General features: G+C 42.3%; 1 protein-coding gene across 2 annotated transcripts; it reads left to right on the forward strand.

Annotated features, from left to right (window-relative positions):
• Positions 1-59,988: 59,988 nt before the first annotated feature.
• sipa1l1 (signal-induced proliferation-associated 1 like 1) lies at positions 59,989-237,593 on the forward strand. Of its 2 annotated transcripts, none has more exons than XM_069918125.1 (21): positions 59,989-60,026; positions 67,291-69,068; positions 98,439-98,569; positions 112,711-112,899; positions 114,960-115,134; positions 124,808-124,911; positions 133,474-133,631; positions 134,360-134,936; positions 146,896-147,170; positions 161,799-162,065; positions 170,263-170,418; positions 182,477-182,604; positions 200,487-200,605; positions 204,380-204,855; positions 213,169-213,399; positions 222,636-222,798; positions 224,383-224,602; positions 225,478-225,624; positions 230,691-230,805; positions 232,164-232,245; positions 236,092-237,593. In XM_069918125.1, exons 2-21 carry the CDS (start codon positions 67,544-67,546, stop codon positions 236,233-236,235), a joined length of 5,382 nt encoding a protein of 1,793 aa, XP_069774226.1. In that variant the 5' UTR covers positions 59,989-60,026; positions 67,291-67,543; the 3' UTR covers positions 236,236-237,593. The 2 variants fall into 2 exon arrangements, with proteins under 2 accessions (XP_069774226.1, XP_069774227.1); XM_069918126.1 differs by having other exon boundaries at positions 224,383-224,569.
• Positions 237,594-258,514: the final 20,921 nt, after the last annotated feature.

The following is a 258,514-nucleotide window of genomic DNA, read 5'->3' on the forward strand; positions in this document are numbered from 1 at the left end:
ATAGATATTTACCAAGACAAATGGTTTCTTAAACAAAAGTTGCTTTTAATTACCTTTAAACATGAAAACAGAATCACACTTTAACTTATCTCTATTGACATAACTAACCTAACTTAACCCCCTTCTAATTCTAAGCACGTGTGTATTTAAGTTCAGAAAAGTTGTTTGATTCACAGTCCAATCTCACTTCTCATTCCTCCAAGTTCACTGGTTGCAGACAATTCTTCGACTGTACACAGAATTTAACATTTATAAAGTTCACCAGGCTTTGGTGCTTGAAAGGTAAATGGTTACCATTCAAGAAAGGTCTTGTCAGCTTTCAGAGAGACATTTGTTGTACACTGCACACCTAGCCACTTCTGTGTCTTGCTGAAGACACTTGCCCCCTCAGGGTTTTCCAGATGATAACCTCTTTCTTTCAGGTCATCACAGAGTTCCTTTTTGCTTCTTTTATTTTAAGTGAAACATTAGGCAACCAGTCCTCCCCTCTTGCATGAACCACAAGGGCTTTGACCAGGCTGAAATAAGAACTCACAACCCGTCTTCCAAATGGGGTTTTCCACAAGCTTGCCAGCTTGTCCTGTTCCAGTCCCAGCTGCTGTTGCTGTCTGTAACACTGTAGAATCTGTGTGTGTGTGTGTGTGTGTGTGTGTCTCTCTCTCTCTCTCTCTCTCTCTCTCTCTCTCTCTCTCTCTCTCTCTCGTACTTTCTAGAGAGAAAAAAAACCTGCTTGCAAAACCACATGTCCCTCTTAGAACAGCAAGTTCCACTCCAGACAGTGTGTGGCTCTGACATGCTCTTTCATCTCTTGCCTTTTTGTAAACAACAATCCGTTAGTGAAGTCTCTTGGGCACTCTCCAAAGTTTCTGCAAAGACTGTTGGCCCCGACATGTCTAGCATGGGATAGAGCTCCAGTATTTTAAGATCTGTTTTAAAGTGTTTGTCTGTGACCTACACTAACAATACCTGCCCTACTTTATCTACCAAAAATATTGGAAAGTGAAGTGCACCTGTTGTGGTTTTCACCCCTTTTTTTTAGTTGTAGGGGGCTGGGGGGAGGGGATGGGGGAATTTAGAAGAGATTTTTCCTTTCTTTTGTATTTTTTACTTTTTTATATGAAATACCACATGTACTTGGATTAAGTGTGAAAAATTGAGTTATATTTAAATGGTTTTATATTAAATAAAATATTCCTTTAAAAGTTTGAAGTCAATAATTTCAGCTAACCAGCCTTTCCAATTTGTGTCAGATTCAGCCTGACTTGCCGAATACTTTCAGTATATGCTTTTATTTTAGATGTGCTTTCATTCCCCACAATCCTCCTGTTAACATCTCCAGGCAGGTCATCTCCTCTCGCCTTTCTCAGCTGGCACAACCACCATTTGTATCATAGCCCCTTCCACGCCGCCAAAATAAAGTGAGTTCAACCAGCCGATTTAGCGGGTCCATAGCAGGGCGAGTAAAAATCATTCGGGCTCTGACTCTCAGTGGTGGGGTAAGCCCAGCTGAGTTAACACGTTAATCACTGTGTGGTAGTGTGAATGCTCAACCAGCTTTACCAGGTACCATTAGTGATGTTACTGTCTGCATCAGTCTGGAAGTATTATATGTAATCTTGAGATGCTTTAAAGCACAGGTATGTGCTGGCAGCTCCACCAGCCGCCCTGTGAAATATAACTGCACAGTATTATTTCACAGGACAGCTAGTGGATCTGTCAGCACATACCCATGCTTTAAATTATCTCAAGATTACTCATAATACCAAATGCTGTGTAAATAGTTGTTATATTCTATTGTTTAGGGAATAATGACAAGCTAGTCTGTGGGTTTGTCCTGTTAAAATAGTCCAAAGCCCACTATGGTAGATTTCCCCATGGTCTTTCATACATCGAGCTCGTACGTCTTATTAAACTGTGCATTTTACCCCACTGTTTTTTATATGTCGAACGCGTACGTCTTATTAAACTGTGCGTTTCCCCCACTGTCTTTTATACATTGAGCGCGTATGTCTTATTAAACTGTGCGTTTTTCCCCACTGTCTTTCATACATTGAGCACGTATGTCTTATTAAACTGTGCATTTTTTCCCCACTGTCTTTCATACATTGAGCACATACATCTATTAAATGTGCATTTTTTCCCCACTGTCTTTCATACATTGTGCGCGTACATCTTATTAAACTGCATTTTTTCCCACTGTCTTTCATTCATTGAACGTGTACGTCTTATTAAACTGTGCATTTTTCCCCATTGTCTTTCATACATTGAGCACATGCATCTATTAAATGTGCATTTTTTATTAAACTGTGCGTTTTTCCCTACTGTCTTTCATACATTGAGCATGTACGTCTTATTAAACTGTGGATTTTTTCCCACTGTCTTTCATACATTGAGTGTGTACGTCTTATTAAACTGTGCGTTTTTCCCTCCTGTCTTTCATACATTGAGCACGTATGTCTTATTAAACTGTGTGTTTTCTCCCCACTGTCTTTCATACATTGAATGCGTACATCTATTAAACTATGTGTTTTTCCCCCACTTGTGACCCCACCACTGGAGGCCGGACCCCCTTAGATCCAAGAGATCCAGATGAACTGGGTAAATCAAGGGCATGAGCAGCTTTTACCAGGTACTGCATGCCTGGTAAGTTTACCTGGTTCCTAGGAAGGTTGGCAGTGTAGTCTCTCAGCTGTCTCTCCTGCATATACACAGTGATGGTGCCAATTCCACCCAATCTTGTACATAACTTTTGTTCTTTTAAACCTAACCATTTTCCAAAGCATCGTTTCTAACTTCTAATTTGAATAAGCACACTACAACCCGGATCATTAATTCTCATTCCTGTTTCCACAGATGCTGCCTGCCAGCTGAGTATTTCCAACATTTTTTTCTTTTTAGTTGAAATCACCAAGCATCTATATTTTTTTGCTTTTCATTTACTGTGGATCGTAAAACTGGAGGGCACTTCAGATGCTCGGATGTTAAGATGATAGCTCTTAACAGTTGTCCCTCATGGCTGCCATTGTTGAGGAGGTGTGTATGTCAATTAACACAAAGGTTTGTTGTGATTGCCGTGACAGGGGAGCTGTCATGTTAATAACAACTGTCTGCCTCATTGCTACAATTAACAGAGGTGTGTTCGCCCATTGACACCAACATCTACAGAGTGACTCAGCTTTCATTTCAGACATATAGACAGGGAAGTTGTTGAACATGTGTTCATCTTGCAGTGATTCATCGCTAACTTTATTTCAACATTTTATTGCAAATGCTTGCTCATCACTTCTTCAAATCTTGTATTGCTGATCTCAACTCATTAGAAAAGTCTGCAATGCTGTCATTAAAAATAAAGTGTTATTAAAGGTGGACAACGATGGGCATGGACAGGAGCTGAAGGGTTTGTGACTATTTCAATGTTTCAGTATGAAATTAATGTCACCTGGCGGCATTTTACAGGAGCACCTTTGAGAGTGTCCTGTCTGGATCCATCATTGCATGATACGGTCCAGTGGACCAGACCTCAGGATCATCAAAACAGCCGGGTAGATTGTGAGGGTCTCCCTTTTCTCTATTGATAACATTCACTAGGACCATTGCTTAAGTAGGACTCAAAGAATCCCTACCATCCATCACACACACCCCTCCCCCCCACCCCCACACACAGCACATAAAACATATAGAAGGGTGGAAAGAATATATATTTATTTTATGTGCTAAGTATGGGTCTCCATGTGTGACCATGGTCCAGAGAAATGAATTTCATCTGGTTGTCGATAAAGTCAGGTGATGAACTTGAAATTTGTTGTTAATGTCTGTATTTGATATGTTGGTCAAGTGCGAACAGACTTGGGATTGTGGTGATTTGAATTGCTGCTGAGATTACGGTGCAAACCCTCATAGTGATCTTTCTTAAAAATGTGATGTAGTCCAACCTATCCTCAAGCCCCTCCATACCTTGCTCATCTCAACCACGGCCAGCAGGTGACCCTCCCAAGAACTATGCAGGAACACTGGTTTATTCACATACCATCATTATACATGAAAATAATGACAGCAGCTAGTGAATTTAATTTAGAGAAATAGGCCCTTCCGGCCCATGAGCCCAATTAAACCCCGTGTGTTTTTTTTTGGAATTTGGGAGAAATCCAGAGGAAACCCACGTGGACACAGGGAGAACGTTCAAATTTCTTACAGACTGTGGAGGACACAAACCCATGGGGCTATCACTGTAACAGTGTTAAAAATTAAAGGCATTAAAAATCTGAAATAATAACAGAAAATGCTAGAATCATACAAAGTATGGCATTAGAAAGAGAAACATGGAAAATATTTTCAGTCAAAAACTCTTCATCAAGACCAGAGGAGATTGTCTCTTCAGCTAGACCCTCAGACACCAGTGCTCATCCACACCAATCTTCCTTGGGGCCTTTCTCCATCTCCCTGAAGATGTTCTCTAACCTTACATTTCTTCTGTCATATGGAGTCAAATTTTGCCTAATACATCTTTTTCATTCAGTGCACTGTTGATGTGACCGCTATGCTTTGGGGTACTTTGCACAGGAGAGAATTCATTCCTTGTCCAATGCTTCCCATTTTAATTTGCCATTTTTGTTGGGTTGTAATGCACCTGCTTCCAGTGTTTTAAAATAACATTCTGGAGTGCAAATGTTGGTTGGTCACAGTAAATGTGTTGATAACTTATACCTGCATGATTTGTGAGTGGCGGGAAATGCAGGAGATTTGTCTTTGCTGCTTTGTTGGGTGGAGGGGGGGGGAGAGCAGTGGTTCACTGAATCTCCTGCTGTTGATAGATATTAAGAGTTCTCCTGGTGGAAGCGTTCATGCACCATGAGGAGAATGGGCTGATAGTTAATGCTTGGAATGTTATTATTCTAACTCATCACCACATCCTATCCATTCTTCGGCTGTTTGCAGCAAGGCAGTGATTGATGGATGACATACTTCGAAACATCTCTCTGTGGCAAGTGTTTATTTTGGATTAAGAATACTGAATATTTTCAGTAGAAAATATAGAACTCTGCTAATCGGCTATCCAATTGTTCAGAAATCCCCATGACATGACCCACTTGGTGCTGATTCCTCTCCACCAGTGGTTTCCAAACTTTTTCTTTCCATTCACATGCCACTTTCAGTTTTCCCTATGCCATCGGGGCTCTGTGATTAGTAAGGGATTGCTTAAGGTGGGATGTGACTTGTTATGTGCATGGTTTCAGAACTCCAAAGGAAAAAGGCCAATTAAAATTTTTCTCAAGCAAAATATTTCTGTAACAATTGGGTCTAGAGCAGCGGTTCTCAACTTTCCCTTCCCAGTCACATCCCACCTTAAGCAATCCCTGACTGATTACAGAATACCGATGGCATAGGGATTACTTAAAGTGGGATGCAAGTGGAAAGAAGGTTGAGAACAACTGATCTACTTCTTGTAACACATTGTCCTTTGACTCCATTTAGAACAAAGAATGTTATAGCACAGTGCAAGTCCTTCAACCCACAATGGTGTGTCGACCTATGTAACCTTCTCCACAACCACCTAATCCTTCCCTACCTTACCCCCAAACTTCTAGATTTCTTACATCCATGTGCCCATTGAGAATTCCTCAGAATGTTCTGATTGTACTAGCCTTCACCACCAGACCTGGCAATGGATTGTACATACTGTTTTTAAGTTGACGGAGTAGATAGAGTGAAAAATATGTTGGAGTATTAATCAGAAAGAAAAAGTCCAGTCATCCGGAAGATCTACCAGTCTGGATTTACCATTTTTTTTGGTGTATTACCTCAATGCATTTTGTGGGGGGGGAGGGCGTTGAAGCAATGGTGAACTCATGCAGAGCTTGAGATCTTTGGGCTTTGAACCTTGGATCTGCAATCAGTAGTTGCTTCAAGTGCAGGTTAAGATGCCAATTAAATTTGGGTATCTACATTGGATATCTTTTATTATATCTATGGTTCTAAACTTGGGTTGTTTTGTCTGGAGTGTCAGAGCTGAAGGTAGACCTGATAAACATTTATCACATTCTGCAGACAGCCAGATTCCTTCCCCAAGAGTTAAAATGTAACATATTCAAGAGCATGCATTTAAGGAGAGGGGGCAGAGTTTTAAGGAGATGTGTGGGCTGAATCCTTTTACATAGAGAGTGGTAGGTGCTTGCAGGAGTAATGGTTAAGGTAGATTCAATGGTGGCATTTAAGAACTTTCTGGATGCGTGAGTATGTAGGAGATATAGAGGGATATGGTCCATGTACAAACAGCAGAGTGTTGTTTTGATCCCCAAGGTCGATACAGACATGTAAACTGTCTTTTTCTAAATCTTCAAACATACAGGAATCGTGTGTGTGTGTGTGTGTGTGAGTGTGTGTGTGTGACGAGCCCCAGTGCACCCCCCAATTCCACATACCTTACCTTTAGGTTCTACTGTCATCCTAGGGATATAGTGCTGGCTCTCTATATGCCTCAATTTACACCTCCATAAGGTTTAATTCTTCTTCACTTCAAAGAGAAAACCTTTGTTTATCTTGCCTCATGTAATATGTTCTCCAGTCCAGGCAACATCCTGGTAAATCTCCTCTGCTCCTTCTCCAAAGCTTCCACATCCTTCCTGTAATGAAGTGACCAGAACTGAACACAATATTCTAAGTGTGATCTAACCAGAGTTTTATAGAGCTGCAACATTATCCCATGGCTCTTGAGCTCAATCTCCTGACTAAAGGAGGCCAGCACACCATAAGCCTTCTTAACTACCCTATCAACCTATGTAGCAATGTGGATAGATCTATGGATTTGCATCCCAAGGTCCCTGTTCTTCCACACTGTTCAGATTCCTGCATCAACCATGTACTCCACCTTCACGTTCAACCTTCTGGAATGCATCACTTCACACTTATCTGGATTCAACTCCATATGCCACTTCTCTGCCCAACTCTTATCACTATCCTGTTGTAACCTATGACAACCTTCTGCGCTTTCCACAACAGCTCAGACTATCTTGTGATCTGCAAACCTTCTAGCTCATCCTTCCACTTCTTCATCCAGATCATTTAGAAAAATCACAAAAGTGCGGGGTTCCGGAACAGATCCCTGCAGAACTCCACTTGTCACTGTGCCCCCCGGGTAAAATGAGAGCCAAGCCAATTGTGAATCCGCACAGCCAAGGTTCCACAGATTCCATCCATGCCTCATGGCTTTCTGCATTGGGGGACCTTGACAAATACCATACTAAAATCCCTCTACCCCACATTAACTGCTTTCCCTTTGTCTCAATTTTCTTTTGTCACTTCCTCAAAAAATGCAATTAGGCTCATGAGGCCTGACCTGCCCCCTCACAAAGCCATGCTGACTATTCCTGAGAAAATTACGCTTCTCTAAATGCTCTTAAACCCAAGCCCGAAGAATACTCTACAATAGTTTGCCCACTACTGACATTCAAGTATAGTTCCCAGGATTCTCCATATTACCTTTAGTAAACAAGGGAGCGACAGTTGCCATTCTCCATTCTTCATGTCCATCCCTCCTGTAGATGCTGCATGACCCACTGAGTGAGTTTCTCCAGCACTTTTGTGCAATTCACTACAGTTACAGGTTCCCTGTTTCACGTCACTGATTCACTGCTATCTGCGAGAAGCACTTCCTCCATGTCTCCATCTTAAATATACTCCCCGGGATTTGAGGATCTGTCCCTGAGTTTCAGTCTCACCTACCAATGGCAACAAATTTCTTGCTCCATCTTATCTACCCCGTTCATCATTTTATGTTTCAACAAGATCACCTTTTGTTCTTCTGAATTCCAGCAAGGACAGTCCCAGATGACTTGATCTCTCCTCAGGCTATCTCCCTCACCTCTAGAATCCACCTGATGAGCCTCCTCTGCACCGCCTCCAAAGCCAGGGCATCCTTCCCAAGTAAGGAGACCAGAATTGCACACAGTTGCAGCCTCACCAGGACCCTGTCTAGTTACAGCAGAACTCCCTGCTTTTAAATTCAGTCCTTCCAACAGTGAGGCTTTTCCCACTAAAGTTAGATGTGACAAGAACTGGAGGATGTGGATTAAAGGTGAAAGGTGGAATGTTTAAAGGGAGCATTAAAGGGAATTTATTCACGCAGAGGATGGTGAGAGCAGCCAGCTAAAGTGGTGAACGCAGGCTCCACCTTGACATTTAAGAAAACTGTGGATAGGTACATGGATGGAAGGAGTTTGGAGACATAGTGCCCGGATGCAAGTCATCAGGACTAGGCGGAATGATGGGGATGAAGGGCCTGTTTCACGGTTGCTGCAGAGAAATGGATCACCCATCAATCCACAGGACCATGAGTAGCAGAGAGATTCACTGGAGTCTCTCTCCCCTCTCCCTCCTCAGCCATCGATATGATCTACCAGGATTGTCTGAAGAGGGCTGGGAATATCATTCCACCCCGCACACGGCATCTTTTAGCTGCTCCCATCGGGAAAGAGATATAGGAGCATCAGAGCCAGCCCGATCAGGCTGAGGAACAGCTTCTTGTCACAGACAGTGAGAATGTTGAACGACCAAAGGAACTGCTCGCACTCACCAAATTCACAAAAAAAAATTATTTGTGTATATGCATACGTATTGTTTGCCTTTATGTGTATGTCATGTCTGATTGTATGTCTGCATGTCTTACACCGAGGTCTGGAAAATGATGTTTAGCCACTAAACCGAAAGGAACACGCTGAGTCTTGCAGTCTTCTGGAGTTACTGACTTTACTGGTTTTAAATCACGCCCTTTAAGAGGCCCGCCTAGTCCCAGAGTCCTCAGCATCCCAACAGGGCAGAAGTGATGTCAACTTCTGGGCTGCGGCTTTGCCCCACACTGAGCATCTCTGTGGATGCCTCTGGCTGTGGACTTATCCGCGGCTGCTGCTGCTCATTCGCTTTGTTGTACGGGTGAGCCACGGCAGGGTTGCACTTGTGCAGTTGGGTGATAATAAACTTGACTTGTAGTGTTTTATGAAGGCCAACTTTCCATTTACCTTCTTGATTAGCTGCAATCCAACCTTCTACAATTCATGATCAAGCACTTCCAAATCCCTATACACAACTATGCTCTGCTGCAATCTTTCACCATATAAATAATAAACTGATCCTCTATTTTTCTTTCCAAAATGGGTTACCTCACATTTACCAACATTATACTCCATTTAGAGGAACACCCATGTATCCCAATTCTCTGCCTTCTATTGGTCAACCAATCCTCTATCAAAGCTACTTTATTACTCCCAACTCTACGCATCCTTATCTTATGGATAAGTCTTCTAAGCAGCAGGGACAGTTAACGAGGTGGTTATTGCCACGCTGTTACAGTGCCAGCGATCGGGTCCGGGTTTCGAATCCTGTGCTGTCTGTAAGAAGTTTGTATATTCTCCCCATGTCTGCATGGGGTTTTCCTCCCACTGTTCAAAGGAGTCTGTTACCATGCTGTATGTTTAAATGTATGTCTAAATTAATTGGATGCCCTCTGAAAATCCAAATGCATAACTTCCATCTGTTCCCCTCTATCGTCTGTGCTCATTATATTGTGAAAGAACTGTAAATTTGTCAGATCATACATGACTTGTCCTTCCTAGATTCAGGCTGTGTCTGCCTGATGGAACAACTTCTATCTAGGTGAATCACTGTTTCTCCCTTCATGATAGCTTCATGCATTTTCCCGACTATAGTAAGTCTGTAGTTCCTTGCCATTTGCCTGCATAACAGTGGCATAACATTTGCTGTCTTCCAATCCACCAGGTCCTCCCCAAAGTCTGGAGAATTTGGTCAATGTAAACATGTTTTTAACGATATTCCACAAGAAGGCCCTTCCGGTCTCAATTTTGGACATCACCATGTTAAAAAAATACCAATCTCTTGGCTACATCTAAAACATTGATCTGAAAGATCTGACTTCACTCTATTTAATTTTGTGTGGAGTAAGATTTAGTTGGTGCAAAAAAAAATTATATTGAACCAATCTATATCTAACATTTATTGTATTTGTCATTCTATCTAGACATAGTTCCGACCAATTTTTCTCCCCAATAATAACACCCATCTCTGTCTAGATCTATGAATTCCTTACTTTTGAGTTCCCTTTTGCAGTAATATATACATGGCTGATATAAATTTGTTAATAGATCTATTACAAATCAAGGCTTCTATTTCACTACTTTTAGGTAATAACATTGTTGGACCCAGTTTATCTTGTAAATATGCTTTTATTGATAACATATTATTTTGTATCCAACATTTATTTTTTAAATGTTCAAATGACATTAAGTTTCCTCCTTCATAACAATCTTCTACATTTCTAATTCCCTTAGAGAACCAAATATTCAAAAGTCGATTAATTGGATGTCTATTTTGAGTCAAAGGCATTTTAGCTAAACAGGAGTTCCTTGTTTCCATTTTAGCATTTGCTTTATACCATATATTAATCAAATGCTTCAGTAATGGAGTTTTCCTGTTGCCAAATATTAATCTCAGTTCCCATTTATATATAAAATCTTTTGGTGCCTTCTCTCCTATCTTTTCCTTCTCTATCTTAATCCATGCTGGTTTCTCTCCCTCTTCAAAAAAAGAGAGAAATCTCATTTGTGTTGCCTTACAATAATTGTTTAAAATTTAGAAGTTGTAGACCTCCTAATTCATATTTCCATGTTAATTTTTCTAAGGAAATCCTCGACATCTTGCCATTCCAAAGAAATCTTATATATTTATTTAATTCCTGAAAAAAAAAATTCTGTGGTAAGGATATAGGCAGTGTTTGAAAAAGGTATTGTACTCTTTGAAATATATTCATTTTAATACAATTAACTCTTCCCAGTAATGTTATTGGCAATTCCATCCATTTTTTTTCAAATATTCATCAATTTTCTTAAGTAAATGGGTGTAGCATTTTGCACTACGGAGCAAATAATAAGACTGTCAGCTGACAGGTTGGATTCAAAACACGCTGCTTTATTGTTTTCTCTCTGAGCATTTTCAAGGCGCTCCCCATTCCTGCCACGGGGAACCGGAAGTTGTGTCGCTGATCGGCAGCTATTCATACTTCGCACGTGCAGGCCTTTTGCTTAAGGAGAAAGGGGTAGATACCTGGTGCCATCTTGATGTAGGCTGCTCTGACTGCAGGCATGGTACCATCGGAGCCGGTTCTCCTGAACACCGAACACGTTGGTAACCACAGGGGAATAATTTAATTTAAATAGATTATTTAAATATTATCCACCTTTATTCCTAAATATTTTATTCCATTTTATTGGCTAATTTAATTGGGTATCTATTTGGACACTACGTGCATTCACCTCTAGTAAGAGGCATAATTTCACTTTAATCCCAATTTACCTTGTAACCAGATATTAACCCATATTCTTTTAATCCTAAATATAGTTTACATAGTGAGCCTTCCAGTTCTGTCAAGTAAATTAATAATTTAATCTTATATTCCTCTTTTAAAACCTTTAATATCAAGGCCAGATTGAATTAATTCTGTAAGTGGTTCAATTTCGAAAAATTGAGACTATTTAGGATAGAATTAGAAACTTTTTTGGAGCAAGTCACAGGAGATAAATTTCCACAGGATCCAATGTTGTTTTTACTGGGTAATATTTCAGGGATAAGACCAAAATTGTAACTGAATGTATATCAAAAAGAATTTGTGAAAATTGCATTGTTAGTTGGAAGAAAATGTATAGCAGTGACATGGAAATTGACTCTCATTTAGGTTTGGAAGGATGCGGAAATTCATAGTCTTATACCTCTTGAGAAAATTAAATAAAACCTGAGAAATAAATATAATACTTTTTTTGAAAATTTGGTGCCCATATTTACACATTGTAGGTATAAATTTATAAATAGGCTTTCCCTAAACCTCGTGAAACCTCGTTACCTCCTTGGAATAAATAAACAAATAGAATTGATAAAGGTTAGAATGAAGTGAAAGACAACCAGGTTTTCTTCTTTTTTCTTCCTTTACTGTATTCTTTTTCCTTCTCTCTTTCTTCCTTCTTAACCGTCATGTATAATGGATTTAATATGACTACATTATTATATTTTGTATTTTTACATGAATACATGTATGGATCATTTAAATAAAGTGGGTTTTTTTAAAAGTTCTGGCCCGTTATACCCTTGTTGCCTGATTAACTGACTAACCCAACACGTTTTAGATGGTGAGTGGAAACCAGAGTACGTAGAGAAAAGTCCTCATAGACAGCACCAGATTCAAACCTGAGTCTCAGGCAACGTAGTGCCTGCACTGGTCCTGGGATTCATTCACAGGACCAGAGAACTTATCTACCTTTAGATCCCTCCCCAAGTTTGTTCAGCACTGCCTCTTTAGGTATAGTGATTGTACCAAGGACCTCACCTACCATCACACCTATAGCATCTCCCTTTGGCAGGTTACACACACCCAAAGCCTGATTTAAAAAAAAACAATTGTTTGAGGCCTCAGCTATTTCCTCGTTGCCCAATGTTAATTCTCCCATCTCATCTTCCAAAGGACTGTAGTTGCCCATTTCAACTTTATATGATTATGAAAAGTTTTACTGTATATTTTTATATTCTTGTGCTAGTTTACTTTCTCTATTGCCCGCTTCAGGTTCTTTTTTGTTTTTTTAAAAAGTTTTCCCAATCTTCCGGTTTCCCACTGCTTGTCAACTTTGCACAAGCTTTTGAATTTGATGCCTTCCTTTATTTCCTTCATCATCCTTGGCTGGTAACGGTCAGTGCAGTGCTGTTGCAGCACCAGCGATCGGGACTTGGGTTCGAATCCTGCGCTGTCTGTGAGGAGTTTGTACGTTCTCCCCATGTCTGCATGGAGTTTCCACTGGGGCTCCAGTTTACCCCCCCACCATTCAAAACATATCAAGGTGCAGGCTAATGGGGTATGGAGTATAAATTGGGCGACACAGACTCATGGGCTGTAGGTCTGTTTAAAAATTAAATGTAAAAATTACATTTAAAATTCTCCCCACCCATATTAACCTTGTTTTTAATTGGAATATACTTTTGTTCAGCACTTTGAAAAATCTCTTTGAAATTCTTCCACTGTTCCTCAGCTATCTCACCACATAGCCCATGTTTCCAGTCTACAGTGGGCAAACTCATAACATAACATAACATAACAATTACAGCACGGAAACAGGCCATTAGGCCCTTCTAGTCCGCACCGAACCAAACACCCCTTTCTAATCCCACCTCCCTGCACAATGCCCATAACCCTCCATCTTCTTCTCATCCATATACCTGTCCAACCTTTTCTTAAATAATACAATTGACTCCGCCGCCACTATTTCTCCCGGAAGATCATTCCACACAGCTACCACTCTCTGAGTAAAGAAGTTCCCCCTCATGTTACCTCTAAACCTCTGCCCCTTAATTCTTAACTCATGTCCTCTTGTTTTAAACTTTCCTCCTCTTAACGGAAATAGTCTATCCACATCCATTCTGTCTATCCCTTTCATATTCTTAAATACTTCTATCAAATCCCCTCTCAACCTTCTACGCTCCAAAGAATAAAGACCCAATCTGTCCAATCTCTCCCCATACTCCAGATGCTTAAACCCAGGCAACATTCTGGTAAACCTTCTCTGCACTCTCTCCACACTGTTTATATCCTTCCTATAATTAGGCGACCAGAACTGCACACAGAACTCCAAATTAGGCCGCACCAACGTCTTATACAATCTCAACATCACCTCCCAACTCCTATATTCCATGCAATGATTGATAAAGGCCAGCATACTAAAAGCCTTCTTCACCACCCTATTCACGTGAGTTTCTACCTTCAGGGAACGATGTACCGTCACTCCTAAATCTTTCTGCTCTTCTGTATTCCTCAATGCTCTCCCATTTACCACATATGTCCTATTCTGATTCTTCTTACCAAAATGAAGCACCTCACACTTATCAGCATTAAATTCCATCTGCCATTTTTCAGCCCACTTTTCTAAGCAGCCCAAATCCCTCTGCAATCCTTGAAAACCTTCTTCATTATCCACTATTCCACCTATCTTAGTATCGTCTGCATATTTACTAATCCAATTCACCACCCCATCATCTAGATCATTAATGTATATAACGAACAACAATGGGCCCAATACAGATCCTTGAGGCACACCACTGGTCACCGGCCTCCAACCTGACAGACAATTATCCACTACCACTCTCTGGCCTCTCCCTTTCAGCCAATGTTCAATCCATTTGACTATCTCAAAATTTATACCTAAAGACTGCACCTTCCTAACTAACCTTCCATGTGGTACCTTATCGAAGGCCTTACTGAAGTCCATATAGACAACATCCACTGCGCTACCCTCATCCACATTCCTAGTCACCTCTTCAAAAAATTCAATCAGATTGGTCAAACATGACCTTCCTCCCACAAATCCATGTTGAGTGCTCCTGATCAGACCCTGTCTATCCAGATGTTTATAACTACTATCTCTAAGAATTTTCTCCATTAATTTACCTACCACAGACGTCAAACTTACAGGCTGATAGTTGCCAGGCTTCCTCCTTGAACCCTTTTTAAATAACGGAACCACATGCGCAATGCGCCAATCCTCCGGCACTATCCCCATATCTAATGACATTTAAAAAATTACCGGCAGAGCCTCTGCTATTTCCTCCTTCACTTCTCTCAATGTCCTGGGGAAGATCCCGTCTGGTCCCGGAGACTTATCCACCTTTATATTCTTCAAAAGCCTTAAAACTACACCTTTTGTAATCTCTATATTCCCCATATTTACCCAATTTGCTTTTTTTATCTCACATCTCCCAATATCCTTCTCCTTAGTGAATACCGAAGAAAAGAAACTGTTCAATATCTCCCCCATTTCTCTAGGTTCCACACACAGTTTTCCACTCTGATTTTCTAAGGGACCAATTTTGTCTCTAGCTTTCCTCTTACCATTAACATATTTGTAGAACTCTTTTGGATTAGTTTTCACCCTGCTTGCCATAGTTTTCTCGTACCTTCTTTTAGCTTTCCTAATTCCTCTCTTAAGATTCCTCTTACATTCAATGTATCTTTCAAACATCTCCTTAACTCCATGCTTCTTATATCTAATGTACGCCTCCCTTTTTCTTCGAACCAAGTTTCCAATATTCCTTGAAAACCACGGCTCTCTCAAACCTTTTGCCCCTCCTTTTAACCTAACAGGAACATAAAGCTTTTGCACTCTCAAAATCTGATCTTTAAAAGACTTCCATCTCTCTACTACAAATTGTCCCAATGCACACCCTGCAAGTCCTTTCGCATCTCCTCAAATCTAGCTTTTCCCCAATCAAAAACCTCAATCCTTGGCCCTGATTTCTCTCTTTCCATAATGACATTGAAGCTGATGGCATTATGATCACTGGACCCGAAGTGCTCGCCAACACTAACATCCGTCACTTGACCCATCCCATTTGCCAACAGTAGATCTAACACTGCTCCTTCTCTGGTCGGCACCTCTACATATTGTTGTAAAAAACTATCTTGCACACATTTCACAAACTCTAACCCATCCATTCCTTTCACAGAATGTGTTTCCCAATCTATATGTGGAAAATTAAAATCTCCCATAATTACAACCCTGTGCTTATCACAAATATCTACTATCTCCCTACAGATTTGCTCCTCTAGGTCTCGGTCCCCTCCGGGTGGTCTATAATACACCCCTACAAGTGTAACCTCTCCTTTCCTACTCCTCAGTTCCACCCAAATAGCCTCCGTTGATGTGCCCTCTAATCTATCCTTCCTAGGCACCGCTGTAATATTTTCCCTGACAAGCAATGCAACCCCACCTCCTCTTGCCCCTCCGACTCTATCACACCTAAAACAACGAAACCCAGGGATATTCAGTTGCCTATCACATCCCTCCTGCAACCATGTCTCACTAATCGCTACCACATCATACTTCCAAGTATCAATCCACACCTTCAGCTCATCCACCTTTTTTACAATACTCCTGGCATTAAAATATATGAATTTCAGGGATTTCCCATTTTTTAATCCCTGTTTTCCCTCATCTTTAAGAACAACATTATTTACTTTTCCTGCCAATTGCCCTTCATCTTCTTCCAGAGCATTTCCCTTCTCTATCACCTGCCCATCCATATTCAAATACTTACTACAAACTTTCATTGTTTGCATTCTAACCTTCTCCTTACTGCTCTGTACTATTTTGTTCCCTCCCCCCAACCATTCTAGTTAAAAGGATCCTGAGTAGCCCTAGCAAATACCTCTGCCAGGATTCTGGTCCCCCTGGGATTTAAGTGTAACCCGTCCTTACTGTACAGGTCACATCTCCCCCAAAAAAGGTCCCAGTTATCCAGAAACTTTAAACCCTGCCCCTTACTCCACCCCTTCAGCCACGTGTTAATCCTCCACCTCATTCTATTTCTATTCACACTGTCACGTGGCACAGGGAGTAATCCAGAGATTACCCCCTTTGCGGTCCTTCTTTTTAACTCCCTACCTAAATGCCTGTACTCACTTTTTAGGACCTCTTCTCTAATTCTCCCTATGTCATTGGTACCTACATGTACCACGACCTCTGGCTCCTGTCCCTCCCACTTTAGGATATCTGGGACACGAGCAGCAACATCTCGGACCCTGGCACCAGGGAGGCAAACCACCATCCGGTTCTCCTTGCTGCGTCCGCAGAATCCCCTATCCGTCCTCTTAACTATGGAGTCTCCTACCACAATTGCCCTCCTCTTCCTTTCCCTCCCTTTCTGAGCTACAGGGGCCGACCTCGTGCCGGAGGCACAGCCACTGTCACTCCCCCCAACCTTGATGTCCCCCTCAACAGTGCTCAAAGAGGCGTACTTATTGCTGAGGGTTACATTCACAGGGCTCGTCTCTGGCACCTTACGTTCTTTTGTCCCTCTCCTAACAGTTACCCACCTTTCATCCTCCCGTGGCCCTGGCGTGACCACCTGGCTGTAACTCCTGTCTATGACTACCTCTGTTTCCCTAACCAGCCTGAGGTCATCGAGCTGCAGCTCTAGTTCCCTAACACGGTCCCTGACAATTTGCAGCTCCTCCATCATTCCGTGATGGTTTCCCTTGTTTAGGCATAATATGTTTTAGATCAAGCGATTTCACCCTCCATCTCTATGAGAAATTCAATACCATGATCACTCTGTCTGAGAGGACCCCTAACTAAAAGATCATTACCTATTTCTTTCTACAGGACCAGATCTATGATAGCATGTTCCATTGTAGGTTCAGTAACCTGCTGCTCAAGGAAGCTATCACAGATGCGTTCTTTGAACTCTCTCTGTCTCAGGACTGCCTCGACCGATCTCGTTTGCCCAATCTATGTGCAAGTTGAAGTCCCCCATGACAACTGCTGTTCCATTCTTGCAGGCTTACTGCCTGTGGTGGCCTGTAGATAACACCCACCAGAGCTATTTCCCCACATTTACTATTCGTAATCTCTACCAAGATAGATTTAACATTTGGCTCCTTGGATCTTGTGTCATCTTCCATTATTGGCCGCATTTCATCCTTAATCATGGGCGCTATCGCACCTCCCTCACTTCTTGCCTACCCTTCCGTTTTACATGATACCCTAGGATATTCACAATCATTCCAACCCTGCAGCTGTGTTTCTGTAGTTCCCTCCCCTTTGTGCCACAAGTTCACTGAATGTTTCAAATAAAGTGCCCTTACACTCAATCATTTCAAAATCTAGCACGGTTTTTGCACTTGACTTTTCTGCTCTCCACTCTTTTTACTATTTATTTTGCTTTAGACTCTACATTGCCTTTCTGCATGGATTCCTCTCCCTTTACCATATTAATTCCGACCCACCTTCATAGTAAAAGCAAACAATCCCCTGAGGACATTGATCCTGGCCTTGGCAAATGTATTTTGTCCTGGTTGCTACCTTGCCCAAGACCAGTTTCAAAAGCCCTCCTTTCTGTACCGCTGACATCCAGAGATTGCTACATTTTGAGGACCTACTTTTTAAAGCTCCCTAAATGCGGCGTAGGACCTCACCCCAGGTTTTACCATTGTTGTTAGTAACCAGGGCCGGCGCTACCATCAGGCCATCAAGGCAGCCGCTTAGGGCTCAGACCTCAGAGGGGCGCTGTTGAAGGGAGAGTCTAACACCTCTGACTAACATTCAGAAAGCACACACGTTAGCCTGGCAGGGCAGAGGGAGGAAGTGGTACAGCGCATGTCAAACGTCACATAAGGTATTGCACCCATCCGGTCAGCACTCCCCCTCCGAGCCCAGCCCAGCCTGGGATGCAAAGTTGTCCGGCACCGGTTCTGTTGGTACCTCCATGCACCAGTTCACCCTCCTCTTTCAGAATCCCTGCAGCTGCTCCAAGATCTCCCTGGCCCTTGCACCCAGGAGCCAAAACCATTTGGGGGTCCCATTTGTAGCCATAGAAGCTTCTTGCCATGGATCCCCCACCACTGTAGTTCTGTAACTTTCTCCTGCCCTCCAGAGCCACCCACGGTGCTAGGATCTTGGCTACTGTTGACTTTTCTGACGAGCCTTCTTCCCTAACACTATCCAAACGTAGGTCGATATCTAGGCCTCATGTCATGGTCATTTTCACAATATAACGATAACTGCTACAAGTTTCACTACTATTCTAAGTCGCAGGAAAATATATTTTTTGCTTAAAAATGCTTAAGAAGGAACAGGTGACATGTTTTTTATCAAAATGTGTCTGAACATTGGAGCAGGAGATATGTATGATTTCTAATTTGAGCGGTACGGTTAGTGCAACGCTGTTACATTTCCAGCGATCGGTACCGGATATTGACTCCCATGGTGTCAGTAAGGAGTTCGTACCTTCTCCCTGTGTCTGTGCAGGTTTCCCCTGGGGGCTCAGGCTTTCTCCCACCGTACACCGGAGCGTAGGTTAACTGGGTGGCACAGGCTTGTGGGACCGAAAGTGCTTGTATGTCTAAAAAATTCTACCCTACCCCCACACAAAATTTTTCCCTCTCGTTCAACATGCAATTTTATTCCAGCCAGAACCACTAAATGATGATTGAAAACTGGGAGACCAGGAGTTGGGAAGACGTGTAGCCACAGCGAACTCTAAAGTTCATACTTCAGTAGGGAAACCTTCCTGTGGTGTCAGCTCGGCCTCATGTTGAAGCAAGTTCATCTGTTCACTGAATCTAAACAGGAGCAAAGTTCTGTGTTGTACAGACTGTGTGCACAGGGAGTTGTTCTGGACCTTCCCTCTTTCTTTCCCCCTTGGACGAATGCTGTTCATTCAAGCCTGTTTTAATACTTTAATACCATGGAACAGAGCAGGGTATGTCAAAAAGCCACAGGGAGCAATGAGTACTCCATCCTTCCTGTAATGCTGCAAAAATGTTTGAGCTGCTTTGTCTTCTCCCAGAGGAAAATTTAAGTCATTATTTTGAAATGCTGCCATGCGAGCAAGGGGAAGCTGTAATTAGTTTGCACATTCAATTTAGTCAGCATCTTGTGTTATTCACTAAGATGAAAGAACGGAAACACTAAGTTTAGTGTTTGTGTGACTGGAGCAACGATGTGAACCTGACAGCAAGAGCTTGCATTGTCGAGCATGTTTGGCTCTCTGACACTAAGGCCTTGCAGGACATGCAAAATGCCAGCATATTCCCCATCAAATCTGACACATTTGGATAAAAATCCTCAATTTATTTTACTTTTGGTTATTTGGGGTCCGCAGGAATGAGTTGCACTTTAATAGTTGGTTCCAAAGCATTGCGGTTCAGGTTGAACCTTCACGATGCACAGTGCAGACCACAGCTGGAGCATGACATCACTGCACTTGAGGAAGGATGTAGGGATCCTGGAGAGGACACAAAACGATTCACTGGAAATAGTTCCAATAATGAGCAATTTCGATCACAAAGGTTATTTTGGAAGTCCCCCCCCCCACCTCTCTTTGTAATAAAGATCATGGCGGGTCTAGATGGGCAAAATAGAGAAGCAGTTTCCATTAGCTGATGACTCGAGGTGCAGGGTACATTGACGTCAAGTGAAAGGCACGCAGTATGGAGGAGAGTTTTCCCCCCCTCCCCCCATATGTCATGGTGGTGAAATGGAATCCATTGCTTGAGAAGTGGACTCAAAAGGAGTTGGAAAGGATCTGGAAGAAAATAATTTGCAGGATTATGAAAAAAGAGTGGGGGATGGAACTGATGCAATTGCTGGACAAAAGCCTGGCATATGAATGTCATCCATCTGTGCCATTACCAATTCACTAATTACAGTATTAGTTAGACCTTGATGCGAGAAAAATAGAGGGCTATGGGTGGGAGATAGGGATAAATTGGATTGCCGTGGACTAGGTTTCCAGAGGTTGGCACAACATTGTGGAATGAATGTGCTGTGATGTTCCATCTTCCTAACATTTTTTGCTCTAGTATCATAGAAGTAGGATCTTTGTGGATTTTTTCCCGATAGGTTGTATGTACCAGTTGCATTGATTGGTGTGCAACTTGTCCAAACACCTTTAAGGGTGAGGCGTATAAGAGTCTCATGGCTCCGGTGACCCGTGATTAGTTATCCTGACATCTGATCATACCTGTGTGGCAAATGCACGTTTCTCAGGGCAGCCACATTTGTTTCCCTCTGAGCTCCACTGTCCTTCCATGCCCTAAAGGTGTGCTGGTTGGCAGGAAATTTGCCCTTCGTACCTCTGTGGTTGGCCAGAGAATCGGTGGGGGGCGGGGGTGGTGGTAGGTGGGAGAGAATAGGTTACTGCGCTGTATGAGTTAGCTCTTGAGAGCTGCCATTGACGCGGTGGGCTGAATGGCTTGTATCATACAGAAACAATACACTTGGTCACCCTTGTCTTACAGAAGTTCGGCCTTAAAGTATTTACTGCCCAAAGATTTGAGATGAGAAAGAAAATGAGATGGGGAAGAAAATAAGCGCAAAATTAGTTTTTAAATAAGAAAGTCGGCAGATGCTGGGGGTCGGGTGCAATAGGCCAACATGCTGCAGAAACCCAGCAGGTCACACAGCATTTGTCTGATGTAAAGGGCCCTGATCCAAATCACTGGCTACTGTAGATGCTGTGTGGTCTCCTGAGGTTCTCCAGCACTTGGTGTATTGCAGCCACAAAACTTACCATATATTTCGGCAGATAAGGTGATCTTCAGTTAAGACGAGACCCCAATTTCAGTCCGAATTTCATGGTTTTTGCTCATAGCAGTAGTATAAGGCCCCCCCCCCCCAAACATACCGTTACCCATATGTGTGTTGATTGAGCTGGTGTGTTGACTAAGCATGGCCGGTAGGTGGGCGAAGGACCGTCACAAAGCGATTCACGGTTCAATCTGTTGCTAGCTTCTGTCTTAACCAGATTTTAAAAAAATAATTATCAAATTGTTATCATGGAGCTTTCAAGAAAGTATGAAGCAAGTTTTAAGTTAAAAGTCTCTAGTGCAATGGATGGGGCAGAGGATGATTTATTGTGGGACACTGATGACGAAGCCAACTCAACAGATGCAGACTGGGACCCGTATGATGACGTGTAAACAGTGAGACTCTGGGCGTGCTCACTGAGTTCTTTGGAAATGGATTTTAGTGCAAAATAAAAATTGTGTACACTACAGCAGCTTTTTTTTCAACATAGCTTAAAAATTTGTTACAGGCGCTTTACGAATACTCAAATTACAAAAATTCACTTTTACAAAGAGACCTGTGTTTGTTTTCACAAAAGGATTTGAATGGGTTTTTTGATTTTATGAAAATAGTCTCCAATAGGAGTGAATGGGTCTTCGCTTTACGCCATTTCAGCTTACGAAAAATTTCCTAGGAACGCTCTAGTTTCATAAAGCAGGGTATACCTGTATAGGGTGGGGTCTGGGTGGGTTATGGAACTAATCAAGTGGTATTTTGAGTAGAATTTGTATCTGGTAGGACAACCCCTTTTTTGTGTTTTTTTTTGTGTTCTTCGTCTTTTGGGTTCTTCAAGTGTAGTCTTATTTGCCAAAATACACGGTATCTTCATCAGCTACTGTTTTCTTGACACGTGACCATTCTAGGGACACATTAAAAAAAAACCTCCAAAGAAAAATGTCAGTAATTGTTTAATTTTGCAATAATGCTTACTTTTAAAAAAAAACTTACCAGTACATCTGAGCTTAAGGATGATAATCAACACTTCTGCAGACGTAGCATGCCACATCCTGAGATAAATGGACAGTTCCCTGCCATGTCAGATGAATGGTGTCAGGAACAGCACAGACCCGTTCTATTTCAAAGCTGGTCTGGGCCACTTCTCTGTTCATTTGTGTCTGCCATCCCGTGGAGATAATAACACCCCTCTGGATTATTTCTCTCACCAATAATATCTAATTGGATTTCCCTCCCATTTCAGCCTCCTCGATTATCAAGGTTCAAAGTTAAACTTATTGTCAGAGTATGTACATGACATCACATGCAGCCCTGACCTTCTTTTTCTCTGGACCGGCCTTGTAACTATAGGGCAGCAACAGGTGTAAATAAACAGCAATAAGTAATGAGCATTAGAGTCTAAATGAGTAGAGTTATCGCCTATTGTTCAAGAGTCTGATAGTTTAGGTGTAGTAACTACTCTTGAACCTGGCGGTACGAGTCCTGTTGGTACTCGTGTTGGGAGTCAACCTGAATGTTTCAATTTCCATAAATGGATTGGGCTGTATTATTAGAGATTCAGCATGGTAATAGGCCCTACCAGCCCACGCCACCCATGTACACCAATTAACCTACAACCCAACCCTCCCCCCCATACATTTTGAAAGGATGGGGGGACACCCACGCAGGTCACGGCGAGAAGGTGCTGTAATAGTGTTGTATTAATGGCGATGATAACCTCTTTATGCCCTTGATGGATAACTCCTGAGCTTGGGGTTGTAGAATACTTTCCCTTTGCTTGCAGATATGCTACACCAACAACATTCCCTTAGCACCCCACCCCCACCCTCCCCCCCCCCCCACATCTGTATTCTTTGTTCTTCGTGCAGCTTTACTATTCTGCCATTGTCCTGTTCAGGCCATCTACTATTTATCACAAATGTCCATCCCTGCACTCCATCCACCGCTGCTGTCCTGCATCCGTCCCACCTGCCCGTGTTGAGCCCACACCCCACAAATCCCCTCACTGTTACTATTCACCAGTTCTATGCCCCTTCTGATTTTATAGACCTCAACAAGATCTCCTCTCAATCTCTACACACTACAGTCTGGTGTGGTGACACCGATACCCCTGAGCGTAAAGCCCTCCAAAAGGTAGTGGACACAGCCCAGGACATCACAGACAAAACCCTCCCCACTATCAAGAACATTTGTAGGGAACGCTGCCGTCGGAGGGCAGCAGTGATCATTAAAGACCCACACCACCCAACACACGCTCTATTCTCACTGCTGCCATCTGGAAAGAGGTATAGGGCCACGGGACTCGCACCACTAGGTTCAGGAACAGCTTCTGTCTCTCCACATCAGACTCCTCAATGACAAACTCAATAGGGGACTCATTTAAGGCGGATTTTATTGATTTTTTAAATTCTCTCCATATTGCAGTCAGTTTGCTTACATTTGTTATCTTTACAGTTCTTTATTTGTTGTGTACAGTTTTGTTTGCACTACAAATAAGCGGTAATTCTGCCTGGCCCGCCGAATAAAATACCTCGAGGTTGTATGTGATGTATGTCCTCTGACAATAAATCTGAAATCTAAGGAAAAAAAGATAAGCTTTCTAATCTCTCATGATAACTCAACTTCTCTAATCCTGACAACAACTTTGTAAACTGTTTCTGTACCTTTTATAACCTAATAATAGTCTTCCTATAACAAGGAGACCAAAACTACACAATATTCCTCGTGTGACCACTCCAACGTCCAGATTATCGTTAACATTACATCCCAACACTTGGGATAAAATTCAAAATTAAATTTAATATCTCAACATTATTTATAACCGAACACAGCTCTTAAATTAAAATGCCTTTGGTATATAGGATGCCCTCCAGCCCTGGCAAAGCTCTCCTGTTGCAGAGAGTGCAAGAGAATGGCTGCAATTAAGCAGAATAATTGATGTCCTACTGAGAGAGTGAATGCTGTTTGATGGAAGGTATTGGTGGGAGGAAATGTGGGCGGTTTTCACTGCTCATGTGACAACCAATGGAAAATTAGCAATCAATTGAATGAATTAAATGCTATTAATATGTTGGAAAGCGTTAATGCTGTCAGTAGTTTATTACAACCAGACTTTACAGCATCTGGATAGTGTGGAGATGAAGGCTCCCTACAAAGGGCTCAGGCCCAAATTGTTGGTTGCTTTTTAATTCCAATGAATGCTGCCTGACCTGCTGTGTTTTTCCAGTACATTTGTGTACTGCATCTGAGGTTTTTTTTGACATGGCCGCAAAAAACAGTAGAAAGGATGAGGTTAAGGTTTGAAATCATTCAGTAGCATGCTTTTAAATTCTCCACATGTTTGACTGAAAGCAGCAAATAAACTTGCTGTTGGAACACTATCCTTGAGTCTTTCTGCAAATCATAATTCTTAGCTGTATTCCAACCAATGTCAATCCAACAATACAGAAAACTAACTCTTAAACATGAATCCAGTTTGTGTTTGGCACCTGTTTTGGGTAGCTAGCTGAAAATTAATTTCTCTCTCAGTTTGTAGTGTCCTTGTTTTAGAATGCTTTGTATGTCTTTGTGGTTAAGTTTGTCAATCTTTCTGACCCTGACCTCCAACCACTCCAACAAATTATCTGTGTGCTCAAATTAAAAGGTAAAGTCAAGAGGTTCTTGCTGAAACAGCAAGGTAATTTTTCTGTATATTTCTAATTAATTGCATGCTGTTTCAATTAGAGTGTGTGTGTTTATGTGGGAGTGTTTGTGCATATGCATTTGTTTGTGTGCATGTGTTTGTGCCTGCATTTGTGTGCACGTATGTGTGTGTGTGCGCGTGCACTTGTGTGCGCACCTGCGTTTGTGTGTGTGCCTGTGTTTGTGTGCACCCCTGCATTTGTGCGTGCATGTTTAATCAATGAACCTGACGTTATTTTCTGGGTTGTAAATTTGGAAAACATTCCTCTCACACCTCCACACATATTCTGCAGCAATACTTTTTATGGTGTCATAAATGTGTTGGAGAGGGGTGTTGAAATGCAGGGCGGTTGCAAGTAAACAAACAAGTTATTTTTGAAGGAAGCTGGAACATGCCATGGTCAAAGTTTTATGAATTAAATTTTAAACAGGTGGTGGCAATGCCTGGATCACTTTCAAGGCATAATTTGAATGAGATTTTCTGGGTAGTCCAGTGAATTTTAAATAGATAACCCCCATTAAGGAAGATTTTAGATGTCGTCACAGCATTTCTTGCATCACTGTGATCAGGGAAATAGACGTATTAGCAGCCGAGTGCTTGCAATGTAAAGCACAAGCACTGCCAAATATTTTGAGCCTAATTGCTTGGTGAATGATATTTACTCATAAAGTTGGCACATTATTACTCTCCATGAGAAGGAGGTTGGCAAGAAGCATAGTGAATGGGATCTGCATCCATCATGCCTGTCATACCCTTGGATCTGTCAGCCTGGACTCGTTAGAGATCTGAAGTACCAAAAGCACATTAAAAGACTACTGCACTGGACACTAATACCTGTTTTAATTGGAGTCAGGGGGCTGTGGAGTAGAGACACAGGCCCTTCCCAATAACTTCCCCACTGACTTTGTTGCCTATCCAATTTCCTTGTGTTTGGCCCATTATCCCTCCAAACCTGACCTGTCCACATGCTCGTCCAAATAGCTTCTAAATAGTAGAATTAGACTATAAAACTGTAGAACTGATCTCAGTCTCTCTCTCTCTCTCTCCCACACACACACACACACTCATACACACACACAGAAAGCCTGATTTAATCTCTGCTTGCAAAACCACATGACCCTCTTAGAACAACCAGTTCTATTCTACTCCAGACAGAAAGGCTCTGATGAGCTCATTCATCTGTTGCCTTTTTGTAAACAACAATCAATTAGTGAAGTCTCTTGGGCACTCTGCAAAGCTTTTGCAAAGACTGTTGGTGCCAACCTGTCTAGCATGAGCAGAGCTCCAGTATTTTAAATAAGATCTGTTTTAAAGTGTTTGTATGTGACCTACACTAACAAACCTGCCCCAAATTATCTCCTAAAAACATATCTATATTCTGTCACACAGTACCATTCCAAAGTACTTCTTTTTGCTCTAGAATAACTATGAATGATTATTATCTAATTAAAAAAAATTGTCTCTTTTTAATTCATCCAAGTTTGCAATTGTTTTTTTAACAAAGTACCTGTTCAGCTGCAGCAGGTAAGGAGTATGTGCTAATAAGCTGATTATCATTATTATACCTCTGGCAGCTTGTTCCACTGGACAATGAAGATTTTGCTTCCTGAGCACTTTATTGGTTTTTGGGTTGCTGATCACGAAAATTACCTACCACGTGCCTGCATTGCTTTTTAGATAAAATCTATGTTTATGATTTCCTGTCATATTTTATGCTTACTCGCCCATTGCTCACAAAACAAGCTGTTTTATTAAGTCCAAGCATGCCTAGGCCATCACTCAGTGCAGGTACCATGAAAATGTTGTCACAGGCTTCATCATGCTTGGAAGGCATTTAAAGATGTTGAGAATTTTCTTGGCAACGACAGAGTATCAAAGCACATCCAGTTGATTGACAACATGGCCTCCAAAAAAATGAAGTACAGTGGGCCATTGAAACTTGCACTTGCATTCGCATTTGGACTCCATCCCTGGTGACCTGGGTGCAGGACATTGCAACCATGGAAAAGTAATATCAAGGCAACTGGAATCTGTCAATGCTGGCCGACTATTGTTGGACACTGACCCAAGTGGCGTTTGATGCTGAGTACAAACGAAAATCAGCGGCAAAACATTGTTATGTCCATCATTATGCGAGTTGACATGCTAAATTCAATGAAAGTCAACTTAATTCCTCCGTGATCCAACAAATCTGAAATTATCTTTGTGTTCAGTTTGAATTGTCTACCATAATCCCCAATTTATTTTCAGGAAGCAAACATTTCAAAAAGTTTGTTGTCCCGTGTACCATCCTCTGTGTGGGTCTCTCAGGTCGCTCGTGTGTAGGGGCTGTCTACATGTTGGGCATTCCTAACCCGGGCATGGGTAAGGAGAGCAGAATGGCATCCAATAGTGCAGATGTGGGCTTACATCTGAAGGAGGGCATCCTTGCACCTTAAACCTCTTGCAGGCCATCATACCAATTGCAGTGTTGTGTGGTAGCTGCACCTGCACGTTTATATTTCGTGAACTCTGTACAAGGGTATCCAGTTCTCTTTACACATTACCATTTCCCAATCATCACACTTAAATGATACTTTGTTTTTCCCACTTTATCAGAATCAGAACCAGAATTTATTGTTACGAACAAGTCACAAAATTTGTTGTTTCGCAGCAACATCACGGTCCAAACATTTATATAAACCACCTGACAACAATAAATAAAAAATAGTGCACAACAAGTCAAAGTGAGGCAGTGTCTTTGTTCATTGATCATTCAGGAATCTGATGGCAGTGGGGAAGAAGCTGTCCTTGTGTCACTGAGTGCTCATCTTTAGGCTCCTGTACCTTTTCCCTGATGGTAGAGTGAAGAGAGTGGTGGGGGTCCTTGAGGATGGAGGCTGCTTCCTTAAGACACCACCTCTTGTAGAGGTCCTTTATGGAGTGGAGTCTGGCATCTCTGATGTCGCAGGCCTCAATTTAACAACTCTCTGGAGTTTTTTCTTGACCTGAGTGTTGGTACCTCTGTACCAGGCAGTGATGCAACCAGACAGATATTTCTCTTATAGATGTTTCTGAGAGAGTCTTTGTGATGTACCAAATCTCCTCAGAAAGTATAGCCTTTGGCAAACCTTCTTTGTGATTGCATTGACATTGGCTTCAGGACAGATCTTCGGAGATGTTGACACCCAGGAATTTGAGTTCCTGATCTTCTCCACTGTTGAGTCCTTGATAAGGACTGATTAATTTCCTCCTGACTTCTTTCTGAAGTTCACAATCATTTCCTTGGTCTTGTTAGCATTGAGTGGAAGGTTGCTGATGTGACACTAGTCAATGAGCTGATCTATCTCCCTCCTGTACATTTCCTCATTGTTGTTTGTGATTCTGCCGACAACTGTGGTGTCATTGGCAAATTTAGGAATTTTGCCTGGCCACACAGTCATGAGTGTATGGTGAGTGGGCTAAGCACGCATCCTTGAGGTGCGTCTGTGTTGATAGTGAAGAGGAGATGTGGTTTCCAATTCGTACTGATAGTGGTTTCGGGTTGAGGAAGTCAAGGATCCATTTGCAGAGAGGGGTGCAGAGGCCCAGGGTGGAGCTTGTTGACCAGCACTGAGGGAAGAATGGTGTTGAAGGCTGAGGTTGTAGTTGATGAAGAGCATGCTGTATGAATTGCTGTTATCGAGGTGATCCAGAGCTGAGTGGAGAGCCAGCGATATTGCATGTGTTGTAGAGTGATTGCAGTGAGTCCAGAACTTTCCTTAGGTACGTGATCATTCTGGCCATGAGCAATCTCTCAAAGCATTTAATCACGGTAGATGTTAGTGCTACTGGGCGGTCGTCGCTGAGGCAGCTCCCTCTGCTCTTGATGGGCACCAGGATGATTGATGCCTTTTTGCAGTAGGTGGGAACCTCTGAGTGCAGAGAGGTTGAAAATGTATGTGAACACTCCTGCTAGTTGGTTGGTGTAAGTTTTCAGTACCCTACCAGGTACTTCGTCAGGGCCTGATGCCTTGTGAGAGTTGACCCTCTTGAATGATGTTCTGATTTCAGCCTCAGAGACAGAGTCCGTAGTCTTTGCAGGGATTCACATAGGCACTGTTTGGTTCTCCTTCTCAAAGTGGGCGCAGAAGGGGATCAGCTCATTGAGTAATGAAGCATCACAGCCATCTATAGTGTTTGCCCTCGGTTTGTGGATAATTTCCCATTTCCTCCATATCTGCCATCTATTTGACTATTCACCCAACTTGACTGGGCAGCCTTCTTATAATTCCAACCTGATTTATGTTGGTTCCCTCATCCAAATTCTTGTGGATAGTAGGGACTTAAGGCTGATCCCTAGAGTATCCACTGCTCACGGCTTAGCTCCCTGATAAAGACCAACAACCTATTCCTGCTCTCTGATTCCTATCTGCCGAACAGTTTTCCAGCTGTGCCAGAATATTACCACCAATGCACCATTTGATGAATTGATTTTGTACATCAGTCTTCTTTGTGAGCCTTTATTATTACATTTGAGAATCTGAATATTCCATATCTCCTGGTTCTTCCTTATCTCTCTTATGAGTTACATTCTTGAAAAAACACATGATGGATTGTCTACATACAACACCCTTCATAATATTTGGGACAAAGATGCTCTTTTTCCTTTATTTTCCCCTGTGCTCTATAGTTTTAAATTTATAATCAAACAATTCATCTGTAATTAAAGTGCACATTCCAGATTTTAGTTAAGGTTGTTTGTAGACATTTTGGTTTGACCATGTAGAAATTGTAACACTTTTTATGCAGAGTCCCCTCATTTCAGGGCACCATAATATTTGGGACATTAGGCTTCACAGGTGTTTGTGAGTACTCAGATAGGTTTAATTGCTTCACTGGGGGAAGTATGAGAGAGATGGGGGAGGTGTGGCGTGATGGAATAGGTGGGAAACACCTCTCCCAACAGAACTGCTAAACACTCGATTTTAAAAGTTTTGTTAACTTTAAAAAAGATCAAGTATTTTTATAAAATGTTGTCAACTCCAATAATGCGGAAAACAAAGACTCAAGACAGTTTAAAAAAAAATCCAGGATTTGGGCCTAACTTAAAGGTGGAGCCCGGGAAGTCGACCTCTCAACATCCATGTCCACAGAAACCATCTTCAGGGAAGGTACAGTTGACTCTGGCGCCGACTCCTTGGAGCACCGGGGAAGAGCTTGGAGGCGACTTCCTCTGGACTTTGAAGAACAATCGTGCTTGCGCGCTCTATGAAGCTCAGCCCGCGTTGCGGAGGGGACTGATCTCTCACAGTCCAGTGATGCTGGACGGTGAAGGGAGAGGACCGGACCCCATCAACGGGCTGAGATGCTATCGATTTCCATGGAAGAGGAGGAAGGCAGTGTCAATGGTGGACTGAGGAAGATGATGTTCATCCAGCCACAGAAGAAGAAGAAGAAACTGATATTATAAGGGTAGGCCCTCATCCAAATATGTTCAAGAGAAGTATGAAATTTCCCATTATCCAAACCCTGCAGTTCAATTAGATACTTTGTCTAAACAAATTGAAATTATGTCAAAGCAAATGAATCAAGATTTTTCATCTTTGAATAATCAATTTACTGGTATGAAGGAGGAAATATTAACTATTAAGACTGATGGGGCAATGTGTGTGAAGCTGGTGCAAGATGAAGTGAAGAAGATTGAAGAGGGTCTTCATGGTTGTCATGATGTTGTTGAACGGTAAAGAAAGGATGGGACCGATGGGGGATTCATTCACTGGATGGGAAATACAACAAGATGATTTATTAAAAATTGATGCTTTGGAGAATCAGAGTCGAAAAAATAACGTTAAAATTGTTAGGTTACGGGAAGATTCTGAAGGTGCAGATTGGTTCATTTTCTTTCAGAAATGGATTCCTGATATTTTGGGAAAGGAATATTTTCCAAATAGTTTTGAACTGGACAGAGCTCATAGAGCGATTAGGAAAAAAGACTTTTCCTGGACAACCGCCATGTTCCGCATTAATCAGATGTTTGCGTTACCAAGATAGAGAACTGATTTTGCAGGTGGGAGTTCAAAATGCAAGAAAAAAAATCAGGGTCCTTTGGTGGTTAAGAGTAATAGAGTTTTCTTCTATGCAGATTTGAGTCAAGCTGTTATTAAACATCTTAAAGAGTTTAATTCTGCCAAAGCTGTTTTGTGGAAGAATGAACACAAATTTGCATTTGATATCCTTAAAGTCTTTCGTGGAGATTTTCAAACCCAGTTTTTTAGTGATGATTATTGAACTCTTACATTTGCTAAATCTTTGTTGATTATAAACAGAAGAAAAGTCAAGAAGGTTTTTTTCAACAATTGAAACCAACTCCAAAAGAGAAAAAGAATGGTGTGTAGGAGAGGGAATGCCAACAGTTGGTTGAAATTGATATTGATGATGATCAAGTTAATAGAGATTTGGAGGAAGCTCATCATACTTGAAATGATTTACTTACTGTTGTTTATTGATTGTTCTGTTTGGGGGAGGTGGTTTTTTTGCTTCTCCTTCCGAAATTCTTGGCCACTTTGTGACGTTGGTCACTTCCCATATGGTAGAGGGAGGTTTTTTTTGAGTGGGAGGGCTTTTTTTTTTGTTATGGGCTTCCTTTCTATTTTTATTAAGGTCTATGTTTTTTTTCAATCGTAGTAGATGTATCGTTGTTTTGCAGATTGATCATGGATTGGAGTCCCGCTACATTGGGCATGGAGGTTTGTTTATGTTATAAATTAAAATGATGGCTAATTTAAATTTTGCTACTTCTAATGAAGTAATCCAATTCTTAATCCAATTAAGAGAAAAAGAGTTTTTGGCTTATATTAGAAAGTTGATATTGCTTTTTTTTTGCAAGAAACACATTTAACTGAGAAGGAACATCAGAAACTAAAAAGAGATTGGGTTGGTCAGGTTGTAGCTTCTTTTAATTCTAAAGCAAGAGGTGTAGCTTTTTTGATTAATAAGAAATTGTCATTTAAGTTGGAATCAGTAAATGAATCAGTTGGTACACTTTTAGTTGTAAATTGTAACATTTGCTCAGAATTGTGGACTTTATGAATATCTATGGTCCTAAAGTAGAGATGAGAAATTTATGTTAGATTCTTTTCTTATTTTGACTCAGGCATATGAAAAAGTTATGATTTAGGGTGACTTTAATTGTTGTTTAGGTCCATTATTGGACCAATCTTCCAAAAACAGTAATTAGGACTAAAATGGCAAAACAATTGTTAATGTTAATGAAAGAAATGAATTTAGATATATGAAGGAGATAATCCTAAAGAGAAAATTTTTTTGTTTTATTCATTTCGACATGGTTCATATTCTAAAATAGATTATTTTTAAATTGGCACAAATACAAGGTCATGCTATATCTGCTGAATATAAGAGTAGAGCATTGTCAGATCATTCTCTTTTTTTAGTAACATGCACAGGTTCAACAAAGATTGATACTAAATATCGATGGAGATTTAATTCTTTGTTGTTAAAAAATGCAGAAGTTTGTAATTTTATAAGGGATTAAATACAGCAATTTTTCAAAATAAATACAGATTCTGTTAATAGTAAGTTGGTTTTATTGGACGTCTTGAAGGCATATTTAAGAGGACAAATTATTAGCTTTACATCTAAAATTAAGGAACAATATTTTTTTTAAAGTTAATAAATTGGAAAAGGAGATAAATTTTAGAAAAAGATTTACAACAGAATTCAATCGAGACGAAAGGGTACATTTGAATAATATGAAATTACAATATAATTCATTACAAATTTATAAATTTGAGAAGTTGTTACAGAGAACTAAACAAATGCTCATAAGGTTTTAGCTTGGCAATTAAAGACAGAACAAGTTTCAATAACAATAAATGCTATTAGAAAGGATTCAATGATTACATATAAACATCAGGAAATAAATGATGCGTTTATGGAATTTTATGTGAAATTATGTACCTCTGAATCAGTTAAAATGAAATTAAAATTGATTTTTTATCTGACCTTCATTTACCTTTTTTGAGTAGTTGGGATATTAATGAATTGGATGCTCTCTTTACGTGTAGAGAGATTATGGAAGCACTTCAGTCTATGTCTAATGGGAAGTCTCCAGGTGAAGATGGTTTTACTTCTGAGTTTTATTTTAAAAACTCAAGATTTATTAATTCCTTTATTTATTTTTTATTTTTTTATTTTTCGCACTATAAACCACATTGATCAAGATACATACATTTTTCTTTTCAAATATATACAGTGTCGTTTTCTCCCCCCTCCCTCTTCCCATCCCACCCTCCCTACCTCCCCTCCTGTTCATTTAAAGTACAGAATCTAAGATACATTAAACCCGTCAAACAATGTTGTCACTCAATAAAAATAAACAAGAAATTCCACTGAGTCAATTCTTTTCATTTCTTTCTCCTTCTGTCATTTTAGGTGGTAGATGTCCCCGGTAGGTTTTCTCTATTGTGTTTCATGTATGGCTCCCATATTTGTTCAAATATTGTAATATTATTTCTTAAATTATGTTATTTTTTCTAATGGAATACATTTATTCATTTCTATATACCATTGTTGTATTCTCAAGTTATCTTCTAATTTCCAGGCTGACATAATACATTTTTTTGATACGGCTAGGGCTATCCTAACAAATCTTTTTTGTGCACCATCCAAATCAAGTCCAAATTCTTTGTTTTTTATGTTACTTAGGAGGAAAATCTCTGGGTTTTTGGTATATTGCTTTCTGTGATTTCATTTAATATCTGGTTTAGATCTTCCCAAAATTTTTTTACTTTCTCACACATCCAGATTGCATGAATTGTTGTTCCCATTTCTTTTTTACAATGAAAACATCTGTCAGATACTGTTGGGTCCCATTTATTTAACTTTTGAGGTGTAATGTATAGCCTGTGTATCCAGTTATATTGTATCATATGTAACCTCGTATTTATTGTATTTCTCATCGTTCCAGAACATAACTTCTCCCATGTTTCCTTTTTTATCTTTATATTTAAATCTTGTTCCCATTTTTGTTTAGTTTTACCATTTGTTTCCTCATTCTCCTTTTCTTGCAGTTTAATATACATATTTGTTATAAATCTTTTGATTATCATTGTATCTGTAATCACATATTCAAAATTACTTCCCTCTGGTAACCTCAGACTGCTTCCCAATTTCTCCTTCAAGTAGGATTTCAGTTGGTAGTATGCCAACACTGTATCTTGAGTTATATTTATCCTTCATTTGTTCAAAGGATAGTAATTTATTTCCTGAAAAGCAATTTTCTATTCTTTTGATCCCTTTTTTCTCCCATTCTCTAAAGGAAAGGTTATCTATTGTAAAAGGGATTAGCTGATTTTGCGTCAGTATTAGTTTTGGTAATTGGTAATTTGTTTTATTCCTTTCTACATGAATCTTCTTCCAAATATTGAGCAGATGATGTAATACTGGAGAATTCCTACGTTGTACCAATTTTTCATCCCATTTATATAATATATGTTCAGGTATCTTCTCCCCTATTTTATCTAGTTCTAATCTTGTCCAATCTGGCTTTTCCCTTGTTTGATAAAAATCTGATAGGTATCTTAATTGTGCGGCTCTATAATAATTCTTAAAGTTTGGTAGTTGTAAGCCTCCTTGTTTGTACCATTCTGTTAATTTATCTAGTGCTATCCTCAGTTTCCCCCTTTTCCATTAAAATTTCCTTATTATTTTCTTTAATTCCTTGAAGAATTTCTCTGTCAAGTGTATTGGCAATGCCTGAAATAGGTATTGTATCCTTGGGAAAATGTTCATTTTAATACAGTTTATCCTTCCTATTAGTGTTAGTGGTAAGTCTTTCCAATGCTCTAAGTCGTCCTGTAATTTTTTCATTAGTGGATAATAATTGAGTTTATATAGTTGGCCGAGGTTTTTATTTATTTGTATACCTAGGTATCGTATTGCTTGCATTTGCCATCTGAATGGTGATTCTTTCTTAAATTTTGAGAAATCCACGTTATTCATTGGTATTGCTTCACTTTTATTTGTGTTAATCTTGTAACCCGACACTTCTCCATATTCCTTCAATTTCTTATGTAATTCTTTTATTGATATTTCTGGTTCTGTTAAGTATACTATAACGTCATCTGCAAATAAACTGATTTTATATTCCTTGTCTTTTATTTTTATCCCTTTTATTTTATTTTCTGTTCTTATCAATTCTGCTGTTGGTTCTATAGGTAACGCGAACAATAAGGGTGATAGTGGGCATCCCTGCCTTGTTGATCTGCTTAAGTTAAATTGCTTTGATATATATCCATTTACTGTCACTTTCGCCAATGGCCCCTTATATAATGCTTTAATCCAATTAATATACTTCTCTGGTAAACTGAATTTTTGTAATACTTTGAATAAATAATTCCATTCTACTCTGTCAAAGGCCTTCTCTGCGTCTAAAGCAACTGCTACTGTTGGAGCTTTATTCCCTTCTACTGCATGAATTAAGTTAATAAATTTACAAATATTGTCTGTTGTCTGTCTTTTTTTAATAAATCCAGTTTGATCTAGATTTACCATTTTAGGTACATAATCTGCTAATCTGTTTGCTAATAGTTTAGCTATTTTATAATCTGTGTTAAGTAAAGATATTGGTCTATATGACGCTGGTGCGAGTGGATCTTTCCCTGTCTTTGGTATTACTGTAATTATTGCTGTTTTGCATGAATCTGGTAAGCTTTGTGTTTTATCAATCTGGTTGATTACTTCCAGGAGGGGAGGAATTAATAAATCTTTAAATAGAATTCTATTGGGAATCCATCCTCTCCTGGTGTTTTATTATTTGGTAGTTTTTTTATTATCTCTTGTATTTCTACTATTTCAAATGGTTCTGTTAATTTATTTTGTTCCTCTATTTGTAATTTTGGTAGTTCAATTTTAGTTAAAAATTCATCTATTTTGTCTTCCTTTGTTTTCAGTTTGGTATAATTGTTCGTAGAATTCTCTGAAGTTTTCATTAATCTCCGTTGGATTATATGTGATTTGTTTGTCTTTTTTCCTTGATGCCAATACCATTCTCTTAGTTTGTTCTGTCTTAAGCTGCCATGCTAGAATTTTGTGCGTTTTTTCTCCTAGTTCATAATATTTCTGTTTTGTCTTCATTATGTTCTTCTCCACCTGAAATGTTTGTAGTGTTTCATATTTTATTTTTTTTATCTGTCAATTTTCTTCTTTTAGTTGTGTCTTCCTTCATTGCTAATTCTTTTTCTATATTTACTATTTCCCTTTACAACTGCTCTGTTTCCTGATTGTAGTCCTTCTTCATCTTGGTTCCATAACTTATTATTTGCCCTCTGATGAACGCTTTCATTGCGTCCCATAGTATAAACTTATCTTTCACTGATTCCGTATTTATTTCAAAATACATTTTAATTTGTCTTTCAATGAATTCTCTAAAATCTTGCCTTTTAAGTAGCATGGAGTTTAATCTCCATCTATACATTCTTGGAGGGATGTCCTCTAACTCTATTGTCAATATCAGGGGTGAGTGGTCCGATAATATTCTAGCTTTATATTCTGTTTTTCTTACTCTATCTTGCATACGAGCTGATAACAGGAATAGGTCTATTCTTGAGTATGTTTTATGTCTACCCGAATAATATGAATATTCCTTTTCCTTTGGGTGTTGTTTCCTCCATATATCCAAAAGTTGCATTTCTTGCATCGATTTAATTATAAATTTGGTTACTTTGTTCTTTCTGTTAATTTTTTTCCCAGTTTTATCCATGTTTGAATCCAAATTAAGGTTGAAATCCCCTCCTATTAGTATGTTCCCTTGCGTGTCTGCTATCTTCAAAAAAATATCTTGCATAAATTTTTGATCTTCTTTGTTAGGTGAATATACATTGAGTAAATTCCAAAACTCCGAATATGTCTGACATTTTATCATTACATATCTCCCTGCTGGATCTATTATTTCCTCTTCTATTTTAATTGGTACATTTTTACTGATTAATATAGCTACTCCTCTAGCTTTTGAATTATATGACGCTGCTGTTACATGTCCTACCCAATCTCTCTTTAATTTCTTGTGCTCCATTTCAGTTTAATGTGTTTTTTGCACGAATGCTATATCAATTTTTTCTTTTTTCAGTAAATTTAGCAGTTTTTTCCTTTTGATTTGGTTATGTATTCTGTTAATATTTAAAGTAATATAGTTCAACGTAGCCATTTCATACTTTGTTTATCTTTCCTTTCCGTTTCCTCATCATCACTTTTCCTTCTTATCTATTTCTGCTTTCTTGTTTTGAACACTTTATAAGACAACATTTCTAAAACATCAAACATTTCCCTTATTCTCCTATCTAAAATTTCTTTAACCCCACTATCCCCTCCCCTTCCTGAGTTGCCCTTTATCCCTTGTCAGGCAACCACATCTCCCCTCTCTATTTGGATTTGCGAATTCAACTGATTTCGCAGTGACCGTAACTCCTCCCCACCCAGCCCCCCCCAGAAAAGATTTCAATTTTCATATATAACAAAGGTCACTCTCTTAATTCCCTCTGTACTTCCTTTCTTCCCTTTCATTCCCTTATTAATTCTTATCTATATATATTTTCCTTTAAATACGGATACACTCATGTACACACACATATCTTTCTTTGGCTTGGCTTCGCGGACGAAGATTTATGGAGGGGGTAAAAAGTCCACGTCAGCTGCAGGCTCGTTTGTGGCTGACAAGTCCGATGCGGGACAGGCAGACACGATTGCAGCGGTTGCAGGGAAAAATTGGTTGGTTGGGGTTGGGTGTTGGGTTTTTCCTCCTTTGCCTTTTGTCAGTGAGGTGGGCTCTGCGGTCTTCTTCAAAGGAGGTTGCTGCCCGCCAAACTGTGAGGCGCCAAGATGCATGGTTTGAGGCGTTATCAGCCCACTGGCGGTGGTCAATGTGGCAGGCACCAAGAGATTTCTTTAGGCAGTCCTTGTACCTTTTCTTTGGTGCACCTCTGTCACGGTGGCCAGTGGAGAGCTCGCCATATAACACGATCTTGGGAAGGCGATGGTCCTCCATTCTGGAGACGTGACCCATCCAGCGCAGCTGGATCTTCAGCAGCGTGGACTCGATGCTGTCGACCTCTGCCATCTCGAGTACTTCGACGTTAGGGATGTAAGCGCTCCGATGGATGTTGAGGATGGAGCGGAGACAACGCTGGTGGAAGCGTTCTAGGAGCCGTAGGTGGTGCCGGTAGAGGACCCATGATTCGGAGCCGAACAGGAGTGTGGGTATGACAACGGCTCTGTATACGCTTATCTTTGTGAGGTTTTTCAGTTGGTTGTTTTTCCAGACTCTTTTGTGTAGTCTTCCAAAGGCGCTATTTGCCTTGGCGAGTCTGTTGTCTATCTCATTGTCGATCCTTGCATCTGATGAAATGGTGCAGCCGAGATAGGTAAACTGGTTGACCGTTTTGAGTTTTGTGTGCCCGATGGAGATGTGGGGGGGCTGGTAATCATGGTGGGGAGCTGGCTGATGGAGGACCTCAGTTTTCTTCAGGCTGACTTCCAGGCCAAACATTTTGGCAGTTTCCGCAAAGCAGGACGTCAAGCGCTGAAGAGCTGGCTCTGAATGGGCAACTAAAGCGGCATCGTCTGCAAAGAGTAGTTCACACACAAGTTTCTCTTGTGTCTTGGTGTGAGCTTGCAGGCGCCTCAGACTGAAGAGACTGCCATCCGTGCGGTACCGGATGTAAACAGCGTCTTCATTGTTGGGGTCTTTCATGGCTTGGTTCAGCATCATGCTGAAGAAGATTGAAAAGAGGGTTGGTGCCAGAACACAGCCTTGCTTCACGCCATTGTTAATGGAGAAGGGTTCAGAGAGCTCATTGCTGTATCTGACCCGACCTTGTTGGTTTTCATGCAGTTGGATAAACTACTGACATGGTCTTTGCCCTCAGACAGCTCCAAGAAAAGTGCAGAGAACAAAACCAAGGACTCTACATCACCTTTGTTGACCTCACCAAAGCCTTCGACACCGTGAGCAGGAAAGGGCTTTGGCAAATACTAGAGCGCATCGGATGTCCCCCAAAGTTCCTCAACACACACATATACATACACATCTAATATATATATATATATATATATATATATATACCCATATACACGCATACATATAGTTCGTGGTCATTTTTACTCTCGTTACATGTCTTCATCTCACTGCCTGTTTTGTAGTTGTTCTGCAAATTTTCGTGGTTCCTCCGGATCCGAGAATAGTCTGTTTTGCTGCCCTGGAATAACTATTTTAAGTACCGCTGGGTACTTTAGCATAAATTTATATCCTTTTTTCCATAGGATCATTTTTGCTGTATTAAACTCCTTTCTCTTCTTCAGGAGTTCAAAACTTATGTCTGGATAGAAAAGAATTTTTTGACCTTTGTATTCCAGTGGCTTTTTGTCTTCTCTTATTTTCTTCATTGCTTTCTCCAATATATTTTCTCTTGTTGTATATCTTAGGAATTTTACAAAAATGGATCTTGGTTTTTGTTGTGGCTGTGGCTTCGGGGCTATGTTCTATGTGCCCTTTCTATTTCCATTTCTTCCTGTAATTCTGGTCTTCCTAGGACCCTGGGGATCCAATCTTTTATAAATTCTCTAATATTCTTGCCTTCTTCATCTTCGTTAAGGCCCACTATCTCTATATTATTACTTCTATTATAATTTTCCATTTTATCTATCTTCTGAGCTAACAGCTCTTGTGTCTCTTTAACTTTTTTATTAGATTCTTCTAATTTCTTTTTTAAGTCCTCTACTTCCCTTTCTACGGCTGTTTCTCGTTCTTCCACCTTGTCCACCCTTTTTCCTATATCTGACATGACCATCTCTACTCTATTCATTTTTTCTTCTGCACTTTTAATTCTTCTTTTTATTTCACTAAATTCTTGTAATTGCCATTCTTTTACTGATTCCATATATTCTTTAAAAAAAAATATCCATTGTCTTGCTTTTCCCTTCTTCTTCCATTTTTCTATGTTCTTCTTCTTCTTCTTCTGTTGTTTCCTTGTTTTCTTTTTACTCTCTTTCTTGTTTTCTTTATTTTCTATGTTCTCTTCCTGTTGTTGTGTTGTAGCTGTCATTCTCAGCTGTGGAGATCGACACCTCAGCTGGTCCCCCCTCCCGTCAGTGGTTTTTTTTTCATGCGTGGTTGCGCACTTTTACTTGGCTCCGCCAGCCATTTTTGTAGTCCCACGCTCGGGACTTCCACTGACAGGGTGCGGGCTTCTCTCTCCGCGGCGGGCCTCCTCGGACAGGTAAGGCCTTCACCTTCTTCTTCCGATGTTCTTTCTTCTTCTCTTCTTCCCGTTGCTTTCGACTTTTCTTTCTTCGCTGCCAATTTCTTCCCACCTTTACTTTCACTTTGTTTTAATTTTTATTCTTGTGCCTTTGTGTTTTGTGTATTTTTTTTAAACTTTTCCGGAGAGGGCTGGAGTTCCCTGACCTGCCACTACTCCATCACGTGACTCCTTATTAATTCCTTTAATGATGGAAGTATTGAAACAGGCGATGCAGGTTCACTCTTTTCCGGATTAATTTTCTTAGACAATTATTACAGTTATTTTTAAAAAAGGATTGAGACCCTTTGAAGACTGGATCTTATAGACCTATTTTGTTGATAAATTTTGATTATAAAATTGTAATGAAGGTTCTAGCAAATAGATTGGAAAAATATTTACCAGGTTTGATTCATTTGGAGCAGGCTGGATTTATTAAAAATCATTATTCTGCAAATAATATTGTGAAATTGATTTCTTTGATTCATATTTCCTTGGAGGAATCCAATGGTTATATCATTGGATGCTGAAAAGGCATTTGATAGAGTAGAATGGAGTTTGTTATTTAAAGTATTGGAAAAATTTAAATTTGGACCAATATTTGTTGGTTGGATTAAGGCTTTAAATAAAAATTCTATTGCTGGAGTTGTGACAAATGGACAGCCTTTTACATTGGAAAGATCCACTAGACAAGGCTTCCCCTTGCCACCAGCTCTTTTTTCATTAGTTATTGAACCTTGGGCTCAGATGATAAGGCAAGATAAAACTTAACAGAACCTCAGAATTCTTTATAATGGTTACATGATAGGTTGAAACAGTCTGGAGAAATATCTGGTTGTAAAATTAATTGGGAAAACAGTGAGATTATATCATTTAGTTGAAGCGGATTATACTTCTTGTAAACATCTTGTTACATTTAAATGTTTAGATCAAATTAAATATTTAGGTATTAAAGTAGATAGTAATTTTAGCTATTTGTATGAATTAAATTATTTTTTGTTGTTTTATAAAATTAAAAGTGACTTGAATCGATGGAAAGATTTACCGATAACATTAATAGGTAGAGTTCATTGTATTAAGATGAACATTTTTCCAAGAATTCAATATCTTTTTCAATCTATTCCTTGTAAGGTTCCTCAAAAATTTTTTTAAAAGATTTGAATTCTGTTGTGAGGAAGTTTTTATGGAATGACAAAATGGTAAGGGTATCTTTACAAAACTTAACTTGGAAATATGAATTAGGAGGTTTACAGCTTCTGAATTTTCAAAATTATTATAAAGCGGCAAAATTAAAATTTATTAATAGAATGTTTGATTTGGAAAAATCATTGGTATGGGCAAATATTGAACTATCTCAAATTGGTGAAAAGATGGATCATTTCATTTATAAATTGAATACACAAGGGAAGATTTCAGGTAAGACACCTTTATATCAGAATAAGCTTTTTCCTTTTACAGTTAATAATCAGTTTTTGAAATTATGGGACCAAAATTTGTAGAAGATTGTAATGAAGCAGGTTATTTTATTTCCTTTCAAAGAATGAAAGAAAAATACAAAATATCATCAAATGCTCATTTTTTTTATTACAAATTAAAGCTTTATTATTGGATAATTTTGGACATACTTTATGGTTACCAAGACCATCTAAATTTGAAATTTTACTTACGGATGGTGGGAAGAAGGGATTTATATCTGAAATGTATTCATTATTACAGAATAAAATGCCAAAGTTAAATTTGCATAAATCTAGGTTAAAATTGGAAAAAGATTTAGGAATAGAAATTAATCAAGGTGATTGGAGAAATTTATGTAAAGACAGTATGACTAAAATTGTTAATGTGAGATATTGGTTAGTTTATTCTTTTTTACATCCTACTTGGTCATGTGGCATGGAAGCGAGAAAGAATTTTTAGAAGATATTTTTAAAGTTAAATTTTCATTGGATCCATCAGTATTTTTGTTAGGTAATATTAATAAGTTGAGTTTAAATTAACACTAACTCGATTTCAAATTACATTTTTGAGATAAACATTGGCTATAGCCAGAAAATAGCTGCCACTTTTCAACAAGAGGACCAGAGTTGTACCAATGAAAGTCGAAGAAGCCATTATGAGGCTCAAAAACAATAAAACAGTAATAGACATCGCCCAAACCTTGGGATGACCAAAATCAACCGTTTAGAACATCATTAAGAAAAAAGACTGTACAGGTCTTATTATTGTTTTATTCTTGTTCTTCAGACTTATAAAGGCTTCTTTGACTTTCATTGTAACAATTCTGGTCCTCTTGTTGAAAAATGGCAACTGCAGACTCCAAAGGTGATCAGAAGTTTCAAAACAAGCCGGGCTCTCTTATACTTGCCCCAATTAAGCAATTAAACCTATCTGAGTACTCACAAATACCTGTGAAGCCAAATATTCCAAACAAATATGCCCTGAAATTAGGGAACTATGTATAAAAAGAGCTGTAATTTCTACATGGTCAAACCAAAATGTTTACAAATAACCTTGAATAAAATCTGGATGTGAACTTTAATTATATCTGAATTGTCTGTTCACAAAGTCAAAACTGTGGAACACAAGCAAACATTCTCCATCCCAAACATTCTAGAGGGCACTGTAGATTGACACAACATCATGGCTGAAGCACCTGTACTGTGCTGTAATGTTCTATGTGCTAACATCCTCTGACTCTCCTGCTCATTACTTCCTCAAAGAACTGCAACAAATTTGTCAGGCATTATCTCCCCATGCTGACTTAGTAAAGGACTCTGGAATCTAACCAGCCTACAGTTTCCTGACATATACCACTCTCTTCTAAAAGAGTGGAGAGACATTTGCAATTTTACAATCCTCTGGAATTATTCCTGAATCTTTTGCTTCTTGAATGATCATGACTAATGCATTCACAATCTCTTCAACTACTTTTATCAGAGCCTTGGGGTGCAGTCTGTCTGGTCCGTTGACTGATCCACCTTTGGCCCCCTTCAGCTTCTCAAGCACCTTCTCTTTGGTAATAGTGCCAAAACTCATTTCTTCCCCCTCGACCCTCTCAAATGTCTGGCACATCATTTGGGTGGCACAGTTAGCTTAGCTGTTACAGCGCCAGCAATCGGGACCAGTGTTCGAATCCTGCACTGTCTGTCTGCGCGTTCTCCCTGTGTCTTTGTGGGTTTTCCCCAGGGGCTTCAGTTTCCTCCCACTGTTCAGAAATGTACCGGGGGATTGTAGGTAAATTAGCAGTCAGCATAATACATTACATCACTACATGGGTGTAATTGTGTGGTATGGACTTATGAACTGTATGTCTGAATTTAAATTTAAATCATTGATATCTTCTACAGTTGATACAGACTCAAAATGCCAGTACAATTCATCCATCATGGGATGTTTGATAAATCTTCAGCCTGGGTTAAAATGGAATTGAATAAAATAGGAGAAAACTGTGCAGGACTTTATTTATAAATGAAACTCAAAATTGTTCTGCACCCATGTCTTTCTTTTACTCTATATATCTGAAAAGACTTGGTATCCTCTTTTACATTATTGACAAGCTTACATTCATATTTCATCTTTTCTCCCTTACTGCTTTTTTTTTAGTGATCTTCTGTTTGGATTTTAAAAACTACCAATCCTCTGGCTTCCCACTAGGTTTTTCAATACACACTTTTGCTTCTATGCTCCATGTAACTTCCCCTGTCAGCCACAGTTATCTCGCCTTCCTTCTGGAATGGAGCTGCTTCTTTGGGATGAAATGATCCTGCGCCTTTAAAATTACTCCTGCTGTTGCTGCTACACCATCTTCCCTGCTGGAGCCACATCCAATAAACCTCGACCAGTTAATCTCTAGTGCCTCCGCAGGTACCTTTATTCAACTGTAGCATTGGCACATCTGATTTTAGTGAATCATATCATATTGGGATTACTACCTCATCAGAATTCCTTTAACTTAAACTCCCAAATCAAATCTGGTTCATTGCACATCGCCAAATCCAGAATTTCCTTCTCCCATGTGGCCTCAACCTTAGGCTGCTCTAAAAGACCATCTAATCGGCCTTCCACAAATTCTTTCCCTTGGAATCCCGTGCCAACCCGACAGTTTCGGTTTACCTGCACATTTACCTGACGTTCCCCCATAACCACTGTAACATTTGTCTTTCTTACATGCCTTCTCCTATTGTAATTTGTACCCTACATCTGGGCTGCTATTTCAAGGCCTGTATGCAGCCCCAATCAGGGTCTTTTTCACCTCTGCATTTCTCAACCCTACCCACAAGGATTCTACAACTTCCAATCCTCTGTCCCTTCTCGCTAAGGATTTGATTTCTTTTTTTTTTAACCAACACCCCCTCTGCCCACCTGCCTGCCTTTTCAATAGGATGTGTAGCCTTGAATGTTGAGATCCCAGCTGTGATCCTGCCAATTACCAACTGCACCTTCAGCTCATTTGCCTTGTTTCATACTGCACTGAATTTAAATACAACCCTTCAGTAACGCGTACACTGTCTTTCTCATATTTTCCTCCATGCTGACTGAGTTTATATTGTTACTGTTTTTGAAACTTTCTGTCCTATCTTTCATTCAGAAGGCTTCAATAACCTACTCTATGTTCTCCTTCCCTTGAACTTTCCAAACCCCTGCTCTCTGGGTTCTTGTGTTATTTTAAACATCTTTCATAATCCTTCAGCAGTCCTAATAGATAATAGGCCAGAAATATACCTGTATGCACCCTTTTTGGATTCTCTCCTGGTTATTGGTTTCATGTGATGTTTCAGGCAATTGGGTTTGGTGAACACAGCCACTTTGCCTTCCTGTCTTCAGCTATTTTAACATTTGTTTCAAATGAATTTAGCAACTGCACGTGGAAGAACATGCCTTGGCCCGTTGTAATTGGCATGATGAAATGGTGCACCTTCCCCACCTCATTTTCATGTCTGCCAATCGACTTTTTTGATTCAGAGTCTGGGGTTTATCCAGAATCTGTAAATCTTGCCAACAGAGACACAATGAGTGGCATGCACAGAGTGCATTAAATCAGCACTTGCTAGCTTGCTGTTAATTACGTTGGAGCTGCCAATCACATTTTCTCCCACCATTAAATCGCACCTACTCCTAAATGATGGGTGTTGTTACCCTTGGCCGTAGAGCGCTTGGTGTTCCTCGTTCCCAGCATGACACGCTGGCTTCATCAAGTTTATCATTTGGGACTCTCATTTTCTTCCTTTTCTCTTATTGGTGGGGGCGCTAGGCAATGCTCACAGAGATTCTTTGTTTGCCTTTACAGCATGCAAAGGTTGAAGAAAAAGTTGTCGGCACAGATAACGCAACACCTTTTACAGTGCCAGCTATCAGGACCAGGGTTCGAATCCTGTGCTGCCTATAAGGAGTTTGTACGATCTCCACTTGCCTGCGTGGGTTTCCCCAAGGGGCTCCGATTTCCTACCACCGTTAAAACATACTGAAGATGTGGGTTAATTGGGTGATTGGGCAGCACAGACTCGTGGACTGAAATGGCCTGTTACCATGCTGTATTTCTAAAATATAGGCAATATTCTATATCAGTGGGTTCTCAACCCTTTTCTTTCCACTCACATCCCACTTTTAAGTAATCCCTATGCCATTGGTGCTCTGTGATTAGTAAGGGATTGCTTAAAGTGGGATGTGGGTGAGAAGGGAAGGTTGAGAATCATTGCTCTAAACCCAATTGTTTCTGAAATACTGTGTTTGAGAAGAATTGTCATTGGCCCATTTCCTTTGGAGTTCTGAAACCGTGCACATAACGAGTCAATGAGGTATGATTACATCAGTGGTTTTCAAATGTTTTCTTTCCACCCACATCCCACCTTAAACAATTCCAATGGCACAGGGATTACTTAAAGTGGGATGTGAGTGGGAAGAAAAAGGTTGAGAACCACTGATATATATCAAGTAGATCACATTTTTTTGTAGTATTGCATGAAAATAAGGGATCCATTGGACACACTGTCAGAGAAGAAAGCACTTTCTTTAAACATCTTCTTGTACTAAGACAGAAGACAATCTCCTTCAGGACATAGAAAAGAACATGGTCCACAGACCACATTCCCATTCCCACATTTGTTTTCCTGTCAGCTGTTCTTTCCAGTGTGTAGATGAACTCTTCTCGGATTCTGCTGCCACCCACCTGCATAAAGTACCCTGTGACTGTGATGCGGAAGGAGACAACATCAATGGCAAACTGATGGGGACTGTGTAAATTCCACACACAGCACACCCAAAGTCAGATTTCAAATTGGTTTGCTGGCAGCATAACTGTGCCATGTGTAACAGGGATTGTTGCTCTTCAAACTGAGGTGCCACCTGACGGAAATGATATAACTCATACAAGACAGGTAGCAGTAGGCAAGAAGGAAGAACGGCAGAGTTTGCCCTCGGCGGCCCGGGGAAATTGGGATAGTGAAAGCAATCTGCTGGAGGAGCTCAGCAGGTCAAACAGCATCAGAGGGAGGAAAGGTCAATATTTTTGGGATGGAATCCTTCATCAAGACCCACGGCGGAGAGGGGAGATGGCCAGTTCTTGGGAGGAAGGGTAAATAAAGGGATGAGGCATGATGGACAGATGGGAAGGGTGAAGTGGTGGAGCCGAGGGCAGAGGTAGGTGATTCACATGGAGAGGGATAAGCGATTTCAGAGTGGCTTTTTGAAAATGTGGGGAGGAGATTTAAACCATTTTCCAGCATTGGCCTACTTTTCAAGTACATTTTCCCACTGGGATCAAGGGGGAGATGCAGTTTGAAACTTGGCCATTGCCTCTAAATGTGGAAACAAATGAAGTTGGACATGAGGCTTCAAAAATACTCCTGGTCTGATTGTGTTTGCTGCTTTCCTGTTTTCATTTGAGATTTCCAGTGTTTAATTGTTTTTAATATCCCTTTATATTGTTTGTATTTAGCTTCTTCATGAAGTATTACGAAACCTGAGGTGGCAACAGGAAGAATAAAACAGAAAGGAAGAAATAAAAGTCCAGTAAGTTTACCCACTTATTTCTGCTGCTTTTCCAAATGACTCATTCACTTCTGCAGGTTCAGTCAGTGAAATTCTAAATGGAATAATTTTATAATTATCCTGGCCCATCACTATGGTAACCAGGAGTGAGAGGATGGAGGAGCTAATTACTTTGAAAAGCAGAATCAGAGGATAGGAGGTGCCTTGTTAATGAACGAGCAAGGCAACAGAAATGTCACTTGGTGCTGGCAGGAGGACGCGGGTTGAACCCATAATGGAGGTGGTGAGAGGAAGCAAACACAGCTGCGGCTTCACAGCTCTTTGCCCCCACCCCCCCTCTCTTCCTCTCCCTCCCCTCTCTCCTTCCCCTCTCTCCCTCCCCTCTCTCCTTCCCCTCTCTCCTTCCCCTCTCTCTACCTCCCCTCTCTCTCCCTGCCTCCACCCACCCAGAGGGGTCTTGTTGAAGCTCTCTGGCAGGTTTGCCCACAGTGTTAACTGGGCTCCTCATCCTTCTCTGTTTTCTTTGGCTGCATGCAGTACTTTGTCGGAAGCGGCACATTCTGGTGCACTTATTTCAGCCCTCTCACCTGTTAAGGCGCTTGGTTACAGTTGATGGACATAGCGAGAATGTACAAACTCCTTTACAGGAAACACAGGATTTGAACACTTTACCACTTTGTTTTTATCCTTGTCCTGCAAAATGCTCACCCACCAAAAGGTCTGTCACCTGACCACCCAGTGTTAGATCCAGTGTGACCTTGCCTCCAGCCAGTTTGTTCACATACGACACAGCTGACAAATACTGTCCCATCTTTCCCTCTTGCTCTAAGGGATGCCAGTCAAATCTCCCATAACAACAGCCGTATAATTTCCTGCACCATTCCAAAATGCTTATCTGCTCCTTGGCTATTTGGGGACCTATAGACTTCTCCCAATGGAGTGATCTCCCCTTTCCTGTTTCTGACTTCCATCCCCACTGGCTCAGTGGACAATCCCTCCACAATACCTGCCCTTTCTGCAGTTGATTAATAATGCTACACCCATCCCCAACTTTTAACCCCCTTCATATCCCTTTTGAAACTTCTAAACCCCGGTACCTGCATCAATCAACCCTGTCCGTACGTCAACCAAGTCTCTGTTACAGTTACAACATCATAATTCCATGTACTGATCCATGCTCATAAGTTCATCTCTCTTCCCCCTGGTATTTTCTGCATTGAAATAAACACATTTCCAACCTTCCAAATGACTACCCTCCACTGCCTGTCCTTCCTCACAATCTTGTTGCTTAAACCTTTCCATCTGCTCTTTTCTCTGCCCAAGCATTCTGCTTCCCATTCCAGAAGCAGCATGGGAAAATTCCATTGGATTTGTTTTACGAGATCTGCTTGTCATTTTGGCACTACACAAGGGAGAAGAGTGACCCGGAGATTATGCTCTGGTCCGCCAGGCAGCAGTGTTCAGGAACAAGCAGTGGTCAGCGAGAACGAACACTTCACAGTGTTCTTGGAAGCAGTTCTGTTCAGTCTGGCCAGGTCTTTACTTTGTCTGTACTGGTGGGCTAAAAAAAAACTTCAGCGAAGTCCTATGAAGTTCACGCAAGCATTTCCTGTTTGTCAGTCCTTGGGGGAATTGCACTATCTCAATTAATATGTATCCTGTTAAATTCAACATTTAAATCTGGGCAGTTAACCACAAGTTGACAGATCTTTGAATTCTCAATATGCATTCAGTTATGCCAGTGTTCCTATAGCTTGCCTGTATGGACGTCAGTCACTCTGTCTCCATCTCGGGAGACAAACTATGTACAGACACCTTCTATAAATCCATTAACTCTCACAATTATCTTCATCACACCCTGTCTCTTGTAAGAATTTGATTCCTTTCTCTCAATTCCTCTGTCTCCGTTGCATCTGCTCCCAGGATATCTTCCATTCAAGATCATGCAGGATGTGCCTCCTCCTTCAAAAAATGTGTCTTAGCCTCTACATGAGAAATGGGAAAGTAGAGGAGAAGGTACATTTTTTGAAGGAGGAGGAACATCTTCCCTGATCCTCTCTGTCCTGAGATATAACGAGGACAGAATTCCCCTTGTCATCACCTACAACTCCACCAGCCTCCACGTCTAAGATATCCTCCTCTGCAATTCCCGCCAGCTGCCACACGATCCCACCAACAGGTGCATCTTCCCCTCTCCACTTTCTGCAGAGACTGCTCCCTCTGTGACTTCCTCGTCCACTTGTCCCATCCCACTAATCTACCCTCGGTACCTACTGCTGGTACCGCAAGAAACTTTAAAAAATTTAGATTTAGATATACAGCCCAGTAACGATCTCATGCCCCCAATTATCCAACATCCCCCGCTACGTGGAAGGAAACAGGAGTACCCTGAGGAAACCCATGCAGACTGGGGGAACCCATGCAAACTCCTTACGGACAGCGTGGGATTCGAACCCCAGTCCCAATTGCTGGCGCTGTAACTGCCATGCCATCTGTGCCACCCAAATGTGACTCTTGCACCCACACATCTTCCCTCACCACCATTCGGGGGCCCAAACAGTCCTTCCAAGTGAAGCAGCACTTGTGAATCTGTAAGGGACTTCTGCTGCATCCAGTGCTCCCTACGAGGCCTCCTCTTTTTCGGGGGGATGACGCAGACTTAGAGATAATTTCGATGAGCACCTTCACTCTGTCCACTGTAACTGCAGGAACCTCTCTGTGGCCAACCATTTTTATTCTGCACACCTTTCCAACACTGACAAATCTGAGATCAGCTCTGTTCAGTTCTTCATTAGTGAATGGTAATTCTACTTGGCAGCTTGTTGTCCAAGCCATTCTCTGAGGAACTGTTCTATCTTCCAAACTGCATGAAGATAGAGCAAATGGAATATCATGTATTTCACTCATAAAGCTGATGGTGGGCTCACTACAATCAAGCTCTCTCGACCAGATGGGGTAGACAAGAGTGCATTTTATTGTTTAAAGGAAATAAGAAATCCTGAATATAAGAAAATAGAATATTACAGCACAGAAGTAGGCCCTTCGGCCCATATAGTCTGTGCCAAACTATCCTGCATTTTCTGAAGTTCACGTAAGTAGTTCAATCAGAAGTGTGAAGTGATGCACTGTGGAAGATCAAACTTGAATGCAGAGAATGTGCTTAATGGCAGGATTCTTAACAGCGTGGAGGAACAGAGGGATCTTTGGATCCAGATCAGAGTTGCCATGCAAGTTGATAGGGTGGTTAGGAATTATGGAGTGCTGGCCTTCAGTAGTCGGACGATTGAATTCAAGAGCTCTGAGGTAATGCTTGCACCCTATAAAACTCTGGTTGGACCACACCTGGAGTATTGCATTCAGTTCAGGTCACCTCGTTACAAGGATGTAGATGCTTTAGAAAGGGCGCAGAAGATGTTCCCTGCATTGGAGAACACGTCTTCTGATGCAAGGTTGCCAGAGCTAGGGTTTTTCTCTTTGGAGTGTCAAGGAAGTGTGCTGACTTAATTGAGGTGTATAAAATTATGAGGGGCTTCAATAGGGTGGGCAGCTAGCACCATTTTCCTGGGGCAACAACAGCAAATACCAGAGGAGATCTGTTTAAGGTGAGGGGAGGGGGGAAGTCTTTGTACTCAGGGAGGGGTGGGTGCCTGTAATGCATCGCCAGGGATGGTGGTGGAATCTGGTACAATAGGGACATTCAGAAGACTCTTAGACAGGCACATGGATGTAAGAAAAGTAGAGGGGATGAGGTAGGGAAAGATGACGTGGAGTAGGTTTGAATAGGTCAGCACAACATTGTGGGCCGAAGGGCTTGCACTGTGCTATAATGTTCTATATTCTATGTGGTTCCCATTGACCTACACCCGGACCATATCCCATCCATGTTCCTATCCCGATCTTCACTTAAATGTCAAAATCAAACCCACCACCGCTCCCTTTGCTGGAGGCTCTTTCCACAGTGTCGTCACCATTGTTATTAGCATGGGTTAGCAGTATTGTTCCCTGCATCAAGCTTGGCTCCCTAAATTTGGTTCAAAGGCCCTTGATATCCTCACGTGTGTGGGATGTGAATGAATGGTCGTGGTGCCTGGATGGAAATTTTGGCTGGTGTAGGACCTGCATGGAGTGGAAATGAGAAGTACATCTCTACAGAGGAGGGGAGGACACAGCTTTTTCCTTACTCTGGAATAGTTGATTAAAAGATAGGATTCGTGAAGCTTAGGGTAACTTTTCAATTGTGAATTAAGGAAGAGAATGGAAATATAAGGAACAGGAGCAGGAGGACATCATTCAGTCCTTGCCAACTACAATATTCCATGAGATCATGACGCATCTTTCTCAATATTTCCTCAATATTGGAAAACATATTGATCACCGTCCTGAATATGGACAGTCACTGAGCCTCCAGTGCCCTCTTGGGTGCACTGTTCCAAAATTAACTTTCCTCTGGGTTAAGAAATTTCTTTTCATCTTGAACGATGATGATCCCCTTACTTTGAAACTGAGCATTGGTTCAAATGGTGGAAGATTCATTCCTGAATCTATCCTGTGAGAATTTTGCATATTTCGTATACTTCTCACTCTTCTCAACTTGAAGCAGGTTCACTTTTCCTCCTGGTAACATCCATTTGGCCCTGGAATCATTCTGTTGAACTTCCACGAGACTTGCTTTAGTTCAAGGTGAACATCCCTTGGTGGGGGTGGGGGGGGGGGGGGCGGGGAGAGAGAGAGAGAGAGAGAGAGAGAGAGAGAGAGAGAGAGATCAGACCCTTGGTCTATAATGGAGATGCAGTCTCGCCCTTGTAAGTTTGTCCACATGATAAATGTCGGGTAATGTTTTTCTTCCTAATTGTTAGCTGTAACTGTGATCTGTGTACTTGGACCCCCAGCTGTTTCCGGACACCTCAACCTTTCAGTCAAGTTCAATCCCAAGTTTGTTAGCATCTGATTGTACACATAGAATCTGACAAAACAGTGTTTCTCCAGACCATGGTGCACACACAATACACAGCACATAAAGAACACATGGACATTCAAAGTAAATGTATTTAAATATTTGGGGTGATTTTCAAGGTTACAGGACACTGTTCATCAGTCTCACCGCCTGCAGGAAGAAGCTATTACCGAGCCTGGCTGTCCTGATTTTGATGCTCCTGTATCTCCTTCTTGATGATACTTGGTTGAAGATACTGTGCGCTAGGTGGAAAGGGTCTTCTATAATTCCTTGAGCCCTCTTTAGACAGGGCTCCCAGGAGATGCCATCTATAGAGGAAAGGAAGACCGCTATGATCCTCTAGACAGATGTCTAGCTTGATGCTTTGCAGCTACCAAACCACACAATGATGCAGCTGGACAGGACCCTCTCACTTGTGCTCCTGTAAAAGGTTGTCAAGATGGAGACCAGTAGCCTTGCCCTCCTCAGACTCCTTGGGAGGTTCAGGTGCTGGTGCACCTTCCTGATGAACAAAGAGGTGTTGCAAGTCCGTCATGCGTTGTTCCTTATATGCACACCAAGGAACTTTGTGCTTTCCACTCCATCCACAAGAGAACCGTTGATGTGTAGTGGAGAGAGGCTGACCTTTATCCTCCTGATGTCCATAATTGTCTCCGATGCCTCGTCCACGTTGAGACTCAGGTTGTTGTTCTTGCACTATTTTTTGCTCCTTCTCTCTGTAATGCGACTCATCGTTGTGGCCGATGAGGGCAACCTCTGTTTGCATCATCTGCAAACTTGATGACTTTGTTGGAGCAGGATCTGCTGTTGCAGATGTGAGTCAGCAGCATGACAGCAGCAGGCTGAGCACACAACTTTGAGGCGCGGCCCAGTGCTCAGTGTGATGGGGCCTGAAGTTTTGCTGCCATCCAGGTCAGACTGTTGGTCGTTCCGTCAAGAAGCCCAGAATGTTGTCTTATAAAGAGTTGAAAATAAGAAAACAGAAATGGAAAAGGAGGAAAGGTAATGATGGAAAAACGGAAGGAGAAGATAAACAAAGTATAAAATGGCTACGCTGAACTATATGACTTTAAATATTAATGGAATACATAACCAAATTAAAAGGAAGAAACTACTAAATTTACTGAAAAAGGAAAAAATTGATAAGAAGCCCAGAATCCAGTTGCAGAGAGGAGTGTTGAGTCCCAGTGAGGGTAGTTTGTCCATCAGCCTCTATGATATGATGGCACTGAAAGCTGAGCTAAAGTCAATGAACAACAGCCTGGCTTGCGAGGCATCGTTCTCTAGGTGGGTCAGGACAAAGTGGAGAGTCGAGGCATCATCCGTAGACTGATTTGGGCACTAGGGCAAACCTGAACATGTAGCAGCCTGCAGGCTGACACAGAAGACACCACTCAAACACAGAAATCGACTGGGCTGCTGAACCCGTTCCCATAGGCCACTCCGAAACGGGCCAATCGCCAGCAATGGATTGAAAAAGGCTCATTTAGAACCCAGGGCGGCACAAACCACACCCGTCGACGACGTTGCCAAAAATAATTGGCCAATCCCAGCAATTAGTGCTTGAAGGGGCATAGTTTACACCCGTCGGTCACATGGCAGCCGGTGTCTGCTTGACCATATAGAAGAGAGCAGCCAGTTCATTAAAATCAGTGTGAACTGCACACTGCGTGCCTTATTTCCCAGCTAGAACCTCCAGACACGCCACAAATGGTCACTCGGATGCGTTTCATCACCAGCCACTCAAAGCACTTCATACTCATAGACGTCAGTGCCACTGGACAGTAATCATTTATTCCAATTACCGTTGCTTTCTTGGGCACCGACCGGGTTAATGGTGGCTGTCTTGATGTCTCTCCCTGTTTATAATTTCCCGACCGAATTTCTGACTCGCAACACATTTCATGCAAGTGTGACCTTTCCCTCTGTCTCCAATTTGCATTTTGATCTGAGCCACAAGGGTTGAAGGACTTGATTCTGGACTTGGAATTTTGAACTGAGTCAATGTTTAATAAATATTGGGAAGGGGGAAAATGAGCATTTATTTAGTTCCATTTATTTATAGCAAATGTGGTTTCTGATGGGCTATTTTTGTTGCAAAGGAAACATTCAGGCACTAAGAGAGGAGTAAGATTTTGAAAATATAAGGGTGGTGATATCTAAATAATCAGTTTCTTGTTTCAGGTTTGGTTGACGCAGTAAAGAATCTGATTTCTTAGTGCCTCATTCAACAGCATTGGACTCAGATGCAGTGTCAATTTTTTTTTTTGTGCTCAGTTTTCTGTCGTTGTGCCTGAACTCTGAATTTTCTGACTTGGACGAGAGAGAGAGCTCCCAGACTGCCACAGCTGACACCACTCAGTTAAAGGGAAGACTGAGAAGGCAATCAGCCAACAGAGGAAGAGAAAGGGATTGCTCATAATTGGACTCATTGGTGCCAAGAACAGTATGGTCATTTTAGGGTCAATTAGGAAATCTTTTTCTTGCTTTGACATAGCAAACTTATACACATTTTATGAAATTTATCTTGGCTGCATTTGGTGCCTGTAGAGTCAGCCTTCATCGAGGACATCCAGGCAATCCACAGAATCTGTCATAAGTTTCCTGAGCTTATTGTTTACACGTAACTTTGGGACAGAAGTGAAGCAGGATGGGAACACAGGGGCGGTGGGAATTGTTGATGATAAAGGACCCCATCCTGAGACGTTGACTGACCATTTCTATCCCCCACGGATGCTGCTTGACCCATCGTGTAGCTCATTGTTTGCTCAAGGTTCCAGTAAGTGGAGTTTTTGTGTTTACCCTTTTTTTCTTTAATTGCATGGCCTGACATAAAAAGAGACCGCACCATCAACATCCCTTTCAACCAGAGGTTGACAGCTAATGTTGACAAAAATGATATGAACACTGAGAGGTATTAGCATCGACGACGACACTGGCTCTTAAATCTGCTCACGGTCATGTAGGAGATACAAGTTTTGTGTCGATGGGTTATGGGTTTTTCACCACAGATAGTGGTTAAAACATTTATGATGTTTTAAAAAATATTTTATTTATGACTTTCATAGATCCACAAAATTCAACAAACCATTCAACCTTTCCAACTCTCCTGCATTTGTAGAGTCTGCATTTACCTCTTCCCACGTACAATTTAATATACCATCAAGTAATTTATGTTCATACAGACATCGATGGGGCCACCAACCCTTACAAAAACTTAAACAGATAAAAAGAACTGAAAACAACATGTCGCCTGCGCCATATCCTGTTTCATTAGCTACACTCCTTTTCCTCCTAAGAACAGACTATTACAAGATCACTATTTCTAGACCGGGGGGACAAATCTATCTGAGCGGCGCTATATCTCAGGTAAAGTTGCCAAACTCCCAACAAATGTGTCATGTTTCTTCCTTCAGCTACATGTGATTTTCTCCAGGGGAATGCAGCTCTGCACACTTCTTGGCGACCGGCATTGTCACCTTCGTGAAAAAATTTGGTATTTGGTCAGTTCAACTGATCATCTCCATATCCCCAGGAGGTACAACTCAGGATCTTGTGGAAGGTCCACCTTTGTAACTTTTTTCAGAATGTCCCCCAGGTCATCCCAGAACGGTCTCACCTTTGTACACAGCCAGGTGGAGTGGACAAAATTTCCAACCTCCACACCACACCACATTCTGGCTTTGATGTGTGTAATTTTTTTTGTGGTGTGAGGTACGACCAGTGCAAGAAATTGTCCTGCACCCACCTGTATGTGGTGTAATGACCCCAGACACACTGTCCAGGCACAGTTCTTGCCACCACTCTTCATTCATTGTTGTGCCCAAGTCCGACTCCCATCTCCCCCTTGACCTGTGTAAGCCCGGCTTTGGACCCTCACTTTAGAATATGTAATACATCATAGAAATAAATTTACCCACATTCCCCTTTTGAATTAGAATCTTCATGTTGCTACATTCAGGTTGGGTTGTAGCTGGTCCCAAATTTTCCCTTAAGATAACAGAAGTATGTTCTGTTATACAAATCATATTTGTTTCTCAACTGCTCCAATGGCATTAGCTGCCCCCTTTTGTAACAATCCTTGATACACCTGATCTCTTTCTGGCACCAAGTGTCCAGGATTTTATATATAAATTATTTGGCTATCCCATCGCCTACCAAGTCTAGTCTATCTTGGACCCATGATGGGGGGATACTTTCTCAAAGAGTGAGGCGATAAACCTTGCCTGGGATGCCCAACAATAGTTTATAAAATCTGGTAACTTTAATCCTCCCCCTCCCTAAGTTGTAGTCCCGTGTCAACTTTTCCATACAAACTTTCTGGTTCACTCATCGAGCGCTTTTAAAAAAACCCTGAGGCAATGAAATAGGATTGGAAAAGCCTTGGCATCACCTTCATTCTGACTTACCAGCCAGTGAAGGGCTCATTTTCCATGCTAGTTCATCTTTAGTAAGAGGGGCACTCAGCCCCTCTTGCTCCTCCTGTCCCAAATTTGGCAAGAAACCATCTATATTAGTGGGATCTTCATAAATGCATCATTTATTTCTTTTGGTTTATGTGAGATCTTGCCTTCCCCTGCCTGGATCGCATTGATTATTCTTGAGGCCTCCTCTGCCCTCACCTGCCAGGACAAGACTTTATGGGCCCTCTGCCCCAGCTCACAATACTGCTGCCTGGATCTGGTGTTTGGGTTCGTGTGGGACCCACAGGTTAAGAACCAGACCAAAGTTGAGGTAAAAAGCACACGTTTATTTCGGGGATGCAAATGGGACAACAGGGTTGATATGCTAGGCAAACCTCTACACACATACACACACAATTTTTCTTTGGCTTGGCTTCGCGGACGAAGATTTATGGAGGGGTAAATGTCCACGTCAGCTGCAGGCTCATTTGTGGCTGACAAGTCTGCGGGACAGGCAGACACGGTTGCAGCGGTTGCAGGGGAAAATTGGTTGGTTGGGGTTGGGTGTTGGGTTTTTCCTCCTTTGACTTTTGTCAGTGAGGTGGGCTCTGCGGTCTTCTTCAAAGGAGGTTGCTGCCCGCTGAACTGTGAGGAGCCAAGATGCACGGTTTGAGGCGATATCAGCCCACTGGCAGTGGTCAATGTGGCAGGCACCAAGAGATTTCTTTAGGCAGTCCTTGTACCTCTTCTTTGGTGCACCTCTGTCACGGTGGCCAGTGGAGAGCTCGCCATATAACACGATCTTGGGAAGGCGATGGTCCTCCATTCTGGAGACGTGACCTACCCAGCGCAGTTGGATCTTCAACAGCGTGGATTCGATGCTGTCGGCCTCTGCCATCTCGAGTACTTCGATGTTAGGGATGAAGTCGCTCCAATGAATGTTGAGGATGGAGCGGAGACAATGTTGGTGGAAGTGTTCTAGGAGCCGTAGGTGATGCCGGTAGAGGACCCATGATTCGGAGCCGAACAGGACTGTGGGTATGACAACGGCTGTGTTTTGGGGGTCTGTGCCTCCTGGAAAAAGGGTAGCCAGAATTTTGAGGGTCTATACCTCCTGGGGAAAGGGTAGCCAGCATTTTGGGCTTGGGTTTCTCCAGCACCACAATCACCGCATCTGCCGGGTTTCCTGTTTAACTTGGTGCAAAATCATTTATGTTTGTGGAATACTTTAGATCTTTATCTCTGCTTCACCTTCTACATGCTTAGAATCATAGAACACCATAACATGGAAACAGCCCCTTTGGCCCATCTCGTCCATTCTGCCTCATCCCATAATTTATGGGATTGAAATAGATAATTGAAGAAGTTGTCTTTTTTTTTAAAACCGAGCTTTTACTGGTTATTCAAAATCATTAAAGTACCAATTGTGATTCTGCAGGCCCAGCTTAAGCCATCATTGGAAGAAAATTGGGAATGGTGGCTTTGTAAGTACAGCTGGAGATCTGGAGCAATGATCCAAAGATAAAAGTTCAAATCATATAGCAGGCCAGAATTTAATTTCACTTTATTAAATACACCTGAAGCAGAGGATGGATTTATAAAAACAATTGGCAGAATCACTGGTGTCTTTTTAGAAAAGGAAATTAGTTGTCCTTCCCTATTCCAGATGTCACAGGACATGAAATGAACCATAATGGGCTTGACTGTTAACGGTCCTCTGCACAGAGCAATAAGTGGGCCACTTAGTGTGAATAAATTACCAAAGGATCATCTTGTTTAAATTACACCAACGTGTAGATAACCTGTATTGACAGGAACATGTTTTACATTTTTTTTGGAACCATGGTCAGAGGATTAAATCCTTTTGATCTGACGCCTATCATATCTTGGGATATCGACTGTTTATAAACCTCAGCAGCAGTTAGGATACATAAGACTGTGTCATTTGTCTTCATCCTGTTTGGAACCAGGCAGTTTTTCAAATTAAAGACTGACCTCAGCCATTCACTCAGGATATGATGCTCCTCTATGGTTAAGGGTGAGCAGTTCCTTTGGTCGTTCAGCGTTCTCACTGCCCATGGGAAGAAGCTGTTCCTCACCCTGGAGGTGCTGGCTCCGATACTCTTGTATCTCTTCCCCAGCGGGAGCCGCTGAAAGATGGAGTGTGCGAGGTGGTGGGGGTCCTCCACAATTCTGTGCACCCTCTTCAGACAACGATCTCTGGAGATTATATTAGTGAGGGGGAAGGGAGACCCCATTGATCCTCTTTGCCACTCTTGTGGTCTCATGGATTGATCTTCAATTCGATTCTCTGCAGCACCCATATCACACTGTGATGCATCCGGCCAGGACGCTCCTGATAGACCTCCCGAGGAAGATTGATGTGACGTGTTGCCTGCTTCAGTCTTCTCAGGAAGTGCAGGAGCTGTGTGTCCAGGATAGGTCATTAGTTAAGTAGACTCCAAAGAATTTGTCTCTCCAATTTCTCTACTACAGAGGTGTATTAGAGGGTGGTGGTTCCTGGTCCTCCTGAAATCCATGATCATCTCTTTCATCTTGTCCACATTGAGACTCAGGTTGTTACTCTCACACCATTTCACAGGATTTCCCACCTCTTTTCTGTGGTGTGACTCATCGATGTATTGATGAGACCAACTACTGTTGTGTCATCTGCAAACTTGATGACTCTGTTGGAGCTGGATCTGGCGATGCAGTCATGGGGCAGTAACGTGAACAGGAGTGAGCTGAGGTGCGCTACCGGTGGGGGGGGGGGAGGGGGGGAGGGGAGGGTGTTGACTCCCAGCAAGGACAGCTTCTCCACCAGATTCTGGAGAATGATCTTATTAAACACCGAGCTAAAGCCAATGATCAGCAGCCTGGTGTATGGGGTGTCGTTCTGCAGGGGTTCAAGATGTATAAGAGTGACAAGCCTACAGTATCATCAACGGAATGTATACTTGTATAGATGAATAGAAATGGGTCCAGCAACTCTGGGAGGTGCGCTTTGATGCGTTCCATCACCAGACACTCGAAGCATTTCATTTGGAGGTCGGTGCCACAGGCCAGCTGTCATGGAGGCACGTTGCTGTCGACCTTTTTGACACCTGTGAATGATGGCGACTGTCTTGAAATGTGCTTCAGAATGGAAGTCAGGTTGAGCATCTGACAGAAATTGAAGTGAGACCTGCTGTGCTATTTCTCATATTGGTCCTGAAGAAGGATTGGAACTGTAACTGGTTTAATGAGACAAAATAACTTAAAATTGCTAACTTCCAAACCAGACGCGAGTCTGAATCTTATTACAGATGACTCTCCCGAGTACAGTAATTGGAGCAGACTTCTTTGTCATCATGGTCTCGTGCTGTTTTTTTCCCCCTTCGTTCTCGTATCCGTGCCAGTGAGGTAGTGATGAGTGGTATTCCAGATGCCTTGACAGCGATGTGGGAGGGAAGGGAGAGCCCCCCAGCATGAAAATAAACGGACTGTAATACAGTGCACACACTAGCCATCCCATGTTACTGTGTTCATTTTACTTTGATGCACGGTACAATTTCTGCTTGTGTAATTTCAGGATGGTGTTAACCAAGCAGCAAAAGTTGCAGATGACAGGTAGATCATTTACTTTTATAGCGATGTTTTGTTCAATTGTTAATGCACCATTAGGCATGCTTCTGTGCACGGATTTGTCAAAGCAACCTAATTAATCTTTTGTTCTTTTACCCAGTTTTTCACATTTTGCTGCTTCTTTTTTTCAGTTACTTCATGATTAAAATCTGATAGTTGTTTTTTTTTAATAAAGCTGGGTTTACATGTGATCTCCAAAGCTGAATTAACTACTTTTGAATTTGGGGTCCCTGGTGTGAATATGCTTGACGCTAATAGTCAAAGCAGTGTAACAACTTTTTAATTCATAGGAAGTGCAGCATTTGATGCAATTGATCATCTCTAATTGCTCTTGGAAAAATGAGGAGGGAGTCATTTTCTGGAACTACTTGTGTAGAGAAAACACTCAGCTGTTAAATAATGAGTTCCAGGACTACAGTGCAACACCCTGAAGAGGCTGGAAAGATTGCAGTGGCTGACATTAACATTTGCCCCTTGCCCATTCTGTCTGCAAATGGCAGGGTTGCTGCTACAAATGCCTTGGTGAATTGCTATAGTATATTTGTGATTTAATATACACCAGAACAATGGGACATCATTAGCCCCTTTCACTGTTGCAAGTGGTCCCAGGAATTAACAGCCAATCGCCCTTTAAATTGTCTAGTGCAATGGTTCTCAACCTTTTTCTTTCTACTCACATCCCACTTTAAGTATTCCCTATGCCATCAGTGCTCTATGATTAGGAAGGGGTTACTTAAGGTAGGATGTGGGTTTTAATCGTCCCTCATTGACTCGTTATGTGCACGGTTTCAGAAATGGGCCAACGACAATTTTTCTCAAGCAAAATATTTCAGTCACAATTGGGTCTAGAGCAGTGATTCTCAACCTTCCCTTCCCACTCACATCCTACCTTAGGCAATCCCTTACTAATCACAGAGCACTGATGGCATAGGGAATACTTAAAAGTGGTATGTGAGTGGAAAGAAAAAGGTTGCGAACCACTGTTCTAACCCCTCCTCTGGAAGTCTGCAAGTAGCTCTTTGATCTTTCTGACATTGAGGTCGAGGTCGTTGTTCTGGTACCAAACCACAAGCCCCTTTGTTTCATCCTGCTTACTGTGGCGGTCCCATCCGCAAATTCATAGATGGAGTAGGAGTGACATTCGGCCATGCAGTGGTGGGTTTACAGGGAGTATAGGAGGGAGCTGAGTCACATTCTTTCAGGGCCCAGTTTTGAGGATGGTGATGGAGGAGGTGTTGCCACAACTATTGCGGCCTGCGGGTTAGGAAATCATGCAGAGTGGCGTGTGAAATTAGTTTGTTCAGTACTTTCAGTATGGTCCTTGTTGTCCTGGTATTCCAATGCTGAGTGCAGGCAGATGCCTTCTGTTGTGGACCTGTATTGGTGGGATGTGAATTGGAGTGGGTCAAGATGGCTGGGAGGCTGGAGACCATGTGAGCCATTCTCTCAAAATAGTGGATATTAGAGCCACTGGCCGATAGTCATTATAAGAAGTACTGGTGTATTTTGGTTTAATTTCTTTTGGGAATAACATTTCAAGTAGGATTACTGCTCACCTTCAGAGGAGGTGAGTTTGGAATTGGAACTTTTAATGCAGTTCAACAGCTGGCATCAAATCGAGAATCCAGGCTTTCTTCTTCCAGTGTGCTCAGTTAACATTTTTCTCAGAATCCAGCACATATAATGTTCGGGGTCAGTGTTATTTTATTTCATCAGTAGTTGCTCGCTTGGCCAGGGAGGAGCAAGATAAATTACAAAATTCTTCATGCTTCACGTGGAGGTTCCCGGATCTGAAATAAAGAGCATTGATGGAGAGAGTGTGTCCTTGACATTCTCCGCATGGGGCTTGTTCAGGAGCCTTAGTTTCCACCTACGTTTCAAAGACCAACAGGGTTTGCAGGTTAATTGGTCACATGGGTGTAATTGGCTCAAAGTGCTCCAACATTTAAATAAGCATTTTTTAAAAATTAAAATTAAATTAAATTCTTATTGAGTTGCCAATGTAAATGTTGTTGATGGTGCATTGTAGTCAAGTCAAGTTTATTGTCATCTGATTTTACAAGTACAACCCAACAAAACAGTGTTCTCTGGTCCTCGGTGCAAAAACATGCAGACACAAAACCAGGCGTAACATACATATAGACAAATAATACATATGCAAGACAAATATTTTATCTGTACAAATAAATATTGTTTTGTACAAATGAGAGTCTCGGTTAGTGAGATCAGTTCCTATGTTCGTTCAGCATTCTCACTGCCCATGGGAAGAAGCTGTTCCTCAGCTGGTGGAGCTGGCTCTGATCCTCCTGTAACTCTTCCCCGACGGGAGCAGCTGAAAGATGCCACATGTAGCGTGGGAGGGGTCCTCAATGATTTTGCATGTCATGGTATACTGGTGATGCAGAGCAATCCCCACACTGTTCAAGCTTGGGAGACTCTGAGTGGCTCACTGGGCACATCAGTAAAAGCAATGAATATCATTTGGATGGGGTGCAGTGGCAAACAACAAGTGTTCTTAATCTTGCGAAGCCAGCATAGTGGTTTCATCATGGTCCATGGTAGTGCACAGTACAAATCCATATCTAGCTTGTTCAGTTACAGCATATCTGGTGATTAGTTAATATGAAGCAGTGGTTCCAATGCTTTTGCCAGTCCTGCTGAGTGGACTTGCATACAAAGAAAAATGAACATAGGTCACGTGCAACTAGATGATTGCAACTAAACTACAGCTACATTGGGGTTAAATAGGAAAGTCTGCAGGAGTAATGGAACAGACAGAAGTGCTGGAGAAACTCAGCAGGTCACGCAGCATCCACAGGATGGAAAGGATAACCAGCACTGGGGCCTGCCACTCTCGAAACTTTGGTTACCCTTTACTTCCTAAAGATCAGCGGTTCCCAAACCTTTTTGAGACTTCTGCCCCTTTGGCCTCCAGGCCACATCCTGAGCTCACTTTCCTCCCCCCCACCCCTCCCACCCCCCCGCCCACCCATACAATGGCGCTAGGGGATTGGGGGGTTAGTGGCAGCGCTAAGCAAGGTGGCAGGGTTAGTGGCGGTGCCGAGGGGGCTAGTATGGTGCTAAGCGGGGTGGGGGGGGTTAGTGACGGCACTGAGAGGAGGGGTTAGTAATGGTGATGAGGTGGGGGATAGTGCTGCACTGAGAGGGGGGTTAATGGTGGCCCTGAGAGGGGGGGGGGTTAGTGGAGGCGTTGAGAGGGTTTTAGTGACGGTGCTGATTTGTGGGGGGCGGGGTTAGTGTCGGTGCTGAGAGGGGCTTAGTTACACCACCAACATGGCGGCCACCGAGACCAGGTCTCGCGAGAACGCCTTGTCACTGTTTATTTTGCTCACTACAGCCACCCCGAGTCTGGCCAGTAAATTACTGCACTGGCTTCTTCATTAAACTTTATAGCAGACTGGATAATAACAAGACAGAAGGTTCTGACCGGTCCCTTTTACCTCACCCACATCTCCCACCTCCTTTTGCCTTACCACCCCCTTGGATCTTTCCACCGCCCAGGGGGGTGGGGGGGTGTGCACGGCAGCGACCAGTTTGGGAATCACTACTATCGATGTCATGCGATCTTCTGAGTTTCTCCAGCACGTATGTGTATTAAACTAAACCTCGTTCAGCTTTGTTATCCTGTACCAAAGGGGATTTATGTCAAATTGTGGATCAGGTTATCAGGGTCAGATTGTTTTTAACTAGCGACTGATTCACTTTGTGATCCTCAGTATTCGAGAGCCCATTATTACAGTGTTTTATTCTCCAGAGGTAATCTGTGTCTGAATTCCACACTAATATCAATACATTTTCAAAAAAAGCAGGCAGCAGATTTTTCATTATCCTCCACATTAATCACTGAAATGTCCCAATGATCTTGAAATTTGACAGGCCTTAAATCACTGTTGCCATTGTAGGTAATGAAAAATGATGCGTTACTTAGTAAAAGGAACTTGCTTTCAGGGTGAAATCTTGCACAGGCCATTATCTGAACAGCAGTGACCAATTCTGTTTGTTGGGTAATGGCAAAAATCTATGTACTGACAACTATTTCAGTTATCTTAAAATTACTAAACAGGACTTTACATATCCCAAATAGATTGATAACTTACAGTATTTGGTTAGGGTGGGGGTCAGCACAATGTTATTACAGCGTCAGCAGCCCGGGTTCAAATTCACCGCTGTCTGTAAGGAATTTGTACGTTCTCCTCGTGACAACATAGGTTTCCTCCGGGTGCTCCGGTTTCCTTTCAAAAATTTTTGGGGTTGAAAGGTTAATTGGGGTACTTGGGTGGCACAGGCTCATGAGCCAAATGTACCTATTTCTGTGCTGTATCTCTAAATGTAATATTTTTCAAAATATTTGTTTTTCAATGATCGCATTGGTCCTTTGATCTCCACCTGTGTTGGAGCTCTAATCCATTTCTTGGTTGTCTACACACCAGTAGAACAGAATTACAGTGGCCTTGATTCAGTGGTTCTCAACTTTTTCCTTCTTACTCACATCCCACTATAAATAATCCCTATGCCATCGGTGCTCTGTGATCAGTAAGGGGTTGTTTAAGGTGGGATGTGGGTGGGAAGGAAAGGTTGAGGATCTCTGCTCTAGACCCAATTGTCACTGAAATAATTTGCTTGAGAAAAATGGTCATTGGCCCATTTCCTTTGGAGTTCTGAAACCGTGCACATAACGAGTTAATGAGGAACTTTGACTCATTTGTTTTTCCATTTAAAAATCAGACTCCACCGAAGCAGATTTATTTCTCCCACCCATCCCACCAGAGGTGACTCCCCGCTCAATTTACACTACCAGTGGTTTTCAAACTTTTTCTTTCCACCCACATCCCACCTTAAGGATCCCTTATTAATCACAGAGTACCGATGGCATAGGGAATACTTAAAGTGGTATGTGAGTGGAAGGAAAAAGGTCGACAGCCTCTATAATGTACATCTACTGTTGTTTCTCCATATTGTGCAACAGGTCTTGAAAATTCAATTCAATTAAAAGAATCGGGGAATCGGTAACCGGAGGGCATGGGTTTAAGGTGAGGGGGAGAGATTTAACAGGATCTTTTTACACAGAGTGTGGTCGGTGTAAGGTGGAGGTGGTTGAGGCAGGTACTATTATTCAAGGGAAAAAAAATTGGACAAACACATGGATAGGATGTGTTTAGAGGGATAAGGGGAAAAAGCAGGAGGGTAGAACAGTTTGGTCGGCATGGGCAAGTTAGGCCGAAAGACCTGTTTCCACGCTACGTGCCTCTAATAATTGAAATTCTGATGACCCTCTCTGGACTGCTCCTCCATCAGAGTTGTCAGTTTCCAGGTTTACCACATGGGCCAGAGGGAATTACTGGCAGATCTACCCACAAGCACTTTCAATCAATCTGCTCAAATGCGCGAGAAAGGGGGAAAGTGTCTGCTTGGAAGAGGTGTGCAGTTGTGAGACCAGGCAGTGTAAATTGAGAAGAGAGTCACGTCTGGTGGGATGGGTGGGAGAAATAAATCTGCTTCGGTGGAGTCTAATTTTTAAATGGAAAAACAAATGAGTCAAAGTTCCTGGCAGTTAAGAGGGATCTCACCTGCATGATTTAACCAGACAATGATTACTCATCGGCACCAACCTTGCCAAGTCTTTTATAGTAAAGCTCCTGTTGCTTGAAGTCCGAACCCCGACGATGTGATGTATTAGTGCCGCCCAATGTTATTGCAACAACATACGCACACCTTGGCTCCACCTTTGGGGCTGACGTTTATTATTTCACGCTGTACCACACTGCCAGCAGTTCAGTGCTGGAGCAGTGCTCCAACACCAGAGATTCGGTAATTTAGATGAGACTTTGAACTGAAGCCCAGTCTGCCTGTTTTGATGGTCAAGAGGACGGCTGTTGAAAGGGGCTTCGTTTATTTGGGCTGTGGGAGACTCCGACATCCCCTCAAACAAAGTGGGACGAATCAGCTAAGGTTAAGGGGCTTTTCATTTGCTGTGAGCACTTGTAGTATTTGATTAGTCCCTTCACCAATGTGTTTTATTAAATAGAAGGGTACTATCATTGACGTAATTTATTTATTTTCAGATCTAGTTTTAACCTAAATCTTGAACTCTGTGGTTATTTAAATATGATTTGTTTTTATTGAATTTTCTCTGCAAGGTTTATCCCATAAAATGACCACTTTATAAATGCAAGGTCTTATGATTTGCCAGTAAGTGCCGACAGCACCTGATGGCTTAGGCCGATGGTTCTCAACCTTTTTCTTCCCACTCACATCCCACTTTAAGTAATCCCTATGCCATCGGTGCTCTGTGATTAGTAAAGGATTGCTTAAGGTGGGATGTGAGTGGGAAGGAAAGGTTGAGAATCACTGCTCTAGGCCCAATTGTCACTGAAATATTTTGCTTGAGAAAAATTGCCATTGGCCCATTTCCTTTGGAGCTATGAAACCATGCACATAATGAGTCAATGAGGGACGATTAAAACAGTGGTTTTCAAACATTTTCTTTCCACCCACATCCCACCTTAAGCAATCCCTTACTGAACACAGAGCACCGATGGAATAGGGATTACTTGAAGTGGGATGTGAGTGGAAAGAAAGTGGTTGAGAACCACTGAGTTAGAATGTGTGTTAGTTCATTACAGTTCATTCTGAAATAATTAAACTGCTTAATTGCAAATAATTTTTCATTTGTTCTCTCGCTGATTGTGCTGTAGAAGTGTTGAAATTGGTTGTTCATTCCTAATTGCCTGCCTGTTGTTTTTAATTTTTTTAATTTAGTGAAAAATGGAATCAAACACTCAGTGCTGAACAAGAGACAACTGTAATGAGAATAAGTTTGGGAGCAGAGGCTCTTCTTGGAAGCAGAAAGGTGGTTGAGACTGACAACTTAGATTGTTGGATACTCGGCTCCAAGCTTCATTTTCAAACTTACAGCAGTGGGAATTGAACCGGTGATCTCTCGATTTCTGAATGTGTGCCGCCAATATTACACAATGGAAGCTGTGCACTCAGCACAGTCCGTTCAGTAGATGGAACGGTTGAGTTGCTTACTCTCATCAGAAGGGTATGCCAGTTCTGATGAAGCCGGGATTCTTGCTCCACAGAAGTTGAGTGCCTTGCCAAGCATTTTTGTACTTGGATTTCAGATTTGCAGATCTCCTCTTGGGCGCAGGCATTTCAAATTGCTTTACGTAACCTTAAGTCGAAACAAAATGAATGTTGCATCTTTTCTTTCTTTTCTTTTCAGGCTTTTCTTCAAACTGTGGCAGTTAAATAACCTGTACAATCCAGTGTGTGAAGATGTCGCATGGTCATCAGACAGAAACTTTTCAGATTATAAATGACACAAAAGTGGGTACATTTGAAACTCCTATGACTAAGAAAGAATAAATATTACTGACTTCCAACTGAACTTGCAAGTTGCACTCATGGAGATATGCACTGAATGAAGAGATGGTGGTATATTTAGTGAAAGCTATTGTGAGAAGTCAGCGTGGAGTATGACCAGTTTAAAACGTTCCCAGACTGAACGGGTGGGGATTGGCACCACTTCGCTTATTGGGCCTGAGCTCACCATAGGTGCACGCTCTGATGACTTCTATGCACGGCGATTCCGGACGCCAAATGGCACCTTTGGGTCAGCGTGCTCCACGGGGCCGCCACGGAGTGAGAGTGCTCATCACCTCGGCACGATTACGCCGAGCGTGCCGAAAATGGGCGTCCGAGCGAGGATTGCGGATTGGCCTCCGAGAAAGGAACTGGGGAAGGAGTCTTGCAGGACAAGCGACCAGGAATCTGCAGGCAGTCCTGACGGCACGGTGATGTCCATGCATTCCAGCAGCCCAAGTAGTCGGTTGGGCCAAAGTAATCAAAATTCCCTGGAGTCCTTAGCATCAAAAAGGATGCACAGTGAGTATAGACCGTGTAAGGCACAGGAAATGGAGAACTTAGATTCGAGGTTTCTGACCCCTGATGGTTACCTCCAGTCTCCTGCAAAAAGCCTTCGCAGGATAAGGCAGCGTAGCAATAGTGATATCACCATTAGTGAGCTGGATGTGGATGGAGCTGAGGAATATGGAGCACTAAGCCACAAAATGGGAGCTGCTATTCATCGGGAGTACGGGAGCACTTCTTCCATTGATAACCATGCGATGTCAGGGGACAGCTTTTTTGATTTACTGAAGGGTTATAGAAACGAGCAGACAGATCAGCGAAGCCCAGCTCCTGAGCAACTCAGTGAGCTCCTGAAGGCAGAGGCCAACAAGCAGTGTCCTTCCGTTTTGGATAGCACCAAACACGACGCGGTGGATGGTTTCTTTGCCCACCGGGGGAGCCCTAGACTACTGCACAAAGACAGAGATAAGCCGCTGAAGAGGCGGTCCAAGTCCGAGACGGGGGACTCCTCCATTTTCCGCAAGCTGCGCAATGCCAAAGGCGAGAGCGAGCTGGGCAAGTCGGCGGACATTGAAGACAGTAGGTCAGAGGACAGTGTGAAGAGCTGGGCTTGCCAGAAATGCTTCGCCCATTATGACGTGCAGAGCGTCCTCTTCGACTTAAATGAAGCTGCCATGACCCGGCATAGTGTCATCAAGAGGAGGAACACCACGACGGGGGCCTCAGCAGCTGCTGCTGCCTCACTGGCTGCTGGCCCCCTGGCACATTCGATCAGCTTCAGTTCTCCTGCAGGCAGCACTGAAGACCTGAACTCGAAGGAGAACCTCAACGTCGACTATGGGGATGAGAAAAGCAACGATCTGGTGCTAAGCTGTTCCTATTTCCGGAATGAGATTGGCGGAGAAGGGGAGCGCAAGATTAGCCTTTCCCGGTCGAATTCTGGGTCACTGAGTGGGTTTGAAAGCTCCTCCTTTGAACTTTCCCTGAGCTCGCACTGCACAAATGCAGGGGTTGCGGTGCTGGAGGTAGCAAAGGAGAGCCTAGCCATGCATTCTGACAAAGTGAAGAGATATATCGTGGAGCATGTGGACCTTGGAGCTTACTACTATCGGAAGTACTTCCACCAGAAAGGTAAGGTCTTGAGCCATTGCCTCCACCTTTGGGATGTTTCTGAAGATCAGATCATTGATTGGGGCAAGAAATTTTGGGATAAAGGTTGTCTGGGTTCCAAACCTGATGTTGACAAAATACATTTTGTGCAACTGAATGGGAATATTTTAAAATTCCAAATCTCGCACTGTTCAAATCCCGCTCTGTCTCTAAGGAGTTTGTACGTTCTCCCCTTGTCTGCGTGGGTTTTCCCAGGGGGCTCTGGCTTCCTCCCATTGTTCAAAACTTACCGGGGGTCTAGATTAATGGGGTGTAATTGGATGGCGTGAGTGAGTGGGCTGAAATGGCCTGTTACCGTGCTGTATGTTTAAATTTTAAAAATGATTAACCAGGTTAACTGTAATGAAAAAAGTTACTTTTCTGGCAGTGCATCTTCCTGGAAAAACAATTTGTCAGAAAGTATTTAGGATGCCTCAAACAATCAGCAGTGCAGAGAGTGTGATCTTTGAAAAGAAATGTAAGTCTCATTGTGTACAGTCATTGCAGGAGTGTAAAAGAGCAAAGTTGGCTGGTTGTTAGTAATTGGTGACAAGCTAATAACATAATTAACAGCAAGCAACAGAAAGAAGGTCTTGTCCTTGTGAGAGTGGGGCAGTGTCAGTGGCGGGGAGCTGGGGATCAGCGTCAGTGCGGGGCAGGGAGCCGGGAATCGGTGTCCATAGCGGGGAGCGGGGCAGGGAGCCAGGGATCGGTATCGGAACGAGGAGCATGGGCTTGAAGAGGCTGTGATAAAATCCCAGATCTGGGGAGAAAGAGCAGCTGTGTAGGGAAGTGGACTTCAGTAAGGCGACACAGGTGTGATTCTTGAGGGCAGCTGTGCTGAGAGTTTGGGACTTGGATTCCGAGTCTAGGTGAATGGGGGTGATGAGAGGTCAGGTAAGGTCCCTTTCTTTCTTATTACATTGATAAAGCAGAGGAAATGGCAGGCAGAGCAATGGTTTTCTCCACCAGCATGATGTGGGAAATCAGGGAGACCTCAAATGTCCCTCATAACTTTACCTGTGACAAGTGCACCTGCCTGCAGCTCCTTGCGCACCATGTGGTGATCGAGAGCTGGATGGACTCCAGATCATTCAGGAGCCTGAGGGGTTAGTAGGGAGACGGTCACACCTTGGATACAGGAGGCAGGTAGCGAGATAACTGTTAGGAGTAAGGAAGGGAAGCATCAGTCAGTGCGGGGTAAGAATGAGTACACTGTTTTGAATAATGTTGGGGAGGATCTCTAGCACAGAGTTTAGCTTCGTGGCTCAGAAGGGGAGATGTGAGTGGGAAGAATCCTTTCTTGTCATGTAAACTACATTTAGGATGTAACATACATGAAATTCTTTAACTGTAAGGAAGACAGAGAGTCGCCACTTTGTTCAGCGCCCCCTTCATAGAAACTAGGCCCCAGCGAAAGACAAACTCGCAACCCCTGGCTTACAAGACAAGTGCTCCAACCACTGAGCTATCAGAGCCTCATCTGTTGATGTGGGGAAAAGGTAGTAGATCACATGGATGAGACCCAGGCGCGCTGCTGGTCCGTTGACACCCAGGTCCCAATGTCAGAGGTGTCTCTTGAGATCCCGGCATGCTGCTGGTCCATTGACACCCAGGTTCCAGTGTCAGAGGTCTCTCTGAGACCCAGGCACGCTGCTGGTCCGTTGACACCCAGGTCCCAGTGTCAGAGGTGTCTCTGATCAATTCCACAGAATTCCTGAGAGGGAGGGTGAGCAGCCAAGTCAAGTTTATTGTCGCCTGACTGCACAAATACAACCCGATGATACAGTGTGGCAAAATACACAGACACACAACAGTATAATAGGCATGGATGCGAAAAGGGATGAAGTCCTTAAGAACAATTAGAGGGAGGTGGAAAGGAAGCTAAAAAGCAGGACCTCAATGGTGGGAATCTCTGTTGCACATCCCATTGAGGATAGAATAGGAAATGCTGGCAGGTTAATGCATGGCTGAGGAGTTGGTCCAGGAGGTTCAGGTTTGTGGATCATTGCAATGACTTTTTATACATTCAGCGCGGTAACAGGCCCTTCCAGCCCACAAGCTCGTGCCACCTAAATACAGCAATGGACTTACAATCCCCGTACGTTTTTGAAGGGTGAGTGGAAACCCACACAGACATGGGGAGAACGTACAGACTCCTTACAGACCACAGTACTGAGCTAACCGCTGCCCTTCTGGGAGAGGTAGAACATGTACAAAATGGACAGGTTGCACCTGAACTCGAGAGAGACAAATATCTTGAGATGTTGGAGGTTTAAACTAGCTAGTCAGCGAGATGGAAAGCAGAGTGATTGGTTATGTGCTTGTGAGACCATGAGGAAGGACGGGCAATGAATGGAATAAAATATGATTATTTTAATGCAGGAAGTAATCAGGGCAGTGAACTTGGAGCATGGATCAGTACATGGAACTACAATTTTGTGGTCAATGGGGAGACTTGGACTGGCTACTGAGGCATTGTAGATTGAGGTCAGAAGCAAAAAGGGAACGATCACTCTATTGGAAATATTCTATAGGTCCCCAAATAGTCACCAGGAAACTGAGGGGCAGATTAGTAGGCAGATTTTGGAAAGGGGTTGTGATCATGGGAAAGGCCACGCTGTATCAAGACAATACTAAACCTGGTCGTGGAATTGACCTCTCGACGGGCAAGCATTTGGGAGGCAGTGACAACAACTTCTTGACCTTTAGCATGGCCATGGAGAAGGATAGGAGCAGACGAAATGGGCATTAGGCAGAGTTAAGTGGGAGCAGATATTCTCCACGAAATGCACAGCAAAAACATGGAAAATGTTTCTGGGCCGCTTGCATGAAGTCCTGGTCAGATGGGTCTATCCCACAGAGACAGGGAAAGGATGGCAGGGTAAGGGAACCATGGTTGACGAGAGATGGAATAGTTTATCAAGGAATTAGAAAACATACTTAAGGTTTTGGAAGTAAAATTTGGGTAGAGCTGTGCGAATGCAATGTATCCAAGAAGGAACTTAAGTTAGTTGTAGATGGAATGTATTCTGCCTAGAGGTCAATGACTAGTGTCATTCTTCAGGGATGTGTTCTGAGACCCCCCCCCCCCTCTGCTCTTTGTTATTTTTAAAAATGACCTTGAAGAAGGAAGAAGGATGGATCAGTAAGTTTGAAGATGATATTTGGGTGGGAGGTGTTGTGATAGTGCAGAAGGTTGTCAGAGGTGGCAGCAGGATATGTACAGGATGCGGATTTTGGCGGATAAGTGGCAGATGGAGTTCATTTTGGAAAAGGGTGGAATGATGTGTTTTGGAAGGTTGAGCTTGAAGGTGAAGCACAGTAAAATTCCCGGTGTCTGCAGATCAAGCAAATGACAAAAAAAATGAGGAAATACATAAATCAATAGATAGATAGATAGAAAAGTAGCAAAATAAATAAATAGACAAATAAATTGATGGATGGACGAATGAATAAATAAATAAATAGATGGATAAATAAATGGATGGGTAAGTAAATAGATGGATGGATAGATAAATAAATAGATTGATAGAGAAATACATAAAAAGTTAAATAGATAGGTTGATAAGCTATTGATATATAATATCAATCTAAGCAGATTGATATATAAATAAAAAGAAATATCAATTTAAATAAAAGTTTAAAATTGTAAATGTTCTCTGAAGCAACACACAACCCCTAAGAACAAAACATTCATCCCACATGGTGCCTCGCCCACAGCAGCTTTTTGAATAAAGTTTCAATAAAGTTGTGTTTGAATAAAATGGCAGCACTCAGGACGAAGAGCCGGCCGATGCCGCTGAGGGTGACTCTTCAAAAGTGTCTCCCTATCCCTGCCTAGTAAGAGTCTTTATTAGTATATTATTAAGTATATTTGTAAGGCTTTATCTATAAACTTGTGGGAGGGGGTTAATTATGATGATGACATGGTTAGCATAGCAGCTAGTGCAAAGCTGTTACAGCGCAGGCGACCGGGGTTCAAATTTAAAATTAACTCCTGTAAGTAACGGGAACTTAATTAAGGGCGACAGTACTGATTTCTTTAAAAATTACTTTACCATGACCGTGAACTTTCCAGCATTGTATTTCATGCGCCTCTTCTTTCCCCATTCTCCTACTCTAATTCTTGTTCAGCCTCTCCATTTCCTCCTCACTACCTGCCCCTTCACCAATCTTTGTACCATCTGCAAACGTAGCCACAAAGTTATTTATTCTGCAATCCAAAATCTTCACACTGACCCCTGTTGTTCACCACTGGTAAACAGCAGCCAATCAGAATACGATCCCTCTATTCCCACTCTCTGTTTCCTGCCCATCAGCAATGCTCTACCCTGCTAGTATCTTTCCTGTTATACCATGGGCTCCCATTTTGCAGAGTAGCCTCATGTGCGGCACCTTGTCAAAGGCGTTGGGAAAGTCCAAACATCCACTGCATGTCCTTTGTCCAGTCTGCTTGTGGTTTCCTCAAAAAGAAATCCAGTAGGTTTTTCAGGTCAGATTTTCCATAAAGGAAACCATGCTGACTTTGGCTTGTCTTGTCATGCACCTCTTGGTCTTCCATGATAAATTTCAACTCTGCTTTTGCACGCCCCTGAATTAGAACTTGCCGATTCTGTAAATTTCTTTAATTAAATACCAGAAATGTCAGTTTCACCATTTAGCAGTTTAGACTTGTTACGGAGTCCAGAGGACCCCAAAAACCAGCAGCTATGGATATGCACCACAACACCAAGGGATACTTAAACACAGGAAGTTTTTAATTATATTTGAACAAGAAATCAGAATTAAACTTTAACTTATTACATAACCTATCTAGCCTACTTAACCTCCCCTCTAATACTAAGCGCAGGTGTGTGTAATGTGTATATAAGCTTTGAAAAGTTCTTTTGATCACTGTTCAATCTCACTGGTTGCAGGCAATTCTTGTACTGTGCACAGAAGTTAGCATTAATAAAATTCACCAGTCTTTGGTGCTTAACAGGCAAATGATCACCACTCAGGAGTGTTCTGGTTGGTTTTCTGAGAAAGATTCCTTTTGTTCCAGGATATCCGCACCTGATTCCTTTCTAATCAGTCTTGCTGATGAAACGCCCGCTTCAGGGTTCTCCAGATGATCTTCTTTCTTTCAGGTCACCTTTCAGACAGATAGTCTTCTCCTTTGACCAGACAGTCTTCCAAAGTTTGCCAGCTTGTCCCTATGGAACTGAAGTCTGCATCTCTCCTCTCTCAGCTCCCTCCCTCTCTGAGAGCAAGGCTGTTCTCCTCCTGCCTGCAAAGATCACATGCTCTCCCAGGCATGCTGCTGTATGTTGTTACTTTGTTGCTTTCTGCAATATAGCACTCTGCAGCAAGTCCTGAAAAAAATTCTGTGTTTTAAAATGTTTGTGTGCAACCTGCTCTAACAATCTTCCCAAACCACCTCTAAATACTCTGTCACAGACTCCCATGTTCCCGAGCTTTAGGCAGGTTGCAGGTGAAATGTTTGGTGGCAGAAATGAATGTAGTTATTCATTTTCCATCCCTTAGAAACCAGAATCAATGTTGTCATGGTTTATGCCAGAGCTGTTTTGTTTGATAAATTATCTATGAAAGATTTCCTGTAGGAGATTTTATGCAAGAACAACTAATTAATCTATCCCTAACATCTGCAATAGTTTTGTGCAAGTGTTTACAAGATTTTGCAAAATTACACTGCATTGTTTTGTACTCCTAGCAATAAATCACATTTTCCTTTTATGCCTTAAGCCATGACTAATATGCATGCATGAATTATAATTTATTTATAAAATGCTATCCACTGCACTCCTTTTTTGAGTTGATTTGAGAGAATTATCCTAACAAAATACTTTTAACGTCAATTATTAACCTTTCATGAATGGATAATGATTATGAGAAAGCAACTGTAGGAACATTTTGCAGCACAATGAGGTCCTCCTTATTAATCTATCCAATATTTTTGCTTTGATTTACGGGCGACACGGTTAACAAGTTGGGACTTTAAAAGGCTTTCAAAGCTTGCCAAGGGATCTGGACCAGCTGGAAAAAGTGGGATGAAAAAAATGGCAGGTGGAATTTAATGCAGACAAGTATGAGGTGTTGTATTTGGGAAGGGCAAACCAAGAAAGGACAACACACGGTAAATGGTAGAGCACGAAGGAGAGTGGTAAAATGGGGATCTGGGAATACAGATACATAATTCCCTGAAAGTGGTGTCACTATGGTGGATAGAGTTGTAAAGGGAGCTTTTGGGCTACATAAATCAAACTATTGAGTACAGGATGTTATGGTAAATTTGTATAAGACATTGATGAGGCCAAATTTGGAATATTGTGTGCAGTTTTGGCCACCTAATATGGAAAGACATCAATAAAATTGAAAGAGTGCAGAGAACATTTAAAAGCATGTTGCTCGGACTTCAGCAACTGTGTTACATGGAAAGGTTAGGACTTTATTCCCTGGAGTGTAGAAGAATGAAGAAAGATTTCATAGAGGTATACAAAATTATGAGGGGTAAAATGCAAGAAGCCTTTTTTCACTGAGGGTAGGTGAGATGCAAATCATGTGCGAAGAGCAAAAGGGGAATAGGTTTAGAGGGTAAATGTGGGAATGTGGAATGAGCTGAAGTGGTGAATGCGGGCTCAATTTTAACACTTAAGAAGAATTTGGACAGGTTCATGCATAGGAGAGGTCTGGTGGTCTATTGGACTGGGTGTGGGTCAGTGGGACAAGCCAGAAAAATAGTTCAGCACAGACTAGAAAGGCCTATTTTCTGTGCTGTAATGTTCTATCAAATCGCCTCTCATGCTCTGTCACTCCAAAGGGAAAAGCCTGGACTCATTGAGATACATAAATGTAAGAACAATGGAGGACCATGAGGTAGGGGAGAGACTGTGGAGTAGGTCGGCACAACATGGTGGGCCGAAGGGCCTGTTCTGTGTTCTTCCTCCCTGATGGTTCTTCCTTGTTTTGCAATGCAGAGGAAGTTCCTCCTCTGCACATGCTCTCTGCATTGGCTCCATCTCTGAAGCTCATTCCATTGAATTCAGGGCAGCTGAAGGGTAGAGGCAGAGTTGAGTGGTTCTTGCACAATGAAGCATGTTTTGTGCCACTGAGTGCACATAGATTTTTGGGTGGATGAATCTTTGGAAGGGCTTTGAGGAAAGAAAAGTATTTTGGAAAGGAATACAGAGGTTAAAGCTAGTGGGACTGATTGTTCTGTTACAATATAGCTATGTTTTTAGCTTCAAGGTGATGGGGAGGACAGGCATGTTTTTTTTTTATATAGTGAGCGTTAGGCTTTTGGAATGTGTTGCGAGGCGTGGTGGTGAAAGCGGAGGGGAGTCCTCTGTTACAGTGGCAGGTGAACCTGCAGAATGGTGGGAGATGGGCCGCGTGCAGGCAGATGGGATTGATTCAGTTCGGCATCCTGGTCGGCACAGACATTGTGGGCGCCAGGGCTTGTTCCTCTGCAATACTGGCTCTGGATAATGTGGGTCATTGAGTCCAGAGATAATGATGGAACAGGATTTGCTTTTTTTTGGGGCAAATCAAGTGTCAGCCCCAGAACAAGTTAGCCAGACATTGAAGGAAATAATACACACGTGGTGTGTTTTCAAGTGAGACCTCCAGCAGTGTCAGGTTACAGTGGCCTCAGCATTGAATGCATTTTGTACCAAGAAACAATCTCAGTTTTTATTCATTTGTCCCACTTCTGTACCCTTTACATTCAATCCCAAAATATTTATTGACTATTAAATATAATAATGAATTCTGTAGTTTGTATTGTTTCTGGGTTGATATTCCAGTTAGGAATAAGATTTCACAGAAAGTGCTGTGACAGAGTATATAGATATGTTTTTGAGAGATAAATTGGGAAGGTTTGTTACTGTAGGTCACAGTCCAATCTCACTTCTCATTCCTCCAAGTTCACTGGTTGCAGGCAATTCTGATACTGTGCACAGAACTTAATATTTATAAAGTTCACCAGGCTTTGGTGCTTGAAAGGTAAATGGCTACCGCTCAGGTTCTTGTCGGTTTTCAGAGAGAGATTTGATGTACATTTACTTTCATCAGCCACTTCAGTGCCTTGCCGAAGAAACTTGCCCCCCTCAGGGTTCTCCAGATGATAACCTCTTTTTTTGGTGACCTACTCTAACAACCCTTTCCCAATGTATCTCCCAAAAACATATCTATATACTCTGTCACAGTGCAGAGTCCTCAATTGTATATACACATATATAGTGTTCACATTTTTTATTTGTTTACATGTGTACATTGTGTACAGGCTTTTTTTGCACTACCAATTTGTGGTAATTATACCTCACCCGCAGGTGAAAGAATTTGAAGGTTGTACGTGAGGTCATGTATGTATTCTGGCAATAAATCTGAAATCTTTTCAGGTAGAGAGGAACCCCATTTAATGCAGCATTTAAAGACAAGAGATGACAGGAAGATAGAAACAGAACATTCAAATGACCAAAGGGAAATTAATTTCTGAATTTCCCTGCAACAAGCTATTTTCTCTTAAAATGGTCATCAGTCAGTGGTAGGAGTAGACAAAATGGTAAAAGGGGTTTAATCGGGGAAGGGCTAATTAGGCAGAAACTGGGGAGAGTACATTCGGAACAGGTGTTCTCGGAAGAGCACAGAGGTTGTGGGGAAGATGTTTATGGACCATGCACAGGGTGGGGGGGGGTGGTTCTGTTTAGGGAAAAGATGGTCGGATAAGGAAACAGTGGTTGACAAAAGAGGTGAGATTGCTAGTTAAGAGAAAGAAGAAAGCATACAGAAGGTTTAGGAAGCAAAAGTTAGGAATGACTCATGAGAATATGGTAGTCAGGAGGAACAATAAAGAAGTTAGGGGGTGTGCACAAGAAGGCTTTGGCAAGTAGGATTAAGGATCTCCTTCAGGCATTCTATGCATACGTGAAGAACAGAAAGAAGAAAGAAAAATGGAGGGTTATAAGGTAGGAAGGATTTAGATTTTTTTTTGGTTGGAATTTATAGGTCGGCTCAACATCGAGGGCTGAAAGGCCTGTACTGCACTGTAAAGTTTGATGATGAGTGTGGAGGTAGGACCGTTTATGGATAAAGGAGACAATATATGCCTGGAGGAAGGGAGATCCTAAATGAATTCTTCAGAGAAAAGGACCTTGGTCAATGTGGACAGCTGGAGATATTGAGGTTAATAAGGAGGAAGTGCTGGATCTTCTTTAAAAACATTTGGATTGATAAGTGCCCGGAAGTGAGGGAAGAGATTGCTGGGGTGTTGGCAATGATCTTTGCGTCCTCCTTGCCCACAGGAGAGTCCTGGAGGATTGGAGAAATGCAAATGTGGTCACCTTGTTTAAAAAGGTAATAGGATGAATCCTTGGAATTGTTGACCAGTGATTCTTGCGTCAGTGGTGGGTAAATTATGGGCGAGGATTCTTAGGGATAGAATTTACGAGCATTTAGAGAAATACAGTCTTCTCAGGGAATGTCAGCATGGTTGTGAGGGGCAGATCGTGCCTCACAAGCTTAATTGAGATTTTTGAGGAAATGATAAAAGAACTCGATGAAGGCTGGGTGGTAGATGTTGTGTATATGGACTTTAGTAAGTATACCAGGGCAGCATTGGTTTTTTTTTATTTCAATCCAAATTTTTATTGACAAATGAATACAAAGTTTGGGCAACTTCTGCCTCCAGAGGTCACCTCCATTAGGTTTGATTCCTCTAAGAAAATGTATTTGTATGGTGGCCTTTGATAAATTATCATGGTTTGTAATCTTTTATCCAAAACGTCTTTCCTTTTCTTAAATTTTTTTAAAATTTTTCACACTATGAACCATATTAATCAAAATACACACAAACAATTCCCTCTTGAGTGTTCACAGTGTCATTTTCTCCCCTTTTTCCACCCTCCCTCCCACCCCCCTCCAAACCCATTAAACGTTCAACATATACAATACAATAAACCCATTAAACAATTTCATCACATAATGAAAATAAACAAGAAAATTGTGTCATCTACTTTTACACACTGGGTCACTTCATTTAGTCTTCTTCTCATTATATCATTTTAGGGGGTGGAGGTCCGCGGTCGGCCCTCTCTGTTGTGTTCCATGTACGGTTCCCAAATTTGCTCAAATAATGTGACTTTATTTTTTAAATTATTTGTTATTTTTTCCAATGGAATAGATTTATTCATTTCCATGAACCATTGCTGTACTCTCAGGCTCTCTTCTGATTTCCAAGTTGACATTATGCATTTTTTTGCTACATCTAAGGCTGTTATAATTAATCTTTTTTGCGCTTCATCCAGTTTAAGGCCTAATTCTTCTTATATTACTTAGAAGAAAGATCTCTGGATTTTTTGGTATGTTGCTTTTTGTGATTTTATTTAACACCTGATTTAGATCTTCCCAAAACTTTTGCACTTTCTCACATGCCCAAATTGCATGTACTATTGTTCCCGTTTCCTCCTTACAGCAAAAACATCTATCTGACACTGTTGGGTCCCATTTATTTAACTTTTGGGGCGTGGTGCATAGCCTGTGTAACCAATTATATTGTATCATGCGTAACCTCGTCTTTATTATATTTCTCATAGTTCCGGAGCATAACTTTTCCCATACTTCATTTTTTATCTTTATGTTTAGATCTTTTTCCCACTTTTGTTTGGATTTATAGCTTATTTCATCACTTTCTTTCTCTTGCAGTTTGATGTATATGTTTATTATAAATCTTTTAATTATCATTGTGTCTGTAATCACATATTCAAAGCTGCTTCCTTCTGGTAATCTCAGTGTGCTTTCCAATTTGTCCTTTAAGTAGGTTTTCAGTTGGTGGTATGCAAACATTGTACCATGAGTTATTCCATATTTGAACTTCATTTGTTCAAATGATAATAAATTATTTCCCAAAAAACAATTTTCTATTCTTTTAATTCCTTTTCTCTCCCATTCTCGAAAGGAAAGGTTATCTATTGTGAAAGGGATTAGTTGATTTTGCATCAATAATAATTTTGGTAGTTGGTAATTTGTTTTTTTTCCTTTCTACGTGAATCTTCTTCCAAATGTTGAGTAAATGGTGCAGTAAATGGTGAACTTCTATATTGCACCAGTTTTTCATCCCACTTATAAAGTATATGTTCTGGTACCTTCTCCCCTATTTTATCTAGCTCTATCTTGGTCCAATCTGGTTTTTCCCTTGTTTGATAAAAATCTGATAGATATCTTAATTATGCTGCTCTATAATAATTTTTAAAGTTTGGTAGCTGCAAACTACCTTGTTTGTGCCATTCTGTTAATTTATCTAGCGCTATCCTCGGTTTCCCCCCCCCCCCACCTTTCCATAAGAATTTCCTTATTATTCTCTTTAGTTCATTGAAGAATTTCGCTGTTAAGGGAATTGGTAATGATTGAAATAGGTATTGTATCCTTGGGAAGATATTCATTTTAATGCAATTTACCTTTCCTATCAGTGTTAGTGGTAAATCTTTCCAATGTTCTAAGTCATTTTGTAATTTCTTCATTAATGGCTGATAATTTAATTTGTATAGATGGCCTAGATTATTATCTAGTCTAATACCTAGGCATCGGATTGCTTGTGTTTGCCATTTAAATGGTGATTCTTTTCTAAACTCTGTGTAATCCTCATTATTCATTTGTACCCCGATATCTCTCCATATTCCTTCAATTTCTTATGTAATTCTTTTATTGATAATTCTGGTTCTGTTAAGTATACAATGATGTCATCTGCAAATAAACTGATTTTATATTCCTTCTCTTTTATTTTTATCCCTTTGATTTTATTTTCTGTTCTTATCAGTTCTGCCAATGGTTCTATTGCTAAAGTGAACAGTGAGGGAGATAGTGGACATCCCTGCCTAGCTGACCTGCTTAATTTAAATTGCTTCGATATATATCCATTTACTGTCACCTTCGCCATTGGTCCCTTATATAATGCTTTAAACCACGTAATATATTTTTCTGGTAGGTTGAACCTCTGTAATACTTTGAATAAATAATTCCATTCTACTCTGTCAAAGGCTTTCTCTGAGTCTAAAGCAACAGCCATTGTTGGAGTCTTATTTCCTTGTACTGCATGGATTAAGTTAATGAACTTACAGACATTGTCCGTTGTTCGTCTTTTCTTAATAAATCCAGTTTGATCTAGTTTTACTATTTTTGGTACACAGTCGGCCAATCTGTTTGCTAATAGTTTAGCTATTATCTTATAATCTGAGTTAAGTAGAGATATTGGTCTATACGATGCTGGTGTTAGTGGATCTTTCCCCATCTTTGGTATTACTGTAATTATTGCTATTTTGCATGAATCTGGCAAGTTTTGTGTTTCTTCTATTTGGTTCATTACTTCCAGGAGAGGGGGAATTAATAAGTCTTTAAATGTTTTATAGAATTCTATTGGGAGTCCGTCTTCTCCAGGCATTTTATTGTTCAGTAGCTTTTTTAATATATCCTGTATTTCCTCTATTTCAAATGGTTTTATCAATTTGTTTTGCTCCTCTTCTTGCAATTTCGGTAGTTGAATTTTGGGTAGAAACTCATCTATTTTGTCTTCTTTCCCTTCGTTCTCAGTTCAGTATTATTGCTTGTAGAATTTCTTGAAGTTTTCATTGATCTCTGTTGGGTTATATGTAATTTGTTTGTCCTTTTTCCTTGATGCCAATACCATTCTTTTAGTTTGTTCTGTTTTAAGCTGCCAAGCTAGTATTTTGTGCGTTTTTTTCTCTTAGCTCATAATACTTCTGCTTTATTTTTATTATGTTCTTCTCCACCTTATATGTTTGTAGTGTTTCATATTTTATTTTTTTGTCCGCCAATTCTCTTCTTTTTGTTGTATCTTCCCTTGTTGCTAGTTCGTTTTCTGTACTTACTATTTCCCTTTCCAGCTGTTCTATTTCCCGATTGTAGTCCTTCTTCATCTTAGTTACATAACTTATTATCTGGCCTCTGATAAAGGCTTTCATTGCATCCCATAGTATAAATTTATCTTTCACTGATTCCGTATTTATTTCAAAGTACATTTTAATTTGGCGCTCAATAAATTCTCTAAATTCTTTTCTTTTAAGTAGCATGGAGTTTAATCTCCATCTATATGTTCTTGGTGGGATGTCCTCCAGTTCTATTGCTAATAACAGGGGTGAGTGATCAGATAACAATCTAGCTTTATATTCCGTTTTCCTAACTCTCCCTTGGATATGGGCTGACAACAGGAACAGGTCAATCCTTGAGTATGTTTTATGTCTACCCAAATAATACGAGTATTCCTTCTCCTTTGGGTGTTGTCTCCTCCATATATCCAAAAGTTGCATTTCCTGCATTGATTTAACCATAAATTTGGTCACTTTGTTCTTTTTGCTAGTCTTTTGTCCAGTTTTATCCATCTTTGAATCCAAATTAAGGTTAAAGTCCCTCCTATTAATATATTCCCCTGCGTATCTATAATCTTCAAAAAATATCTTGCATAAACTTTTGATCCTCTTCATTAGGTGCATATATATTGACCAAATTCCAGAGTTTTGAATATATCTGACACTTTATCATTACATATCTCCCTGCTGGATCTATTATTTCCTCCTCTATTTTGATTGGTACATTTTTATTGATTAATATAGCTACACCTCTGGCTTTTGAATTATATGATGCTGCCATTACGTGCCCTACCCAGTCTCTCCTTAATTTCTTGTGTTCCACTTCAGTTAGATGCACAAATGCTATATCTATTTTTTCTTCTTTCAGTAAATTTAATAGCCTCTTCCTTTTGATTTGGTTATGTATTCCGTTAATATTTATAGACATATAGTTCAACATCGCCATCTACACTTCCTCACCACCACCTTTCCCCATTTCTCCATTTTCATTTCTCAGTTTTCCTTTTTAAAACATAAAATACTTCAACCACTCCCACATCTAAAATTCCCTTAACCCCAAGTGTCCCCTCCCCCTCTCTGAGTCACCCCTTGTCCCTTGCCGGGCAACCACAACTCCCCTCTCCATTTGGACTGTGAACCCGTTCACAGGTGTCAACTGATTTTGCAGTGACTGTTATTCTCTCCCACCCAACCCCCTTCAGAAAAGACTTATATCTTCACATTAAAACAAAGCTCCCCCTCTTTTCTTCTCTCTTACTTTTTTTACCCCCTCTTCTTTTTGTCCCCCCCTTCTCCCTTACTTCCCTTTTCTTCCCTCCTTTAGTTCTTACTTATACATTATTTTTACATCTTTATATGTAGTTTGTCATTGTTCTTTGTTCTTGTTACATCTCTTCATCTCTCTTTCTGTCTTGCAGGCATTCTGCAAATTCTCGTGCTTCCTCCGGATCCGAAAACAGTCTGTTTTGCTCCCCCGGGATAACTATTTTAAGCACCGCTGGATATCTTAACATAAATTTATAGCCCTTTTTTCCATAGGATCGATTTTGCTGTGTTAAACTTCTTCCTTTTCTTTAGGAACTCAAAACTTATGTCTGGGTAGAAATTTTTTTTTGACCTTTGTACTCCAGTGGTTTTTTGTCTTCTCTAATTTTATTCATTGCCTTCTCCAATATATTTTCTCTTGTCGTGTATCTCAGAAATTTTACTAAAATGGATCTTGGTTTTTGTTGTGACTGTGGTTTCGGGGCTAATGTTCTGTGTGCCCTTTCTATTTCCATTCCTTCCTGCATTTCTGGCATTCCCAGGACTTTTGGGATCCATACTTTTAGAAATTCTTTCATATCTTTGCCTTCTTCTTCTTCCCTTAGGCCCACTATCTTTATATTGTTTTGTCTACTATAATTTTCCATTATATCCATCTTCTGAGCGAACAACTCTTGAGTTTCTTTAACTTTTTTGTCACTTTCTTCCAATTTTCTTTTTAAGTCGTTCACTTCCATTTCTACCACCAATACACATTCTTCCACATTTTCTAATCCTTTCCCTACATCTGTTATGACCAGCTCTATTCTACTCACTTTTTCTTCTGTACTTTTCATTTTTCTTTTCATTTCACTAAATTCTAGTGTCAACCATTCTTTTAATACTTTCATTTGTTCTTGAATTTTTTTTATCTATGTACTGTCCATTCATTTTACCTTCTATTCCTCTGTGCAGAACTTGGTGTTCTTCTTCTTCTGTGTCTGCTTTTAGGTTTGTGTCTTCTATTTCTCTTCTTTGTATCCGTGTCTCTTCTGACTTTCTTGTTGAGCTGCTTGTCTCAGTTTGTTAGGGTTTTTTTATCATGGTTTCTTGATGTTGGTCCTCTTCTTCTGAGCTGGTAGTCTGTTGGGCCTCCTGCTTCTGTTTTTCTTTCTCATCCCTCCCTTTCCCGTTGCTTTCTTTTTCTTCCAGCTGGGAGCCCTGCTGTCGGGCATCTCTCAGCTGTTCGTGCTGTGTAGTTTCACTCCACAGCTGGTCCCCTCTCCCGTTGGTGTTCTTCTTGTCCTTGTGCGCATCTGCGCACCTCTCTTTGGCTCAGTGAGCCATTTTAGCGGTCGGTAGGTCGCGACCCTGTGGGGTCTCCACTAACCTCGGGGAGCGGGCTCCTCTTTCCACAGTGGGACCCTGCTTTTTCTGCAGGTAAGGCCTTCTCCTTTCCCTTCCGGCGTCTTTCCTTCTTTTTTCCCGTTGTTTTTGGTTTTTCTTTATTAGGTGCCATTTTCTTTCTTTTCTCCACACCTTTATCTTTTATTTGTTGTGTTCTGTGTATCTGGGGCTTTGCTTTTCCTTCACTTTTTTTCTTCTTTTTTGGAGAGGGCTGGTATTCTCCTACCGGCCACTCCAACATCACGTGACTCCTCCCCAGGGCAGCATTGTTGATGGTAGTTAGTGCGATGCCGTTACAGCACTAGCGATCAGGACTGGGGTATGAATCCCGCGCTGTCTATAACGAGTTTGTACATTCTCCCCTTGTCTGTATGGGTTTCCCAGGGCTCTAGTTTCCTCCCACCATTCGAAACTTACTGGGGGTGTAGGTTAATTGGGTGGCACGGGCTAATGGGCTGAAATGGCCTGTCACCCTGCTTTATGTCTAAAAATCTTTCTAAATTATTTTGTTTTTAAAATATTTTTATTGATATTTATTCAATAGAAAATAATGATCAAATATAGAAGTTCAGAAGCACAAACGTAATGATACAATAGAACCTAAAAAAAAATACATTCTACATCCCTTCCCCTCAGCAAGGTTGAAGGTTGACGTTTAAAAAAAATTCAAATGGCATAATCTTGGAGAGAGATTGCCAGAATTCCAAATCAACACTAACTCTTAAGGTTATGATAGTCGTCCATAAACGAGCCCATACCATTTGGAATTTGATATTTGAATCAATAATAGCATTTCTAATTTATTCCAAATTTAAACAACAGATTACAGTCTGTTAGAGATTACAACAGGAGGTAGAGTTGGGTGAAGAGGCAGAGGGAGTTTAATCCCAATAAGGGTGAAGTGATGCATTTTACAGGGTTGAATTTGAAGGTGGAGTGCATGGTTAATGGCAGGATTCTTAACAGCATGGAAGAACAGAGGGAACTTGGGGTCCAGATCCATAAATCCCTTAATATGACCACACAGGTTGATGGGGTAGTTCAGAAGGCTAATGGTATGCTGGTCTTTATTAGTCAGGGGGATTGAGTTTCAGAGCCGTGAGGTAATTCTGCAGCTCTATAAAATTCTGGTTACACCACACTTAGAATATTGTGTTCAGTTCTGGTTGCTTTGGAGAGTATACAGAGGAGATTTACCAGAATGCTGCCTGGATGTCTTATGAGGCAAGATTTGCAGAGGTAGGCCTAGAAGGATGAGAGGTGACTTAATAGAGGTCTACAGGAAAATTAGAAACATAGATAGGGAGGACAGCCAGCACTTTTTTTTTCCCTAGGGCAACAGTAGCGAAAACCAGAGGAAAGTTCAGGGGAAATATCAGGGGTAGGTTTCTTTACACAGAGATTGGTGGGTACCTGGTGTGACAGAGTATATGGATGTGTTTTTGGGAGATAAATTGGGAAAGGTTTGTTGGAGTGGGTCACGTGCAGACACTTTAGACCTGATCTTATTTGAAGTGCTGGGCCTCTGCTGATGCTAGACATATCGGCCCCACAGCCTTTGTGGGAGCTTTGGGGTGTGCCCAGGAGACTTCACTAATGGATTGTTGTTTACAAAAAGGCAAACAGATGAAAGAACTTTTCGGAGCCGCAGATTGCCTGGAGTTGTTCTAAGAGGGTTATGTGGTTTTTCAAGCAGAGAGAGTCAAACAGGCTTTCTGTGTGTGTGTGTGTGTGTGTGTGTGTGTGTGTGTGTGTGTGTGTGTGTGTGAGAGAGAGAGAGACACACAGATCCGTTTTACAGTGTTACAGACAGCAACAGCAGCTGAGACTGGAATAGGACAAGCTGGCAAGCTTGTGGAAAACCCCATTTGGAAGACAGGTTGTGAGTTCTTAGTTTAGCCTGGTCAAAGCCCTTGTGGGTTGTGCAAGAGGAGAGGACTGGCTGTCTAATGAGAAACAAAAAGGCACTCTGTGGTGACCTGAAAGAGGTTATCATCTGGAGAACCCTGATCTTGTCAGCAAGAAATTGAAGTGGTTAGGTGTCCATTGTACAACAAATCTCTCTCTGAAAACTGACAAGAACCTTCAAGTATCAAAGCCTGGTGAACTTTATAAATGTTAAATTCTGTGCACAGTATAAGAATTTCTGAACTTACACACACATTACATACATGTGTGCTTAGAATTAGAAGGGGGTTAAGTAAGTTAATAGTAATAAGTTAAAGTTAGATCCTGTTTTCATGTTTAAAGATAATGAAAAGCAATTTTTGTTTAAGTAACCATTTGTCTTGGTGAATATCTATTGCTGCTGGGTTTTGGGGTCCTCTGGGCTCGTAACACTGGAATACATTCCCGTGGCTGGTGGTGAACATTTGTACATTTGGGACATTTAAAAGCCTCTTAGGCAGCCACGCAGATGCAAGAAAAATAGAGAGTTATGGGTGTGAAATAGGGAAGGTTGATTGTTGAGAGTAGGTTTATATTGGTCAGCACAACATCGTGGGTTGAAGGGCCTGTACTGTGCTGTCATGTTCTATGTTCCAGAATTGGATACTGAATTAATAATTTGACAAAGTTGAGAGATACTTAAGATTTTGATGGGATGTCTGCTTGATTTCCCATAAGTCAGGGTTCTGATTTTGTGATTTTTATACAATCATGTGCTACGAAGCAACTTGCCGAAAAATGTACTTGAGCTTGGCCTCGGCACCAAAGAAAAAGCATTAAATTTATTTTGCGAATTAAAATGCGGTAGCTGGCAGTGAGTAGATTTTGAAGGAAAGTTTAAATCATAACAATTACAGCACGGAAACAGGCCATTAGGCCCTTCTAGTCCGCACCGAACCAAACACTCCTCTCTAGTCCCACCTACCTGCACAATGACCATAACCCTCCACCTTCTTCTCATCCATATACCTGTCCAGCTTTTTCTTAAATAATAAAATTGACTCTGCCGCCACTATTTCTCCCGGAAGCTCATTCCACACCGCTACCACTCTCTGAGTAAAGAAGTTCCCCCTCATGTTACCGCTAAACCTCTGCCCCTTAACTCTTAACTCATGTCCTCTTGTTTCAATCTCTCCTACTCTTAACGGAAATAGTCTATCCATATCCACTCTGTCTATCCCTTTCATAATCTTAAATACCTCTATCAAATTCCCTCTCAACCTTCTACACTCCAAAGAATAAAGACCTAATCTGCCCAATCTCTCCCTGTACTCTAGATGCTTAAACCCAGGTAACATTCTGGTAAATCTTCTCTGCACTCTCTCTACTCTGTTTATATCCTTCCTATAATTAGGCGACCAGAACTGCACACAGAACTCTAAATTAGGCCGCACCAACGCCTTATACAATCTCAACATCACTTCCCAACTCCTATATTCCATGCAATGATTGATAAAGGCCAGCATACTAAAAGCCTTCTTCACCACCTTATTCACATGAGTTTCTACCTTCAGGGAACGATGTACCGTTACTCCTAAATCCTTCTGCTCTTCTGTATTCATCAATGCTCTCCCATTTACTACGTATGTCCTGTTCTGATTCTTCTTACCAAAATGAAGCACCTCACACTTATCAGCATTAAATTCCATCTGCCATTTTCCAGCCCACTTTTCTAAGCAGCCCAAATCCCTCTGCAATCCTTGAAAACCTTCTTCATTATCCACTATTCCACCTATCTTAGTATCGTCTGCATATTTACTAATCCAATTCACCACCCCATCATCTAGATCATTAATGTATATAACGAACAACAATGGGCCCAATACAGATCCCTGAGGCACACCACTGGTCACCGGCTTCCAACCTGACAGACAATTTTCCTCTACCACTCTCTGGCCTCTCCCTTTCAGCCAATGTTCAATCCATTTGACTATCTCAAAATTTATACCTAAAGACTGCACCTTCCTAACTAACCTTCCATGTGGTACCTTATCGAAGGCCTTACTGAAGTCCATATAGACAACATCCACCGGGCTACCCTCATCCACATTCCTAGTCACCTCTTCAAAAAATTCAATCAGATTGGTCAAACAGGACCTTCCGCCCACAAATCCGTGTTGAGTGCTCCTGATCAGACCCTGTCTATCCAGATATTTATGAGTACTATCTCTAAGAACTTTCTCCATTAATTTACCTACCACAGACGTCAAACTTACAGGCCGATAATTGCCAGGCTTCCTCCTTGATCAGGGCAATGATCAAGGATCAGGGCAACGATGTCAGGTGAGCACTTGGGTTTAATGCTGAGCTTTGCAGGTGTGCAAGATCCGAGCAGAGGGTTTACGCCATGAACAGGTCAGACGGTGTTGATGCCGGATGGGTGAGGATGGAGCATGAAAGGTCAGAGGTATAGTTGCTGGAAACTCCTCTGTCTTGTTGCTCTTCAAACAGTGTGATCTCATCTTCCCAGCAGGGATCACAGGAAAACTGTACAGTTCATTTTTAATTTAATTAAGAGATATAGCACAGTAACCAACTCTTCCAGTCCACAATCCCATGCAGCCCAAATACACCCGTGACTAATTAACCTACTGGCCCCGTACGTCTTTGGAATGTGTGAGGAAACCGGAGCACCTGGCGGACGTGGGGCTAACATACAAACCCCTTACAGTGGCGGATTTGAACACAGGTCACTGGTGCTGTCATTAACATTGTGCTAACCACGATGTTAACTGCACAGTGAGTGATGCTCCCTCTTGCACAAATGGTTGAAAAATCATATTGCATGTGCAAGGATACGTCAAAATTGAAAGAGGCTGATCAAGTTTAAAGCCATACAAGCAGATTCAGCAGTGGTCAGAGTTACATTTCAGTTCGGAAATGCACAGCGAGGACAAACTCGTGCAGGGCATTGGAATCTGTATGGTCATGTGAATGGCAGCTGATGCTGTTACCTTCACGTTTGTGAGCTAGAATTTACTGCATGATTTTATTAAACGGGAAGCCTTGTTCTGAATTGATTTCCAATTACTCATTGCAAAACTGAACAAAGTTTCAGAATTGCTACTGTGGTCCCAAAATCCAGTAACCTTTCATGCTCCAGATATGTTGGATGCTTACCAGGATTCCCGTACATTGAAGGCCTTCAGTAATGTTGCGTCGCAAAATCTTTGCATCGGAATGTCCTGGAATATCCCAAACATGCTGATTTTTTTGAATTTGGAACTCCAGGAAGTAGCAGCAGCTTTAGTACTATTGTGCTGTCAATCAAGGAGCCATATAGTTGTAGACACTACTTGTCTCTAAGTATAAAAGGCTCGTGTTCAAACTGCCCTCCAGTCCGGAGAACTCTATCTGGGTTGAAATTCTAGTGAGTGTTGAGAAATGCTTAATCTCCATCTCCAACTCTCCCATGAGACTTTGCTTGTTTCCCCCTGTCGACTTTGAAGGTGCGCTGGAAGTCGGCTCTTGCTGTCAATTCTCTTCAAATCTGACCGCAGGTCCTTGACAATAGGCTGCATAAATCAGCGTGAAAGTGTGGTTGCTGGGTTTTGCAGAGAGATTTTGTTTCTGTACAATATGCTCTCTTTCTGTCTGTACCATGCAGCCGAAACATGTCCTTCCAGCTTCTTCACACCCTGTTTATCCTGAAAAAGCCATTGAAAATTGCAAGCTTTGATGAATATTCTGAACAATCTCCCACTGGTACTCAAATAAACACCTTATTTACACATGTGAAGGTCTAAACCCTCAAAATAACAATTGATTTTTTAAAGAAAAATCTATTTTTATTTATTTCAAACATTTTGTCTGCCTTTATCTAGATTTAATTAAAATAGTCGATTTTTTTTTAACTGCTTTGAGAAATTTTAAATCTGATAAGATTTACAGCAAGTTGTTTAATGTCTCAGATACCTCGGTGGTTGATCAAGGGAAATGAAATGTCAGCTGGTCTATCAAATATTTCTGGCTGACATCCAAATCAAAGCAGTTATGGATATATCATTCATGTTTGGTTTTCCACTGGCTCTTATTTACTGAAGCAGTTTTAGAGCCTCGGAATAATCAAATGCTCTTTGCAGCGAATGATTTAGCAAGAGGAATGTAGTCGTGCACAACAGCTCATGTTTGCTCAGCAGGGTTTCATAGGTAGCAGTTCAGTGAAGATCAGGGAATGGGATCCCGAGATGCTGACTGATGAATGAAGGTTGGTCAGAGCCCTGGGAGGATTCCTAGCTTGCTAAAATAATGCCTTTCAATCTTTTTCGCATGCTGTGCAAGAGTGCGCATTCTCTTTATTTCACATGAAGGGCATTTGGGTTATGTGGTCAACCTTGGTACGGGTTTTGACTGTCAAAGTCAAGAGTGCCCATTTCGTAGAGACAGTTTAATCTGCTTTGCGTCAGTCTTTGCTCTTGTGGACCTGTTGACTTATCCAATGGGCCATCACGTAAGAATTGAAACCATCGTTGAAGCAATCTGCTTACTAAATATCTGAGATAAGTGAAGTGAATGCTTGTGCTAAGATGTGCATTCTTTTTATCAATTAAAACAATGGACAGTCAAAACCCGTACCAAGGTTGACCACATAGCCCAAATGCCCTTCATGTGAAATAAAGAGAATGCGCACCCTTGCACAGCATGCGAAAAAGATTGAAAGGCATTATTTTAGCAAGCTAGGAATCCTCCCAGGGCTCTGACCAACCTTCATTCATCAGTCAGCATCTCGGGATCCCATGTCACTGACAGGCATAATCTGGGAGAAGGGGCCAGGTCCAGGAAGAACCAAGCAATGTGATCACTCTGATCGAGGTTCCATTCCATGGGGTCCTGCAAAGGAAAATAGACTGAGGAAATGGCAGTTTTGCCATTCAGTAAGACATGATTGGCCTTGGTTCCACCTTCCTGTCCATTCTCCAAAACACTTGTCTCACCTTGGTCTTGGGCTCAGGCTCCACTATATCATGGGACAGTGTATTGCAAAGATTCATAACTTTCTTTGAGAATATCTTTCTCACCACCTTAAATAGGTGATCCTTGTATACACCTCACAGTTTGCAGTGACCCTCAGCGCCTCCCTTGTCAAAGCCCTTCAGAGACTTAACACAATCTGCCAGAGCAGACCAGTGGGAGAAAAAAAGTATTGATCGATCCTGGTTAAATGTAGAGGAGGAGCTGTTGTGAAGAGGACAGGGGGTCTGTGTGGGATTGGTGAAACATAACACACAGAGGATTGATAGATGCCAGACAAAAGGCGAAAGGAGTCAGGTGGTGGAAGATGAGTCACATGGGGGAAGCAGTGGGGTGGGGGGGGGGGTGAGGAGGAGGTGTGTAATTGAAAACAAATGCTGCCAGTGCTGAGGCCTGATAAGTAAAGAATGTGAGAATGGTAGTGTGAAGAGTCACCAGATGGGACCAAAAGGGGAACAGGGGAGAGAGTGGAAGAATCCAGTGGGGTGCTGGGAGTGCGAGGCAATAGAACCAAAGAGGACAGGGAGATGCGAATGATGGAGTAGGTATAAAAGGGTCATAAAAGGATGGGAAGGTGGAAGAGGTACATGAAAAATTAGAATATTGGGATGTAGGCTCCGCATGCAGAACGAGTTATTTCTCAGGTTTACATTGGCCCTCACTCTGGCAGTGGAGAAGGCCTGGGACAAATAGGTCGGTGTGGGAATGGGAGAGGATCTGACGTGCAACTGGGAGCTCAGGATGGCCACTGTGGACAGAGTAGAGATGCTCCGCAAACAGTGCCCTTGTGTGCCATTGGTCTCACTGAGGAATGGATTGAGAGCTACATCTGCTCTCACGATGAGGCCTTCCATTCCAGAACATCTGAAATGTCCTTTTAAAATCAACACTGCTTCTCCTCTACTGCGGTCAATGGAGCCATCTCCCTCATTACATCTGTCCCAGAGATCCACTCCTACAAACAGAACAGGAACAGGGTTCCACTTGTCCTCACCTTTCAACCTCCACACACAGCACATCATCCTCCATCATTTCCATCAGCTGCAACTTGGAACCCACGACTAGGCACATCTCCACACATCCATTGAAGGGTAACATTGTCAGAGTGACTTGGTTGATGACGCAGCTCTGTTTTAATATCCATACGAAGATATCAGTCCACTACTTTATTTGCTTCTGTGTAGCAAGGGTCTCGCTTTAAATTGGGAGAGGGGACAGCCATTACCCTCAGCAACATGCACCCTTTGGATACTGCTGAGGGGGGGTGGTGATCTATCTGGGCAAGGCAACAGCCAGACCAATAGCACCGTGGTAGGCTCTGAGCCTTAGAATAGAAGGGTGATGCCAGATCGAGCAGTAATCATAGTGAAATCGATAATATGGGGAATAGATAGGAGGTTCTGCAGCCAACAAAGATACTCCAGGGCAGTGTGTTGCCTCTGGCGGCTCAGGACCAGGATGTCTCTGAGTGGGTGCAGGATATCCTTAAAGGGGAGGATGAGCAGCCAGAGTTTGAGGTACATATTGGAACCAATGACATAGGCAGGAGTGGGGAGAGATCCTGCAATGTAAGTTTAGGGAATGGGATTGAAGAGCAGGACCTCTAAGGTGGTAACCTCTGGATTACTTCCAGTGCTACGAGCTGGGGACAGTCAGAACAAGAAGATGGTGCAGACAAACATGTGGCTAAAGTGGGGCAGGGTTTCAAATTCTTAGATCATTGGAACTTTTTCTATGGAAGGGGTGACCTGTACAAGTGGAATGTGTTGAACCTGAACTCGAGAGATGCGTTGAACTTAAACTGATACCAAAGAACCATTGAACACTACAGCACAGAAAACAGGCCATTCGGCCCTTCTAGACTGTGCTAAAACATCATTCCACTATCCCACTCCCATTCCATAACGTTCCAGACCTCACCCATCCATGTATCTATCCAATTTATTCTTAAAACTTAAGAGTAAGCCCGAATTTACCACATTAGATGGCACCTCGTTCCATACTCCCACCACTCTCCAAATGAAGTTACCCCTAAACCTTTCCCATTTCACCCGAAAGCCATGACCTCTCATATTTATCTTTCCTAATCTAAGTGGAAAGAGCCTACTCACATTTACTCTGTCTAAACCCTTCATAATTTTGTAAACCTCTATCAAATCTCCCCTCATTCTTCTACACTCCAAGGATTAAACTCATAACCAGTTGAATCTTTCCCTGTAACTTAAGTCCTGAAGACCTGGCAACATTCTAGTGAATCTTCTCTGCACTCTTTCAATCTTACTCATATCCTTCCTGTAATTTGGTGACCAGAATGCACACAATAGTCCATCGAGGACATCTTTAAAAATAAAGCAGCCTCTATTCTCAAAGACCCCCACCACCCAGGCCAGGCCCTCTTCACTCTGCTACCATTGGGGAAAAGGTACAGGAGCCTAAAGATGAGCCCTCAGCAGCACAAGGACAGTTTCTTCCCCTCCGCCATCAGATTCCTGAATAGTCAATGAACCATAGACACTGCCTGACTTTTTGTGCTCTATTAATTATTTTATTTATATTATTGTTGTCAGATGGTTATAATATGAATATTTACGCTATGAAGCTGCTGTGAAACACGGAATTTCAGGACTTGTTCGTGACAATAAATCCTGATCCTAAAATTTGGCCGCACCAATGTCTCATCGTGGCAATGAGGTTTACTGATGCTAATTGGGGGAGCAGGGGGGGATGGGGCATGGGGGTTTGTAGGAGGGGGTGTGGGATGGGAACCAAAGGGAAGAAGCAGTTAGCATGCAAGTATTGATGACTGGAAGGGATTTTGTGTGGAAGGACAGACAGATAAAGCAAACATTGCAGCTATGGGGATGTGTTGAAATGCAACAGGGGCACAGAGACAAAAGAGAAACAAATACTCATTTCAGGTGCCCTGAAATGAGTGCTCTAATATCTACATGGTCAAACCAAAATGTCTACCATTAAACTCGAATAAAATCTGAATGCACTTTAATCACATGTGAATTGTTTGATTACAAATTTAAAACTGTGGAGCACAGAGGGGAAAAAGTGTTTTTGTCCCAAACATTCTGAACGGCAATGTAGATGGATAGAAAAGGCTTAAGGGAGATATGAGACTAACAGGCAAATGGAATGAATGGTTTGGTCAGCATGGATAAGTTGGGCCCAATGGCCTATTGCCAGACTCTAATTTGTCGAATCCAAGGACATTTAATTCGGAATTTAGTGCTAATCTGGTTTAATTTGGTTGAAGCCGAGAGACAAAAGAGGAAAGACTGCAATGAAGGAGCAGACTAACTAATTTTTTTCTAACCAGGAAATCAGGGCACTTTCAGATGAAGTCCATTAGTATCCTTCAAATCTCCATCATTGATTAAATTGTAGAGAGATATACTTAACAGGGGTTCTGCAGCCCACAGAAAGTTGTCGTGTGTCGCCAGCGCTATTTTTATTTTTGCAGAACCACTGCGGTTTCAAAGTGAAGTACTTGAAATTGAAACTCTGCTGCCTTCACTCTTTATTCATGACATAATTTTGAGGCTGTTTTTGCACTGTTAGAATCGAAGGGGAATTTTTTGGCTTTCAAATGAACATTGTAACATCCCAATCCCCCTTGAAATCAGTGTTGTTTTATTTGAAATAGTCAGGAGTGCAGCGTCTAATTAGTGTTCCATTAACAACACGTTTGAATGTGCTGAGCCCTTGTTCCTCACTAATCCTGCAGTAATGAGTGCGGGCAAGAACCAAATCCTTTGGAGCGTTTTCTGGCCATTGTTACCCAACTGTATCAACGCTACTAAGAAAACAAGCATCTGAAAATCAGTTGCAAGCAGGCATTGAAGTGGAATATTTTTAAATAACTAATGAAGTTTTTTTTTGGTTCTGATGGCATTAATCATATTTTTGTATGCGGCTTATGATCGCTTTGAGATAAATTATTTCCTTTCGTGCTACCTGTGCGTAATTGTGTGTATTTTCTCCCTATTTATGGTACTGGTCTGAGGGTTTGTGATGGTAACGGTTATTAATTCAATGTTGCACGTTATCCAACTCCTTCACACTTCAATAAGTTAAAAATCTTTTGCTTTTCAAATGGATCTGTGTTTGGGTATCCATCTCATGCTATAGGCATATTTTATGTTTCACTGTCTGCAATCTGTTCTCTTTTCATCATTAATCTCACTGTCATTTCACCCTTTTCCAGCTTTGATCCTCTAATATTATAAGTAGTCATTGTTTCAATAAAAATACTCAGATAGTTGAACGGCATTTAATCATCTGAGAATGGAGGAGGAGGAGATGGGGAGGAGGAGGACAGGAGAAGAAGGAGAGGAGGGGAGGAAAAGGGCAGGAGGAGAAGGTGAAGGAGAAGATGGGAGGAGGAGGACAGAAGGAGGAGGAGACAGGCAGGAGGAGGAGGTGGAGGACAGGAGGAGGAGGAGACGGACAGGAGGTGGAGGACAGGAGGAGGAGGTGGGCAGGAATATGAGGAGGAGGTGGAGATGGGGAGGAGGAGGACAGGAGAAAAGGGAGAGGAGGGGAAGAAAAGGGCAGAAGGAGGAGGTGAAGGAGGAGATGGGAGGAGGAGGAGGACAGCAAGAGGAGGAGGAGGAGGGACAGGAGGTGGAAGACAGGAGGAGGAAGCAGGCAGGAATAGGAAGAAGAGGAGGAGGACAGGAGGATGAGGAGGAGGTGGAGATGGACAGGAGGAGGAAAAGGAGACTGACAAGAGGAGGAGGAGATGGCAAGAGGAGGAAAAGGAGGGAGGACAGGAGGAGGTGGAGATGGGGAGGAGGAGATGGGTAGAAGGAGGAGGAGTGCTGGAGGAGGAGAATAGTAGGAGTTGCCTTCAGGTAACTCCTTTCAAGCTCATGGGATGTCCTGAAGATCCCAATCGATGGGTTAACAGCGACGCAAGAATTGCAGACGTTGGTGTCATGAGTGAACCAGGAGAAGCTGGGGACGGGACTCAGCAGGTCAGGCAGTAACCCTGGGTAGAAACAGTTAATATATGGGTTCTCCGAGGGGAGGATCATCTTCCGTTTCCACAGTCTCCAACCAGACAAGATCAATATTGACCTCCACTTTCTATTAACCCCATTCCCTAGTCTCTCACTGCCTGGTTTGGGCTTGTTTTCTTTCTGATGATCCCAGATTTACATTTTCCCCAACCTCTGATTTACTAGGATTTAAATTTGACAAGATGTTGAGCCTTTGATAAATGATCGAATGATGAATTTTTCATAGCAAACGTTCTGCTAACAAGCCTAATGGGGCCAGTCTGTCAGAACCCACACTGTCCTCGGGATGCCCAGCAGGGAATGTTGAGCGATTGGGAAGCATATTGTTAAAAATTTGCTTCCTGAAGCATCCAACCAGTTGTAGTGCACAGACCCCTGACCAAGCGTTGATCTCAGCAGGACCTTGATCTGTGTTATCTTGTGCTGCGCCACACAATAAGTTGAACATTCTTGTTGCTCAATGCTTGCACAGATGTACTTTCCTTTTAGGAAACAGAAGGAAAATGCTGCTGGCCAAATGTTGCCTAACAGCGAGCTATTATTCTCAACAATTTTAGTCATGACTTTGGGCAAATTATCTGGGTGAGGAGTTATCCAGTGAGCATATCATCTAACAGATATAATTACTGGAATTAACCTTGGAGACCTCACGTCAAAAAAGATGCTCCTTTTCTGTAGGCCTGAGCTTTTTTCCTGTAGTTGACTTTATACCGAGGGGAAGTTGATGCCTCGAAGTCTGAAGGTGCAGAATTCCTAAGGCACATTTGTGCTCAGAGGCAAACTTTATTTATCCATTTCATGCTGCTTTTCAACACCTTCATGCGGTGAGGTTAGTTACCTTTCTGCAACCTCGGTTTTGTTTGCCCGCTTTTGGTTTCTCATCCTGGATAATTGCACTGATTTTATTCTTTGCCAAAAGCATCAATTTTGAGGTTGGTGTATGCAGACTCCTATTTGAGATTGTAGTTCCATTAGACCCATTCCATCTCTCTTTCCTCTGCAAATTTCTTCTTGTGTTCTGGAGATGTGCTTAGGGTGAAGAGTTACAACTTATTTTGAAAGGGGCTGATTTCAGAGAAGTGCCTCGGAGGTTGGTTGAGAAATGTATTTGTTTGTGCCTTTTGTAAGACTCCTTTGTACCGGATTCATTGTGACAAAACGTGGTCATCTGGCCTGATCACCCTTGTTGGCCTTGTTTTCATTTTTCTTGCGGTCTGGATCTGTAAAAATCCTTGTGTGATATTTTGCTGGTCTTAAAAGGTGTTGAATGGGTAATTTTTGTCACAGTAGCCATCAATGAGTTAGCTCAAAGTAACTTCTCAGTCTAGCAGAAGCATTTTTCATCTGGTGTGACTGGAGCTCCGTTATAATCTGTGGATATTTGGCCGGGTACTTTGGGATTAGCTTGTAAGAAATTACTTCATTCAGTCTGTGAGAGTTGTGAACAGGCCCTTCATCTGAACTCGCCCATGCTGACCATGTTGTTTGAGGAAATTGTAGTATTCAGGGCATTAAAACACCGGTGATGGTGCCATGAGTTTTCACCTGAATATGATTGGCACAACATCGAGGGCCAAAGGGCCTGTACTGTGCTGTAGTTCTATGTTCTATGTTCTATGTGAAATGATTCTTTTAAAAATAAATTTTTCTCTGGACATCTTTTTAGTTGCTATTTTCCCATTTTTGACCAGATGGTAACACTACCTTGATGTGAAGTGAGTGCTGTGTGGACCAAAGAGTTGCTTCAAATGCTGATTGTCATTGTAGGCTTGTGGGATATTACAAGTGCTAATTTTACATCCCATCTTCCGTACAAATAACAGGTAAAGCCAGGTGGAGTTTTTTTTTGATTGGTGATGTTTCCACAGAACACTCAAACTACTTTGGGGTGGATGAGAATTTGGGTCCAGTGGCAGTGAGCATCAGACGTGAAAGACTGGAAGACAGCAAAGAGCACGGACCTCAATACAACTACCGAATCATCCTCCGCACAAGCGAGGTAAGAGGAACGAATCTTCTTGTCTCAACCTTTCTTTCCACTCACGTCCCACTTAAAGTAATCCCTCTACCATCGGTGCTCTGTGATTAGAAAAGGATTGCTTAAGGTGGGATGTTGGTGGGAAGAAAATGTAAGGGTGGTTTTCAACTGTTTTAATTGTCCCTAATTGACTCGTTATGTGCACAGTTTCAGAACTCCAAAGTGAATGGGCCAATGACCATTTTTCTCAAGCAAAATATTTCAGTAACAATTGGGTCTAAAACAGTGGTTCTCAACCTTCCCTTCCCACCCACATCCCACCTTAAGCAATCCCCTGCTAATCACAGAGCACCGATGGTATAGGGATTATTTAAAGTGGGACGTGAGTGGAAAGAAAAAGGTTGAGAATTACTGCTGTAAACCAATTGAGGTAAAGATTTTATTGCATGCAGTTAAAGTTGTTCAATGCCTAGCAATCATGTTGTACAGAGGAAAATATCTTCATTCTCAAATTTGCAAAACTTGCAGATGCTCAAAGTCTGAAGCAGAAGACAAAATCAGTATTAAATATTCTCTTCCAAGGATCTTCCTCCTTTCCAGAAGCATCTCCTTTAAGATTACTGTCTTTATTTTACCACCTCACATGCCTTGGATATATTGAAGAATGCCTTGTGTAAATGAGCTTGGGAGGATGGATTAGGTGCAGGCAAATGGGATTAGCTCAGAATACCATCTTGGTTGGCATGGGCTAATTGGGCCAAAGGGCCTACTCTATGACTCTGTGATGCCACACAAGAGCAACCAACTATCCTCCCAGAATTGAGTGAGACAGCAAATGCTGTGACTGCAGTTAAAAGCACAGAAATGCTGGAGAAAATCAGCAGGCTCCGCAGCGTCCGTGGGAGGTGTTTTGGGTCTGAGCCTTTCTTCAACGTATGAGCAAAAGGGAGGCAGGCACCTGAATTAAAAGGGCTGCAGGAGAAGACAGGAAACAGCATGTAGGTGGGTGGATGGAGCACAGGCCAACAACCAAAAGGCAATAAATGGATAGGAGAGGAAAAGTGAGAATTGATCGGTGGGGGGGGGAGGTTGGCAGCACTAGAGGAAAGGAGGCAGAGGGAAAGAGAAAGAAAGGGAGGGCCAGAGCTAGAGGAAAAGGGGAAATAGGGATAGGGGAAGGGAAGAGACGGTGTGGGATGGGGGCTTACAGAAACCCAAGAAGTCAATGTTAATGCCATCTGGTTGGAGGGTGCCCAGATGGAATATGAGGTGTGGCGGGGAATGAGACCAAGGATTGTCGGAGCAGGGGATTGAAATGGGCAGTCAGTGGGAGATTCCTGTTATTGCAATGGACAGAACACAGGTCCTGAATAAAAGGGAGCTCCCGTCTGCGCCCAGTCTCTCCAGTGTAGGGGAGACCACAACAGTAGCACCAGGTGGAGTAGATGACCCCTGCGGATTCACAAGTGAAGTGTTGATACACTTGCAAGGACTGTTTGTGGCTCCAAATGGTGTTAAGGGAAGAGGTGTGGGTGCAAGTGTAAGTAGATGAACAAATGGGACTTTGGGAATACAGATACATAATTCCATGAAAGTTGTGTCACAGGTGGATGGGGTTGTAAAGAGAGCTTTCAGCATATTGGCCTTCATAAATCAAAGTATTGAGTACAGGAGCTGGGATGTTATGGGAAAGTTGTGTAAGTCATTGTTGAGGCCAAATTTGGAGCACTGTGGGCAGTTTTGGTCACCTAACTACAGGAAAGATATCAATAAGATAGAAAGAGTGCAGAGAAGATTTACTAGGATGTTGCTCAGACTTCAGAAACTGAGTTACAGGAAACGGTTAAACAGGTTAGAGGTATTAAAATTATGAGAGGTATAGATAAAATCCAAGTAGGCTTTTAAAGTGGAGACGTTTAGGGGGAAATTGAGGGGGAGCTTCTTCACACAGATAGTAGTGGGAGTGTGGAATAAGCTGCCAGCTGAAGTGGTGAATTTGGGCTCAATGTTAGCATTTAATTAAAATTTGGGCAGGTACATGGATGGGAGGGGTATAGAGGGCTATGGAGAGAGTGCAGGTCAGTGGGGCTCGGCAGAATAATAGTTTGGACCAGATGAGAAGGGCTTATTTTCTATGCTGTAATGTTCTATGGTTCTAAATAACAGTGTTTTGCCCAACCTTTTGCTTGAAGGAAACGATAGTGTAAATTCCTTGCTCTTGGTGCAAATGGAGCTGCATGATCTTCCATTGTATAATCTCGTGGGTAAAAGACATCACCTTCAACATTGTAGCTTGGCGTGAGTTCTCCTTGGAACAGAGGAGGAGGCACTGAATGGATCTGAGAGTCATTTAACATTGATTGACAGAGAAATTGTTCTCTGATTGCTCAATAGCAGGGCCAAACTGGATGGCACGTTGAAGTAATTGAATGGAGTTTTAGCCCATAACTTTCTGATCGAGACTGATGTCATGCTGGCAATGATGTGATTTTTGGAATCCCTCATTCAACTTCCCGTTCTGATTGATGGGAGTGCAACTCCACAGGAATGCTCCCGGATTCTGCCTGTCAATCACTTGTCTTTTTCTGACCAATAATTATAAATGAAACACAAGAACAAAGCAACACTACTGAGTCATGCCAGTAAACGTACAGGCGCCTGCTTTTATATAACTCGGGTTTAAGCTGCAATTTAGACAAAGCACTCTGCTCTTCCCATTTTTTTAATTAAAAAACCCCTTGCTGTTAAAATGTGAGCTCTCATCAATCATTACCGTTTGAAATGTTGAACATTGAGACTGAAATAACTTCCAAATTCTCTCCATTAGTTCAGTGCTGATGACATTTTGTAGAACTTTTCCAACTCAACCTGTTTACACTACAACTGGCAAGAGGGTTATTGCTGATTTATACATGTTAAACTAATAATGTTTTATACTTGGGAAGTAAATTTTCCGGAGCTAGTAATTGATTTTCCACACTGAAGCTGCTCTTTTTTATTGTTTAATGAGAAGTTTCAGTATTTGGTTAGTAAATTGCCTTACATATACTGAATGTGGAAAATTGCGTTGTTATAAATCACTGTTCCTGCTCATAATTGTTTTTATTTGTTCTTGATGTGAGGATATTTTGTGCGTTACATGTAAGGATGGTGAACAGTGACTGGAGTCGATGCTTGCATAAAGCATTAAAGATTGTAATATAATTGAAAAGTGTAGAAATTTTAACTATTTGACACTGTCAGTTTTTCAAAATGTTTATTTTGAACACTTTTTGAGCTGTTCTGAAAAGTAGTAAGATTTCTGTTGTTTATAAATGAATGCAGAAGATTACATATGTAAAAAGAACACTTATGAAAAATCTTTTTTGGATCAGAGTTTAATGAAAATGAAAAGATGCACAAGTCGGACTTGGAAGCTGGTACATTTAGTCGAGTTTTAACGTTCCCTTTTTGAAGAAATCTTATCTTTCTCTTTCCCCATTAGAATTCAAATCTGATTAGGTATTTGTGGTTTGCGTAACTCTCTTGGGACTGGCTTTGTCCACACAAGGCTGGCTTGGAATTCAGTAATTTGATTATAGGTACGGAGATTTAAACCACATTTTGCTTTTTTTTAAAAACTGACACGATCGAGGTGATGCATGTCTTGTTTGTTTCATGGTGCAGAACCTGAGGTCATGCAGGATGCCCAGGATCCAGTGGTAGAGAACACTTTGAAGCGTAGATTCTTATCCAAAGAGTCTGACTCTCTGCGAGCAATTATTGACACATGCCAGAGGCGATCAGACAGTGATAGCTGGAAGGATGCTGCTCAAGTCTTTAACTCCTTGGCCAATAAATGGTATAGATGGAGCAGAACTTCCCGAACAACTGTTCACAGTGGGAAGTGCAATGTCTGGAGCAGGCCCAGTGACATGTAATGCAAGGTCAGAGTCTGAATTAATATCTGTGAGCTGGCATCAAACACATACCCTGCTCAGTGTGAATTCTGATTGTAATTTCATCTTTAAGGAAAAGCAAATCACATTCTTTATCAAACTACACATCGTTTTGAAATGAATTGATGCAACACACCTCAAGCACGTTATTCTTTTATAACTGGGCCAACATTTATCTCTCAGCAGGGATTCATATGCAGTTCAGGATACAATAGAGAGCTTTTTCCTTGGGATATTAATTTGGACTAATTAATGCTTAATAAGGAATGCATGAGAAGTGGCCAGGACTAGGTGTATGGTCTACCATACCTTGCTTCACTATTCAGTAAGATCATGTTTAATCGTTTACATCATTGCCACTTTCCACACTAACTGTATATTCCATACTTTTCTTCAGTTTTAGTTTTAAATATACTTGGTCACCAAGTTAACTCAGTTCCCTTATGTAGAGAAACTGAGTCCGTACTAGCCAGACCCTTTATTTTGAGATCCCTAGGTATCCCAGCCAGTAAAAATATCATCTCCCCTCAAGCCCTGTAAAATTTTGTTATTTCAAAGAGATGTACAGCATGGTAACAGGCCCTTTCGGCCCACGAGTCCACGCCACCCATTTTACGCCCCATTAACCTACAACCCCCAGTACGGTGGGAAGAAACTGGAGCCTCCGGGGGAAAAACCCGCGCAGACACAGGAAGAACGTACAAACTCCTTACAGACAGCGGGAGATTCGAGCCCCGGTCCCGACCACTGTAACCGCCTTTCTAACCATTCCACTGATCTCTTTTTCTTTTGAATTCCCAAACAAAATATGCCCAGTGTGTTAAATCTCCACTCACAAAACAGGCCTCTCTGTCCTTCTGATGAATCTTTGTTCTCTCTTACACAAGAATACTTCCTCGGAGATGGTCCGATCAGGTCATTTAAATGTGGTCTCAATTAGGAGCAAATGTAATTGCAGTGGGGGATCTATACTATTGGACTGAAAACCCTTTTGGAATGAAGGGAAACCTTATATTTGTCATCTTATTTACTCATTAACTGCATGTAGACTTTCAATTTCTTGCTACTTAAAGGAATAGACCCATTATTTTTACTTTAATGCCAAAATTGATGCAGCATCCATGAGAAGGAAAAGGCAGTCACCCTTATGGACCTGAACCCTTTATCGGGAATGCTGACAGTCAGGCAGACACCTGAATGGAGGGAGAGGAGGGGAAGGGGCAGGAGTACAGGCTAACAGGTAAGAGGTAACACTGGACCATGAAGATTTTGCTATCATGTACAGTTTTTTAGATATAACCTATTATGTGATTTCCTGTCATATTGTCCACAAAGAAAGCTCTTTTGGTCAGTCCAAGCATGCCTGGGTGTACACTCAGCGCAGGTGTTTTGCAAATGTTGTCTTAGGCCTGAGCATGCATAGTCAGGATAAATGCAGACAGATTATAAAAACAGCTCACATATACAGATGCTGTGCGTTACATTCAATTGAATATGTTCTTCAGACATCAGGAAGAGTCAATGCAGCAGAAATGTCTCAACAGCTGCAAAGCAGGTACGTTCTGTTACCATTTGTGGGAAGTATACGCTAAATTCAATAAAAGTTAATTTAATGTTGCTCCAACTTGTGTAATACCAGCAAATCTGAAATTACCTTTGTGTCCAGCTTCAAGTTGTCTATCATAATCCCCAATTTTTTTTTTCAGGAAGCAAGCCTTTTAAAAAAAAATGTCCCAGTGTAAATAGGTGGGAGGTTAGAATGGAATTAAAAAAAAATGTCCCAGTGTAATAGGTGGGAGGTTAGAATGGAAGGAAGCTGAGAAGTGATGGAGGTGAAGAAAGGTGGCGCTCTCACATTGGAAGGAAGTGGGAAGAATCTGTTCAACCTTCTCTGAACTCCCTTCTGTTCAAGTATAGCCCTGGTAAACCTGCACCCTGTATTCCTGGTGGGGTTGAAGTAATCAGAGGGGAGACTGTCATGTACATTCTGCCTCGGCTCTAACATGGACACCTCTATAATTTGTTTGGGATTCGATGTTGCTTTCATAACATCATGATTGGCATGTCGAATTTCTTTGAAAATAGTTATGTATCTTTATCTCTAAAATATATGCAAGTTCCCAGTCGATACTGCAGAACCCTAAAAGATTCTGCTCAAAACCCTCAGCTATTGGTTTAATCCCATCAGATCAAGACGTTGGGTCAATCTGTAATTTTTCCTTATTAGTGCATATACCCATGTTTTTTTTAATTTTTATTTTTCACACTATGAACCATACTGACCAAAATACACACAGACATTTTCCTCTTGAATATACACAATGTCATTTTCTCCACTTTACCCCCCTCCCTTCCCTCCCTCCTTCACCCCCACTCCCCACCCACTCAACGTTCAACATATGATGCATTAAACCCATTAAACAATGTCATCACACAATGAAAATAAACAAGAAATTTGTGTCATCAACTTTTACATAGTGGGTCAGTTCATTTTGTCTTCTTCTCCTTCTGTCCTTTTAGGTGGTGGAGGTCTGCGGTAGGACTTCTCTGTTGTGTTCCATGTATGGTTCCCAAATTTGTTCGAATACTGTGATGTTATTTCTTAAATTATATGTTATTTTTTTCCAATGGAATATATTTATTCATTTCTATGTACCATTGCTGTATTCTCAGGCTATCTTCTAATTTCCAGGTTGACATAATACATTTGTTTGCTACAGCTAAGCCTATCATAATAAATCTTTTTTGTGCTCCATCCAAATCAAGTCCAAGTTCTTTACTTCTTATATGACTTAGAAGAAAGATCTCTGGATTTTTTGGTATGTTGCTTTTTGTGATTTTATTTAATACCTGATTTAGATCTTCCCAAAACTTTTGCACTTTCTCACATACCCAAATTGCATGTACTGTTGTTCCCGTTTCCTCCTTACAGCAAAAACATCTATGGGTCCCATATATTTAACTTTTGGGGCGTGATATATAGCCTGTGTAACCAATTATATTGTATCATGCGTAACCTCGTGTTTATTGTATTTCTCATAGTTCCGGAGCATAGCTTTTCCCATGTATCATTCTTTATCTTTATGTTTAGATCTTGTTCCCATTTTTGTTTTGGGTTTATAGCTTGTTTCCTCATTCTCTTTCTCTTGCAGTTTGATGTACATGTTTGTTATAAATCTTTTAATTATCATTGTGTCTGTAATCACATATTCAAAATTGCTTCCTTCTGGTAACCTCACCCTGCTTCCCAGTTTGTCCTTCAAGTAGGTTTTCAGTTTGTGGTATGCAAACATTGTAGTGTGAGTTATACCATATTTGCACTTCATTTGCTCAAATGATAATAAATTATTTCCCAAAAAACAATTTTCTATTCTTTTAATTCCTTTTCTCTCCCATTCTCGAAAGGAAAGATTATCTATTGTGAAAGGGATTAGTTGATTTTGTATCAATAATAATTTTGGTAGTTGGTAATTTGTTTTTTTCCTTTCTATGTGAATCTTCTTCCAAATGTTGAGCAGATGGTGGAGTACTGGTGAACTTCTATTTTGCACCAGTTTTTCATCCCACTTATAAAGTATACGTTCTGGTACCTTCTCCCCTATTTTATCTAACTCTAATCTGGTCCAATCTGGATTTTCTCTTGTTTGATAAAAATCTGATAGGTATCTTAATTGTGCTGCTCTATAATAATTCTTAAAGTTTGGTAGCTGTAAGCCCCCTTGTTTGTACCATTTTGTTAATTTATCTAGCGCTATCCTCGGTTTCCCCCTTTCCATAAGAATTTCCTTATTATTTTCTTTAGCTCCTTGAAGAATTTCTCTGTTAGGTGAATTAGCAACGATTGGAATAGGTATTGTATCCTTGGTAAGATATTCATTTTAATGCAATTTACCCTTCCTGTCAGTGTTAGTGGTAAATCTTTCCAATGTTCTAAGTTGTCTTGTAATTTCTTCATTAATGGCTGATAATTTAATTTGTATAGATGGCCTAGATTATTATCTAGTTGAATACCTAGGTATCAGATTGCTTGTTTTTGCTATCTAACTGGTGATTCTTTCTTAAACTTTGTGAAATCCGCATTATGCATTGGCATCGCTTCACTTTTATTTGCGTTGATCTTGTACCCTGATACTTCCCCATATTCCTTCAATTTCTTATGTAATTCTTTTATTGATAATTCTGGTTCTGTTAAGTATACTATGACATCATTTGCAAATAGACTGATTTTATGTTCCTTCTCTTTTATTTTCATCCCTCTTATTTTATTTTCTGTTCTTATCAGTTCTGCCAATGGTTCTATAGCTAACGCGAACAGTGAGGGAGATAGTGGACATCCCCGCCTAATTGACCTGCTTAATTTAATTGGTTTGATATATATCCATTTACTGTCACCTTCGCCAATGGCCCCTTATATAATGCTTTAATCCAATTAATAGATTTCTCTGGTAGATTGAACCTCTGTAGTACTTTGAATAAATAATTCCATTCTTCTCTGTCAAAGGCTTTCTCTGCATTTAAGGCAACCACCACTGTTGGCGTCTTGTTTCCTTGCACTGCATGGATTAAGTTAATGAACTTACAGATATTGTCCGTTGTTCGTCTTTTCTTAATAAATCCAGTTTGATCTAGTTTTACTAGTTTTGGTACACAGTCCCAATCTGTTTGCTAATAGTTTAGCTATTATCTTATAATCTGTGTTGAGTAGAGATATTGGTCTTTACAATGCTGGTGTTAGTGGATCTTTCTCCGTCTTTGGTATTACTGTAATTATTACCGTTTTGCATGAATCTGGCATGTTTTGTGTTTCTTCAATCTGGTTCATTACTTCCAGGCAAGGAAGAATTAATAAGTCTTTAAATGTTTTATAGAATTCTATTGGTAGTCCGTCCTCTCCCGGCGTTTTATTGTTCGGTAGATTTTTTAATATATCCTGTATTTCCTCTATTTAAATGGTTTTATCAATTTGTTTTGCTCCTCTTCATGCAATTTCGGTAGCTGAATTTTGGGTAGAAACTCATCTATTTTGTCTTCTTTCCCTTCGTTCTCAGTTCGATATAATTGCTCGTAGAATTCCTTGAAGTTTTCATTGATCTCCGTTGGGTTATATGTAATTTGTTTGTCCTTTTTCCTTGATGCCAATACCGTTCTTTTAGTTTGTTCTGTCTTAAGCTGCCAAGCTAGAATTTTGTGTGTTTTTTTCTCCTAGCTCATAATACTTCTGTTTTGTCTTCATTATGTTCTTCTCCACCTTGTATGTTTGTAGTCTTTCATATTTTATTTTTTTGTCAACCAATTCTCTTCTTTTTGTTGTATCTTCCCTTGTTGCTAATTCTTTTTCTGTATTTGCTATTTTCCTTTCCAGCTGTTCTATTTCCCAATTGTAGTCCTTCTTGATCTTAGTTACATAACTTATTATCTGCCCTCTGATGAACGCTTTCATTGCATTCCTTAGTATAAATTTATCTTTCACTGATTCCGTATTTATTTCAAAGTACATTTTAGTTTGTCGCTCAATTAATTATCTAAAATCCTGTCTTTTAAGTCTTTCTTTCTTTGGCTTGGCTTCGCGGACGAAGATTTATGGAAGGGTAATGTCCACGTCAGCTGCAGGCTCGTTTGCGGCTGACAAGTCCGATGCGGGACAGGCAGACACGGTTGCAGCAGTTGCAAGGGAAAATTGGTTGGTTGGAGTTGGGTGTTGGGTTTTTCCTCCTTTGTCTTTTGTCAGTGAGGTGGGCTCTGCGGTCTTCTTCAAAGGAGGTTGCTGCCTGCCGAACTGTGAGGCGCCAAGATGCACGGTTTGAGGCGATATCAGCCCACTGGCGGTGATCAATGTGGCAGGCACCAAGAGATTTCTTTAGGCAGTCCTTGTACCTCTTCTTTGGTGCACCTCTGTCACGGTGACCAGTGGAGAGCTCGCCATGTCTTTTAAGTGGCATGGAGTTTAATCTCCATCTATACGTTCTCAGTGGGATGTCCTCCAGCTCTATTGCTAATAACAGGGGTGAGTGATCGAGCTTTATATTCCGTTTTTCTAACTCTCCCTTGGATGTGGGCTGACAACAGGAACAGGTCTATCCTTGAGTATGTTTTATGTCTACCCGAATAATATGAGTATTCCTTCTCCTTTGGGTGTTGTCTCCTCCATATATCCAAAAGTTGCATTTCCTGCATCGACTTAACCATAAATTTGGTTACTTTATTCTTTTTGCTAGTCTTTTGTCCAGTTTTGTCCAACTTTGAGTCCAAATTAAGGTTAAAGACCCCTCCTATCAGTATATTCCCCTGCATATCTGCAATCTTCAAAAAGATATCTTGCATAATTTTTTTGATTCTCTTCATTAGGTGCATAAACATTGAGCAAATTCCAAAATTCTGAATATATCTGACACTTTATCATTACATACCTCCCTGCTGGATCTATTATTTCTTCCTCTATTTTGATTGGTACATTTTTATTGATTAACATGGCTACTCCTCTGGCTTTTGAATTATATGATGCTGCTGTTACGTGCCCTACCCAATCTCTCCTTAATTTCTTGTGTTCCACTTCAGTTAGATGTGTTTCCTGCACGAATGCTATACCAATTTTTTCTTTCTTCAGTAAATTTAACAGCCTTTTCCTTTTGATTTGGTTATGTATTCCATTAATATTATTAGTCATATAGTTCAACATGGCCATTTCATACTTTGTTTACCTCTCATTTCTGCTTCCTCATCACCACCTTGCCTCCTCATCCATTTCTGTTTTCTTTTTTTGAACACACTGTAAGACAACACTTCTAAAACATAAAATATTTTCACTATTCTCATATCTAAAATTCCCCTAACCCCAAATGTCCCCCTCCCCCTCTCTGAGTTGCCCCTTGTCCCTTGCCCGGCAACTACAACTCCCCTCTCCATTTGGATTGTTAACCCGCTCGCAAGCGTCAACTGATTTCGCAGTGACTGTTATTCTCTCCCACCCAACTCCCTCCAGAAGAGACATTTATCTTCACATATATCAAAGCTCACCCTCTTAATTCCCCCCTTACTACCTTTCTTCCCTGTTCTTCTCCTTCTTAGTTCTTACTTATACATTATTTTTCTTTATCTGAAGTTTGTCGTCATTCTTGTTCTTGTTACATCTCTTTATCTCTCTTTCTGTTTTGCAGGCGTTCTGCAAATTCTCGTGTTTTCTTCGGATCTGAGAACAGTCTGCTTTGCTGCCCCAGGATAACTATTTTAAGCACCGCTGGATATCTTAACATAAATTTATAGCCTTTCTTCCATAGGATTGATTTTGCTGCGTTAAACTCCTTACTCTTCTTCAGGAGCTCAAAACCTTTGTCTGGGTAGAAAATTTTTTTTTGACCTTAGTATTCCAGTGGCTTTTTGTCTTCTCTCAGTTTTTTCATTACCTCCTCCAATATATTTTCTCTTGTCGTATATCTCAGGAATTTTACTAGAATGCATCTTCATTTTTGTTTTGGCAGTGGTTTTGGGGCTCATGTTCTGTGTGCCCTTTCTATTTCCATTCCTTCCTGTATTTCTGGCATTCCTAGGACCCTGGGGATCCATTCTTTTATAAATTCTTTCATATCTTTGCTTTCTTCATCTTCCTTAAGGCCCACTATCTTTATATTGTTTCTCCTATTATAGTTTTCCATTATATCCATCTTCTGAGCCAACAATCCTGTGTTTCTTTAACTTTTTTATCAGTTTCTTCCAATTTTCTTGTTAAGTCGTCCACTTCCATTTCTACGGCTGTTTCTCGTTCTTCTACCTTGTCTATTCTTTTCCCTATTTCTGTCATGACCAGCTCTAATCTACTCACTTTTTCTTCTGACCTTTTATTCTTCTTTTTATTTCATTAAATTCTCATGTCTGCCATTCTTTAACTGCTTCCATATATTGAAATTTTTTTATCTATGTACTGTCCATTCCCTTTATCTATTTCTCTGTGCAGAGCTTGATGTTCTCCTTCTTCTCCTTCTTCTTCTGTGTCTGCTCTAGGGTTGTGTCTTCTTCTTCTCTTCCTTTTATCTGTGTCTCTTCTGACTTTCTTGTTGGGCTGTTTGTCTCAGTTTGTTGGGTTTTTTTTATGGTGTCTTGATGTTGGTTCTCTTCTTCTGGGCTGGTTATCTGTTGTGTCTCTGATTTCCTTTTTTCATTCTCATCCCTCCCGTTCCCGTTATTTTCTGTATCTTTCCACTGGGAGCCCTGCTGTCGGGTCTTTCTCAGTTGTTCAAACTGTGGAGTTCCACTCCACAGCTGGTCCCCTCTCCCGTCGATGTTGTCTTTGTCATGCACGGTTGCGCATGAGCCACCTTTATAATCCTGCGTTCAGTGGGTCGCGACCCTGTGGGGTTTCCACTGACCTCAGGGAGTGGGCTCCTCTTTCCACGGCGGGTCCCTGCTTCTTCGTATAGGTAAGATCTTCACCTTTCTCTTCCGGCGTCTTTCCTTCTTTTCTTCCCATTGTTTTTGGCTGTTCTTTCTTTGGTGCCATTTCCTCCACACCTTTATTTTTTATTTGTTGTGGTTTGTGTGTCTGGGGCTTTGCTTTTTCTTTACTTTTTTCCTTTTTTTCTGGAGCGGGCTGGTGTTCTCCTACCAGCTACTACTCCATCATGTGACTCCTTCCCATATACCCATGTTATAGTGAATTTATAATTCAGATTCATATCATTTTATAGACATCCTCAACCCCTTTTAAATTTCAAAGAATGGCAAATTTCCCTATATTTCATCTATTTTGTGTCATTAATATCTAAGCTCTGAATTCATGAAAGACTTTGGTTCCCCAATTCAGAGTCCAACAATGGACTGTGGAAGGAAATATTTTAACCATTGCATAAATGCTTCCATGATCATTAATTTTGCTCTTTGCCTCAGCTCAGTTCATTGGTTCCCCTCTAACTTTTTCGTACTACAGGAGTCAGGAAGGCTTACTCGGAAACCTTGGCAAGTTGTTGCCATGCGTTGAACTCCATACAGGAACATTTTATGGCAAGATATTTGATGAAGATCTCAAGTGAGAATGCTGGGTGATTTAGGGTTGTGCGGTTAGCGCAACGCCATTACAGCGCCAGCAATCGGTACCGTGGTTCAAATCCCGCGCTGTCTGTCTGTTACAGCGCCAGCGATCGGGACCGGGGTTCAAATCCCATGCTGTCTGTAAGGAGTTTGTATGTTCTCCCCATGACTGCATGGATTTTCCCCAGGGAGCTGTTTTCCTCCCCCCCTTCAAAAACGAACCGGGGCGGAGGGGGTTGGTGTAGGTTAATTGGGTGTAAATTGGGCGATACGGTCTCTTGGGCTGAAATGACCTGTTACCGTACTGTATGTCTAGATTTAAAACATTCTTCTGTTTCTACTGACAATGAGTTTATTGTCATACACATTGTACAAGGTACACATACATGGAAAGTCTTACTTGCTGCATCTGAACAGGTATTTTACCAAAAAAAAAATGATGACCTTGAATTAAAAAGAGACCATAAACACATAAAATAGATAATACCATAAATATACATAGTTGTCCGGGTGCAAAAAATGGTGGCTCAGCAATAGCCAGTCATACATGACCAGTACCTGATTAGTGTAACAGGAGGAGGTTCAAGATTCTGAGAGCTGTTGTGCCGGCAACCCAGGTTTGAATCCTATCAATAGGATTAGGAATTTGTATATTCTCCCCACGACCTCCCGGTTTTCAGGTTTCATTGCACCCTGCAGAAACATATGGGTTTCTAGGTTAATTTGAGCAGCACGGGCTCATGGGCCTGAGGGGTAAGTTTCTGTGCTGCATCTTGATGTTAAAATTTAAAAAAAGAAGCGTCCTTGAACCTGCTGGAAGGTGGCAGCGAGTAGAAATTGTGACCAAGTGATGGGGGTCCTTTATGATGTTCGCCGCCTTTTCGTGAGGCAGTGCCTTACATAGATGTCTGCATTAGATGGACGGTTGGAGCCTGTGATGTATTTGGCTGAGTTCGCTGCTTTCTGCACTCCTCAGAGTCCTGTAATGCAATCACTGTATACCGGTCGAAGTTTGAAAGACATGCCAAGTCTCCTCAGAGTTCTGAGACGGTCGAGGTGTTGACGTGCCTTCTTCACGAGATGTCAGCGTGCTGATAACGGAACACAGGCTGAGAATTGGCAATTAAACCTGAGCCAGTGGAATTCATTGATTTGATATTCTGAAGCACAGGGGTGGCAGTAATCTCATTTGATGTTGTTTTTCAGCTGACCACGTTACGAGGTTCTGTTTTGGAAGATGCTGTTCCTTCCACAGCTAAGCATGGCACGGCCAGAGGTATACCAATGAAAGAAGTACTTGAATTTGCTGTACCAGAACTCAGTGTGAATTGTCTGCGTCTGGGCCTTAATACACCGAAAGTCACAGAGCAGCTCATGAAATTGGATGAGCAGGGGGTGAGTATTTTCTCATTTAATTTCACTTTTTTTAACATCTGTAAGAAAGTTGGGGGAGGGGGTGTTTGGTTCACTTGCACCCTTGGCACAGACATTTCATTGAAATGCATTTCTAGGAGATGAGAATTTGGGGTTTTCACATGATGAATAATCTCTCAATTTTTTGGGCCGACGTCAGTCATTAATTAGCGATCTGTACTAAGTTTAAGAAAAGCTTGGATTTAACCAAAGTATTACGAAATGAAGGCACACAGAAGACTGGAGCTAAAGATAGTCTACTGAAGGAACTCAGTGGCCTGAGCATCATCAATGGGAGGAATGGAATGGTCAACATTTTGAGCCAAAACCGTACATCGAGACTGGTTAAATGTAGAAGAGCTGCCAGTGTAAAGGGGTCAGGGAGGGGAGAGGGGCATCATATGGGTTTGATTGATCAGGGAGAGGTGAAACATGATGGACAAGGGCAGAGGAGAGGCGGATGCCAGACAGAGAGAGAGGTTGGGGGGGTGGGGGGAGAGGCAAGGAAAAGGAAGGGGTCAGTGGAGTAAGATGTCACACATGGGAAAGTGGGTGATTGGAGACAAAGTCCGCTAATGCCGGAATCTGATGAGAAGAGGTGAGAATGCTGGTATAAAGAGAGACCAGATGGAACTATGGGGAGGGGTGCGGGAAGCAAACTGAAAAACCCAGGGAGGTGGGGTTGGAGGGGCATGGAACCAAAGAGGTGGGGGGAAATAACCATGGATATGGTGCTGGGTGGGGTATGGGGGAGCAGAGACAAAAAAGGGGGAAGGGGAATAGTAGAAGGGGGTACAGAAGAAGCAAGAGGGGTCGTTACCTGAAATCGGAAAACCATTGAGCTGTAGACTCCCAGGTGTCAGCAAGGGTAAACGGGTTAGGCTCATTGCCCCCAGTGTGTGGTTGGCAGAAGGTTGCGTGTGGAGTCTAAAGTGATATATGAGAGTCAAATGGGTGTTCGATGGTGGGCATGACCTCATTGGACCTTAGGGCCAGCTTATATGCCACGTCGCTGAAAGGATGGTCACAAAATTCTGTTGGTGACTTTTCTTCTGTCACACATGCTATTCCTATCCCGCAATCTTGCATTTTATTTGCCCACAACTACCTTAACCTGAAAATTGTCAAGGATTTCTTTGTATGCCAATCCCACCAGATTCAGCAGCACTTCCTACTGAAGTATTAAAGTTGCAGGCCTGAGCCTTATAGACAACACTTCCCCACTAATTACTTGATTAATCCCGAGTATAGTTTCATCATTCCTGTGTTTTCTGTGAATGACAGTAACAGCGCTGTGAGATTACCAAAAATGGTCTCACCCTCGGGTCTCACTTTTATCAAATTTAAGTCATCGCAACGTGCCAAAGCAAAGACGACAGCATTTCACATTGTCGTGGATCTTTAACCCAATCACCAATCCACAATGTTGGGTCTTTCCTGGGCAGCACTGAAAAAAAACTAATGTCCAAAACTGCTCTGGTCTTGGAGAAGTGGAATTGATCCACTTCAACAGAAAGGATTGTGAAGCTTTTCAGAAAAAACTCAGCGGGGTTACGAATGCCACTCAGGAAAGGAAATTCACGGGTTTTTGGTTCCAGTCCTGCTGACCCAAACACTGCAGAGCAAGTAAATATATCCATTTGGAGTCTGTGCTGCCTGCATTTCCTTAGAGAAATCAAAATAATTTTCAAATTAGCGACCTTCCCTTCATGCAGATCTCGTAACACCATTTAGTTCTCTCCAGTGTGTGTCCAAAGAATTAGCGTAGAGGTTAGCACAACGCTATCACAGCACCAGTGACCTGGGTTCACATCCATCACTGTCTGTAAGGAGTTTGTACGTTCTCCCCGTGTCTCCGGTTCCCTCCCAGATTAGGTCAGTAGCTTAATTGGTCACAAGGGTGTATTCGGGTCACGCAGCCTAGTTGGCCAGAAGGGCTGATTACTGTGCGATACCTCTACAATTAAAAAAAAATTAAATTGATGCTTCGCCGTTCATCGAATCAGCCTGATGAGAATGTAACCCATTTTTCATTCCAACAGTTGAGTTTCCAGCACAAAGTGGGAGTAATGTACTGCAAGGCTGGACAGAGCACTGAGGAGGAGATGTACAACAATGAAGTGGCCGGTTCTGCATTTGAAGAGTTCCTCCAACTGCTGGGGGACAAAGTGCGCCTCAAGGGCTTCGACAAGTACCGAGCTCAGCTGGACACCAAAAGTAAGGGCATCGGGGATGTGTGGACATTTGTGAGAACATTGTCTAATCATTAGACAAGTGGGTATGAGCTCAAAGTGCTGACTGTATCCCACCCCCAAGTTTCTCCCTTTTCTTTACCTTTTAGTTCAGGCCGACATTTTCTCATACCCAAGCCCGAAACGTCTGTTATGTATTTTTATCTTTGTTGTGTAAAGGGCACTGTTTGACCTGCTGAGTTTCTCCAGCAACGTGTTTTTATTCATTCCTCTCCGTTTAAGGCAACGACTTACAACCCGTTGGAATAAAAGTGGAAAATGCTGGGTCTACTCAGGAAATCAGAGTTAGTGTCTCAAGTTGAAGGCCTGTCACCGCACCAGTGTCTGCAAATCTTCCAGCCTCCGTCGTCTTCTTTCACTGGCATCTCCCAGGATCCCGTCTAAGCAGTTGTCCTGCAAAAATGAATTGCAGTGAGCTCCATAGGAGCAGAGCTATAAAACCCACTGTTCACTGTGGTTTAGAAGTTGACATGGCCGTGAGAAGTTCAATGGGACTGTGGACTTTCCTGTCGATTATGTCACCAGAACTCCTGTGGAAGATGTAGGCTGCTTGAGGATAGTTGTTTTTGCTGTGATGTATGAGTAATTCAGCATGGGTGATGCTAGTATTTGAGGGGATTTTAACTCAGAAAGAGATGGGATTGGGTGAGGTGAACATTTGTTATAGCTGTTACCTGCAGTAGTTGCTCGCTGTGTTAGTGGAGGAAGGACATGAGGTGGATGGTCAGGAAGTGGATCATATTTAGAAAAGCTGCATGCCTTTTTGTTTTAAATGGTGGCGGGGTGGGGGGGGTGTGGTTTGGAAGGTCAGATCGATGACGCGTACCTTTCTGGTGCAGATTGACCCTGAACCGATCAGCTGCACTCTGAATTATCTTTACCAACTGCAATTCCCAACCACATTTTGCTTGCTGCCTCCATCACCCCAAAACACCCCTCAGGGCATGTGGGCTTTGCCAGACCATTGTGCCATGGCAAACAATCCTACTGGTCTTCTATTGGGGATCGCAAGAAAACACATAGGGTGAAGCCTGCAATTCCAGCGTTCCTGGACAAGATCTCCAATGCATCGAATCCTACCTCAGTAATATATGAGTTCTCTAGCCGTAATCATACACAAAGGGTTGTTTAATACACCGCAAACTCTTTCCGTCATCTGAGAGACACCGGTCAGGAGTGTGATGAAATGTTTTCCGCTAGCCGGGATGAGCATAGTTTCCAGGATTCTCACGAAGCTTGATCCTATCCAGTTGCATGATTGAAGTCCCATCAATGGCTCTAACCCTTCGTCCCCTTCATCACCTGGTCCATGGGGCAGGTAAAGTGCACAGCATGTGCTTGCCCAGGCTAGTCAGACAGCACCTCCCAAACCCATAGCCTCAACCACCCAGAAAGGTGAAGTCCACCAACAGGTTCCACACTGCCTTTCTTAATATCCTCACTTGATAATGCATCACTAATACTTCATCTAAGTCTTGGAACTCACTCCCAAACTGCACTCTAGACTGATTGCAGCAGTGCACTAAGGTGGATTACGACAACCTTTCCAAGGGCAGTTAGATTTGTACAATAAACTTTGGCTTTTCTCAGTCCTGAAGCAATGATGTCCAATTGCTTAGAAATCTGTTTAAAACATCATGTTGAGCACCTCTCTTGCCACACGAGTGAAAAACAAAATAAAATGCAAATACTGTAAATCCGAAAGTGCAGAAAATGCTGGAAATACTCAGCAGGTCAGAGATGCTGCATAACAACTGAACGTTTCCAATAATACTTGGTTTTGCTCCAGACTAACTCTCCTGTGAACCCTGTGTGATGAAGCCATCTCCATAATTCCTTTGTCAAAATGCAATTCATTGCGACTTGAATGAGGTTTTATGAAAATTAACTATTATATTTCATTTATATTGCATGCAATGTTCAGATTATTTGTATTTTTCCAGTTTGCATAATTCTGATGTTATTTGAAATCTCTCATGTACCTAATCTGAACCACTCTGATTACTCAATACCCAGGAGAACAATCCACAAACTTCTTCGCCAAATTATTGTGTTCAATGATTATTTTCCATTCATTCACTTAATGCCCTCTCCAGTCCTGCTCCGTTTCTGTACTCGGCCACTTCTCAACCATTAGATCCACTTTCCAACAGAAGGGCTCCAGCCTGAAACGTTGACTGTCTATTGCTCTCTGTGGATGCTGCATGGCCTGCTTGGATCCCCCAGCATCTGCAGACTCCTTGTTTTCCTCCTTTCTGCAGGCCCACCAAATGGAAGTTGAGCTGATGTTGTTAACGTCTATAGGTCATCTTCCTTTTCCAATAACTGTTGAATTATTAAGTTAGTTATTCAGAGAAATGAAGACGCTTTTCACCGTCTCTGTTGTTTTTAGCTAAGAGGCAACTTTATTAGAATTTTTTTTAAATCAATCTTCTTTCTACTGGTATATTTCTCTATGAAATTTAGCTGATCCTCAAAGCTGAGTGTGAAGATAACTAATACCAAGGAACTCTATGGTATTTAGCCCAATCAACCTGAATCTCATTGCTTACAGCAGAATTGCCTTCCTTGTTCTGGGTGTATAGACATAGTGCATGAGAAAGGAACTCGATAATTCCATTCTCCTCCCCAGTCAATGAGTTGTAATTAATCCATTCCCTTTCACTTGATGTTCAAAGTAACAAGTTAATTATCTGTAACTCGGTTGATACTTAGCCATCGGACAGTCTGGCTTCATTCCATGTTAATATTGTTTTTGCATTTATATTAGTTCATTTACTTATCTAAATTATTCTAATTTGTCTTGCTTTATTTTTCTTTAACTCTTCATTTTTACCATTGTTTCCCCAGATGTTTAACTCCTTTCTGTTGTAGTGCTTTTTTATGGAACATGAGTGATGCAGTTGGTGTAGTTGGGGGACATGGTCAGACGAACTGGGCAGCACGGTAAACGTCGTGGTGATTCCCAACGTGCCCCCCCCCCCCTGTAGACGGTGGAAATATCCAAGGGGGTAGTGAGAAACTAGGGAGCGGTCAGGGGGTGGTGAGGAAATAGGGGGCGGTCTGGGGATGGTGAGTAAATAGGGAGTGGTCAGGGGGTAGTGAGGAAATAGGGGCGGTCTGGGGTGGTGGGTAAATAGGGAGCGGTCAGGGGGTGGTCTGGGGGTGGTCAGAAGGTGGTGAGGAAATAGGGGGCAGTCAGAGGGTGGTGAGGGAAAAGGGGGCGGTCAGTGGATGGTGAGGAAATAGGGGGTGGTGAGGGAAAAGGGGTCAGTGAGGAAATAAGGGGATGTTCCAAGCCTTCCGCCACTAATCCCCTCTCAGCGCTGCCACTGACCCATTTTCTACCCCCCCCCCCACCCTCAGTGCCACCACCAACTTCCCCCACCCTGCTCGGTGCCAACACTATTCCCCCCCCCCCCCCCCCCATGCCATTGTACGTGGGGGAGGGAGGTGCTCAGGATGTGACATGGAGGCCAAGGGGGTGGCAGACCAAAAATGTTTGGGAACCACTGGCTCAACGCTGTCACCGCGCTAGTGACTTAGGTTTAAATCCCGCACTGTCTGTAAGGACTTGTTCGTTTTCCCCGTGTCTCCATGGGTTTCTTCCGAGGGCTCTGGTTTTCTCCTACTGTTCAAAACTTACCAGGGTTGTAGGTCAATCAAGTGTAATTGGATGGCACGGGCTCGTGGGCTGAAAGGGCCAGTTACCGTGCTGTATGTCTGAAACAAAATTCTCATATTTGCTGAAGTGTTGCCAATAATTACATTAAACCTTCCTGATGTTGGCCTTTAACCACATGTTACACTTGCTCATCTTAACTTTTCTCTCCCTTGTGACTGCAATAATCCAGAGATCTCTCAACTTCGATGCTCTACTGCTACATTTGTTACCCAATCTTCTTTTGCAGGGTTCTAGTTTATCTTTGCCTGTTCTCTCAACTCATATGGGCCACCTTGACCTTTTCTCATCTATCTGAGATGCTTCTTGCCTTTGTTATGATAATACCAATTCTGAAGTGCTACTACGCAGTATCAGTGGCAATGTGGCTATTGAACTGTGCGTGATCTGAGATCAAGGGATGCTGATTTTTGAATGGCAGAGCCAGTGTTAATCTATATCAATGATCTGGATGATAATGTGGTAAATCGGATGACACAGAGATTGGAGCAAGGATGGCTTTCAAAGCTTGTAGCAGGATCTGAATCAGCTGGAAAATAGGCAGCAAAATGGCAGGTGGAATTTAATGCAGGCAAGTGTGAGGTGTTGCACTTTGGGAGGTCTAACCAGGGTAGGACTTGCATGGTAAATGGTGGGGCACAGCGGAGTGTGGTGTAACAGAGGGATCTGGGAGTACAAATACTGTATATAATTCCTAGGAAGTGTTGTCACGGGTAGATAGAATTATAAAGAAAGATTTGGGGATGTTGGTCTTCCTAAATCAAAGTATTGAGTGCAGAAGTTGAGATATTATGTTGGAGTTATACAAGACATTGGTGAGGCCAAATATGGAGTATTGTGTGCATTTCTGGTTGCCAAACTACAGGAAAGATATCAACAATATTGAAAGAGTGCAGATAAAATTTACAAGAATGTGGCTGGGACCTGAGTTAGAGGGAAAGGTTGACTTTACTCCCTGGAGAGTCAGAGAAGGAGGGGAGATTTGGTTGGGTTAATGCAAGCAGCTTTTCCTATCGAGTTTGGGTGAGACAAGAATAAGAGGGCATGGGGTAAAAGTGAAAGGTTTAAGGGGAGCATTCTGGGAAACCTCTACACGCAGAAGGTAATGAGAGTGTAATACAAGCTGCCAATGGAGGTGATGGATTCAGGTTTGATTTTGACATTGAAAAGAAGTTTGCTTTCCAAGGATGCAATACCTATTTCACTCGTACCAATTCCTTTTAACAGAGAAATTCTTCAATGAACTAAAGAAAATAATAAGGAAATTCTTATGGAAGGGGGAAACCGAGGATAGCGCTAGATAAATTAACAGAATGATACAAACAAGGGGGCTTACAGCTACCAAACTTTAAGAATTATTATAGAGCAGCATAATTAAGATATCTATCAGATTTTTATCAAACAAAGGAAAAACCAGATTGTACCAGGTTAGAGCTAGATAAAATAGGGGAGAAGGTACCAGAACATCTACTTTATAAGTGGGATGAAAAATTGGTGCAATATAGAAGTTCACCAGTACTGCACCATCTGCTCAACATTTGGAAGAAGATTCACATAGAAAGGAAAAAAACAAATTACCAACTACCAAAATTATTATTGACGCAAAATCAACTAATCCCTTTCACAATAGATAACCTTTCCTTTAGAGAATGGGAGAAAAAAGGGATCAAAAGAATAGAAAATTGTTTTTTGGGAAATAATTTATTATCTTTTGAACAAATGAAGTACAAATATGGAATAACTCACAGTACAATGTTTGCATACCACCAACTGAAAACCTACTTGAAGGACAAATTGGGAAGCAGGGTGAGGTTACCAGAAGGAAGCAGTTTTGAATATGTGATTACAGACACAATGATAATTAAAAGATTTATAACAAACATGTACATCAAACTGCAAGAGAAAGAGAATGAGGAAACAAGCTGTAAACCTAAACAAAAATGGGAACGAGATCTAAACATAAAGACAAAAAATGAAAAATGGGAAAAGCTATGCTCCGGAACTATGAGAAATACAATAAACATGAGGTAACGCATTATACAATATAATCGGTTACACGGGCTCTATATCACGCCCCAAAAGTTAAATAAATGGGATCCAACAGTATCAGACAGATGTTTTCACTGTAAGAAGGAAACGGGAACAACAATACATGCAATTTAGGCATGTGAGAAAGTGGAAAAGTTTTGGGAAGATCTAAACCAGGTATTAAATAAGATCACAAAAAACAACATACCAAAAAATCCAGAGATATTCCTTCTAAGTAATATAAGAAATAAAGAACTTGGACTTGATTTGGATGGAGCACAAAAAAGATTTATTATGATAGCCTTAGCTGTAGCAAAAAAATGTATAATGTCAACCTGGAAATCAGAAGAGAGCCTGAGAGTACAGCAATGGTACATAGAAATGAATAAATGTATTGCAATGGAAAAAATAACATATAATTAAAAAAATAAAGTCACATTATTCGAACAAATTTGGGAACTGTACATGGAACACAACAGAGAGGGCCTACCGTGGACTTCCACCCCTAAAATGATAGAATTAGAAGAAGACGAAATGAACTGACCCAGTGTGTAAAAGAAGATGATACAATTTTCTTATTTATTTTCATTATATGATGACATTGTTTAATGGGTTTACTGCAATGTATATGTTGAACGTTTAGTGGGTGGGGAGGGGAGTGGGAAGGAGGGAGGCAAAGGAGGGGAAGAAAAGGGAGAAAATTGCATTGTGTATATTCAAGAGGGAAATTGTGTGTATTTTGGTCAATATGGTTCATAGTGTGAAAAATAAAAAAATTTTAAGAAGAAAATAAGTTTGGATGGGAGAGCTATGGTCGAGGGGATCAGGCAAAATAAATAGTTCAGGAAGGACGAGGTGGGCTGAAGGACCTGTTCCTGTGCTATAGTGTCACATGGCTCTCTGGTTCTAATGACGTGCTTGCAAGGGCAATTACAGGCACAGGAGAAGGGTGTTTCCTAACTGCATCTCCATTGCCTGTTCTGTTAGATAGGGCTGATCTTTTTCCTAACTACATCTATTAACCTGGGTTCCATAATCCTTAATACTCTGGCCTCAGACAAATGTCAGCCCTGGCAGAGGATGAAGGAACTGCCGAGCTTGTGATCAGCTGTTTGAGATGTGTTGTAATTATTTTTGACCGATGCTGCTTTCAGTAGAATGCCATTAAGTTCTGAAATTTTGCTGGAATCCACAAAGTCCATTTATTGATCGCCCATCCTGACAAAAAATATACAGAATTGCCATAAACATGAACAGTCCAATCCAACAGATTTTTATTTCTTTTAAAGTGGTTTTTCAAATCTGGCAGTCAATAAAAACAGTTTGTGCTGATTTCAATCCAATCCAGACAGAACACCTGGACGAGCATTAAAAATCTGTGCTGACCAAATTACTATTGTATTCACGGATATCTTCAACATCTTATTCTGGCAGGGTGTAGTACCCAAACAGGAGCCAATTGTACCAGTCCCCAAGAAGAGTGTGGTGACGTCTAAATGACCTACAACCAGGAGCGCTCACTTCAACAATGATGAAGGGTTTCAAAACCCTGGTGTTGAAGGATATCAGCTCCTGTCTGGGGGGCAACATGGATCTCTTCTAACTCGCCTATCGTAGTTACAGATCTTATGGTGGATGTCTTCTCACTGGCCCTACACAAAGCCCTGGGACACCTGGACAGCAAAGATCCATTCATCAGCATGCTCTTTATTGACTACAGTCAGCATTCAACATCATCATCCCCTCAAATCTGACCAGCAAACTTCCAGACCTGGGACTCAACACCCCACTGTGTAATTGGATCATGGATTTCCTCACCTCCAGACCACAATCAGTTCTTTGCTGAACTGTTTTTCTGCCTCGTCCCACTGACCTGCACCCAGTTCATCGCCCTCCATACTCCTCCTATCCATGTACCTGTCCAAATTTTAATTAAATGTGAAAATTGAGCCCCCCACTCACCACTTCAGCTGGCAGCTCATTCCACACTCCCACCACTCTCTGTGTGAAGAGTTTCCCCCTAAACCTTTCCCCTTTCACCCTTAACCCATGATCTCTGGTTTGTACCTCACCTACCCTCAATGGAAAAAGTCTCTACATTTACTCTGTCTGCCCCCCTCATAATTTTAAATACCTCTATCAAATCTCCCCTCATTCTTTTACCCTCCAGGAAAAATGTCCTAACCTGTTTAACCTTTTCCTGTAACTGAAGTCCAGGCAACATCCTAGTAAATCTTCTCAGCACTCTTTCTATCTTAATTATATCTTTCCTGTAGTCAGGAGACCAAAACTGCACACAATACTCTAAATTCAGCCTCACCAATGTCTTATACAGCTTTACCATAACTCCTGTACTCAGTACTTTGATTTATGAAGGCCAAGATGCCAAAAGCTCGCTTTACAACCCTGCCCAACTGTGACGTCACTTTCAGGGAATTATTCCCAGATCCCTCTGTTCTATCGCACTCCTCCTCAATGCTCGTCCATTTACCATATATGTCCTTTCTTAGTTTGCCCTTCCCAAATGCAACTCTAACATTTGTCTGCATTAAATTCCATCTGCCATTTTTCCAGTTGATCCAGATCCCTCTGCAAGCTTTGAAAACCTTCCTCACTGTCCACATGCCTCCAAACTTAAAGTCATCTGCAAACTTGTTGATCCAATTTACCACATTATCATCCAGATCATTGATATAGATGACAAGCAATACTAATCATGGATTAAATTTTCTCTGTCAGAAGGCATCCTGCCACACTTAAGAGCAGGATTTAAAAATGTTGCCAAGCAGGCACTTAACCTAGACCCTCAATTAAAATGATAATATTGTGCAGGTACACAATCCTTTATCCGGTATCCTTGGGAGAAAGTGTGTTCCGAATTTTGGATTTTTCCGGATTTCGGAACGCCAGATTTAAGCCCACCTGAATTGTGCTGCTGTCTCCCAACCCCTGCCCGCCCAACTCGCACTGCCGGTCCTCCCCCCACCCTCCTCGCCCACCCGACTCGCGCTGCCGGCTTCCCCACCTCGCCTGCCCGACTCGCGCTGCCAGTCTCTCGCCCACCCATTGCGCCCTGCCAGTCTCACACCCGCCCAACTCGCACTGCCGGTCTCTCGCCTGCCCGATTCACGCTGCCGTCTCTCTGCCCACTTGCCGGATTTTGGAGCTTTCCGGATTTTAGATGTCCAGATAAAGGATTGTGTACCTGTATGGTATTTAACTAATCCACAATCATTTTGATCAGCTTCTTTATACAAGTCTGTCAGTTCTGTGCCTGTGGTTTGCATATAAAATTTCCATCACTTCTGTAGACTGATACAACCTCAACTTCAACAAGGCAAAGCAATAGAAACATTAGGAATTATCATCTTTATTCTATTTACCTTGAAAATGTTGGTCATTAGAATTTAAGATTCTGCACCAAAATGGATGCAAGGATTAGTTGACCTTGGGATACTGTTTAGTTACACTGCAGGCAAACTAAGCACTGAATATGTCACTGTATATACAGTATCTGTTATTACTTCCAAGTGTCCAATTTAGGTCTCCGTTAATCAGAACATCGCATTGGGCTCCAATCAATCAACTTAGCAGTCTGGGTCTAAGTCCTTTCAAGCTTCCCAAAGATTATACTTCGAGTTTCAATTTTAAGTTTCCATGTTTTGAGTAGTTGCAGTTATTTTTGATGATATGATTAAATATTCAGTTTTAATCATGAGTTTGTAAGGTTGCATTTTATGTTTGAAATCAATATAATCGTGTGATCTGATGGTCTTGAACAGCCTTCCTCCTGCATATTGAGATCGATGGCTTTTCAGTTCTAATTATATGTGATAAAAATGTCTTTAGGTTCTTCCCCTGACCAGACCTGTTCTTTCCGAGTTTCTTTCTCAAGAATGGGGCTAATCCAGCTTCCCTCTCTTTTCAGCTGACTCAACCGGTACTCACTCCCTCTACACAACCTACAAGGATTACGAGATCATGTTTCACGTCTCCACTCTGCTTCCTTATACACCAAACAACAAGCAGCAGGTAGGAGGAAAGCTTTCTTCTTACTAAAGCCTTTATGTGGCCACCAGCTTAAGTGAGTTTAAATTCAAGTTTATTTTCATCTGACTGTATGTAGACAACTAGAAAAAACAGCAATTCTCCAGACCGCAATGCCCACTCAATATACAATACATAGTAGTCACATAAAGACAGAATTTAAAATAAATATTCTGCGATGATTTGCTTGGTTACAGGATACTGTTCATCAATCTCGCAGTCTGCAGGAAGAAGCTATTTCCCAGCCTGGCAGTCCTGATTTCGATGCACCTGTATGTAATATCCTGCATAATATTAATCCCTCAGTTGCTTCCCACTGGCCCCGGTAAAAGTGTAAATGCTAGGCTGGTTTATCATGAAATAGCAGTGAAAGTCCAGCAATTCATTTTCTTTCCACCTCAACGGTGAAGCTGTGGTCGACAGATGCCATGGGCCTAATCCCAGCAACAATTTCTCATGTTTATTTGGTAGCATAGATGTCCAAACCTGCATCAATCTTCCCTAACACTTTAATGCAGTAGTTTTCAACCTTTTTCTTCCCACTCACATACCACTTTAATTATTTCCTATGCCATCGGTGCTCTGTGATAAATAAGGGATTGCTTACAGAGGGATGTGGGTGGAAAGAAAAAGTTTGAAACCCACTGTTTTAATCGTCCCTCATTGACTCGTTATGTGCACAGTTTCAGAACTCCAAAGGAAATGGACCGATGACAATTTTTTTCAAGCAAAATATTTCAGAAGCAGTTGGGTCTAGAGCAGTGATTCTCAACCTTCCCTTCCCACCCACACCCCATCTTAACCAATCCCTTACTAATCACAGAGCACCAGTGGCAGAGGGGTTACTTAAAGTGGGATGTGAGTGGAAAGGAAAAGGTTGAGAACCACTGCTTTAATGCAAGGCAGCAAGGTTACTTTTGCCTGACTTTTGTTCATTAATGAGAGTCTCCCTCCTGCTAAGTGTGAAACAGCCTCCAGAAGGATTTGGACCAAATGTAGAATCTTCCTTTTCTGCAGATTTCATGACGTAAACCAACTGAAAGTCTTTGCCTCTGACCTTTTGTTTCTAGCTTTGAGCAATGTCTATAAAGTAGAATGGAACATGTTTCCACTTTTCATCTGAACTGGAACAAGCTTAAGAACAACTTTTATGACTTGAACAAAGAAGTGGGAGGGTGGGTTGGCCTGTTTGTGGACGACACAGAGGTTGGAACTGTTGTGAATAGCCTAGACCAGCTATTCTCATCAGGGACCATAGCCCCCCACGTCCACCCCTGGCCGGGGTGGGGGGGGGGAGGGGAGTAGACAGCACATTTAAGGGGAGACATGGACTGAAACCAATAAAACATCCATAAAAAGGTTGAGAATGGCTGGTGTAGATATTTGTCAGAGGTTACAGGATGCAGAGTTGAGCTGAAAGAGGGCAAATGGTATTCAATCTGGAACAAATGTGATAGAGTTTGGAAGGTCGAACTTGAAGGCAGAGTAATGAAGTAACGTTGGAGCTTTCTAAAACTCTGGTTTGATTGCAGGGCTGGACGCCTCAATGCAGGAAGGACGTAGAAGTTTTAGCTAAATTTAGCAGAGGAGGTTTACCACCAGGATGTCGCCTGGGTTGGAGAGTGTGTTTTATGAAGCAAGGTTGACAGAGGCTTTTCTCTTTGGAGCGACAGAGGATGAGAGGTGACTTTATGGAGGTGCATAAGACTATGAGGAGCATAGATGCAAGAGTGCAAGAGCATAGATGGACAGCCAGCACCTTTTTCCAGTGGCAAGAATCGGAAATACCAGAGGGCATCTGTTTAAGGTGAATGAAGGAAAGTTTAGGGGAGGTAAGGTTATTCCACAGAGAGTGGTGGGTGCTGGGAATGCTCTATCAGGGATGGAAGTGGAAGCTGGTACAAGAGGTCCATTTAAAAGTCATGAACTTAAGGAGTAGGATGTGGAATAGTTTTACGCAGATAATGCGCCAAAGGGCCCATCCTGCGTTGCAGTGTGCTATGTGCTGATCTCTCCAAGAACAGGACAGACAGGGCTATTTAACCTTTTAGATCCCACTCATCATTTACAAAGTTCGCATTGGGGGTGTGCAAAACATATTCCTCCCTCTCTCAGGTTGTCATTGCTCGCTTGGATCACACAAAATAAAGTACAGTAGCCCCCTTCTTATCCACAGGGGTTCTGTTCCCAGACCCCCAGCGGATGCCTGAAACCACGGATAGTACCGAACCTGATATAAATACTATGTTTATTCCTATACATACATAGCTATGATTTAATTTATAAATTAGCCACAATAAGAGATTAATAACAATAATTAATAATAAAATAGAACAATTCTAACAATATTAAAAAGGGTTACTTGAACACAAGCACTGTGATACCACGACAGTCGATCTGATAACCGAGACGGCTACTAAGTGAGGGGCGGGTAGTGTACACAGCGTGGATACGCTAGACAAAGGGATGATTCACTTCCCAAACGGGTTGGCGCGAGATTTCATCAAACTACACAGAACGGTGCACAATTTAAAACTTATGAATTTTTTATTTCTAGAATCTTCCGGCCATGGTTGTCTACCGGTAACTGAAGCCATGGATGGGGGGGGGGGGGGGGGGGTCCACTATATTGCATTTGTTCTACAGTAAACAAACTGTATTCCAATGGGCTGCCAGCAGAAAAGCTTGGTGTTCAATACCCTGTTGAAAATGATTCAACTGACAGAGGGTTGCCTGCTGCTGGAATGATGGAAGGAGATGTAATGGCTGTTACATTAATTTAATAGCCTGCCATGGGAATAGATCACACAATTAAGACGTGCCATAATAGACTAACTGGCACCTGTTGTAATCATGCGGCAGGGAACACATTTTTATTGGCCACTCTTTTCAGGATGCAACAGATTTCAAATTTATTGTCAGAGTGAATACATAACATCACATACAACCCTGAGATTCCTTTTTCCTGCAGGCAAGGCAGATTTACCACTAATTGGTAGTGCAAAAAATAAACTACACAGCATAAAACATGTAAACAAATAAAGAGCTGTAAGCAGATAATGAATGTAAACAAATTGACTGTGCAATACAGAGAAAATAAAATGCAGAAGAGTCCTTAAATCATTCCCTGATTGAGTTTGTCATTGAGGAGTCTGATGGTGGAGGGGTAGCAGCTGTTCCTGAACCTAGTGGTGCGAGTCTTGCGGCACCTACACCTCTTGCCTGGGTGGTGTGGATCCTTGATGATTGCTGCTGTTCTCTAACAGCAATGTTCCCTGTTGATGTACTCAATATTGGAGAAGGTTTTTTAACCTGTGATGTCATGGACAGTGCACACTGCCTCTTGGAGAGCTTTACGCTCAGGGTTGTTGGTGTCCCCACACCAGACCGTGATGCAGCCGGTCAGCATACTTTCCACTACAACTCTGTAGAAATTTAATGTAATGAATGACAAAGTTCTAATTTAAATTTAGAGATACAGCAAGGTATCCAAGCAAGTCCTTTCACCCCACACCGTCAATGCACTCCTGTAACCAATTAACCTTCTAATCTCATACGTCTTTGGAATGTAGAAGGAAACTAGAGCACCTGGAGAAAATTCACGTGGTCACGGGGAGAATGTACAAACTCCGTAAACACGAATTTGTATTAGAGAGGAATGGTGGACAGGTCATTGACCTGAAATACTGAATCCTGTTCTCCCTCCCAGTTTTATGTCTCGTTTTAGGTCAGATTCAGTGTGTAGCACTTCCTATGGTGACATCACTTCCTTCATCATCGTTTGAGGCCCCAAACAGTCCTGTCAAATGAACCAACACTTCACTTGTGAATCTGCAGGGGTCATCTGCTACATCCGGTGCTCCCATTGTGGTCTCCTCTACATCAAGAGACTGGACGCAGACTGGGACATAGTTTAGTTGAGCACCAACTCTCTGTCCGCTGCCGATAACAGGACCTCCCAGTGGCCAACCATTTCAATTACACACTCTATTCCCACACCAACATCCCTGGCCATGGCCTCATGCACTGCCAAATCAAGGCCACCCGCAAATTGGAGGAACAACGTCCCGTATTCTGTCTGGGAACTCTCCAACCAGATGGCATTGACATTAACTTCTTCAGTCTCTGTTGGGGCCCTCCCTCTCTCTCTTTCCCTATCCCTCTGTCTCCTTTCCTCGAGCTCCCCACCTGCTTTCCCCCTCCATTCAGTGAGCTCCCCCCCCGTCACTTCTCTCATCTTTTTTCTTCTGCACTCCCACCTGTTACGAACCGCGCCTAACAAGCAGCAATGGAAAATGACCTTGACAGTGTTAAATTTTAAAATACAAATTCTATTTCTTACTCTTAAACTATCCTTAACGTTAAATCTACCCCCAACTCTGTGCGTGCGTGCGTGCGTGCGTGCGTGCGTGCGTGCGTGCGTGCGTGCGTGCGTGAGGCCTTTGAAATTTCATTCCCAGAATTAATGCTGAACTGATGAAAAGACTGCAGTTGTCGTTTGAAGAAATGTCCATCCACATGAGCTATGGTCACAACACTCTTGGTCCTTTTGTAGGCAAGACTTGAACTGGGCGGCCCCCACGAAGCTTCCAAGACCCTGGCACCAGTCTCTCCATGTAATTTCACTGTTGGTCACACTTAAAATGAAGCAGTCTCTCCAAGTGACCTCCGTTGTTAGTCACGATCAAATGAAGCATTTTGCTTCCCAAAAGACCCTCCTGACCCAGGTCAATCCACTGAAAATGCCCGGCCATTCACAGACCATGCTCCGCTCTGAATTCCACAGAAATGTTTGGCCACAAGAGCTGCTTCAAAAAGCTGTTTTCTCTTCAGCTGCCAGAATAGTTCTCCCTTTGCAAAATCACAATGTCTTTGTAAATGTGTTGAATTCTGCAACAGACCGTGACAAGTCTTTCCTCAGTTCTTCCAGTTTATCGAATTGTCGCTGGGCTGTGACTAGTGTTGTGCTTGTGTGAAATGATTAAATGACCATTCAGTCCCTCCTGTCTATACTCGCCCTTACAGTGATAATCCCATTTTACTAAAATGGGAAATTGTAATACACCCATATCCAAAAGATAATATCCACCTATGACTCTTGCCTATTGGCCCTTCCTCCCTCCTCTCCTCCCCCAACATTTTTGTTCAGACACCTGCCTACCTTTTGCTCATACCTTGATGAAGAGCTCAGGCCCAAAACGTTAGTCATATCCCTCTGCTTCCTATTGATGATGTGTGACCTTCTGAGTTTCCCCATCACTTTTGTGCACAGTCTAAATTTGCCTGTTGATGACTTGTGCCTTAAATATTCATTCGCTCTTTTCAGGATATTTTTGCTGCTATGAAGCACACCTTTTTTTCTCTATTCATATTCATACCTGACCCTACCCAGCGAGGTAGAGAAGGAGACTGACGTTTCTTGAACGATTGTGTTTATACTTCTAGTGTTTGACTGCTATATTAAAAGTTAGACAGAAGGAATAAACCCAGAGTTTGCACCTTGAAGATCATCCCTTTGCAATTACTGTGTCCCCTGGAGTGAAAATTGTCAGTTTGTGGATGCTTTCATTCCCTTGCATCACCTTCCCACTTGTTGCACATTACGAGTGGCATTGGAACCGGCTCATGTTCTGACATGAATGAAAATATGTTTCAACAAAACAATTTTTATTAAGTAAAATAATGTTTAGCTCAATAGTTAGCTGTCACGTGTAAGGGAGATGTGAGCAAGCCTTGATGGAGGTAAACAGGAAGCCTGTAGCTGTTAGGACTCAAAGCACGAAAGGGCTGGGGGGGAATTCAGCGGGATCCTGCATAACTTTCTGAGTTCCTGCAGCTCTCTGGCGGAATCACCAAATGATCTTTGCCCTTGGGGTCCTCTCAGTGGAAGAATAACAATTTTTTTTTAAAAAAGTATATTTAATTTCACATATGGATTTTAAAAAAACGTATACATAAATTTCTTATTCAAAAATAGTGAAAAATTAATACGTAGTGATATAAATTTTTTTTTACCCCCACCCCCAACAGCCTGATAGAAAAGAATGGTCAAAAAGAAAGTAAAAAGGGAACATCTGGATGATATTTATAGAAACGTACTAAAGCTATCAAATAAAGTCTAATGTATCTTTTAATTTTTAGAAGTTGGAAGTTTCAGGTTGGGTGATTACAACTTAATTCCTACAATTTGTAAATATGATTCCCAAAATCTTTTGAAAATTTTCAAATTTGTAATATGAATTATATGTAATCTTTTCAAGTGGTGTCCAACTCCCTATTTCATTCTGGCCCGTTCCCAAATACACATCAAGTTACTGCCACACATTTTCCAGCTATGAAGAGAAACCTTATGATTTAAATTTTATTGAGTTATTTCCTAAAAAAAAGTTTCCCCAAAAAAGTTACAAAGCATAAACGTATCCATAGAAACAAACATGACACCAAAAAAAAACATCGATATAATAACCATTTAGACCTCGAATAACAGAAAAAAAATTAATATGCTTCACCACTATTTCCCCCACCATCCAGGAAACCCAGCTATTTGCCTCATTTTTGAATATAGATGTCCAAATTTATCAAACTGTTTGTAGGATGTGTGTTGAAACCCGGCCACTTTGGCCATTTCTGAGACCCACTCCTGAAATGATGGTTCTCCCCGCCTCCCCTCACCCCCAAGTTCAGTGGAAGAATGGTCTTAACATTTTCAAGCCAATGTGCAGTCTCAGGACTGGGAGGGAACTTAAATGTGGACATTTGTCACTTATAAATAGGATAATGCAACAAATTCTGTACTTACATAAGGAACTGGAGTTGCTTTTTTATACTCTCTTAATCATTCCAGTTTATTTTAAGTTTATTATCATCCAACAGCCATATGACACCATGTTTCTCTGGACTACGGTGTGCACACACATACATAATAACCACATAAAAATATAATATAAAATATGATTCAATATTTTGGAATGATTTCTCATTTCATTTACCCAAAGCCCAAGATTACAATGTTATTTATACCTCAGCTGCTGTTTTCATACTGATTCATTTCTTTATTGGTCTTTTGGGTGTGAGGGGTTTCCAAACTTCTATTTGCATTTTCCATGGAAAGAAAGCATTTTGATTTTGTTAGCACACGTGACCTAGCATTCCCATGCAGGATCTGATTGGGTAGATGCAGGAGGGCATTTTACTTGGCTTGCAAACCAGAGATCACAGTCACAGAATTAAAGGGGTCAGCGCTGAGGGCTGCAGAGAGAGAGACTTCTTCCCTCAGAGGGTGTGCACTATTGCCATTCTTATCCTAGAGGGTCGGAGAGGCTATTTCACTGAATTACTGTAGTTCAAAATTGGGATTCATTGAAAAAGGCACCGAGGCAGAAGATCAGCCATAATCCTAATGGAAATTATAGACTTGAAGGGTCAAATGGCCTTTTAATTCTTATTACAGTTTCCAATTTTTGATGTCTTCTCTATCTAAAGCAGAAAGAAATAATTCCCAGTACAATCTATTACCTTACATCTGAACTTGAAAGATACCAACCAACCTTTGCTACCAGTCTAACTTCCTCCTTTAAACTTCAACCTTCTCCTTGCTTTATTGTGTAAAGCAGAATGTTCTGTGTATGACAGATGGGGTTTGACCATCACTGCTGCTCTTTCTTACTCTTCCCAAGATAATGAAGATTATTATCAGTACTTGGTTTTTATTCTCTCAACCTGTAGATGAGATCAAACATACCTTTGTTCCTCCACCGCTCTTGTTATTTTTTTTAATTTTAGACATACAGCATTTTAACAGATCCTTCTGGCCCACGAGCCCGTGCCGCCAAAATGCACCAATTGACCTATAAGCCCCGTACATTTTGAAGGGATGGAGAAAATCGGAGCACTCAGAGGAAGCCCATGGGGAGAGCACCTTACAGACAGCAGCAGATTCAATCCAGGTCATTGGCGCTGTGATAGTGTGGTGCTGTAATAGCGTGGCGCTGTAACAGCGTGGTGCTGTAATAGCGTGGTGCTGTAACAGCAAGGCACTGTAACAGCGTGGTGTTGTAATAATGTGATGCTGTAATAGTGTGGCGCTGTAACAGGGTGGTGCTGTAATAGTGTGGCGCTGTTACAGCGTGCCACTGTAATAATGTGACGCTGTAATAGTGTGGCGCTGTAACAGGGTGGTGCTGTAATAGTGTGGCGCTAGCCGCAACATTAAAGGAGCCGTTCATGGTTTGGGGAGCAACTGCCTTTCCCTCGTCCTTCGCAGATAACCATATCTGGCACAGTTGTTAGCAGGAAGTTTGATGTTTTCACTCTTTCTTTCACCCTGCTGCTGTTGCAGAGTGTAAGGTGCTCCATTGGCACCTGTTGATCAGCGTGTTGTACTCAAGGAATGCTGCACGTTCATCTTCATCTCAGCTCTTCAGACTTTCCCCATTGGAAATATTTTTTAATCCTGTTTTCCAGTAGAGAATGAATAGTTGATAAGTTGAAGAATGTTTCTCTTGATTTACAAGAGACCTGTTTTTATCCCCCTTCTTATAATTTCAGCTTCTTAGGAAACGGCACATTGGGAATGACATAGTGACCATAGTTCTGCAAGAGCCTGGGGCCATGCCCTTCACCCCGAAGAACATCCGCTCTCATTTTCAGCATGTCTTTGTCATTGTAAGAGTGCACAATCCTTGCACTGAGAATGTCTGTTACAGGTAAGGTCAGGACAGTGCATTTATTTCTTCATCTTTTTATTGTGATAGTCCTACAGTTGATGCATAAAGTTTGGCTGGTGGTAAATGTTGGCTATAGTTCTTCTGGGTGGTAAATTATAGCCGCAGCTTGTTGCCTTTGTTTTCCTTCCCCTTCTGTTCTCTCTCTCTCTCTCTCTCTCTCTCTCTCTCTCTCTCTCTCTCACTATCTCTCTGTCCCTTTCTCTTTGTCTCTGTCTCTCCCCCTCTCTGTCTCTCTCTCCCCCTCTCTGTTTCTCTCTCTCTCTCTCTCTCTCTCTCTCTTTCATTATCTCTCTTTCATTTTCTCTGTGTGTGTGTGTGTCTCTCTCTCTCTCTCTCTCTCTCTCTCTCCCTCCCTCCATGTCTGTGGTTGAGGCTCAAAATCTTCCCCCAATTACATTTGAGAATATCCTGTTTGTGGAGGGAAAAGGAGAGCATCTAGATCCTAACTTCTTTTGCTGAGCATAATTTAATGTAAGTTGCACGTTCAGTGGCTTTCTTAATGATAATTGCGATGGTTCCTTGCAATACAGTACCTCAGTTTAGGATGAGGATCATAATGGAAACACCCCGAGTTTCTCCCCTTTCGGGAAGTTCACAGGCTTGTTTTCAGCGTAGAATGGAACCAAGCCACCTATGCAAAAATATTGTTTGAAACAGTTTCTTCCTTGTGCCCTTTGAAACGGGGATTGTTTTTGTTTGTTTTGTAGCGTGGCTGTGGCAAGATCCAAAGATGTGCCTGCATTTGGGCCGCCCATTCCCAAAGGAGTCACCTTCCCCAAGTCGACTGTTTTCCGGGACTTCTTGCTGGCTAAAGTGATCAATGCGGAAAATGCAGCGCACAAGTCAGAAAAGTTTCGTGCAATGGCAACAAGGACGCGGCAGGAGTATTTGAAAGACCTCGCAGAGAACAGTGTCACCAACACTCCGATCGATCCGTCTGGAAAATTCCCATTCATTTCTTTGGCAACTAAGAAGAAAGAGAAATCCAAGCCTTACCCCAACGCTGAAATGAACAGCTTAGGCACCATTGTATGGAATGTCCACGCAGAAGACTACAGCTGCGCCTCCGAAATTGATGCTTTACTGGGGATCTCCAATGAGTTTGTGGTACTCATTGAAGAAAGTTCCAAGCAGGTGGTGTTTAACTGCTCCTGCAGGGATGTTATAGGATGGACTACGAATCTCACAACCATTAAAATCTTCTATGAGCGAGGAGAGTGCATTTTTGTCAGGACGTTTAATAACATAGTCGAAGAAATTAAAGAGATTGTCAGAAGACTGGAGGTAAGCTGTTGTTTCATTATTTCTGAACCAATTAATTCTACGTTTACTTTGAGAAATCCTTATAACTAAATCTGCATCATTTGAATTGGAGCTTGGATCTGATCAAAACGCGAGTCTCACTGAACAAGGGAAAAAAATCCTTTTTTTTGTCTTTGTTAGCTCCTATCAAAGTATTGTTCACCCACAAGTTGAGAAGCAGAGTGCACCATCTAATGATAGCATTCCGCGAGACCCCTGCTTTGGCCCAAGGCTAGGTCTAATGACTTGTGTTGGTTGCCAACTCACGAAACAGCTAATTAACCAGCGCTGAAGTATCAAGCTTCCAGTTCACTGGACACCAAATCTCCAAATGCTGGGCTACAACCGATCCACCCTGGGTCCAGTCCACCCCGGGTCCGCACACTGAGGAGCCCAGCAGGTGTGAACCCTGTGGTGACTAAGCCACCTGAAACTCGGTGCGCTGGATCACGACAAGAGGCTTGTTGAACAAATTAAATCCCACGTGACCTACAACTTAAAAGTGCTTGAAATTAATGTGCTGACTCTTGCCTAAGGGAAGCTACATGCACCAAGTTAGCTTCAAGGATAAGCGCTCCACTTACAATCCACTGATAATATTGCTCCTGCCATCTTGGCCAAACTGCTAAGAACAGATTTTGAATCAATGCCACTCAGTTGTATTTTTTCTGAAGGGTATTAAAGGCTGACACCAACATTGAGGGCATTCTTGTAGGGTGATTCTCTTTGTTTGCCAATGTAGCTGGAGAGGGCTATGAAGGTGACTTTTTTTTAACCTTTTGCCAAACAACATTGGGGTTTCAGAAGAACATGGATGGCCTGCTGGTGATCTGTCTTTACAAATATCCAAATCAGATCCTATGCTTTGGGTAGTCGGAGAACAAGATCCAAATATACCATTTCTTTATTTCCCCTTCATTTTGTGAAGCTTTTTTTAAAAAAAAACCAAGAGATCTCTGGTGGATTTTTAACTTGGTTGACAAATGTTGGTGTTAATATACACCCACCTCCTCTGCATCGACTCCATCTCCAACTCCCGCTGCCTTGGGAAAGTGCCCAAAATGTTGGAAGACCCACCCCACCACACTCTTCAACGCGCTCTTGTCAGGAAGAAGAGATCACACCCCAGCACCAGATTCAAGGACAGTTTCTTTCCTGCCATTATCAAGCTCCTGAAAGGACCCTGAAATAGCAGTTCCTGCAGCTAACTACAGGTACTCCCCGACGACATACAACTGTAACTGGGACCGAAGGATCTCGAAGTGGGTGGGTCGCAATTTTGCCCACGCATGTGGAGTCTTAAAGCAAACTTTTTAATCACGTCTTCTTTTCACTATGTTAGTCGGTGTACCAGGGTCCGACAGCTGAGCGTGGCCATCTTGATGCCTGTGTGCATGCACGGACTTTTGGCTGGCGCCTGCTTGGTGGATTCGCGTATTGGAGTTTGGTTGGTGCATGCGTGAGGTGATGCTGAATTCACGCCCTTAACTCTCACGGATGCGCCAACCAAAGATTCGCACATGCGCACAAAAATCAAGATGGCCGCACCCAGTCGATGGGCCCCGGGATGCCGACTAACAAGGAAAGTATGCACATTTTTACTCTTGCATGCCCTGTATCCCTGTTATAGTTTGTCAAATACAGCGTAACTTTATATTTTTTCATGTGTATATATTTTTAAATAGGCGGTATGTGCAGATGAACGTAAGTCGCATAGGTCACAAGTCGGGGAGTACACTGTATTATAAATTCCCCAAACCATTCCAACAGCAATATGTCTGACCTTGGCCTCATCCACTGTCAGGGTGAGACCAAACGTAAACTTGAGAGATAACACATCATTGCGTGCCTGAAACATCGGTTATGTACGTCTATCTTTGCCATATAAAGGACACGGTTTGACCTGCTGAGTCTCTCCAGCGTCGTGTTTTTACTTCATCCATTCCACTTTCGTGTTTGCTTCCACCACATCATTGGACAGGGTTAAACCTAACAGCATGATCGTTGTTTTAACTGCCCCATCCCTTCAATGTTTCCATTTCTACCTACTCCTGAACACTTACTTTCTCTCTTGCTCTCTCCCCTCCCCACCCTCTTCCCAATAGTTTCTCTTTCTACCCCGCCCCCCCACACTTTCTGTTCTAAAGAGTACATCTCGACCCCTTTCCCTCTATGCCTGTAATTTCACCCACTCTATCCTGATTAAGGATTTCCACTCATCGTTGGCTGACCATTTCTACCCATGTCTGGCCTGCAGAGCTCCAGCAATTCTTTGTCTGTTCGAGATTCAAACATCTGCAGCTTCTGTTACTCAACAGTAAAATTATAGTTTTTTCTATATCAACGGACCTTTCTCTGTATCTCAACACTTGTAGTGTGTCTTGCACATACTGTGCACGAGATGTCGACTTGCAGAACAAGTTCTATCACTGCATTTTCGATGCATAAATTTACATTTTATTAAATCTAAATTAAATTTTAAATTTAGACATGCAGTGCGGGAACTGGCCCTTCCAGCCCATGAGCCCGAGCCACCAAATTACACCCATTTAACCTATAACCCCCGTGTCGTACGACTGATTGCCCTCAGACTTGTGAGGAGCACAAATTGAGTCCGCGAGTGAATCTAAGGCGGGAAAGCTAGGGTTTATATTGGGGGAGGTGAGGGAGGAGCCAGTCATCAGAACAACACACAGACGATGAATTCCAGTTCACTGCACCCCAGTACCTTCGAAGGGTGGGAACCCCCGGGGAAAGCCCACGCAGACACGGGGAGATCGTATAAACTTCTTATAGGATTTGAACCTCGGTCCCGATTGCTGGCGCTGTAATGGCGTTATGCTAACCGCGCCGCCCCATGTGACAATAAACCTGAACTTGATTTTGCACCACAGATATTAATTATATCATTTAAATTCCTTATTTTAGGTTTTGCTTAAGTTGAAACTTGAGCATCTAGGAAGGGAATACTTGCTCCTACGTTGCAATTTCTGTGGCCTCAGCCTTCCCTAAATCTAATAAAATATATTTTGATATGTGGTCAACATTTTATCACCGTAATTAGATGTGCTTCTGCAATTTGCTCAAATGTCAAAACTGGGCTGAAATGTACTGCCCATTCAGCAATGCCTCAAGAGATCTTTTTCACCATATCTTGGCTAAGAGAGCAAAGAAATTACTTGGCTAAAATCAAATGTACTCTGCAACACTTTAACTTTTCCATGAATCTGTCCCAGGTCATTCACCTGCTTCACCTGTACCCTTCATTCTTTACATTGAGCAGTTGAGTAGAGGAAAAGATTTCCAGATTCCATTCTTTCCCATTCTCAACTTGTGTACCCAGGTCATGGAATCTTTGTCTGAAAACAATTGCTTTCAACGTGTTTTATATTTCTGCAATCTCAAATTTTATTATTTTTTAGTTTAAATTTTGAGACACAGTCCATCCGGCCCACCAGCTCGTGCCTCTCAGTTACTCCAACGAGACCAATTAACCCATTAACCCCGTATATCTTTGAAACCGGAGCACCTGGAGGAAACCCACTCGATCACAGGGAGAACGTACAAACTCCCTGCAGGCAGTGGCGGATTGAAAACTGGGTTACTGGCATTGTGATAGTACTGGCTAGCCGCTAGCCATAAGATAATGGGGCTGCCTATTTTAAACTCCAGGAAAATTAGGTTGTTGGTTAATTTGTTCAGTTGGCATTTCTAATCCGAGGGTCATGTCACTGGAACCAGCCTGAATCACATTGTTGCATGATTCATTAAATGACTAATAGTTCTGATGTAATTGTTACCCCTGTTCGGTGACATTCCAGTCCAACTACTTGCCAGAAAATAACAAAATATAAGACCTTTGAATTTCAAATTTTCGGATATTCATTTGATCTTAAAATGCTGACAATAAAATTAGATCCTTTTTTTTAAACCCCCTCCCCCAACTCCTAAAATTAGGTGCTTCATTATTCTTGAAAGCTTTGGGCAGCTTTTGTTGCAGTGATTTGTCAGGCCAATTACTTAATAAGAATGAACAGCATCCACTGTGTCTAACGGTGTTTAATAAAGTTCTGATATTTATTTTATCGTTAAACTGAGATCTGCAGTCGTGGCCTTTTGTTTATTTTAAGTTCTTTTTCACAGCAGTGAGAGAGTGTCGCATACTTTTGGAAATCAAAGAATGCATGTCATGTGTGTGTCACATTCACCTGCCATTTCATGTCAAATCTTTTAGCACAGCAGATCAATTCTTAATTTTCCTTTTGTCCAAACATCCATTGTCATCTTTTCATCCTTCTATCTTCAGTCTTTCCTCTTTTAAAAGTCTTTAACAGTACAGGTGCTCCCCTTCTTATGATAGTCTGACGAATCCATACTTTCAATTTGGAATTCCGATCTGTTCCTGCGCTTGTGGTACATGGTACACTACTCGCTCGCGACGCTAGCCAATGCCAGTATCCTCACCGTCCAGCAATTAACTTTAGTTCAATGCTTCAAACATTCTTTGTGCTTTCAGCTGTGTACGTTAATGATTCTTCCAGTGTGGAATAAAGGTATCCAAAATGTAATTATAAAAAAAGGGAGGTGCGGCATTCTTTTTCAACTTATGATGGAACGTAACCCCGTCGAAAGTAGAGGAGCACCTGTAGTGACATGCCATCAGAGAGACTTCTCTCCTCCCTCCTCCTCCTGTGCCGTGGATCACTTTTCCGCTCGAAATAAGTTGCGGAGTAACATCGAAACTTGAAAATGGTTCTCACCTCGAGGGGACCCTGACCAAATTTCAAGGACAAAATTTAATCAGATAAATAAATCTCCCCATTTCAGCTCGTAGCCTTGGAAAAAGGAGGAACCTCTCGTAGAGTGTCTTCTAATTAACAATGGCCTCGGCCAGCTTTTGAATTTTTGGAAGTTCCGAGTGGTGGGAGAACTAGCAGAATGTCAGAGGACACAGGAGAGAGAAAATCAGTTGCAGTGAAGGGAGCCAATGAATGGAACGGATGTGATTGCACCGAGAGATAGGATGAACGGCTGCACCTCACTCCTGAAGGGACGATATGATCCCTTCCCCTCCTCCCTCATACTCACACCTTAAATGGGCCATGAATTATTGCAGGCCGGTTGCTGGACTGTTTCTTCTGGATGCTGTTGTGATTTCTGTTTTGACGTTGGTGGTCTGAAGTTCTTGACACCTTGGAGTGGTCTGGCCAATGCTGTGGTCGTGTTTAAATGATCGAAACAGGTTGTTGGCGAGTATCGATGATTTGGTAAGGTTTTCTCTTGAAATTGAATGTGACTGGGAAAACCAGTGCTTCTGTGCTGGTCTCCTCTATGTCAGGGAGACTGGGCCTAGGACTGGGGGATTGCTTCGCTGCGCACCTCGGCCCTTCCGAGAAGATGGACAAGGTGAAGTGGACTCTGGGTGAGAGCATTTTGTGAGCAGTTTGTTTTTCACCTTCCGATTCTCCAGTTCAGCAAAGGGACAGAATCTGTCTTCGATTGCTGCTGCCGGGATGAGGCCCTTCCCCTTTAATAGAAGCTGCTTGCTTTTAAATACTGGCACTCTTCAACTTACGATGGGGCTGCATTCTGGCAGCCCCATTGTAAGTCGGAAAAGAAGAATACCGCTCCTCCCATTTTTTATAATTAAATTTTGGATACCTTTATTCCACACTGGAAAAACCATTAATGTACACAGCTGAAAGCACACTGGGCATGAAGAATGTTTGAAGCATTGCACTAAAGTTAATTGCTGGATGGCGGAGATGCTAAAGTGACAGGGTCATCAATTTCACTCTCATATCGCAAGCGTGGGAACAGATCGGAATTCGAAATTGAAAGTACGGATTCGAACCATCATTAACTTCGGGGAGCATCTGTAAATGTGGCCAACGCCTTGAGTCCTTTATGATAAACAGAGCAAGAGGGCGAAAACTAATCAAGCAACAGGTTCGTCTTAAAATTGTATTCCAACTTTCTGATGTTGGATCATTTCTCCTCAAAATGCCCTGGACAACTTGCCACAGCAGTTCCTGATTTATCTGTGCCTGTGCGCCATCGGTCAGTCTGTGGTTAATGATGCGGGTTCTTTTTTTCAAACGCACGTTTCACAGTTTACCAGTTGATGTGTCTTTGTTATTTGTTCAACAAATTGGTGTATCTTCCTCTCTGAAGCTAAGTTGGAATTAATGAATTTAGCACATTGCAGTGGTAAAATATAAATTCATTCAGATATGAATGTCAGTCATGATGTTGCTCCAGAAAAGAAATCGAATATTTTAGCTTTTAATTTGGTAAACTACTCTTTTCTGTTTGTTTGTGTCCTCCCCTTGTTCCGTAGTAGAGCTCTGGTTATAATTTTGATTACTTTTCCATAATTAGAGAGTCTTAGTTTTAGCCAATTAGACTGGCATAAATAGTTCATTTTTTTGGTTAATTGTATTCACATCTTAAACAGCAGCATCTAAATACAGTGGCAGCTACATTGGAAGGAAGTCTATGTGTGCTTTAGCCTGAATAAAGCAAATCAAAGGCTGATTTCTGAAATGTCCCTCATCAAAGTCTTTGTGAGTTGCTAACCAATATTTCGGGCCTGAGCCAGGAATTCCTCGTCCGTTAACCTTTTACTTCTTATGAATGCTGTGTGACCCCTGCTGAGTTTCTCCAGTACATTTGACCCCTGAGCACCTTTAGATTTACTTGTTTAATGCCACAGACACCTACTCAGTAGACTATTTCCAGTATTGATCTGGGCCTTTGCCTGCTTCTCAATTTTTCTCTTCTGACAGTATCCTCCTGGCAGACTTCCGAACATTCCAGAAATTGAAGATACTTCAAAGCCATCTTCCAACCTGCCTCATTCCACAAATCCATTGACACGTCATTTCTAACATGCGTTGGTGTCCAGTTGCCTTATGTCTTGGGTTTATAATTCTTGCTCTTGTGTTTAATGTTTTCATATTCTCCTCTGTCTCTGTCACCGTTAATCCTCTATTCTCCCTCTCCCCTTTTCATGCATTTCTACTCGCCCTGATCAATTGAGTCCATAAGCTCTGAAAATTTCAACCTGTGAACACCTCCTTTAACTGTCCCACCTGATCTTTTCCTCCCCAGTACCAGCTTTTTCCTGCTTTGCTTCAGTCCAACTAGTTTTTCTAATTGTGCCTCAGTGAACATCTGGGGGCATTTTTATCATTCTTATCTTAAAAGAGCAAAAATATTGAAAGACTATTGTTGACCTGATCAATATCCTCTAAATTCTTCTTCACAATAAGGCAAATACACGAGCTATCATGATTATCCTACAGTCTGTAGAGCTGCATATTACTGGTTGGTGAACCGTGAGATGGAAACTGGGGTCATAAACATCTGTTACAAGCCCAGAGGACCCCAAAACCCAGCAGCTATAGATATTCACCAAAACCAAAGGTTTCTTAAACAAAAGTTGCTTTTAATTATCTTTAAACATGAAAATAGAATCAAACTTTAACTTATCACTATTGACTTAACTAACCCAACTTAACCCCCTTCTAATTCTAAGTGCACGTGTATGATGTGTGTGTAAGTTCAAAAAAGTTCTTGGATTCACAGTCCAATCTCATCTCTGATTCCTCCAAGTTCACTGGTTGCAGGCAATTCTTATACTCTGCACAGAATGTAACATTTATAAAGCTTATCAGGCTTTGGTGCTCGAAAGGTAAATGGTTATCGCTCAGGAAGGTTCTTGTTGGTTTTCAGAAAGAGATTTGTTATTCTTTTTTTTAAACTTTATTTAGTAATTTTTCAATAAGAATAAACAGACTTTTACAGAATAAGTAATCAAATAATAATAAAACAGTAAAACAAACCTGCCGCCTCCCCCTCCCACAACAGATCCCTAAAGGGAACCATTAAAAATAAACAAAAACATTCATTAATTTACAGTATTACTAAATTCATATTCCTCATATACGGTGTCCACATCTTTAAAAAAAATAATTATTATTATGTAAATTGTATGTTATTTTCTCCAAATAGATACACGACTTCAACTCATGATGCCATCAAACTACATTTAACTCCCCTTCATCTTTCCAGGACATAGCAATACATTTACGAGCAACTGCCAATGTTAGATGAATAAACGCTGTCTGAAACTTATCCAACCCCAAGTCTACTAATGGAGTAAAATAACCCAACCCCAAGTCCACTAACGGAGTAAAATAACCTAACAAAAAAATGTTTGGATCTAAAGGAAATTGAATTTTAAACAAATTTTGAAGAAATTCCCTAATTTTAAACCAGAAAGAATGAACTTTATCACAAAACCAAACCGAATGTAGAAATGTTCCAACACATAATCCACATCTAAAACACAGATCTGAATTACTAAATCTATATTTTTTTCAATTTTTCAGGGGTTAAATATAACTGATGCAAAAAATTATAATGAACCATACTATATCTTACATTAATTAATTTAGTCAACCCATCATAACACATATTTTCCCAATCCACCTGACTAATCTCACAACTTAAATCATGTTCCCATTTAATCCTTGATGTATATAAAAAAATCTTAACCATAGTATCTTGTAATAATGCATACATTTCTGATATAAAACCTTTATCTGAAAAATATGAAACCATAGATTCAAATTTAGTTAACTTAGAAATTTTCATTTCTCTTCCAAAATTATCTTTCACTAATGCCCTGATTTGATTATAAACAAACAGAGAATTCTCTAAAATCACAAATTTCTCTTTAAACTGATTAAATGATAAAAATTGACCTCTTCTAAACAATCCTGAAATCTTTTTATTCCTTTAATCTACCAATCTTCTAAAACTATTATTCAATGAAAAAGGAATCCATTTATTTTGATATATTGAGGTTTGAACTCATAAACTACCTTTTGATCCTATTAATAAATTCCTTTTAATCCAAATTTCTAATAAATGTTTCAAAATTGGTTTTAAAATTTCTGTAGAAAGAGAGTATTCCATTTAAATACAAACTAATGGGGACAAGGTTCCAATATCGCAGCCAATTCCACCCTAGCCCAACTAGGAGGGTTTGAAATATCTAACATATGATTAATAAATCTTAATTGAGCTGCTTCATAATAATTTAAAAAATTAGGTAATTGCAAACCTCCCAAAGCATACTGTCAGGTCAATTTATGCATCGGTACTCTTGCTAATTTTCCTTTCCATAAAAATTCTCAAACTACTTTATTTAAATCTTGAAAAAAGGATTTTGGAAGAGAACAGGGAATCAATTGAAACAAATATTGAATTCACGGAAAAATATTCATCTTTATAGAATTTACTCGACCTATTAAAGGTTAAAGGTAAATTTTTCAATTTAATCAAATCCGCTTTAATCTTTCTCATTAACGGTACCTAATTTAAATTATACAATGATTTGAAATTTACATCAATCATTATCCTTAAGTACTTAATTTTATCAGTCCATCAAAATTTACTAATTTGTCGACATTGATCATAATTTCCTTCAGAAATTGGTAGTATTTCACTTTTATCTCAATTCACTTTATATCTAGATAATTTACCATATAATTCTAAACAATTTTGCAAATAAATTAAAGATTGATCCGGATTAGTTAAATATATCAAAACATCATCAGCAAATAAATTAATCTAATATTCATCCTGTCCCATCCTTATACCTGTAATATTCTCATTCTGCCTGATAGCCTTTGCTAATGGTTCAATGACCAACGCAAATAGGGCTGTCAACAAAGGAGTTGAACGCATTAATTTAAAAAACGAAGTTTGACCATTTTTCGCCACCCTTGCTACAGGATTATTATATAATGCCGTCACCCAACCAATAAATAAGGGTCCAAATTTATATTTCTCCAAAACTTTAAATAAAAAATTCAATTTGACTCTATCAAAAGCTTTTTCAGCATCTAATGATACTACCATTGGTAGTTTGGGTTGCTGACGTGAAGCATTGATCAATTAAACCACTCTAAGAATATTATCCGAAGCATACCTATCTTTTATCAAACCAGCCTGGTCAGAATGTACTAATTGTGGTAAATACTTTGCTAATCTATTTGCTAATAATTTCGCTATTATTTTATAATCTACATTTAATAAAGAAATTGGTCGATAAGAAGAAACTTTCAAAGGGTCTCTGTCTTTTTTTGGTATAACTGTTATTATTGCATTCAAACACGAGTCTGGTAAAGCTTGTTCCTGAATTACCTGATTAAGAACATCCATGAATACAGACGACAGATCATCATAAAAAACTATAAAATTCAGCAGTGAACCCATCATCTCCTGGTTTCTTCCCATTCACAACTGATGTACTTCCACTAGCCACTCCAGTGTCTTGCTGATGAAACTTGTCTCTCAGGGTTCTCCAGATGAAAACCTCTTTCTTTCAGGTCACCTTTTTGTTTCCCTTATTCCAAGTGAAACATTAGACAGCCAGTCCTCTCTTCTTGCATGAACCACAAGGGCTTTGACCAGGCCGTCTTCCAAACGGGCTTGCCAGCTTGTCCTGTTCCAGTCCCAGCTACTTCTGCTGGCTGTAATACTGTCAAGTGATCTCTCTCTCTCTCTCTCTCTCTCTCTTGCTCTCTCTCTTTCACAGTCCCATGAACCTGCACCATAGCCGTCCATGCCCCTCCCACCCATGCACCTATCCAAGTTTTACTTAAATGTCAAAATAGAGCTCGCCTTCAAACCTCGGAGATATGCGAGGAAATTGGCACACAGACATTGCCTGATCTCAGAATTGAATGCAGGTAACTCTCTCTGCTTGCAAAACCACATGACCCTTTTACAACAGCGTTCTCCTTCCAGACAGCAGTGGCTCCAGCATTCTCTATCATCTATTGCCTTCAAAGCTTGCAAAAGCTGAAAGAAGCCACTATGTTTAGCATTGGCAGAGCTCCAGTATTTCAAATAAGATCTGTTTTAAAGTGTTTGTATGTGACCTACTCTAACAAACCTTTTCCAATTTATCTCCCAGAAACATATCTATATACTCTATATTCTCTGTCACATATCCTGCTCTGTTGAACTTCTATTCTGAAAATTCCTCTCCAAATTCCTTCACCTTATTTCCTTATGGCACAGAATGCACTTGGCCCATCAAGTCTGTGCCAGTTCAAAGACCATTCCCATCCATCTCATTTCCCTGAAACCTGCTTCTTTCTCACAGACTCACCACTCATCCTCTAATTTCTCCTGCTATCAACTAACCCCAGGGGTAATTCCTAGCAGCCAGTTAATAACCCAGCACATCATTAAACCATCGAACACTACAACACAGAGACAAGCTTTTCAGCCCATCAAGTCCATGCTGAACTATTTAATTTAAAAATTTTAAAGATACAGGCCCTTGCAGCCCACGATCTGTGCTGCCCAATTACACCCATGTGACCAATAAACCTACTAACCCTGTATATTTTTGGAGCGTGGGAGAAAACCGGAGCGCCCGGAGGAAACTCACGCAGACATGAGAACATTCCAAGTTCCTTACAGAAGGCAATGGAATCAAACCCCTGCCGCTGGCACTTAGTTCTGCCCAGTCCCATCAACCTGCACCATAGCCGTCCATACCCCTCCCACCCATGCACCTATCCAAGTTTTACTTAAATGTCAAAATAGAGCTCACCTTCAAACCTTGGAGATATGCGAGGACATTGGCACACAGACACTGCCTGATCTCAGAATTGAATACAGGTAATTTGACCTGTGTGTCAGCATTATTGACTACTGTCTACAAAGCTCCAGGCGTCTCTGTCTTCAGACTTATGCACCCTTGTCTTTCCCAATTTGTTTGCACCCTGCTGTCAGTTCCAGTCAACCTTATTGCCAAACACCTATGAAAATGCACTCTGCGCGGTGACTAGAGATTCTGTATGAAGCAGTGTGTTTCCCACGCCATCATAACATTGACTTTCTCTCCTTTCAGGCGACCACGAAGGGATGCGAGACTGTTGAGATGACATTGCGGAGAAACGCTCTGGGTCAGCTTGGCTTTCATGTCAACTATGAGGGGATTGTGGCAGACGTTGAACCTTATGGCTACGCTTGGCAAGCAGGTCTGCGGCAAGGAAGCCGGCTGGTGGAGATCTGCAAAGTCGCTGTGGCCACTCTCACCCATGAGCAAATGATTGATTTGCTGCGAACATCTGTCACTGTTAAAGTTATCATCGTTCCACCCCATGAAGACAGCACCCCACGCAGGTATGTTAAATTAAAATTTAGACATACAACAAAGTAACAGGCCATTTTGGTCCAAGAGCTCATGCCGCCCAATTTACATCCAATTAACCTACAACCTCCGGTAAGTTTTGAACGGTGAGAGGAAACCAGAGTTCCTGGGGAAAGGGGAAAACCCACACAGACACGGGGAGAACGTTCAAACTCCTTACAGACAGGGCGGGATTTGAACCCTGGTCCCAATTGCTGGCACTGTGAAGGCATTGCACTAATCACTATGCCAACTGTGCCTCCCTGTGGAAAGAGGCCAACTCTGCCACTCCGAACCATCTGCAGACTCATCTATTTGGCTGCTATTCATTCAACGGATGGACCTTACGTTGTACAATTTGATTTGCCTGTTTCCATCATTAAGAAAAAATTCCTGCAACAAACCGGAAAGGAACTGAGTTCAGATGTAATGAGGAGCGTTAAAGGATGAATGATTAATAGATTCGTATTACGATCACAGTCTGTCATTTCAAAATGTTCTTTAACAATGTTGGGAGATATCACCATTAGCTTTTATGCTTGTCTGCTGGTTTTGCCAGTACTCGTAATCTCTTAATGAGACAGGTATGGAATGGCACAGTGGACCTATTCAAAGGACGACTGCCTCACTGCTCCTGTGACCCAGGTTCAGTCCCCATCTCCAGTGAAATCTGTGTGGAGCTTGCACGTTCTTTCTGTGAGTTGGTAGGTCATTGGGTCATTGTAAGGTTGTCCCCGGTGTGGGGTTGAGTGATAGAATCTAAAGTGGTTGAGGTTTGATTGCTGATTCGGTGAAGGGGGTTGGTGCTGAGTGGCTGAATCCATCACAGGATTCTTGGGGTTGTTTAACAATTGTTGCCATCTCAGATATTCCATTGTTTTTCACTCATGGGTGATTTCTTTAACCTTTGAATCCATTTTGGTCTGGACCAGTATGATAGTATATGAGATTGTATTGGGATAGAATATTGGATTAGTGGAGAAGTGCCTTTAATGGCGGGCAGATGGCTAGCACGGGGATGTTTAGCCTGGTGCTAGTTAGCCTGGCTATAGTTAGTGTGGTTAATATTGATGAGCTGAAGGATCTGTTTCTGCCCAAGTCATAATTGGGCCATTGACTGGGATTGACCTAATCCTTCAGGGAAAACTTCTCACCTTCAGTAATCTGCCCATATCTGAAGCATTGACTTCTCTGGATGAGCATTTCCCACCTTGTGCTGCTTTCCAGTTCAGAGAAATGCATAAACCTGGAAAGGCTCAAATCAGACCGTTCCGAAGGCTCCTTCTGCAGACGGGGATATGCTCCGGTTATAATTAGGTCAATTGGCTTGCCAAAGGAATTACTTTTGCTCATTCGCATACAATGGAGACTTTATTTTAAAAAAATCAGCAAATGTTCTCATGACACAATTCTGTCACCCTCGAATCACTCCCAGCGTAATTTCTTTAGTTGGGATAGCTCATCCTTTTTAATGTGACTTTTGATATATTAGTTCCAAATGGCTTTCTAGGTAAAACAAACCTAAGAACCAATGACAAAATCATGCAAAGTGCTTTAAAGAGGATGAATTGTACACAGGGAATTTGGTGCTTATCGAAACTTGGTCCATTTGATAAGCACGTTTTTTTTTAAGTATACTTTTCATTGATAGGATCATAGAACATTGCCTGAAAGTAGGAGAGGCCAGTAGAGTTAGTGTAGTCTTATTCCAGCACCAACGTTCAGGGATGGGCAGTTAATGCTGGTTTGTCAGTAATGCCTGCATCCCAAAAGATGAAGAAAATTTGGAGGGATAGCCTGATAGCAGGAGTTGAATCGTAATCTCTGTGAGGCTGACCCCATCTTAAGGTGCGGCACGAATGGCATAGTGGTTGGCACAGTGCTGTTACAGCGCCTGCGATAGGGACCGGGGTTCAAATGTCGCGCTGTCTGTACTTCTCCCCTGGGTTTTCCCCGAGGGCTCAGGTTTCCTCCCACACTCCAAAGATGTAGAGGGTTAGTAGGTTAATTGGTCACATGGGTGCATTTGGGCAGCACAGATCGAGGGCTAGAAGGGCCTGTTACCATGCTGTATCTTTAAATTTAAAAATTTTTAATTAAGCATGGGCTGAAACATACCAGGATTGTAGGTTAGTTGGGCGGCACGGGCTTGTGGGCAGAAAGGGGCCTGTTACCGTGCTGTATGTCTAAATAAATTTAATTCACAAAGGTTGCAGTTGAGTCCTGTAAAAGCTATTGACCAAAACTCCACTCCTACTGTTCTCTCAGTTGCCATTTGTGATAGAGGCGTTAACAGGATGACTTGGTAATATCGGTATGATGAAGTGCCCAAGTCTGGCTTGCAGATCATGTAAAGTGTAATGCAAGGTTTGGACATGCAGAGGAAGAACCAGAGTTACGTAACGAATTAATCCTAAAATTATCTTGCCTTTGGAGACGTGTGAGGCAGTCACTGCCTGCACGCACTTCAGTTCCTTAATCTGTTGGCTGCAAACCAAGATGTACACTGCAGACGAAGATCTGGTATCAGAGCTGTCATTTAGAGATGGTGAATCATTCATCCTCCTGCCACTTCCTCAAACAATCAATTCTGGTCAAGAACTGAAATATTCTTCTCACTCAAACAATGTTCCTCACACCTCATCCTCGAATTTCAGTTGCACACAGTGAATAGAAGCTGGAAATGCCAACAACAATCCCATCATTCTCTCGTAGCCAGTGCCTGAGTTTTTTTGAGGTTTTATTTTCATTGCATCTGGGGAATGCTTTTCTGGTAATGGTCATTCTTTTTAAAAAAAATAAAGCAAGTTTATCAACTTCCAGTTCTGCATTAAATGGCCACTAAGTTGATGGTGTCAGTGAGAGCCTTGACTGTCCACCATTGACCCTGGATTGCTCAGTCATCTGACGATGGTCCATCTACAAACAAAGAGCTTGCCAGTGGATGAACACCACAATCATAAGGCAAATGCAAAGCTGCCAACATAACACGTATTAACAACACACCAAAATGCTCGGGGAACTCAGCCAGTCTTCTCAGCTTCTCCTTTTGACCTTGTAAAGACCGGCTGAGTTCCTTCAGCATCTCGGCATTTTAACATCAATCACAGCATCTGCAGGCTTTTGTCTTTCACTCATTATCACAATTTGGTATACGAATCGATCTTTGAAACCCTCAAAAAAAAATTATTGTCACCTTATATGCCAGATACAGAAATGAGACCTTAAATTCAACTCAAAAAAACACTGCTCAACGTAAATTTGGTAAATGAGATGACCCCGGAAACACCTCCCCACTGCCGGCGTCACCGTTCCCCGAAACCTCCCCAGGTGGGGAGCTCTCTCCAACTCAACGTAAGACATTGGTAGTCACCATGTCAGTCCTATCACATTCAAGTTTATTATCTCTTGACTGTACATATACAAAATAGCATTTATCCGCACATGGTGCACTCACATACACAGTACACAGTATGTAATAATCAAAGGTATCATTTAAAATAAATATATATAAATATTTTGGGATGATTTACTCAGTTGGAGGATACCTAAGTAATTCAAGCCCCACTTAAGCAATGCTCCCAGTGAATGTCATCAGTAGAGGAAAGGGAGACCCCAGTGATCTTAGCCGTTTTGATGATCCTCTGTATTGACTTCCACTCCGATGCTTTGCAACTACTGTCCCATGCAATGATGCAGGCAGACAGGACACTGAATTGTGAAATGATGTCAAAGTGAGGGCCGGCAACTTTGCCCTTCTCGACCTCCTTAGGAGTCCAGGCACTGCAGCACCTTCATGACTAATGAGGAGGTGTTGTGAGGGACTTCAAATCTCATTTCATACGACCGTAAGATATAGGAGTAGAAACGGGTCATTCGACCCATTGAGTCCACTCCGCCATCATGAGCTGATCCATTCTTCCGCTCGTCTACAACTCCCCTGCCACCATAACCTTTGACCCTGACTATTCACATAGCCATTAATCTCTGCCTTAATCACATCCAATGACCTGGTCTCCACAGGTTCATCACTCTCTGGCTAAAGCAATCCCTCAGCATCTCTGTTTATATGGGCGCCCTCTAATCCTACCATGGGAAACCTTTTTGCCACATCTATTCTGTCCAGGCCTCTCACATTCAAAATGCTTGAGGTTCCTCCCCCCCACCCACCATTCTTCTGAACTCAGTTATTCCACAATCCAAATCTCAAGTTCCTTTCACACGTGTCCCATTAAATTGGCTGTTCAGTGTCCTGGGATAGGAATGGGGGTTTGGCTTTTCACACTTGACCACTCCTAACTGGGACACTGAATGCTTTCACATTTGCAAGGAGCCATCCCCAGGGTTAAGACTGTTCTACCTTCTACTGGTGACGTCATGATACATTGAGCGACGATGAACCTGCCCTAAATCCTGATCATTATATTACAATATATTTGAACAAAATTAAACATGCCTAATTATAACATAATTAACCATTATGTACAGCACAGTATGAGTCCTTCAGCTCCTGTTGTTATTGTGCCGACCTATAAAATCCCTTATAAAGGACTGTGGGAAAGTGCTAGCAATCAGTAGCAATAGTAGACGATTTTTAAACAGGGTGGAAAAGTTGGTAGCACTTTTGTGTATAATTTATAAATACCATGGAAAAAAGTGATTGCAGACCTAACCTCCCAGAATGCCATGCAGCAGAGAAAGGGCTATATGCCAGACTGCATGCATGGAGCATTCATAGAGGGAGTTTCTCTGCCACACGGCATTCTGGGAAGTCAGGTCCGCCATTGCTTATTTTTCCCCCCATGGTCTTTATAAATTCCCACGCTGCTTAAAAATTGTCTGCTATTGCTATTTATTTCCTCTCTCTCTCTCTCCCTCTCTCTCTTCTCTCTCTCTCTCTCTCTCTCTCTCTCTCTCTCTCTCTCTCTCTCTCTCTCTCTCTCTCTCTCTCTCTCTCTCTCTACCCCCCACCCATCCGCCCGTGGCTTTCCCACAGCAAAGTTTATACCTTCATTTTAATCTTTTCTTCCTGCACTCATGCAAAAACTTCAATCCTACAATGCAATTACCCGTTTCACGCTTGCCTGATTGCAATGCTGGCATCTGCAGATGCCTGGGATTGTACTAGGGGTGGAGGACGTCAATACCCAGCATGCGATGGTGTCATCTGATGCTAGCTTTGACCTGATTTTACTTTCACATTTGCCACTTTAAAGGCCGATTAGCGTTTGATTCCTGGGATCACTTACAAATATGAAAGGGGCTATTAACATTCAACGTAAAAAGATATGGGCCCAACATTGACCCCTGTGGGCACCACTGGTAACTGGTAGCCAACCACAATAGGATCCCTTTATTCCCGCTCTCTGTTTCCTGCCCATCAGCCAATGGTCTACCCACGCTGGTATCTTTCCTGTAATTCCATGGGCTCTCATTTTGTGAAGCAGCCTCACGTGCGGCGCCTTGTCAAAGGCCTTTTGAAAGTCCAAATATTCAACATCCTCTGTATGACCTTTGTACAGCCTGCTTGTAATTTCCTCAGAAAATTGCAGTAGGTTTGTCAGACAAGATTTTTCCCTCAAGAGAATGAAATGAGGAATGTGGTGCAGATGGCGTGTTTTTGCCCTTACCTGTTTTTATTTAATATCCGAGGTCCTCTAGCCTCGAGGAGAATTTTCTTTTGTGTCAGTATTTAGGTGGTTCTGTACATTTATATTTTGGTATTTGTATAATTAGAGGGATAGGGAGGGCAGGGTGTAAGGAGGGGAAATAAGGACTCTGTAAATCATATTATGTGGAAAGAGAGTGTAATGGTTTTGGATTTGCGTGAGTCCTTGGAAAATCAAAACCAAAATAGTCAAAAAAAATGATTTTCCCTTAAGGAATCCATGCTGAACTTAGCCCATCTTGCCTTGCACCTCCAGGTATGACATAACTTCATCCCTGACAATTGACCAGAACAACTTCACAAGCGCTGATGTGAGGCTAACAGGTTTATCACTTCCTTTCTGCTGCCTCCCTCCCTTTTTAAATGGCTGAGTGAGCTTTGCAATTTTCTACTCCTCCAGAACCTTGCCAGAATCTGTTGATTCTTGGAAGATCATTTCTAAGGGCTCCACAATCTCTACAGCTTCTTCTTCTTTCAGAATTTGAGGGGACATTCCATCTGGTCCTGGAGTCTTATCGACCCTTAAACCTTTCAGCTTCCCAAGCACCTACTTTCTGATGATCGTGACTACCTTCACCTCTCTTCCCCACACCATTGAAAGTCCGGCACACTGCTAATGTCTTCCATAGTGAAGATTGGTGAAAATACTCATTCCGTTCCTCTGGCATCTCCTTGTCTCCCATAATTATTTCTCCAGTTTCATTTTCTATCCATCCTATACATATTCTTGCCTTTTTTTTATTCTCAATATACTTTAAAAAGCCATTGGTATCTTGTTTGTTATAATTTTCTAGCCTCCTTTCAAAGTTCATCTTTACCTTCCTAATGGCCTTCTTAGCTTCCTTCTGTCTGCTTTTTAAACCTTCCTAGACCACTATCTTCCCACTAATTTTTGTTTCCTTGTGTGGCCTTTTACCTTTGACTTTGACTTGGCCATTTCAAATATTTCTTCTTTTTTGGAATATATCTATCCTGCACTTTCCTTATATCTCTCAGAATCTCCGGCCATCGCTGCTCTTCCTTTCTGATTAACTTTTGCCAGATCCACTCTCATACCTCTGTTGTCCCCTTTATTCCATTGATTTACTGACACATTGGATTTTAGTTTCTCCCTCCCAAACTACATGGTGAATTCTATCATCTTATGGTCATTGCCTCCTAGGGGTTCCCTTACCTTCAGCTCCCTCATTAAGTCAGGTTGATCACACAATTCCCAATCCAGAATTCCCATTTCCCTGGTCGGTTCAGCCACAAACTATTCTAAGAAAAGCTATCTCATAGCCATTCTACAAATTCTCTCTCTTGAGATCCAGTCCCAACCTGGTTTCCCCACTCTACATGCATGTTAAAATCCCCCACAACTACCATAACATTGCCCTTCTGACACACCTTTTCTATTTGCTGTTGTTATTTGTTGTCCACATGATGGCTACTGTTTGGAGGTCTGGATCACAGCAGTGTCTTTTTACCCTTGCCCTGTCATAACTCAACTGACAATGATTTTTTATCTTCTGGTCCTCTGTCACCTTTTTCTAATGATTTCATGTTATTCCACATCCACATAGTCATGACACTCCCATCTGCTTACCTGTCTATCCTTTCGTTACACCATTTATCCTTGGACATTCAGCTCCTGATAACATCCATACTTTAGCCACGACTCCGTGATGGCCATAACATCCTACCTGGCAATCTACAGCTGTACTACAAGGTCATCCACTTTATTTCTTATGCTGTGTGCCTTTAAATACAAAACCTTTAGCCCTGTATTTTGTACTTTAATTGTCTCTGTGTCCCTGTTGCATTACATCTCATCCCCATGGCTGCAATCTTGCCCTCTCTGCCTGCCCTTCCACACAAACTCCCTCCCAGCTGTCCCTGACTTGTGTGCCAACCACCTCTTCCTCTGCCTCTTCACTCTGGTTTGCACCCCCCTGCAAATCTAGTCTAAACCCACGCCACCCAACAGCATGAGCCAACCTCCCAAGATATTGGTTCCCCTCCAGTTTCAGGTGAAACACATCCCACTTGTACAGGTCACCCCCCTTCCCCAGAAAAGAGTCCAATGATCCAAGAACTTCAAACCTAGTCCCCTACACATGTGCATTATCTTCCTGTTCTGATAGTCCCCAGCTTGTGGCACTGGGAGTAACGCCGAGATGACCACCTTGGTGGTCCTGCTCTTCAGCCTCTTTCTCTACTCCTTAAACTTACTTCTCAGGATCTCTACCCCACTCATACCTACATCATTGGAACCAATATGCACCATGACCTCCGGCTGCTCACCCTCCCCCTTAAGAATATTCTGCTCCCTCTCAGAGACATCCTGGGCCCGAGCACCCAGGAAACAACACACTATCCTGGAGTCTCTTTTGCAGCCGCGGAAGTCCTCTCTGTTACCCTGACTATCGAGTGCCCTCTGAGAAACGCTCTGCCTGATTTCATGCTTTCCTTTGAAGGCTCGGAGCTGACCACAGCATTATTGGTCTGGCTGCTGCCTGGCTCAAATGGGTAACCCCCCCCTGCCCCCTTCAGCAGGATCAGTGCCAAAGGGGACATCCCCAGGCATTGTGCCACCCCCCCCCCCCACATACGGTCAGACCCACCCCACTCCCTCCCGAGTCAGAGGCGTGTAAGTGGGCACACGCTAGTGACTCTTCACATTCCCTCGGCTGAGTCACTAGCATGCGTCAAGCATCAGTAGCTTGATGCAATAAGGAGAGTGCCCTCGTGTCCCATGTCAGAGGTAGGCCCCTCCTAGCACGCCCTCCCCATCGACAAGCTGGTCCCTGCAAACCCCCCCCCCCCAATCTTTTAGGTTGGTCCCTGCCAGCACCCCACCCCGTCGTCAGGTAGGTCTCTGCTAGCACCCCCTCCAACCCCCACCATCGACAGGTCTGCCCCTGCCCCCCTCCAACATGCATTCTGGTACCGACCCAGATCCAAAGAGGTATATTCATTGCAGAGGTGAACAGCTAGAAGGGTGTTCTGCACTGACTGCCTATTTCATTTCCCTCTCATAACAGTCACCTTGTTTAGGAAGCTCTTCCCTTCCTGTATGTTCCCTCTTTCCTTCACAAGCACCACAGGTCAAAAAAGTCGAGCAGATCCTTGCCATCCTCTTTTGTTTCTTTTCTGATCATTCCCATGTCTCTGCTTAAATTATGAAAGCTCAAATGATGAACCAGGCAATTTTTAAAAAATATACATCCAGTTAAAAGGAAGGGCTAGATCATTAATAATTTGATTTTCTTGAGCTATTCCTTATTTCCCATTTGCCCTCCCTGTTACCTTTATGTGGCTGGTGGACTATTGCATGAGAAGAGGTTGCAAGTGGTCTCGAGTGTGGTCATGCATTATCTCAGCATGTGAGGCAGTAGTCCAGTCTGGTGGAATTGCAAGCAACTGAGAATTGCAGTGGTGAGCACTCCTATGCTGTCCTTGTGTTCACGGTAGGGTTCTGAGGAGTGTGGTAGAACAGAGGGATCTGGGAATACAGATACATAATTCCCTAAATGTAGCATCACAGGTGGGCAGGGTTGTAAAGAGAGCTTTTGGCATATTGGCCTTCATAAATCAAAGTATTGAGTAGAGGAGCTGGGTCAAAGACATCAGTGAAGCCAAATTTGGAGTATTGAATGCAGTTTTGATCACCTAACTTCAGGAAAGATATCATTAAGATAGAAAGAGTGCAGAGAAGATTTACTAGGATGCTGCCCGGACTTCAGTTACAGGGAAAGGTTAAACTGATTAGAACTTTATTCCCTGGAGCGTAGAAGAATGAGGGGAGATTTGATAGAGGTATTTAAAATTATGAGGGGGATAGACAGAGTGAATATAGATCGGCTTTTTCCACTGAGGTCTGGTGAAATACAAATTAGAGAACATGGGTTAAGGGTGAAAGGGGAAAAGTTTAGAGGGAACTTCTTCACACAGAGAGTGGTGGGAGTGTGGAAGTGGTGAATGGGGGCTCAGTTTTGAGATTTAAGAATTTGGTCAGGTACATGGATGGGAGAGATATGGAGGGCTATGGACTGGGTGCAGGGCAGTGGGACTAGGCAAAACAAATGGTCTGGCACAGATTAGAAGGGCCGAAGGGGCCTGTTCCATGGTTCTATGTGCAGCCTACAGCTTCCAACAGATGTGGCTTGAAGTTCTAAAGACCTTTAATCCATAATGAATGGTTTCTTTTCAAATTGGCCCTGTTGGGGATGGAAAATGGGACCACAAAAAAAAGTTATACCACAGCAAGAAGGGAGATCTTGACATTTTCTATTGATACAAGGTTGGAAAGGAAGGACGGGCTACCAATGAAGAGGCCATACCATGAGAATGTTCGATACTTGAGAGGGTTAAAGCCATGAAAAATCAATTTTTCCACCAAAGAATGGTTTGATAGTTTCAGTGAAGTTTAACCTTTTTTTACAAAAGACGTGCCACTCTTTGATTCCAGCCTCATGGAATTGAGAACAATGGAGGGTTATGCACTTGGGAAATTTTTGGCAGTTAATTGAATAAGTTATTGGGTCGGCACAACACTGTGCCAAAGGGCTGTACTGTACTATACAGGTACTCCCTGACTTACAACCTTAATTCGGACTGAAGGCTCGGCCGTATCTTGGAATGGATGTATGTCGCAATTGTGCGTTTGTGTTTAAAAAAAATATAAAATGTACATGGTTTATGTTGTATTTGACAAATGATAACAGGGATACTGGGCATGTAAGAGCCAAAACGTGTGTATTTACCTTGTTAGTCGGCGTCCCGTGGTCCGTAGGCTAGGCACGGCCAACTCGAATCCTGTTCACATGCGCAAGTCTTCGGTTCGTGCATGCACGATGGGTTCACATATTGGAGTTCGGATGATGCATGCGCAAGATAAGTGCCCTAATGATATGGAATTCACACCCTTAACTCTTGCGCATACGTCATCTGAAGACTCGTGCATGCGCAAAGGAATCAAGATAGCTGCGCCCAGCCTACGAACCCCGGATCGCCGACCAACAAGTTAAGTACGCACATTTTGGCTCTTACGTGCCCTGTATCCCTGTTATAGTCTGTCAAATACAACATGAACCACGTAAATTTTAGATTTTTTCTTTATATTTTAAAATAAATTTTTGGTCGTGTGTGATGAACGCAAGTTGCATAGGTCACAAGTCAGGGAGTTCCTGTAATTTCATTGTTCTAAGACAAGAGAATTGATGCTCATGTATCGCATTGGGCCAACGAAGAATACGCCCTCTCTTCCCCATTTCTAAATGCGTGTGCATAAGGAACACACAGGTTTATAATTCCGCATCTTCAAAGGAAAACAGTCAAGTCAATGTGCAGACATGGGACGTGATTAAAACAATCATTTGTAATGAGAACTTTGATCTCCCACGCAACGTGTTGTAATGGTACCTAGGATCCAGATGCACTGTGCACATCTGTGATCTCTGCCCTTTGGGGCATGGATATTTGGTACGACAAAGTCCCAGAGGCTCGGGGGAGAGGTCATCATCTTGCAGGAGGAGCATTATTTCCTATGTTAGAGCTCCACTGCCAAATGAATTATTAATGGTGTTTTGTTCCCTCTTTTTTTCTTTCCAGGGGTAAAGCTGCTTTCCCTTCCCATATCTATAAACATGGTTTTAATCAACATAGATCTTTCTTGGTCCAGAATTAAACTTATTTGCTGTGGCCAGAATTGTTCACAGGAAAAATTAAACATACTGAACTATTTACAAATGTCTTTGTGCGGAGGCTCCCATGGTCGGGCAAGCAGGAGGTGATTAAAGCCACTGGTTCTACTTTTGAATGCAAAATGAGCTTGAGGGGGGAGCTCACTGTGAATCTGTCAGATGATACGTCCACTTGTATGATATAGTGCTGTCTGAATATGTTTTATTTTCTTCATTTCTAAATGCACTGACCCTTGGGCTGATGTGATATGAGATGCGATGAAATGATTTCATATTAGCCCTCAACTCGTCTGTTATTTACAGTGCATCCTAATTCAATAGAATTTGTCCTGCATGATCTATTGATTACTAATCTTAGACTTTAAAGCAGTGGTCTAGACTCACATACCCTTACTAACCACGGAGCTGTAATGGCATAAGGATTCCTTAAGGTTGAATGTGAGTTGTGGGGTGGGGGGCAGTTTGAAAATCACTGCTTTAAAGCTATGCTTTATGAAATGATCAATTAAAAAAACTTTACTGCCCAGAGCAGTGGTTCTCTACCTTTTTCTTTCCACTCACATCCCACTTTAAGTAATCCCTCTGCCATCGGTGCTCTGTGATCAGTAAGGGGTTGCTTAAGGTGGGATGTGAGTGGGAAGGGAAGGTTGAGAATCACTGCTCGAGACCTAATTGTTACTGAAATATTTCACTTGAGAAACATTGTCATTGACCCATTTCCTTTGGAGTTCTGAAACCCTGCACATAACGAGTCAATTAGGGACGATTAAAACTGGTTTTCAAACTTTTTCTTTCCACCTATTAGCAACCCCTTACTGATCACAGAGCACCGATGGCAGAGGGATTACTTAAAGTGGGATGTGAGTGGAAAGAAAAAGGTTGAGAACCACTGGGATAGTGATAGTGTCTTACAATTGATCAAATTACCACTCTTTACAACATAGCAACAATTTCATTTCTAAATCCATTTCTGACTCGAGGGTGTTGAATTCAATCAACTGAGAGGCAAAATACAAGCATGGCATTCATACTGATGTTTAATCTGTATCTTAAGAGTTATTTTATGTAATTTTTCAGAATCAATTTATTGTAGTGAACAGATCACGAAATGTGTTGTTTTGCAGTAGCATCAGTGCAAATATTCATATAAACCACTTTTACAGCAATAAATAAAAATAGTTCATGAAAAGTTAAAATAAGGCAGCGGGGAAGAAGCTGTCCTTGTGCCACTGAGTGTTTGTCTTTCGGCCCCTGTACCTTTTCCCAGATGGTAGCAGAGTGAAGAGGGCATGGCCTAGGTGGTGGGTGTCCTTGAGTATAGAAGTCGTTTTCTTGAGACACTGCCTCAAGTTGTCCTCGATGGAGTGAAGACTGATGCTCGTGATGTCACATGTTGAGTTAACAACCCTCTGGAGTTTTTTCATATCCTGAGAGTTGGCGCCTCCATACAAGGCAATGATGCAACCAGCCAGAATGCTCAGCACGGTACACCTGTAGAGGTTGATAAGAGTCTTGGGTGACATACCAAACCTCCTCAAAGACTTCACAAAGCATAGCCACTGATGGACTTTCTTTGTGATTGCATCAACGTGGAGGATCCAGGACAGATCCTCACGAATTTGAAGTTCTTGATCCTCTCTGCTACTGAGCCCTCAATGAGGACTGGGTCGTGTTCTCCTGACTTCCTCCTGAAGTCCACAATCATCTCCTTGGTTTTGCTAACACTGAGCACAAGGTTGTAGGTGTGACACCATTCAACGAGCTGATCCATCTCCCTCCTCCACGCTTCCTCCTTGCTGTTTGTGGTTCTGCCGACCACCATGATGTTATCGGCAAATTTGTAGATAGCGTTGGAATTGTGCCTGGCCACGCAGTCATAGGTGTATAATGAGTAGAGCATGAACCCTTGAGGTGCACCTGTGTTAATAGACAATGAGGAGATGTTTCTTCAACCATTCACTAATTCTAAACATGGAGCATAACTAACTCAATGACATCCTCTTTTTGATTGTGTGGAAAATAAAGCAGAAGGGATAAGTTGAAATACTTCACCTCCAGGATCCATGATGAACTGTCAACCATGCCAAATTAGAAGCAAAACCTGGTGATTTTCTTTTAGTAAATGCTGATACGCATTATCTGCGTTACTCAAAATATAGTTAATGTCTGCTGCAATTCCTTGAACAATAAAAAATTATTTTCGTTGGCTCAAAAGTAACAAACATTGGAAAACTTGAGTGCAACATGTTTGACAGGTAAAAGAAAAGTTGCAGTCCTGAATGTTTCCAATAACTACAGCCAGCAAAAGCTTGTACAAGATCGGTAGTCATGGGCATAAAAGGACTACTGTGAAGACATGCAAAACTGCTGAGTTGCCCAAAAGAGTTTCAGGGGTTGTAAGGTATTTGCTTAGATCTGAGAAAGTGTCCAAAAACAACAAATTGATGGTGAAAATCAAGAATGAATTCCTAGTGTTGAGTGGAGAAAGTTGCAGCTGGAAACTGGGCAAGCCGTTTGGCAGTGGAAATATCACGGTTCCAAGCAGCAGGTCAAGAGATTTTTTTTTTAACCACCTCCAGTGGATTCTAGAGGAGGTTAAAAAAAAAATGTGATTGGTAGGGAAATTCTGGCTGCAGTTGAGTAAGTTGGAGCAAAATGTCACAATTGCTACTTTGAGGCAGAGATGAGAAACATGGGAGGAAGAACATATAATAATCCTTGACAAAGTTGAGAATTCAAGCGGGTATATACACCTTGGTCAGTGCCCTGAGAAGAAAACATGACATTCACCTAGGCAGTTTCCACATTGCATCAGAGTGTGGAAACCTCATAAAGAGGAGATTGAACAGGGCAAGGGAAAGGTAAACAGAGATGTAGCTCATAACAGGCCGGTGAAGAAAGAGGGGCAGGGGATGATCAAAGCTGAGTAATGTTCAAGGTCAATATTTTTAAAGAAGAAAATTTGCAGCAGAGGTTTAGCTGTGGTGGACGAGAGAGAGAGGGAGGGGAGGGGGGGGGGGATCAATACGAAATGCTGGAGAATCTAGAAAAGTCCAGGGATCGGGACAAGTTGGCAGGTAATTTGGAGTGGCAGGGCTATGGATGGCGGAGATGGTAGTTTGTCCCTTCTGAAAAGCAGCCAATCGCCACCTCAGTAATAATGATATTCTAAGGATGGTGATGGAGTTAGGCAGTGTGCCACCCTGATTTTGTGTCCATGATGAGTTGACCTATTTCAGTCGGCTTTCCCTTTGCTCTTTCTCCAGGGGCTGTTCCGAGATGTACCGCATGCCTGTAATGGAATACAAAGTGAACAATGAGGGGATCCCGTACGAGTTTAAACTGCCCTTCAGAAATAGTAACAAATGGCAGAGGGGAGTACCGTCGTCCCACAGCACAGTCCAATCCCAGGCAACAAACCAACCTGGCAACAAGATGGTATCTGCCTCGGGCAGCAGAACCCAGCCACAAGAACGAAGCTGTGCCATGCCACGCAGTGCTTCCAGTGATGGGCGTTCATTGGACACCAAGAGGTTTGTGATTTTTTTTTTTGTTTTCTCTCTTCTCTCTCCCCCTGCTCCCCCCCCCCCCCCCCCCACACTCCTTCCCCCATCCCAACACAATTTCACGGAAAACCAAGATGAAATAGAATCAGCTTGTTTATCGCAACAAGCAGCATTTTAATTGTTCGAAAAATACCTAATTGTCATGTTCACTTCAAGTATGGGCAAAACATCTCGTAATGGAAGTGTAAATTCCATTAGGTTTTAATGTTGAGCAGCAAACCTTGCCTTCGGAAGCAGTTATTGGAGATGTTCTCTCTCAGATTGGTCAAACTGGGCGAAAAGGGGTAAGGATGAGAACAGGTGCGTAAATTGGGTTCCTTTTAAATTTTTTCAGATGATCTCGTTAAAACGATTAAACTGGTTGACACAATAAAGTGGAATCAGTAACCCTCTGCTAAAACGTTATTGAGGCAAGAAAACGAAGGATTGCAGTATTGCAGTTGGTATATGGAGTTATGGTACAGGTCATTCGAATGTACCTCACAGCACTGCGCATCCATGTCCCAGGGACTTGACCAGCAAAGTCCAGGCTGGCATTTATTGAACTGATGGAGGTGGCTAAGCTGATTTCCTCTTTCCAGTGCAATGGGAAAAATGCCATTGTGCTACTTTGAAGAAGAGGAGCGATCTCCTAGGTGTTCTGCTCAAGATTTAGCCTTCATTCTCCTTTTTAAAAATCTACCATCTTATTGCCGGATGGGGAGGTGATTGTATATAAATTGCTTGTCAGGTTTCCTGTGTTATTTCATGACTTTACTTCAACAGTACTTCATTGGCTATAGGAGGAATTTTGTAGAGGATAGGTGACAGTTGCAAGGGACACAAGCTTGTGAGAGTAGGTGATTTTAACTTTCCACTTATTATCTGGACTCCCAGACTGCAAAAGAGCTGGGTGGGTCAAGAAAGTTTCTCTAATCAACTTATAGAGGTTCCAACCAGAGAGAGGGCAAAACAGGGTCTCCTATTGGGGAACAAGACCAGACAGGTGACGGAAAATTGTGCAGGGGAGCACTTTGGATCTAGTGATCATAATGCCATTAGTTTCAGTGTAATTATGGAAGAGAACAGGGCTGGTCCTAGGGTTGAGGCTCTCAAGTGGAGAAAGGCCAATTTTGAAGGTATCAGAACGGATCTGGCAAGTGTGGTTAGGGACAGGTTGTTTTCTACCAAAGGTGTGCTTGGGAAGTCAGAGACCTTCAAAGATGCATTTTTAAGAGTACAGAGTTTGTATGTTCTTGTCAGAATTAAAGACAAGACAAACAGGCATAGGTAACCTTGGTTTTCGAGAGATATTGAGGCCCTGGTTAAGAAGAAGGATGTATATAAGCAACAAAGAACAAATGACATAGTTGAGAAGTATAAAAAATGCAAAAAAAATTAAGAAAGAAATCAGGAGAGCTAAAAGAAGGCATGGTGGCTCTGGCAAGACAATGTGATGGAAAATCCCACGGGCTTCTAGATGGATATAAAGAGCAAATGGATTGCAAAGGACAAAATTGGTCCTCTTGAAGATCAGAGTGATCATCAATGTTTGGAGCTGGAATAGATTGTAAATGGGGTTATTTTTTGCATCTTTCTTTACTCAGGAGATGGACACAGAGTCAATAGAAGTATACAGGCAAAACAGCAGTGATATCAAGGATCCTGTACAGATTACAAAGGAGAGGTGCTTGCTGTCCTCAGGCAAATAAGGATTCATAAATCCCCAGGGCCTGGCAAGCTATTCCCTCTGACCTTGAGGGAGGCTATTTAGAAGTTGCAGGGGCCCTGGCAGATAGTGACCAGTTTGGACCTGAGAACCAGACCTATCTTTTCCATAACTATATTGAAATTAATGGCATTATGTTCACTTGATCAAAAATGCTCCCCTGCACACATTTCCATCACCTGCCCAGTCAAGCTCCAGTGTGCAGTGGCTAGTGTGTCACTGGAGGAACTCGGCAGGTATCACAGGGTTCATAGGAGGTAACAATATATAGTTTGGCAGGGGGATAAAAACCAGCATGTGAGGGTAGAGAATGAGACATGGTGGAGAGGATAAAGCAATGTGTTGTGGGTTTTTGAGGAAGGACAGGCAAGGAAGGGAGCAGTTGGATGGTTGGAAATGTGTTTATTCCCATGCAAGCAGTGTTAGGAATAAGAGCTGAGCATGGATCGGTACATGGAATTACAATGTTGTGACCATTACTGGTACTGGGGTTTAGATGTTTTAAAAGGGATAGGATGGGAGGTAAAAAGGGGGTGGGAGTAGCAATACTAATCAGGAATAGTATCACAGCTGCAAAAAGGGAGGATGCTGTGGAGGAAGCGTCTACTGAGTCAGTGTGGGTGGATATCAGAAACAGGAAGGGAGCGATCACTCTACTGGGAGTAGTCTATCGACCCCCAAATACCCCTCGGGACAGCGAGGAGCAGATAAGTAAGCAGATATTGGAATGGTGCAGAAATAACAAGGTTGTTGTTCAGCTGCCTAAATTTTGACTGGCACTTCCTTACTGCAAGAGGGATGGATGGGGCAGAATTTGTCAGGTGCGTCTCTGACACAGTATGTGGACAAGGTGACTTGGAGGTACTGGATCTAGTGCTGGGTAATGAATCTGGTCAGGTGGTGAACCTCTTGGTGGAGGAGTATTTCATTGAGAGTGACCACAACTCCCTGAGCTTTAGGATAGCTATGGATAAGGATAGAATGGGAATGTGTTTAATTGGGGAAGGGCAAATTACCATGGGATTGGGCAGGAACTGGGGAGAGTAAATTCTCAGTGGGGGGGGGGGGTGGTGGGAAGCTTGGCAGCAATATGGAAGATGTTTAGGGACCGCTTGCGTGGAGTTCTGGATAGGTTTGTCCCACTGAGACAAGGATAAGTTGGTAGGATAAGGGAACCGTGGTTGACAAGAGATGAGGCAGCTAGTTAAGAGGAAGAAGGAAGCCTGCATTAGATTTAGGAAGCGAAAGACAGGAAGGGCTCATGAGAATTGTATGGTAGCCTGGAAGGGACTTAAGAAAGGACTTAGGAGAGTGAGAAGGGAACATGAGAAGGCCTTGGCAAGTAGGATTAAGGAAAACCTTAAGATATTCTATGCATTCATGAAGAACTCAAGGATGATTGGAGTGAACTTAAGGATAAAGGAAGCAACCTATCCCTGGAGGCAGGAAAGGAAAGGGTGGTCCTAAATGAATGCTTTGCTACAGAATTCGCTGGCAAGAGGATCTTTGATCAATGTGAGGTTATACCTCAGATTACTACAGGAAGCGAGGGAAGAGATGACTGGGGCATTGGCAATTATTGTTGCATCCTCCCTGGCTGCAGGGCAGTACTGTAGGATTGGACAATGGCAAATGTGGTCCCCATGTTTAAAAATGGTAATAAGGGAGAATCCTGGGAATTATGTCTCTTATGTCAGTGATGTGCGAACTATTAGGGAGGATTCTTAGGACAAGATTTATGAGCATTAGACAAATACAGTCCCCTCATGGATAGTCAGCATTGCTTCGAGAGGGAGAGGTTGTGCCTCACAAGCCTAATTGAGATTTTAAGGAAGTAACAAATTAAATTGGTAAAGGTAGGGTGGTGGATGTGGATTTTAGTAAGACATTCGACTCATGGTAGACTCATTGAGAAAGTCATGAGGCATGAAATCCTTTGCAGTGTGTATTTAGAATTGCCTTGCTGGCAGAAAGTATAGTAGGTGGAACATATTCTGCCTGGAGGTCAGTATCTGGTGGAGGGATCTGTTCTTGGACCCCTGCTCTTTGTGATTTTTTGATGTGACCTGGACAAAAAAGTAGGGATGAGTCAGTAAGTTTGCAGATGACACGAAGGTTGGAGGTGTTGCAAATAGTCCAGTCAAGTTTATTGTCATCCAATTACACAAGTACAACCCATGAAAGACATTCCCTGGTCCTCAAAGCAAAGCACGCAGATATAACACAAATACAGGCAAACAAGTGACATGAAGACAAGTATTCATGTCGACAATGCATAAATATTGTTTCATAAATAGGAGAGTCTAGGATGGTCAGTGCGAGCAGTTCCTTTGGTTGTTCAACATTCTCACTGCTCATGAGAAGAAACTGTTCCTCAGCCTGGTGGTACTGGCTCTGATACTCCTTTATCTCTTTCCCGATGGGAGCAGCTGAAAGGCATTGTGTGCAGGGTGGAAGGAGTCCTCAATGATTTTACATGCCCTCTTCATTCAACAATACGGTTGTGGATGCATTTGTGGGTCAGTAGCATGTACAGGAGTGGGCTGAGCACATATCCCCAAGATGCACCAATGACGGGTTTCAACGTCCTGCTACAAACCTGGACAGACTGTGGTCTTTCTTTTAGGAAGTCCAGAATCCAGTTACAGACAGGGGTGTTGAGACCCATTGAGGATCATGTAGAAGGCTGTCACAGGTTACAACAGGATTGGGCAGAAAGAGGCAGAGTACATGATTAATGACAGGATCCTTCACAGTGTGGAAGGTACCTTGGAGTCCAAACCCTAGATGTCTGAAGGTTGCCATACAGGGCTGGCCTTCATTGGTCGGGGGATTGAGCTCAAGATTCATGAGGTAATGTTGTAGCTGTGACAGAGTATATAGATATGTTTTTGGGAGATAAATTGGGAAAGGTTTGTTGTAGTTTATGTACAAACACTTTAAAACAGATCTTATTTGAAATACTGGAGCTCTGCTAATGCTAGACATATCTGCCTCACAGCTTTTGCAAGAGCTTTGGAGAGTGCTCAAGGCACTTCACTAATGGATTGTTATTTACAAAAGGCAACAGATGAAAGATGTTGTAGGAACCGCAGATTGTCTGGAGATGTTCGAAGAGGGTCGTGTGGTTTTGCAAGCAGAGAGAGTCAAACAGGCTTTCTCTCAGAGAGTGAATGTGAGAGAGAGAGAGAGAGAGTGAGAAACAGAGAGATCACTTCTACAGTGTTACAGGCAGTAAGAGCAGCTGGGACTGGAACAGGACAAGCTGGCAAGCTTGTGGAAAGCCCCATTGGTGGTCATGAAAATGTTTTTGACATTTAAAGCATTATAGATTTTTTTTTAAACTCTTTGGGTATTTTCAATGCTCCGTTTCTTTAAAAAATCATTTGAATGTTGATCTCAGGAAGAATGATCTAACAAAATGTACAAAGACATGGAAAAAAGCACTTCAAAGGAAATGCAGGCTGTACCAAATGACCTTGTGGTTCATGCAAGAACCACAAGGGCTGTCTAATATTTCACTTGGAATAAGTGAAACAAAAAGGAACTCGGTGGTAATCTGAAAGAAAGAGGTTATCATCTAGAAAACCCTGAAGGGGAAAGTTTTGTCAGCAAGACACTGAATTGGCTAATGGAAGTACATCAGTTGTGGATGCCCTGGAACAACAAATCTCTCTGAAAACCGACAAGAACCTTCCTGAGCGATAACCATTTACCTTTCAAGCACCAAAATCTGGTGAACTTTACAAATGTTAAATTCTGTGCACAGTATAAGAATTGCCTGCAAACAGTGAACTTGGAGGACTGAGAAGTGAGATTGGACTGTGAACCAAAGAACTTTTCTGAACTTACACACACACATTACATACACGTGCGCTTAGAATTAGAAGGGGGTTAAGTTAGGTTAGTTAAGTTAAAGTTCTTTTTTAAAGATAATTAAAAGCAACTTTTGTTTAAGTAACCATTTGTCTTGGTGAATTGCTGCTGGGTTTATGGGTCCTCTGGACTTGTAACACAGCTATGTATGTTCAGATCTGGTCACCTCATTTCAGGAAGGATGGGAAAGCTATGGAGAGGATGCAGAGGAGATTTACCAGGCTGTTGCCTGGATTGAAGTGTCTTCTGCGACAAGGTTGGCAGAGCTAGGGCTTTTTCTCGTTGGAGCGGAGAAGGATGCAAGGTGACTTAGTGAACAGTCGACAAGATTGTAAGAGCCATAGATTCGGTGAACAGCCAGCATCTTTTTCCCAAGTTGAGACTAGCAAACACGAGAGGACATCTGGACAAAAGGTGAAAGGAAGCAAGTTGAGGAGAGATTTCAGGGTATGTTTTTTTTTAACACCGATAAGCAGTTGACGCCTAGAATGCATCTTCAGGCCTGGTGGTGGAGGCTGGTACAGTAGGAACATTTAAAAGACTCTTGGGCACATGGATGCAAGAAAACTAGAGGATTATGGGTATGATGTAGGGAAAGTTTAGTTTGCTGAGTGGATTCATACATGTCAGCACAACATTGTGGGCACTGGGCTAATATTCTATTATATTTTAACACATCCTGGTTCTCAGGTGAGGTGCTGAAAGATTGAAGGATACCTAATGTTGTCCACTGTTTATGAAAGGCTCTAAGAATACTCCGGAAAATTATAAGTCAGTGAGCCTGGCATCAGTGGAAGATATCTTAAGAGATTGCATATACAAGTATTTGGATAGAGAAAGACTGATTAGGGATAGTTAACATTGCTTTGTGTGAGGAAAGTTGCATTTTTTGAGGAGGTTGCGAGGAAAGTTGATGAAGGAAAGGTGGTGGAAGTTGCCTATGTGGACTTTTACAAGGTCCCATGTGGGAGGTTCGTCAAGAAAGTGCACTTGGTGTTCAGGATGAGATAGTAAAGGCATTGGCTTTGTGGGAGAAGCCAGAGAGTGGTGATGGATGATTGTCTCTCTGACTGGAGGCCTGTGACGAAGTGGTGTGGCCTCAGGGATCAGTGCTGGGACCATTGTTGTTTATCATCTATATCAATGATCTGGGCAATAATGTGGTCATTTTCAGATGACACAAAGATTGGGGTGTAGTGGACAGCGAGGAAGGTTGCAGCGGGATCAGAATCTATTGTCATGAACAAGTCATGAAATTCGGTGTTTTGCGGCAGAATATAGTGCAAACATTCATATTATAACCATCTTACAACATTACTATTAAAAATAATAGGGCACAAAAAGAAAGACAGTGTCTGTGGTTCATTGGTCATTCAGGAATCTGATGGCGGAGGGGAAGAAACTGTCCTTGTGCTGCTGAGTGCTCATCTTCAGGCTCCTGTACCTTTTCCCCAATGGTGGCAGAGGGCATGACCTGGGTGGTGGGGGTCTTTGAGGATAGAGGTGGCTTTTTTAAGACACCGCCTCATTTAGATGTCCTCATTGGAGTGAAGTTGGTACCTGTGATGATGCAGGCTGAGTTAACAACCCTCTGGAGTTTATTCTTGTTCTGTGATTTGGCACCTCCATGCCAGGCAGTGATGAAGCCAGCCAGAATGCTCCCCACGGTACACCTGTAGAAGTTTACAAGAACCTTAAGTGACATACTGAATCTCCTCAGTCACCTCACAAAGTATAGCCACTGGCAAGCCTTCTCTGTAATTGCATCAACATGGAAGCTCCAGGACAGATCCTCTGAGATGTTGACACCCAGGAATTTGAAGTTCTTGACCCTCTCCACTCCTGAGCCCTCGATGAGGACTGGGTTGTGTTCCCCTGACTTCCTCCTGAAGTCCACAGTCATCTCCTGGATCTGGACCACCTGGAAAAATGGGCTTTAAAATGGCAGAAGGAATTTAATGCCGACAAGTGTGAGGTGTTGCACTTTGGGAGGACTAACCAAGGTAGGACATACACAGTAAACAATAGGGCACTGAGTGGTGCAGTAGAGCAGAGGGATCTGGGAATATGGTTAAGTGGCATCACAGATAAGGTCTTAAAATAAGCTTTTGGCATATAGGCCTTCATAAATCAGAATGTTTATTATCAAGTTGTATAGGGGAGGCTAAATTGTGTGCAGTTTTGGTCACATAACTACAGGAAAAATATCAATAATTGAAAGAGTACAGAGTAGATTTATAATGTGGTTGTTGGAACTTCAGGAACTGAGTCACAGTTAAAGCAGCTCAATAGGGCAGACAGATATTTGCTGGTCCCTGAATAGTTTGTCGTTAGAGGAAGAGTAGTATGGGAAGGTTCAAGGGCCTAATAACTATTGGGGAAACAAAAATATTCTTGAACTTTTACACATATGGACTGGCACGCAGTCCTTTGGATGGTGCACCATCTCAAAAGCACGTTGTGAGAGGAAGGTACCTTAAAACACAAATGTTTGGTTTCAACTTGAAAGTGCATGTCATGGGATGCCAGAGTTTATTCCTGTTGTTTCAACCGCTGTTTGTCATTCCATTGCTGCTACAGGTTGATATCGTCTGTGGACAGTCCCTACGTCTCAGCAGCATCTGTCTCCATGGGAAGGAACCAACACAGCCGCAATTCTCCCAGCAATTTATCTTCTTCCAGTGATGCAGGATCTGGTGGTGGTAGCCATCGGAGGCAGAAGTCCATCCCTGATGGGTATGTCTCATTGTAGTGGGAGGCAGTCACTCTGCCCCCTGAAGTGGACGCAGTTGTACCTGACAGTCTGTACCCTGCGGTGCAAACTTGCCAGGGAGGGGACCAGTGTGGTAAATACTAATTGATAGGTTCTCATTTCCTGTCAAGTGTTGGCTGTAACATCGGAAGGAAACAAAGTAGAGATAGACAATGCAACAACAATGTCTTTATATGCTGGAGGATTCCTCAGCTGTACTCTACCAGAGCAGACAGCTCTCCAACCTCTTGATGCATTGATCTGCCCATCATTCAATTAAGCAATAGTCCTCAGAAAATGTGCATCAAAGACCTTGTGCACAATTCATGCAAACTTTTTTTTCAGTCATTTCTGTGGCTTCCTTGTTTTGTCTCTCGTTTCTGGCATCTATCAACTTGCAGTCATTCACTCTCTCTCGCTCTCCTTGTTTTCACTGACCATTATTTCACTCCAATTTTTCTCTCTTTTGTTCGTCCATAAGACTTAGGAGCAGAGGTAGGCCATTCGCTCGTCGAGTCTAATCCACTCTCCCACTCAGCCCCACTCCCCGCCTTAACCAGATAACCATATAACCATTTACGGAGCGGAAACAGGCCACGTTGGCCTTTCGAGTCCGCTCCGGTTCACTGATTTTGTGCGCCCTCTTCAGGCCTTGGTCCCGATGGGTTTGGCCCTCGAATTCCAACTTCTCCCCATAATCTTTGATACTCTGACTATTCAGATACCTATCAATCATAAATGCCTAATGTGGTGCTACCACATAACCACTTACAGCACAGAACAGGCCAGTTCGGCCCTACTAGTCCATGCCGTAGCAAATCCCCACCCTCCTAGTCCCACTGACCAGCACCCGGTCCATACCCCTCCAGTCCCCTCCTGTCCATGTAACGATCCAGTCTTTCCTTAAATGTAACCAATGATCCCGCCTCGACCACGTCTGCCGGAAGCTCATTCCACATCCCCACCACCCTCTGCGTAAAGAAATTTCCCCTCATGTTCCCCTTATAATTTTCCCCCTTCAATCTTAAACCATGTCCTCTAGTTTGAATCTCCCCCTTTCTTAATTGAAAAAGCCTATCCACATTTACTCTGTCAGTCCCTTTTAAAATCTTAAACACCTCTATCAAGTCACCTCTCAATCTTCTACGCTCCAGAGAAAAAAGCCCTAGTCTGCACAACCTTTCCCTGTAACTCAGACCCTGAAATCCTGTCAACATTCTCGTGAACCTTCTCTGCACTCTCTCTATTTTGTTTATATCTTTCCTATAATTTGGTGACCAAAACTGTACACAGTACTCCAAATTTGGCCTCACCAATGCCTTGTACAATTTCATCATAACCTCCCTACTCTTGAATTCAATACTTCGATTTATGAAGGCCAACATTTCAAATGCCTTCTTCACCACACCATCTACCTGAGTATCAGCCTTGAGGGCACTATTTACCATAACTTCTAAATCCCTTTGTTGCTCTGCACTCCTCAATTGTCTACCATTCAATGTATATGACCTATTTAAATTTGCCTTTCCAAAATGTAGCACCTCACATTTATCTGTATTAAATTCCATCAGCCATTTCTCAGCCCACACCTCCAGCCTTCCTAAATCACCTTTTAATCTACGATAATCTACCTCACTGTCCACAACACCACCAATCTTTGTGTCATCCGCAAACTTGCTTATCCAATTCTCCACCCCTACATCCCGATCATTAATATATATAACAAATAATAGTGGACCCAGGACCAAACCCTGAGGAACTCCACTAGTCACCGGCCTCCAATTGGACAAAAAATTTTCTACTGCTACTCTCTGACACCTCCCATCCAACCACTGCTGAATCCATTTCACTACCTCCTTATTTATACCTAATGCCTCCACCTTTTTTCCAACCTCCTGTGGGGAACTTTGTCAAAAGCTTTACTAAAGTCCAAATAGACAACATCCACAGCTTTCCCTTCATCAACCTTTTTTGTAACCCCTCGAAGAACTCAATCAGGTTTGTCAAGCATGATCTACCCCTGACAAAACCATGCTGATTACTCCCTATCAATCCCTGTACCTCCAAAAATTTGTAAATAGCATCTCTCAGAACACTTTCCATCAACTTGCCCACCACAGACGTCAGACGTACAGGCCTATAATTCCCAGGTTTGCATTTGGACCCTTTCTTAAACAGAGGAACCACATGCGCCACCCTCCAATCCTTTGGTACCAACCCCGTGGCCAGTGACATCCTAAATATCTCTGTTAATGGCCCCACTAACTGTCCACTAGCCTCCCTGAGTGTCCTAGGGAATATTTTGTCCGGTCCGGGAGATTTATCCACCTTTATCTTTTTTAACACAGCCATCACTACCTCCTAGGTTATCCTTATATGCTTCATGACCTCCCCACTATTTTTCTTTACTTCAACTGGTTCAACATTTTTTTCCCTAGTGAATACCGAGGCAAAGAAATCATTCAAAATTTCCCCCATTTCCTCAGACTTCTCACTCAGCCTACCCTCGCTATCTACAAGGGGTCCAATTTTATCTCTCACTAATCTTTTACTTTTAATGTACTTATAGAAACCCTTTGGATTTATTTTTACTCTGTCAGCCAAAGCCTCTTCATGCCTTTTTTTGGCCTTTCTAATTTCTATGTGTATAGATGTATAGATGTGCTGCGTGGGCTGGCCCGCCCCCTGGACCTGTGACTCCTCCCTCCCAGATAGCTCCATAAAGGCTGTCAAGCCCAAACCCCTCCCTCAGTACCTTCCTTGGAACCTGATCAACTCTGATCAACACTGCCAGGTGTCCATCTCATTTGACAAAGGCATTGCCTCCCCAGCTTATCAAATTGAAATTGACAAGGCACGATAGAGGTCAGTGCTGTGAGCCGCAACCATTTACAACCTGCTTTAAAAGCATGGATAAAAGGGTGGGTTATTTATAGAGGATGCAAAGGGAGGTGGGAATCAAAGTTATGAGGAAGATTACAATTGCAAATGGATATAAATAAGTTATGCAGCCTGACAGTACGATGAGAAATGTGAGTGTTCCCAGTTAGTGAGAAGAAGATTGCTTCACTGAGGAGAGTGTGTGGAATTCTGCAGTGCGGAGGGCCCTTGTATACATGAAGCACATTGTGGCCAAGCAAGTGTTACGAGGCTAAACAAGATACTGTAAAGAGGAATGGAAGTCTTGTTTCAACCGTGACTGGTTTTGGTAAAAACCAGACCTGAGTGCAATGCACAATTTAGGTGACCCTGTTTAAGAGTACCCCACATATGTTGACAGAAGATCAAAGGGAGCCACAGGGTTGACTCACAGAATGAAGGGCTTGTAGGGGGAAAGTGTGATCAGGTTGTGCCTGCGCTGACTCGAGTTCAGAAGATGAGAGGTAATCCTTATGAAGGTAAGGGGTGGTTTCCTCTCTTGAATGGGGAGCATAATTTCCGAATAGAAGTCATCTCTTTAGATTGAAATAAGGAGGGACTTCTTATGCAAAGTTTATGGGTCTCTCGAATTCTCTTCCTCTAGAGGAGCGATGAATGCTCGTTCCTTGAATGTAGAGATGGATTATTTTGCTAGCTTCACTGAGGCCTGTGCAGCCAGGATCTTATCGAGTAGCTGACCAGACGGGAGCAGTCACGTGATGGAGTAGTGGCCGGTAGGAGAACTCCAGCCCTCTCCAGAAAAGTTAAAAAAAAGATAGAGAAAAAGCAAAGGCACAAACTTAAAAACCAAAACAAAGTGAAAGTAAAAGTGTGAAGAAAATGGCAGCGAAGAAAGAAAAACCAAAAACAACGGGAAGAAAAGAAGAAGGAAAGACGTCGGAAGAAGAAGGTGAAGGCCTTACCTGTTCGAAGAGGCCCGCCGCGGAGAGAGAGGCCCGCTCCCACAGGTCAGTGGAGGTCCCGGGCTCGGGACTACAAAAATGGCTCGCAGATCCGAGTAAAAGTGCACAACCGCGCATGAAAAAAAACACACTGACGGAAGGGGGGAACAGCTGCGGAGTCGATCTCCACAGCTGAGAGAGACACCTGCAGCACAGCAGCAGGTGCAGAACACAGACAGTAACGACAACAAGAAAGAAGAGGGTAAAAAGAAAACAAGGAAACAACAGATGGTCAATCCAGAGGAAGAAGAAGAAGAACAGAAAGAAGTGGAAGAAGAAGAGAAAAGCAAGACAATGGATGTACCTTTTTTTAAAGAATATATGGAATCAGTGAAAGAATGGCAATTACAAGAATTTAATGAGATAAAAAGAAGAATTAAGAATGCAGAAGAAAGAATGAATAAAATGGAAGTGGCCATATCAGAATTGGCAAAAAGAGTGGAAAATATGGAAAAACGAGAAACATTTGTAGATATGGAAGTAAAAGACTTAAAAGAGAAATTAGAAGAATCTAATAAAAAAGCTAAAGAGGCACAGGAGCTGTTAACTCAGAAGATAGATATAATAGAAAACTATAATAGAAGAAATAATATAAAGATAGTGGGCCTTAAGGAAGATGAAGAAGGCAAGAATATGAGAGAATTTATAAAAGATTGGATCCCCAGGTTCCTGGGAAGACAAGAATTACAGGAAGAAATGGAAATAGAGAGGGCACATAGAACTTCAGCCCCGAAACCACAACCGCAGCAAAAACCAAGATTCATTTTAGTAAAATTCTTAAGATATACAACAAGAGAAAATATATTGGAGAAAGCAATGAAGAAAGTAAGAGAAGACAAAAAGCCACTGGAATATAAAGGTCAAAAAATTTTTTTCTATCCAGACATAAGTTTGGAACTCCTGAAGAAGAGGAAGGAGTTCAATACAGCGAAAACGATCTTATGGAAAAAAGGATATAAATTTATGTTAAGGTACCCAGCGGTACTTAAAATAATTATTCCAGGGCAACAAAACAGACTATTCTCGGATCCAGAGGGAGCAAGGAAATTTGCAGAACAACTACAAAACAAGCAGAGAGATGAAGACATGTAATAAGAGTAAAAATGACCACGATCTATATGTAATGTGTGTATATGTATGTGTGTAAATTCTAGCATGTGTGCATACATGAATGTATCCGTATTTAGAGGAAAATATATAGAGTATAGACAAGAATTAATAAGGGAAGGTAATGGAATAGAGGGAATAAGGAGGGAATTAAAAGAGTGACCTTTGTTACATATGAAAATTGAAATCTTTTCTGTGGGGGGCTGGGTGGGGAGGAGTTACGGTCACTGCAAAATCATCTGACGTTTGCGAGTGAATTCGCAAATCCAAATGGAGAGGGGAGATGTGGTAGTCCGACAAGGGATAAAGAACAACTCAGGAGGGGGAGGGGAGAATGGGGTTAAAGAAGTTTTAAATAGGAGAATAGGGAAAATGTTTGATGTTTTAGAAATGTTGTCTTATAAAGTGTTCAAAACAGGAAAGCAGAAATGGATAAGAAGGAAAGGTAATGATGGAGAAATGGAAAGGGAAGATAAACAAAGTATAAAATGGCTACGCTGAACTATATGACTTTAAATATTAATGGAATACATAACCAAATTAAAAGGAAGAAACTGCTAAATTTACTGAAAAAATTAAAAATTGATATAGCATTTGTGCAAGAAACACATTTAACTGAATTGGAGCACAAGAAATTAAAGAGAGATTGGGTAGGACACGTAACAGCAGTGTCGTATAATTCAAAAACAAGAGGAGTAGCTATATTAATTAGTAAAAATGTGCCAATTAAAATAGAAGAGGAAATAATAGATCCAGCAGGGAGATATGTAATGATAAAATGTCAGATATATTCGGAGTTTTGGAATCTACTCAATGTATATTCACCTAACGAAGAAGAACAAAAGTTTATGCAAGATATTTTTTTGAAGATAGCAGATACACAAGGGAACATATTAATAGGAGGGGATTTCAACCTGAATTTGGATTCAAATATGGACAAAACTGGGAAAAAAATTAACAGAAAGAACAAAGTAACCAAATTTATAATTAAATCGATGGAAGAAATGCAACTTTTGGATATATGGAGGAAACAACACCCAAAGGAAAAGGAATATTCATATTACTCGGCTAGACATAAAACATACTCAAGAATAGACCTATTTTTGTTATCAGCTCGTATGCAAGATAGAGTAAGAAAAACAGAATATAATCGGACCATTCACCCTTAATATTGACAATAAAGTTAGAGGACATTCCTCCAGGAATGTATGGATGGAGATTAAACTCCATGTTACTCAAAAGGCAGGATTTTAGAGAATTCATTGAAAGACAAATTAAAATGTATTTTGAAATAAACACGGAATCAGTGAAAGATAAGTTTATACTATGGGATGCAATGAAAGCGTTCATTAGAGGGCAAATAATAAGTTATGTAACCAAGATGAAGACGGACTATAATCAGGAAACAGAGCAGTTGGAAAGGGAAATAGTAAATATAGAAAAAGAATTAGCAATGAAGGAAGATACAACTAAAAGAAGAGAATTGGCAGATAAAAAAATAAAATATGAAACACTACAAACATATAAGGTGGAGAAGAATATAATGAAGACAAAACAGAAATATTATGAACTAGGGGAAAAAACGCACAAAATTCTAGCATGGCAGCTTAAGACAGAACAAGCTAAGAAAATGGTATTGGCATCAAGGAAAAAAGACAAACAAATCACATATAATCCAAAGGAGATCAAGGAAAACTTTAAAGAATTCTATGAACAATTATACCAAACTGAAAACGAAGGGAAAGAAGGGAAAATAGATAAATTTCTAACTAAAATTGAACTACCAAAACTACAAATAGAGGAACAAAATAAATTAACAGAACCATTTGGAATAGTAGAAATACAAGAGATAATAAAAAAATTACCAAATAATAAAACACCAGGAGAGGATGGATTCCCAATAGAATTCTATAAAACATTTAAAGATTTATTAATTCCTCCCCTCCTGGAAGTAATCAACCAGATTGATAAAACTCAAAGCTTACCAGATTCATGTAAAACAGCAATAATTACAGTAATACCAAAGCAAGGGAAAGATCCACTCGCACCAGCGTCATATAGACCAATATCTTTACTTAACACAGATTATAAGATAATAGCTAAACTATTAGCAAATAGATTAGCAGAGTATGTACCGAAAATGGTAAATCTAGACCAAACTGGATTTATTAAAAAAAGACGCACAACAGACAATATTTGTAAATTTATTAACTTAATTCATGCAGTAGAAGGGAGTAAAGCACCAACAGTAGCAGTTGCTTTAGACGCAGAGAAGGGCTTTGACAGAGTAGAATGGAATTATTTATTCAAAGTATTGCAAAAATTCAGTTTACCAGAGAAGTATATTAATTGGATTAAAGCATTATATAAGGGACCATTGGCGAAAGTGACAGTAAATGGATATGTATCAAAGCAATTTAACTTAAGCAGGTCAACACAGCAGGGATGCCCACTATCACCTTTATTGTTCGCGTTAGCTATAGAACCACTAGCAGAATTGATAAGAACAGAAAATAATATAAAAGGGATAAAAATAAAAGATAAGGAATATAAAATCAGTTTATTTGAGGATGATATTATAGTATACTTAACAGAACCAGAACTATCAATAAAAGAATTATATAAGAAATTGAAGGAATATGGAGAAGTGTTGGGTTACAAGATTAACGTAAATAAATGTGAAGCAATGCCTATGAATAATGCAGATTTCTCAAAATTTAAGAAGGAATCACCATTCAGATGGCAAATGCAAGCAATAAGATACCTAGGTATACAAATAAATAAAAATCTCGGCCAACTATATAAACTCAATTATTATCCACTAATGAAAAAATTACAGGACGATTTAGAGCATTGGAAAGATTTACCACTAACACTAATAGGAAGGATAAACTGTATTAAAATGAACATTTTTCCAAGGATATTATACCTATTTCAGGCATTGCCAATACACCTGACAGAGAAATTCTTCAAGGAGTTAAAGAAAATAAGAAGGAAATTTTTATGGAAAGGGGGGAAACCGAGGATAGCACTAGATAAATTAACCGAATGGTATAAACAAGGAGGCTTACAACTGCCAAACTTTAAAAATTATTATAGAGCCGCACAATTAAGATACCTATCAGATTTTTATCAAACAAGGGAAAAGCCAGATTGGACTAGATTAGAATTAGATAAAATAGGGGAAAAGATACCTGAACACATAAATGGGATGAAAAATTGGTACAACATAGAAGTTCTCCAGTATTACATCATCTACTCATTATTTGGAAGAAGATTCATGTAGAAAGAAATAAAACAAATTATCAATTACCAAAACTAATATTGACGCAAAATAAGTTACTCCCTTTTACAATAGATAACCTTTCCTTTAGAGAATGGGAGAAAAAAGGGATCAAAAGAATAGAAAATTGTTTTTCAGGAAATAGATTATTATCCTTTGAATAAATGAAAGATAAATACAATATAACTCAAGATACAGTGCTGGCATATTACCAATTGAGATCCTACTTGAAGGACAAATTAGGAAGCAGTCTGAAGTTACCAGATGGAAGTAACTTTGAATATGTGATTACAGATACAATGATAATCAAAAGATTTATAACAAATATGTATATTAAACTGCAAGAAAAGGAGAATGAGGAAACAAATGGTAAAACTAAACAAAAATGGGAACAAGATTTAAATATAAAGATAAAAAAGGAAACATGGGAGAAGTTATGTTCTGGAACGATGAGAAATACAATAAATACGAGGTTACGTATGATACAATATAACTGGATACACAGGCTATACATTACACCTCAAAAGTTAAATAAATGGGACCCAACAGTATCTGATAGATGTTTTCGATGTAAAAAAGAAATGGGAACAACAATTCATGCAATCTGGACATGTGAGAAAGTAGAAACATTTTGGGAAGATCTAAACCAAATATTAAATAAAATTACAGAAAACAATATACCAAAGAATCCAGAGATCTTCCTCCTAAGTAACATAAAAAACAAAGAATTTGGAATTGATTTGGATGATGCACAAAAAAGATTTGTTAAGATAGCTCTAGCCGTAGCAAAAAAATGTATTATGTCAACCTGGAAATTGGAAGATAATTTGAGAATACAACAATAATATATAGAAATGAATAAATGTATTCCATTAGAAAAAATAACATATAGTTTAAGAAATAATATTGAAATATTTGAACAAATATGGGAGCCATACATGAAACACAATAGCGAAAACCTACCGGGGACATTCACTACCTAAATTAACGAAAGGAGAAGGAAATGAAAAGAATTGACTCAGTGGAATTTCTTGTTTATTGTTATTGAATGACAACATTGTTTGACTGGTTTAATGTATCCTAGATTTTGTACTTTAAATGGACGGGAGGGGGGAGGTAGGGAGGGTGGGATGGGAGGAGGGAGGGGGGAGGAGAAAATGGCACTGTATATATTTGAAAAGGAAAATGTATGTATCATGGTTAATGTGGTTTATGGTGTGAAAAATAAAAAATTTTTAAAAAAAAAGAGTATTGAGCAGACTCAAGGGGCCACATCGCTGATTTCTGCTCCCATTCCTTGTGTTCACCCGTCCACAGGTTGGAAGGAATTCAGACAAGCAGGACTTGTGAAAACCTATTTGGTGGTTTCAAGGGTCTCTTGTGATCTTGCACTACCTCACATTCTGACTTGTCTGCCTCTGTCCCTGCTTGATGGAAATCTACAGCACAGAAAACAGACCATTCAGCCCTTCTAATCTGTGCCAAAACATCATTCCTCTGGTCCCACTGTCCTGCTCCCATACCATCACCCTCCAGACCTCTCGCATCCATGTATCTATCCAATTTATTCTTAAAACTTGAGTGAACCCACATTTACCACATCAGATAGCAGCTCATTCCAAATGCCCACCACTCTCTGAGTGAAGACGCTCCCCCTAAACCTTTCCTCTTTCACCCTAAAGCCATGTCCTCTCGTACTTATCTCTCCTAATCTAAGTGGAAAGAGCCAACTCACTTTACTCTGTACCTCTCATAATCTTGTAAACCTCTATCAAATCTCCCCTCATTCTTCTATGCTCTAAGGAATAATGTCCTAACCTGTTTAACCTTTCAACTCCTGAAGACCCGGCAACACCCTAGTAAATCTTCTCTGCACTCTTTCAATCTTACTGATATCCTTCCTGTAATTTGGCGACCAGAACTGCACACGATACTCCAAATTTCACCTCACCTTAACATCCCAACTCCTAGCCTCAATACTTTGATTTATGAAGGCCAAGATGCCAAAAGGTTTCTTTACAGCCCTGTCTCCCTGATGAAGCACATAGCCTACACATACTCATCATCTGATGTCGAATGGGGCCCGATGAACAAATCAAAGTGGCTTTGTGTCCTGATGGTTATTTTTCTGACTCAATTTCCCTTGTTCTCATCATTCTCAGACGATGTTTCTTGAGGGGCTTGACTAACACTAATGAGCATCATGGAATGTTTCAATGAGCTCTGTAGCTGCAGTCCTGTGGAGAAACTGGTGTCTAATTCATGTGTGCTGTTTATATGAGCACCTACACTAGGGTTGCATGCAATTCTCTCATTTAGGTAATGAGAGCGCAGCTTTTGTTACACCTGTCGGCCGTTTGAAATAATCATTAAAAAATTTAGTTCATAGAAAAACTTCAGCACAATACAGGCCCTTCGCCTCACAAAGTTGTGCCGGAGGTGTTCCTACCTTAGAAATTACTATAGCCCTCCATTTTTCTGAACTCCATGCACCAATCCAAAAGTCTCTTAAAGGATCCTAAAGTATCCACCTCAGCTACTCTCTGTGTTTAAAAAAAAAACTTACAACTTACCCCTGGCGAGATCTCCTCTGTAATCACTCCCCAGCACCTTAGACCCGTGTCCTCTTTTGTACCCTGAACTTGCACCACATTGCTTTTTTATAAATTTGTGCAATTCTACAATATTTATCATAAGAAGCCCATGTACATTTCAATGACAAAGCCACAGCTTGCAGAAAAGTGGGTCCACTGCTGAACACATATTCCTAAAGGATCCTTTTGAGATTCCCCAGCCCGTTGCCTTGGGGAAAATGGATCAGCCATGCCTGTCCTCCCTGGGACTCAGGAAACTGAGAGCTCACCATCCACAGCTTTATCCAATCATGAAAGGCACTGATAGAATAGTAAGGTCGGAATCTTTCACTAAAGTGGAAGCTAGCATGAGGTTAAGATGAAGGGGAGATCTGAGGGTTCAGTTCATCACACAGAGGGTTTGATATTTGAATTGATCTGCAAGAGAAAGTAGAGGAGGCAGATACAGTTCCGACAGGTGAAAGGCATTTGGATAGTACTTGGATCTGAAAGGTGAAGCAGGATCTGGGATGAGAGTAGATAGGCATCACCACTGGCATGAATGAAATGGGCAGAAAGGTCTCTGTTCTCTATGCTTAAATGATTCTATGATAAAAGAGCATAGTCCACTCTTCAATCATAATTACAGTTCCTTGCATTGCATCCTGAGAACATAACAGGACATGACAAGCTATTGTTTCTTTTCTCACATTTGAAGCTTGAGGAATACCTGTCAGATGGGGAGGAAGTGCGTTGAAGCCAATCCCTGGACAGTGAGGATTCTCCCCCCCTCCCACCATATCCCCTTTGTTGGTGCTAACTTCGGGGCAGGAACAAGAGTACATTCCCTGACCCTGCAGCCTTGAGCAGCCGATACACTAGTCTGGTCTGCTTTCCACGAAGCCCACTTACCAAGATTTAGATTGAAAGTTCAGTAGGATCGAGAAATGTTAACGTCAGCTTTGGCCTTCAGACCACTGTCTTGGTCATCTTAACGTATGTAGTAAACCTACGTTATACAGCAAAGATTGTGATGAAACAAATTTTGATATGGTAACTAACAAAAAATAGTGCAATTTTAAAAAAAATCTTTCAAAGTAACAGCACAACATCAGTTTTGAACTGGTAACTTAGTGAACTCACCATCCGCGAACGAGTTAATTGTAATTATGTGGCCTTTCTTTGTTCCAACCTTTAGATTTGGTCTTAAGCGGCGGTCTCCCGGATCTGTGGACCGTCTGAGCTTCAACGAGGGCAGTGGTAGTGGTAAATCCACCCCCATTTGGCAGAAAAGTGAGGAAAGTAACATGGAGAAAACCATCGCAGGTCAGTCGGCTGATCTTACGTTACCACCATATTTCCTTTGATTCGGTTTTATTTTGTATAAAAACTGCAGTACAAACTGTTCAGGCACCTTCCTGCTTTTGCTTATACCTGATGAAAGGACTGGGCCCGAAACATTGCTTTCTGTGGATGCTGCGTGACCTGCTGTGTTTCTCCACAGCCTCGACCCCAGTGTCTGGTTTAACACAAATAATTGTTTTAGTACATTAATTCTGGAATTTGTTGTTACTCAAATAAAACCCGTGCTCCCTTGGTTCCACACACTATGCACCGTAATCATTAATGAAGATATATTTCCTCTTAAATGTCTCAAGTTGAATCACTGTGGCAAAAGCAGTGGAGCAGCACTTTGTGATTCCTTGCCGTCCACTGTCAGGATATGGGCTGCTGTGACTCCCAGATGGTGCAGTTCCAGAATGCATGGAAATTGGAGCCTTTATTTTAAACGTACACTTCCATGCATCACAGACCATGCCTTCCAAGTCCAATTGTACTCATTGGTATGCATGCACTCATTCATATGGCTGCCAACCACAAAAAACGTGGAAAATTCTAAAAGTGCTCATCAATGAACTAGGCAGTGGGAAAGAGATTTTGATTATTGGTGTTGAGGGATGAACGATTTATTTTGCTTGGGTACAGAAAGAGGGAAAAAAACAATTGAAAATAATCAGCTGAAAATCACATCAGGCAAGATCTCGCTGACTTGTGGCCAGTGGTTTGATGGGGGAGCTGCTCGGTTCAGCAGAGCAGGAGAACAAATCTGGTTGGATTCTAGATTTGCCTGCCCTCTGTTACCAGCCCAGAGGACCCATAAACCCAGCAGCAATAGATATTCACCAAGACAAATGGTAACTTAAACAAAAGTTGCTTTTAATTATCTTTAAACATGAAAATAGAATCAAACTTTAACTTATCACTATTGACTTAAATAACCCAACTTAACCCACTTCTAATTCTAAGCGCATGTGTAGGTAATGTGTGTGTAAGTTCAGAAAAGTTCTTTGGTTCAAAGTCCAATCTCACTTCTCATTCCTCCAAGTTCACTGGTTGCAGGCAATTTTTATATTGTGCACAGAATTTAACATTTATAAAGTTCACCAGGCTTTGGTGCTTGAAAGGTAAATGGTTACTGCTCAGGAAGGTTATTGTCAGTTTTCAGAGAGAGATTTGTTGTTCCAGAACATCCACAACTGATTCCTTATTAATCAGCCACTCCAGTGTCTTGCTGACGAAACTTGGCCCCTCAGGAATCTCCAGATGATAACCTCTTTCTTTCAGGTCATCACCAAGTTCCTTTTTGTTTCCCTTATTCCAAGTGAAACATTAGACAACCAGTCCTCTATTCTTGCATGAACCACAAGGGATTTGACCAGGCCGTCTTCCAAATGGGGTTTTCCACAAGCTTGCCAGTTTGTTCTGTTCCAGTCCCAGCTGCCTCTGCTGGCTGTAACACTGAAGAATAATCTCTGTCTCTCTCTCTCTCTCTCTCGAGAGAGAGAGAGAGAGAGAGAGAGAGAGAGAGAGAGAGACTGTTTGACTCTGTCTACTTGGAAAACCACATGATCCTCTTAAACAACTCCAGACAATCTGCGGCTCAACAACATCATTCATCTGTTGCCTTTTGTAAACAATCCATAGTGAAGTCTCTTGAGCAAAGCTCTTGTAAAAGCTGTGAAGCCACTATATCTAGCATTAGCAGAATTCCAGTATTTCAAATGATCTACTTTAAAGTGTTTGTATGTAACCTACTCTAACAAACCTTTTCCAATTTATCACCCAAAAAAAATAAAAAAAAAAAAAAATATATATATATATATATATATGTGTGTGTGTGTGTGTGTGTGTGTGTGTATACACACTCTGTCACACCTCCTCTTCCATCCTTGGACTCCCCAAAAAGTCCACGTGTTTTCGTCAACTCACTAAAGCGAAGGACCAGATATGGTGCAGCTGCCTTCACCCTTATGTCAGCTATTGCTGTGACAACAAATGCAGACCCATTCATTTGATCGGTGTCACTAACCGTCATTAAAATGGTGTTTTGTAGTGGGTCACTACGGTTAGAGCTCAAGGTATGACATGGTTATAGCTTGAGGTTATAGAAAGAAGACACGCGAAGGGAGTGTTGGCGACACTGAGTTTATTGAGATGCAGCTCTGCCTTTTATAGGCAGCCGATCGTGTCACCACTGGGGCATGGCTTGAGCAAAGTTGGCTGCCAATTGGCTGCCTCAGATCCGCAGGGCCAGATTGGACCCCCTGCGATCCGCTGACGGTGATTGGTTGATTCAGCCACTATTACTGTGGCCTATGGGAGCGGGTCTCCCAACCCGCATGCTGCTTGCTCAATCACTGAGTTCGACAGCCATTCCGTGTGTCGGCCCACTCAGTGGGCCGGGGGCCGCTACAGTTTTTCATTAAACTATTAATTTGCGCCTGCTAAATGACTTTAAGGGAGTTATTACTTTTTAGATAGGAATGAATTTTATTTCATACTTCCATCTCTGTTTTGGATCATCAGATTTATTTGGAACAATAGAAATAACTTCTTATAGCACAAACTTCTTTGGGTTCACACACAGACACACGCACACACAAACATGCATACAAACTCACACACACACAAACATGCGTGTGTATACAAACACACACACACACACCATGTACATCAGACAGGTGAGTCTGTCATGCCATTGGGTCAGAGTGTAAATTCATTGATCTGCCCTTTTTATATTTGTTATCTCTTTTTCTGCCTCACGGTACAGTGCAGTAATATAATTTATCTGCAATTGGTGTATGTTACATTTACAAAGAGTTTCTGGCAGAACTCCACAGGTCAGGCAGGATCCATGGGTAGAAATGGTCACTTCTGTGTTTTGGGTCAGGACCCATACTCAAGACTAAGATTAAAAAGGTGAAATTGCCTTTATAAGGGGGAAAAGAAGCTGGGAGAGGGGCCCTGAGGTGATTGATATAGGACAGAAGGTGTGGGAGGTGGAGGGATAGGTGAAGGGAGAAACCATGAAGGGGTGAGGGGTGGAAAGGGGCAAAAGTAGGTACAGAAATAAATAAAAAAGTGATTTAAATAGTGGAAACTGATGGGATGGAGAGTTGCCTGAAGTTTATGCCATTAGGTTTAAGGCTGTCCAGTAGGAATATAATGTGTTGTCCTCAACTTTACATTTGGATGGATGGGGCCGAGGACAAACATGTCACTGTAAGAACGGTTGGGGAAGTTGAAATGGATGCTCAAGTTTAAACCCAAAACAGAGCGCAAGGTGTTGGCAAAATATCACCCAATCTGCATTTGGTCTCATTGGTGTAGAGGAGCCCATATAGCATGTACCAGATTAGGTTGGACGATGTGTATGTAAAGCTCTGCCTCACCTGGAAAGTCTGTTCATGGCCCTGGATGGAGGTGAGGGAGGAGGTGTAAATTCATTGATCTGCCCTTTTTATATTTGTTATCTCTTTTTATGCCTCACGGTACAGTGCAGTAATATAATTTATCTGCAATTGGTGTATGTTACGTTTACAAAGAGTTTCTGGCAGAACTCCACAGGTCAGGCAGGATCCATGAGTAGAAATGGTCACTTCTGTGTTTTGGGTCAGGACCTATTCTCAAGACTAAGATTAAAAAGGTGAAATTGCCTTTATAAGGCGGAAAAGAAGCTGGGAGAAGGGCCCTGAGGTGATTGATATAGGACAGAAGGTGTGGGAGGTGGAGGGATAGGTGAAGGGAGAAACCATGAAGGGTGAGGGGTGGAAAGGGGCAAAAGTAGGTACAGAAATAAATAAAAAAGTGATTAAAATAATGGAAACTGATGGGGTGGAGAATTGCACTTTCTGCGGTTGGAGAAGGAAGAAGCAGACTAAGCTGATTCAGGGAGGCCGATTCCTGTGAAAAGCAGATAGGGGAAGTTATGGGGAGTAGTCAGGTTGTGCTGGAAGTGTCAGAGGATAATGTGTCAAATGTAGACACTGATGGGTGGAAAGTAAGGACCAGAGGGACTCTGTCCTTGCTCTGCCTGGGGAGTGGTGGGGTAAGGTCGGAAGTACAAGAAATGAAGGAGATACAGATGTGGCTTCATCAAAGACGGGGAAGAAAGAGGGCATTTCGGATGCCCTGGAGGGGAAGGGCTCATCCAGGAACAGGTACGACAGAGGTAAAGGAATCGGGAGAGAAGAATGACGTCCTTACTAGGGACAAAGTGGGAAAAGGGGGAGGGGGGGTGGTTGTAATAGATGTCCCTGGAAACTTTGTTGCCTGAGATAAAGACAGAGAGATGTGAGAAGCAGACAGAGGTGTCAGAGACAGTCCAGGAAAATTTGATGGCAGGTGGTGAATTTAACCAAATTGCCAGGTTCTGCAGGGATACAGGAGGTAACACCACAAAAGTTGTAGTGGTGGTAGAGTTGGGGATGGGACCTTGAGGCAATTGGAACAGAGCTTGTCCAACACACCTGACAAAAAGGCAGGTGTAGCTGGGGCCCATGGATACACCCTGAATCTGGAGGAAATGGGAGGGGTCAAAGAAGGAGTGTGAGGACAAGTTCTGCCAAGTGGAGGAGAGTGTTGGTTGATGGGGACTGAACGGCTCTGTGTTCCAGAAAGAAGGAGGACCCCAAGGCCTTCCAGATGGGGAGTGGGCGGAATCGCACATCCATGCTGAAGATAAGGCAGCGGCGGCCAGAGAATCTGAGTCCTTCAGAAGTAGAGAGTGTGTGTGGTGTCCCAGATGAGGATGGAGAGGGATTGGATGGGGTGGAGGGGGGAGGGAAAACAAGACCATGTATATTACGTTTAATACACAAAAGTACTGGAGAGACTCAGCAGGTGATGCCGCATTCTTTACAAGGCAAAGATACATAACCATCAATTCAGGCCAGAGCCCTTCGGCAAGGTATGAGCGAAAGCAAGCAGGCTGAAAGTGTTGGTTATGTTTGTTTGCTGCATAAAGAACACTGCATGACCTGCTGACTTTCTCCAGCTCTTTTGTGTATTAAACTACAATCATAGCTTCTGCAGACTTTCTAGTTCAACTCCAGTGTACATTACATACCTATTTGGCTGCAGCAAGTAAAACTTTCATTGCAACTGTACATTGTGGATATGATAATAAACTCTCATTTGGGTTAGTCAGGGCTGTCCTGCCTCACAGAAGGGTCATCGAAGCACTGCCAGCAGGAGTGGCCACAATGATTTGTGTAAGTGTCAAGGCAGCAAAGGGGGTGGGGAGTGGGCGGTAGGATGTGTGAATGCAGTCACAATTTATGGGCGAACCAAGCACCTTCAAGGTGAGCATCCAAGGCCAGCCCGTCCGCTGGGAAGCTGGACAGATTTGGGAAATTGCATATCCTATGTAATGGGGGAACGGGTTCTAAGGGTTCAAACAGTGACAATCCTGGACACATGTTAGTGCTGAACCGTAAACTTTATTTAACATGGGGGAATATGGAACTGCTCTCTCTCTCTCTCTCTCTCTCTCTCTCTCTCTCTCCCTCATACACACACATATACGCACACTCACACTCTCTCTCACACACACATACACACTCTCACACACACACTCACTCACTCACACACACTCACTCTCTCACACACACATACCTTCACACACACTCAGTCACACACATACTCTCACTCACACACATACTCACTCACGCACACTGACACTCATACACATATACACACACACTCACTCTCAGACACACTCACACATACCCACACACACACACTCAATTACATACACACATTCTCACTCACACACATACTCTCTCACACACACACACACTGACACTCACACACTTACACTCACTCACACACATATTCACTCTTTCACACACACTGTCTCTCTCTCTCACACACACACACACCGTGTACATCAGATACAAGTTATTTACAACACAGCACACTGCATAGCAAAGAAATAGAAATAGAAATCTAGATACAATATATAACGAGAGACACACGAGTCTCTCCTGGGTGTGCGCCACATATAGCCCCTACCCTTTTTTGCCACACACCTTACAATGAGTCCTCTAGCATCACTCACTGCTCACATCCAAGAGTGGAGCTCAGGGATGGTCTCAAGGGGAAAAGAGAGTGAGCTGCAGCCTGTCAGGGGCCAGCACTCGTAATCCCATTTGACCTTCGGTGAGGGGGGTGCAGGCCAGTTGGAAGATGTCTTTACCCATGGATACATCTGACCTTGATTGACATGGGGAATGACTTCACCTGCCTCCTGTTTGGGATGACAAGCAGATCGAAACTCCTTTGTTCTGACCTGTCCAACTTGTTGGATAATCCTCTGTGAAACAGCTTTCTCTGGTCCTCGGTGCAAAACATTCTGACATACAACCAGAGATAACACACATAAAGACAAACAATACATATCCAGGACAAGTACTTTATCTATCCAAATAAATAAATAGATATTGTTTTGTACAAATGAGACTCTCAGATGGTTAGTGTTCCTTTGGTCTTTCTCACTGCCAGTGGGAAGAAGCTGTTCCTCAGCCTGGCTCTGATTCTCCTGTATCTCTTCCCCGATGGGAGCAGCTGAAAGATGCTGTGTGCAGGGTGGAAGCGGTCTTCACTGATGTTGTGAGCCCTCTTCAGACAACATTCTCAGTAGATCATGTCAATGGAGGGGACGGAGACTCCAGTGTTTTTTGTCTGGAACTCTTATGGTCCTGTGGATTGACTTCCGATCCATTTCTCTTCAGCAACTGTGCCACACGGTGATGCAGCCGGCCAGGGTGCTTTTGTTAGAACTCCTATAGAAGGTTGACATAATGGTGGCCGGTAGATCATTACAATGTCTCCATGATTTCTTCTGCCACCTCTTTCAAAACCATCTAGTCCAGGTGATTTATCCACCTTCAGACCTTTCAACCTTCCCACCACCTTGGTAATGCCACACACTCGTCTGTCCTTCCTTCTGGAATTCCATAGTAAAAACAGATGCAAAATACTTATTAATTTCATCTACCTTTCTCGGTCCCATATTACTATCTCCCCAGTGTCATTTTTCAGTGGTCCACTGTCCACCCTCGTCTTTTCAATGCTAAAGTCCACATGGATAACATTCACAACCTTTCCTTCATCAATTTTCCTGAGAACCTCCTCGAAAAAACACCATAAGATTGGTTAGACATGACTTCCTGCACACAAAGCCATGTGGACCATCTCTAATCAATCACTGTCTATCCAAGTTCAAATACATATGGTCTGTAGGATACCTTCCGACCACTCCTGATGTCAGGCTCACTATAATTCCCCAGATTGTTTTTAGAGCCTTTCTTAAACAATGGAACAGCATTAGCTTATTCTCCAAACTTCCAGCCCATCACTCATGTCTAAGGATGTATTAAATACCTCTGCTAGAGCCCCTACAATTTATGCACGAGCCTCCCAAAAGGTCCAAGGGAATACTTTGTCAGACTCTGTGGATTTGTCCATCCTTATTTGCCTTAATTCAGCAAACAGCTCCGTTTTCTTATTCTTTTTTCAATATTTTTATTAACATTGAAATTTCATATCCAGAAATACAAAAAGATACATTACATTACCCCACATTTTAATCAAACTTACATTGCATTGATATTATTATTTTATTATTTAAAAAAGAAAAATCTAAACCCACTAACACAAAAGAAGCTATTTGACCAATAAAAAAAGAAAAGGAAGACAGAATTCGGCTCAGAGTGATAAATTACTTCATTCATCAACATTTCTACCAAAAGTAACTCAAAAAGGGTCCCCACAGTGTTTGAAAATTTAAATTCAAATTGGGAATTGAGCATCTAATCTTCTCTATGTTTAAACATGACACGACGTCACGTAGCCATTGAGCATGATGTGGTGCAGTAACGTCCCTCTATCTGAGTAACACCGCCCATCTAACCATAAGAGAAATAAAAGCTAATACATGCAGCTCAGAAGCTGCTAAAGTTATGTCACTCTCTCCAACAATACCAAAAAAGCAGTTGAGGGATTTGGTTTAAAAATAACTTTAAAAAGTGCAGAGAAAGTTTGAAATACTTCATTGCAATATTTCTCAAGACTCTGACATGTTCAGAACATATGAATTAATGAAGCATCACAATGAGGAGATACATCTGCATAAAAATGAGATAGTTTGGCTTTGGACATGTGAGCCCTATTGGATTACTTTAAAATGTAAGAAAGAATGACAGGCACGTAAAGATGAAGTATTAACCAATTTGAAAATTACATTCCAAGTTTCTTCAGGAATTAAAAGCTGTTGGTCCTGTTCCCAAGCTTTTAAAATTTTATCTGAGGGAGCTTCTCTTATTCCCAACAACGTGCCATAAATGAAATATTGAACCATTATAGAAAGGTCGTAAATTAAAAATTACATAAAATTAAATTTTTATCAGTCCTCTTAGGAAATTATGTAATTGAGATTGTAAAAAAATCTCTAATCTAGATAACAAAAAAAAATGAGTATTGGGTAGACCGTACTTAACTGAAAGTTGTTCAAAGGAAGTGAGACTCCCCTCAACAAATAAATCTTTAAAACATTTAATGCCCAATCTACACTATTCTTTAAAAGTTACATCAATCATGGAAGGTTTAAAGAAATAATTAGATAACATAGGAGTAGAAAGGGAAAATCTCATTCAACCAATATGTTTTCTAATATGTCATTATCCTCAAAGTATGTTTATTTAAAGATATAGGAAGAGAGAATCCGAGAAGAGAGATGAGAGAAAATTTTGTAACAGAATTAGATTCCAGAGAGACCCATATATTGGACAGTCAGCACCTCCTCTTTAATCTGAATAGTTTTCGTAACCTCACTGCTACTTTTCTTTGCTTCTATCGACTCAGTGGCCTTCTCCCAAGTATATATTAATGCAAAAAAAAACAATTTAAGATCTCCCCCATCTCTTCTGTTTCCATACATAGCTGACCACTCAGAACTTCAAGGCGACCAATCTTGTCTTGTGCTATCCTATTAATATATCTGTGGAAGCCCTTGGGATTTTCCTCCACCTTGTCTGCCTGAGCCACCTTTTATCCCTCTTGATTTCCTTCTGTCCAAGAGGGCAGGATGTACAGTATGTAATGCCTAAATTCTCATGCTCTTCCATAATCCTACTTTTACTGCTAAGGAAAGTATTCCTGATCTTCTGTGGGAACCAAAGTCATGTCCTGCCTTAACAAAATCTCCTGGAAGAACTCAGCAGGCTGAGTGGCATCAGTGGAAGAAGAAAAATGGGTCGTTTCGGGCCGGAGCCTTTCATCGAGATCCGAAGCATTGACCATTCTTTCTCTCCCACTGATGCTGCTGAGTTCCTCCAGAAGATTACGCTTGGCTTCAGATTCCAGCATCTCTGGTCTCCTGTCTGTCAAGTCAGGTCACCTTTATTTATTGTTCATCCCATGCTCGCACGGTAAAGACAAGTTAGCGTTTCTTAGGACCACGGAGCATATTTACATAAATAGAAATTAGAATAAAATTTAAACACATTACAATATTAAAATATTAAGACATACAGTAAAAGTCCACGGTACCCTCTCCCCAAATGTTCTGGGAATTCAGGAGCCTGATGGCTTGGGAGAAAAAAGCTGTTGCTCAATCTGGACGTAAGGGCCCGAGTGCTGCGGTTCCTCCTACCAGATGGCAGGGGGGAGAACAGTTTACATGAGGGGGGGGGGGTGTCTGGAGTCCTGCACAATGTTTATTGCCTTTTATCTCCATCGAGTGGTGTAGACGTCCTTCATGGTAGGAAGAGAGCCCCCAATGATCTTTTCCGCTGTCCTCACTATCCTCTGCAGGCTCTTGCGGTCCGAGGAGGTACAGCGTCTGAACTAGGCGGTGATGCAGTAGCACAGGATGCTCTTGATGTAGTGAGGATGGAGAGTGGGAGATGGACTTTCCTCAGCCTTCGCAGGGAGTAGAAGCGCTGCTGGGCTTTCTTGGCTATGGAACTGGTGTTAAGGGACCAGGTGAGGTTCTCCACCAGTTCCAGACCAAGGAACTTGATCAATGATGAAGCTGTCAATGGTCAGCAGAGTGTGGTCATACCCTACCAGTCAGAGAATTTTATCTTTATCCTTGTTCTTTTTCATCAACCACTTCTCAGGCAGTTAACATCTCGTGTCACAAGTTTCATATTTTCAGATGATCTCTTGTGGAAGAGATTATCTCTTCAAAATAATCTCGTGCATGAAACCTTGTCAGATGTCTGTTGACTGCTCATGTTGAAAGCTCTTGCGTACAAGAAAGGAACTTCAGTTACTCCACTGTGATCCACTCCTGACAAATCGATGATGCCTCTTCCTATCACACACAATTATTCTGCAGAAATCTTTCCCAGACCATCAATATTTGGATTATTCCATTCCTGTCCCCTCAGGGGGCTGTGTGACAGGTCATTCTTGTCACTTACGCAGCTGTATGTGAATGTGGGCTTCATTCTGTACTTGCCACTGCTGGGGCAGTGTCAGACTGTAAGGTTCATTCTGTACTACTCCCCTCCAGGGCAGTGTGAGAGGGCAGGACTCTGGACTAGTGTGAGAGTGTGATGTGAATTCTGTACCTGATATCCATAGAAAAGTGTGAGTGGGTGGGTTTAATTCTAAACCTGAGAGGAGTATGTCTCTCAAAGGGACCTACCTTGATGGACATACCTTGATGAAGGGCTTAAACCTGAAACATTCGTTACCTATCTTTATCTTAGTCATATAAAGTATGGTCCTGCTGAGTTTCTCCAGCATTGTGCTTTCACTTGAAGTACAACCCAGCAGTTGTCTGTTTGACCTGAATAAGCTTCTCATTTGTTAATGTACTCAGAAAATTGTATTTTTGCTGCCTTCAACTGCATTACCAACACGTGCACACACACACGCGTGCACACACACACACACACACACACACACACACACACACACACACACACACACACACACACACACACACTTAATTATGTTAGAACCTGCAATTACTGAAATTGGGAGGAAACTGCTCATCAGTGGAACATACAGCCTTGCCATTTACTGTCAAGACCCCAATTGAATGCCAATTTTAAATGAAAGAGAAAGAAACAAGGTTAGTTTCCTAGATATAATGGAAAAATGTTGTGTTTACTTTTGCATATCTTCCGTCTTTGAGAATTACAGTTTTGCTCTTTGAGGAAAATCTATAAAATAAAAGCAAGTGGTAGCAATATTAATTATAGGAACTCTTTTTTCTGTAACCGGGACTACTTTCCATATGGAGTGTGTGGATAAATGCTGTGCAGTTATCCAGCTTCAATTCCGATCTCTGCTTGCTCTTTCTGGAGTCTGTGTGTTCTCCCTATGACTGTGTGAATTGCTGCCCAATACTCCACTTCCCCACATCGTGTTCAAAAAACGTTGGGGATCACCCACTGTAAATTCCCTGTTGTGGGAAGAATCTGGAAGAATAAAATTTGGATTGGGTTAAATAGCTGCTGGATGGTGAATGCTGCCTCAATGGATGACGGGTCTGGCTCCGTGCTGTGTTACCCGAGGTTTAGGCCATAATGATGTGAAATTGCAATTCAGCATTGAGTGAACAAGCCAGCATCTTGGACACATTCCAAAGATTTGTACGGTCTTCTATTGCCAAAAAGCCTGTTGCCTTATTTCCATGTTAAATGAGTTATTTGTCACACGCTGTATCCTCGTGTTCCCCTTTTTTCTCTTTGTTCTCTGACCCTCCATCTTTTTCTTCTGCAAAAGCCTCTCATTATCAGGTGCATCAAATTGCAGAGTGTTCAGCGGGGTGGAGGTCAGCTCTGGAGATTCATGTTAATTGTGATGACAGTAATGAATGTGAAGCCCCCCCCGCCACCCCCCTCCACTGCTAGGCATACTTGGCCATCGAAATGGTGCTACAACACCCAGCAATCAATCACACAAATTTATTATTTAGTCTGCTCCACAACAGAGGACTCGGGCACAGTCAACGGCCTCAACACTTACCTTCTGCTCCAACCAAATTTTTGTGCCAGCTTTATTTTTTTTAAGAGAGCAATTTCTGTTACAATCATCCGCTGCCGAACAAGTGATTGGTAATTAACTTGATATAGTCTTTGTCGCCCAGTCTGCTCATGAGAATTATCAGCCTTCCAATACAGTTGCTTAATGTGTGTCATTATGATTGGTAATTCAGATGCCAATGGGACCAAACTTCTAGTCATTTAAACCCAAAGAGACAGCAAAACATTTTCCACGAAGGAATATGGAGAATATTTCATCTCTGATCATTTGGAATGAGTGATGTGCATGCGTGTGGTGTTTGTATTTATATCAGCATTGTCAGATCCATCTAGTCCAGTGGCTCTCAGCCTTTTTCTTCCCTCTCACACATCCCACTTTAAGTAATCCCTGTGCCATTGGTGCTCTGTGATTAGTCAGGGATTGCTTAAGGTGGGATGTGAGTGGGAAGGGAAGATTGAGAATCACTGCTCTGGACCCAATTGTTACTGAAATATTTTGCTTGAGAAAAATTGTCATTGGCCTATTTCTTTTGGAGTAACAAGTCAATGAGGTACGATTAAAACAATGGTTTTCAAACTTTTTCTTTCCACCTAGAGACCACCATAAGCAATCTCGCACTTATCACAGAGCACCGATGGCATAGGGAACACTTAAAGTGGGATGTGAGTGGAAAGAAAAAGGTTGAGAACCACTGCTCTAATTCAACAGATTTGATTTCCTGAGGAAATATCCTTGTATGATATCACCTCTTTCAGCGATGTCCTGTGGGAATGAATTTCCAGCTTGAAGACAATATGCAGTGATTTTGTATCATTTAAACCATAACTGATGCTTTGAAGTTTGTGTTACGGTTATTATATGTCATAGGACTCGCTGCAAAACCAATTCACGCTAATCGCACGATCCTGGAGAAAATGAGCTGCACCATCAGTATGTTACAGTCAACATTTCAGGTCTGAACCCTTCACATACACCAGTGGTTCCCAAACTTTTTCAGGCTGCCACCCACCTTGGCTCCAAGGTCACATCCACACATATACAACGTGCACACATCTCTTTCTTGGTATTAGGGTCTACCACAAATTTCAAACAACTAATCTAACACGATATACAATATACGAATAAAACTTTACGTAAACCAATTTATTTAGCAATATGAAAGAGTAAATTTGCATATCAACTGCAACTACATTGTCTTCAGGCCATTGGGTGCTGGATGGGGTGGGCTTATGGTGTGAGGGTCAGCTATCAGATGCTAGCTGAGCGGGCGTATGGGGCGAGGATCAGCTGTCAGAAGTTCGATGGGCGTGCAGCTGGGGCGAGGATCAGCCATTGGCAAGGATCCGTGATCAGGCTATTTGGGCCAAAAATAGTAGTTGTGGGGTGGGGGGGGGGGTGTGGGGGGGAAGGTCAGTGTATTTACATGTAATTTAAATGTGCATTACATGCTGAAGATAATTTACAATCCTGGAGTGTTGGCCCTTGCAGACATGAATGTGGCTCGTGTCCTGTCCAGAGCACGTCATCAAGAAACAAACATCGGCCGCCCCTTTCTCCTCACCACCTTACACTGTCCATTCCTACCCACGGATGCTGTCTGACCTGCTGAGTTCCTCTAGCAGTTCTTTGTCTGCTCGAGATTCCGGAAACTGGATGATTGGTATGCCTCGTCACATGACACCACCAATGGTTTTGAGTGTTAGCTCCAAGAGCTTCATTAGGATGACCCATTTGTTCCCCCCCACCACAACAGGGCATTCACACACCCCCCACCCCTGCCCCCACACCAGGGCATTCACACATTCATTGGCATATTCATCTTTTGTAGCCCAGTTGCATTTTTAGGAATGAAATGCATTTTTATTCATTTCCAATCATGAATTTTGACTCTATAACTGGGTATTCCATGTGTTTCATCCCAGAGGACTCCAAAATCCAGCAGAAATAGATATTCACCAAGACAAATGGTTACTTAAACAAAAGTTGCTTTTAATTATCTTAAAATGTGAAAACAGAATCATACTTTAACTTATGATTATTGACTTTACTAACCTAACTTAACTCCTTTCTAATTCTAAGCGCATGTGTATGTAATGTGTGTGTAAGTTCAGAAAAGTTATTTGGTTCACAGTCCAATCTCACTTCTCATTCCTCCAAGTTCACTGGTTGCACACTGCACACAGAATTCACTGCACATAGAATTTAACATTTATGAAGTTCACCAGGCTTTGGTACTTGAAAGGTAAATGGTTAATGCTCAGGAAAGTTCTTGTTGGTTTTCAGAGAGAGATTTGTTGTACGATGGACACCCAACCACATCAGTGTCTTGCCAAAGAAACTTGCCCCCTCAGGGTTCTCCAGATGATAACCTCTTTTTTTCAGGTCACCACAGAGTTCCTTCTTGTTTCTCTTATTTCAAGTGAAACATTAGACAGCCTTTTGCATGAACCACAGGGCTTTGACCAGGCTGAACTCAGAACTCATGACCCCTGTTCCAAATGGGGTTTTCCACAAGCTTGCAAACTTGTCCTGTTCCAGTTCCAGCTGCTGTAGCTGACTGTATCACAGTAGAACTGATCTGTGAGTGTGTGTGTATGTTTGTGTGTGTGTGTCTCTCTCTCTCTCACACACACACACACACACACACTGAAAGAAAGCCTGTTTGACTCTGCTTGCAAAACCACATGGCCCTCTTAGAACAAGTTCCACTCCAGACAATCTGCAGCTCAGACAAGCTCTTTCATCAGTTGCCTTTTTGTAAACAACAATCCATTAGTGAAGTCGATTGGGCACTCTCCAAAGCTCTTGCAAAGGCTGTGGGGGAAATATGTCTAGCATTAGCAGAGCTCCAGTATTTCAAATAGAATATGTTTTAAAGTATTTGTATGTGACCTACTCTATCAAACCTTTACTAATTTATCTCCCAAAAACACATCTATATACTCTGTCACACATGGCTGTGGTAAAAACACACTGAAATGCTGGGGGAACTCAGCCGGTCTTTGCAGTGTCTATATAGGAGACAAAGATACATTGCTGATGTTTCGGTCTCAGAATTCAGACAGTGCTGGCGGGGGGAGGATTCCAGACCAAAAAAAGGTGTTAATTGGATATGATAAGGGACGAGGTAAGAATTTATCATGTTAGTGCAGAAGAAGACAGAATGCAGAGGTGATAATGGGTAAGAAGTGGAGGGAGGGGGCTAACCAAAGCCAGAGAAGTCAATATTAATGCCATCCATTTGGAGGATGAGATGTTGTTCCTCCAATTTGCGGGTGGTCTCAGTCTGGCAGTGCATGAGACCATGGACAGACATGACAGGAAGGGAATGGGATGGAGAATTGAAATGGGTGGCCACTGGGAGATCCACATTATTGCAGTGGACATAGCCTAGATGCTCAACAAAGTGAACTTCACAGTCTGCGTCCAGTCTCTTCGGTGTAGAGGAGACCACAGCGGGAGCACCGGATGCAGTAGGTGACTCCTGCAGACTCACAAGTCTTTCACTTGGAAGGACTGTTTTGGGCCCCGAATAGTGGTGAGGGAGGAGGTGTGGGCACAAGTGAAGCATTGCTTCGTCCATAGGGGACGATCGATCGGGAGGGAGGAGTGGACAAGGGAGTCGCGGAGGGAGCAATCCCAGCGGAGAGGGGAATATGTGTCTAGTGGTGGGATCATGTAGTTGGTGGTGAAATTGGCAGAGGAGGATGTGTTGGATGCAGAGGCTGGTGGGGTGGGAGGTGAGGACGAGAGGAATCCTGTCTTTGTTGCATGTGGGGGCGGGGAGGGCTACGGCAGATATGCGGGTAGGTAATGGAGGACATGAGGGTAAGCACCGAGTTGATGGTGGTAGAGGGAAAGCCTTGTTTGTGAAATTGAAGATAAAATATATTTTTTTAATATATTTTTTTGTGTAAAAGAGTTTGAGGTGTTGATAGTATTTTGGTGGAAGGTCATTTCCCTCTCAGTTTAAGAACGTGCTTACCCGTCAGCAATATGTTCAACACAGCCCACAGTCTCGGGTACAGATTTGACCTAAATTCTGGAACGATGAGTAGTAATTGTTTTCCCAGTAGCTCAATCATAGAGCATAGAACCCACGGAGTTGTTCTGACATTTGTAAACCTCTTCCACCATCGATCTAACCCTTCCCCCCCTCACACCCATAATCCTCTAATGTACATGTCCCTATCCCAGATTCTTCTGTACTAGCCTCCACCACGAGCCCCACAAATACATTCCTTGCGTCCATTGCTCTTTATGTAAAAAAAAAACAACCTCCCCAAAACTTTCCTCCACTCACTTTAAACCCTGGGAAAAGGTGCCGGCTGTCCACCCTATCTAAGCATCTCATAATCTTATTTTTAAGTCATCTCTCACTCTAAAAAGAAAACCCCCAGCTCACTCAACCTTTCTTAAGAGGACATGTTCTCCAATCCAGGCGACATCCTGGTAAATCTCCTCTGCACGCTCTCTAAAGCTTCCTCATCCTTCCTGCAGTGGGGTGAAAGTCGCATACTAAATGTAATAATGTTGCAGTGAGGTAATTTGATTATTAAAGCAACTTTCATACTTTTTTAGATGCGATTTCTCAAATCAAAGACTATAGAAATTATCCTTAAAAGTATAGTCTTATTAAAGCAACCTTCACTAAGATACAGTGAGTTTGAGTGTCCATTAAATGGTTATCACATCCTTTGAACTTTCCATCTGTTTTTTTTAATGAAAAGATTTGCATATTGGGAGTCATTTCCAAATCAAGGCTGTGCTATGTTTCAACTCACAGTTCACATGCAAAAACATTTGGAGACACGGTCAGTTGCACCTGTTGACAGATCTTGGGGATTGAACAGATAATGAGGCAGCCCAGTCCTCTTTGATCCTGGCCAGGTTTGGAATAGATGCTGGTCGCTCTGGCAAGGAATGTGCGCGGATTGAATGATATTAGAATGGCTCTGCTGGTCATTATTTTTCTATCAGTGCAGAAGTTACATGGGGGGGCACGGTTGGCGTAGTGGTTCGCGCAACACTGTTACAAAGCCAGCAGTCAGGAATTCGAGTCCTGTGCTGTTTGTAAGGAGTTTGTACGTTCTGGTGTCTGCATGGGGTTTTCCCTGAGAGGCTCCGGTTTCCTCCCACTGTTCTAAAATGTACCGGGGTTGTAGGTTAATTGGGCAGCATGGAATCGTGGGCCCCAAATGGTGGTGAGGGAGGAGGTGTGGGCGCAAGTGAAGCATCTCCTGCGGTCACGGGGGTAGGTCCCAAGGGGATGATCGGTCGGGAGGGAGGAGTGGACAAGGGAGTCGCGGAGGGAGCAATCCCAGCAGAGAGGGGAATATGCGTCTAGCGTGTTACCGTGTCTATGTCTAAATTTTTTGTTTAATTATCATTTACCATCTGCTCACAGTTATCTTGTCATTTTGTGGAACCCCAAAATGTTTACTGCTTGAGCAACGGAATTTCCTGCAATGAAACACTTTACTGTGGACATATGTTTTGGAAAAAATAGTCTTTTGATAAAGAAAAAAAATGGCATTATTGTGCTTTTGTGATTGGAGAGTTTGACCTATTTTTCCATTCTGAGCTTGCAATTATTACACAAAGCCATTGCTGTGTACGTTTTCTAAAGATCCCATTAATTACACCATCTGAAATTGTAATTGAGCTGTTTCTGGGACAACACCAGTCATCAGTTTCTAACATGAATGCGAAATAGTCCATATAGCTTTCAAAGAGGGGATTACAGCGCCTTCAGCTTCCATTCTACGCCAGTGTCAAGTCTAATTAACGTGAAGAATGTTTATAAATGGTGTTCGGCTCAGTGGAAGGTGAAATCCTCTGCTGTTTGACATGTATTTCAGAACCAACGTGGCACATCCCGTCAGTATCGAAGGTAACATCGGCACTCCGGGATAGTCCCAGTGGGAGACTGGTGAGGCAAGAAGTGGTTGACCACGTCTCTCCCATCAAACATGGACAGGTAAACCAGTTCTTTGTGCCACCTCCAGCACATTATAAGCGACTTCCCCCTTGTCCGCTTCATTGTGTCTTGCAACACAGCAGCAGGCCTAGTTTGTCCATGCTGAACAACATGCCCTCCCATCCATGTAGTTAACCAAGTGTTTCTTAAAGGAAGCTAATGTTCCTGTTTCCACATCTTTGCTTATTCCACGTACCCATCACCCTCTGAGTGAAGAGCTGTCCCCTCATCTTCCTTCGAAATCCCATCCCTCTCCTACTCTAGGAATCAATCTGTCACAGTTCACCTTAGCTATGATTTTATAGACCTCAACAGCATCTCCTCTTAACCTTCTTCGCTCCATGGAAAACAGACTGAGTGTTTCCATTCTCTCATGATGACTCAACTTCCGACATCAACCTCATATAAAACCATAAGGCAGAGGAACAGAAAGAGGCTATTCAGCCCATCGAGTCTGCCCAACCGTTCAATCTTGAGCTGAACCATTTCACCCCACTGCCCAGCCTTCCCATAACCTTTGATACCTTGGCTAATCAAAAACATATCAATCCCTCTCTTAAATACTCCCAACTATTTGGCCTCCACAACTGCCCGTGTTAAAGGAATTCCTCCGCCTGAAGTTGTGCCCTCTTGTCCTAGACTCTCTCACCTTTCTACATCTCCTCTGTCCACGACTTTCAACATTCAAAATGTTTCAATGAGATCCACCCTTGTTCTCCTAAATTCCAACAAGTACAGGCCAAGAACCATTAAACGCTCCTCATATGATAGCCCTTTCATTGCTGGAAACATCCTAGTGAACCTCCTCTGAACCCTCTCCAATGTCAGCACATCTTTTCTTAAATGAGGAGGTTATTTGCTCACAATGCTCCAAGTGAGGCCTCACTGTGGCCTTATAAAGCCTCAACATGACATCCCTGCTCTTGTGGGCTATTCCTCTTGAAATGATGCCAGCGTTGCATTTGCCTTCTTCACTGCCAATCTCAAGGTGCAAGTTTACCTTCAGGGTGTCCTGCACAAGGACTCCTGCTAATTGGAGGAACAACATGTTCCGTCTGCTCACCCTCCAGCTGGATGGCATCGGATTCCTGTTTCTGTTAGCCCCCACCCCCTCCATCTTTCCCTATGTATCCTTCCCACCCCCTCTCTCTTTCCTCCCCTGTCTCCTTTCCCCAAGCTCTGCTCCCACTGAGCCCCAAACAAACACCCTCCTCTGGTCAGTTCTCACCTTCCCTCTCTCCTGGGTCCCATCCATATCCAACTAACACCTTTTGTCTGTTAGTCTGTCCTCCTCCCGCTGCCTACTCCTCCCTCCCCAGCATTTTAATTCAGGTGTCTGTCTGCTTTTTACTCCAACCTTGAAGAAGGGCTCAAGCCCAAAACATTGATTATATATCTTTACTTCCTCAGGGCACTGCAAGGCATGCTGCGCTCTTCCACCAGTTCTGTATTTTACTACATTCACATCGTCAGCAGACTTTCTTGTTTCACTGTCTTGGGTGTCTGTATATAACTGCCAACAGTCTCCTTTTACCCTTGCTATTTTCTTAACTCAATCCACAGTGATTTTCTGATTTGATGTCACCTCCTTCTAATGTTATTCCTTACCAGCAGAGTCACACCACCCCCTCTGCTTACCTGCCTATCCTTTCAAAACACTTTGTATCCTTAGACATTCAGCTCCCAGTGAGATCCATCCTTAAGCCAACTCCGTGATGGCCACAACATCCTACCTGCCAATCTGTAGCTACCCTACAAGGCCATCCACTTTATTTCTTATGCTGTGCATTTAAATGCAAAACTTTTAGCCCTGTATTTTGCACTTTTTTTTAATGCTGTGTCCATGTTGCATTGCCACACATCCCTCTGGCTGAAACTTAAGCTATCTGCCTGTCCTTCCATACATACTCCCTACCAACTGTCAGTCCTAAGTTAGCTGTGCTAACTTGGTTCCCACCTCCTGGCAGTCTAGACTAAACCCCCCTTCAACAGGAGAACTCTACCTCCCCACCCAACAGCATGGTATCCTTGGTAAGTGACCAAAACTGCACACAATATTCCAAGTGCAGCCTCACCAACGTCTTGTTCAACACTTGTATTCAGTGCCCCAATTGATGAAGCCAAGCGTCCCAAAAGCTCTCTTCACTACTCTGTCTACCTGTGCTGCAACTGTGCACCTGCATCACAAGGGCCCTCTGCTCCATAAAACTTCAGGGCACTACCATTAACAGAGTGAGTCATGCCTGGTTCAAATTACTTAAACGCTGCGCCTTGCACTTTTGAGTTGAACTGCATCTGCCCAGCTCCCCATCTGATGTAGATCCCATTGCAAACCAGGAAATCTTCACTGTTCACTATGGAACATAACATTTTGTGTCATCAGCAAATTACTCACCTTGCCGCAACCATCCTTTGTTCCTATCTAGTACAAACTCTGAGGCGCTCCATTAGTCACTAAGATTGCTAACACCTCTTTACTACTGGTGCAGACATGCCCTGGGCTATATTTAGTTACCTCCCTCCCATCCCACTCTAGCTTATTCCACTACACAGTAAACAAATTCACAAAATATTCATTTAAGGTTTTGCCCATCTCCTCTGGCCATCCTGATCCTGTTTCCTTCTTGCTGCTTTTGTTCTCAGTATACCTTTTGGACCCTTACACTGTGCCAAAGCCATCTCAAAACATCGTGACGATCTTCATATTTCTCCCCCTTCACTCAGCTTCTATATTCCTTATCCTTGAACCTGTCTGCCTGGATCTCTGCATCCTTTTTCTCTCTGATCTGTGCCTTTCTGTCTCTTGTTTAGCCAGGGTTCCTTTGACTTGCTATTCTTGCCCTTTTACCCACTGGACTTTCCTTGACAAACTCTTAAACACCTCCTATTTGGCAGGTGTAAGAGAGCTCGGCTTGATTCTAAGCTTTTCTCCCCTTTTTTCACAACATTAGAACCAGTGATGTGCCATTGAAAGAAGCCTTTATGAGGCTGAAAAACAAGAATAAAACAGTAAGAGATATCACCCAGACCTTAGGATGACCAAAATCAACAACTTGGAACATCAATAATAAGTAAGAGCGTACAGTAGACATTGATCTGCCGTGTTTCTGATCTGATGAACTTCTGTTTGGGGATTTTTCTTCATTATGGTGAGAATTCTTCTGTCATCAACAGTGGAGGTCTTCAATGGCTTAAAAGTCCCTTTGTGATTACTGAGCTCACCAGTACGCTCTTTCTTCTTGATGATGTTCTAAACAGTTGATTTTGGTCGTCCTCAGGGTTGGGCGATGCTTCTTACAGTTTTTCAGGTTCATAATGGCCTCTGACTTTCATTGGCGCAAATCTGGTGTTGAAAAATGGCAACTAAAGACTCCAAGGGTGATCAAAAGCTTAAAGGCAAGCCTCTCTCTCTCTCTCTCTAATACCTGCACCAATGAAGCAATTAAACCTACCCAAGTACTCACAAACACCAGTGGATATCCCAAATATCATGGAAATGAGGGGACTGTGTATAAAAAGTGGTGTAATTTCTACATGGTTAAACCAAAATGTACACAAATAACCCTGAATAAAATCTGGAATGGGCACGTTAATTACATGTGAATTGTTTGATTATAAATTTAAAACTGTGGAGCGCAGGGGAAATAAAGGGAAAAACAAACTGTCTTTGTCCCAAACATTACGGAGGGTGCAGTAGATTTTGAGTTGAACATTCTGCTAATGAGATAGTTTTGGGCGTTGACCAATAATGCTGCTTCCTTGCCCATTCTCTAGTCTGATGCTCAGTATTCAAGTCATTCCAGCAGCAACACCCTTTCCAGCAATGCGTCCAGTGCTCACAGTGATGAGAAGTGGTATGACATCGGGGACCGGGCAGAATCGGAACTGAACGGCTATAACTACATTCAGGGCACGTCTGCAGATAGTGGCATTGACACAACCTCCTACGGACCATGCCACAGCAGCTTGTTATCTGCAGGAACCCCAGCTGCTCCAACAAGTTCCTTGAGGTCTGCTCCGCCAAAGGAGAAAGCAGCTTCCCCCTGGCCTGGCTCAAGTGACGGTGGCTTGCACTGCAGCCGACTGGGAGATCGCAGCTCCCACAGCTACGAGAGGAGAGGAGCGCTCTCGCCTGCACCTAGCACAGACAGTCAAAGCAGATGTTACGGAGGGTTGGTCCACAGCGTTTCCAGTGCATCAGCTCAAGAGGGCAGAGCATACAGCCTGAGTGATACCTCCTCACAGTCCAGGTAATTCATTTATTTTTCTCTCCTGCTTGATTGTAGCCTCCTCTGAGTTTATCCCAGCTTCTCACCTGTCACTGGAATACAGTCTCCTGAGACTCAGGTCGGCCTGGCATTTTTGCACCCCACTTAGCCACTGGGAAAACTTACTGTGCCTAGTCTGGCCTTTTCCAAAATACAAAAGTGTGCCCCAAGTTCTTTGTGGTTCGAGTTGGCGTTCAACACCAAGATACAGCCCATGCCAAGCAAACTTATCCCCAGTGTCTGCACTCAACCCTTGTCTTTCTCAACTACTCCTATCCACACATGGCTCCAAATATCTTTTGAATGTTGCAGCTGTCCCCTCTTCCTCTGTCAGCTTCTTCCATACACCTCACCACCCTCTATGTCAGTGGTTTTCAAACTTTTTATTTCCACTCACTTTAAGTAATCCCTATACCATTGGTGCTCTGTGATTAGGAAGGGATTGCTTAAGGTGGGATGTGGATGGGAAGGGAAGGTTGAGAATCACTGCTCCAGACCCAATCATTACTGAAATATTTTGTCCATTTCCTTTGGAGTTCTGAAACTGTGCACATAACAAGACAATGAGGGACGATTAAAGCAGTGGTTTTCAAACTTTTTCTTTCCACTCACATTCCCCCTGAAGCAATCCCTTACTAATCACAGAGCCCCGATGGCATCAGGATTACTTCAAGTGGGATGTGAGTGGAAAGAGAAAGGTTGAGAACCACTGCTCTATATGAATAATGTGCCCCTCAGGACCCTGTAAATCTTTCCCCTCTTACCTTAAATCCAAGCCCTCTCATTTTAGATTTCACTAAACTGTAATAAAGTTTTATTTTAACGATACAGTGTGGTAGAAACAGATTCTGGCTACTGAAACCCATGCTACCCAATTATACCTAATTGACTTACTAAATCCATACGTTTTGAAGGTTATAAAGACTATGAGAATTTACCCTACCAGTGCCCCTCACGATTGTATACATCCCCTCAGCCTTCTTTGCTCTAGGGAGAAAACTCTCAGCCCCTCCTGACAGTACAAGACTCCCAGTCCCAGTGGCATTCTTGTGAATTTTTTCCTGCATACCCTTTCCAGCTGAACGAAATGCATCCTGCAGGTGGGTGACCTCAACTGTGCACGCTGCTCTGTGCCTTACACAGTGGTGACATGATAGCCCTGTTCCTGCGCTCAGTGAGCGCGAGATTTAAAAAAAACGAGTGAGGGAGACCTGGTCAAACTGACAGTGGGCTTTCGATGGATGGTAAGTTGGGCATTTGGCGAGTGCCTATAAAAGGTTTAAGCAGAGTGGCCATTGTGAGAATGAGCTGAGGCTTTGATCAAAGAGGCTTTGGCAAGAAGAGGGTGGGCCGAGGTAATTTTCCATCTATCTTCCATTCATTGACTTCCGATTAGTACCAAAGCAGAATAGTCAGAGTGGAAACAGGGTTTGAGAAGTGTGCATCGTGTAAGATATGGAAATTCTAGAAGTGTAATCTCTCTGATGGCTACATCTGTACGACCATGTGAGTGAACAGGAGCTATGGCTGGATGGCCTTCAGCTCGTCTGCGACAATGAGGAGATCGAAGCTGCAGGACGCAGGGAGCTGGGTGGCCGTCAGTAGAGGGAAAGTAGGCAATAAATGGTGAGAAGTGGAGAATTGGGATGCTCTTCAAAATCAACAGAGGCAAGTTAAAAAAAAAAGAGAAAAGATATGAAGGTAAGCAAGCCAGTAACTGAACTTTAAGATCAGCCATGATCTCGTTGAATGGCGGAGCAGGCTCGAAGGGTCGAATGACCTTCTCCTGCTCCTATCTTCTATGTTTCTATATAAAATGGTGTTTTTTCAGATATACGAAGAGGAAAAGGGAGGTGGGTGGGGGGGAGACAATGGACAGCTGGAAAATGACATTGGGGATAAGGAAATGGAGGGAAAACTGTATTTTGTGTCAGTTTTCATTGTGGACGATGCCACTCTCAAGGAGCAGAAATGGAGGCAGTCGCTGTCACCAAGGAGAATGTGCTGGGGAAGTTTACATTTCTGAAGGTGGATAAATCACCTGTACCAGCTGAACCACACTCAGGGTCCTTCAAGGGGAAGCTGACGAACCATAGAACATTGAAGCACAGAAACAGGCCCCTTCGGCCCTTCTAGTCTGTGCTGAATTTTTTTTGCCTAGTCCCACTGACCTGCACCCAATCCATAGGCCTTCATACCTCTCCCATCCATGTACCTGTCCAAATGCTTTGTAAGTGTTAACATTGAGCCCTCATTCACCACTTCAGCTGGCCAACTCGTTCCAGACTTCCACCAATCTCTGTGTGAAGAAGTTTCCCCTCATGTTCCCCCAAACTTTTCCCCTTTAACCCTTAGCCCATGTCCTCTGGTTGGTACCTCACCTACCCTCAGTGGAACAACCTTAACTACATTTACTCTGTCTGTCCCCTCATAATTTTAAATACCTCTATCAAATTTGCCCTCATTCTTTTACGCTTCAGGGAATAAAATCCTAACCTGTTTAACGTTTCCCTGTAATTCAGTTCCTGAAGTCCAGGCAACAACCTTGTAAATCTTCTCTGCACTCTTTCAATCTTCTTGATATCTTTCCTGTAGTTAAGTGGCCAAAACTGCACACAATACTCCAAATTTGGCCTCACCAATGTCTTATACAACTTTACCATAACATCCCAGCTCCTGTACTCTATATACTTTGATTTATGAAGGCCAATATACCAAAAGCTCTCTTTAAACCCTATCCATCTGTGACATCACTTTCTGTATTCCCAGATCTCTCTGTTCTACCAGTGCCCTACCATCCACCGTGTATGTCCTCTCTTGGTTTGTCCTTCCAAAATGCAACACCTCACACTTGTCTGCATTAAATTCCATCGGCCATTTCTCAGCCCAGATCCCTCTGCAAGCTTTGAAAACCTTCTTCACTGTCCACAACGCCTTTAATTTTAGTGCATTTGCAAACTTGCTGTTCCAATTTACCACATCATGCAGATCATTGATATAGACGACAAGCACAATGGTCCCAACACCTGAGGATACACCACTAGTCACAGGCCTCCAGTCTGAGAAGCTACCATCCACCACTACTCTCTGGCTTCTTCCGTCCAGTCATTGTCAAATCCAGTTCACTACTTCACCGTGATTACCTAGCATTTGAACTTTTTTGACTAACCTCCCATGTGGGACCTTGTCAAAGGAAATTGTGGAAGCTTTGGTGGTGCTCGTTCAAGAATTACTGGATATTGGAATGATTCTGGAAAACTGGAAAATTGCAAATGTCATTCCACGAAATTATAGGTTGGTTAGCCTGACTTCAGTGGCAGGTAAGATGTTAGAATCCATTGTTTCAGTTAAGGCTTAGGGGGCAGAGGGTAAAATGGGCTAAAGTCAGTATTGTTTCCTTGAGGGGAAATTTCTTGTTGGAATTCTTTAAGGAAATAACAGGAAGGACAGAAAAAGGAAAGACAGTTGGATGTTTTCTTTCTTTGTTTTAACAGTACATGATAGAAGGCCCTTCTGTCCCACGAAACCCATGCCACCCAATAATCTGCCAACCCTGTACGTTTTAGAGAGCGGGAGGAATACAGAGAAAGCCAGAACTACGCAGGTGATGGAGAGAATATGCAAACTCCTTCAGCAGATTTGAAACCGGGTCGCTGGCGCTGTTTTTCAGGTTGGCAGAGAGTGGTAAGTGGGGTGCCACAGGGGTCAGTGTTAGGCCCACAACTGTTCATCATTTACATTGATGACTTGGAGGAGGGGACAAAATGTGGTGTAGCCAAGTTTGCGGATGACACCAAATTGAGTGGAAGAGCAAATTGTAATGAGGATGTGGAGAGTCTGCAGAGGGATATAGTTAAGCTGGATGAGTGGGCAAAGGTCTGGCAGATGGAGTACAAAGTTAGTAAGTGTGAGGTTATCCATTTTGGCAAGAAAAATAAAATAGCTGAATATTATTTAAATGGTGAAAAACTACAGCATGCTGTTGTTCAGAGGGACTTGGGAGTGCTTGTGCATGAATCGCAAAAAGTTAGGTTGCAGGTGCAGCAGGTTATTAAGAAGGCAAATGGAATGTTGGCCTTCATCGCTAGAGGAATTGAATTCAGGAGTAGGGAGGTAATGTTGCAATTGTACAAGGTACTGGTGAGACCGCACCTGGAGTACTGTGTCCAGTTCTGGTCTCCATATTTGAGGAAGGATATACTGGCTTTGGAGACGGTCCAGAGGAGGTTTACTAGGTTGATCCCTGGGATGAAGGGGTTGACTTATGATGAAAGATTAAATCGTCTAGGATTGTATTCGCTCGAGTTCAGAAGAATGAGAGGAGATCTTATAGAAACATATAGGATTATGAAGGGTATGGATAGGATAGATGTAGGAAGGTTTTTTTGAGCTGGCCGGGGAAACTAAAATGAGAGGACACAGTCTCAAGATTCGAGGGATTAGATTTAGGACAGAGATGAGGAAAAATAGTTTTTCCCAGAGAGTAGTAAATGTTTGGAATTCTCTAACCAGGGAAGTGGTTGAGGCTGCCTCATTAAACATATTTAAAATTCGGTTAGATAAATTTTTACATGATAGAGTAATTAGGGGATATGGGGAGAAGGCAGGTAGGTGGAGTTAGGTCATAAATTAGATCAGCCATGATCGTATTGAATGGTGGAGCAGGCTCGATGGGCCATTTTTGGCCTATTCCTGTTCCTACATCCTATATTCCTATGTAATGACATTACACTAATTGCTACCCTAACCACATCACCCACTTGTGGTTAACTTGGACCTTCAGAAGATCTGTGACAAGGTGCTGCACCTGAGGCTGCTTAAGATAAGAGCCAGTGTAGAGAAGTGTATGATCTTTCACTTTGGTGGAAGGAATAAAGGCACAGACTAATTTCTGAATGGGCCACGAGTTCAGCAAGTAGAGGTGCAGAAGGATTTGGGAGTCCTTATGCAAGATTCCAGAATCCATTTGGGGCAGCACGGTTGGTGTAGCGATTAGTGAAACATCTGTACAGTGCCAGCGATCAGGACCAGGGTTCGAGTCCTGCACTGTCTGTAAGGAGTTCTTTCCATGTCTGTGTGGGTTTTCTCCGGGGGCTCCGGCTAACTCCCACCGCTTGAAACATATTGGGGAATATAGAGTAATTGGGTGTAAATTGAGCGGCACGAACTCGTGGGCCAAAATGGCCTGTTACTGTGCTGTATGTCTAAATTTAAATTTAAAACTGCTCACAATACTCCATTAAGGTCTCACTAGTGTCTAATAAAGCCTCAATATCACATCCCTGATCTTGTATTCTATTCTTCTTAAAATTGCTTTTGTCTTCTTCATCACCAACTCATGTTTACTTTGTTTCCATCAAAAGATGGCAGCGCTACCGCTGGTGCAGACCCGCGGGGAGTGATAGAGTGGAGATGCAGCTCTCCGGCAGGGGTCCAGCTGGCCTGTTGAGGGAGCCGACAGGGATTTTAGTTGAAATTCTGCAACCGCGTGTCTGCGCCCAAGATGACGACGCCTCTTAATCAGAGGCAGCCATGAGAGGCTGCAGACTCTGGGGAAGTGGAGGACTGGAGCAGGGCACCAGAGGGCGGGAAGATCATGCACCATCTGGTAAGGAGCAGCAGAGGAGATGACCTGCAGGGATGGTGACCACGGTGACAGACCGGTGAGGGGACTCTGCAACTGAGGGACCAGTGCATGCAACGGATTGCTAGCGACTCAAGGCAAGGAAACCATGGAACCTGTGGGGCTGCTGGACACCGCTGATGGAAGACTCACACCAGGCTGTGAACTGTTGGAGACTGGCTGGAGGGAGTACTAGGTATCGGCTCCGGGATGCTAGAAGGTGCTGAGGGCGCTGAAGGGTTCCTGACTGCGTCGGAGGTTCAGATCTGGAGCCCAGGCTGCCAATGGTTCGGACTGGACTCTTGTGTGGCTGCAGGGGCTGCAGAAGAGCTGGAGACGAATCTACAGACACTCAGTGACTCTGGGTGGGGGTTCTCTTTTGCTTCTCTCTCTCTGACTAAGAGGCGCTTGGGAAATTCCTGCCAGTGGCGAATCTGTCTGCCTTGCAACAGGCAAATATAAGTTTCAAATAATACGACACTGTTTTATTACTATGATCATAGAGTAAATCTTGAATGAACGTGCAAGTTTACCTTCAGGTTGTCCTGCACGAGGACTCCCAGGTCCCTTTGCATCTGGGTATTTTCAGTTTTCTCCCCATTTTTAAAAAAAAGTCTGACCGTTTATTTATTTTCTGCCAAAGTGCAAGATCCTACACTTCTCTGCCCATTTGTCTAACCTGTCCAAGTCCTTCTGCAGCCTTCCAGTTCCTATACACTACCTGCTCTTCCATCTACCTTTGTATCATCTGCGAACTTGGCCACTAAGCCATTCATTCTATAATCAACATCATGAATATACAACATAAAAAGAAGTGGCCTCCACCCCCCCAACTCCAGCCCCTGTGGAACGCCACTAGCAACTGACAGCCAATCAGAATATGATCCTTGTATTCCAACTCTCTGCTTCCTGCCAATTCCCTACCCAGGTGAGTATATCTCCTGCTATACCATGGCCTCTTGCCTTGTTAAGTAGCCTCATGGCAGCACCTTGTCAAATGCCTCCTGAAAATCCAGGGAAGGAAGTGAATGTAGTCACTATTTCAAGGGAGAAGGTGGTCAGAAAGCTGAAAGGTCAAGTCTCGAGGACCAGATGCATTGCACCCCCTGGTCCTGAAAGAGGTAGCGGTAGAGATTGTGTGAGGCATTGGAAATGATCTTTCAAGAATTGTTTTCACGTCCTCCTCGAATACCGGAAAATCCCAAATGTCTCCCAGAATTGAAGGGAGGGAGGCAGCAGAAAGGGAATTATAGACTGGTTAAGCCTGACGAAGATGTTGGAGTCGATTGTCCAAGATGAGGTGACAGAGGACATGGAAGCACATGATAAGATAGGCCATGCTTTCCTTAAGGGAGAATCTTGCCTGACAAAGCTATTGGAATTCTTTGAAGAAGTGACAAGCAGGCTGAATAAGGGAGATGGAGTGGCAAGGTGCTGCACATGAGGCAACTTAACAAGAGCCCATGGTATGATAGGAATCATACTAATGTGGGCAGAGCATTAGCTGATTGGCAGGAAGCAGAGTTGAAATACAGAGATCCTATTCTGATTGGCTGATGGAATGAATGCCTTTGTGCCCAAGTATGCAGATGATACAAAGGTACGTGGAGGAGCAGGTGGTTTGGGGAAACAGGGAGGCTGCAGAAGAACTTCGATGAGGAGAATGGGCAGAGAAGTGACAAATGAAATATAATGTCAGAAAGTGCATGGTCATACACATTGGTAGAAAAAATAAATGGGCAAACAATTTTTTAAATGAGGAGAAATTAAAAATTCCCAGATCCAAAAGGACCTGGGAGTCCTCGTGCAGGACAGCCTGAAGGAAAACATGCACGTTGAGTGAGTCAGTGGTGAAGGTAAATGCAATGCTGGCATTCACTTCAAGAGAAATAAAACAGTTCCCAAAGAAAGGTTATTCATCTATCATGTGCTAAATGTCATTTATTTATCAAACTTATTTTTAAAAGTCTTCCTTGGTCCCTCAACAAGAATAATTATAGATACTATTCTTCACAAATTTTACTTCTCTCTCTCTCTCTCTCTCTCTCTCTCTCTCTCTCTCTCTCTCTCTCTCTCTCTCTCTCTCTCTCTCTCTCTCTCTCTCTCTCCATCCATCCACATTCCTTAATGCATATCATCTTCATCTCTGGAACTCTCTCTCTTTAAACCCCTCTCCCTTTTTCCTCAAAACCAACTCCTGATGAATCAGTTTATTTTTCCCCTGAGGTGAGAATCAGTAGCATCACATCCATGTGGGGAAAAAAAATGCCCATTATATTTTTGCGCATGTACGAGGTCTTTGATGAACCAGCAGATTCCTTCCTCTTGACATGTAGCATTTGATCAGATTCTCTCAGGATGTTTTCTCTGGCAGTTAATGATGGCAAATCTAACCTTTCCTGGAAAGGCGGTGACCTCTCCTTGTCTGCTGTCAACAGCTTTCAGCTATTCTTGCACAACCAGGCAGATTCTTCCATTCCAAGTCACAAAGAAAACCGAGTGTAAAACTCAGTAATTGAATAACATCAATAATTTCAGAAGGAAAAAATTGCAGTCCAAAGGAGAAAATTGGACAAACACTTTGTACTTGTGATATGATGGACAAGTTCTTCATTCTCAAACTGCATGCTCTTTGTAACGAGGACCTTATTTTTGTCTTTCTCTCTCTGTAGCACTTTGAGTTCAAGGCATTCCATAAGTCCAGTGGTCTTTACACACAGTGGAAGTTCACCCCATGATGAGATCCGACCAACTCCTTCACCCCAGACGTCACACCATTCGTCCTCAATGTCTGGGCCCAGAACATTTTATCCGCGCCAGGGAGCTACCAGCAAATATCTTATTGGCTGGAAGAAGCCAGAAGGGACGACGATTAACTCTGTTGGATTTGTGGATTCAAGGAAGTAAGATTCCAAGTTTTAAACTAACTCTCATTCTGGCCAGCACCATTAGTGCAACGCTATTACGGCGCCAGCGACCCAGGTTCAAATCTGACACTGTCGGGAGTTTGTAAATTCTTCCTGTGTTTGAATGGGTTTTCCCCAGTTATCCGGTGTCCTCCCACATTCCAAAAAAATGTACAGGGTTTGTAGGTTATTTGGATGGTATGGCCAAAATCAGTGTCTGCCGTGTTGTAAATATGTTTTTTAAGTTCTGTAAGCCATACTGCTTCAGGTTACACATGTTTATGCATGGAGCATTAATCTATCACTTCTTGGAATCTCTCTGACAACATTTATTTCAATGCAATGGGCCAGGTAAAATCCTGCCCCTCCTCGACTGTTCTACACAAATCATCAGAGGGACAAGGAGAGTGGTTCATATGAGGGTACATGCATTCTGAAACTAAATACAAAACATTTACAGCCAATATCCAAGAAGGATCCACTATCTCCAGCAACACGTGCATCACTGCTAAGATGAATCAATCAAGCAGAAATAATCAGATTATGCATGCATCAACACAGCCCCATAAACACACACACAAAGGATAACACTGAAAGTTTGATAACAAATAGCTTCAACAGAGTCTTAGCAAGGAAAGGTCTTTCTGTTTGAAACTTGATTTAGGCCCCATGATCATGAGAAGCATTAATACAGAAAGGGGATCAAGACCACGTGAAATTGAGAAGTGTTTTGGAAAATAGGCTCATCCAAATGAGAATTTTGCAGATGGCATGAAAGTTGGAGGTGTTGTGGATAGTGTAGAAGGTTGTCGTAGGTTACGCCAGGATGCAGAATTGAGCGGAGAAGTGATAGGTGGTTCAATCCAGATAAGTGTGAAGTAATGCATTTTGGAAGGTCAAACTTGAAGGTTCATGGCAGGTTTCTTAACAGTGTGGAAGAACAGAGGGACCTTGAGGTCCAAATCCATGGGTCTCTCAAGGTTGACAGAGTAGTCAAGAAGGCTAATGGTATGCTGGCCTTCATTAGTCAGGTGATTGAGTTCAAGAGCCATGAAGTAATGTTGCAGCTCCATCAAACTTTGTTTAGACCACACTTAGAATATTGTGTCAGTTCTGGTCATCTCATTAAGGATTGGAGAGGGTGCAGAGAAGATTTACCAGGATCTTGCTAGGATTAGAGAACGTGTCTTATGAGGCAAGGTTAACAAGGTTAAGGTATTTTCTCTTTGGAGTAACAAAGGAGGAGAGGTGAAGAGACATGGATAGAGTGGGAAGCCAACACTTTTTATCCTGGGATGACAGTAGCAAATACCAGAGGAGATCAGTATAAGATGAGTGGAAGAAAGTTTAGGCAGACGTCAGTGCTAAGTTGTTTTACACAGAGTAGTGGGTTCCTCTAATGCATTGCCGGGGTGGTGGTGGTGGTGAAGTTTGGGATGAAAAGGACATTTTAAAGACTCTTAGACAGGCACATGGATGAAAGAAAAATAGCGTGAGGTTGGGAAATTTAGATTGTTGAATAGGTTTATACTGGTTGGCACAACATTGTGTTCCATCTTCTAAGGCTATTAAGAAGCCCCACTCAGGCTACAACTTAATGTTAAAGGAATTTCTATTGTGAAAACATCAACTTTATTTGGTGTTATTAATTAGAATGAGGAAGGTAGGGTGAACAGAAACAGCAAATCTCTTGGTGGTTAGATTCTGTAAAGAAAGAGCATTTAGGGGTGGGTACCCATGAGAAAGAGTTAGCTGAGACCAGTCTGTAGTCAAAGGGAAAACTGCTCGCCAATGCAGTTTTGACTTATTGCTTAAAAAAAAATTCAGGGTCATATTGTCCTTCAAAAACGTGGTTTCACCCCCACTGCCGTCAGCTCAGCTCTTACCCATATCTGCTCTACTTCCCAAGTGCCTGCCCTGGCCCTCTCCGCCCCATGACTTTCCTTTTTAACCTCCTTACACTTCAGATTTGGATTTTGCCTCTTGAGACGTGCAAATAACTTTCTTGCTGCACATACATTTTTCAATCACTTTTCTGATGGGTTTTAAGTGCCCTAAGTGAGGGGTTATTCCTCGCAAGTTGCTCTTCCGCCAAGATTCCTGCCGCATCCTCGCTCTACGGGCTGATACGCGGGGGTCGCTGTTGTGGAAGGTCCCTGCACCTACATTGTTTTTGCTGGTGACGATAGAAGACCCGCAAGGTAACACCCAGGACAGCCCCAACCCTCTTTTTCCAGTTGCCGTTGAGGGGGGGGGGGGGGGGGGGGGGGAGTGCTGTTTGTAGTTTTAAGTTTGACAAAGTCTGCCACCCGCTGTTCTTCATGTTGAGAAACTCTTTTCATTTAATGACTTCCAACTTTAACACAACGGTGACGGTAGTCATCTTTTCATTTTGCTGTTGAATCCAAAAACTTCTTTTTGTTTTGTCTACTCTCTTTTCTAAAGGAAATTTCCTGCAGCCTTTGATACTTGGTGGAACATCAGGTAGTTGAGCATTCATGAGATGATTTCACACAGGCTTCTGAGGTGCTGCTGGTTGCCAGTCCTTGGACTATGCATGTGATTTTATTTGTGGTGTTGGTCGTGGTATAAGCAGTTTTGCATGGGCATTGTTATGCAAATTGTGAACGGCATGAAGGCATTTGGCGCCACAACTAAGGTATAAATACGACTCAGCAAATACCATGTACACTTTCAAAGAATTGCACTTCCATGTTGTTATACGGGTCGAATACCCCCTAATCCAAAATGCTTGGAAACCAGGCATTTTTTGGTTTTTGGGTTACTTCAGTTTTCGGAACAATGGAACTAAGCAGAGCACAGTAGCATCAGCAGAAAACCTGTATCAGCGGTTAAGCAGCACAACAAAAGATGGGAGGCTTTTTGAGCACCAACATGACGCCACAAGTGGAAAATTCAGATGAATAATGTTTAGTACTTACCGAAAAAAAATACTTGATCTCTGCTAACAAAAGAAGACCACCTCTTCAATACCTCCCCACTGCCACCACCAGTCCCCGACACCTCCCTGCCGCCAGTCCCCGTCACTGCCAGTCCCTGACACCTCTTTGCCTCCTCGGCTAGTCCCCAACACCTCCCCATCACCAACGCTGGTTCCTGACACCTCCCCATTACCACCACCAGTCCCTGACACCTCGCCAACACTGGTCCCTGACACCACCCACCACCACCTCTGGTCCCCGACACCTCCCCATCACCACCTCCGGTCCCTGACCCCTCTCCATTGCCACCACTGGTCCCCAACACATCCCCATCACCACCTCTGGTCTCTGATACCATCCCATCACCAACGCTGGTCCCTGACACCTTCCCATTGCCAACGCTGGTCCCTGACACCTTCCCATTGCCAACGCCGGTCCCTGACACCTCCCTGCCACCAGTCTCCGTCTACAGTCCCCGATCCTGCCTGAGAGCCCGATGTGACTTCTTCAAGGTGGACAGCACCACACCTGATGTTGAGAATGGAGTCGTCGTCACAGACTCCGGCTGCAGCCGATGCTGAAGAATTGAACCCAGCTCCATTTGGCATCTTCCTGGCCAGAGGCAAAGTTTTTTTTTACTGTTATTTTAACTACTTGGTTAATTTGTTACTTGGCGAATGGGGTGCTGTAGCAAAGTTTGGGTTGTTGCTGGGAGGCCTGGACACCAGTCAGGTGTTGAATTTTTTTCCACTTGTGATGTCACATCAACGGTAAAAATAAATTTGGATTTTGGTTTTCAATTCTTCGGATAAGGAGTATTCAACCTGTATGAGCTATGTTGGATGTCATGTAAATACATATTCTACAGTAAAGCCACTTTTAAATTAACATTGAAGACCATGGAGTAGTAGATTAAATGTTTACTTTCGAAAAAGAATTTGAGAATGTTTAGAAACATATTCAACAAGAGTAAAAGGAAATCTGAAATGTTTGGCAGGCAGATTTTGGAATAAGATTGTCCTGGGTGACTTCAAATTCCCAAATATTGACTGGCGCCTCTTTATGCAAAAGGGAGAGGTGGTGGTGTACAAGAAGGATTCCTGTCACAGAATGCCGACTAGAGGCCGGATCTAGTACTGGATAATGAATCTGGTCAGGTGACAGACCTCTCAGTGGGGGAGCATTTCGGAGGGAGTAACCACAACCCTTTTACCTATAACATGGCTCTGGACAAGGACAAGAGTAGACATGGGATAGTATTTAATAGGGGGAGGACTAATTACTTGGGAGCGTTAATTGGGAAGAGATGTGACATGAACACAGCAAAAGTGTGGAGGCAGGGAAAAGCATCTGTGGTTGAAAAGGGTGGTGGAACAGTTCATCAAGAAGAAAAAGGAAGTACGTCCAAGGTTTCAGAAGCAAAGATTGAGCAAGGCTCCCAATTCAGAAGGGACTGAGGAGAGCTAGATGGGGGCATGAGAAGACCTTGGCAAACTAGGACTAAGAACATCCCCAAGGCTTTCTACGTGTTCATCATGAACAGGAGAATGACTAGAGTGAGGGGTAGGACCCCTCAGGGATAAATAGGAAAAAGATGTCTGGAGCCGGAGGAGGGAGAAGTCCTCAATGAAGTCCAGGGAGAGGGACCATGAAGTCTAGGTTACTTTGATAAGCAAAGGAGGAGAGTGCTCATAATCTTGTACTTTTCCATCAAGTTGTTTCTCAGCCTCTGACACTCCAGAGAAAACAACACGATATAGATTGTTCCCTCGAAACCAGGCAGAACCCTGGTAAACTCTTTCCTGTACCCTGTCCAAAGTCTGCATGTCCTTCCAGTAATGCAGCAATGAAAATTGCCTATGATGCTCCGTGCTGCCCAATCTGAGTGATAATAGCTGCAACATTAGGTTTATTCTCAAAGCCCTGTTCAAAACCATATTCCTTCTTTACCACAATATCTTCTTGAGTTACCACTTTCAAGGAGCTGCCAACCTACACCCTCAGATCTCTCACATATCAGTGGTTCTAAGTGACCTGCTATTTGTTCATCATACATTTGACCTCCCCAAGTTCAACAATCCCACTGGTCCAGATACACTTCACTGATTCCTATTCTCTCTCTCCCTTTCTCTTTCTCTCTCTTCCCCCTCCCTCCCTGTCTCACCACACCCCATTAATTCTCCTATTTCTGACAGTAATTTACAGCCAATAGTTAACCTGCCAATCACAGAGCACCACAGCACATAAACAGGCCCTTTAGCCTATAGTCCATGCACCTTTGGGGAGTGAGAAAAAACCAGAACATTCCAGGGAAACCCACAAAGTCACATCGAATGTAGGCAAACCCCACACAAACACCCAAAGTCAGGATCGAAGTTGGGTTGCTGGAGTTGTGGTCAGCAGTACTACCTGCTGTGCTGTCTGTCGCATCCCTACTGATGTCCAGGTGTTATATTTCAGACTTCCAGCATGTGCAGTGTTTTGATAGTGAGAGCCAACCTCATTTATCGCCTGATCCGCACGCAGCCCGAAACACAAGGCATCTCAAAAATCTGGCCACGTTACCAATTGCATAGCATTTGGCAGCATTGAAAACATTTATTGCTCTTTTTTTTAATAATTTTTTATTTTTCACACCATAAACCACATTGACCATGATACATACATTTTCCTTTTCAAATATATACAGTGTCATTTTCTCCCCCCCCCCCCATTTATTGCTCTTTCGATGGATCACCACAGCCTTTAAGTCCATTCTATCGACTAGCTGATGCACAATTATCATTGGTAGGTTGAAGAGGATCCGTTTGAGGGTGTAGCGAAGCACAGTCCTGAGACAGTACAGCTCCGTCTCAGAACTGCAAGGAACTGTGAACATAGACTGGTTAAAAAAGCACTCTGTCTGCAGGTGGCCCACTTAGGAATGAAGCAGGAGAAACGCTTGCTGTAGGAATTATCATTACACCCTGTGTTCTGATATCCACTTTGTAATTGAAGCTATGGAAGACTTAAAAACACAAATCATTCATCCTCAAAGGATACCAGTTACTTCAGCTATTCAAACCTCTTATATTTGGTAGTAAGCTTTAAGATGCTCAGGCATTTGATCCACAATACAGAAATATTTCCAAAGATATTGTGCAAAAAGCTAAAGAAATTTAAAAGAAAAAGATGGAGCATTCTCATAATTTTTTTTCTGTCCTGCAAAGGGTCACTTCCCTGGAATATCAGTCTAATTCAGGCTCGAATTACCTAAGCAACATTGACTCAGTGGTAGTAATAGTGGATTCAATCGAGGAGCAGACAGTCGATTCTATGGACGTGAAAGAGACCCCCCTGCCCGGGTGGGTTGTTGCCTCCCAGGTGCCGAGATCAGGGATGCATCCTGAAGCGGAGGGTGAGCAGCCAGAATTCATGATATCAATGACATAGGGAGGTCCTAAAGAGAGAATACAGGGATCTGGGCAGGAAGCTGACAGACAGGGACCTCTAGGGGAGAGATCTCAGGATTCCTGCCTTTGTCACGTGACAGTAAGGGTAAAAAAAAATAGGATGGTATGGCAGGTGAATGTGTGGCTGTATAATTGGTACAAGGCGGAGGGTTTCAGCTCTCTGAATCATTGGGATCTCTTCTGGGGAAGGTATGATCGATACAGAAAGGACGGGTTACAGCTGAACTGGAAAGGGACCAATATCCCGATGGAGAGGTTTGCTGGAGCTGTTGAGGAGGGTTTAAACTAACTTGGCAGTGGGAATGGGCAGAGAATAGAGCAAAGGGTGGATAGGTTGATGTAATGTGTAGTAAAATTGTGAGGAAGGACAGGCAGTGGAGGGCGCATAAATACAGTCAGTTGGAATGATTGAAATGTTTTTATTTCAATGCAAGGAGTATTCAGAATAAGGGAGATGAACTTGGAGCATGAATCAGTATGTGGAATTACAATGTGGTAGCTGTTATAGAGACTTGGTTAATGCAAGCTGATGCAGGTGCTAGGGTTTAGATGTTTTAAAAGGGATAGGATAGGAGGTAAAAGAGGAAGGGGAGAGTAGTATTAATAATCAGGGAGAGCGTCACAGATGCAGAAAGGGATGAAATTGTGGGAGGATTGTCTACTGCAGTGGTTCTCAACCTTTTTCTTTCCACTCACATCCCACTTCAAGTAATGCCTATACCAGAGGTGCTCTGTGATTAGTAAGGAGTTGCTTAAGGTGGGATGTGGGTGGAAAGAAAAAGTTTGAAAACCACTGTTTTAATCATCCCTCATTGACTCGTTATGTGCACGGTTTCAGAACTCCAAAGGAAATAGGCCAATGACCATTTTTCTCCAGCAAAATATTTCAGTAACAATTGGGTCTAGAACAGTGATTCTCAGCATTCCCTTCCCACTCAGATCCCACCTTAAGCAATCCCTTACTGATCACAGAGCACCAATGACAGAGGGATTACTTAAGGTGGGATGTGAGTGGGAAGAAAATGGTTGAAAACGTCAACATTGACGCCATCAGGTGGAATACAAGGTGTTCCTCCAATTTGGGAAACAGGCACATTTTGCCACTCCCCCCCACTCCAAATATATTAGTCCCATACTCAGCAGCCAACAAGGTACCCCTTGTATTTTCCAATACATTTCTTCTTGTACTTCTACAAAATCCCACTTAGGAAGCTGACTTCCCCAATCCAAGGCATTCCAAAGGCGTTTAAGCAAGCTATGCATTGATGTGCACTGGATTCTTGTGTGGTTTCATCAACAGCACAGTATTCCCTAAGAAACAGAGAGGCAAATGTCTCACCAAATTTGCTGGAGAAGATCATTTGCGGCTATTTCTAACATACCTAACCAACAAAGAAAGAGGAAGTGCATGTTACAGAAAGGTCTAAGGCTGTCTAGTTAATGTGCCTGGTGTTTGCATGAAACATGAATAACATTTTGGAAATCAACCTCCAAGTATTAATTTACAGCAAACGTTGACACAAGGTAAGAAAAAGTTTGTTGCGAAGCATTGAGTGTCATTAGCTTATGAATTAGCATGCTTGATCAGATCTGCCATGATCTTATTGAATGGCAGAGCATATTCGATGGGCCGGATGGCCAACTCCTGCTCCTGTTTCTTATGCTCTTCTCACACATCCCTGTCTCTTAATTAAGCTGATTCATACTCATCCATGTGTTTCAAACACTTCTCTGAGGTTGTGTCCAGGATTACCTTGTTTTCCCCCCGAGTTTCACAGGTTCCTTAATAGTTCCCCCTCACCTCTTCTCGATTCTGAAGGGCCTTGGTTTAAATTTTATTTTATTTGCAACACGGGAGAAGCCGATTCCAGCCATTTAAACCCGTGCCGCTCAATTTCTCATAATAAAACCCGTGACCAATTTTAACCCAGCATGTTTGTTTGGAAATAGTTAGGAAAAGGTGCACTGTTAGCTTTACTCCCCATCTGACCTAACTCTCCAAATTTTATTCTTCTTTGCGGCTGCCTTTAATAGTAGTCATTTATTTATATAGTGCATTTAGCACAACACACGTTGATACAAAGTTCTGAGCATACAATTAGGAATAAATTGATTGCTATCTAAACGACAGCAGGCAGCCAAAATACATTGGCACAGCCATCTTTTTACAGACCATCCAACTTTGAATGTTAAATTCAAACCCTCGCCCTTTCCTCCCGATCTCAGTAACGAACAAGTTCTCAGTTTTAAACAGTGCTACAAGCACCAGATTTCAAAGAACAAGCAGGGAACATGAGTCTGGTCGCAATTCCGTTTAGATATTCCAAAAAGTCCGACCGCAGCCACCTTGGGGCTGATCTACCAGCGTCGGCTGGACTTGGTAGTTTCAATGGGGGAAACGACCAACCAAGTCACACACTGGAAGTGACGTTGCAACTAATCCTGTGCTACTGGGTCACTTAAAACTAGCTTGCACACTTGTTCAGATGCGTGCTTCTGTATCGCTAAGCAAAACCAGATGTAGGTGGAGTAAGAAAGGAGTGGAGGGCAAAGCTCTTAGTTTTAATGTGTTTCAGACCAATTACGTTGTGGTGACTGAATGAAGATCTAGCATGAATTGTGCAGCAATTTATCATTTCTCCTGCATTAACCTCATTATAGAGAACTTTGCACATCAATCACAACTTTAGCCTCGCTCAGAGAAACTCTCAGATGGAGAAATTAATGTGTTGAACAAGGCTTCCGAAGCGTTTCTTCTCCTGTAAATGGGAGGCTGCCTGATGCGTGTTGCGTTTCGTTTTTAAGTCATTTAACCAAGGATTGCCGTCCTCTTCTTCAGGCGCCATCACAGCGATGCTTGCGAAATCACGCAGACAAGACTGAGGGCTTCAGTTCGGGACCTGAGGTCTCCTCGGAGGTCATCAAAGTCAACAATTGAAGATGACCTAAAGAAGCTCATAAACCTGGAAAGTCCTCCCCCAGACACTGGAAAAGATGCAAAGGTACACAGGGCGTTTTCATATTTGGTGAGGATGTTAGGCCGAGATCAAGGTACCTTGCTGCACTGCTTTCTTTGGCATCTTGTGTTTTTAACTGTCAATACTATTCTGCCTGGCCTTTTAACATTAATTGTTGTTAAGTGCATTATTGAACTTTATTATAAAATAAAGCATTTCTGAAGGTGAAAATGCTGTTAACCCATGGATATGAGAGAGAAGGAAGGAAATGCCACGAGAAGTTGGCTACTGAGGGAGGGCCTGGCATCGGGGGGACTGTTGGTCAATCGGGTGTAACTGGCCAACATGGGCTCGTGGGCCTGTTACCATGCTGTATGTCTAAATTTTATACAATTTAGAATATTTGGTGAATGCTTTTGATGTTTTCAAGGAATTTGTGGATTATATCTGATGTAAGGACAATACAGATCCCACTTCTCATTGCCTCAGTGAAAGGATGTGTGCAATAATCTTTGCTTTCAATGTAATCCAGGGTCGAGTTTGTGTGTGCAATTTTGGAGGAGCAGAAAGCCTTCACTAGCATTCTGAGTAGAGTCACGGAGCACATAGCCGGTGTTCCTTTCTAATATGCCGAACTGGTGGACCCATTCATTTTCATTGCAGTAAAATAACTCATGTTTATGAGAAAATTTAATGGTATTTTTCTTGTGGTGAAAGATGTCAGTGATTTCTTTGTTTATGCCATTTTTCTCACCCAAGGCTAACACAAAGGGTCTTCATGTTGGATAATGTCCCCCTTCTCTCTGGCTTTGAGAAGGTGCCTTACTTGATTCCAGAATCAACAGTATACACTTTAACATCTGAACGAGCTTAGTCCCGGAAGTAAAATTGCTAGGATGAACTACGAGCAGTGGTTTGCATGCTATAATGATCCCCTGTTTTAAGGGTGTATACTTCCCTGTGGGTGTGCTTGCTTGCATACATATAGGAATATACAAATATTAATATTATGGATTTAATGATACCACTGTAAATAGGAGCTAGAAATGGGCAAAGGTTAATCCAAACATTGTGACCAAGTTTCCGGTGAAGGTTTCATGACATCTGACTCGGTCAGTGGCAATGATTAAAAAGAAAGGTTTAGAATTTTATACCATACTCGAGACATCGGAAGATTACAGCGTCTTTACAGCACCAGCTGATCAGGACCGGGGTTTGAATCCCGCGCTGTCTGTAATTCTCCCCATGTCAGCATGGGTTTTTCTCCAGGTGCTCCGGTTTCCTCCCACCGCTCGAAACATACCAGGGTTGTAGGTCATTTCGGTGTAGATTGGGCAGCATGGGCTCATGGGCCGAAACAGCCTGTTACTGTGCTATATGTCTCAATTTTAGTTTAAATCATTGCTTCACTTTAAGAGATAGGTTTAGCAAAATATGGAAAAAACATGTTTGTGATGAAAAAATGATAAGAATTTACACCTGAACATTTAAAAATAACTCTAAAGATAATTTTCTGGATGCTCACTTTCTTTGCATGTTGAGACAGTTCAGTGTCTGTGTGTTTAGTGTTTGAATTGTTCCTGTTCCTTGCCTCTAATCTGAGTTGCCTTTTGTTTTAAATTGGCATAGACCTCACTTCCAGGCACGCCAACAGCCAGGAAGCCACTGCATCGGACACTGTCAGACGAGAGCATTTACAGCGGCCAGCGAGAGCCTTCATATTCCACCTCCCACATGTCGCTCTTGGACCAAGCCTTGCCCAATGATGTCATCTTCTCCAGCACCTACCCATCCCTGCACTACACACTGCCAGGCCGTAAGCATGGACAGTCGATAAAATCCCATCATGGTGGGTAGTTCTCCCCTTAGTAAAACAATCTAGTGGTTCACTTTTTCTAGTGGTTTTGTGTTAGTAAAACAATCTCGTGGTTCACTCTTTCCATGGGCCCTAATCAACTTTAATATTCTGGTTTTTGCCCCCCCCCTCCCCCTCTTTGGGCACACGGTGTCATTCCAGTGAAGCCCGCTGCGCCCCGATATTCCACCACAAACACTGCTGTCAGGAGGTAGTGAAAGTCAAGATGCAAATCAAAGGGTGGCATTGCTTCCTAAGCTCTGCGATGTTCTCCAACTCGAGTCGTAGAGTGGTGATGGGGAACGCAAAGTCCACGATGAATTTTTTGACCCACAGGTTCTCATTGGAAGGACAGACCAGGGTTAAGTCATGCAGTTGCAACCTCAACATGCAGCCCACATATGTGGACATTCCTGTACATAGCGAGAGTTAGACTGCTGTACGATTCAACCTGTTTTCTGTTTTGATCAGTCACCAGTTATGGGCAGGAAGAAACTGACCAGAATTTATCTTTAAATATCGTCATCACAGCCTGTTAAAGGAGTGAATCGAGAAAAGCTGTCGAAGATGGTGACTAAACCAAAGGCCAAATTGTTCATGGTGGAGGTGAACGAGCAGTCAGTCATGGAATCTCTCAGTGAATGAGGGAGCTCACCAGGAATGTGACCAAAAGGGGAGAGAAAACAGAATAATTTTTTAAAATGCAGAAATTCTCAGTGGGATCTGATAAGTTTGGAGCTCGTTCTTTTTATCGGAGACAGTTTGGTTTTGCATTAGCCTATTTTAACTAATTCCTGGGTTTGCCTTTGTGATATTTATCTCCAATGTAATGTGAATTTTGGTTAATATTCCTGCCGTTTGTCCCTCAGTTGAACTGTCTGCATCCGATGGCTCACTCTCCGATATTCACGAAAGGAGAAGACAGCCTCTGCCCGATCCAGGTCTTATACCTCTGCCGGACACTGCCATGGGCTTGGAATGGTCAAACCTCGTGGATGCTGCAAAAGCATTTGAAGGTTGTGTGAGTGTGCGTGTGTTTGTGTGTGAGAGAGAGAGAGATAGATGAATCCTGGTATGCTGTATAGAAGATTGTTCCTTGCTCACCACTAACAATTAACCACCATTTCAGTTCATGCAGCACATTAGTGCCCCTGTCATTGCTTGGGATGGATCCATGGGAAATGACAGGTGGCTTACCTGTTTGTTTCCAATTCATGCATCTGAGTTTGCTACTTGTGTTGAACTGTATATTGCCACGTGTACCAAGAAGCAGTGAAAAACTTTGTTCTATCCAGGCAAGTCAACCATACTTAAGTACAATGCAATAATAAAACAAAAGGGTAGGGTGGAGTGTTACAGTAAGTCAAACCGCAGTATATAGTGATACAGAGATAATAGAGTACCCAGTATAGAGAAAGGCAGAGTTAAAAACAGTGCAAGGGCATGATCTTTTCCCATGAATGGGTCCATTTAAGTTTCTGACAACAGCAGGAAATAACTGTGCTTGAAACTGGAGGCTTGTGCTTTAATGTATAATCTGCCCAATGGAAGGGGGGGGTGGGGGGGAGAAGGAAGTGAGTTGGGGTGGGGTGCATCCTTCAATATTGTCAGCAGCTTTCCTGAGACAGCAGGAGGTGTGGACAGAGATGATGGAGGTTGGTTTGTGTGATTGTCTGAGCTGCGTTCACAGCCCTATGCGTGTTCTTGTGGTTTGGGGCAGAGCAATTCCCATATTAAGCTATAATGCATCTAGACACAATACCTTTTATGGCACTTAGTAAAAATTAAAATGAGACTCTTAAAATCCATGTAGATACACGGTGGCTGGTTGCACTGTGTTTGCATGGTGGCTTACAGTGTCCATTCTGCGGTCTAGTTGGAGATAGGATTTAACACATTTGGAAATTCATGGTCAGATAAAGAACAATCAGTGTGGTTTTGTGGGTGCCAGCTCAACACTTATAAATGTGATTGTATTTTGAAGAGATAGCAAAGAGGGTTAATGAGGGTAGGGCAATAAATGTTGTCTACATAGACTTTCATAAGGCATTTGACAAGGTACCTCATGATTCATAAGGGGCAGATACATGGAATTGTTGGTGAGTTAATCATTTGGATACAGAATTGGCTGGCCCATAGAAGGCAGAGGGTCATGCTGGATGTCTGTGGACAGTGGGGTTCTTCAGGGACTGAGACCTGTTGTTTGTGACAAGCATAAATGACTTGGATATAAAGGTAGATGGGTGAGTAAGATTACAGATCATGCATATATTGGTGGAGTTGTGGACAGTGTAGAGGGCTATTGAAGATAATGGCACAGAAGTGGCAAATGGAGTTTAATGCAGGCAAATGTGAGGCATTGTACTTTGGAAGGTCAAAAGTAAGGGGATTGTAGACCGTTAATGGTAAGGATCTTATGTGCGGAGGGATCTGTTAGTCCGGGTCCATAGATCCTTGACAATGGTCTGTCAAGTAGATCTGGTTCCATGATTAGGCCTTCCATTCCAGGACATCTGGGATGTCCTCCTTCTTCAGAAAAACATGGCTTCACCTCCAAGGCCATTAACTCAGCCCTCACCTCCTTGCCTACCATTCTGTGTTCCAAGCACTGTCTCGATTTATCATTTACGCCACAAAATTATACAGCATTAGAAGAGGCAGTTGAATCCATGTGTGGAATTCCACAACTTTAGATTGCTTTGTAGTTTTGTAATGCCTTGCTTTGGAAGTATATTTATTCTCAATTAGTTTTTTTTTCCCCAAGTATGGCTTCCAATAGTTGTTTGGATACTTTAACCATGTTCAACATGACATCAAATGGCACCTCTGTTGTGAACACAAACACACAGGTTACAGGGTGTTTGATTTAGAAAGCCACAGATACTGACTTTAGTTTAAGGACCACAACATCTGTACGTTCATACATCACGCACAATGTCCACAAACTTCATATGAAACGTGTTACCTTTGGGAGATAGAAGCCGCCTCTTAAATTGATACATATCCATCTTGCCACTGCATAACTTTTATAGAAGGAGGGATCTATATGCATTAATCTCGTATTCCACAAAACACCAACACAGTGACAAATGGCAGTGACTCAGTAGAGGTCAGTGAGAGAAAAGGTAAAGGAGAACCATGAATTCACTTCCTTCGGGAGTCTGTTAAACTCGTAAGATTGGCACACTGGCAGTTTCCGCCACGTGGAATCAGTACAGGCTGAACAATTAGGGCAAATGTGTGACCAGTGTCATTGGATGATGCACCTCACCTTGAACAGAAAAATAGTATCAAACAAAATATCTCCAAGCCACTTACAGAGACAGGAAGACTGACTATGCTAAGGTTATTAATTCATAACATGAAATTCATGTTCCATAAAAGTTTGTATAAATACCTTGTTTTATCACATCGCAATCCCAGCATACGTCTGTCCTTGTGTGTTCAGTGGTCAGATTATTTGCTTGCGCAAAGTGTTTTCCACTTTCTCTGCCTTTTCACTGTTGCTATGTCTCCCTCCTGGTGTAAGAGGCAAAGCATTGAGCGTGTGGCCTTGCTCCCATCCCGACTCCATGAGGACATAAAAGCCAGGAGAATCAGTGAGATGCAACATTTGGCCATGGCAGGAGAATGATGTTCAGAATTAGTGTATAAACAGGAAAGGTCAAGTGTTTCTAATTCTGAATTAAACCAGATATTTTTTTTTTAATGAACATTGTATTTAGCACATGATGTGTATGTGGTTAAGGAATTCTATGCTTCCAAGACATCGTATGCTGTTGGAAATTTTGCCGACAGTTTTAATCAGGAAAAGTGGAATATATCAGGTGAAATTCCAAGTACAGTAAAATTCCCAGTATCCGGAATCCAAGCAACTGCCAAAAAAAACAATCAAGGAAATAAATACATTTTAAAATAAGTAAGAATAAATAATTTTAAAATAAAGTGTTCTCCAAAGCAAAACACAACCCTTGGGAGCAAACATTCAGCCAGCGAAGTGCCCCAGTCACGGCAGCTGTTCGAACAAAATATCAATAAAGTTGTGTTTGAATAAAATGGCGGCGCCCAGGATGAGGAGCCAGCCAATGCCACTGGGACAACTCTCCCAAAGTGTCTGCCTAGTCTTTATTAGTGTTAAGTATATTAGTAAACTTGGGGGAGTGGTGTGTTAATTATGATGGTGGTACAGTTAACGTAATGGTTAGCGCAATGCTGTTACAGCACCAGTGACCAGGATTTGAATTTAAATTTTGTAAGTTATGGGAATTAGCTGATTAGATTTTTACATAATTAAGGACTGCAATACTGATTTTTCTCAAATTACTTTACATTTTGCGCTGGGTTTTTTTTTGTCATTTAAAGCGCTTATTCTTAATGCAGGTAGATTAATTAGGCACTGCAAGAGTGTAAGAGTGCGCTCAGTCAACCAGAAAATTCATGTATCCGGTATCCGAAATCCCTGTAGATGCCGGATAATGGGGATTTTACTGTACTTCTAAATCATCAGCTGGGACATAGTATACACACACACACACACACACACACACACACACACACACACACACACACACACACACACACACACACACACACACACACACACACACACACACCCCTCCACCTGTAAATACCGCATTTACACTTCATTCACTATTTCACTGAGATACTCTGGTTTAAAGATGAAGCCCTGCACATGAGCTTTCTTGGTACATGTTTATTTAAAAATGCACTTCTCTGTTCAGAGCACTGTGAATCAGGAGTACTGGAAGATATCAGGCCTAATTAGACCAGAGTGTGCATGGGTATTGTTAACTGTTGCAGCTCTCTGCACCAGAAAAATGTTACATCCTTGAAACTACAAGGAAGAATATGGGGTGGGAATCTGTAAAAGCTCTTGTATTTTAAACGAACGCAGTGGGATCATAAACATCTTCTCTGACCTTGAGAGTGGGGCCAGCAGCATTGAATCTTATTCCAATGAAAGAATTAGATGGGAATTAATGAATGCTGAATGCTACTTCCTGTTGGTGGGCACATTTTTAATCATCCAATATATATACTTCGTCAGTCCCTAGCCAAGAGCTGACTATGTGTTATCAGTAATGCCCCACTGTAACAATAAGTATCTCATGGCTGTGTTCAATCTGCCTTGTTCTTCTGCTCTGTTTGTATGTGTAATACAGATTAAAACTGGCAAAGTGCATTCAGTGAAGGTGCATTTAGACAGGCCAGGACAGATTCAGACCAGGAGTTCTTTTTTAAATTTAGACCTACAGAGTGGTAGCAGGCCGTTTCGGCCCATGAGTCCTTGCTGCCCAATTTACACCCCATTAACCTGCACACCACCCCAGCCCCTCCCCACCCCCCGGAATGTGGAATGTTTCAAACACAGGGAGGAAACCAGAGCCCCCGAGGAAAACCCACGCAGACATGGGGAGAACGTCCAAACTCTTGCAGTGCAGGATTCGAACCCCAGTCGCTGGCACTGTAAAGGCGCTGTGCTAACCACTACACCAACTGTGCTGCCCTATCAGATTATCAGAACGTTTGCCCATTTTACCAAACTGGTCATACTTTTTATGCTCACTCTGGGCCCCACCCCCGCCCAGCCCCAGCCTGATGCACACATAAACTAATCTGACATTAATCCCTCTGGTGGTTCCCCCAACAGTCTCATTAACTCCTCAGATTCTCCCACTCGCCTCTACACTGGGGACAAGTTACAGTCTTAACCTCCTGACTCAGGCACATGGGAGGAAATTGGAGGCTCGTCTGCTTTTGTTGAACCACAACATTTTTCCCCCCCTAAATATTGGTGTTCTTGTTGCTCCTCCCCTCCTTCCTTATGCCTGTCGTGAACTGCTTTGTCACTGCAAGGCATTTTGTGCAACTCGGCCGCTCAGCTGCCTGCACCCTCCTCAGAGAAGGGATAGGAGTGGCTGGAGTTAACCCACACATGGAATTAATGGCTGCAGGCAAGCCAGCATTCCATCCAGCAGTGAGGAAGAGTGAACAACATTGGTGAGAAATGTCCATGTGCCTGAACATCAGTGACCTTTATCTGTTTTTGTTCTGTTTCCAGTCCAAAGAGCTTCTTTATTTGGTGTTGATAACTCAGACCACAGACCTGATGGTTTATCCCTTGACTGCAGCAGTCAGGCAGACATACTCCCATCACCACAGGCAGAATCCAGAAGGTGAGTCACCCGGTCTTTTGGCAGCTCAAGAGTGATCATTTGGTATTTTGTTTGAGCATTACTTCAGTGCACATTTGTGTTTATTTGTCCATAAATCAGAATTGGCTTTCTATGTACACATGTATATCCTCACCACGTTCCAGCTTTTTTGCTCCTGTAGACAAAATCTCCAATCTGATTTTTCAGATTTTTATTTTGTAATTTGCAATGGAAATCACGAAGACACAAGTACATTTTCAGCTCTTTGCTAATGTGAACCTTGCCCTTTTACCTTTAGCCAACTGGGTATATCTGCTCTCTGTGAAATTGCCTTCATAGATGTATCTTCCCTCTTTAACAAAAGATTTCTACTTTACCTGATGATCTCTGCCTTCATTCCAGAATCCGGCCAGCTCATGCGTATCTTCTGAGGATTTAATTTGTCTTATTAACTGGCCATTTTGGCCCACGAGCTAGTGCTGCCCAATTACACCCAATTGACCTACATCCCCGATACTTTTCAAACGGTGAGGGAAACCAGAAGGAAATCCACGTAGACAGAGAGAACATATAAACTCTTTACAGAGAGCTCGTGATTTGAAACATGATTCCAATGGCTGGCGCTGTCACAGTGTTGCGCTAACCGTAACGCCACTTTGCATTTCAAGCTTGTTGTCATCTGACTGTACATGTACAACCAGACAAAAAGACAGTTTCTATGGACCGCAGTTCTCACACACACACACACACACACACACACACACACACACAATGTAATCACATATATACATTCAGATATAATTTAAAATAAACGTATATAAATATTTTGGGTAGTTTCCTCGGTCACGGGATCATCAATCTCAGAGCCTGTGGGAAGAAGCTTCTTCCCAGTGTGACATTCCTTATTTTTGATGCTCCCGTCCCTCCTTCCTGATGGCAGTGGGTCAGAGATACTGTGCGCTGGATGGAGAGGGTCCTCGATAATTCATTGAGCCCTAATTAAGAAGCACTCCCAGTAAATGTCATCAATGGAAAAGAAGGGAGATCTCTCCATGTGGACTTTCCCGCTGATTTTGTGTGAACGTCCCAAAATGTGGTATGAAAGTCAGAGTTAAAATTGTTACATGCAATAAAAATATGAAATGTCATGTTTTGCAAGTGGCTGTGAACAGGATTAATCTGGGTCTCTCTTTTCACAAGTCAAAACAAGTCAATGAAACTAGGCAGGATGAATAGTTTGGCTCGGCCCAGATGTGCTGAAGGGGCCTGTTTCTCTTCTCTGGTTCTATTCTCTATGAGAAGAAAAGTGCTGACCCATTTTATGACGACCCTCCTGTGTTAGCTTCATGGAATGAGTGTACTTTTTTTTGTCTTTTCAGAGAGGAATCTCCTACCACTCTGTCTGGCAAGGTGACTGAACTCGAGATGCTGTTGAAGGAACTTCAAGATGATTTGAGGAGGGTAGGTGATAAACTCCACATCTGTGATTATTCATGCAAACGTCTTTTTACTGTAGGAAAAGGAAACTTTGCCCAAGTACATTGAATAGAATTGTTTGTTGAGATAGTTTTGCATACTATCCAATCAAGTCAACCTATGCTTGACCACAATGCAAATTTACATGCAAAACTACAGGTCATCCTCGACTTCTGACCTGAGCAAGTTACGTCCACCCGCACGTACGACCCATTTTTAAAAAAATCTTTATTATAACTAGTGAACAGGTTCATATTTTGTATTAAAAGTACTGTATATAGTGCTCCGCATTCCCATCAGCAGCCGAGGTCCCCGATCCCGCCCCCCCGGCAGCCCAAGGGCCCCATACCCCGACTTATGACCAAACCTGAGTTACGACCAATCCTTCTGTCTTGTTATGGTTGTAAGTTGGGGACTACCTGCAATCAAACAATAAAGCACTTTGCTCTTCGAAGGGAGTTCTGTGGAATCTCTCTCACTGTTCCCCATCTGTACTCCCTGCTGTACTCAAATTCTGTGACCATGTACTCACCCTGACTCATTTCCATGTGCAAGTTGCCTTCCTCCCTACCCGCCTCTGCCACTATCTTGTGCCTTGTAGCTTCCAGCTCCGGTTCCAGGCCTCCCAGTTTGGCCCCCACAAGGATCTGACTGCTGTTCTCTCTGCTTCTCACAATGGAATCACCACCATTCGGAGCCCCAAACAGTCCTTTCAAGTGAAACTACTTGTCTATCTGTGGGAGTCATCTACCGCATCCAGGGCTCCCACTGTAGCCTTCTCTATATCGGAGAGATTGGCAGATCGCTTCACTGACCACTTTCACTCCATCCACATCAGTGATGGGGACCTCCCAGAGGCCAACCATTTCAGTTCTGCATCCCACTCCCACACTCACATATCTGTCCATGGTCTCGTGTACTAATCCACCAAGACCACCTGGTAATTGGAGGAGTAACACCATATATTATCTGGGCACTCTCCTGCCAGATGGCATGAACATCTCTGGTTTCTACTGCCTGCTATCCATTCTCCCTCCCTCCCTCCCTTCCCTTTCCCTTTGCACCTCCTTCCCTCTCCATTCACAGAGCTATCCACCCCTCCCCCTGCTTGCTGCTGCGCCCTCCCTCCTGTATTACCTGCTGCCTTTGGGATTGTGCTCCTCCCCCTCCCCCTCCACCCCACCATTTTATTCAGGTGCCTGTCTACATTCTTTATAACTTGACGAAGGGCTCAAGCCCGAAACATGGGTGATGTATCTTTATCTTTGCTACATAAAGTACACAGTTTTACCAGCTGATTTTCTCCAGCGTTGTGTTTTTACTTGGACTAGTCAAAAGTGCAGAAGATACTGTGACAGAGGAAACGTTCAGTTTAAAAAATCCCAGGGCAACATCATTTTACTAATGATTTGACGAAGGATAACAGCAGAGATGAAAGGAGGTACATGCAAACTCCACACAGAGAGCGCCGGAGGTTAGGATTGAATCCCGGAGTCTGGTGCGGTAGCAGTGCCACCCAAAACACAGGCAAAGGTCAAAATGGAAAAAAAACGGTGACTATTTTTAGATTGGGGTTACATGCATATAAATAATCCATGTAGAGAACAGGACATTTCAACCGTTGTGGGGTGTATCAGGAAATTGTTATTCATTAAATTGTTTTATACCTGACCTATGATTGGTCAGTGGTAATACGGAGTATCTAATGGGAAAAAAATATGACAAATTCAGTTAACAAAAGTCCAGAGGTCATAACAAGGCAGATATCATTCTCTTCAGGTTGGGTCGAGTAAAGACAGCGTTAATCTTAAATTCACCATGCCTGGCAAGCTTAAAATGTCATTCTTTATGAAATGGGCCTGAACTGTGAGGCCTTTCCAGCGTTTGTGATGATTCAAGAGCCTTGTCCCTAAATCCATTCATTTTTACAACCCCTTGCCATTATTTTGTCTACTTTGCTTTTATGAGAAATGGCACCTTGTGTAATGAAATTCCTGCTCATGTTAGGAATGTCATCATATCCAGTAACAAGGTCAGAGACAAATTCAAGGACGATTGCACCTGCAATTCCTTCATGGATGGCCTATCGGTGTTGCCTTCCTTAGGCCTCCTTGTTCACACCTGGCACTTGTTAACTCAAGATGGTCTCATTTTGCCAATCTTTGCAGCGTAACCAGTCGCTCACACACTGAACCTGAAGGAGCCCCTGCAGACATAGGACAGAAACATCCCCAAACTTGTTTTGCATGGACCTGTGGCCCACTGACAGCATCTCGCCTCACGTTTATAGCATCCCACCAAACAGCCAAAGGATTCCCCTGCATGATTCACCTCATTATAGGAAGGATGTGAAAGCTATGGAGAGGGTGCAGAGGAGATTGACCAGGATGTTGCCTGGATTGGGAAACAAGACTTAAGAGGCAAGGTAAGCAGAGCTGGGACTTTTCTCTTTGGAGCATGGAAGGATGAGAGGAGACTTGATAGAGGTCGACAGGGTTATAAGAGGTTTAGATAGGGTGCGCAACCAGCACCCGTTTCCCAGGGCAGGATCAGCAAACACCAGAGGACATGAGTACAAAGTTATGGGAGGGATGTTTAGGGGAGACATCAGGGGCAAGTTTTTGTTACACAGAGAGTTGTGGGGGCCTGGAATACCTTGCCAGGGGTCATAGTAGAGGCTGAGACATTGGGGGCATTTAAGAAGTCTCTTAGACTCATGGAAGAAAGAAAATTAGAGGGTTACGGGGTAGGGAGGGCTTAGTATATTTTTTAAGCAATATATATGTTGGCACAACATTGAGAGCCGAAGGGCCTGTAGTGTGCTGTATTGTCTTATGAGTCAATGGTTCTAAAGCTGTAATCACCTTGTTGAATTCTGAACGATGATCAACTGTGGACTTTTCAACTCATTATCTTTTGTCAGCTTTAATGAATCCTCTGAGCATCAAGATGTTTCTTGGCTGTGTGATTTGCTCCTGACCATGTATCCATATTTTTTAATGCCACCCTGATCTTTTTCATTTGATTACATAGCCCTCATCATTCCCTTGCAGTGATTAGAAGGAAGACCTGCATTTATTTAGTGACTCTTGTGATCTTGAGACACCAGATACCATGTTTTTTTGGGGATGTAATTTAGACACACAGCATTTCGACCCACGAGACCGTGCTGACCAATTTACACCCAATTAACCTACACCCCTGGTATGTTTTGAACGGTGGGAGGAAATCACGCAGACACAGGGAGAACATACAAACCCCTTAAAGACAGCGCGGGATTTGAACCCTGGTCCCGACCGCTGGCATTGCACTAACCAATACGCCAACCGTGCCATCCTAATTGTTGCAGTAACATGGGGAGAGTGACAGCAAGTTCTGTCATGTCAAACTCCTACAATGTGATAATGACAGCACATTGTGCAGGATATGTACCCCACCAGGAAAACTTCCTTTGAGTGTGACAAGAAACATTACCATGGATTTTTCGGGAATTTTGTTGTCAACTATCATAACCTTTCCATCTGATAAATGTACATCATTCGCACCCCATTACCAGCTTGTATGTCTTGGCCATATTAAAGCTGGTCGCTGCTGGGTACCAGTTGCTATGTAAGTAGGAATGGCATGCACCGAGAATCGCAGCAAAATGGCTCTTGGGCAGTGTGCTGGATACCATTCTGGCCTGTATCACTGCTGGGTCATTGATTCCCATTATGCTGCTGTGTTTGCAAACTGAGACGGGTTCCTCTGTTGCTCAAACAGGAGTGTTCTCTGCACTGTCCCCCACTCCAATTCACCCCCCACCTCTCCCTATGTGCACTTCTCCAACAGGCAAAGGAGGACAGGGCCTCACTGCAAGCAGAGGTACAGCACCTGAGGGAGGACAACCTGCGGCTGCAGGAGGAGTCCCAGACGGCATCTGCTCAGCTGAAGAAATTCACCGAATGGGTCTTCAACACAATCGACATGAAGTGACTTCCACAGGAAAACTAATGAATTAAACCCTTCTTCAGAAGAGGCTCGACAAGATTCCTGCTCGCGAGGAGCTCCACTTTTTAAAAACCCCGAGCACTTTCATCACTAGCTGATTGTTCTCTGTCTTTACATTAGTCCAGATTTCTCAAAATGTGAAAGTCAGATTTTGCACATCTTTTATTTGTAAAGCTCATTTTACTAATTTGACGCACTTTTGTGGCTTTAAATATTTTTGTTACCATGACAGGCATCAGGGTGCTTCACTCATTATTTCATTTGATATTAAGTAATGTGCTTTTGAGGGAGAGATTAGTTAGCTATGTGCCAGAAACTTTCAAGCGTCTTAAGAGGGGGGGGAAAAAAAAATAGATTTTGAGTTCCAGAAATGTTGATTTGTACTTTAATAATGTCACCTTTCATTACTCACTGTGGTTGATTTTTGTTCAGTATTTTAAAAACTAAATTCAGATTTTTTTTCCAGGTTTAAGTAATGCACGGTGTGAGTATCTTGATTTGAAATTGATTTTGCAAGGAAGGTTCCAGTTTTACTTCTGCTGTCCTGTAAGGCTTTAATCTCACACTGGCAAAAGCGCATGTGAAACCTTTCTTGCTGTAAATTAGAATAGAGCATCAATTGTGACCAAACCGATAAGCTAACTTGAGGTCCTTCTGGCATTTTAATTAAAATTTTAATAACTAAATCGATCGACTTTTTTAAGAAACTCACTTCATTTCTTTAACCTAATTTCAATTCACCGCCTTTAGAGAAAATCATTGTTTAAGGATGGTACAATCGAAAGAAAGCAGAGGGTTTTGAATTACAACGAGAACTTGACCTGTTGGTCCCAGGGAGAAGTTACTGGTGGTGATTTCCATCGGGCTGGATTCCGTTTTCCCACTGAGTCCAGAGTTCATAAACATTTGCAATGCCACTCCCTCAATGAAAAATGGACATTTTGTTTTTTTGACAAGAAAGTGGAAAATAACTGATAACTGATAACTTTTGTAAATAAATTAAAACTGAACTTTTCAGAATATTTTGTAAGGTTCTGGTAAGTTTTGAAGTTCTGGATTTTTTTTTAGTTTAATATGGCCTTGTATGAAGGAGATGTATTATACCTTGTAGTGTATTGTTAATACAAATGGGAATTATAGCAGGCATTAATGAGGCTTCAAGAGGTATTTTGTTAAATTTCTCCATTGTTCCCCCCCCCCCCACCCACTTCCTCCCTCTAAAACCTTGGTAAGGAGTTGGAATTAAAGCCCGCCTATTTATTGTACGAAAGAAATTTCTGATTTATTGTGGCCTGTATTTAATCAGAAATGATACATTCTAAACATCTCAGAATAAAACTTGTCTCAATGTTTTCAGGTTGGTCTTGCAATGTTTTGTCAGAACTCACCCAGAGCTTCCATCTTGATAGTTCTTGTGATATATTGGTAATATATATGTGAATCACTTGAATGTATGATCCATGAGTTCTTGGGTGACATGAAGACTGGCGGATCTGTTGATAGTGTGGTAGGTAGACTTATGCTGCAGGGAATGGGTAGCGCGGTTAGTGCAACGCTATTACAATGTTCTAATCTGGTGTTTTTCTTGGGGGAGCTCCAGTTTCCTCCCAACCTCCATAATGTAAAGGTTTGGTGACTGGGTGTAATTGGGCAGCATGGGTTTCAATGGCCAGAATCAGTTTCTACCAAGTTGCAAATAAATTTACAATTCGCCGCGTTTTGGTGAAATTGGCTGAAAAATGTTGGATGGAGTTTGGCCCAGAAAAATGTGAGGTGGTTCATTTTGGGATGACTGATTTGGCACCATGAGAGGTAGTGTGGCTTTTAAACACTGGAGTTGATGTGGGCAGCGAGAGTGGCTTTCAAAGGCTGGGGTGTGGTCAGCGAGGGTGGCTTTCAAAGACTGGAGGTGTTGTGGGCAACGAGGGTGGCTTTTCAGAGACTGGAGGTGTTGTGGGCAGCGAGGGTGGCTTCAAAGACTGGAGGTGTTGTGGGCACTGAGGGTGGCTTTCAAAGACGAGTTGATGTGGGCAGCGAGGGTGGCTTTCAAAGACGAGGTGTGGGCAGCGAGGGTGGCTTTCAAAGACTGGAGGTGTTGTGGGCAGCGAGGGTGGCTTTCAAAGATGAGGTGTGGGCAGCGAGGGTGGCTTTCAAAGACTGGAGGTGGTGTGGGCAGCGAGGGTGGCTTTCAAAGACTGGAGGTGTTGTGGGCAGCGAGGGTGGCTTTCAAAGATGAGGTGTGGGCAGCGAGGGTGGCTTTCAAAGACTGGAGGTGTTGTGGGCAGCGAGGGTGGTTTCAAAGATGAGGTGTTGTGGACAGCGAGGGTGGCTTTCAAAACTTGCAGCAGGATCTGGAGCAGCTTGGAAAATGGAGTGAAAATGTCAGATGGAATTTAAAGTGTGAGTTGTTGCACTTTGGGAGAACAAACAAGGGGAGGACATTCACGGTAAAATGGTAGTGCTCTGTGGACTGCGGTACAACAGGGCGATCTGGGAATACATTAAAAATATTTAATTTAGACTTGCAGCACAGTAACAGGAAATTTCAGCCCACACAATCAACTTAACCGGCACTCCTAGTACATTTCAAAGGGTGGGAGGAAACCGGATCCCCCAGGGGAAAACCCACACAGACACGGAGAGAACGTACAAACTCCTTACAGACAGCGCGAGATTCGAACCCCAGTCCCGATCACTGGCATTGTAATGGCGTTGCCCTGACCGTTACGCCAACCTTGCCACCCAATACAGATACATAATTCCTGACAGGTGGCATCACAGGTAGAAAGGGTCATAAAGAGAGCTCTTGGCACATTGGGCTTCATAAATCAAAATACTGAGTGCAGAAGTTGGGATGTTATGGTAAAGTTCTATAAGGCATTGATGTGGCCAAATTAGGATAATTGTGTGCGGTTTTGGTCACCTAACTACAGGAAAGATATCATTAAGTTGAAAAGAGTGTAGAGAAGATTTACAAGGATGTTTCCCGGACTTCAGAAACTGAGTTACAGGGAAAAGTTAAACAGGCTAGGACTTTATTCCCTGGAGCACAGAAAAATGAGGAGAGATTTTATAAGAGATTTACATAATTATGTAGATGGAGCAGGCTTTTTCCACATGAGATTAGGTGACACAAGAACTAGAGGGCATAGGTTAAGGGTAAAAGGGTGAATGCTTAAAGAAAACATTAGGGGAAACTCCATCACTAAGTGTGGTGGGGGTGTGTAACGAGCTGCCAGTTGAAGTAGTGAATGTGGGCTTAATTTTGAAATTCAAAAAAAAGTGAACAGGTACATGGATGGGAGGGGTATAGTGGGCTATGGGCCAGCTGCAGGTCATTAGGACTCGGCAGCGACCTGAAGGGCTAAAGGACCTGTTTCTGCTCTGGTTCTAACAGAGCACATCCATAGATTCTTGAAGGGGGAAGCATAGGTAGACGATGTGGTAAAGATATCATAAGGGACATTGGACTTTGTCAGGGGCATTGGATGCAGAGGTAGGGAGGCTTTGTTCAGACTTTATAATACCTTGGTCAGACGGCAGCTGGACGACTGCAGAGGAAGGATGTGGTCACACTGGTGAGGGTTCAAAGGAGACTCACCAGGATGGTACTTGCAATGGAGCAGGTCAGATATGATGGGAGAAGTGAGGTTGCTGCCTAGAGCTGAGGAATTTAGCAGGTAACTGGATTGGGTGATATAAAATTAAGTGTAGAGTGCATATTTGAGATAGGTAAATCAGGAGGACATAGATTTAGTGCGAGTGAGGACTGCCTGCAATGCATGGCCTGAGAAAGTGGTGGAAGTTAGGTCACTGGCAGTATTGAAGATATATCAGGATGGGCACGAATCACCAAGGTGTAGAGGGATAGGGCCCAAGTGCTGGGAGATGAAACGAATGCAGACACTTGTCTGCTGACAAGTGGACACTTTGGGTTCCATGCTCTACAGCCCCCTGGTTCTGTTATCATTGCTGCTCTTTCTTCTTTTCCCTGTTCTTTGGTAAGCATCAAAGATTATGGCTGATGAGCGTAAAATGGGAAATAAATATTTATGGGTGTGTATTTTTATGAGTCCAGAGGACGCCAAAACCCAGCAGCAATAGATATTCACTACGACAAAGGGTTTACTTAAACAAAAGTTGCTTTTAATTATCTTCGAACATGAAAATAGAATCAAACTTTAACCTTCTATTGACTCACTTAACCTACGTAACCCCCTTCTAATTCTAAGCGCACATGTGTGTAATGTTTGTGTAAGTTCAGCAAAGTTCTTTGACCCACAGTCCAATCTCACTGGTTGCAGGCAATTCTTGTACTGTGCACGGAAGTTAGCATTAATAAAGTTCACCAGGCTTTGGTGCTTAACAGGTAAATGGTTCCCACTCATAAAGGTTATTGTTGGTCTTCAGAGAGAGAGAGAGAGAGTTTTTCTTGTTTCAGGTCACCACAGAGTTCCTTTCTGTTTATCCTGTTCCAAGGGAAAGACCGGACAGCCAGTCCTCTCCTTTGACCAGGCCGTCTTCCAAAGCTTGCCAGCTTGTCCCTCTGGAACCGATGTCTGTGTGTGTGTCTCTCTCTCTCTCTTCTCTCTCTCTCTCTCTCTCTCTCTCTCTCTCTCTCTCTCTCTCTCTCTCTCCGATGTCTGTGTCTCTTTTCTCTCTCTCTCTCTCCTCTCTCTCTCTCTCCGATGTCTGTGTCTCTTTACTCTCTCTCTCTCTCTCCTCTCTCTTATCAAAGCCTGCTTCTTTCTCCTCTCTACCTGCAAAGATCAAGTGACCCTGCAGACAGTAAATGCTCTTTTCCACACAAAGCTGCTACTGCCTGTTGTTACATTTGTTGCCCTTTTGCAAATGACAGTCCATTATGAATCTGAGCACTCTTAGTTTGGAGGCATGAATTCAAAGTCCGACCCTCTCAGTCCAAGGTCTATGTACGTTTGTGAGGTGATTCCTTACCACCCATTTTGTTTGGTGTACCGCCCATGAGCCATGTTCTGATGGACCTTCGCTTCTCTTTTATTACCCAGGAGGTGCCAGAGTGAATATCAGCTGCAGCAGACATTCGCTTCAGATGATTCTCATTGGTTAATCAGCTGGTTTTGTCTAATTGGTAAACCGTTGGTAAGCCCACCACCAGCAAAATCACTTTCTCCACTCCATTCATTGAGAGAAGGCCTTGTGTAATTGTCGGGACAGGGAATCTGCAGCAGACTGACACCAAATGTGAGGTCTCTCAAAGCCCCACATTGTAGGTTTCTGATTTTTGCAGCTTTGGTAAAGACAATATTCCAAAGAGAAGCAACAAGACCAATTCTAGTGACGTCCCTGAGATACGCTGATTGCCCCTGAATCAGGATTGGCAAGGGAGAAAATGACTTTTACACTATCTATTTCCTTCATCAGGAACTAACAAGAGAAACACAGCCCAGTAATGAATGAGCACTTGCAGGGCTTTCCTTGTGTTTGGGACAAAGACACTTTCATCATTTGTTTCTCCCTGTGCTCCACAGTTTTAAATTTGTAATCAAACAATTCACATGTGATTAAAGTGCACATTCCAGCTATTATTCAAGGTACATTTGGGTTTGACCATGTAGAAATTACACTTTTTATTTATACATAGTCCCCTCATTTCAGGGCACCATAATACTTGGGACACAGCAATGAGATGTATGAATAGTAATGTTTGGTACTTTGTTGCATCTCCCTTTATTGCAATGACTGCTTGAAGTCTGTGTTTCAGTCATCACCAGGTGCTAAGTATCTTCTCTGGTGATGCTCTGCCAGGCCTCGACTGCAGCCATCTTCAGCTCCTACTTGTTTCGGGGGCTTGTCCCCTTCATTTTTCTCCTCAGCATATGGAAGGCCTGCTCAGTTGGATTTAGATAAGGTGACTGTGTTGGCCATTCAAGAATTTTCCAATTTTTAGCTTTGAAGTAACTCCTTTGTTGCTTTAGCAGTCTGTTTGGGATGAAGCACCATCCAATGGGTTTGGAGGCATTTGCTCAAACCCAAGCAGATAAGATGTTTCTATACACCTCAGAATTCATTTTTCTGCTGCCATCAGCAGTTACATCATCAGTGAAGGGAAATGCACCCATACCTGTAGCAGCCAGACATGCCCAGACCTTAACACCCTCTCCACCATGGACATCATCTTGGGCAGTTCCTTTATGCCTCCACACTTTGCTCTTGCCATCACTCTAACCTCTATCTTGGTCTCATCTGTCCACAAGGCCTTTTTCCTGAATTCTGCAGGTTCTTTTAAATACTTCTTGGCAAACTGTAATCTGGCCATCCTGTTTCTGTGGCCAACTAGTGATTTGCATCTTGCAGTGTAATCTCTGTATTTCTGTTCATGAGGTCTTCTGCCTCCTGAAGGGTGTTTCTGATCTGTTGGACATACGTCTGGGGATTTTTCTTCACTAATGATGAGAATTCTTCTGTCATCACCAGTACACACTTTCTTATTGAAGATTTTGGAATCCTAATGTTTGTGCAATGTCTCTGACTGTTTTATTCTTGTTTTTCAGCCTCATAACGGCTTCTTTGACTTTCATTGGCACAAATCTGGTCCTCACGTTGAAAAATGGGAACTATAGACTCCAAAGGTGATATAAATGTTTAAAAGCAGTTCTCTTATACCTGCACCAATGAAGCAATTAAACGTACCTGAGTACTCACAAATACTTGTGAAGCCAAATGTCCCTAACATGATGGTGCCCTGAAATGGGGAACTATGCATAAAAAATGCTGTCATTTCTACATGGTCAAACCAAAATGTCTGCAAATAACCTTGAATAAAATCTGAAACGTGAACTTTAATTACATGTGAATTGTTTGATACAAATTTAAAACTGTGGAGCACAGGGGCAAATAAAGGGAAAAAATGTGTATTATGTATATCAATTTTACATATCAACATAATTTTATAATCAACATTATATACATCACATGGACAGTCTAAACGAAGTGATGCATGTTTTTTTCATTAAGAATAATGAACAGTTCAATGAACCACTCAAAGGGGTGTTTAAGGAAAGCATGTTATCAACACCTGAAGTTGATATATGTGGAATTTCAGCCCCCGCTTTTTTTTAAAAAACGGTTTTCACTGATTCGTGAGGTACACATGGACTCCATGTAAATAACCCATCCAGCTGTTTGCATCCGACACGCCACTTTTCCTTGAAGGTGTGAGGGAAATCTCAGATGACATATGAACAATGTGGTTCAACTCCACAATGGTTCTGACAACAGATCAGCTGTTTCCACGCTTTATGAACATCTGTGGATCCACTTAATTGTTTGTTGTTCTTTCTAACTGCTCACAGCATGAGGAAATGGGTGGGAGCATCAGTGCCATTGTGATTCTCCATTAGCTCTCTGTATTAAAGGAGCAATATACTTCAGCAAGTTGTTTGGCACTGAACCCAATCTATTTGGCTGCCCTGTGTCCACCTGGTTCACATGCCATGTGTAAGGTCTGACAGCAGGATGACATGTATTCTACAAACAGGCCCTCAGTTTACTGTGACCAGGCCCTCAGATCTTGTGACCATCACTGTGCTTTGTGCAAACTCCAGAAATGAGCTCTTTTCTGGCGGAGCTTTGACAGCTAATGGCGGCCCCACGGTGGATTAATATGGGCGTGGAAATTTGAAGTGGGCTTTAATGCAGTTGCTTCTTCCAAGGTTTAGTCCATGTCTCATTCTTTATCAAACATTGAATTAACCCAATTACAATTGAAAGATCAAAATAAATGACTAAAACCCCTGACAATTGCAGAAATACAGGATACATTAATGACGTTACCAAATGATAAAACGCCAGGCGAAGATGGATTCCCTCCAGAGTTTTATAAGATGTTTAATAATCTATTAATTCCACCTCTTTTAGAGGTAATGAAACAGGTAGAAGGGACCCAGGATTTGCTGGCAATAATCACAGTAATGCCAAAAATGGGAAAAGATCCGCTGTTTCCCGGCATCATATAGATCAATATCTTTGCTAAATACAGATTATAAATTAATTGCAAAATTACTAGCAAATAGATTAACAGACTCTACCAAAATTATTGACACTAGATCGGACAGGATTTGTTAAATATTGAAGAGGGGCAGATAATATCTGTAAATTTATTAATTTAATCCATACAGCACAAATAACTAAAACAAGCCAATACTTCTTTCATACTGTTAGTGGCCGGCTGCGGAATGGAAGAATTTCTGCTTGGGTTACTCTCGTCTATGATGTGCAGTTCTGCTCTGCAGAAAATATTTGGGGAAGTGATCGATTGCAGGGGATGCTACCAGTTCCTTATGTAAAATTCTGTCCTTGTGATCAATGAACTGCATGTGTTGGTCTCTAGATCTTCTGCTTGCTTTATTCACTGTCAGAATTCGGCTCACCAAAAATTCCACAGTGGGTAAAGTGGCACTGCATCATTCGGCACTTCCTTATCCCAGCCCTGCTGAGTGAGATTGCCCTCAGTGTCTGCAGTGGTGACAGGAATTCACTCTGCAAGGCTCTTCACCTTGTCTTAGCTGAAAAATTCCAATCAGTTCCCTTTCACCACCACCTTTCACTATAGAATCAGAATTTATTGTCATGAACAAGTTTCACAGCAGCATCAGAGTGTAAACATACACCTTATAACCACCGTACAAAAATAAATAAAAACAGGGCATGAAAAGTCAAAGTAAGGCAGTGTCTTTGGTTCCAGGAATCTGATGGCAGTGGGGAAGAAGCTGTCCTTGTGCCACTGAGTGCTCGTCCTCAAGCTCCTGTACTTTTTCCCCGATGATAGCAGAGTGAAGAGGGCATGGCCTGGGTGGTGGGGGTCTTTGAGGATCAAGGCTGCTTTCTTAAGACACCACCTCATGTAGATGTCCTCGATGGAGTGAAGTCTGATGCCTATGATGTTGCAAGTCGAGTTCATAGCCCTCTGGATTTTTTTCTTGCCCTGAGATTTGGCACTTCCGTATCAGAGAGTGATGCAATTAGCCAGAATGCTCTCCACAGTCCACCTGTAGCTCGGTCCTTCGACCCAACTTTCCCATGCTGACCAAGTTGGCATTCTGGGTCAGACCCGTTTGCCTGTAGGTCCATATTCCTTTAAGCACTTCCAATCCACAAATTTGTACAAATGTCTTTTAAACTTTGTTATTGTGCATGCTTGCACAGTTTGCTCTGGCAACTCATTCCAGATATGGCCACCCTCTGAGTGAAAACGTTGCCCTCAGCTCCTTTTTTAAAAACATTTTCCCTCTCACCTTAAACTTGTGCCCTCTGGGTCAAAGATCATCTGCCTTGGAAAAAGACTGAGCATTCACTTTATCCATGCCCTCGTGATTTTACTCCACAAGGTCAGCCTTCACTCCTATGCTTTCGGAGATAAAGATCCAGCCTGTCCAACTTCTCCCAAAAAGTGTAGAGGGCTTCATTCCATACCCCTTCTGGTCCTGGCAATATCCTGGTGAATCTCCTCTGCACCCCATCCAATTTATTACTGTCCTTTCTATAGCTGGGCAACCAGTATTGCCCACAGTAATCTAACTGTGGTCTCCTCGACACATTGTACACTGAACCATGAGGTGCCAATGTTTGCACTCTGACCCCTGCCCAAGGAAGGCCAGCGCACCCAACACATTCACTGCCTCTGCTCCCATCCCATTTTCCCGCAGCTGAAAATTCAGGAACCTGTGAGCAGTGTATATCTTGCCCTCAAAATTTGCAAAGCCTTGCTGGCTGCATTAACGGTTTTCCCCCTCTTACGTTGCTTCCTCCTTCTGGCATCGCCAACTACATTCCCACCTCTGCACTCCCAATATCACATGAAGCCCTTCAGTTCTGTGCTAATTTCCTCTGTAATCAACCTCTCTAAAGTAATCAAAGGAGCAGTTGCAGTCATTTATTGTTCCCCCTGCCTTCTCCCCCTCTCCAGTTTTTGACTCAGCCAATCATTCAAACCATCCACCATAGGTGTCTAATTGTCCCTCTGAGGTGTTCCAAAATGGAATCTTGCTCCTCACGACACAATCAATTCTACTTCTGTGCACCTTCTATGGATTCCACAGTGACATCTATTCAAGATTATTCCAGTATAGCATTGCAACACCACTCTCTGCACTCCAAGCCTCAAACTTTTCCTGAATTCCAATCACTTCCCCATTCTCTGATCTTTTAAATTTGTAACCATCCAGCAGGGAAGTTTCTCTGCCCTCACCTCATTGATACTGACTGCAGAATGAGCCTCCCCAGCTTTCACCGTCTCTCCTGATAAAAAGGTTTCCAGTAACCTAGAATGTCACAGCACAGTACAGGCCTTTCGGCCCTTGATGTTATGTATTCCTACCAAAAATATTCTAAACCCTTCTTACCCCATAACCCTCTATTTTACATCCATTCATATGCATGTCTAAGAATCTCTTAAATGTTCCCAGTGTTTCAGCCTCCACCACCATCCCTGGCAATGTATTCCAGCCACCCACAACTCTCTGTATAAAAAAAAACTTGCCTTCCCTCAACTTTCTTCCCTTCACTTTTTCCTCTGGTGTTTGCTACTCCTGCCCTGGGTAAAAGGCTTTGGCTGTCGACCTGATCTATTCCCATCATAATCTTGCAAATCTCCATTTAGTCACCTCTCCAAAGAGAAAAATCCCAGCTCTGCTAACCTTGCCTCGTCAGACTTATTTTCCAATCCAGGCAACATCCTGGTAAATCTCCTCTGCACTCTCTCCATACCTTCCACATCCTTCCTATAATGAGGTGACCAGAACTGAACACAATACTCTTAAGTGTGGTCTCACTAGAGATTTGTAGAGTTGCAACCATGACTTCTCAACTCTTGAACTCAATCCTCCTTCTAATGAAGCCCACCATCCATAGGCCTTCTTAAATATCCTATCAACTGGCACGGTGACCTTCAGAGATGTATGGATTTGGACCCCCAAGCTCCCTCTGTTCCCCTGCAGTGTCCAATCATTAACCCTGTATTCAGATCTTCCAAAATGCATCACCTCACACTTTGCTGGATTGAACTCCGTCTGCCACCTCTCCATCCTGTCTAAATCCTTTTGTAACCTATGACAACTTTCAACATTATCCACAACTACTCCAACCTTCATGTCATCTGCAAACTTATTGACCCATCTTTCCTCTTCTACATCTAGGTCATTTATTTTTAAAAAATCACAAAGAGTGGGGTTCTCAGAACAGATCACTGCGAACTCCACTAGTCACTGATCCTCCAGAAAGAATACGTTCCTTCTACCATTACAATTCCATCTATTCATTTTTCATCCACACAGCCAAGGCTCCATGGATCTCATATCTCATGACTTTCTGAACAAAATGGGTGACAAATGCCATATTAAAATCCATATAGACCACATCTATCACCCTACCCTCATTAATTTCTTTTGATATTTCATCAAAAAACTCAATTAGGCTTGTGAGGAAAGGCCTTCCCTTCACAAAGCCATGCTGACAATCCCTAAATAGACTACTTTTCCAAAGGCTCATAGATCCTGTCCTTAATCCTTCCGGTGGCATGGGTAGCCTAGTGGCTATCACAACATTGTTACAGTGCCACTGATGGAGACCGCGGTTTAATCCTGCACTGTCTATAATGAGTTTGTATGCTCTCCCTGTGTCTACGTTTCCTCCCACCCTTCAAAATGAATTGGGGGTTGTAGGTTATTGGGAGTAATCAGGTTGCACCTGCTTGTGGGCCAAAAGGGCCTGTTACCCTGCTGAATGTCTACATTTAAAACATTTTTAAATTTTAATTTTAAAAAAATTTAAAAATCCTCTCCAATAGTTTGCACACCACTGACATAAGACTCACTGGACTATAATTCCCAGGATTCTCCCTATTGCCTTTTTTAAACAACAGGACCACATTTGCTATTCTCCAATCCTCCATCATCTCCCCTGTGGCCAAAGAGGAAGCAAAGATCATTGCCAATGCCCCAGCTATCTCCTCCCTCTGTTCCCTCAGCAACCTCAGGTATATTACGTCCTGCCCAAGGATTTATCAATCGTTATGTTTTTAAGAAGGTCCAGCATTTCATCTTTCCTAATCTCAACATGGTCAACTTTTTCAATTCTAACCTTACCTTAATCAAGGTGCTATTCTCTTGTAAACACTGAAGTGAAGTATTCATTTAGGACCTCCCCAACCTCCTCCACCTTCAGGCACATGTTGACTCCTTTATCCTCAAGTAGCCCCACCCTCATTATCACATTTGCATAGAACGCCTTGCAGTTTTCCTTAATTCTACATCCCAAGGCCTTCTCATGCCTCCTTTGGACTATCCTAAGTGCTTTTTTAAGCTCCTTCCTGGCTACCATATATTTCTCATGAGCCCTTCCTATTTCTTGCTTCCAAAATCTAATGTATGGTTCCTTCTTCCCCTTGACTAGCTGCCTCACCTGTTTTATCAACCATGGTTCCCTTTTCTTATCACTTTTTCCTGTCTCCGCAGGAGAGACCTATCCAGAACCCAGCACGTGGTCCCTGAACATCCTCCACATGACTTCTGTGCTTTCTCCCATGAACATCCGTTCCTCCCATGAACATCCGTTCCCAATTTACTCTCCCCAGTTCCTGCCTCATCCCATCGTTATTAGCCCTTCTCCAATTAAACACTTTCCCATTTTGTCTGCTTTTATCCTTATTCATAGCTATACTAAAGCTCAGGGAGTTGTGGTCACTCTCACCAAAATGCTCCCCCACCGAGAGTTCTACCACCTGACCAGGTTCATTACCCATTACTAGATCCAGTATGGCCTCTCCTCTCATTGACTGGTCCACAAACTGTGTCAGGAATCCTTCTTGGACACACCTGATAAATTCTGCCCCATCTATCCCTCTTGCAGTCAGGAAGTGCCCGTCAATATTGGAAAGTTGAAGTCTCCTATTACAGCAACCCGGTTATTTCTGCACCATTAAAGAATCTGCCTACTTATCTGTTCCTCGGTGTCCCGAGGACTGTTTGAGGGCCTAGAGACTACTCCCAGTACAGTGATTGCTGGCTTCCCATTTCTGAAGCCCACCCACACCGACTCAGTAGACACTCCTTTCTACAGCCGTCATGCTATTCCCGACCAATAGCAGGAAAAACACAATGCTGGAGAAACTCCGCTGGTCAAATCGTGTGCATTATGTTGCAAAGATAAAGATACATAACCAACGTTTCAGGCCTGAGACCTTCATCAAGGTAAGATCAAGGTAAGATCAAGGTAAGCAGAGTTTCTGCTGCTTTCTCTTCATTTTGATGCTGCTCTTATGCTTAAAGAAAGGTCAGTGGGCACCAATGGGCTCAACAGGGACACCATGTGGTTATTCTGCTGTGTCTGCAGAGCAATAAATCAGATAAGTACATGATTCGAAGTATTGGAAACGTACCGGGTTCATGGGTTGAAATGGCCTGTTATTGTGCTGCGTGTCTAAATCTTTTTTTAAAAGTGATTGTTTTCATTTAGGGATTTCTATGCTGTCAGTTTCCTGGAAGTGAATGAGCTATTTGTGTCAATGGGCAATTATCGAAGATGAGGTGGTGTTCACTGGAGCAATAATTTGCTGTTCTTGTCAGTTACAAGGCATCAATTAAAAGCATGTTGCATTGCAGGTCGCTTTAGCACAATGTTGCTGCTCACAAGGTTCCTTCCCCAGCGACACTCACAAACTTTCTCTCCAACAGTTGAATGATTGTCCAAACCTTGCCAAAGCAGCTGCCCACGTTTCATGGGCACCTGTCACCCAGAAATTGGTGAAGCCAGCAGGAAAAATCACAGAGGAGCAACCACTTACACCCTCCCTCTCACTATCTGTCAATGAATTCTTGTTGCCTCCACACACACCCACACATACAGAATCTATTAAATCAGGGGTCTGGAGTGATCGTTTAAACTTCCCTTCCCGATCTGATACCGGCTCCCAGGTAAGACCAATCTTCTTTTACAGGAAATTTCTTTTAGATCATTATCTTGTTCTCAACTGCTACATGCCAGTCAATTTTTGAAAGAAATGACACATCAATCATTTAATTTCCAAGCTGCAGTTGTTGAGATGACAAAATTGGAGAATATTAAATTCCAGTAAGTTTCATTTTCTCCACGTAAATTACAGAATGGATTAGAGGTCCAACATGAGCCAAGGATTGACTATCCGAGAGATTACTCAGGAACCAAAGGACAATTTCAGATCCATCACTGCCAAAAAATTCAGTAAACTGCATAGATTTTTAAAGTTAATTTAGAGATATAACACGATGTGGTGGATAAATGTTTGCGCTCATACACCATCATGTTGAAATAACGGGACCACACCTGAGGTTGTCAGCCAGCGAAGAGAAGAGCGTTTATTACCGTGTTATCAGGCTTCATATAGACACACAACACGTGACCTGGCATCATGACATCTGAAGTGCTAACGACCTCATGACGTAGCTACATTGAGTAGGCCAGAACTTGTCAGTAGACCTTGCAGGTGCTGCTGGGTCACTATGCCTCGTGGCTAGTTGCCAGTAGATAGGAGGCTGTTGTGTCCAGTTGCCGCAAGACAGGAACTGTTAGCACTGGTTCTGCCCATTCCCTCCAAGTGAACTGCTGTAATGGTAACAGGTCCTTCTGGCCCACAAGCCCACTCCTCCCAATTAATGAAACAACCCATATCTCTTTGGAACGTGAGTCAAAGCCCGCGTGGTCCTGGGAGAATGCACAAACTTCCAAGCAAATTAGAACCTGGGTCGCTGGCACTCTGCTAATTGCTATGTGAACAGTCCCATCCCAAACGTGGAGGATGTTTAGGAAAGAATAGTAGGGTAAAGGAGCCGAGGGTTGAAGCAACTAGTCAAGAGGAAGAAGAAAACTTGCATAAGGTTCAGGAAACAAAAAAGGACTTAGAAGGGGGCATAAGAAGCCCTTGGCAGCCAGAGTTAAGAAAACCCCTAGACCAGTGGTTCTCAACCTTTTCCTTTCCACTCACATCCCACTTTAAGTAATCCCAATGCCATCGGTGCTCTGTGATTAGTAAGGGATTGCTTCAGGTGGAATGTGAGTGGGAAGGGAAGGATGAGAATCACTGTTTTAATCATCCTTCATTGACTCATTATGTGCACGGTTTCAGAACTCCAAAGGAAATGGGCCAATGACAATTTTTCTCAAGCCAAATATTTCAGTAACAATTGGGTCCAGAGCAGTGATTCTCAATCTTCCCTTCCCACTCACATCCTACCTTAAGCAATCCCTTACTTATCACAGAGCACCGATGGCAGTGGGCAGTGGGATTATTTAAAGTGGGATGTGAGTGAAAAGAAAATGGTTGAGAACCATTGGTTTAAAGTTTCCATACTCCAAAACATTATACATACAGTGCCACGATGGCAATGGATGGCACAGTGGGGTTAGAATGCTGCCGCGCATTCCAGCATCTCTCTAAGTCTCGCTACTATTCTCCATGCTGCCTGTGTGGGTAAAGAACATAGAAATTATAATCAGTCCTTGCTTCAAGGTTCACATTTATTGTCAGAGTACATGGCATCACATAAAACCCAGAGATTCATTTTTCCTGTGGGCCAAGCAGAATTTCCACTTATTGGTAGTGGGTCATTGATGATTGCTGCTGCTCTCTGACAACACCGTTCCCTATAGATGTTCTTGATAGTGGGGAGGGTTTTGCCTGTGATGTCCTGGGCTGTGTCCACTACCATTTGGAGGGCTTTTCGCACAGAGGCATTGGTACCCTATACCAAGCCATGATGTAGCTGGTCAGCACTCTTTCCTCTCATCTGTAGAAGTTTGAGGATTCTGAGGACTGTACAGAATCTATCTCCATGACTTGAACCAAAATCTTCCTTTGTTTAAGTTACAATTTTTTTGGTTTCTCACTTTTGCAATCAGTTTTTTTTTTAACTTGTTTTTTTAAAAAAAATATGCCTTAAGCTAAAAAAAACACTCCTCTACAAAATTTGATTCAGACTCTCTTGGAAATTAGAAACTTATGATTCAAGAAAATACCAGACTTGCAAATATCTGAAGAATTGAGATTTGGGCAAGTTAAATTTAGCAGCAATCTGTTCAAATCATGCAAAATATACCATCAATGGGCAGATCTTTAAAGCTTCGAATACCTTCCCTATACCATCTCTGAAAAATATTGTCAGGCAAAGAGGGTTGAAAAAAAGTGATTGGATATGAAAGGACTTGAGAGAGAAAAATTATGAAATGCAAAATGTTTTCTAAACTGTCCCCAAATTCTCATAGAATATTTAACAATCAGATTATCTATTAACTTAGTTAAGAATGGAAGAGCCCAGAAGTGCTGAATTAGAAAAATTTGGGAGGGGGGGGGGGGAATTTAGCTCCATTGATGTCCATAATGGGCAGTCAGAATGATTATAAAAGAAAGACCAAAATGTAAGACTTCATTATTGACTGCCCAATAGTAGAAAGTTTAATATCTATTATTTACATGAAATTGTTATGTTTAAATCAGACTTTGTTTGTTAAAATCAAAAATGCTTGGAAACAGGATTTAAATTTTACTAAATCGGACATGGATTGGGATAAGTTGGTTAATAGCTCTTTGTTATGTGCTCAACATTCTCTATTACAATTCAAAGTGATACATAGAGCACTTTTTTCTAAAGCCAAATTGACTTGTTTTTATTCTGACATGATTCCCTGGTGTAAGAGAGGAGGAGGATCATTAATTCATATGTTCTACATGTCCTCATCTAGAAAAGACTGGAAAGAGGGTTTTCATACTTTATCAAAAATTTTCAATTTAGATTTAACACCTGATGTGCCATCACTAATCATTAAAGACTGGAGTTGTGAAACTATCAGGCTTTTAACTAAAGACTGGAACTACTGTCTACCTCATTGACCGATTGAAGCAAAGTGAAAGGGGAAGCATGCAAGGGGGTATGGGTAGGATCAGTTTTGGGAGGCATGTCCAGCCGGCAGCAGCAAATCACAGCACAATGGTGGTTTACCACATTCACCCCTCCTTTTTAAGAAGAGTCCTGCAGGGTGAGAAAAAAGAGAAGGTGAAACAATTATACATATATACATTTTACTGGTTAAGTCTATTAGGGGGTCTCCTCTGCTGCAGTGAGTGACATGGCATTGGCAGGGGCACTGCCGTAGCATCCTGAGCATCTCATGGGGTTGGCCTGTTAACAGTTTGTCGAGGGGTGGGGACAGATAGGGTAGTAAGGGAGTGTGGAGATGGTATATCCTTGGCGACAGTAGTGGCCAGGGGTAGGGGTTGGTCAGCTGCAGGTTCAGGGACCCCTAAGGTTGAAGTGGGCAGGGTGTCAGTGAAAATGTCAGTGGTGGTTGGGGAGGCCCCTGATCGAGACCATGTCTTCACGCCCATCAGGGAAGACAACATAGGCATATTGGGGGTTAGCATGGAGAAGCTGGACCATCTCGACCAGTGGATCAATCTTACATTGCCTGACATGCTTCTGGAGCAGAGCAGCCAGGTGGGCACTGTAATCCCTGACGCATACTTCTGTTCATGAGGAATGTTGGTTGCCATACATAAAAGTGAACAGACAGAGTGGAGTGCGTCTGGGAGGACTTCTTGCCATTAGGTGATAGGGAGACCCATGACCTCAATGCCAGGAGGATGGTCTTCCATACTGTGGTGTTCTCCCTTTCCACTTGCCCATTACCCCTAGGATTGTAGCTGGTGGTCCTGCTGGTGGTGATGCCAGTAAGTATATCCTATTTAGAGTATGAATTATGGATATGATTTACAATTTACGGAATATCTCATTTAGTTTATGCAGCTGTCCATACCATCTTATTGAATTTAACTCTTTTTGTTTGTATATGTTCTTTATTAAAATCAATAAAAATATATTTTTTAAAAAAATGCCTATATCCATATCTGCTCCCTATACACTTGATTTGTATTAACGCAGAATCAGTCATCCTTCCACCCTTCAACCAATCTGCAGGAGGAAGTCAGCACGTCAAGAATAGGTAATGTTTTAATTAGTCTAGGGAAACAGCACGGGAACAGTCCCTTGAAGCTCGAATATACCAATTAATTGACAGACTTTGTAAGTGTTTGAAGGGTGGGATGAAACCAGAGCACCTGGAAGAAACCAGACATAGGGAGAACTCCTTACAGACAGCTCCGGATTCCAACCTGAGGTGCGGGGGATTTAACAGCGTAATGGTGACTGCTACACTAATCTTGCCGCCCTTTTGTCCTGGAACTCTCCATTGACACATCTTCCGAGTCTGTGAATCTTTCATTAAGGAACCCTTTGATGAAGGGTTTCAGCCCAAACTGTTGACCATTCTTTTTCTCCTACTGATCTGCTTGACCCACTGAGTTCCTCCAGCAGGTTGCACACTGCTCCAGATTCCAGCTTTTCGAATTTATCATGTGTCTTCTTCTGCAATGATACACTGGAAAAGACATTGGACAGCAGCCCATGATTGGATGGTCTTGGTAAACACCATACTGCCCTCTAGCTGAAGCCCTGCGTAACTCTCGACTGTCTCCTTCCTGCAGCAAATGCTGAATCTTTTAAACCAATGGTTCTTAAACTTTTACTTTCCACCCACATACCACCTTAAGCAATCCTTATGCTCTGTGATTAGTAAGGGATTCCTTAAGGTGGGATGTGGGTAGGAAGAAAAAGGATGAGAATCACTGCTCTAGACCCAATTTTGACTGAAATATTTTGCTTGAAAAAAATTGTCATTGGCCCATTTCCTTTGGAGTTCTGAAACGGTGCACATAACGAGTCAATGAGGTACGATTAAAACTGTGGTTTTCAAACTTTTTCTTTCTGCTTACTTACCACCTGAAGCAATCCCTATGCCATAAGTGCTCTGTGATTAGAAAGGGATGCAAGTGGAAAGAAAAAGTTTGAAAGCCACTGTTTTAATTGTGCTTAATTGACTCGTTATGTGCACAGTTTCAGGACTCCAAAGGAAATGGGCCAATGACAACTTTTCTCAAGCAAAATATTTCAGTCACAATTGGGTCTAGAGCAGTGATTCTCATCCTTCCCTTCCCACCCACATCCCACAGAGCACCGATGGCATAGGGATTACTTAAAGTGGGATGTGAGTGGAAAGGAAAAGATTGAGTACCACTGTTTCAAACTGAATATCTAAGAGCTGGAATAACAGAATTAATGAAAGAACCTGTGTCAGAAAGGGCTCCTGTATTTTCTGCTGTGTGTAGATGGCACCTGCATGAATTGTCAAGTTCTTTCGATTATGGATGTGCACTTTGCTGTTGGATCAACTCCACCCCCTACCAGCCCACTTCCTCAACTGTAATTGAATGCTTCTTGCGCTGTTGCTAGGAAACGGAGCCCTTCATTAGACCTTCAGTTAGTCACCGGAAATTGCTGTGGGGAGAGACCCAGTATGGAAAATATCAATTTCAATAAGTTGTGTTTCAGTGCAACCTCGCTGAACATATTTCTTCAGGGTGTATCTGGCTGACCATTTGGAAATGGAACTAAAACCAAGCGAGAGTCAGCAAGAAGAGCTGAGAAGTTTTCTTTACTGACTCTTGGCACCATCCTCAACTGTTTCTGGAAAGAAAGTTGCACAGCACCATCTGGTATTCTGGCTTGTGCTACATGGAGGTGGTGGGGCTCAGTTCAAGCATGGAAAGTGATGTGGAGTCTTAAACACACACAAGGTTTGAGGAGAGCATGATGACATCTGGTTTCCAGGTGGAGGTAATGCCTGCCAGAGCCAGAAACTTGAACAGTGACGAGCATCCAGTGACAGAAGATCCTCACTTGAAATGCTGATGACTGTCTTGCTTGATGAAAGTCCCGCAGACTCCCTCCAGAACTCGTTGGTCACTCAGAGCCCAGAACACTGAGAGGGACTAGATTGGAGCAAGAGGTACTGACACTAAAATGGCTGAGAGGGATTCGAACTTGGTTCTAACCTCTTCTCGCCTGCTTTTTCTTGATTTTTCCATATTGAGATGGGTTATTGCAACACAGAAATAGGCCCCTTCAGTCCTTCTATGTTGACCAACAAGCCCTCAGACTCTCTTGGCTATTTTCACTGCATCTTATCCCATCCTCCATCAATAAGGACCCCATTCCAATCCACCCTCCATCATTAAGGACCCCATTCCAACCCACCCTCCATCAATAAGGACCCCATTCCAACCCATCCTCCATCAATAAGGACCCCATTCCAACCACCCTCCATCAATAAGGACCCCATTCTAACCCATCCTCCATCAATAAGGACCCCATTCCAACCCACCCTCCATCAATAAGGACCCCATTCCAACCCACCCTCCATCATTAAGGACCCCATTCCAACCCACCCTCCATCATTAAGAACCCCATTCCAACCCACCCTCCATCAATAAGGACCCCATTCCAACCCATCCTCCATCAATAAGGACCCCATTCCAAACCACCCTCCATCAATAAGGACCCCATTCCAAACCACCATCCATCATAAGCACCCCATTCCAAACCACCCTCCATCAATAAGGACCCCATTCCAACCACCCTCCATCAATAAGGACCCCATTCTAACCCATCCTCCATCAATAAGGACCCCATTCCAACCCACCCTCCATCAATAAGGACCCCATTCCAAATCACCCTCCATCAATAAGGACCCCATTCCAACCCACCCTCCATCAGTAAGGACCCCATTGCAACCCACCCTCCATCAATAAGGACCCCATTGCAACCCACCATCAATAAGGACCCCATTCCAACCCACCCTCCATCAATAAGGACCCCATTCCAACCCATCCTCCATCAATAAGGACCCCATTCAAACCCACCCCCCATCAATAAGGACCCCATTGCAATCCACCCTCCATCAATAAGGACCCCATTCCAACCCACCCTCCATCAGTAAGGACCCCATTCCAACCCACCCTCCATCAATAAGGACCTCATTCCAACCCACCATCCATCAATAAGGACCCCATTGCAACCCATCCTCCATCAATAAGGACCCCATTGCAACCCACCCTCCATCAATAAGGACCCCATTCCAACCCACCCTCTATCAATAAGGACCCTATTCCAATTTCCCAGGTTGGCTGCCTCGGTGCCAACTGTTATGATAACTATAGCTTTCAAATTGCCCCTTTGAGATTTTTTACCCTTTTTAATAAGTTACAACTGTGGGGCGGTATGATTAGCACAACAACTTTACAGCGCCAGCGATCAGGACTGGGGTTCGAATCTCACGCTGTCTGTAAGGAGTTTGTCTGCCCTCCTCGTGTCTGCATATGTTTCCCCAGGGGAGGGGAGGAGGGGGCGCTCCAGTTTCCCCCCACCCTTTGATACGTATTGGGGTTGTAGTTGTAATTGGGCGGCACGGGCTCATGGGCTGAAATAGCCTGTTACTGCACTGAAGGTCTAAATTTAAAAGGAGCTAAAAGCTGACGTACAAGCAAATAGGATATCTGGAGTTGACCGTCCTTTGGTAGAGGGGAAGTTTTTAAATTTAATTTTAAAAACCTCCCCTCCACAATAGGACTGTTTACTGCAGATATCCTGTTTGCTTGTACGTCAGTTTTTCTCCTCTCACCCAAAGCGTGCAGAGTTCTGCATGACCTCAAAAGATTACTGTCATCTCCCAAGAGATGCCATCATAGAGCTACATTCCCCTCTCTACTCAACATTCCAAGCAATCCACTTCCTCCAATACTCCATTCAATGTTCTCTTCATCACGGCACCTTCTCGTGCAGCCACAGGAGATTAATTCTTGACCTTACTCCATTAGAAAATTCTCTGAGGTCGCTTCCCGATTTTTTTGTTTGAGGTGAGGTGTAGGAAGTCCCTAGTCAGGATGCATCACTGCGTTGAGCGGGAACTGCTCAGCCCAAGAAACAGCAGGAAGTCATGAATGCAGCTCAGACCATCGTGCAAATGAAACTCCCCTCCATCAAATACATCCACCTCTCCCAATGCTTCAGGGAAGGCTGCCCACTGATTCAAGGGCCCATCCCTCCCCAGTCACACCCTTCTCCCCACTTCTGTCAGATTTGAAAATACAAACCTCTAGATTCAAGGACAGTTTTTTTCAACTGTTATCAGCTTCTTAAATGAACCTCCCAATGATTAAAAGATAATGCCTTTGCAGTTTTAACTGCACTTCTGGTCTATACTTTGTAATATTACTCCCTGCGCTCCTGACTGATTGCAATACTGCACCTTTTGCACTCTCTGCCATATAAAGTGTGGGATGACCTATCCAGAATTCACACACGGT

Source organism: Narcine bancroftii, chromosome 2, assembly GCF_036971445.1.
Source record: "Narcine bancroftii isolate sNarBan1 chromosome 2, sNarBan1.hap1, whole genome shotgun sequence".
In the NCBI taxonomy this organism is placed as follows: Eukaryota; Metazoa; Chordata; class Chondrichthyes; order Torpediniformes; family Narcinidae; genus Narcine; species Narcine bancroftii.

Coding starts and splice junctions, on each gene's coding strand:
- sipa1l1 (XM_069918125.1), top strand. CDS start 67,544: ATGACCAGTTTAAAACGTTCCCAGACTGAACGGGTGGGGATTGGCACC. Junction 213,400..222,635: donor GGATTTGTGGATTCAAGGAA/GTAAGATTCCAA, acceptor CCTCTTCTTCAG/GCGCCATCACAGCGATGCTT. Junction 225,625..230,690: donor TGCTGCAAAAGCATTTGAAG/GTTGTGTGAGTG, acceptor TTCTGTTTCCAG/TCCAAAGAGCTTCTTTATTT.